Source organism: Perissodus microlepis, chromosome 11, assembly GCF_051167445.1.
Source record: "Perissodus microlepis isolate ML-2025 ecotype Zambia chromosome 11, ASM5116744v1, whole genome shotgun sequence".
NCBI classification, from domain to species: Eukaryota; Metazoa; Chordata; class Actinopteri; order Cichliformes; family Cichlidae; genus Perissodus; species Perissodus microlepis.
The window spans coordinates 32,257,750-32,518,124 of record NC_140471.1 but is presented as its reverse complement, the minus strand read 5'-3'; the positions used below and the strand labels follow the sequence as shown (position 1 = coordinate 32,518,124).

General features: G+C 39.6%; 3 protein-coding genes and 2 pseudogenes across 3 annotated transcripts in view; all 5 read right to left on the bottom strand.

Annotated features, from left to right (window-relative positions):
* Positions 1 to 546, bottom strand: part of ica1 (islet cell autoantigen 1) — a 15,113-nt gene extending 14,567 nt beyond the window's left edge. The window contains exon 1 of the mRNA XM_084944218.1: positions 276 to 546. The gene's annotated coding sequence lies outside the window, so the exon portion shown is untranslated. The remainder of the gene's footprint in view (positions 1 to 275) is intronic.
* Positions 547 to 19,925: 19,379 nt separating this feature from the next.
* LOC146378262 (neurexophilin-1) lies at positions 19,926 to 35,712 on the bottom strand. The gene is made up of 2 exons (XM_084944215.1): positions 35,258 to 35,712; positions 19,926 to 21,619 (listed from the first exon to the last, which is right to left on the bottom strand). Exons 1-2 carry the CDS (start codon positions 35,336 to 35,338, stop codon positions 20,834 to 20,836), a joined length of 867 nt encoding a protein of 288 aa, XP_084800341.1. The 5' UTR covers positions 35,339 to 35,712; the 3' UTR covers positions 19,926 to 20,833.
* A 4,024-nt stretch (positions 35,713 to 39,736) lies between these two features.
* Positions 39,737 to 240,993, bottom strand: thsd7ab (thrombospondin, type I, domain containing 7Ab). The gene is made up of 29 exons (XM_084944211.1): positions 240,038 to 240,993; positions 171,882 to 172,716; positions 161,051 to 161,299; positions 159,673 to 159,857; positions 150,393 to 150,461; positions 146,003 to 146,158; positions 142,695 to 142,898; positions 137,187 to 137,381; positions 132,676 to 132,922; positions 115,182 to 115,297; positions 113,391 to 113,526; positions 108,008 to 108,111; positions 104,120 to 104,314; positions 102,648 to 102,914; positions 93,418 to 93,596; positions 92,810 to 92,815; positions 92,213 to 92,346; positions 90,558 to 90,711; positions 89,047 to 89,188; positions 82,549 to 82,664; positions 81,868 to 81,985; positions 77,487 to 77,632; positions 75,677 to 75,851; positions 58,106 to 58,279; positions 54,440 to 54,538; positions 52,719 to 52,801; positions 49,788 to 50,001; positions 46,504 to 46,591; positions 39,737 to 41,733 (listed from the first exon to the last, which is right to left on the bottom strand). The coding sequence occupies exons 1-29, from the start codon at positions 240,186 to 240,188 to the stop codon at positions 41,643 to 41,645; spliced, it is 5,028 nt and encodes a 1,675-aa protein (XP_084800337.1). The 5' UTR covers positions 240,189 to 240,993; the 3' UTR covers positions 39,737 to 41,642.
* A 4,241-nt stretch (positions 240,994 to 245,234) lies between these two features.
* Positions 245,235 to 246,447, bottom strand: LOC146378260 (uncharacterized; annotated as a pseudogene).
* A 7-nt stretch (positions 246,448 to 246,454) lies between these two features.
* LOC146378259 (E3 SUMO-protein ligase KIAA1586-like) lies at positions 246,455 to 251,107 on the bottom strand (annotated as a pseudogene).
* Between the last annotated feature and the right edge of the window lie 9,268 nt (positions 251,108 to 260,375).

The following is a 260,375-nucleotide window of genomic DNA, read 5'->3' as shown; positions in this document are numbered from 1 at the left end:
GTGGATGATGCGTTGCTGTCGTTTGCCTTCCCCGGTAGTAACAGTGTTTATAGAAAGACCCTGCAAATAATCTATACCTCTAAACAGGTAAACGTATGCTCATTTACGTCCTGATGTAAACTGAGCAGTTTATTCAGCAGATCCGCACTGGCAGAAAGAAAGCGCACTGTGCGGAAACCCAGCAGCTCCCCCCGCCTTATCCTTTAAATATAACCGATACATATCACAATAAAACCGAGAGCATAGCAAAATGAAACAGTTTGTTCCACACATACCTTTCCGCGTCGGTGACATGTAGAAGAGCCGCTTTATTTCCTCCCCATCGCCACACACACAGCAGCTCTGCCTGGCTGACAGGCCCTGATGTACTGTATACAGCTACTGTATGTACACACAGCTGCTTCTTCGCCACAGCTCATTGTCCGCGTGCACGAAACACCGCTGACGTCATCCAGACTTCGCCCCCTCCTCCTCCCCTCTCCCGCGCTGCATTCAGCCACTGCCCTGCGTTAGTGTGCAAAGTGGGCAGATGTCTGTTGACTAGAAAATAATGACGGAGAGCAGCTGACGGAGGACACACACACACACACACACACACACACACACACACACACACACACACACACACACACACACACACACACAGATAAGATAAGATAAAGATAAAATAAAAACTTTATTAATCCCTCGGGTGGGTTCCTCTGGGAAATTCGGTTCCAAATAAGCACAGCACCGACAGAAGTTATAGAGTTACAGAATATTATATATATATATATATATATATATATATATATATATACACACACATATATAAATACAAAGACATATATAGATAAAAATATACAAAGGGGATAAATAGAATAAATAGGAATAAAATAAAAATAAAAATACAAGTGGATTGCACATTTCAAGTATGGAGTCTTTTGCACCGTTGACTATTAACAAAAAGTATTGCACAAAGGTAATTGCACAGTGAGGTGAAGAGGCACTACAGCTTAGTTGTTCCCCCCTCCTTTGTCCTCCTGTTTCCCCTCCCTCTCCCCTCCAGAGAGGAGTTAAACAGTTTGATGGCGTGTGGGACAAAGGAGTTTTTAAATCTGTTGGTTCTTGTCTTGGGGAGAAGCAACCTGTCACTGAACAGGCTCTTCTGGTTGTTTATGGCCGTGTGCAGAGGATGCCCAGCATTGTCCATAATGTCCAGCAGTTTCTTTAGTGTCCTTTTCTCTGCCACTGTCACCAGAGTGTCCAGCTTCATGCCGACCACAGAGCCAGCCTTCCTGATCAGTTTTTCCAGCCTGGATGAGTCCTTCTTTGCTGTGCTGCTCCCCCAGCACACCACAGCATAGAAAAGTACTCCAGCAACCACCGACTGGTAAAACATCCTCAGGAGCTTCCTGCAGATGTTAAAAGACCTCAGCCTCCTGAGGAAGTACAGTCGGCTTTGGGCTTTTTTATACGTTGGACGTTTTATACGTGGACGTTTTATATTACCCCCTCTAATGTGTTCTACATTTAGAGAAGTGGACAAAATGGCAAATTTTTGCAGGCTTAGTAATGTATTAGCACAAAGGAATAATATAATAATAATATTCTTAGAAAAATTAAAGTAGAAAATTACTTAAATGTTGCAAAAAGAAGGGCAAATAACAATCTGGACACAGGAAGACTGGAAACACTGTAATTGAACATATGGGAACACACTGTTGCACATTTTATTGTGTAGTCAGGTTGTACTTCACATGAATAAAATTCTTCCTAGTTTACAAATCCCACAAATATCTACATAGAAATTGTGGTTAGATCTGCTGTCTCACAGCAGGACAGTTCAAAGGCAGGTGGGGTTTGCATGTTTCTCCATATGCTTGCATAGAGTTCTGGTGGATTCACTTAGTACTCGGACACTTTTGCACTCAAACACCTTACCCCATAACGCAGGACTAAAAAAACCAAACAGATTAAGATGTGCAAATAATGAACAGAACAAAACTGGAAAATAAAGAGAGATATTACAGGAGTGCTCTATGACACCTCTGGTGAGGGGAATGAACAGGGTCAATGGTGGTCACCCACTGTCTTCCTAACAGTGAAGATATTGGCTATCTACACCCAAAGCACCCAGACAGCTATATCAAATCCTGATCTTAGAGCTGTTCAGACATATGGTAGTGATGTATTCAGACTAATTCATGCACACTTTATTGTGTGCATGAATTAAATGGAAAAAGCTAAATCTGACACTCAAACACACAATAACAATGACATCTTCCTACACCAATCAGAACATTTTCTGTGGCTCCAGATTGTGGTCAGGTAAACCATCTTTCTTCATGATTGGTTGCACTTTGATTAGCAGGTGGGTGAAGTCAAAGCCACCATTGCTGTAGCTCACCAGGATGAGCTGGCATCCCATATCCTGAAAGCTATTGCAGTGTCCTGAGTCTGCCTCAGACCATCTCCTGCATGTCATTTCCCTGCTTTCCTGTCCTCTGCGCTGTACTATCAGTAAGTATTAAACAGAGAGCAAGGTTTTAAAAGGATGTAAACTTATTGCGGCTGAGTTTTTAATTTGTAATTTTTTATTTATTTATTTTGGTGGTTTGAACATCAGAAGGCGAGCACAATCTGTTTCCATAATATTTAAGCAAAGGCAGGCATCTCTGGAGCTGATATCTGTAAAAATGGAGCACCACTTATACCAAAACAATTTAGATGAATAAAAAGCACTAGGGGACAGGGGGAAAATATGTAAATTTGGCAAACTTTGCCTTTAAGTAAAATGCAAACACATCAATACTTCACTTGAAAAGCTTATGCAAGTAAATACTTCTACACAGAGAGCACTTTCAGCACTTTCTTAGCCACATACTAAACAGGCAAATAGAGGTTAGAGGATATTACATTTCAAGTGAAGTCTTATTCATTTGACCTTGCAGTTTTTCCCCATTTGGGCCATGCGGACAGGTGAAAATCATTTAAAACCTGAACAGACATGAACCTAACCTAAACCCTAAAACCTTATCCCTATAACCTAAACGCTAAACCTTATGACCTGCTGGATGCAAGGAGGATTAAAAAAAAGGAACAAATGGGAATCGATCAGCTTTACCTGCATATAAACAAATGTGTTTAATATGCGTTATCTTTATTTGCTTTACATGCACACGTGTCCTCTTTTCTTCTGTCTACAGTCTTGTGCAGACCTCCACCAGTCTGCTCTCAAAATAACTGCTGATGTTTAGTTCTCTGTGTGCCCAAAGGATGGCAGTGCAACACAAAGCAGTGGAGCTGCACCTTTAATAGTCTTCTCTCTCCTGTTTTGGGGCCCCGAGCTTTCATCTGTTGGCTTCAATTTATTTCATCACAGTATACTGCAGCTGATCTAATAGCATGTACGTTTTGTTGTCACCTAAAGGGAATTTCTTGTCATGCTCCAAATTGATGTACCTGTTTGTCGCCTTGGACAGTATTTGTGCTGCACAGTCACAAGCAGTGTGTAAGCAGCATACGGCTCAGTCGATTTCACCGATCAGGCACCGTGAGGTACATTTAAACAGTACATTATGGATCTATATTTGGAAGGTGTGCTTTATGTACAGCTTAATTTGATTATCACCCCGGGAATATTGAGCCCTTTGATCCTTCGACGCCCCGAGGTCACTTTGTGCACAATGGAGCCTGATTTCATCCTGGATACATCCATGTTGTGTTTGTTGGGCTATTCAGCGTCTTTCGTTAATGTTAGAATACCATCTGATTTTGTAAAGGAATTTCATTACTGTGCCTTGGCATCCTTCCCAAGCCATACCTGAGACATCATCCCAAAGTCTTTTGATATGAGCAGATGGATAGGGGGTCTCTTAAGGGGAGGATGTAATCTCCATAAAGCCCCATGTCCTTCAACCCATCTGATTGTCTTCCTGCACTCACAATCTTATCTTCAGGTCCAAGATGGTTTTAAAGCAATTTGACTTCACTTAAATAAGACAGGAAAATAATTAAGTGATGCTGTTGGGGGTCTAATTCAATCAGAGGAATTCCTCTCCGATATTGATCAGAGACTATTGATTTTCTCTGACATTTCCTTACTCTTAACTCTGCACTGTGCTTCATTTGAGAGATTTTCCTTTGTATTAACAAGCAGTGTCTTTCATACTCCGCTATCATCAGCTCTGCATCAGCTAACGCCAGAATAGCCAACATACTGATCCCCTTATTTTTTTCTGGGACACAGACTAAACCAGACTTGTGACTGGCCTCATTATGAAGGTTTGCCACCCCCTGAGAGTGCCCGACCTGACCCCAAAAATTGCCCAATTGGCTTTTTCCATCTGCGCTTATGTGTGGTGATGGGGAACCATGACATTTACATTTGCACCACTCCAATATGATCCCTTGCTCTGCACGAGTTTTCGACACAGACTATAGCTCAAAACCGGTCACAGGATCAAAAGTGTCTCTTGCCTGAAGGAGCCACTGAGTCGATCCTTTCCATTTCTGCACCAAATGGTGTTTTCTCTCTCCTCCTCTCTCTCTCTGTCTCTCTCTTCTTCTGTCTCTCTCTCTCTCTCACCAGTAACTTGCTGGAACACATTTAGATCCTGAGTAGAACTCCTCAGTGCCCACTCATCACTCTGCGTGGTGTTTGAAGATTACTACGCTCAGAGACATCCTCACTGGGCATCCAGGCAGCTTAGAGGCCAAAATCCATAATCCCTTACCCTTCATGGGAATTCTCCATGCACTTCAACATGCTGAAATACAGCCCCGCTGCAGCAGCCACTCATGGCCGAGGAACTACTGCAGCCGGAGGCCCAGATAGATGGATGACATGTCTCAATGAATGTGGGAGAAGTGGAGGAAGTTAGATTTAAAAATAAGTTATATACCACAGATAGTTTCTTCTCTGAAACACGCCGAGTAAAGGGATCTTTTTTGCAAGGTGTTTTATTTCCAAGATATGCATGAACACAACTTGAGTTGGTCCACATGCGCTGCTAACTGTTTTATGCATACCATGCCAGCCCAGAAGACATTATTTACTGAAAATATAGGTGCCGTTCTGGGACTCAGCAGTTCCACGGCTTTTCTAGCAGTCGTCTCAATAAAGAATTTCCTCTGAGGCTTTGGTGCCTTATTAAAAAGCGTAAATAAGTGTAGTTCCTTGATTCGGTAATCTGCATGAGCGAGTAATATGTAAAGTTCAGCTGTTGTAGCTGAAGGACCAGTGGGGTTTTCCTCCTCTAGGCTACACTCTAATGCTTTGTTAGTCTGCTGTGCTTAAACCTGTTTATTAGCTTGGGGACTTTGTCTTGCAGCAAACGAGAACAATAAAAGTAATCTCACATTCACATTTGGTATTTTCTCTTTATGAAAGTGTTTCTTTGCTCTGAACCTTTTTCCATTTTCTTTTCTCACCACATAGGTAAAAATATGAGGGAGACAAACAGAGCTGTTCCAGCATTTTTAAAAAATGTTTATTTAACAAGGCAGGACCAAAGCACCAGAAAATTGGTTGAACTCAGTTTAATGAGTTTAATTGCGGACAGAGCTTGTGCTTCCATGAAAACGAATGACCAACATAATGGTGGCTGCGTTGGAGGACACGATTCAACTACGAGGTCAAGAAGTTAACAAAATGCAGTCTGATTATATATGTAAATATGTTTTTAATATGTTTTCATACTCTACCGAAATTATTATTGTTGGTAATATCTTTTGGTTTTGAATCCTAATGGATAAACTAAGCATAATGAGATGTTTCATTTTAGTTTAATATTTTATGGTTAAATTAGTATTTTTCTACTTGTTTCTTTGTACCCTTACTTTAATACAGGCTCCACAGCTCTAACTAGCTGTGGAGTCGTACTGTGTACGGTAGCAACGAGCTAGAGAGTCCTGTGAGTTAAACCTGTGACCTGCAAAGTGGTCTCTTGTGGATTATTTTAACTGCACGAGGGACGCATGTAAGTGCAAGGTAGTGCTTTCTGCTGTAACATCATATATATATTGTTTTGTGCTTTTAAATGAGCTTTTAGTGCATATTACTTGATACACTGAGGTGGACAACACTGTTTTCCCAGACAACAGGGATCTGAACACCACCTTCTATACCCTTCATTTTGTTAAGGTTTAAAGTTAGAGGCGTGGCTGCGTTGAGTGACAGGTGCGCCAAGAGCAAACCCCTTAGGTGTCTGTTAGGTCTTACCTCCATTAATTACACTTGCGGAATTAAACCTGTGCGCTGCCTTTGGAGCATTCTTCGTTGAATTACCTGACAAATAATACGGCCTGCAGCACTCATGGTTCAAGAGGTCTTTGCTTTAGTTTTGGTGAGTAAAACGTTACTGTTTTTTATTGTGTTAGCTTTAATTAGCTAATATGTGTGCTTTGCCCCTATACAGTCTATGGATGGAGCTGTTAATCACCTGATAACTCAGCACTAAACCCATTCACACATGGTAGTCTTAAGTCTGGCTCCGGAAAACCAATGTTAGATGAAATGCTAACACAGAGGCTTCCAAATTCAGAATCCAAAACCAGGGTGTGACGTCAGTGTGCCTGTGCAGTCTTTTGTCAACAGCAGGCGTGTGAAACATAATGCCCGGGGGCCACAATCGGCTGGCAAAGAAGCCAATTTGTCCCCAACAGATGTGAAGGAAGGCATAATTTTGGACCTTTTTCTGTATTTTCATAAGTTTTACCGCTTTATCTTTAATGATAAATATTTCCCATGTGGCCATTCATGCAACACTACAGTAATTAGGTAATAGATAAAAAAAAAAAGTGAAATGACAGGAAAGTTCCTGTTTTGTTTTGGGGTTTTTCTCTTTTGGTTCTGCTATAAAAAATTCTGTGAATTAACTTTGTGTTTTATAATTACAGGACAGTCAATGAGCTGCAGCTAACAGATGTTTCTTTCATTTATTACAGCAGCATTTCTTTATCATGTATAGATGTCCTGTTGAAGTTGAACTTCTTCTTATATTAAGATATCTCTTCGATTAAAGGTGCAAACTTCTTTAGACTGGGTTTCACTGATCCAGCCCACAGCACGTGGTGATGATAGTTGAACATCATGTAGCAAGCTGGTTTCTAAGTCTGCAATGCAGGTGTAGTTGTTGTTTAAGGATTAGAGGAAAGCAAAAAAAACCCAAAAGACAAATCCTCACCCAGGAAACTTTGAGCATCATTCATTTCATTACTGGAATCTGTTAAACCTTTCTGCACCAGTTTTATTATTTATGTAGAAGAAAATGCATCACATAACAGTTCAAAGCATGCTGGAGTACAATGCAGCGAGGCTCTTGAACATTCTGTGCCACTTTCAAATAATTAATCTCAGCTTTTCTCATTAGCATTATCACTGCTAAGTCAACACACATATAGACATAGTTTACTGTTCTGTTCTCTCCCGTGTTTCCCTGGTTTCAGAGGTGGGAATCAGACTATAACAAGCTGATAGGTTTGTCTGATATCATCCTGCTTTTGTGGTTTTTCTTTTGAGAAGTAACCTGCACAAATGTGCATGAAACATCTTTTCATCTCACTGAAAATGACACTGATATGCTTTAATTTATCAGCTGCTGCACTTTAATAGCTCAGACATGTTTCAGCAAGATTTCAGTCTATGTATGAATATAAAATCTATCACACGTCCTTTTGAATGATTTTAAAAGTCTCGTCCATCTTTACTGTGTTTTTGATATTTTTAGAAAACCAAAGGCAACATAATAATTAATATCTAGTGTAATCTCACATCACAACTTGAAATAGTGGAAATAAATCTCTGTTTACATTCATGGACAGGAATTGTCTTGTTGTTTTGTGTCAGTCAGCTGTATGTTATCAACAGTCTTCAGCAGAGACTTGCCACCCTGGCAACCGAGAAAACAAGCCTTGAAAAAAGTGACCACTGTTTTATTTTAACCATAGACAATGTAAAACATGGACAAAGTCACTGAGACAGCGGCGACTGGTTTGTGAAGTACAGTTAAGTTAAGTGGTGTTACCACAAGCCACTGACTGTGAACGCTCATTGGCTAAAAACTTGTCAATTTCAAGTACTGGCAAATCCCAGATAATCCTCCTTTTTGATGCTTAGAATGACCATAATTTACAGAATGAACTTCATATTTTATTCAGTGTGATTTGAAATTAGCGACTGAGTTCAGAAACTTATCAGAAAAGTGTTTAGTGAGGTTCGAGATCAGGGGAATGAGGGGCTGCTTTCTCACAAATATCTAGATAATCAAAATCACAAGGGTCTATGTAATGGCCCTCTGCTGGCCATTACACAGAATGTATGTTTATGGCACTATAGTGTTGGCTTTACTTTTCAAGATGAGATACTACACCAGTCTTATACAGGCTATGATTTTAACCCTAACTAAGATCATTATCTAAACCTAACTAAGTTGGTTTTAGTCCCTAAACCTTTTTTTTAAGTGTTTTTAAATGCTTAAACCACATTGAGTAGTTTCTAATAAAACACAGTTGAAGTGTAAAAACCTTCCATTTGTTGGATTCAAACCATGCTAAATATGTTCTTCCATTGCTAACCCACCCAGGACTTTTTTTCTTGCTTTTAAAAAATATTCGGTTTCTGTTCGTGGACACAAATCAGCACGTGAAACCAGTTAGATGAAAATTTGTGTCCGGGAACACAAATTGATGGATTAAAAGGTGCAAGTGTTTCACGAAGTGACATAAGACAGCGAAGCAATTTTGGACCTCATCTTCTTTCTTCCTTCCGGCTCCTCCATGCATCATAACCTGCCTGTGTGCTAGAGGAGAAGAGGAGATGCTGTGCAGCTGCTGAGTGAGATGCGTGTGTGTTTGACTGTGTTGGGGATTATTAAATTTAGCAGAAAAGATTCAGTGGCTGTAAGAAGCCTAAGGAATAATTCATATTTCAAGAGTGAAAAGGTCCATTTTTGGACATCGGCTGCTGAGGAATGTGGGCATTCTTACTTCATATAGCGGGGTGGGCTTTTAATCGATTAATTGATGTTATTTATTTTCAGTCAACCTTTTGAAGGCAGTTTGCAAGGACATGCTTCAGACTCATTCGTTTTCCCATAACAGGTTGCTCCAACTTGGACAAAATGCCTGTGTAAATGCCCTTGGTCAGCAACCAGCCGGACTGCTACCCAGCACTACAGGCCCAACCTGTATCAGAGCGCTGCAGCCCTCTCTCTCTCTCTCCTCTCCCCGCTGTTTGGCATGCTCCGTGGCACGGCGTGCTGAGGGCAGATCGTGTCACCGAGCTGGCACCGGCCTGAACTCGTTCAAGGTTACTCTTTGATTTAATGGTGATGCATTTTTTAAAACAGCATCATCCCTCTCTCTCTTGCCACAGCTCCTAGTCCATCTCTGTCACAAACACTGGCTGTGCATCTCACCTTTAGCAGTGGAAGCACCGGGAGAGGTTGTTTAAGATATAAATCAATGGCAAACGAAGCCCGAGCTCCAGAGCAAGCTGGCCCCGGTTGTTGTACCTGCCAGCCTGTTTTAAAGGCAGGACGGTGAAGGAAAATTCTTCTATATATTTAGTCTATGACATGGGAAAATGGTCAACTCATCATGCAGACAGCTTTCTGTATGAGAACTTAAAATTAATGCTGTCTGCAAAGCCTTGAAGGTTTGATACATAACCAGATGCTGTGTAATACCTTTATGGTTTTCTCTTCCCTTCTGGAGATGTAAATGATGAAGAAAATGATCGGTTTGTTCTTTTCATTGTGTCTTGCCTATTATTAATAGCGTTACCTATCTCTGTTCTTCAGTGATGTTTTTGACAGGGTGATATTCACCAATCATCACGTCTTCTTGCTGTTGTTTCAGTAAACGTGTATCATAAAAATAGATTTTCAACCAGTTGCTCGTTTCCTCTGAGGAGTAGCTGTTTGTGAATTGTTGGGGGCACACTCGTCACACAGACACACGCGAAAATGTTGACAAGATCAAATACACTTTTAACTTTTCTTCTCTTCTTAACTGAAATTGAATCTAAACTATTCAGGCACGAGAGCATCGGCCTTTGTGTGGTGTGGCAGGCTGTTATGGATGGTGATGAGCATTTCCGATAAAGAGAAAAAAGTGATAAATCAGAGGATAGAAACGGGGCATATTCATATTCACTCTGTAATCCTCTTATATCTTGTGTCATTTTGTAAAGCAAACACATCTTTGAGATCAGTACTTGACTGTGTCAGGTTCGATAAACCTCACCTCCACCATCTGAAAAATGTTAACATGATAAGAAACCTGATGAGCAGAAATGTCTGGAGCTGTAATAACTTCACTATAAGACTCTGTAGTCAGAGGAGCACTAATGCAATGCTTTTTAAAAATTTTGTAACTCAGTTTTTGATGTATTCCTACAAAGTTTTGCCCCATCAGTCACACTTGCCTACAGACTAGTTGTTGACCCCCTGTCAACCACTGGAGAAAATATTTTTTCCCTGAGTGGTTGCTGCCAAAGATGGCTACTGCACCATCCTTGCAGAGGTAATCTGCTACTGGCTCGTTCCCTGTAGCTTGCACAAAAGATGTGAAGTTGCCTGCCAACTTGAGCAGCAGTAAAACTGTGAAAAATGCGAGCGAAATCAGAAAAAGGAGACTTAACAGTGGTTGGTTGATAACTCTTAACACTGCAACCAGAACATTTCAAAAGAAGCAACTTTTATTATTAAGGTGATGGTTTTCCATTCCCAGTTTGCATCACGCTTGCACATAATCACAACTGCTCGAGAAGCTGGCGAATGTCTGCAGACAAGTCAGTCTTTCATAAAAAATATGAGTAACCATCCCGATCTGCTGGTGAACAAAGTAATTGGTTTTCAGGTCTGTATACACCTTTGTGACCTTTTTCAGCTGTCAGCAATATTCAGCATTTACTCACCAAACAGTTTTTGCATACACATTTTTCCTTAGTGGTCTATGTGTTACCAGGAGGTGCCAGCTGGTCTCCAGACCTGTGTGACTGGGCCCTAATAAAATAAATGGAGAAAGGGGGAAAAAAATGAAACACGTAAAATTTAGGTAAACATATTAATTCATGCTAGTTTTACCTATTTATACTGAGTTATCTCTAAATGTGGGTGTTAGCCATAGACTGTATATAAAAGATAGACTTAGCTTTTGGCTCTGAAAAGTGAAGCCAACACAGAAAAGCTTTGAACCTGCATTTTTTTTTCTAATGGCCAGCAGAGGGCATCTTCTCTGGTTGCAAAAAGAAGTTAGATTGTGCAGAGGTCATTAGAAAAACGACATCTGGTGAGTTAAAATAACTCGGGAGTCTTATTTGAACACAAAATGAAGCTCACTTTGTGAGGCCTACTTGACAGACGAGAGAAGAGGGCAAGATTTAGGATTGGTGATAGGATTGACAAGTTACAAGTTTTAAAAATAATGCTAATTAAATTATTAATTTTGGACACAAAGCTCAATTTTACCTTAAAAGTGTCACAAAATTATTGTAGTTTGAAAAGTGTTTAGAGTCTGACAGATCAAATCTTACTAACCTACTGTATATATATATATATATATATATTTTTTTTTCTAATGACCTCACAGTAAAATAATAAAATGGCAAAACCAACACTGTTGCCTTTGTTGGTAATTTGAGAAGTATAGTTGTGTGTACTTGTTTCATTTAATAAGCTATTGTTGACAAGCTGAAATGGGGAGTGTAAATATTCATGGGACTTTTAATATTTAACCTCAGAGCCTTCAGACAGTGTTGTGATAATTATTTCACTTATTTTGTGCTTAGACTTTAATTATCCTGTCTGTAGTTTGTAGTTTAGCTAGGTCAAAAAATGAAGAATCACCGGGTTTGTGTTAATGTTAACATATTAATAAAATCAGCATTTCTGTTATTGGAAGGTGTACAGGTAACAGGAAGGAGACTCAAACTGAGAGCTCTGTTTCTAAAGTACATAGATCATAAAATTGCATGAAATATATGGACATAAAGTGCATGCCTTTGGTTGTGTTAATTGGATTTTATCCTTTGCGTTGTTATACAATACTGAGTTCATGTAACTTATTCTCCTTACAGCACGCTTAAGATAAAAAAGTCCAACTTGTCACTCTAAATTAGGCATTTTAAGTACTAAGCCAGCTAATAAAATTTCAGTAACCTTTAAAGGTTAAATGGGGAGAATAAGTCTTTTTTTTGTTTTTTGTTTAATTAATCTACGTTTAAATAATTATTTTATGAATTGTGGATCTGTTTATAAAGCACGAAGCCTTTTTCTGCATATTTGATTGCACATATTTAAATAAATAAAATCTTGATTTTAGTCGCATCTGAACACTTACAGAAAGAGAATCAAGATTTCTGATTACCAAATCTTTTCTTCAGTGTTATAAATGTGTCAAAACAAGCACCTTGTAGACGCTGTTATCAGCTACAAGATGGCATTTTATGCCCTGATTTTTCAGCTGAAAATAAATGAATATTTGGTTAATTAAATGTAACCCCCCCAAAATAATTGCTACTTTCTGTCCTGCACGCAGATGAAATGATTAATTGATCCGATTCCTGCTCTCTCAGTTCAGGGGGTCGCTTGACTTGGTGTTGAAGTCAATAAGCACTAAAGGAAAACTGCTGCTCAGTTGATCTCAATAAACACTTTCTTAATGAGTCAACTTACTCAAAAGCTATTTTGAAGTCTTTTTAGTGCAGTATGATGTTCATTTTGTAAATTATGGCCTCGTTTAGACTCAAACAGACAATAAAACGGTATTCTTTGTGACAAGCTCATGCTTGAGTCACTTTCATATGAGTATGCAGCGCGCTTCTCAGTCTAATCCATCCCCTCTCTGTGATTTTCACTTTAAAAGGGAAAAAATTACTAACATAAGAAATGTTATATATGGTTTCTGGGACACGTATAGAAATCTTTGGGACCCCAGTGGAGTGTTTTGATCCAGCTTTTTAATATTACCATTCAAGCTGGTTATTTTCAATATATTTCATATGCATTAAGCTATGATACTGGCACTCACCTTCCTATAATTTTAATATTAATAATAAAAAAACCTAATACTGGGCAAAACAGCTAGTTGTCTTTGATGCTAGTTGATTTTCAAACACAGGTAAACTAAACCCCACAGTGACTGAATCCAATATAAAGATTCATCAGGTGTTGTAATTCTGTAACTGATTTTATGTATCTTTTTGCATCCACTGTAACATAATGAGAACTTTCCCATCACTCTTTGTGCATGCGAGTGTGAAAATCATGACAATACATGAAAGGAGGGCTTAGCGTTCTGGTTAAGTGTGAAAATGACTCTTGTCTTATCTAATGGGATAAAAGGTTGGAGACTTGGGAGACATTTGGTGTTGAAAGCAGACACCCAGCAGACAGACATTTGAAAGCAGCCTAATTTCTTTCAGATTCATGATGAGCTCAGCGGCATTAGATCATAGATGCGCAAAGAGCAAAATGGGAGAATTAGACAGTCGCTGCTGCTGCTGCTGTCAGCCATTATCCGCTGAGGTAAGAATTGACAGGGCTATGATGCTAACATCCATTAGAGCAATTAACTGCAGCACATAGGTGTCCTGCATTTTAGGTGTGTGAGGTGGTCTATTAAAAGTACTCTAAATTTTTATTCCTTTTCAAAGGAAAAAAAAAAGAAAACAGTACGGCAAATGTATTATAAGCAGTGGGACAGAATTAAATAGAGCGTAAACTTAATTTCATGTTGCCACAATTCATTCGATTCATATGGGCTTAATAGTATTGTTCATTTTCCTGCATATTTAGGGGTGAAGTGTTCGTACCTGGTTATGTCTGGGGGGCATTAATTCTGACTAATGAAATGACTCTATCCTCTGTGGCGTTTTAATCTATTCACTGTGAAAGTAATTGACAAGCCCACAGTATGTGCATTAGGATAGCTCCAGCACCAAAGGACAGCTGTCACTAAAGCAATTAAAATGACAAAGGTTAATTAATTCTGTGCAGTTTTTTACCTGATATGAGACATTCACAATGAGTGAGTTTTCATTTTCAGAGGAGTAATAGTGTTTTGAGGAGGGTAATTTATTTGTGGTTTAAAAAAGAAAAACACCAGTCATTGTCTGATGGAGCCTTTAATATGTCAATACCTCACACAAAACTGTGCCCCCAGGACAGCTTCAGCCCCAGATTTGAAATGCATTCTGCAGAAGGACATGATCTGAAATGACAATTGCTTGTTTTTGCCTTTTTTTTTTCCTCAAAGCAAGCTCCTTATTGTTCGTCCTGTAGCAACGCAAACAGAATGTGATTTGTTTTTAAATGAGGCGCATGAGGATGTTTTACGCTTTAATTTGAGCAAACGTCTGTAAGTAAGTGGAAGCTCTACATTTTCGCTGCGGTTGGGGGTCAAGCGGAAGAAAAACCGAGACGCAAATAATTACTATGCCAACCACCTCTGACACCACGAGAGCAGAACCCAAGAACTTTCTAATCCACCTAAATGTCAAAGCAACGTTCACAGCCCTCCCTCCATGTGAATCTCCACAGGCTGCCAAAAGGCCAGTGGTTAGTCATCTGTTTACTCCTGCAGCTGCTGGGTGTCATTGGGACTCTGAAGGAGAAATCCCATGATTCTCTCTGCCATTTCTGACAGCTCCCGCCCAGACCACATTAATCAGGGATTGTGGGCGAGCTAGGGGATAGAGGGCAGGCATGGATGGCTCCGGCCCAGCATAGCTGAACCGAGGGAGAAGATCTGGGCCCAAAGATAACTTAGACGTCCAAACACTGCCGCTCTGCAACGCTGTCGGTTTCATTCATACGCACAGAATTCGTTAAATGGACAAAAGAAATGGCCAGATTTGCTTTTCTTGTAAAACAGAGCTTGGAAGAGGACTCAAACATCTCCTAGTTGTGCATATTGGTGTCTACAAGAGATTAATTCCTGAAAAGCTGCGTTCCTTACATTTTAATTATTTAACTCCGCTTTCTCCATCTTCTCTGTTAAATTATTTTTTCACTAAGCTGTAATGAAGGTGTAATCTGTGATCTGAAAATGTTTTTTTTAAAGCTGAAATACAAAGCAGGAAACGGCTTTCATTTCCAAAATGAGGAACATTTGTTACAAATATATATTTATTTAAATCTAAGGACCGTTTTAAATCATTAATGTTCTTATATAAATGAGTAACACAACTCCCTATTTGCAATTACAGATAAGAAATCATCGACTGGTATATAAAAGAAGAATGTAGTCACCAGTACTGTACTAACACGATGTTTTTTCTGTAATGCAACACACTGCTGGACGGAATTCAGTAATCAAATTACATTTAAAACTATACCATTACTTACATTACAAAGGTTCTTCATTTACCTGCACGATGGGCACAGAAAGGAAAATACTCAAACATGCCCTCTTTCAGTCCTGAACATTTATACCACAATCAGCTGATTTCAGTTAGTATGCAGGGAAAACAGTGGAATCGTCTACAGCTAAAAAGTGGATACGTGGACATTACTTTTGTTTTTACTACATCCATGGACAGTAACGTGAAGGTACAGTGCAGAAAACTGAAGCTATAAAATCTGCACAGACAGCATAGTGACACAAAGGTAGTGTGGAAGAACCCAGAGTGATGTTAAAGCCGAGTATATGCCGAACCCAGCTAAGCAGACAGCCTGATCTTCTGCTGAAGCAGTGATGAGCAGTCAGGCTCGTAGCATTTCAGCCTCCATTTCTCCAGCCTGCACCTGTTAGTAGAATTACTGTGAAATGCCTTTTGAGCTAGTTTTTAGTTCAAACATTCTTTGCTGTTGTCTTGTTCATACTTGAACACTAAAAGGAAGATCTCGCGTGTGTCCTCTTCAGAGGAGGGATCTGTGTCGGTGTGCAGGATTGTAGTCTGGTAATTATGTACTTGCATTTATATAGCACTCCATCCATCCATCCATCCATCCTTCCATCACCTGCAATCTCTCCAATGTGTCCTGGGTCTGCTCTGGGCCCTCCTTCAGGTAGTACATGTCTCAAATGCCTTACCCAGGAGCTGTACTCTAAACTCCACCTGAATGATTGAACTCCTCACCCTACTGCTAGGGTGATGACCTTTTGGAGGAAACTCATTTCTGCTCATTGGCTCAGCTTTCGGTCACTACCCCCAGCTTGTGGCCATAGATGAGGGTAGGAATGTAGATTAGTTGGTAAATTGACAAATTTGCGCTCATACTTAATTCTTTCTTCACCACAACAGATTTGTGAAGCCCTAAGAATGCCTCCCCCAGTTGGTCTGTGAATCTCCTGGTCCACTCTCCCCTCACTCAAGAAATGGGACGCTGAGATACTCCTCCTTTGACTCCAATAGGAACCTAGTAGGAGGAACTACAAACTGAGACCATAAACCCATCAGGAATGTGTTTACTGAGTTTATAAACTGAGTGAGCAGTAAGGTAATTAGATGTGAAACCAGAGGATTTCCCCCTGCTGGCCATTAGAAAAAATGCAGGTTTATGCACTTTGCATTGCAGCGTTTGTTTGGTAAGAAAAATACAAAATGGAAATTTTTCATCAAATACTTGAACTTGCAATAATGAATTTGCTTTGGTAATTTTGGGGCAACAAAATAATTTGTAGGCAGAAGACTGAAAAAAAAATCATCTCGTTGTGTTGATCTGGACTAATTTCTAAATAGAAGAAAATTAGTTTTCATTTGAATCCATTAGGGGTTTAATGGTTCCAAAACAGAGACGGAATTTGTCTTCCTGTCCCCCCAGCTCCTCCATCCGACCCACTGCTCATTAACTTACTAATAGAGGAGTTAATAGAACATAAAGTTCCTATAAAAGTTAAGTGCAGCAACTCAGTGCTTGAATGTAATCTCAAACAAACCAGGATGATTATGTGAAAGTTGTCAGAGAAATTTAAGGATCGCTGGTTAAAGCGGCAATGTTTAAAGGTATAACACATGAGCTTTAAATGAAATAAGTTTAAAATAGTTATAAGCTATGATGTTATGTCCCACACCTATTGCAAAGATATCAGCAGATGTTATGAGCTATTGCTGGCACATCCCATCATGTAATGATCACTGAGTCAATACGGCATCTAGTTTGCCCGAAAGGAAATTTGTAGATGTTTTTGCACATATCAGTGGTGAAAACTTCTTTTGCAGGAAATAGCAGAAAATGGAAAGTCTGTTTGGATTGGTAATAACAACGAAATTCCAAAATAACCTGTTGTTAAAGGTTCTACACCTGCTTTGTTTGCTACTTTTGCCTTATTGGTATGCATTCAAACACAAATCTGTGTGCTGCAACAGCCATGTGTCGTCTTGTTCCTTACTCTAGGTCTAGTCAATAAAACCTTCCTGTGAAACTCTTTATTCGAATGGTGAGAGGCTTGGTTATTTACTAAAAAAACAGGCTAGGTAACTACCAGTTAAAACTAGGGACTGCAACATTGTCTATACAAATAGCTCCTGAGACCTGAACTCTTGTTAGGGATTCATCACGTCTGTGTTGAGCAGAATGAAATGTAAGGTTGTGACGTCTGCTTATGAAGATGCAGGGTCTCTGGAGGTTAAGAACCATTTAAACACTGTTTCGATTCTGATTTTTGTGGAACTTTACACGTGTACAATGACTGACTTTTTTTTGCCTTCTTTCTTCGGGACCTTCTTTCTGTGACGCAGCAGCGCTAACCACTGCTTCACCATGCTCCCCTGGTTTGCAGAAACCAAATTAAATTTGTAATCTGTGCTCTATCAAAGCATAATTCTTTCAGACGGAAGCCCACTGTAGGATGGAAAGTTACAGGTGATTGTGTGCAACCTGGCCAATCACCTGCGTTGTGTATGGTCACTCTGGTGCTTGTTGCGCTCGCCAGCCGAGAAGTCATCACAGTCTATTAATACTGGTTAAAACTATTACCCATTGACCATTTATAGTGGTTTATGAATAGCACAGGAGTCACTGAAGTCTTCTTCTTAATATGGTACAGCATGTGTTGTCTGTCTGTAGCCCTATCTAGTGGCATGTAGCATATGCACATTGCCCATAAATCATAATTTTAACCAACTAGGTTAGTTTTGCCTTCCTTTCATCTTTCCCACTCACCCTGTAACGCCTGTGTTCTTCTCCCTGTTGAGGTTCTCCTTCTAATGTTGTTGGCACTTGTAGTATAGTGTAGTATAGAGTGTCATCACTAATAAATATTTCACCTGTATGTTGATGCTCGAACCTGCTTTAAAAAATACTTGAGCGAGCTGTGACTGTAAAGACGGGGGCAGTAAATTAAGAACAATACGATGAAAAAGCTAGAATGCTCCACAGAGCTGAACGGAAACTGTAGAGAAGAGCTGTCTCAAACACCATTTTATGGGCCATGAGCTTTGGGAGTAATCAACGGCAAATGATCACTGAAAGGAGTTTGGGAAGGAAGTTAGGCGGATAATGTGAGAAGGGGGGGAAAAAAACAGCCCAACACTTCCAAAGCAGCTGAATCCTAAACCCGAAAAACCAAATACCTACCCAGTATGTCTCCAGTAGTGTTTGACCCCTTTCACATCGGGCACTTGACCGATGTCAAGTTTAGTTACTGATAAATACTAAACGGAGCATAAGTTATAATACACGTGTAATTGAGGCTGAAATGGTAATTTCTTCAAAACAGTCAGCATCACAATATGTTGCATTTAGCCTCAGATGACATTAGTCAGGGAACAGATCCATCTCTCAGCAGCTCTCACACCGAACACTTTTGTGCCAGACTGTTTACACTTGTAAGATTATATGCATAATGAGGCTGCATTGTCTCGGGAAAGTGCTGCTTTAATTCTCTGAAGCTGAACAAACTGTCCCTGGCACATTTGGGTAGGGGTGGAGAGATATCAAAGTCACTTTATTGAGATGAAAGAACTGGCCCAAACAGCAATCTGACACATTAGTCATTCCTTCTTCTTAGTGACAGAAACATGCTCTCAATTTACGAGTCAGGTGCTTCCAGTGATTTCTGCCAGCCTTGTTCCTCCGCATCATAAATTCCTCTTTATGCTCACTCATCCCACAGGCAGACCCCTATTCTTCGACCTGCCTTGTCAGAAAATTCGCCCCATGTTGGCATATTGGATGTCATCCAGGCTGCCATTAGCAGTTACTGCGTTGCGTATACCATGGCATACACTGTGAAAGAGCACTGAATTTAAATAGACAGCAGTGATTGTGCCCCTAGGTGCACATTCATACTTTTTTACAGGTTTTCTATCGGCTCTTTAATTCATTCTTTCTGTGGTGTTGACTCTGCAGAGCTCCCACTTATACTGTGTTCATTTTCTCTAAATGCTTCACGTGGAGCCACTGGCTTCCAATCTATGTAATGAAGGTTTAATAGCCAATTGGAACATCCAATATCATTAGCAGCCAGCGTTAGGCTCATCTGAAATTTTTTTCTTTTTTTTTTTGATAACCAGAAGTGCGAGTGTTTGACACGCAGGATGTGTGATTAGCACCTGCTGTTTAATGTATGTCCTGCCACTTCTGGAGCTGGAAAGCTCTTTTTACCAGTTCTCGCATTTTAATAGTGTTTTTGTTCTGCTTAAGCCTCAAATGCACTTCAGGAAATCTTCCTCTCTACAATTTCCATGTTCTCTTGCATTCTTGTTCTATGATCTATTTTTAAACAAACTTTTGACCTACCTTTTTTCCGATTATCAATCACTTTTCGATACAAATGATTATTCCAGTGTTTACAAATGGTTATTTTTGGTTTCTGCAGGGGCGCTATGGCTCTAATTCTGTGGCTCACTACTGGCTGCTTGTCATGTCAGTGATGCAAAGAGTCACCAGAAATAAAAGCAATGCTTAAATGTCTAAAATGGAAATGCAGTTCTGAGAAAAAAAGAGAGCAGAGTAATGTTTGATTATTTTTAAAGAAAAGCACAAATGATCTTCTGTTTCTCTGTCATCTTGTGCATCTTGTGCAACTTTTATTTATTCATTGTGACATTTACTTGCTTATGTTTGATCTGATGAGAGCCCTCAATTTGGTGTCATTTACTGAGCGCAGTCCATGGCCTTAAAACTGCTAAACACACAACACAGAATTAAAATAGAACATACTTTTTTTTCCCTCTTTGTGTCGTGACTTGGTGAAGATTATTTTTGACAGCTGCAATAACAGGAAAATATAGATGGACGTTATTAAGTTGTTTACCACATTCGGGTTCATGCATGGGACATGGACGAGATTCCAACAACAATATCAGAGAGGTACATTCACTCTAACAATCACACTGCAGAAAACAACACCACTCAAAATATGTTTGATTTTTCCATTATGCCCTCTAATGCATACTGACAGATTCTTCTTATTTGCATTGACATTTACGTGTTCGCAGTGATTACCAGAGACTGATTGGAGGAGACAGAAAGCATGATTGAGACGGAAATACACCATCAACATAAACAACTAAATTAGCAGGAGAAAACACTGATAAAATTGTTCTCTGGTCTTTGTGTGGAATCCACGATATTTACATAAATACAATCAGCATATTTTTATGGTTGGCTTGAGAATTTCCTTTCGATGTAAGCAGCTATGCATATAAGATGAGTATTGCAAGCCTATAAATGCTTCCCTAAATGCTCTCTTAATGACCTCAGGCTAGGCTTGTTCATTGGAGCAATATCAGTCTTGTGACAAGGATAGGTTATTTGTAATAATGCCTGTCGACATCTCAAGTTGGAAATGTCTTGACTCCATTTTCTTTCATATAATCTGACATTGCTCAGGACCCTGTAGCCCATCTCTGTGTCTTTTTTTTTTCTTCTTTCCCCCCCTTCATCTGGTCTTGTGATCAACCCGTAGGGAGGTAGGGGGTGTCACTGTGGTAGTTGTAGTCTGGGCACACCTTCTGCACCAGCTTGTAGTCAGTGCTGTAGAAGGTGATGAAGATGCAGATCACTTTGAAGGGTTTGGAGCACAGCCAGGACACGTGGCTCTGGGTCTGCTCCTGAGGGCAGCTCTGCGAAGGGTCGTGGGCACACAGTGAGTTCCTGGTGCCTTTCTCCACCTTTTCGTACTCCACCCTACAGTTGAACAGCTTGGTTTCTTTGGTCTCCAGGGCCGTCTGCTGCTGCTGCTGGTGATGGTGGTGGTACTGCTGGTGCGGCTGGTGGACCTGGAACTCCACAGCCTTGGTGGGAGGAACAAGTCCCACGGAAACGTTGCCCTGACCGGTTGAATTGTGTCGAAAGTAGACGCTGAAGGTGCCGTTACCGTGATCCACAATTTTGCCGGTGATGAGGAGGTTCAGCTTCACCGTCTTGATGTTAGAATGGAAATCACCCCAGCCGAACATCTTCTTAAACTTTCCAGTCTTGACAATGGGGCGTCTTTTCGTCCTTGATCGAGGGTCACGGGAGGCTGAGGTGTTGTAAAGCCATTTCCAATGCTCTTGCTTAGAGTAAGAGTCTCCTTCGTCGTAGTTCAGATCCATAGAGGTGAAGTTCTCTTTGCCGTAGAGGCTTTGAGACAGCAGACGGCTAATGGACACGGCCTTGCTGCTTTCATCCCAGTAGGTCTTCACTTTGGATTTTGAGTTATATCTCAAGTCGGAACTTGGAGAGTCAGCGCTCGCAACCTGGAAGATTAAATAAAATGAGTATTAGTTAAAACTTTACTCAATGTTACAAACATACTCTAAAGTATGTGAAGTTTTGCGTCATAATACTTATATGAATACAGCTGTTGATGTGTTTTGGGGTCACGCGTATTAAATCGACATCGTCAATTGGACAATTATTTCCTTCCAAAGTACATTCCATACCTATAATCAGTTGGGATCTAACACAAAGTGTTGGATAAGCAAAAGAAGTTGGATGGATAGATGTCATTCATTGCTTTTTGATGAATGACTTTTGATGAATCATGTAGCTCTGCCTGCAAATGCCAACAATAGACTTGTTCTCCATATCAGATTTTCGGTGGCATCAGGTGAATCTACAGCCTGAGAAAACTCCCACCTGACAGGCTTTTGCAACACAGCATTAAGCAAATTTTTTTGCTGAAGTTAAAGTATGTATAACTTGCATGGACGCATATTAAGTTCTTGTAATGGGCCCTTGAGGCTGGCTCCAAAAGCAACTTATTTGCCATAGACTGTAAACCCAACATTAAAAAATTTAAAGCAGGTTTATAGTCTGGTCTAAAAGACTGTTGTTTTCTATGGATAGTTTCCCCCTTTGTATGGATAACATAATAAAAATACTTTCGGCTGCTCTTATTTCCCAAGGGGTTGCTTCAGTGGATGGATCTGCATATTTGATTTGACACAGATTTTACTCCACCAACTCTTCCTGACTACCCCTCCCATTTATTCGGGACTGGAATTCTGCTCTAGGAATACACCAGTTTGTATCCCTCTCAGTATTGCACATACAGGTGGATTAACCAAAAAATAATCTTGATAATTACCAAAACTGGTCATTTAAGGCAGATGTGGCATAAACCTTACATTGGATGGTGGTCTGATAAACTTGTATTTGTATGATTGTGTATACATGCTCTGAAACTGCACAGTTCTCTACATGTGTTTGTCTTTTAAACAACAGAAAATGACAGAAAACATCTGAATCTATCAGTGGGAATGTGATGAGTGGAGACTGGCCCATCTTAATTTTTCTGAGCATGCATACATTTTCCTGTGAATGAAAGGAAATGTGCAAAATTTCAAGCGAGTCAGACTCAGCCCATAGAGATATGTCCATTTAAATTAGACCTCCCAAAAAGGCACCAGTCATTTTCTGCAAATCCCCCAAAACAACATAGTTTACATTCTAGAGACAAATCCCTCCAGTGGTGGTTGGAGTTATGAATTTCGTCTGTGAGGAGCAAGAGGGAAAATAGTTTGTTGCTATTTTAACCATGACGGCAAAAGTCTGAGACAGTCCCCACTTGAAACAAATCCAATCGAAGTTGCAATTTTAATACAAATTAGAATGTTTTCTAATCTTTCCAAAGCTGACTCTGTCCCTAAACCTTAAAAGATTTATTTTCTGCAGTGACTTGTCAAAGAGTTTTGAAAGGCACGACAAAAAGCATTTATGCATCTTGTTGGAGGGCATGAACAAATGTCAGGTTCGAGGGCTTGTTTAATTACAACTGTCATGTAGGTATAGCACCAGCTGAAGGTAAAATGCCATCTAATTTTACAGAACTGCTGTTGAAATGTGCATGTGTTAGTAAATCGTGTAAATATCAGGAATGGAATTTGTTAATAGGTGGGATATTTTGGGGGAGGTTATCTGACATTTTTATATTCAGAAGTTGGAGAAACCGGTGGAGAAATGATGAAAAAACTTGGTCGGGATGTAGATAAAACGATTTGTTTGTAATTATGTCTCTCTATAACCTGAATTGATACTCTGAGGGAGACATCTGCAGCTATGGTGGACCAGACCAACAACCCTCTACATATTACATTCATTGCCAGTGTTCAGTTGGAATACAGCAATCAGTCGCTGCTGCATATGCACATTTCTTTTAATTATGATTGAAGATTTGTGGTCAGCTGTTTATATAGGCTGCTATTTAATATGGTCTGGTATTTGCACAAGCAGTGATGCAGTTAATTGCAGTGGTGTGGAATTGAAGGGATAAGATATACTTTGTTTATCACTGAATTGACTACATTTCTATGTTACTGCAGCCAAAAGGACAAACACAATCACTAAGAAAATAAAAATAATAAAGGTAGAGTAGGAAAAAAAGAATATAAACAGAAATCTGTGTAGTAGCAAAGAGATTAATTTAACAAGATAAAATAAACCTCTAAAATGAAATAAAATGCACTTAATAAAACATGAAATAAAAAACTGACTATAATATAAGAAATTGGCTCTATCAAATAAAATATCTCACTAAAAGAAAAGAAAATGAAGCAAAGCGGTACGCTTGTGTTGCATTGTACAGCGTTAAATATATCCTGCTTTCACCTGCTTTGGGCTCATGTTTGATCAGCTCCTGGAAGATTGATATCTACTGTTTGTTCAGCACAGCAGTTGTTATTGTGTTGCTCTAAATTCTTTAACAGTTTGTATTGAAAACAAACGCTCCGAATCAGCCTGGAAGCAGAGTCTTCTGATCACTTTGTGCTTCGTCACTTTGAGATGTTTATTTGGAGAGTTTTTATTCTGCTTTGACTGTTTCTGATTTATTATTTGAATATTAGAGAATAGCCTCTGTGCTTCTATTATATGAAGTAAGTGGACATTCGGTGGTGGTGGAGTTAAATTTTTATGGTAGAAATCACAGATGCTGGGATTAATTGGATTTTAATTTCAGTCCCTAAGTTGTCTCTCAACACTTCTGGAGATAATCACAACACAGTGATTACTACTTCTTTTTTTTTCACTTGTTTTCGAGTTTTTGTTTTGTCTTGTGTTATAAATCAAGCACAATGCTTTCACCTCTCTCTAAAAGCCAAAACTCGCTCTTAGTTAACTTCAACCTCAGCCAAGATGGCAAAAAGAGTCTTTGGTTCAGATGATCGCACCATATCCAGGTTTCTGTAGATGAACCTGTGGAAGGATCATTAATGGTTTCCTCCAGCTGCCTTTGGTGGGCTTGTACACCTCTGCCAAAAACACCTGCTAGTCTGGACTCACCACTGATTACTGACTGTTAACGTTTAACTTCAGCTTAGACTTTGTTCGTCGTGGATGTGTGATGTACACAGTGTCTAAGGCTACGTTCACACTGCAGGCGAAAGCGCATCAAATCCGTTTTTTTTGACCCTATGCGTCCCATATCCGATCATGGTATGACAGTGTGAACGACACATTACGATATTTTCAAATCCGATCTGGGTCACTTTCGTATGTGGTACTGAATCCGATACATATCCAATGTTTTAGAAAGCTACTGCTGCTGTTTGAACGGTCATGTCGCATTAAATCTGTCTTTTACATCACTGACACAAGACAGACGCCAATTATCAGCGCCGGAGAAGCGCCCGAGAAGACATCGCGAACGCTTCCTGGCCATCCAGTGTAGATGTTAGTGAAACTGTTGGGAAGACAACGTTGGAGAAACGTGAACATTTTATTTGTACTGTATAATCTGCAGATTCTGACAGAAATCTGCAACTACCCTTTGAAGCACTGCTCCTCTAAAACAGCAATAAGGATAATTATTAGGTTATCTACATTATTATGTAAATAACAAAATAACTTAAAGCAAAAATTAGGAAACATAAAGTCCGAAGTCTTTATATTAAGGCCATCAGTCAAACAATATTGTTTGGTCTGGGTCTAAACAGAGCGCGTTGTGTGTGATGTCTTCTTTTGCGCATGCGGGCCGCTTTGAGGGTTCACACTAGAGAGCGTTTACTGTCGCATTTTATTTGTAGTGTGAACAAGCAGACAAAAAAAAATCGGATTTGATCAAAAAATCGGAATTAGGCTACGTTCACACTGCAGGTCTTAATGCTCAAGTGCGGCATAGAGTAGTGTTGAGGTGTAACTGGCAAAAGGCCACCATGGCTAAAACTTCTGCAGTGATTAATGAATCCCATTCAGTGTTCACATTCAGGGCAGTTATTCAAATGTGCTCGTGTAACTGTGCAGTGTACGGGCCACAGTATTGTAAAAAACAAACAAACAGCTGATGTATCTCTTTTAGCGTATAAACTGCAAATATTATGTACAATTATTCCTAAATAAAAGAAAAATGGCCACATTTAGGCCATTTGTTTTGATTAGTTTATTTTCTATAATATTTGCAAAACCAATACTGCATAAACTTCCTTTAACTCGTAGTTTTTGAGCTCTTTATCCACTTAGTTCATGTGACTTATGTTCTGTGTTAGTTGGCCCATATTTAGCTTTAAAAATATGCTTTAAAAAAAAAGTCTGATAAATGGTAAGTTCATGAAAAATGAACAATTATGATTTCATCCTTAATCAAGCATCCTTACTGCAGCTACTATGAAAGTATTTTATTAAAGGAATATATTAAAATGTTTTTATTAAGTATAATCCAGGTTCTCGTAGAGTCGTCCAATATCAGCAGTCTGCCTAGCAACAGCTTCGAGTAGACGTGTTTGTGCTGAGTGCTTGCTAACAAGATCAAAATGAATATCCTTTGCAAATGCAGGAAAACATCAACAAATCTATGCACATTATCCATCTATAAATACGTCTGTCAAAAACGGTTTTAACGCTGTGAGAAAGTCTTACAGTTTGTGAAATGTCCTTATCAAGATTAAGGCTATTCCTGTCATACATCGAGACGAATGAAGCGCTTCTCAGGAGCAGACGTGATGCAACAGCAGACTATTACCTGCTGAATGTACCCTGAATGGATGATTGATGATTCATTCTGTCTCTCTCCTCTAACAATCACACAGATGAGAGAGCAAAGATTTCCCGCGCACCCCACAGAGGCTTGTGACAGTGATGTCCAAGCCCCGTCCGAGGAACGCGACAGCAGATCTATCTGGTCGAAGCGTTTACATTTTGTACCTTCACCCACGATCAATACGCTGAAAATAAGGTCTTCTCTCATTCAGAAAGTTCACTGAATGACATTGTTGTAGTGTAAGCTGGAGTTTGTACGGCACTCTGAGTAAACTGCAAGTGCTGAGATCTTTCTCTGAAGCTCCTGCTCATTTTATGCACTTGGATTGAAAATGGAGGAGTTTGAAAGGATGGCCTCCAGTTGTTTTGAAGAGGCCTCGTTGATGAATGACCTGATGTGAACGAAGCGTTACTGGCATTGTGATCTTTCTGCCTCTCTGAATAAAGGAATGTAGCCAGAGCATTTTTTAAAAGCAACATGATACTCCAGAGTCAAATCAATACCTTTATATTGAGCAGAGGTTCAAAGGTAGCTAGACCTTTGCTTCTAGTTAGTTTTAATAAGTATAAAGGGAAAAATGCAAGAACCTCGCAGCAAGATGTTTAGAGTGACAAGGTGAAGAGAAAAATTTGAATTTCAGCAGTTTCCCTGCGCAGTGGGGCAGTTAAACCACATTAATGAACAGCCCTTTTTGTCTTTCATTGCTGGAAACAAAAGTCTGTCAGTGGTGATGCATTGTAAAAAGATAAAGTGAGTGTGAGGATGAGGGAGACTTCCTTTCCAGGATTTATTGGCACCATTATAGTCAAACATAAAGCTCCTTAGGATGTAAAAGTTCAGTGAAATAGTATCTTACAGACTGTCAGCCAGGGAGCTGTAAAGTCTATTATGCCATTACAGTTCAGTCCTTTTTCTTTGGTTTAAGAATATTCTAGGTTTGCTCTTGTTTCAGTTGTTAAGTTTAAAAGCACTAATGCTTTTTTTTTTTTTTTTCAAGACTTTCATACTTATTGTTACAAAGGTGGGTTTTCATATTAAGCATGGCCGAAGTTTCAGTTGATGAGGTCAGAATATGTCCAGCTAACCCTAGTCAGCCAAAACCTCAATCTTCACACTGCTCTGAACACCAGTGTTACATTTGTTAACCAAAAACTTGTCATCATAGTTTTCAGCAACAAGTTGTTGTTTTTTTTCTGACAAAAACATTAATTAAATAAAAACTGATGCATGAGGACAAAAACTATATTGGCACTTTTGCCGACAAATGCAAATAAGATGAAAATATTCTGGAGAGACGAGATCCAATCAGAACTAAAATTAAGCTGGATAGAAAGGCGGGACCAGTTTGGAAGTGATCTGCTTGTGCAGTGAGGTTGATCCGCACATTTGATCTGCCCCAGGGAAACGGTACAGCCTCTTCTTTTTTCTGTCTTTGTAATCGTACAGGTAGCTCTCATTCTTCCTGTTTTTCATGAAAATGGGACAAAATGTCAACGCTTGGGAAGAAGCGAACAGTAGACATATGACACATTTCCCATTTAGAAAATAAGACTATTTGTAAGCCGTGTGGAGAAGCTCTCACGGGTAAAAATATGACAAACTGTCAACTGAATCAACTTTGGAAGTAATCGTCTGATAGTTGGTCGACTAAAACTAAATGAATTCAGATGCCTAAATTATGACTAAAACTTAATGAGATGTTAGTCAAAAGAATTACTAAAACTAGATCAAAATTTGCTGTCAAAATGAGCATTTCCATGGTAACAGCGACCTCCACCAATCTGAGACATCACTATCTGAATTTAAGATTGCAGGTAGGGTAGTTCTTTTTCCAGAAAAGAATAAAATACATTTTTATTAAAACAAGGTTCTTATCATATAGACTTGTGATTTCTACAGAAGCACATATTATTATTTCACAATGTTGCACCTCGTAACAGGTCTGCTTTGGATGGTTATAACCTTATGGCACATAATCAAACTCCCTATGGAGAATGTCTTTTGTTTTTTTTCCTGGAACCTCAGTGTTGAGCTCTATTTGGTCATTCTATGTGCACAGAGGTGCTGCCGTTCACATCTAATGTTCAGCAGAGAAAACCAATCAAAATAAAGCTGCCTGAAAGGGAAAGGTGCTAAATCAGCTTGTTTTCGACTATGAATGAACTGGGAGTAAATTATTATTTTCAGCTGAGAAGCACGCAGAGATACTTTAGCAGAGTCCAAGAATAGTAGGATGTATCAGAAATGAGCATAGTAGGTCTGCTTCAGGCTATGCAAGCAGTATGTAAATTTTTACCAGTTCTATGTGGATATGCAGCCTCAGCCATAACAATTAGGGGAACACTGATTGTTAAGTGGCCAGTAATCATTGGCTGATTGGCTCAGTATGTTTTGATGTTATATTTTCCTCCCTTTAGAAACATAAAAGATATACTGTATATACAATTTTAAACCATTTCAAAGTCTTTTAGCTGATCCAACTGTGAAAAATGCCACTGAGCTACATGAGAAAACAACACCTTATTTGCAGATACTCTGATATCAAGGCTGAGATGTTTAGAGAGTCGTGTACGATTGTCATCACATGTTTTGTTCCCCTTATTTAGCCAGTAGCTTGTTTCAGACAGTGAATTAAATGAGGGGCTGCTCCATAAATGAGCAAAAATAAACAGGAAGTAAATAAGGATTACGTTAGTGCAAGACTAAAATCATTGGAGCTTTCCCCTCTAAGGAAAACCAGTGACTTGGTTAGACTTGAACCAAGGCCAGTTTAAACATACATTTATTTGAAGATGCTTCCAGTAGTAAAGAAAATGAATTAATTGAGTCTAAATGACCTTTGGCCAGTAATCCAAACTGTAAAGTCCATTAATTTTTCTATTCTGAGTTGTTAAAAGACTGTAGTCTCTAATGATCAAATGAAATATCATTTTCAGAGTGCAGTAATTACTGGTGCTTCTCAGTTACTCAGTTTCAGTCTCAGTGGAATCCCAAAACCAGATCAAGGGATATTAGCAAACTGCTTGGTTAAATGCCTGTCTAGCTAATAACTCAAAGAGTGTGTGTGTGTGTGTGTGTGTGTGTGTGTGCGCGTGCGTGCGTGTGCTCGTGCAGCTGCTGCTGCTGCTGCAGAATTTTGAGGAGTAAATGTAAAGAATATTTTCCAAACAATGAAAATCCAAGCGGGTTTAGGATCTTTATCGTTTCTTCAACCAGGAAATTAAATTGCACTCAGTGAGTTTTGAAAAGCTTCATGATTTCCTGCAACTTCGTGTTATGAATAATTTTCTAAGAGGATGTGTCACTGGAATCAGATTTTTTTTGAGGGATTTCTTTACTATTTTCTTCCAAGATTATCAAAATTACACAGCGCATCTGAAGTGCGTGCCCAGTCATCGTCAGACCTAATTCCTTGTTGTGGAAACTCTGCTCTGTTGTCACCAGCGTTATGTCTGGTCCCCAAACTGTGACATGCAATTAGCTTTCATCTAAAGCACCTGACAGTCTCTGGATTAGAGCACTCGGAGGCACATTCACAGAGACCCCACTTCACGGATTAGAACCCAACCTGTAATCCAGCCTGGGGAGATTAGGCAGATCAGAGGCAGTCCTGACTAAAGCAACGTTTATATCCAGAACCCCCCGACTGACTGCACCAACACTCGGAGGGCCAAGATTTACCTCTCCTTGGCTTTAAAAACATGCAAGTGAGGCACAAAGGGAGTGTGTGCTAGATGCATGAATGTGCCTGAAAGAGATAGTACAGAGAATAAAGCGCAAAACTAGAAGAAAGAGACAAACAAACATGGCAGCGTAAAGGTCAACAGTCACACTTTGATGGCTTTGGCTTTACCAGATATTGGTTTGTCACTACTGTGTACTGTGAAATATCAAAATGACAAATAACATTGCTCATGACTAAAGATGGAGTTTATTTTGCACTTAACTTGTGTTTATTATTAGCAAAGCAGTGGCTCACAACCCTAAAACGAAGAGGCAGCCACTTGAGACGCTTGTTTCCAAGTGTGGCTTCAATCAACAGAAGGAACTGATCTTCATTTAAATGCAGGACTATCAGATATTACGTGAATGAAAAACAAAATTAAATCCAAATCTGAAAAAAATCAACACATTTGTCTTCCTTTGTTTAATTTCAGATGTATGCTGTCACCCATTTAGAAGGTCATCACCCCCAATGTGGAAACTACTGCTGCAAAGGACTGTGCCAAAGGTTTTGCAAATCTTAAAGTCTGACATAAAATTAAAGACGTTCATTAGACTGACTTGCAACCAAAATAAGCTTTTATAGAGAAATTATATTAAAGATTAGTTGAATAATAAAATAGTTGAACATAAAATTAGTTCAGCTATTTAAAATCAATTTGTAAATACAACATTTTTAAGAAAAGTAATTTGAAAATCTCACATCAATTTTGTGAAATGCCTTTTTAAAATACCAAAAAACCAAGAAAATATATGTGAATGACAATACTGGGTAGTTATCATAAAGATACCCATAACTAATGTTTACAATCTGTGAGACCATTGCTCCCAGTAGTGCTGAGTAACACCATCTACTACTCCTCAAGAAGACAAAGAGCAGTATTATTTCAAATTAAATAATAATAATATTGGAACATTTTGGATAAAAGTATGTTAAATTTACTAAAAACAAATCTTAGACAATCTATAATTTACAAATATCACCAGAAACAGTTTCTAAATATACAATAAATTATTCTGCCTTTAAAAACAAGTTTTAATAATGAAAAATAAAAACAACTAGCAGTGAGACAGAAATATTATTAACTGTAAAGTATGTAAAAAATATATATGTTCACATAATTTAGCATTTATTTATTTTAGATATTTTAATAGGTGACTATTGACTGTCTGTTATATGACATATATTATAATATTATCTGTTACCAAACACTTGTATAGAGTGGGTCCCATATTTTACATTGTCCTCCTCGTCAACATCCTGCAAAAACACCAAAGCCAACAATGAACCGATCCCACTGACAAGTCCTCTGTCCACAAACTATTAAAATCCATCCTGCCTCACTGGCTCATTTCTCTCTTCCTTACAGTGAACACACACTACAGGTTTATTTTGGGCAAACCCCACATACACCATCCCGCTGCTGGAAACAAACACTACATCACCAAATGTGTCAACTTTCAGTTTTTTGTGTGATTTTTCTCGTAGGATTTCTTAATGATAAAAATAATTCAGGATATCAGACGTAATCATTTAAAGCTCAGTGTTAGTTAGTTAGTTAGTTATATAATAATAATTAGTAATGGACTATGATGAACAATTGAATAAATTACGTTTTAAGGGTTTGCTGATACATTTTCCAGCAGCACACAAATAAGGGAAGTCGATGGCTAAAAATCTAAAACTGTAGCTGAAAATGGTTGGAAAAGATGTTGATAATTTTGAAAAAGTTATTAAAATATTTTAGTCAAATCTAAAAATAACTAAAACTAAACATAAGAGATATTGCCTATCAGCAGATTTAACTGTGTACTACAATTTCATAAAGTCTGAGGACTCAGGAGAGTGAAGCTTTGTCTGCAATATCTGTGTAGCGTCTGTGTTTCCCATAATTTAAACCAGTTAAACCCTCCTTGCTTTTCTTCCAAACCCCCTTGATGGAGGCTAAAAAAATATTTTAAATATATAAAGGGAAGTCAGTCAAAGCCTTGAGGAAAATCTGCAGTAAAAAAAAATAATTTGTGAAATATATATTAAATGCACTGTTTCCATTCAGAGATACTGTATCTTTCAGTCACGTTCAGATGCTTTTATTTCATAGCCCAACTTTTCGTTTTACAGTTTGTCATGCAGGAGCCTCCCACCCCCTCCCCCCCAAACCCCATTTAACTGTCTGTTAATATAATTCCCAGATTCAGCATATGAGGCAGAATCCCTCAACAAGATAACGCTAACAGCATCGCTATGCACAAGTCCTTTAGGAAACGACTCTGATTGCCAGATGCAGCATATAGGCAGGCTGTTGGACAACTTAAATGCTATCTACTCTTGGCGAGGCTGTGATAAGGCGCAGGCGTCCGCTCTTTGAAACAGGAAGATAAACAACCCCCCCGTTCCCTCGGGAGCTCGGAGGATATTCTATGGGACTGGACCCCCGAACAGCCGACAAATTCCACCTTTAATAGAACTACCGGAGGAGCCAGATGACTCTGCGGTGGGCTGTACACAAAACCTTGTGAGGAAGAATGAAAGTGTGTGTCAGTTTTCATTTACCTGAATGCTGCGGCTGCTGCTGCGACTGCTGTGCGGGGAGGATTTGTGGATACGACAGTTCTGGTTTAACAGAGGGAGAATGGAGAGCGGCCGGCCTGATGGCAGATGTGGGTTTCCACTTTGCAATCTTGCTTAGGTGCTGTGAGTTCAGCCGCAACATTAGAGCTGCTGCTTAACAGATAGCAATTTATCATTATTCTATTTTAATAAACAACAAAAAGATGGAATTTATTTTGCACTCATTTGCCTTTTTTATCAAAGGTGTGGTTGTTGTGGTTCACCCTGCCTTAAAACACTAGTTCCTAACCTTAAAACGAACCGGTCCCTACTTGTGATGCATATTTGAATTGTGAGCAGTTCAAGTCATCTCAGATTTAAATATTTTCTGTGATAAAAGGTAAAAGTACTGAGTATCAGAAAAAAGAAAAGCAAAGACCTGTTGGCCGAGTCACCAACCCAAGATTGGAAAAAAGAGGATCAGGACTGTGATGTAATAATGTTAAAGTCCAGCAGAAAATTACAAGATGATCATGAGTGTTTTTATATAGAGTTGTATTAGAGAACGTCCTTTTTAAAAAAAGTTTGGAAAAGGGAGCCCTGCAGCTTTATTTATTTTTTTTTTAAATTTAAGGTATTAAAGTGATGCTCTTATGGAGAGAAGCTTAAAATATGAGCAGCTATTTAGGGGTTAGGGTTTGGCTGAAGGACATGTGGATGTTGTAGGATCAGACCTGTGACTTTTCAGGTGTGAGACTAGTCTCTATAAAAGCTTATTTTTAATCTAATTTACAACTTTTAGACGCCATGAATCACAGACAATTCTAACATAAGACTCCCAGTTGGTTTATGAAATATCATCTTCCATTTAGGGCCACTTCTCTGTGTTTGACAGTAGACGGGAGAGTACTTTAAGAGTCCTTAGAGTGCTGATGCTGTCTTTGGATTATTTTCCAACTGGGCGCTTGTCGTCATAGTCATTTACAGTGAATTTAACTTGTCTCGTCTTGTGAGGTCCCCGCGCAGTTGAGCTGATGGACCAGCTGAGGGCATTTGACGCCCACTAAGAGTTTAGATCTGTTTTCTCCCAGTGATATCAAAGTGTTACCTGAGGGGGGTCAGAGATGATGACAAATCACAAAGTGTGTCAAGACATCACAGGCAGCTGTGGATGGAGCTGAGTCCTATCACTGCAGCACCGCTTTGAGAGGCCAGGGCACAATTATTACCATGACTTCTGAGGAGGATAAATACTGTACGCGGACAGACTGCGGGATTTTGTGGGAAGGGGGGTGGGGTGGGGTGGGGGGCAGTTTGAAGAAGAAGGAGGGGGGGGGGGGGATCTAGCCACCAGTTTTCCAACTTACCCAGAGGAAAAATGCATAATCATATTATTTCACACACGACTTGGTTCAAAGGCGGCCAAAATAAGTTTGTGAGGTTCCCATGGGTCTGTCAATCTGTTGAAGGAGCTGCAGGCAAAAGCTTAGGATGCACCAAGTACGAAACAATTATGATCATCCCATTAAAGCATAGCGAAGCAATTTGGCAGCTCAGTCTGGAAAAAAACACACTCCTGTCAAGTGATGCTATGAGATCAACTCGCACTACCATGATGCTGTTGTACATATATCTCACATAGTTAATGATTGTTTGTCTTTACATCATGACGGGGTGGTGGGAATCCATGTTTGTTAATATTGTTGCTTCTGAAATCGATGAATTGTTTTCCTTTAAAGCAGGAAGGGCTCCATAAAGCCAAAAAAAGTGGGAGGGGTGAAATGATTAGTGCGCTTAGTCAGCTGTGAAATTGAGTTTATGGTTTTCAAGACGGTGAATTCAATTCGATAATGGGTATTAAGTTGTAGAGAATAATTAATAGTAATTGACTTCTTTCCATCACTATGCAAATTAAACACAGATAACACCACGGGAGCTTTTTAAGGCCAGTCAAGTTTGTGGGGATTAAGTTTATGGAATTTTTGTTAGAGAGAGGAGTGGCTCCTGTTCTGCTTTGATTGCTTTGTTGACAGATTTATCAGCGGGTGAGGGGTTACTGTCTCTTCAAGGATTAAAGGAATTGGGTTGTCACAAACTGTCAAGGCATTGAGTTGGGAGCATTCTGGTATGTTTGCCATAATGGGCTCAGGCTGTTCCTCGCCGTACTGCCAAATATATTCTTATTGGACCACATCTGTAAATGGGAGGGAAAAAAAAGGGGGGGAAATGCAAAGCGAGGATTGAATGAATAGTGCTGAGGGAGAAATATCCAGCGGGACTGTGTGCGGGTGGATTTGTCAAGATGCAGATTTGGATTTGCATAGTTTGTGTTTGTGCTGAGATTGGTTAATTCATCTTGATGTTAATGAGTTAATGCATAGATATGTTAGAAAACTGATCATCCTGGGACTTAAAAACTGTACTATAAGGCAGATCACATGTGTCTGAAATGACTATATTATTAGATTGGTCACACTATGAGACCGCAACGTGACCTCAAAATGATCAATTCCAGCTTGTTTGAAGATTTAACTGAAACTCACTTGTAGAAATTTATTTTTATGAAAACTGCAAACATTAATCACAGAGATATTACACAATGTGAGGATTTAAAAAAAGGTCAAATCAAAATAATATTTAACTCACCAGAGAGATGACTGACAGCAGCACGGCGGCAGTCCACAGACATGTGGTCTTCATGCCTCTTTGTGGAACGTCTCTCCTCATGTCAAACAGTCCTTGATTTTCTCAGCTGCTGCAAACAAACAAACAAATCTCCTTCTGATTGAGCCGTTATCAGCTGCCAAACTTGAGGAGAAATAAAGAGTGAAGAAGACGGTCCAGAGATGCGGGAGAAGAAAGGAGTCTTCCCCAGCTCATTCAGGAAGGGTCAGGTGTCTGCTGTTCAAACGCTTCAAGTGAGTACTGGGGTATTTTCTGACGCAGGGTTCGGAGGCGCTGTGGTGGGAACGGAGGTGTTTGTATATCTGAGTGTGGAGGGATGTTTTATATAGCGCGCTCTGAGGTTCAGAGAGAGAGAGAGTGGGGGGAGTGGATGGGAAGGGACAGAGAGAAAAAAGATGGAATGAAGAAGGGGGAGGGAGAGAGGAGACTGGGGGAGAAGAGAAGGAGGTTCACACTTCTGAGAAACAACTTTTAACATCATCAAGGGCTGACATCTAGTGGCAGTCAGCTGCACTGGATTTTTCTTCCTTTCACTGTGAGCAGCAAGCCCAGTGAGATTCAAGAACATAATCCCTCCTCTTGATGTGTTAATGTTGTGCATCCTCTACTCTGACCTGGAATCAAGCATGAAAAACTGCATTTTAACCCTTTGACGCCCAGCGTATTGTATTTGATACAAGTGTTTTTGTGAGTTTTTGAGACTTCTACATCATCAGTGTGGCTTTTTTTTTTTTGCCCTCAAAAAAATGATATAAATTGCATGACACATTTTTAATGACTAAACTGCAAAAATATGGCTTATGTAGCAAATGTGATACAAATGAAAACTCATATATATGCAGATTAAAATTTGATATATTTTTATATATTTTCTCTTAAGGTTCAACAAATACTCCATTATCAAAAAATTAAAGATTTCTGGCAGTTATTTCATGATTCAGGTTTTAAAGGGTTAACACTGTTGGCGCTCCATAATGGTCAAAATACCAGCCACCTTTATGAATCAGGCATCCCTATGATCATGAAGAAATTGTTATGTTAAATTACGCCTAGGTACTAAATAATGGTTTCCACACACAGTCATTGTAAATGTGCTGAGAATAAAACTAATAATATTAATCATTTAGTCTGAACTTGGAGAACGTTTTGGACTTCAGATTAAAAAAAGACAAAAGCAGTTGAGATTGAAGCTGGAGAGGCTGAGATATCCTAAGTTTTAATCAGCAGGATGGGTCAGACTCTAAAATAATTAGATCCAGTAAAGCAGCTTGATACAATCTACAGCAGACGCTCTCTGTCCGGGAAATGCCAATGTCTTTTAAACTCCACACCCCCAGTTTGTAGGACAGGCTATCGGTCAAAAAGTCTTTCTTGCAGCCACAGATGACATCTGTTTGGACCCACACTGAAACCTTATAATTATTCCTACTACACAAGTTACGTTTAAACGTTAACATGCTGGGATTGGAAATGTTTCCACTGGAAGTGGAGTGAAACAAACCCACAGTGCTCATTCTGAAGTTGGTAAGAGGCTTCAGTCGGCAGACTTAAACCAAAATCATGCAGATATTTACAGAGTGCTGCAGAGGGCAGATAGGAATACAAAGGGAATTTCATACAATAATGCTAAAACTTTATTTAATTAAAAGCTTCTTAGCTTCTTGTTAAACCTAACCAAATTCTGTCCCCTGTTACTTACATTAAGATGAAGTGAAACCTTTCCCTCTGTTCACATGGGCACCTGAAAACTTACTGTAAGAGCAGACAGAGCTATATTTGAATTTACATGATGGCCAAGCTGTCTGTATTGTGTCAAAGAGGTATCAGCTGAAGTTTGAGGCTTGGCTGTACCTTTGAGTAATACCACGTTTGACCTCAAGATGGTGCAGTGAGTCAGAGACTAAAGCATAACTAGTCAGGGTAGCTCCCAGTCTGAGACATACACTGCATTAGCTCAACATTTGTACAGAATTCCCGTCACTATTATACCTAGAAGATGATCAGAAACTGGTAAGTTAAAAATAAAATGAGCAAATACACATAGAAATACTAGAATAGTTGGAAGTAATTCGTAAATAAATTAAATAAAGAAATAATTCAGATGTAAATAGGAGGAAAAATCTGCCATCTTGTGGTCAAAATCTTTCAGTTAATTTAGCAATTATAAAAAAACAAAAAAAATAAACAGCTGTTTCAATAATTTAAGCTACTTTTATAAAGACAGCACTTGTGGCTTGTGATGGTGTCATTTGTTGGAATTAATATATGTAAAGAAAACAGCAAATACAGCACTGTTGTTATTCAAAACTGTTAAAATGATGGGTAACGTTTTCCTTTAATATTTTGAGCAAATGCAGGACACTCTGTATTGCACCAAAAATGTATTAATGCGCAAAAATTTACTCCCACTTGAGTAATGTTTGCAATTAGCTTAACATCCAGCTGTTAAAGAGAGTTACTGAGAGTTTTACACTAACAAATCATTTATGTGTCACCTGTTATTTCAGATTTATGTCGTCACTGAGTATGAACAGGGCTCAGTCTCATCTGACTGCAGCGGAGAAACAGGAAACTTGATTTAACCCGTCTCTGCAGTTGTTGATTTGGACCAGTTTTCTGCCTGATTGCACATTTTCTCCATTTAATGCTTCGTAACTAATATAATGTAGTTTCTCAGAGAACCATGGGAAATGAAAGAGGACGGCTATTAAATCTACAAGCGTAATTTCCATAATTACTTATCTCCATGAAAACATAACACACTGCATGCACATTTTAATTTAAATAAAAGGCTTAGGAAGAAAGTAATAGATTTGAAATTGTAAAACTCTTTATTTACTTTTCTATTTCTGGGTTCTGACAGACCTAAGCTTGTGTTTGAGAAATTTCTGTAAGAGTTCATGCTGCAGAAAAACACTGTAATTTAGAAAGTGTGCACTTCTATCATAAAATGCTCAGTTTAATATTAATCTTGTCAGAATCAAAAAATTACCAACTAATTAGACTGACTGCTAAGAATTTAACTAAAACACACAAACATATTTTGTTTCTTGTTCAAGCCTCAGTTTCGTCCTTTTTTCTACATTTTTTTACAGTCTGAACACAATGCACTATACCATTGTTATTATCTACCCAATTTTTAAATGTGTTTATGTTTACTCAAGCATCACTTTTGATCATGAAATTGTCAAGAAAAACAGTAAAATGTAGCTTTTTGTCAAATAAGAGAAAATACTTATTGCTTTTAATGGACACAATCCCAGTGAGCTAGTTATGTGTAGTTCGGCCGCTCTGTATATACACAACTATTTGTTATATAAGATCTAATGGAGTACAGAGAGTCGTACTTCCTCAGAGTGTATTGTAATCCGACTGTCAAAAACAGATTACTGAGTGTTTTAATGTCTTGAGAGGGTAAAATATTTACCTACTTTATGTGCCCCCGTTTCATTTCAGCTCAGTGTAAAGGTCTGTTGTGGTCTCTCTGCTCTCCTCTGTTCTCTGTTTCGTTACATTTATGTTCCTGCAACCTACATTCTAGCCACCAGGGGGCAGAATGAAGACATTGGTCCTATAGGAAAATGGCTCAGACCCCAGTTAACAATTCCCTGATGGGTTTATTGTCTCAGTCACTCGTTTGAGGTCATGTTCAATAAACCCACAGGTGATCTAAAAGGTCAATGTAGTTGCCATGAAGTCCCTGCCATGAAGGTTTGTGAAGTCCCTGGATAAGATTTATATGGGCATCATGTTTTGGTCAGTATGACTACAGATATCTGTGTTTAAGGCCCTAATGCGTAGGCTTCACCTTCCAGACTGTGAAACATCCAGGGACTGTAGGAAAATTAGCCTGTATGGCTAAATCTGACACATGAATTTAAGAAGTTTTGTTAATTAATATGCATTATCCCTCTTAAATAAGTATAAACATAAACATACATTCATCTTTTACGCACACAAAGAGGAGCAGAGGAAAGCGGATAGGGTGAGATGACCCACTGTGGTGAGCCCTAACACAGCGACAGAGATCACAAACTTGCCAGGATAGTGGTCAGAGATCAAATCTGAGTGTTTTCCTATAGATTTCTATTGGACCTGAAGACATTTTGCAAAACAGGTATCGCCCCCCAGTGGCCATTAAAAAGAATGCTGGTTTGAGGTACTTGTGGAGTTTTCAGATCTAGAAGCTATGCCCGACTGAAACTAGAGTCTATAACAGTAAAGTTTAAGGTGGCTACATTCATCTCTTTTGTACAGTTTATGCACTGAAGTGTGTTATTGCCATTAGAGTGCTAGCAAACAGGGGATGGCTGTGATGATGGCTCTCTAATACAAAATCCAGCCTCCAACTCCTTTAACGCCAGTTTTAAGTATTTTTATTTGAAGGTTTTCTTCCTTAATGAACATATAAAGAAAGTAATAAAAAAAAGACTCCATAACTTTTCTCTTTGTGTGTTTACAACCGTGTCCGCATTTATTTTTAGTATTTCTTCCCATACATATAAACAACCTGTACAAAATGGCCGACTCTTCATCTTTTTCCGCTTCTTTTTGCTTTCCTTTTTTGTTTGTTTGTCACAACATACAACTTGCATCATGGTAACAACAATCAGCAATATCATACACCCACTTTGCAATATTCAAACTAAACGTTTTCTGTGCAATACAAAATAAATGTACACATACTTTGATTTTTTTTTTCTCCAAAAAATAAAAAAATTGCTGTTATTTACAAATCCAACAAAAAGAAGTAAACATTCTCCACACCAGTTTTGCTTTTACGTTGAACTCAGAAGCGTGTTCTCTTATTATTAACATATTGTATACTTGTTTGTACAGATTGTTTTCTTTTTAATATTTCATCTTCGTTTCGTGTGACTGAAAACAATAGAGCACCTATAATACTTACTACATGAAAAAGTTTAAAAACTGGTTCGATCCATCTACCTAACCTCGAAAGAAAATTTCGCTGTTTTTCATTTTTTTTGTCTAAACGTACTGTAGTGTCAACGTTTGCCCCATTCAAGTATTAAACTGTATTAGAGGACTGTTAGTATTCAGTTATCATCAGTAAGGCAGAAACGACATTTGCATGACATGAATGATTAAAATTTTGCAGTGTCCATTTTTTTTATTATTTACTGCAAAATTTGAGTGTTTGCACATGAACTGTTGTATGTAAAGAGTTAAAAAAAAGTATTTAAAAAAGAACTTGTAAAGCAGGCGATCAGTTAATACCTGCTGATATTGTAGTTGCATCTGGGCAGAAATAAAGTGATGACACCAGACGAAATCTACAAACCACAAAAGCGACTTTACTACAACCAAAAAGTCTGATGTTTGTGAGAAATAAAATCTATACATATATTTACTTGAGATTCACACCTGTTTTATCGAACCTGACACGTCTAAATGTCCCTTCCTGTCGCTGTTGCTTCCCTTGTAATGTTCTCGTGTTGACTGAAGCTGTTCCTCTGCTTTATGTTTTTGTTTTTTTGTCTGTGGAAGAGGCAGTGTTTTATGGCAATAGAAAGTAGAAGTCACATGTGCATATCATGCTGCACTAATATAGTGCAATGTAGTGCCTGAAACAAAGCAAGGGTGGAGGCAAGCAGGCAGGCAGGCAGTAGTTTCCATGAACAACTGATTGCAGGCTACTCCTCCATCAGCATCATACAGATCGGTTTATCCCACAAACACAGGCCTGTGTGCCTCTGAATCAAGCCGAAAAAAAAAGAGAGAGAGAAGTAATGCCTTCCTTTTGTTCAAGACCGTAAAAGAGATTTGAGTCAAAACCCAGTTGAGGATTGAGAAAAAGGAATCCAAACCTTTTTATGGAGATTTTCCTCTCCCTCCTCCTCTTCCCTGCGGTGACTTTTGGCAACGTGCGAAGCGTCAGAGCATCCTAAGCCTCCAGCTACTCAGCATTTTTAGGGACAAGCAGAAAAAGCGCGGGGGAAGAGCTGGAGCCTGCGCTGCCATGTTCAAAGACAGCAGGAGGGCTGGTTCTGTCTTCTGCGCCCAGCATTTCCAGTGTCTCAAACAAGTCTTTCAATACAGAAATACTGGTGTGTAGGGGGCAAAAAAAAGGCATTTCCTTGAACACGCTGGAGGTCATAAAAGCTCTGCAAAAAGAAAATATTCGAGAAAACAAAAGAGGAGTGAATGAAGCTCTACTTGAAATGGTTAAACCCCACCAGTGTCTCTGCTAAGAGGATTTCCCGTCATTTCTGCGCTCCGTGACGTGTCCATTCACGCTGCAAACATCCATGTCGCTCACTGTAATGGCGTGATGAAGTGGGTCTCTGTGACAGGTGAAGTGCTGGGTGAAGCAGCTCGTGGAGGACTACATGTCCGTGTCCCCGTCGTAGGCGAGAGTCAGAGGTTTTAGTCGGTTATTCTGCTGTCTCTGTCTCTGAGGTCTCTTTGGCTTTTTGCTGTATGGAAAGATGAAAACGGGGTCAGAGTGGCACTTGAAAGATTCTCCGAACACAACTCTGCTGTCACTCTAATCATGAAGTGTTTGGGTAAATGCGATGGCAGTTATGAGACACACAATGCAGGTGAGGCGATGTCACAAACAGGGGAGGGAAAGTGTTTTGAAAAATGCAAAATATGTCCATATGAATTGTGTTTTGCTTCCTAATTTTGATTTGTAGTTTTAGGTTTTTTTTTGATAATCTAAAAAATACCTGTTCCCAGTTTTAAGCTGATAGTGAACCTTCTCAAGTATCTCCAGTCCACAAATAAATTATCAATACTTAATGTAATGATAGCCTTGATCTCTTTTGTTCTGAATCCTATGAAAATGACAAAACCAACGAGACTTCCTAAAAACCATTAAATTATTAAAAATGCTAGCAATTGTTCAAAAGTAGTTCTTCACTTCTGTTTTTGACCTTAAAAAAGGATGCATATATTACATCACATCATAAACTGTGTGTGTGCTTTTTTTTTTTTTTTAGACAATCATGGTGATATCTGGCATAAGTAATGACAAAAGTTCTGCAACACAATCAATAAAGAAAAAAAGACCCATACCTGATTAAATGTGGCTAATTTACCCATATAGACAATTTCCTTGGGAACAGCCATGCCTTGTTTTGATGACTCCCTGGAAGTCCCATTCTGACCATTAAACTGGGCACTCAAATCACATTTTACTATAAGCCTCATTCACCCAATGGAGTAGCCTGATCTTTTTGGTAGAACGGCTCATCTACCAGATGAGCCGTTCAACCTGCTGAGCTACCTCTGCTAGTGTTGTGATTTCCTTAATTTTTGGAGAAAGAGCACTGAGTGGCCGGGAGCCAAATCATAAGATTAAGGCAGTTGGTGAATGTTTGTGGCTAAAATACTCAGTATGCTGGCCCAGGATAGCATGTATCACAGCTCAGGTGGTTTGCTTGAATGCTTTCGTGCTTTTTTGGGGGTACGGGGGGGAATAATGCTTGGACACTCTGGGTCATATCTGGATACCAGGATCAGATTACTACTGATGATCCTTGAAATGAAATTTAGGTCAGTTTGAAAAAAGCTAGTGAAAAATCGCAGAAGAGCAATTTAAGTTGTCAAAACAGGACTGGCAGATGATGATTTAAAAATGGTCCAGAGTTTAAATCAGGTATGGTTTTATTTATATAATATGGTTCTACTCACTCAATATTTGATTGCACCTTATATTAGGCTTCTGTATTTCAACCATTTCATCATTGGTTCTGATATTTCATGGGATTCAAAATCTGACAGAGCTACAAAAAACCTCCTAACAAAATAAAAAAACTACGAATCAGGTTACCTTAAAAACTAAAAAGCTGTAGAGCCCAGACTACAGTCACTGTACTGGTTAACAGGTTTTACACAAACAGTTTTTTGTTGTTGTTGTTGTTTTTGTGAGAAATGAGACTCAATACATCTCAGTTTAAAAGCATGAAGAGCTATTAGCGAGTTAATATGCAGAGAGATGATCACATGCCCGACCTCTTCTACCAGAGAGGAAAAAATCTTCTAGATGAAGCAAAGACACAAAGCTGTTCTCTGAGCTGTCAGTGCTGCTTAAACATCAGGGTGTGTTAAAGTAATGAGGTGTGTAATATTAGACATTTTCAGAAGCATCTGATATCCCATAGAGAACGGCTTTTGAAATCATTAAAGCTAATATTTAGTTCTGCTGTGTATTCTATCATTTAACTTCTATTGTTAAGATATTTTTTTTTATCTAGTTTTAACCAGAAAAAAAGTCTAATTAATATTTCCTCCCAAAGCCAGAGTACAAGACATGTACCGAAATGCTTTTTGAAGCACTGAATTTGGTGAGGACAATCAGAGGAACACTCTAGGGAATTTCCTGTGAATAGTTTTTCTGATGAAGAGCTGATAAAGTCGCTGCAGAGTAAACGACAGCAAACGTTCAAGCAAGCAGCAAAACGTGTTCATCAAACACCTCATCTGTAGTGATGCGTGATCACACTACAGCTGTAGCTCTGTTTGTTCTTAATAACAAAGAATCTTTTTCAGTTAAATGATTATTTAAAATAAAAAGTAAGAAGGTTAAAAAAAATGTTCATTAAAATTTCCTGATGTTAAAAGTGACACAGAGCGTGTTTTAGGCCAAAGAGTAAGTCAAAGAAAAGCACCAAATTATATTAAATTTATTTAACAAAATACTGATTGCTATTTTAACTTCTTATCTTCTTGTTCTACTTTATAGATTATGTCTTTTAAAGTAAAGGAACACAGAGGAACAAAGAGTGTTTATCTGGTAACAATAGTTGATTGGGAAGGAAATAAAGGGCATGTGTTACTATGGTTCCATCTTTGGCCACAAGAGGGCAGCGTGACATCGTTTTATTAAAGCACTTCAGCCTCATGGAGATCTAAACCTGATTTAAACCTTGCCTGGAGTTAATACTTAAATGTCTATTTAATGTCATCATCTCAGTCTGCTCATATTCTGCTTGAAGTTTAAACAAGATGATTATTCCCACACATTAGTATTAACCCTCGTTTAAAAAAAAATGAAATGAAAGAAAAAATTTTTTTACACGAGCTCTGAGAAGTATGATGAAAGTATATGATGGTGAAGAACATGTCCACTGTAGCAATGTTATTTTTAATGTCATTTTTTAAACATTTGAAGTGTAACTTTTTTCCGCTCTGCTAACAAGTATTCACACATCCCACTAAATAAAAAGCTTTTTTTTTAATACATCACAGTTTTGTGATTAACACAATCTCTCTAAGTTGAGTTTATGATATGCATGGATAACTTTGTCCTAAAACAAATCAGCTGTAAAATAACTGCATTTATTCAGCAGTGCAGAGACTCTAGCATTTCTAATTTCCTGTATTTCTGTGAGGAATCAAATATTTTTACTAGTTGAACTGTTCAGTTTTTCATACAAACATGTAACAAGCTTATGAAACAGGTATGGATTTAAACCTAACTGTGTATTTTTTTGAAGTTGGGTTTTGTTTTGGGTTTTTTTTTTTTTACTTTTTGAGCCCTTATTTTAGTTTTTTAAAATATGAACTATAATGCATGGGTATATAGTGTAACTTTATTGTCTGGGTCAGATTTAAAATGAGTTCAGAAAAGCACAATACAGCCATATGAACATCCCAGTCTCATAAAAATAGCATTAATGCAGATGTTATTATTTATTTAAGCTGAGTAAAATGTTTTTCATGACTACTTTCAGTTTAGTTTTGTAACAATGGTGACTGTAACAATCGTGGCTTACGTTGCGTGAATGTAGCCGCTGTAACGTTTTTCTTCTTTATTGAAATCCTGATGTGAACAGTTGAGCTGAGTGTTTTTAATGTTGCCATCCTGGTGTTTTAAAACTCTATTTTTGACTTTCCAAAATAAGCATCGTATTGTATTCACTAAGACTTGAATCTGGAGCCTTAGAACAAAAAAAAGAGTGTTTTCCAAGGTCATATAAGAACAGAGCGAAAGGTTTTTCTCCCAAAAAGTTTCAGTTTGTCTCTTTGTACAATCAGAGTCGCCGCCTCCTGCTAGCTGTTAAAAAAGAACGCAGGCTTAAGGCACTTACACCATCACTTCACTCTTTTGACCTACAAGCTACGTCCGTCTACACCAAGTCTGTGGGTGGTAGCTGTACTTTTGAACTTTGGTCAGAGCTGACCTTTTCTCTGCAGTTTTTCAGTGTAAGCTGACTGCCTCCTGGCTCCTACTTTTTGTTGAGTGTACAGACACAGAAGTGGTTTCAAGTTCTTATTCAACCTCTTTACTCTTGAGCTGTCTTTTGGGATTCATGTTTAATATTTCCTCGCTATATGAGATTAGCTGGACCTGATAAGTATAAACGTCATCATTTAACAGGAAGTCATTATGTTGTTACAGATGTTACATTCTTTGTTACTAAAAAAGTGATGTCATATAGCGATAGTAAGCTTACTTTACAGCATACAACAGGGTAACCTGTCTTTAAACACCAATGTTTCATGGACTCTTTCTTGTCCTAAACAAATGGTTGACATCACGGGGGCTCTGTCATATATCTTTTAGAGAAACACTATGGTTTGCAATCAGCTGTAATTATAAATTGGCTTTGTGATGTGTGTAGATTTACTTGGAGTGCATGATTATAATTAAAATAAGGCAGTGGGTAGAGAAAAGGTCAGGGTGACTTAACATCAGTGTGTCTAAGAGCGCTAAAAGATCTCTACGAGAACTGAGAGAAACATATTCTGGGTGGTTTGCCCTCACCTGGACCAGCACCTTCACTGAGCCAGTCAGGCAGGACATGTGACAACTTGACAAAGGTCACAGGGAAAGCTCAGGGACTTGCAGGTACTTATACTGAAGGGTGTGTCGGGGTGGGGGTGAACCCTCCACATCCTCTTTAGCTGCTGCTGCTTTGAGCTAGGTCTTGGCAATCAGGGCAGGTATAAGTCATCTCGTGTGCATTTTGGCCCATCCACACTGCCGTCCCATTGGCATCAGACTCTTGGGCCTTAAGTGAGCGATGCACCTTAGCACAGTAGCTGCTGCTCTCACATGGGAAGGGCATGAAGCAAGCAAAATAAGTAAAGACAAAAAAAACCCAAAACCAAAAACAGGAATGATGTGAGGGAGGGGACGCTTGAACTCAGAGTGGGTGGGGGGTAAAAAATGTTAATAGTTTCATGAATGAGGATGAGGAGGATGATTATAGGGGAGATTAAACTCATCAACTCACCAAGCTAGGTATATCATAGACACTATGAATATGAGGAGCACAAAGGCTCCAGCTGCTACACCATACACCCACATCTTCAGCTTCCCATCTGTGGAGGAGGAAGCTCGTCAGTTTGTCTGTTTACACTTTGACATGGAACCAGAAGCCATTAAAAGGACTCTGTGAAGATTTCTGCAGTACTTTATAACAGTTAGGGACACACTGATCCAACTTTTTCCAGTTCCAATATGATAGAGAGACACTGGCTCAGAGTATCTGCCAAAACAGTATTGATCCTGTGACAAATTAATAAGCTATATTCCTCACTCTAAGGAAGAGACTTGGACTCATTCTTTTATGCGTAAGGAAATTTAATTAAATCTAATAGCCTAAATAAAATAATAATATATTTTTATTCATCATGCACTAGTCTCCCTTCAGCTCACTGTGAGAGTCATTACTGTATATTGCTGTGATTTACAGCTGCACCAGCTTCTGCTTTCCAGCTCTGATGTGAGTGCATCACCTCTCATACAAACACGAGCATCCTGAGTGGAGTAAAGCTGACAACTACTACTTCTTTTTGCTGTTTCCTTTAGAGGTCTCCACAGCGGATCATCTGTCTCCATCTCGCCCTCTCCTTCGCATCCTTTTCTGTCACAGCAGCCCTGCGTCTCCTCTCTCACTACATCCATGAATCTTCTCTATGTTCTTCCTTTTCTCCTCCTGCCTGGCAGCTCTATCTTCAAAATCTTTTGTCCAGTATATCAACTATCCCTCCTCTGCACATGTCCAAACCATCTCAGCCTTTCCTCCTTAACAAGTGAAATAATAATAATCTACTTTACCACACTGTGTTAGATTATTGTATTAATAATAAAAGGCTGCCAATGAGAAGGTAATACAGAAAGCACTGTCGATGTTGGAGCTTTTCAGTCGTGTCAAATAACTCAACCACAGTTTGAGGTGAAATATGTCTAAACTGGTGATGCTTTGCTGTTACTGTTGTAGCTCTCCTGCTAACAGCTGCTGATGTGTGGTGTAGTAATCGCAGACAAACATAGAATTATTGAACAGACTGACCCACTGTCAACAATACCTGATCCTGCTTTTTGAATTAGGATTGGACTGATATAACATCCGATTCAAGTATTGGATCAGTGCATCCCTCTAATATCAATAAATAAATAAATCACATAGCTTGTGGTTTACAGTGTAATATCCTGAGAGTCAGGTACTTAACTGGGGGCACAGTGGAAAAAAACAAGGCAAAAAATACCGGGAATGAGAAACCAGCGGAGCATGTTGTTATCCATAAATGGTGCTCTGTGTATTTTCTCAGGGTGCAGCAGCTTTTGTCAGATGGGCAGCGAAGAGCCAGAGCCTGACGGTTAAATGGGCCAGGGGCTGATTTCACACAAGTGATCTGTGATCATTGCTTACAGACTGCAAAGTGTACTAGTGTCCATTTCCCAAACTACTGTCACTCGCAGTCATGTAAACATGTTGTTTCTTATTTTTTTTATAATTAGTAGAATGTGTCAGAAATAATGGAGTGGTAATTTACTAACTCTGTACGGGGTAGAAATGGACTCAAATAGACTGAAATATTAAATGAAATCTTAATTTTTCCTTTATAGAGACCATGTCTCAAACAGAGCTGGAGCCAAAATTAATCTCAGCACTGTAAGAAAATATTTTTAGCCAGTTTAGTCATTTCATTTAGAATAATAGATATTTTGTCAGATTACGTTTTGTTAAAACTTAAAGAACCCCAGTCGTTTTCTTTCCAAGCTCCTTAGACGAGCACAACTCTGACGTCAGACCAGAAAACTGAAGTTGGCACACACAGGACAAATCAGTGACGCAGTGGGGCATTATAACTGTCAAACACGTACCCATCATCTTTTTTTCTTTTTCCAGCTTACAGTTGTGTTTATGCAATGTCATTAGTACCCTGTAAGTACTCTGTGTGTACTCAGTAAGTATGCGGCACTTGCAAAAAATATTGAAGTGTCGATTTCTCAAACATGCCCAATTGCTTTTCTCTTGTTCCCAAAGTTGACCCGATCACAGTGCAAATCACAAGCTATATAATCTAGTTGCATCTTTATTTATATCTTACTGTAGTGAAGTATAACAGCAAGCATTGTATTGCAAAACAAGCAAGCATATGGAAGATAAACAATGCAAAGGTTACTGTAAGTGATGGTTTGTGGATGTGGAAGTGTTTGCTCCTGAGACACTTTAACTCAATCTGTTCTGTGCTCTTGCATGCATCATCAGTCACAACGCTCCGTGCAGACGCCACTCTCAAACGTTAATGTAGCGGAAGTCAAGAGCAGGTAGGAAAGCTTCATCAGTGCATCCAAAAGGACTCGTGTGATATTACATATGTTGGTTTTATTTCATACAGAGCTGCAAGTACAAGCTAACATTAATTCAGCACTGTCAACACTAAATCCGGCCCAAACATACTGAAAGTAAAGCATGTCCTGCTGTTGTCATGTGAAAACCTCTCAGCTTTATGTCTTAACTTCACTTCAAGGATTATGTGGAGCTCTGTAGGTTGGAAAAAGTCAGACGCTGGACTCGGAAATCTTTTCCCTTCAGCCACACTAACAGAAACTTGAAATGGGGGAGTTTTTATTATTCTCTGCGCATTCTTTACTTTACAGATACATGTCTACCATCACTGTAAGCAAAGGCTTGCTTTGGAAAGGATGCAATAGTTGTGCCTACATTCACTTTTATATAGAAAGAAAAGCTTGTAAAGCAGCACTTTAAGTAGTTCCCCAACACATGGCATTTTAAAGATTAAATGGGGGGCTGTTATGGTTTTTCTTATTTTCTGTCATATCACTGCATGTCAAAGATGGGGGGAGTTTTCATTATTAAAAGCAGCTCTGGCTGTGAGCACAGCAGCCTCATACATCTGCTGTTTGTGAGAAGCCGTCAATCAGAGGAAAACTGGCTGAAAGTGCAGGTGGCCTAAAAACAGGAACCAAAAAGGTTGTTTTAAGACGGCGGATGAACTGAGGGGCTAGACAGAGGCCATGTATAAGATAGATACGGATTATTTTGACCTGTGAAACATACAAAATTACTCTAGTAGAGTCCAAGAAATACAGTATAGAGGTGCAAATGAGCATTGGAGATGCCTTTTAAAGGTTTTCACTTGACAGCAGCAAAACAATTGTATTCTCCTTGCATTTGTGATGTTTGTTAACACTGACGATAACCTGTAGTTTGGTAAACAGTGATATGAATCTGCATAAGGTGTGATCAGTGTGTGATGGTCTGACCTGGTCCATAGGGCTGCAGGTACCAAGTTCGCCCGTTGCGTCCAGGCTGGATGGTGGTGGGCAGTGTGGGGTTAATGGCACGACTGGTCTTCACATCCCCTTTCTTGTCCCCTGCTGTGGGGATCTCCAGGATGGGGATGGGGGCACACTGGTCCAGTTGCCCAGTGGATGACAGCACTTCTGTGAAGCCTTCCTCGCACATGCAAATACCAGCCTGCAGGGGGCAGCGCAGATTCATATATGATTTAAGCTGGAGTGACCGTACAGTGCTTGGAGGGATGTTAAACAAGCTAACCTCAACGTGAATTAATTCATGAGGAGTGTTCAGAAGAGTCCTGGCTGGTATGGCAGCATGGCCAACCTGTTACTGTTTGAAGACAGGTTTAACTGCTGCACTGAGGCCACCACGTGTTGACATTTCTCATTCATTTACAGTCAATCAAGATAAAAGCACAAGCTTCCAGACAAATCGAACCATTTCAGAGCTGTTTGTGACCTGCTGTAGCCTCATTCCCATATACCGTATTTTCTGCTAATGCCTGTTTCCAATTCAGCAGGAACAATAATAGTCTGTGCTGCAGATGGAGGGCCATTTAAGCAATGCTTTGCACCCAGAGTCACCTGCTGTATGTTCACCGAAACACTTACAGTCACAAGTATGACCCCAGGTTGGGCATTAACCCCTTAAATCCAAGTGTATCATATTTGATGCATTACTTTTTGAGAGCTTCTACATCATCAGTGCTAATCCCCCTCCCCTGAAAAAACTCAATAAATTGCACAATTCATTTTTAAGCAATAATTTAAAAAAAGCCAGATGTAGCAAATATGACAACAATTAAGAATCTCATATGCAAATTAATATTTAATTCAAAATGTCAGAAGGTTCAATAAACACTATTTTAATGCCTTGCTCAAAGGCATTTTAAATGTGGTAAATAGCGAGGGCTCCTAACTGATTTCTCCAGCTGTCACCAACTTATTAACAAGATTTAAACTTGTACTGTGGATGTGGATGATTCGCCAACTAGACAATTAAATGTTGCTGCCCTCACTTGTCAGCAACAGAAATACTACTCTGTTAATCTACTGTAATTATTCATGTTTTTTATTAATGCACACAAAGTAGAGAAAGAGAAAACCTGCAGAGCTCTATAGCATTATAATGTCAAAAATGAGCATTTGTATATGAGCTGTGCTGACTAAACTGGCAATGCATAGATGCATTATGCATAGACGTGTGGAAAGAAAGAAGGCTGCTGTCGTCACTGCTAATGTTAGGTTACGTTGCCAGGTGTAGCTAACGTCATGCATGTGCAGTGTTATGCACAGTGGCATTTGAAATAAGCTGTGATTAATTCCTCTTAAATATACATGTGATTTGTGTACAGACAAAGTTTAACTGCCATTAGATTTTGCTTAAACTGGACTGTTTTCTGATATTTATGGTGTCAAACTGGGTAACGCTTGACTATGTTTGACCCTCAAAGTCCAGTTTATTTGACTGGTGTAACTAATAATGGATTGCATTTATATAGCGCTTTTCTAGGCACCCAAAGCGCTTTACAATTCCATTATTCATTCACTCTCACATTCACACACTGGTGCAGGCAAACCGCAGTTGTAGCCACAGCTGCCCTGGGGCAGACAGAAGCGAGGCTGCCACGTCGTGCCATCGGCCCCTCTGGCCAACAGGCGGTAGGGTAAAGTGTCTTGCCCAAGGACACAACGACCAGGACAGAGAGAGCTGGGGATCGAACCGGAAACCTGTAACCGAGCTTCAACCCCCTGAACCACGGTCGCCCCCGTAACTGGTGTGTACGGTACTGTAGCCTGGCCAGTGAGGTCAGACACTTGCACACCTAGTGCGGTCAGCCAAGTGTGTAAGTCCGATGATTTCTCAACAACTGCTGGCTCTGTGAAATTTGCCTTAAGTAATAATGTATGTGAGAGGACAGTTTCTCACCAATTCCAGAGCAGCTCCAGTGTGGCCACATAAAAATCACAAAGTTCGAGATGCTTAGACAGACTGAAGTGTACGCAGGGCTCGGATCGTTAAGCGCAGTGTGAGCGCAGGCCAGCAGGAAAGTGGGGACGGGGTGCAATGCAACCAAGCCTAGTGTGAACACAGTCTTTCACTTGGCTAGTCAGATATTTTGTCGAGGTGTAATTTCATCGTCGTCTTGGACGCTGCAGTTTGTGACACCACTGAACTGCCTTCTCCACACACAGAGGTGTTTTTGGTGTTTAGTATGCCCTCACTCATATTAACAGGGTTACAAAAATATAAGAAACACCCATCAGTGTTATGTAATCCAATCCCACAGCACAACAAACCTTCAGAGTGGCCATAAACACCTGTCTGCAAAACTGGACATTACTACCACGATGAAGAGAGGATTTACTGTACGACTGTTGTCTTACACTGCATTAGGTTTTAGCTGAGTGTACCTAATAAACTGTGTGAGTGCAGTTTTTTTCATCCTCGTATGGGGATTGAATGGGTGACCTCAGAAGTCCTGACCCTGCTTCTCATCCGATCGTTTTGACCCGATTATTCAGCGGTTACGTAAGGCGGCTGGCTGTACGAGCTACTACAGCTGGTAACCTGCCTTCATTGCTAGGTCAAGAGTTGTTTTCTAAAAGCTATTCAAGCCTGGAAAATAGATCACTCTGTGATTTGCCAGTGTCTGTGAGACAAAAACTTATTTACATGATTTTGATGAAGTGCAGTTGAATGACACTGTGGAGCAATGGGTTTTACATCTTCCTGCTGCTATCATTTTATTCCCTGCTGCATTCAAATTCAATTCAGTGTGTCACAGTGTTTGCACAGACTACCATTCATCCAGGAAAGCTGTGCTTTAGGGTTTAGGAAAATTGCTCTTTTATTTTTGAGTTTATTGTGATATAAGGACAAAATCCACTCACCTCGCTGCAGAAAGACTTTGGCATGAGGCAGGGCGGGTCACAGGAGCTGTTGTCCTCTGGAGGGTTCATTGGAGGACAACCTCCTGTGAAAGAGACAACAACATGAGATTGAGTACATTTTAATACGATCACACGAGCATAATCGGTTCGTCTCCACGTTTAAAACGTAACACTTGGGGTTATTTCACAGCATGTACTTTCATCTGCAATAATAACTCAGTAAATCCAATGTTTCCAGTTTTATTTTAAAAACAATTTTATGTGATGATGTGTTAAACGGAGATGAAAAGCTGTACCGGCTTGCCATCGCCCACCACCCTAGATCAATATAGAAATAAGCGCCTAGCTTTTTTTTCTTCAGTTATATTTCTGACATTTTGTGTAAATTTTACCTCCTACATAAAATTGCCACCAATGGTTTAGGCTTACAGTTGAGCTTAAGAGCGGCTGCAACCTCCAGTTTCTCACTTTGAAGAAAAATTCAGCTGCTCTATTTATTATTCACACTACTGTAGGACAGTGTTTTCTGATCTCTTCTAGCTCGAGACCCCTTTAAAGAAGACTAAAGCGTACTTGCAAGTCCTTGACAACAGTTTGATTTCTTAAGCTCAAACATAATGTAATTTTAATGGTTTTTTTTTTTTTTTTCATTTTATTTATAGATGTGAAGTTAAAACAATTCTAATCAGTTGTGTTATTTAATAAGAACACATCCAGGAAGTTATAATCAAAAAATGTAAATATAACAACATGGGCATTGAGAAGTTGCAGTTAGTTTTTTTTTTTTTTTTTTACATTTTATGGGATAAAAAACAACACTTGATAATAAAATCATCAGAACAAATAATGATAAATATGATCATTAGTTGCAGAGACTCCAAAAAGTCAAATGGTGAAAAAATATGACAAAAAAAGAGAAGCAATTGAACCTTCAGCAACTCTGCTGCAGACCTCCAGACTCAAAATAGAGCAATTATGCTTTTCCCCCACTCCATCCATATTTTTATTTTATACTAGAACATTTTTTTTTTACATGACTGTCTGTATAATGGTCATAATAATGCTTATTTCTCCCATACTGCTTCAAAGAGCTTCAAAGCCATCTACTTGTCACTGCTACGCTGATGATACACAGATGTGCTTCTCTGTTGAGACTAACAACCTCAGCAGCCTCATCTACCTCAGTGAACGATTTGAAGCTTGTACTTATTCAAAACATACTAATATTTACTAATGTTTCAAAATTCCTCAATCTCAGTCCTAGCATAACTGAGCTTGTTGAATGAGGTCAATCATGTGATCGGTCTGCTCATCAGAAATGTCAAATCTTCTGCTAAAACAAAACAAACCTTTGTATTATTTTGGCCATTTGAATTTTGCATTCGCTCTTTTTTTTTCTTTGATCTTAAGCAAAAATCAAACCTTTAATGTTCTCATTTAATCCAAAGGTGAGCACACTTTTGAGGTTGCAACTCCTAAACAGTCCTCCTAAGCCCACCAGGTCAGCTAAATCTGTGCAGTTTGTTATTTTCTTTTTACTTTTTTAAGTTATTATTTCTAAAACAAGCTGTTTTCGCTCCTCTCCCTCAGTCAGCTTTCTTCTGATTGTCTGCCCCCTTTAAAAAATGGGGTTCAGTGGGAGTCATTGCTGCTGCGCTCACAGCCAGCAGAAGCAACTGTGTGAAACAAATGTTTGGAGCAGCTTTTTTGGAGTTCCTTACCAGTGACATTGAGTCCATCTGAGCGCTGACACCAGATCAAAGGCCGGGTGGAATTTGGGCCAATGCTGCTGAACCATTTGTACTCGAAACATTCACCTCCTGAAAGCAAAACACAAAAACAGTCAACAACTGTGAAGGCTGTACTGAGTCAGGCAGTGGTGACCATTAATCATATGAGAGACACCAGATTAATAAAGCAGCTGCTAAGTTGGTTGTATAATAGGCTGCTGACACATAATATGACCGTGTCGTCTCAAAAGGGTCCAGTTCAATGTTTTAATCTTCAGTAAGAGCTTTTGCTTAATGACTTTTTATCAGTGCTATTATGACTTTATCAATATCTCCATCAGTGCAGTAAATGACTGTATTTCCCTGCGGAGTCCTGTGTAACCAATCATCAGTCCAGCCAATTCAGCCGGAGTAAATGAACAATTTAACCTTGAACAAAAGACAGAGCTATTCTCCACAGACGTGGGTACAGTATCGCTGCTCCCGTCAGTGGTACGCCTCTATCTGCCGCCGTACGGGATGAATCCTCTGCGGCTGAGACGACTTCACCTTTTATGTACTTTACTCTTCTCATTTCTCTCTTTCTTCCTTGCTCCACTAGAGCTGAAGTCGTTTTTCAAACGTGTTAAGTTATCATTGAATCACTGACTTCGGCTGGCACTTCCCACCATCTTTTATGAGCAGACTGGAGTTGTACTACCACAGAAACATTTCTCAGGAGAAGCGCAGAAGTTTTTTTGCCATCCTTTTTTTTCTCCTTTTTTTCTGGAGGCAGAAATAATGTCAGTAGTAGTCCCAGATATGAGAATATCTGTAAGAACTGAGAAAGGCGATGGATGATTTTCAGCCATATTAACTGAAAAGAAGAGTAATTATATTCAAGCTTTTTAAACTGACTGCATTTTCAATCACTTTCATATCAAACTGTGCCAATTGCACACATTCACTCTACAGTAGCTGCTAAGCCGCTAAGCGAGGTGCTGTCTGTACCTGGCAAAATCACGGCACCATGGTCACTAATAAGAGGGGAAGTTAATGTCATTCAGGTTTGCTGGGGCGTGCTTTCGGCTGCTCCCTTAATTCCCACCAGGTCACTAAAGCAGATAGATCCACATATTTGATTTGGCACAGATTTACACCCTCCCACTTATTCAGGGTTGGGGACATCACTTGGAGTACCTTCTTGCGACATCCTGAAACTGGGTTTGTGGTCTCCTCCCACTCTTGAATCAGGCTCTTTGGTGTGCAGTGCAAATGTCTTAACCACAAAACCATCTTTCAAGCTTGCTGGTTGTGGGCCGTATAAAATCTAGTAACACTTTTAAACCACCATTCATTTTTAATAAATGGATTTTCGTGTTCATAGAGCTTTTTTTTTTTTTACTTCTAATAATGAAATGATAGGCTCCAGCACACCTCTGCTACCCTGAATTGGACAAGCAGAACAAAAAAAAAAATGGATGAATATTTTACACCGGTTATTGCTAATGGTAGAATTTGTTACTTTGTTTTATCTTTAGTGATATAATTATACCTTTGCAAATAACACATTTTATAATGAGATAACATTTAGGTGTGCAGGATTAACTTTGGCACGTGTGAGGATATTTGAACCCAAATGTTCCCTTAATGGACCTGAGCAGTTTTTGATGTACAAACTGAACCAATCAGCTGGTGGTGATAGAGCACTATAGCACTCAAATAAAGTCTAATGTGTCTAAAAATGCTCGTAGGTGTCTTAAACCCATTATGTACTCTATTTACTTACTGAGATTTTAAACTTGTCCAAAGTTAAATTTGTAATGAGGACTTTGTGGGATTTAACAAACATAAAAAATGTTTATGTTTGGATGATTAAGCAGAAAAATGTTGCAAATATGGATGTTTCTGCAAATAAGCTGCAATGGCCACAAAATCCCTTATACACGTGTTCAATCAGGCAGCAAAAAACAAATCTATATCACCACAGTGTGCACAGTGAGCACCCAACATTATTGTTGCCTATTTATCCATCCATAACCGCTTATCCAGCTAGGATCACGGTGAGCCTGAGTCTATCCCTGCGACTTTGTAAGAAGGTTGCACTCTGGACAGGTTGCTGGTCCATCATGGATACTTTCTATCTCTGGTACACTAAGAATACCGGAGATATAAAGCCAGGCATTGGCATTGCAGCCAATTTAGAATCACCTATTAAACTAACATGCCCAAAATGAACAAATGATCTCTTTATTGCAAAATTTTACCAGCTTAGTGAGATGATGAATTCTTGAGCTACAGCCAAAAGTGAATTTTGCGAGATGAGAATGACCTTTGATGAGTGATCAATAAATCTACTGAAGAAAATCCTTCTAATAGTTTTGCACATAATGAACGTGTCGATGAGTCTCACATGTTTCTGATTTCCTGGAGAATAAATGGTATTCCAACTCTGATTTTTACCTTGTTATAAATTCAGATTCAAGTTGCAAATTTCAAATTTAAATGCCTACAAATGGAGGGACTAGTGTTTCATTAAGGTTTTGCTTTTATGTCTCTGGAGCTGCTGCAGTGAGCAGCTTTGTTATTTTTGTTCTTCAAATTATTGTGATTATTGCATTGAAGTAAAAGTGCTGGTCATTCTGTCATTCTGCGTATACTGGAGACACAAAGCACAGTAAGAATCACTATACTGTAAAACAGAACGACTTTAACAGCAGAACAACAGTGTTGTTTTTGTTTTTCTCAAGCCTGGAGCCTCACATCAAACCTTCCCGTCCCTCCATCCCCAGCCGCTCTTTCTCCATCACTGCCTTCTCCTTCCCTGCCTCCACTCTCTCATCCTCCTCCGCCTCCACTAGTCTTGGCTGGGCCACTCCTCCCCCCGTGCCTTGAGTGAAGCTGTGAAACCAGGTCATGCTAGCGAAGACTGCTGTGGGCTGTGTACAGTAACGAGGGAGGTAAGGGGGAATTACAGTACACTGTGTGTTGAGTTTTGTCGTAGTGATTCACAATGCTGCATCTAATGGGTGATTAATGCAGCAGAGGGACTCGCAGAGATCACTACTGTAAACGAGCATCTGGGTTTCAAACGTTTGAAAATCTGACTTGAGAAATCCCATCTGGGAGAGCACCAATTGACTCGGCATAACGGGAAAGACAAACAATAGCAGTTAGTGTCTTTTTCTTCTCGATTGTGTATCGGGCATGATAGCGAAGCAGCCCACTGGTTAGCACTGATGCCTCCCAGGGAGGAAAATCTATGTGACTCCTGTGTCAGATCTGTCTTCCCCACAATGTCAGCATGTTGTTGTTCAGTAGGTTTCTTTCCTCTGACAGTCCAAATGCAGAGAGATAGAAGCCTAAACAGCCTGCGGGTATGACTCTGAAAATAAGTGTCTTTTTGCGTTAACCCTCTGATGCACTGACGTGCTCTCCACTCCGCCTTCAACCTATCACACCCCGAGACTGACTTCAGTTTACCCTCACCGTAAATATTACGAATATGCGGATAAATAGAAGGAATAAATGCGTCAAAGTTTGGAGCTGCTGGGCTGCAGCAAGCTAATTTGTATTCATAGAAAGTTCACTGTTCAAATAGACTTTGCTTCTGTTAATTTGTCAAACTTTCTGGCCAGGAGAGGTTGAAGCCGTCATGTTTTTCAAAGTGTTCTCCACCTGTGCAGGGCTGAGACTCCCACTCCTGGTCAGGACAGAGCTGCAGGTTTTCAGGCTCCTGGGCCAGCACAGCTCGTGAGCGGACCTGAACCGAGGCAAAGTCGACGCCGGCCTCTTTGGCGCATATGTTGACGCACGAGCTCCAGTCTGACCACTCCATCAGGTAGCATTCACCTGCAGCAAAGAACAGACAACACGTGTCGCTTTCCTGTGACTGCTTCACTTTAAAAGGAATTCACCTTAGACTCCATTTAATTAACAGATTATTAAAACAAGCAATGATTCATCAAAAATAAAAATAATTCCCACTTCCCTTAAAAAACAATTAACTTGTACTGCTTATGTTTTTATTCTCTGATGTACATTTCTGGCACATTTTAGAGTTAGAAAACTACCTAAACACACAGAGTAATATCATCATTACATCATTCTTCATCTGTGAAAATAAATTCAGATTAACAGATAAAAATCTGAATTACAAGGTTACATTTATTTACTGCTGACCAGTCAAGTGGTAATTTGCATCCATGGCATTTTAGGCTATGTAATAAATAAAGTGAAGACTCTGGAGAACGACCTGGGGCTACCTTTACCATCTCAGTGTCTAACCAAATGTAAATGATGTCACAGTTTATGACATCATTTGTTTTGGTAAAAAAGTGTTTTTTTTGTGCTTTTATGATAAATTGAACTTTTCGCGACTACAAGAGGCGCCCCCTGCTGGTCATTAAAGGTAATGCTGGTTTAAGGGCCTCACTGGATGCACTTCTTTGATCTGGAAACCATCCCCATCCTTTATGCACAGTCCAAAAAATTAAACCAGTGCAGAGAAACTACTTCCATCTGGCAGCTCATCTCTGTTATGTGGATTTTTTTAAAGTAACTGCCAAATGACCTGTGCAGTATTGCAAGTTATGACCTTGAGCCAAATCTCGAATTGTTTTTTTCCTGTAAGGCCACGTGCAGGATCACATCCTCAGGCAGATGGCCCTTTTGGTATATTTTGAGTGAAGAGACTAAAAGGTTACCGTGTTTTTGCTATCTGGGCCTTCGACCTGCCTCAGGCTGAAGCGGACAGGATCAGTAATATCTCAAACTTCAGCTCCAGACTTCACTCCTCACTCCAGTGTTTTGTCTTTCATTAAATGTTTACTATTACTTTAGTTTTTATCTTAACTCTCTTATTGAACCTCAACTCATTTTGACTGTAAAAGCTATAGAAAAATATCTGCATTGCAGCTTAAGTGTGGGTGTCTGCAGCAGAAATCTGATCTTTCTCTTTGGCAGCACAGAAGTGACGCTTTACCTGTTTATCTCTGGATGATCTGGGTGAGATGTGTGCTGCAGAGATGCATATAGAATATGTATGTATATTTAAATATATCATATGGCAGTCAAGATGCTTTGAAGAGTTTAGTGAGAAGGAAGGCGCGAGTTTGAGATGCAGGGTGGCTTGGTTTTGATCATAGTTGACAACTGCAGCTTATCAAACAGTGGGGGGAAACGGAATGTGGGTCAAAGGTTGCAGTGCATGAAAGTGTGTGTATTTGTGACTGTGGAGATGCAACCTGCTTAGATTCCCATGCCAGTCTGGGTCTTGCACAAGCAACTCCTTGAATTTCCTCCCAAATCACACTACAGTACCTCCATGAACAGAAAACAGGCTGTGCTTTTGATTGCTGTTTGATACTTCAGTGCTCCTGCAGTTTGGCAAAAGAGGCTGGACTGACTTGTTATCTAGGGCACCGTTTCTCAGTGTTTTCCATCTCAGGGACCAGCAGCCATCTGATGAGCGCTTTTTTCCCCTCCCCAAACGGAAAAAAAATCCCACTAGCGAGAAACACACACCACACTTAGAGCATAAAATTAATTCAAACGGAGATACTTTAAAATTAGTCGTGGGTTGAAACAAGGGCTGCATGTTTCTTCCACTGTATTGTAGAGATATTGAATGATGAATGATCAATGATGAGCCAAAATAGACACACAGCACTTTGGAAATGAACTCCACATTTGTATTTTGTCTCTTGGCAGACATGAGGAACAATAATCCCCCCTTCAGGGACTGCTGACACTGAAAATAACAGATTTATGTTTAAGCTGCACCATGTGAGAATACACTCCTGTTATCTGGCTCAATCGTAAATTGGGGCTTCGGTTTCTCATCTCTTCTTATTGAAATGTTGTAGATTTGCCCTATTTAGCCAAAAGAAATGCTCCTGTTCACTTCTGCGTGCAGCACAATATGAAGACTGCAGCTTCACAAAATGAAGAGCACTGCTGTGGACGTGGGAGGGACAGTAAACTGTTGAAACTGCAGACCTGATGGACAGATGGAGTCCAGCAGCTGCTGGGCAGAGCACACCTGTCTGCTAGGCTCCACGTTGCAAAGCTACATCAAACCCAGCATCTGACAAGCCTCCATCACCAAACCTGAAAACAACTCATCAGACCCAAGCTTTTGAAGTGATAATCCCATCTGTGAGATTTTTTTTCTTACAGTGAGAGGTGACATCTTTGGCCCTAAGCTGACATTCTGCTGTTTTTGCGCTGCGGTGCCAAGACATCAGCTGTCAGTCAAAGAGTGGTCAACAGGCTCCTGTGAAGGCTTTTCTCCTCAGAGGTCAAAATATCCAGCAACACGCGCTTTATATAGAACGGTTTTATTGCTCGAAAAATATGTTTCAGCTCGTAACCTTCACAAAAATATTACAGAAAACTATTTAAAAAGGTAGAAAAACTATAAGAAACCCGCCCCCTTTTTTTAAATTTTATTGGTATACAGAATTTTTTTTTAACTGTAATGACAGACATAACTGTTTGAAGATGTAGAGACAGATTTGGTTACATCTCAATCCTCATGCTCAAATTAGAAACAATAACCATGTGACTAGAAAGGATTAGCATTTCATCTGAGTTGGTGTTTTTTTTCCTTTTGTGCCTCCTCATCTCCTCCGTCCTCCTGCCCTGACCTGGAAATCTATCTCAGTCTCAGTGAGAAGACTGAGGAGACAGGGGGGCTTGCTGGAGGAGCTATAACCAGGTGTTTTTTTTCTTTTGTTGCTGTGCTTTCACCTGTGACGCATGAAACAGAAGTGCCACAAAACTGAAATGTGCAAATCACGTCAAGGGGAGTTCCTCGTTTATTTAAGATGTTGAGCGATGTGATCAAACTTTCTAACCTTCACTTCTTTGTGTCAATGTAATAAATAGTAGCACTAAATTTAAGTTTTCGTGACATTGCTATGCTGGTGTGGCTGCTGACATCGTAAATTACAGCAGAAGCACAAAAGGCAGCCGAAGCAGCCGGCTCACACATTACATTTACTTGCTGTTGCTTTAAAATGCAAAGAGAGAAACGGAGGATGTACAAATAGGTATACTCGAAATATTACACTTTTATTTATGGTGCAATAAATAAGCACAGCTTGTGCCCTGCAGTGTGTGAGCTGTTGATTTCCCCCCCTATTGTTTTCAACCCAGCACCTTCGCTTTGTTGTTGTGGTTTTGTCTGCATTTTTCTAGTTTCTGTAGTAGAAAAAAATACCTCTTCAGACTTTTATTTAGTTCTTGCACCTTGGAAGTAAGTGAAGTTTTGCCAGAAACTATTTGTCTGTTGTCTTATACTTTGTTTTGATGACTCCTTTTGTAGACAAATGGTTACTGCTGCTTATGTTAAATACCCACTTCTATTTACTTCCAGGAAAAGTGCTTCTAGTGCAGCAGGAAAGGACCCACCACTGGTGAGGCCTGGGATACCCAATCTTGGCTTTTAAAACAACACTCTGCAGAAGTGTTTATGAGCTGTATACACCCTAAAGCTGTGTTCTCAGACTGCTCGCAAGGCTATTAGGCGACCCATGTGTTTAGAATTTATCAGTTTATTTCCACACTGAAAAAAATAGATCACATATTTGTATTTTTTTCTAACAGATCACATATTTGGGACAAAGTTTTGTTTCCTAACATAGCAAAATGTGTACGAGACTGGATTTATTGCTGATTAATAATGTAACCATTAACACCAACACACCTAAATGTTAATAAAGGTTGACCTCTATTAAGAGACATGGGCAACTTTTCCCTTTTATGGATAGTTTATTGTGACAAGTGTGTCACATCAGCAAAGCTCCTAGTTTATGGGTATTTAAGCCCAAGTGATAAAATACTTTAAACATGCAGAGCGGTGTATAAGTTATAAAGGAGAGGGAAGGGAAAGCAAGCTACTCAACTTCAAAATACCCAGTGTGTCTTTTCTGTGCTCTATCAGAACAACTTTGCCACTGGACCTAATTTAAATCAAATTTAAAGTGATTTTAAATTAACCGGTACTGTACACATACAGTAAGAATAAACAAAATTCTCCCTCAGTTTTTGATTGCTGCTAAGCTCTACGACTTCTGCAGATATTTCATTTTAAAAGCCATCCAAGAGAGGAAATGGCAGACCGTGCCCTTTCAACAGCTGGGAAACATTTATGAGAACATCTGTCCAAAAAGTACTAAAGTTCATTGACAGTCACAGTGAACAAAAAAGGGCAAAATGCATCAGACTATAAATACTTAATCAGTGTTTTATGATATAAATAAAAGTGTCAGCGTGATAGGGCATGGCTGTATTGTAGTGTTACAAGGAAACCTTTAAAAGCTGAGCTCTACATTAGCAGCAACAATCATCAACCATTTATTAAAATGATCAAATCAACAGGAAAATATACTAAATATACATTCACTGGCCACTTTGTTAGGTACACCTGTTCAGCTGCTCATTAACACAAATGTTTAATCTACTAGTCACATGGCAGAAGCTCAGTGCATTTGGGCTTGTAGATGTGGCTAAGACGACCTGCTGAAGTTAAAACTGAACATCAATTTGAACTTCATTTAAGTGACTTTGAATGTGGTATGGTGTGTGAGAAACTGTTGATCTGCTGGGGTATTGCTGCACAACCACTGGAAAATGGTCTGAAAAAGAAACTAACTAGCGAGCTTCAGTTCTCTGGGTGTGAATGGCTTGTTCACATCAGGGGTAAAGACCAGACTAAACACACAGAAGGGCAACAGTAACTCAAACACTTGTCAAAACCAAGGTATGAAGAAGAACATCTCTGAACAAACAACACGCCGAAGCTTGAAGCAGGTCAGCTACAGCAGCAGAGAGTTGTTGTTAACCATGTCCATCCCTTTATGAAGGATTATGTGCAGTGTTACAAAGGGCACTGTACTCTGCAGCAACTATGTGATGCTTGCTGAATATATGTCATAAAGAATTAAGGCAGCTCTAAAGGCAAAAAGGAGCAGAACCCAGGTCTCTCAAGGTGTACCCAGTGAAGTGGCCGGTAAGTGTATATTCCCAGTTCCTTCTTCAGCTAAAGGAAATAAAGCATTATAACTATGAAAAAACATTGTTTTGTCACTTTAATTAGGAAAACACCGCAGAAAAAGCAATTTTAATGACTATGCTATGGATTGTGACTTTAAAGCTGGGTGGGCTGAGTCTTTTTTTTTTTTAAAGGTGGTTAAATCACACCCCGACTGCTGGACTCTGTGCACTAACCAGACAGGAATAAAACATTCAAGGTCCTATGGTAATTATACAAAAACTTGCATCTGTGTATAGTTTAACATTTCACAGGTTTTGCTTTGTATGGCCATATATCACATAAATCACAACAGATGTCCAGCACAGCATAAAGACTGTGCAGAGACCTAATCAGTCACCGAAATTAAACAAGTCATCCTGTGCAGGTCGACTGTGGGCTGACACTGCCAGATTTGTGGGGTTGTTACTCGCTGGGGCTACCCATGCTGAAAATGCATGTGCACATGGCACACTAACGAGCGTAGTGTGTAAGCATCCTCCAAAGCTTCAGAGCCTCGGTCTTATTTTTGGTACACTTGGTCTCGCTCTGCTTGATAACTATTATGTTAGGTATGGCTGTCGCAATATCACATTTTCATTACATAATTATCATGGCCAAAAACATTTAACAATGACTATAAATACTGCTAAATCTTTGTCACAGTATCAGTCCAAATAAAGGCTTAACTCTCTTCCTATGCGGTGGTTACAACTTGCATATGAAGTGATAGTAAACACCAATACAACAGAGTGAACATACTTTAATTCACTATTACCAATAAAACCAGCATGGACAAATGCCACTGAATGATTGCACACCTAAAACAAAGCACAAACTGCAGTGACTTAAACAGACCATCCACGAGTCAAAGCGCACATAGTGCATTTTAACCAAAGACTGTATAGAAAAGATGGAACCACTGGTTTTTCTGCCCAAATGTTAACAATTTTGGCCTCTGCATTGTTGGTGTTTTGGAGTCAAAAGTAACCATGTTTGGATGAGGTGATGTTTTAAGTTATCAGCTGACAAGGAAGCAAGCTTGGTGACCTGCATCCAAAAAAATGTGTGTGTGTATGACACAGAGACAGCAATGCCTGCTCATTAGCACTACGTAACAACCTTAAAAGTACTTTAATGTCACCCCCCAACTTCTCTTCTTTGACGGGATGTACACACAGAATTCATTTTATGTGTTGCACCGATCAACCACTGCTGCTTGTTTCTGTGTTTGCCTATAAATCAAAGAGGTGACAGCCCTAACTTTAACTTTTAGGAGGGAGAGTTATAAAAATAATTCCCCTACATAGTTATAGGAAGGCTACAGAGGCCAAAAAACAATTCTTTTGCCAGGCTCTAAATATACTTTTATACACTGTAAAATTGGGCTCTTTAAAATGGAAGTCTATGAGCGCTGATTTGCTTTTGGCGCTATCCTAAAGTGGCCACTCCAGGAATTTATTTACACTCCTGATGTAAATACGAGAAAGAAAGAGGACTCTTGTAAACAGGAAAGTGAGTCTAACTATGGCCGTCCTGGCATCAGTCAATCAATCAATCAATCAATCTTTATTTCTAAAACACTTTTCATACAGAAATGTAGCACAAAGTGCTGTACATGGTTAAAAGCAGCCCACCCCACCCTCCAACTCACTCCCCACACTCTCATTAACATAAACGATCATGGATACATACATACATCCCCCCCCCCCCACCCACACACACACACACACACACACACACACACACACACACACACACACACACACACACACACACACACAGAGTAAAATTGGGCTGGGCACACATGAGCCAGGTGAGGAAACACTATCACAGGGAGCCGTCTGCACCGGGAGCTGGTCACAGACCGCAGCATCCAGGCTGGGCACACAGCAGGAGGGAGGCAAAGAAGCCCCCCCAGCCAGGCTGAGAAGACCCACAGAGCCCCAGCAGCCACGGTCGATCACAGCCCCGGTGCAGAGAGCCCCCTCCGAGGAAACACTGGAGATATGACCCAATAAGGATATATACAGGATAAAAAGATAAAATAAATAAGAATGGGATACAATATAAATATAAATAGAGTAAGAAGATAAATAATGAATAAGAATAAAATCAATAAATATTAGGTAAAACCTAAATTAATAATATAAATAGAATAACAGGATAGAATAAATAAGCATAAAATAAATAAACGTTAGGTGAAAGCTAAATTAAAAAGGTGGGTCTTGAGACTGTTCTTAAAAACATGTACGTTCTCTGCGGCCCTGAGCTCCTCCGGCAAGCTGTTCCACAGATGAGGACCATACCACTGAAAAGCTGCCTCTCCGTGAGTATGTGTCCTGACTTTAGGAACAATCAAAAGGCCAGTACCAGAGGACCTCAGGGTCCGCGAGGGCTCATATGGTAAAAGCAAATGTGAGCGATAAGAAGGCCCGAGATCATTAAGACATTTAAAAACCAACAAAAGAACTTTACAATCGATCCTGAAACACACGGGGAACCAATGCAGCGATTCTAAAACCGGTGTAATGTGGGCCCGCCCTCTGGTCTTCGTCAGCACACGGACTGCAGAGTTTTGTAAAAGTTGTAAAGGTGAAATATTCTTTTTGGGGAGACCAGAGAGCAGGGCATTACAGTAATCAATGCGACTGGTAATAAAAGCATGCATCAACATCTCCGTGTTGGCCCGAGAGAGAATAGGGCGGACTCTGGCTATATTTTTTAGATGATAAAATCCAATTTTGGTTACATGTTTGATATGTGGGATAAAACCAAGCTCAGAGTCAAAAATAACACCCAGGTTTTTCACTTGTAGCGAAGGACATAGTGAAAATGCCTGTAATTTAGACAAGAGTTTCTCTCTCTGAGCCTCAGGACCGATGATTAAAACTTCAGTCTTGTCCTGGTTAAGCTGTAAAAAGTTTTCTGCCATCCAAGATCTTATATCTAAAATACAGTTAAAAAGGGCATCCATTGGTCTGGTGTCATCAGGAGACACGGAGATGTACAGCTGCGTGTCATCAGCGTAACTGTGGAAGTTCACTCCATGCCTCCTGATGACACCGCCAAGAGGGAGCATATACAAATTAAAAAGCACAGGGCCTAAAACTGACCCTTGGGGCACACCACATGTCATTTTATGGATCTTAGAGGAGCATGTATCCATACTCACCATAAAAGTTCTGTCTGAGAGATAGGAAGTGAACCAGTTGTGTACAGCACCAGAGAGGCCCACCATGTGTTTCAGTCTGTTTAAAAGAATAGCGTGGTCTACTGTATCAAAGGCTGCGCTTAGATCCAGTAGCACCAGGACTGAGAGCTTTTGGGAGTCCCAGTTACATCTAAGATCATTTAGAACCTTTAGGAGAGCAGTCTCTGTGCTGTGGTTCACCCTAAATCCAGACTGGAATATCTCCAGGATCTGTCTATCATTCAAAAAGTCATTAATCTGAGTAAAAACAAGTTTTTCTAAAATTTTACTTAAAAATGGTAAGTTGGATACAGGTCTGTAGTTATTAAAATCATTACAATCCAAATTGCTCTTCTTCAGAAGGGGCCTCACCAACGCTGTTTTAAAGGCAGCAGGGAAGACACCCAACTGAAGAGAGCAATTCATCATGTATAAAAGCTCAGCTTCAAAAAATCCATAAAGTGTTTTAAAAAGTGAAGAGGGGATTGGATCTAAAAGACATGTGGTGGGTCTCACTGTGGAGAAAACTTTAAGGTTCACAGCATTAACCAGGACAAAGCAGTCCAGTGTCTCCTCAGGTACAATCGAGCCCTCAGATATGTTTAAAATCATATCGCGAGAAGTATCAGAGCTGATGGCACTGATTATTCCCCTGAAGTGGTCTGCAAACTGCTCACAGAGCGAGTCTGTGGGGGTTCTTTGGGAGCTGTTAAAATCAGGGTTAAATAAATAAAATGATCTATGGTGGATTATTTTTGTTATTACTGATTATTTTGGCGAAGTATGAATTTCTTGAATTCCTTAATGTATTATTGTACATTTTAAGTTGCTCGCAAAATATTTGATGGTTGATTGCGTTTTTATTTTTCCTCCATCTCCTTTCTGCTGCCCTGCAATTTCTTTTGAGTTTTTTGACTCCTTCGTTTCTCCAGGGTGATGCATGTTTTACGTTAATCTTTTTAGTGGTGAGTGGAGCAACGGAGTCAAGGCTTTTCTTCAGTTTGCTGTTAAAATGATTAAAAATAAAATCACAGGGTGCAGGTAAAATCACAGGGGGGCATTCGTCTAAAACCTTGGTAAAATTTGCAGCCACTTCAGAGGTTAGATAGCAAAAGTGGTAAAATGGTCAAATAAAATTTGTTTAGTGGTGAGTGTGTTGTTGGTTAAAGATGCAGTCCCACCACCTCTCTTACCACTTCTAATAGAAAAAGAGAAATTAAAATTTGGTGGGGAGGCCTCAGTGAGAACAACTGGTGCATCCAAACCCAGCCACGTTTCAGTTAAAAATAAACAGTCAAGTTTATTATCTAAAATTAAATCATTAATAATAAGAGACTTGTTCAACAGAGAGCGGACATTTAAAAGTGCCATACTGATCAAGACTGGTGGATTTTTGACAGTAGAGTTCAATGGATGTTGACATTTTTGAAGGGGCCGGAGGTTATTAATGTTTTTGGAGTTACTGGATTTATGATAATTCTGTTGCTCTCTGTTTGTGATTATGACGGGTATTGTGTTGACTGTGGGAGAGAGAGGTCCGAGTCCAGAGTTTTGTGTATTACTGTTAAAAGTGGAACAAATACAGGAGCTGGGACCAGGGGGACATCAGTCAGTGGCGGACAGATCAGCAGGTAATGTCGGTTTGGGGTAATGACAGGGCCGTGTGCGGGAGTGCTGTACGCCAAATGCCAAATTGACGGACAGCAAACGGCAGGCGTTGAGGTGGAGCCCGTCTGCCTCCTCTCCCAGAAGGCATCAAAATTGTTAATAAACACCGTGGGAGACACAGGCGGAGGAAAGCCAGGTGTTAAGGCTGAGCAGCCGGCTGAAACGGCCTATCCCTCTGCCGCAGGTGGGGGTGGGCCCGGAGATAAAAGCACTCACCTGCAACTGACCAAGGAGGCTGAAGAGTTGGAGGAAGTCCAGCTTCAGCAGCTCAGATTGCTGTTTGGGGATGTCATTGGTGCCGATGTGGATGATGAGCCGGTTGGCCTGTGGGTGGGACGCCAGGATGTTGGGAATTCTGTCCACTATGTCAACAACGGTGGCTCCCGGGAACGACAGCGTGAGCGCCCCCCTCATCCGCACGTTCCTAACGATGGAATCCCAGAGGACCAGCGTGGAGAGAGGAGGTGCCACCAGGGGCTGCTGGCCACCTGAGGCGCCCGAGCAGCGGTACAGGGGGTGTTAAAATGGAGATGCACCAGCCGGACCGCGTGAGTGACTCCCAGGTAGCTGCGCCGTGGGTCCTCTTCTCCGAGGAGCCGGGGTAAAGCACAGCTCTCCGCGGTGAGTTTGCACCACAGTGTCGGGCTGCCTGCTGCGGCTCCGGGGGCGTAGTGGTGGAGATGGCGCAGACCTCAGTGACACAGCTGGATGGCGAGGGCTAGCGGCCAGAGGAGGAAATTCCACAGGATCCAGGACATTGAATTTATTCTCCAGTACTACCGCACCGGAGGGGTGAGGGTGCGAGAGACGGATCCTCCTGGCCCCTCTGCAGCCACCGCGCGTCTCAACCACGGTCCATGGCGCTGGTTGGAGTGGAGTGGAGCTGACCAGAGCCTTGGGTCTGGCCCCTAGTTGAAACTAGGGCTGGGTATCGTCACTTTTTTATTAGAATCGATTCGATTCCGATTCACCAGGTCCTGAATTGATTCGATCCACGATTAGATTCAATTCGATTTGATTTGAATCTGGGAAATTTTGCCTCAGACAGTCAGAAATATTATAATTCAGATCAGTACATAAAAAGGAAGCTGACACTTTCCAGACTTTATCAAAGGTGTAAGCATCACAGCAGATGCCTTTGTGTCAAAGTAGTTGAAGATAAAACACAGAAAAACATGAAGGTGATTTTCCTGGCCTGGGATTTTATAAAAGTATTCTGCAGTACATCAAAAACGAAAGAATCAACTCATGAACATTACCTCTGAAGTTACAGCGGTTTTATTGGAGACACGGCTAAGCGTTTTGCATTTTGCATAATTTTAAAAAGTTTAAATTTGTTCAGAAGCCTATTGAACGGCAGAAATTGGGTTTTCTTTTTGGAAGTAAGTAAAAGGAAAAACATCGGCCAACAGTGCTGTAAATAACGGTAGTCTTGTGCGTAACAAGCAAGCGAATAATGCAGAATAATGCTGGGATAGATGGGATAGATAGACGGGAAACTGTTCTTGAAGTACACTGAGAAAGAGAGAGAGAGAAAGAGCTGTGCATGAAGTGTGATTTTATTGTGGTGGAAGCAAAACAGCAAAAGTAAGAGGGAGTCCATGACGATGTTTATGTGAAGCTTAGTTTGGATCTTCTTTTGCTGCTGGTTTGGTCAATATTGTTTGGAGAGAGATAAAACTAACAGCTTTAGAATCAGCGCAAAAAGGGCGTAAACACAAAGCGCGGACCCGCCGAAACATCAGAATCAGCGAGCTGTCGGCTTTCAGCCCCGACCGTGTCCATGCCGTCGGGTGAGAAAGGCGACATCTCACTGATTCTGATCCGTGGGTCTGCGCTTTGTGTTTACGTCCTTGTGCAGAAGCCGTGTACCTGCTCTCATTTACTGTTTTAAATGTTTGGTGGTTGTCAAAATTTTGTGACGTTTCACCTGAGATTCTGGAATTTTGGGCAAAATACATTTATATAAAAAAATCGATTCAGGATTTTAATGAATCGATATCACGTTATCCAAGCCAGAATCGATTTTAATCGATGAATCGATTATTAAAACCCACCCCTAGTTGAAACCAGCAGTTCTCATCCGTGGCAGAAACACCAGCGACGCAAGTTGAGAGCCTGGGTTGACTGTTGGCGGGATCTTGGGACACAACAGCTGGGTGGTGCATTGTGTCGACTAGCTCAGCACTAGTAGCGGTGGTTTGAGCTTTGCCAAGGAGGATCGTGTCAAGTTCGCGTTCAGCCCCCTGGATTTGGTATAGCGTGGATATCCTTTGTTCCAGCTCGATCACTTTTTGGCTCAGGTTGATGCAGCTTTCACAACTGGATGTTGAGGTAAGTGGTGCCATTCCGAAATCTCGTACCGGAGTTGTGCCAAAAAGTGATTGTCTGCCAAAAACTGATTGCTCGTATTTAAACTGCTATAAGTAACTTGTTGGGCTATAATATGTGAAACATATGTCAAATGCATCCCTCATGGATGACATAAAGTCATCTTGAGCCACAAACAACATTCGTGTAACAAGGTAGAAGCCGCAATCAGTTTGTGGCAGTGACTTTTATATAACCTTTATTTATGCAGTTAAAAAAAAATCTCATTAACATTAAAAATGTCTTTTGTAAGAGTAAGTTGGCCAAGACAACAGCAGAAATGGCAGGAAATATTACAATAGTTCAGTAAAAATATTTTAAGTGGTGATAAAGGACCGGATTGGTTATAACACAGTTATAAAGATACTTGAAAAACAGATAATTTTTTAATTCTATATATAACCCCTTTGTAAACCCTGTTCACTGAAGTCTATTTACCAACATACGTAAAGATATTACACAGAAAAAATACACAGAAACATTGGAAATCAGTTTTTGGCAGGCAATCACTTTTTGGCACAACACCAGCGACAATGTCAAAAACAAAAACTGCCACTTTAGCTTACGTTAGCTAGTTGTGGCAGTTGCTAGCATGCGTGCATGCAGTCAGGATGCTCCGACACATCGGATTGTTTATGATATTATCACATGAGAGATACATTTTTCATGTTAAAATAAAGTGATTATGAATACAGGTATAATCACAAAAGCCAAATCTACAGTTTCTATGGTAAATATTACACAAGGCTTCAAAATCCTGAACAATAAGTGCAAATGAGCACAACACATGAGTGTGGTCTAATGTTTATAAGCTAAACTGTAAGCCATCTTTGAAAACAGCTGTGACCAGCAAAGCTTTGGACTCTTTCACATGCTCGAGTTACATTGGAAGGATTTAGTAGGGTTTGCCATTTTGAATTCTTTCCAGAACTAAAACCTTGACAGAATAAGGAGTAAGAATAAACAGTACTGCACTTTGAACTCTTTGCCGTGTGCATCTAATTAGCTTACGGCCTTAAATAGGAGCCACTTGTCACTTCCAAATCATTATTCAGCTAAGTCCATTGTGAGATCAGAGGTTATATTAAAAAAGGCCTGTTGGTCCTGGATGCAATCGAGGTCATGGTATGATTAGTTCCTCTCTCCTGCTCTTTATTGGATTGGAAGTTTACAGCTCCAACCAACATAATCAGGGATAACAATACACTTGGCAAACTCATTTATTTATCATCCAGAGTGCTGCCTTCAAGTAATCAGGGTGTCTACAGGTATAAGTGTCATGGTTCGAATTTTTGAGGAAGAGACATACGACTGGAAGTCCATAGTGGGTCAACACAAATTATTTTATTAAAACACACAGTACAGTGTGGGAAGAAACTTGCAACAGCAATCTTACAATCTTCTTCGAGCAGACCGCTCCCCGTCCTTATATTACCCTGATGACATCACAGCTAGATCTTACTGGAAATGATAACAGTTCCAAAGTTCTCCTTATATAGACATCCGATACTACTTTAGAGACAAACAAGTTTGTGATATGTTGTGCAATTCTGTGAGACTGTGTGTCCAACCGAGAGATTGTCCTGAGACGACCTCCCTGTTCTTAGTACGTGCGGGAGTGAACGTGCGTACTTTCCATGACTCTCTATGTGCATGTTGGTGTAGGCCTGAATCTGTGTGTAGGTGAATGTAGAAGGCCCTACTGGACCCACAGCTTCGAGAGGTGTGAATACAATGATATGGATACCATTTGCAATAGCTTAAGCAGATAGAAAGAATGATAGAGAACAACAATAGACTAATTAAAGTGATGATAATATGCATACATTAATATTTTGCTCAGATTACCATAGATATAATTCAGAGATTATTCTATCAACCGATTCGACAATGATGAATGATTGATCAATGATAGTTCTGATTATAAATTGTCACCCTAAGAATACAAAATAAAATATCTCTTGTCCACATAAGCAAGCAATGTGAGACTTTTTAATGCCACTTTAAATGAAATTTAAGACCAAAAGGGCAGTTCGATCGTCAAGCGTTTCCAGGCACCCGCTTTAACCACCAAGAGTAATTGCGGATTTCCAGCTATTTCCCATTAAACTTGATCTTTCCATTTTTGTAGGCTAATGAACAGGCTGCCTAAGAAGGCATTCGTCTTTATCAAGAGGATGCTTTTTGCCTCAGATCTGTTCTCTCACAATGCCCCACCCTGTATCTACTGTGTATTTAAGTGTGTACAAAGCCACTTTTGTCAGTTGGAGGAGGAGATTTGAGCCCACTAGTGAAGCTCGTGTTGCCCTTAATGCCTCAATAAAGGCCTTATTTGTTTCTCTCTTTTTACTCATGGGTTGAATTTTCCTGACCTTTTATTGTCTGGACTTATTTAACAATTTTAAACGGCGTACATAAATCAATTCGAGCAGCCTTTGTGTATGAGATGCACCATTTTAGCTGGCTCATGCCTCTGCTGCTGCACCACGTTTCACCCAAGCCTTTCTTACAATCAAAACACAAATACATCTTCAATCTATTCTCCTCTTAATCAGCATCTCCATTCATATGTGAGGTGAATAAATGAATAAAATCTACACGTCTCCGTACAGCAGATTGTTATTCAGTGCAATCGTATCTTGGCTTGCCATCTTGTCTTTTTATTTCAAGCCCTGAGGATTTTTTGTTATCTCGCCCACACAGATTATTGATTGCACCTTTTTTTTTTTTTTTTTACTATTATTTTATCTCTCGCACTGTATGTGTGAGTGTGTTCGAATCATTTTTGCTTCTAGGTTTCTTTGCTGTACAAATGGAATCAATTGAATTGTAGGGGTCACAGCTTTCATTTAGATTCTCCTCTCTGTCTATTTCACTGGAAGAGCAGGTGGTCCAAATATTTTGTGCGTTCCACATGAAACAGTTCCTGACGGCTGTGCCTCTGGCTTGGCCGGACACTTCAACATACTAGCAGGGCTTTGCTCTGGGGAGGACTGTGAGCGATCGCCCTTTGACTGTTGTTCTAACGATAACCTCAGCGTGTTTTACTCTTCTCGTGTGCTGCGAGAGGTGAAAAGAAGCAGCTGTGACTTACAGCTGGAGATAGACACCTTGTGAAATTGGAGAAAATGATAGAAACTATGAAGTGAATTGAAACCCACACATATGCAGAGTACAGCTGTCATGATTTGAAAAAGCAGAGAAGACAAGAGTGCTCTTTAAGCTGATACAGGCGATGAAGTAGAGAACCCAAAAGTAAATGAAACTCCCATAAAAAAGCACAGTTAGACAAAGCTTTGGTCATAATGTAGTCCATTTATTCTGCCTTAAGCTATGCTGCTGCTTCTCATTTTAGAGGTCATGATAGATAGTGAGCTCTGTTAGAGTTTCGAGGTAATGCTGAGACCAAACCCACACGCAAAAGACCAACTTTCAGCACCTCAAATAACAACTGCCAAACCCATTTAGGCATTTCAATTCACTTGGCTTTTAAACGTTACAACAAAGCTTGTTTTAATGTGTATTTAAGTGCTCATAATGGCTTCCCTGTAGTATACATCAGACTGCTGAGAAGTGTCGACTGTGCTGTGTATGGAGAGTGACTTGTTGAAGCTGAGACACAAAACAGTTTCGGGGTCTGTGTCCACATGCGCCACTTTTAAACACTTGCACTGCCGTCTTACAAACACAGCTCCTCTACCATTTTTTAAAATGCTGATGTCATAATTCCCACCCCTTCTTGACTCTGATTGGTTTGTGAGGAAGAAGTGACATTACATAAATTGTAAAAGTTGAACGCTGAGGGTGTTTTTACACTCGGAGCTATGAGCATTGATCACATTGAGCTTCATAGGATTTGCATAGAAAACTGCTCTGTGGATTAAAGCCTTAAATCACTGCTTTAATAGACAGATAATGAAGACAGATAATTCGTAAACACTAGTCTCAAACACCTTCTACAGATATGATGATGTATGAGCATGTATTTACCTGAACGCTAGATTAACTGACACATCTATATCAGCATCTTCAGCGCACAACAACCGATCCAAGTACTCAAGTGATGTTGATGTTAGCAACTATTGCTATTTCTAACTCTGTCTCCTGCTAGCAGCATCTGGGGTTGAAGTGCTGAAAACTGCAGCTCCTCTGGTGGCCACTTGAGGCTGACGCAAAAAGTGTAGTGTCCCCGTAGGCTCCTATGTCAAAATGCCCAATTTCACAGATATGAAATTAACATGTTCACAGCATAGCACACCCCTTCATATCAACTGTACAGGTAAAGTTTGGCCTCTAACTGACAGATGTGTTATTGCTGTCTGCTCGGTCTCATAGCTAGACTAATTCCAGTCATTGAACTGGACCTCCTGTTTGCGGTGTTAGTGCTTTTGGGAGTTATTTTAATGAAACTATCTGAAAAATATTGCAGATTGCTGTGTGGTATAGCCCTTCCAAGAATTTGTGCTCCATTTATGGTTAGTGAAATTGCTGTTTTATTACTCGGTTAGCACTAATTAGCACTGATAACCGTCTGGTTTAAAGTTGATTACTCCTGGATCCAAAAGAACAACCTAGCAACAATCTAAATGCTAATAAAAATATAAACCCAAAAATCAAGGGGCTCTTTTACATAAAGTCTATAGACTCCTTGTGGGTACTTCATGCCTGATCAGTTTTACTGACAGAGACTGAGGTTAATAGTATCCAGCATATTGCTGCCATAGCTTACTATTACTTTGTGTGGCAAAAAGCTGATTTGGAGGAGCTATTTCATTCACAGAATATTAAAGAAAATGAAAGTAAAGTAAAGTAAGAGTAAAGTCATAATTGATTTACTTTTTTTCATTAGAGAACCTTTTTTTTTAATAACAGTGGACTGTGCATCTAATTGCTTCTATTCAGTGTTTGGACTTTCCAAGGTTGCTCATGCAGCCCAAACAACAAATAATTACCACTGAAACCTTGAAGTCAGCATTATTACCTGGACATGGGAGGACACAGCTCTCTTTCAGTCTGATCTGCTTGTCTCCATCGACAGCCACCTCCAGGCTGCTGCACAGCTCCTCGTCCACCAGGCTGCCCTCGCCATCGCTGGAGCCGTCCGACACGAAGCAGGACAGGTTCCTGAAGCGCATGCCGTGTCCACAAACCACATTCTGACAGGACATAAACACCACAGAAGAAGACAGAAGGTGATGAGTTAACACAGTGAGGGAAGGGGGTGTCACACAAACCTGCAGCAATCTGATGGCAGTTTAATAATCCTAGTAAATTCAACTTCTGCCATTTGAATTGATGGAAAGATCAACTAAAGTCAAACAAATACAAAAAGTGTTTATGCGTCTCAGACATTTTCAGAGAAGAGGAAAAAGCATCACTGAGCTGAGCTGTAGGATGAAAAGCTGCAGGCATTAAGCTGCACACCTCCAGCTTCTCAGCAAGGCAGCATACCTGACCTGGAAACGTATTGTTGCTTAGAACAGAATATGTTCTATATATTTGCAATATGTACAGCGGTTTGTATTTTTACAGAAACAAAAGAGAGCACAAATACAAACATGGATGAGTTAAACCTCTACTTTTTAAGCTGTCATTTGTCTGGAAATTGTGTGAACTGTAACAAATGATTAAAGGGGACCATTTTCCACACTCGGATAAAGGCAGAAAATTAAGGTCAAGGATGGCATCTCATGCAGGACTGCACATGTAGACCACTTGTTAAAGTGCCCTTGTGGATTTTATTATGTGGGTAAGACTGGTAGGGCGTTGAAAACACAAAAGCAGTATTGGAAATAACCTTCTATTGGCAGGCGGGCAGTACAGAGTGTCTGCTGTTCTTGTTTTGAAGTTATTGGGACACTAAAGAGTGGAAGGGATGGAGAAAAAATCCTGGTGGATTAAATGAAGAATTGTTACTGTCCCGTTAAAATGTATTTTAATAGATAAAAGTATAAGGAAGATAAGCTTCCCCATATATTTTCAGTCTCTTTCCTGTGTGGGAGTTAAATTGTCCTTTATATTTGTTCATGAAAGAACAAAATATCTCACAGGATCATTCTATCTGGTACATTTTCTGCTAATATTTGCATTTGCTTAGTTAGGTAATATCATTTGGGAGTCCTCCAGGCTGGGTCCTAATTGGAGTTTGATAAGAGGTTACCACCCACAGGATGGTTTGCCTTTTTCTGAAGTGAATGCAGAGTGCATTTTAAAAATGTCGACTGTCTCTGCCTCTCACTCTCACACAGCCGAGGAAGGCAGAGGTTATAAGCACTTCCTTTTTGATCAACTTAAGTGAGGGGCAGCAAAGGATGTTAGTAACAGATGACATTACCTGTCTCTGTGTGTCCCCATAAAACCACATTTACTCTTGAAAAGTTTTGCTTTATGTCATAAAGTATTGCACTGGATGCTTTTAATAATCTGACCCGGTGCCACACAATGCAAAATTGAGTGTACAGGCTGCCAAATTTCTTGGCAAAGGTATTGGTTTACAGTAATGCATCAGCATTAAAGATGCATTAGATTGATTTTTTTTTACTGTCCATCTCTCAAAATAACCGTATGAGTGGGGAAATGATGAGCTTGTTCATCAATACTAAAGACTCCATTATTTTTTATCAGGTTCTTAGACTTCACCCTCCTGAAATCCACCTTCTGGCTCAAACTGTTTTAGAGTATTGATCTCAGCTGTGCCTGAGCTCCATTTCTTGTAGCTGACAGAGGTCGATACAATTATTAATGTTTAATGTACCTGGATTATGGTATAACTTTTATATGTATTGACATACCTCTACCCGACACTCAGACCAGGGGCTGTACTGCCAGCGGTAGCAGGGTCGGACAGGACAGGGTTTCCACTGCTCCATCTGAGAAGGGCACGGTCGGCCGTCGCCCTGAGAAGCCTGAACCACCGACCGCTGTCGCCACATCTTACCTGGAGAGTAAAAAAAAAAAGGTTAAATTTATCTCTGGCTTTCTGTGGATCTCTCATTAGACTTTTATATAAGCAGGATTTTGTTACTTGTTGATCTAGTGGAAATAGGTTAGTGTCGCTCTTGAACCTTTATAAATCTTTACTGAATGTCTGTCTTTTTGTTTTGTCATTTTTTTCCTAGAGCATCTCCACACACATAAGCACGTTCAATTCATGATTTTTTTAAGACTTTCTCCACTTCAAAATGTGTTCCCTACTGTGAAAGAAAACAAGATTATCATTGTTATCCTGAATGGAAAATGAAACCCCTACGGCATACAGCGCAGTTTTTCCTTCTAAAGATGCCCAAGTAATGAGCTTAAATCACCAGGAGTAACGATATTGTTCCAGCCATTTGGTGTTAATGTTGTGCGCTGATGTTATGCAGAGTTTTGCAGACCATCGTCTAAATGTTGCTGCTGTGTACTGTCACCAGGGGGCAGTCTCAAAATTATATGGAACCACCTTTAATGTGGGTTACTCTTGCTTGTGTTTGTGCTGTTGTTGTTCCTTTAGCACAGAAAACTATTCACTCTTGATTTTTGGAAGACTTGACAAAGTCAGTGCAGTAGCATAATCTTCTCAGTTTTACAACTGTCATGAACCAATCTTTGTGTTCTGGTTTGGATCACTGAAGGCAGGTATGTTTGACTGTGCGTCCACTTATGGTGCACACTGCAAACACTGCTGTCACATTCTCCTATTTCTCTGAGCAGCCCAGGGCCTACTACACATGCTGCAGCAGTGGGCTAACTGGGGTTGGTGTGGCGGTCAGCCTGATTGGGGCAGGACATCCACTGGACCCTTACCTTCTGGGAAAAAGTTCCTGTCCCTTTACTGTTTTGCTTGACATTGTTTCCCCCTTGAAATGTTTTCAGCAGCAGACAGCATAGGGAAAGTGAGGCTTATAGGGAACCAATCCAAAGTTTAACAATGTCAATAGTATAAAGACGCTACATTGTGAAGTAAAGATTTACTTCATATGAGAAGTTGAAGCAAAAAAAAGTCACTTTTACTTGTTTAAGTAGAACTGAAGTTAGCTAACAACAAGTTCCTGTGTTGGAAACTCTCCACCCCAGCACTGAAATCTGAGCATTTTGTTTTACCAGCATGAGAGAAAATTAATATCAGGAGGGTTTTTCTTTTCTTCAAAGCCTCTGGAGCTCTTGGTTTCTTGATAAAATAATACAATTAATGCAAAGTTCAAAGAGACTTTTTTTTTCTTCTGAACAATAAGCTAAACACAGAAACACATGCAGTGACCATTGTGGTGTACCACACAGCAGTCATCCATTCCTTCTATAAACAGCTCATTTAAATTCATGTGTATGCGTTTGTTTTGAATGTATTAAATTAATCCTACTGCGCACAATAGCACTTCACTTAACAGAGCAGGAGTTTCTAAATGGCATGAAATACTGCACCTTTTTTTCCCTTTGCCATCTTGATTGGTTCTTGGTCAACTTGAGTAAAAAGGCTTTTATTCCACATCACTCAGAAAAACCTCTTTAAATAAATCCAATTCATCGCAGAACCCCGGAGACCATTTGATTTAAGTGCAGAATTGATGCTATGAATTAACTGAAAGACTCAACATAGAAGCCCTTCACACACGTTTCTAAAAGCAACATTCCTGTCTACCTGCTTTAAACTGCCCACTCTCAACTCTCACAGCCCTCCATTTGTTGCATATTCCACTTACATTTTCACACTGACAATCCAGCAAAGTGCTCACCTCAAAATCCACCTTTACCAACCTACATTGGCTTTCAACACATAAAACAACCAGCGTTCCCACACATTCACACGCAAACTGTACAATTTCATATCCCACTCCAATAAAAAAAAAAACTTCCCCCACACATACACAGAAAAAAACGCACATCAAATAAGGTCCCCGCCTTTGCCCCTTTTTTTTTTGTAAAAAAAACTTTTTATCTTATTCCTTTTGATTTACCAACTATTGCTGTAGCGCCCTTTCTTCAAAGGGCTCCCTCAGCCCTGAGGAGCAGGAACATATAATGGGACAGAATCAATTGTGTGAACTGCTGGAACAACAACCAGGCAACAGGACGACAAATTTTCTATGGTCATTTGGAAATACTATAACACAGTAACTTTGACTTAAATAAAGACTCCCTCTGCTTTGTTTGTGGGAGTTTTTCTAGCTAGCTACATTTCCTGCTCCAGTGGGAGCAGGAAATATCTGAGATGCGTGTCTCCCAAATACACGCTTTGGTACCATGTGTACATAACATGTATGTAGCCCACAGTAACAAACAGAAGTAGAAACCTTTTGTTGGAATTAGTACTAATGTGGTTTTAGATATTTATTTATCGTTAGTTTCTGACTTGGATGGATAATTTCATTTTTAATCAATAGGATTTTTTGTCCCGCCTTTAACTGTTCCCATTTTGGTTACACTGGTAAGGCTGCTTAGTCCCACATCAGCATGCATGTGAAATAACTCTGACCTTGCTCCTAGGTCAGGTTTCTTTTTTAGTTGGAGATAAAAAGAAACAACAAAATAAACAAACTGAGAGTCCACAGACCTTCTGGAAATCCATAGAAGTACGCTGATCTTTTATTGCAATGGGTGTCGAGCCACAGCTCATATGGAGCTCAATCTAATTCCCTAAATTGTGGTAGGACAGACTGTGCAAAACATCCATCCTTTGTTTGGCTAATTTCACACTAATAAACTGCCCAGATAAGCCAGCAGGCCTGAACTGGATAACACTGACATTTAAAAGACCCTGGTCTGACTTTATTTTACTTTCTTGGTCTCTGTGCATGCACACCATTTTGATTATTGTTGTTGGTTGTGATACAAAGCACAACATTTTAATACAACCAGAGCATTGTTCCATCATTTCTGCAGATGTGTCTTCATTGTGGTTACCCATCCTCCTTTTGCAGTTTGGCATCCTCTAGTATTTTTGTTACACACTGGTTACATATAGTTACACTTGGGGACATTAAACATGGCCAGTTTCAAAGGTCAGTGTTTCTACAAATAATTCCCTGTTTCAGACAGTTTATTCCTCCTGACTCTGTACATCAGTGAGCATACATTTCCTTCACATGGTCATCTCATAAACAGTTCTTCTCTTCTGTTTGTGGGAGCCAGTAAATCATAAGAAAGCCCTAAAGGGAGGAGGAGAAGCTTAAATGGCTTGTTTCAGATGATGTGTGAGGGCCTAGTATGAGATAAATAAGGAATATCTCAAACTCTGCAAAAAAAAAAAATCCTCTCCTACAGTTAAATTTGTTTTAAATGCACCACACACATGCACACAATTGACCACACTCCAATATGTGGTCACACCAGCTGTGGGAACAATGAGTTTTTAAGACTACACCTACCAATAAACTTGGCCCACGTTTTGATTTCAAATGCACACCTGTAAAGTTTGGTAAAGCTGCCAAGAGTTTACATAAAACTGCATCCTGCACAGACAGATGGGTAGACATAGTACAGTCAACCTACCAAAGTACTAAAAACTGCTTGTTTGGCAGTTCTTGCTACAGTAAAGACGGACTAAGGAGGTAAAAACAATAATAGCTCCGATATCACAGTTGGATCTTGTTTTTTCAACAGATAAATGGTAAATATAGATAAAGCAACAGGAATGTTAGGTGGTTGGAAATGGTCATTATTTTTTATTTGATAGGACAGTGTAGCACAGACAGAAAAGTGAGGGGAGAGAGCATGAGTGACAGAAAGCAAATGGGATACATGGTACCTGGGCCGCCTGCTCTACCAGGTGAATTACAAGGGTGCGTCAGGAGCCTGTGTTTCACCTGTTTTAGCTTTAGTCGTCTGTTGCAAATTCAAGAATCTATGTTTGGCCATTTGCCATTAAGACTGAAGTGCAACTTTACAATCTGGCATCCTCTTTTATAACACGTCTTAAAACATTTATAGACCATCTTAAACGTATATGTGCTTCATTATTTTGCCTGAACTTATTTATCTCGTTTACTTGTTTATGTTGGCATTTGCCTTTACTCCAGTGTAATCTCATTATTGCACTTGAAAAGAGCAATGGAAGTAAATCAGTAAGATTAATGTGCAATTAATGATGATGTTTAGAAAAGTTGTCTTGTTCGTGAAAGGTTACCGATTTCATACTCCTGGATTTTGATGGCACTGGAAGCTGCTCGGACAAAAACGTGTGTCTGAAATTCTCACCTTCTAGACCGCAGGTCTGTGAACACTCTGACCAGGCCGACCACTCCGACAGCTGACAGTTGACAGGACACTCGACCACACAGGAGATGTTCATCTGCCACTTCTTCTCCAAATTCATCTGCAGCACATGTTTCAAACAACACATCATCAAATCATTCACATAACAGACAACCAATCATTACGCTGCAAACTCAATCTGCTATGGTCAGACACCGACTTGACCTCTCAGTACTGCAACTCCCAGAAGTCTCTGTTCTGGCAAAGGGCAGGCTTCCGGCCAGCTGAATTGGATTATAAAGGCTGCTGTGAAAACAATCCCGACACAGTGCGTTTTTGTGAATGAGCCAGATGATGAAGTGGGCCAAGGGTTAAATAGCTGTGGGGAAGGCTCTGCCACAGCCCGCCGGCTACAATTACATGGAGGTGACACATTATGAATGAATAAAACGCCCAGCCAGAAGCAACGACAACAATCTCTGCATGGGAATATTCTTGAATATTTCATGTTGCTTCGGGCTGAATAGTACTGGAACGGTGCGATAATATATTTTAATGAGTTATGTGATCACGTCATTAAGAAAAGAAATTAGTGTGTCAAACAAAGAAAGTAAAATTGGATTTTTCCAAGAAACAAAAAGGGAAGGTCCAATAGCAAACACCTGAAGGATTTTCCAGTCTCACCTCTTCACAGAATTTTATATCCACCGATTTGCCATCACTGCGAACGCAGTCAAGCATCCGGGTTTTGATGCCGCTGCCACAGACAGCGTTTGGACTCAGCTGACACGTACTCCAGTCTGAAGAGAAACAAAACATATTCAAAATTTTACTAGTTTTAAAACTAAAATTACTAACACAGATATTGAGAATCACCGCTGAAGACGGCACTGTTGTTTGTGCCTACGAACAGCAATTTGCCATGACCCCCTTTGAAGAAGTCACCTTATACCCAGTGGCATACCTCTTCCTAGTGTTTGGAATGCCCAGTGGCAGTCCTCTTATATAAATACTACCTGCAACGTAAGCTGGATTTTCTTGCATTGTCAAAATGAGGATCTTCAACTTGAAATTCAGAAGTTAAATCTGCCAAGAAAGGCAGGCGAGCAGAAGCCAAAAGCCAAAAAACTTGCTTGTAAAGACAAGCTGTGAGCTGCCATGTTGGTTCATGTCAAGAAGTTGGCTCCAAAGGGTCCTCTTTAGACAGTTCAGGGTGTTAGGAGTGAAGCTCGAAAATGACAGTCTAGTCCTGGAAGAGAAATTTGTATGTGCAACAGTGAGAATGCAGAAGTGCTACAGGATACTCCTGATCTGATGGCTGTTGATGGTTTGTTCATGGTGAACGGTTACATTCGGGCCTGCTGAATAGGATGCTTGGAGTATTCGACACAATGCAGATTCTAAGGATGGTAGTGATTCTAACACAGGTCCTGATGTTTGTTTGTACAACTTCATTTTCAATGCTGACTCCAGGCACATTTTTTCTGTGCTGCAGCAACAGCCTGGGAACTTCTTATACTTTGTAGTGATGCCCAGCACAATGTTTTTTTTAATACTACGAGGATTTATTTTTACACAGTACATGTAGCCTGGGACATAATCGGAAAAGTCGTATAGAGAAACAATCTCGCTTTGTTCCTTTTTCTTTATCACACTCACAAAATGGAAAATGTCAAGCTTTCGGAGCAACAATGGCTCTCTCACAGAAAATATAAATAACACCAGATAATAAGTTGAATAAATATGCAAAGACTTGGCATCTGCTGTGGTTTAAATAACTAATTTCAGTTTGTTTTCTGCAAATAACTGAAAATAAACACTGTTGAATAATCCAGCACAAAGACAGCACTGCAACGTTGCCCTGAACTTTATGAGTGCAACTCTACAAAAGGCTCACCAACAGCACTGGCAGTAAAACAAAGAGCTGTTCTAAAGCTTCAACAAACAAATCAAGCATGTCATCCAGATGTTTAAGGAAACTGTAAATAAGTTCTGAAATATGATCTGAATAGATATGATTTGCACTGAAAGCATTAAACGTGCTATTTAATTGAACTGAGACTGTGTTCTCCCAAATGTGTCAAAGTTGGATTATTCCATTATGCAAATTCTTTCTAAAGTTGATTACTTTTATTATAGCGTACCACATCAACTTGAATAGTTCTTCTTTGATTCTCAAGTGAATTCTTGAGAAAGTCTTCATTTAAGACAAGTCCTCAATTTGTAATTTTCGCCAGTTGGAGGCAGCAGGAAACGATCACAGATGCTGCGAATCAACAGTAGTATTTATTTGGAGTTATATTTGTTGACAAAACCACAATTTATACAAATCATTTTAGCACAGTTTCATTTTACAAATGACTTAAAGACAATTCTGGCTGTTTAGTTACTATACGGCTCTGGTACATTTGCCTGCTAGGTGCTAGCTCTGTGGTTCTGCAGCTTTTCAAAGGCTTTTTTGGCACCAAAAACAGCTGCTCAGTCTGCAAATAAAACCTTGATGTGAGCTCTCTGAGTGCACAAACACAGTTGGAGGCTGGATACCAAAAATAATGAGCTGAAAGATGCTAAATGCTCCGAATAACTGAGAGGAACTGCTAAGTTGGGTGATAAGGATCTGTGGATTTGTGACAGGAAACAGCGCTTACTTGATTAATGATTATTTAATATAGTTAATTCTAGCTGTTCTAGATGAATACAGCATTCTGGATAAATTCCAGTCTGGTTTTCGTAGAGCACACTCTACTGAAACTGCACTTATTAGAGTCTCCAGTGACATCCTAATGAATTATGATGCAGGAGAATGCTCTGGCCTGCTGATGTTGGACCTGACGCCTGCCTTTGATACTGTTGACCATCACATTTTGCTAGATAGGCTGAGATATTGCGTGGGTATATCAGGGTCTGCTTTGGACTGGTTGACATTTGCCAAACCTTCTATCAGGAACCTTGGTGTAACTTTTGACTCAGCTCATGACACTCATGCTAATTTATTGGTTTGCTCCTGTTTTTATCATTTAAAAAATATTGCTAAGCTGAGTCCCATTGTTTCATGCTCAGAACTAGAAATGGTCATCCATGCATTTGCCTCATCTCGTTTGGATTATTGCAATTCTTTGTTCACTTGTTTAAGTAAAGCCTCTGTGGATCATTTGCAAGTTCTTCAGAATGCTGCCACAAAGCTTCTGACCAAATCTTCTAAATACTCCCACGTTACACTCCTGCTGATCCAGTTGCACTGGCTCCCCATAAAATTCAGAACCAACTTCAAGGTTTTGACTTTGACATTCAGGGCTCTGCATGGACAAGCACCAACCTATATCAGAGATCTTTTACATCAGTACATCCCCAGCAGGTCCCTGAGGTCATGTGATCAGGGCTTGCTGGTCGTCCAGCATACGAGGCTGAAAACGAAAGGTGATAGGGCGTTTGTAACTGTGGCCCTCAGACTCTGGAACTCCCTTCCTTTGAGCCTGAGATCTGTGGACTCAGTGGTTTCATTTAAAAAACAGCTAAAAACCTAAAAATCTTTTTAAACTTGCTTTTGGTTGATTTATGTTTTTATGTTTTAGCTTTTCTGTGAAGCACTTTGTGATTTCTGTCTTGAAAGGTGCTATACAAATAAAAAAAATTCACTTACTTTACTTACTTACTTAATTAATATAGTTATTAAATAGCAGCGTTCACTAATAAGCTATCACGTAAAAGGTAATCCTGGCATCAAGTGCACTGTGTTTTACAGCATTAAATGACCCTTACAATACAACTGTTATCTGCCTGCTTTGAGAGCACATAACTTTACCACATATCAAATATTTGCCAGCATTCAGCAGGTTGCAGCTGTTGATTTTACCACCCTGAGTGCGAGCAGAGCTGGAAGGCAGGTGAGAGGGTGTCATGATTTAGATGAGAGCAAGAAGCAAAAAGAAGAGGAGGAAGCATTGAAGTCACAAGAAACCAGCCTTTCACAAGTGTTCTGCCTCTGTACTTGGATGTATTTTCAGTTTAAGCGGGATGATGTGGAGGGGACAAAACACAAGGAGACGCTGTTTAGAAGTGTTCGAATGCCTCAGCTGTCACAAAGTCTTTACACTTCAGAGAGAATAAATCCCAAACAGTGAGAAACAACCGTAGTCTGTCTTCGGCTTTTTATAGGGGAGCACACAAAAATGCATTGTCGCTTTATGTTGTCTCATTCCTCTCTGAAAGTTGCTTACCTTAAGCTTTTATACAGTACGCTCATACACAGAGTCTCCCAGCAAGGACAAGAACAAGGATTCTTTATATAAAACATCAATTAATTGGTAGATTTTTTGATATGACGTATTGACACAATGCGACACGATCAAGTTAATGACTAGCTCCACTGCTGACACACTAAAATTTCCCAGCCTTCAGAGAGCAGAAACTACATAGACCTTTTAGGATACACATGCCAAGCATATAAATGAACCATTTTAAGCTGCCAGATGACTCAGCAGAGCAGTGCGCATGCCTTGTACTTGCCACACTGTAACTTTGACTTCAGCTCATTACCTTTGTGGCATTACATTCTTCGTCTCCTTCTGCCACCTCTTTAAAAATAATCAGTGTGGCTTTGTTGTATTTCTGGAGTCTTTATATCTTCTGGCTGTTGAAGATGACTTTTAATAACAGATGCCTGCAAAGAGGTCATTTAAGATTTCTAACATCTCACTTATATCCAATAAATCTGGCTGCCATCAGTGTCTTTTTATGGTGGCATTGCGTTGTGTGGCCATTTGGTCTGATTTGAGTCGCCTCCTTTGAAAAATAAGCAGAATTTAAAAGCTGCTTCAATACAAATTCAGTCCAATGAATATGAACAGAAAAATCCAAAGATTTAGGAAGCAGAACTTGGCACCCTGAGAAAATGATTTCTGTGAAGGGAAAAAGCAGCATTTTATTCCAGACTTGGGGTGCCACTGCCTTTAAACAACCACAGTGCTGCTTAAAAAAAAGAAGAAGAAAAAGAAAAAAAACTTGCAACAACAGGGAGGCTGAGGTATCACTCACGAAGAGCGCCGTGCGATGAGCGGCTGTTTTTAGCTGCAGTGAGCTCGTTTGCAAGCTCAACTCGGGAAATTGTGTCTCCTTTTGCTGAGGAGCTTTGTGGCACTCTGGAGACTGGAAATAGGGAGATCGCAACAAGAAAGACTGACAGTAAGAGACAGAGAGAAAGGCAGCAAGAAAAGGAGAGAAACGTTGCAGGAAGGAGCAGCTTGGATGATCTCTGCATCAACAATGGAAAAAGAATACCCAATAATAATTTCTGCTCATATATTAAGTACATATACCCCAGGATACCTGCATGCCACTGTGAACTCAGCAGTTGGGATAATATGTCACCTCTTCCAAAGAGCAGAGGGAGCAGGAGGGTGGGCTTCCAAACTAAGTGAGTGCCAAACTCTGCTTTTATTCGCTTCTATTGAAATTGTTTCTTACAGTTTCCAAAATGAAACATTAATGCATAACCTCAGTGACATGTGAGGTGGAGCTGTGATGTCCCGAGGATTCGAGGGGGAGGCTCGTGTAGGCTGCCAGCTCAAATCTATTTTGGAAATCTTTCTGTTTACAGTTAATCAGAAATGTTTTCTGTTCTAAGCAGTCACACACAGAGGTGCCACTGAGCAAGGCATTTAACCACAGTGGCCTGCAGCCAACTGGTTTACTTGTACTCTTCCAGGCTTTAATGGTTGTAGCTGCAGAGAAATCAAACATAATGTGTGCCTATTCAACCTCCCTGTGCAAACCGGCGCTAAAGAGATAAACAACCAACCAACAAATAGCCGGCTTTTAGAGACGAGCATTGTAAAGACCAGCTGTGAGCTGGACTCAAAACAGTCCTATTAACGTTACATTGCCATTATACAAGGTTTTGATAAGACCCCGCATGGTCTGCAATTATCCTACTAGAATGAAACAAAAGCGATAAGGATAATGAAAAAAAGAAAATAGATGAGCTGTTTATTGATCGCTCATCCCGTGAGGGGCTCAATCTGAAATGGATGCTGCATTTTAAGGCTTACATTTAAGGGGCTGATTTTCATGTCACTGATTTGGTTCAGATTTGGTTCACATCACTGACAGCAGCCCAAAAATCACAAAAGCAGCAGCAGTGCTGCCATTTTCAGGAAATACGTGATGATGCAGACCGCCAGGCGGCCACAATCCCCGTGTTAATCATCCTCATCCACTCGGAAATGTAGTGAAATAACACAGACAAACCTAAAAAGTCCAGAATACTTCTTTTTACTTCTCACAGTAAGGACTTGATGATTAATAGCACATCTCTACTATTTTAAGGAACTCCTGCGTCACCATGCCACCACGCAGTTACATCACCATGGCGTTGTTAAACATTCACATATTAACTGAACATTAACACTGGTTAGATGTATCATCGCCACAGCAACTTCCGGTGTGAGACACCCAGGCCAAAATCTTGAACATGCATGAACATGAATTTTATTTATAGAGCGCCAAATGACAACAACAGTTGCCTCTCAGCGCTTTATATTCTAAGGTAAAGACGCTAAAATAATACTAAGAAAACAGCAAAAACTCCAACAATCAGATGATCCCCTATGAGCAAGTGTTTTGGCAACAGTGGGAAAAAAGAACACCAGGCTCAGGGAGGGGCAGCCATCTGCGTGAGGGGAGGAAGACACAGGAATTCACAAACCTGCTCTTTGTATGTGGCTTGGAAGGAGTCTAAATAAAAGATACGGAAAAAACAGCTATTAGCAGTTCGTCTGGGCTAGCTTTTATAGTCTGGAAGGCTCAAGTGAGCCAGGACCTTCTCCAAGACAATGTGTGGAGCGTCATGCTGTTCTGAGCCATAAAAACATATTGTACAATCACAATACTCAAGGAGCAAACACAACATGACTGCAGTAACTACAACAGAACATTAACAGTCCCAAGAGTCTGTGCCTTTCCTGCCATGAACTGTCTGTAAGACGCTTTTCTTTCTCCACCTGATTATTGTTAAAAGACAGCTGCTATTAGCTGATGATTGTTTCTCTATTAATAACTGGCAAAAAAGCCCTTTGACTTTTATATCAGTACATCCTTTTTGGGGAGATTCAGTGTGCCATTTTAAACCAACCAATGAGTGTGGATTAGGCTATAAACCTGGGCTTCTTCAACATTTCCTTTTACCTGTGATGTTGTAGAAGTAGTTGAAACAGTTGAGGTTAAGGCTGCAGGGTTCCTTTTCGGTCGTGTCTGGACACTCTCTTCCCACGCTGGGGGGTCGAATGGTGTATGCTGTCCGCACTCGATAGTTACTTCTGGTACAGGGCTGGAACAGAGACTTCCCATTAAAAACCTGAGCCATTAGAATGCATAAATGATTAAACAGGCCATATTGTAGCGAGTGATAAGAAGTGAATGGAGGCATATCCTTGACCCGGAACAAAGTCATAGCGTTCCTGCAGCCATGGTGTTCATGTGTTTTGATGATTGAAGGCACTAAATGTGTTAGAATTATTTATGAAGTTATTGGGCCGCGTTTCATTTAAAATGTTAATGTCAAGATGTTCTCCGATGGCTTTCCTACGCCTGGAGGAATGCCTTTAAATAAGACTCTTTCTTTCCCAAAATGTGGAATTCGATGTTTTTGTTCCAGCAGGAGTTGACAGGAGGGCTGAAACAGATATTCTGCTGGAATGGTAAATCACCAGACTCTACACGGTCATTGCTCGCAGAGAAGAGAGTTGGGGGAGAAAATGACAGCCTTTTGAATAACTCCATTGCTGGCATGATGAATAAAACATGTGAGAGGCCCTGCTGGTGCCACTGTACTCCACGTCGAGACTGGAATTGTGGGAAGATGGTGCGTCAAGCACTTTGGGAGAGAATGGGGTGTGATTAACAATGGCCAGGGTGCTGCTGTGAGAACAGCGGGTGAAACCAGAGCAGTTAAAGCGGCTTTTTACCATCAAACGGAGGTGTCGGGCGGAGGAGTTGAACAGGATGTTCTGACACCTTTGGAAGTTTTTGCAAAAAGAATGAACATTGCGTGTGTGCTGCAGCATGTAGGTGTGTGCTGATTGCAGGGGCCGCTGTCTTTTTACAAATCTGAAGTCACCATGGAATAGGAAACTGTCTCAGCTGTAGACCAATATCAGTTATATTTAATTTACCATAACTTTTTTACAGTGAAGTAATGTTTTACAAACTGAATTCGTGGTCTTGTGTAAGACTATTTTTGGTTGTCTGCCAAATCATGTTCACAAATTAGCTGCAATATTTTTAGCCTCAGCTTTTATGTTTGCTGCTACATTACTGCTGAAATATATCCAGGTGTGTGTGTGTGTGTGTGTGTGGCTCTACATGCTCCTGAATCTTTATCATAAATCATGTTCCCTCCCTGCTGAATGCACAGTGAGTACAGTGTAATATAGGTGATATATAAGCCATTTTTCTCCTTCTTCCCAGTTCATATATCTCTTTTATTCCTCCTTGGTGGATGAGAAATAACCTGTTGACAAAGATTCACACACTGCTCACAATGATACAGTGCAGCCACGCTTTGAATTCCTGAACCTCAGAAAATTTTTTCCAACAAGAAAATCATATCAGTGGACTTCACAGAAATCTGACGCTGCCATATCCGCTCTGTGCCAGACAGCTGAGCTGCTGCTTTCTGATGTGGGTTCAGCTCTCACCAGGGTGCAGCGACTCCAGGGTCCCCAGTCGCTGAGGACACAGTCCTCAGGGCAGGGCAGCCGGCTTTCCCTGGCCCCCAAGGGCATCTCCTCCGGGTCGCACAGGTAGTCCTCGACGGGCTCAGACGGGCCGTCAATTGTGTTGAGCATGCACCTGTGGGATCAGGCAAGAAACACCCAGAGTTTGACCTTGTTTTAGCAATTCTGCTGTTGTGGTGCAAAGAAAGAAATAGTCAGACAGTGTGTTTTAACTGGACAGGGAGCTGGCAGGTACATGAAGTACCTGACAACCTATGTGCTTCTCACACGGCAGTGTGTATCCCCCAGAGTAGGTGAGGTCAGGTCTATAAAAAAAAGTCTAGTTTCACCTTTATTTTAACTTTTATTGTAAGTTTTAACAAAAACATTTTTTACAATAAGTAAAAAGTAAATTGTTTTTTTCAATTAAACCACAACCTGGATTTCCTCAACGACCTCGGTCAGAATATTTTATTTAAATTGCAGCTCGTTACACCCCAGTAGGCCATTTACAGTATTAATTTCACCTGCTCTAAGGAGGGACAACTCAGCTGAGGTCATTAGCATTTTTACTCACTCTGACTGTACATTAGCCGCTCTAGCAGCTTAATGGACCACCAACAATCATGCTAAGATGCCAGGTTGGTTATTATCAGGACTGTATATGTTGATATCTTTTCAAGCAGAGTTGCTCCCATGTATGTGTGTTTCAATCCTCTGTTTTTAAGATGTTTTTGTTTTGAGTAATTCAATCTACTTCATCAGCTGATCAGTACCAGATAATGATTTTCCAAAAACAGAAAATGTGCATATGTTTGTGTACTTTAATGGTGTGCCATAGGAACACCAATTATTGAATAACTGTATTAAGAAGAGCAGCATAAATTTGTCACATTTTAAAACTGTAGTGGAGTTGTAATTATTTCAACTCTAAAAGACACAAAATAAAATTCAGTCAGTAAAAATAAGATTTTTTTTAAATCTGCAATGATTTTAACAGGTGTTATGGTTGTGTGGGGCCTCTATGCTATCATTATGTCCAACTCCAGTCCTCGAGAGCTACCGTCTTGCAGCTTTTAGATGCATCTTTGTTCCAACACACTTGAATCAAATGAATGGCTTATTATCAGGCCTTTGTCAAACTTGATGGCATGCTGAAGAGGTAATCCAACCATTTGATTCAGCTATATTGGAGTAGGGATGCATCTAAAAGCTGCAGGACAGTAGCTCTCGAGGACTGGAGTTGGACACCCCTGCATTAGGCTTTGCATAAGTAATGAGAGCCTCATATGGAACAGAGCATCAGTGACAACATATAACACACTGAATAAGTCAGGCATAGAATGAAAGGAGGAGCTGGAAAGTTTGTGGGCTGCAAAGTGGCTTGCATAGCAACTGTAGCCACCCCAGTGCGGCTTAAATAAAAAACCCTGTATGAGATTTGCTGTGAAGCACAAACAGCTGAGTCATCAGTTAATGCTGGCTGCAGCTGATATCTGCTGATCTGCCAGGATTGAGGCTGAGCTTAACTTTGTGGCCTGTCTGAATAAATGCCATGCTCAATTACAATAAAAATTTTTTGGTAAACACTGAAAACAAATAAGCAAAGCCACAATAGCAGGCAATCTGACAAATACCTGACTCTTCTGGTCTGGACACCTTCTCCACAGTTTTCTTTCAAATCCACGTTGCTGACTTTCCACACACTCCACGGCTCGGCCACCCATACGTACTGTTTGCAGTCACTCTGACACGGCACCACCTCATACACCTGAGAAAAATAACAAACACTCTGAAGTTGATAGAGCAGCAAATCAAATGTAGCAGATTGCAGTTTCTTTTCTAAACTTTTTTGCTGCAGGCAAACTCTCAGAGGCTTGCTTAGCTAACAAATATGATCCTCGTGGTCAAAATGAAAAAAGTCGCCTCTACAAATATATTTATTTTTTAATATTTCATCTTAGCCATGCAAGTTTGTCAGTTAAGGTTTGCCTAATACACTGTGATTCTTTAGCTCAGCTCTCTGAGGTTTAACTCAGCCAACGAGATTATTTCTGCCCCCAGAGAAGCTTTGCCACTGAGAAATGTCTGCATAAATAAAACTCAAGTCTCCTATAGGACCTTGTTTAGCTACATTCATGACATTGTGAGTGTGTACATTTATCTGTCAGTGACCTACTGACACTGGTGACACTGTGAGTACATTACAATTAGCTGAGGAGAGCAGCTCTTACCTGGGCCTGTAGCAATGAGTCACATCCAGCGAGCATCGGGTTGGATTAAAAGGAGACAGATGGATTAATGAGCAGATGTCAACTGTTCATACAGTGCAAAACCTATGATTAATGCAACATTCAAGAGTTCATAATCAGAAAAGCCTGTGGCATAAATACCTGTGTGAACTTAGCAGATTCACACACACTGCCAGGTGAACTTGCTGATACTCTAAGGCCTGGAAAGCATTTCATTTGAGCAAATCATAGAACCTTAAGGAATCAACTGGCATATTTGGGGGCCATATGGATGGGATCCATTTATAGCACCCGTTGCTTTTTGCAGTGTCGCTGCTCAGAAAAAAATGACTGCAGCAATAATGAGTGGAAGGTAAGAGAAAGCTCTGCAGACTCAAGTTTATTGTCATAAATAATTAATTTATTTCTTTCTCTCTAGTGCTGGATATGTATAATGTGCAGCATACTTGTAATAACTACAGATATATTGTAGCTCAGCTCATAAATATTAAACAATGGTGAGCTGAAAAGAGCTTCAGTTTTGACTTTAATCTCCTGCTCAGCCACCAGCTCGCATGTCTTAGCGCGTAGATTAGTTTCGCTGTCAGTACCTGGTTGATGTGGTCCAGTTTAGGACACGGCCGACCTCCATTGTAAGGCTTCTCCCGAAGCCATTTGGAGCGAACTTTGACTCCACTCCCACAGGACTTGCTGCAGCGTGACCAGTTGGACCATTCACTGAGTTTACAGTCTGAAGGGCAGGGGATGATGCACGCCTCTTCAATATAACCTGAAAGGAGGTGAAAAACAGGCGTTTTTGTTGTTTTTTTATAGCGCAGATTCTACTCTAAGGTTTGTGACCTGTGAACTTAAATGGATGAACACTGTGACCTGAGACTTAGCTACAGACATCAGAAGAAAATCCAAAACACCGCTGTGCTGCTTTTTCATGCATTTTCAAATAAATTATTGGAGCGCACAGTATCGTCTCTTACTAATTATTTCATGAGGAAAAAGCATTCACCAGAAAATTGATTCACAAGAAATTTGCTTTGAAATAAAAACCTTTGTTCTTTCTGCCTCCCACCAGCAGGATCTAAGCCTCACAGGTTGGAAATGACTGCTTTAGAGAAAAATACCCAGCGTCCTGGTTGTTGAACCCGTTGTTTTCTTCATCTAGTGCAAAGCCACATTTGTTCCATTTCATTTTCATTAACATTTCAATTTTATTTAAAAGGTGTAAAAGCCCTGTAAACTATTAACCAATACTTTACAAACTAATCTAAATGCATTTATTGATTTTCAGCCAAGTGGAATAAAAACAGGGTCCATATTCAAAGGCCTCATTTTTTGCTCTATTACTGACAAGTGAAAAAAAAAATCTCCCAAAGCAGAGGTACAGTAGGGCCTGGCAGGACGCTTCGTTATTTCAGTCCATCTTCCCACAACTCACAGAGTCTTGACACCATCAGCAGGGTGGTGCTTTTTTGGATCTTTCTACATCTCAGTTGTGATCTCCTCTGTTTTGACCTCTACACAGAGGTCAAGTTTCAGTCAAATATGATGAAATATTTCTACACTCCTGGCTTTGTGTATTGAAACTTTCTCTACAGATTTCTTTTTTCCTTGCTCAGAAACAGTCTGTTTAGTGCATCAAGTACATTTTGTAGGCTTATGCAACAGCACTGGTCTGCAAATCAGTTTAGCCTTTGATTAAGAAAATCAATGAGGTGAATGAGCTGGTAAAGTGGACTGTCTCACCGGCTGCTTAAGCGCTTCCTGTTTCTAACGTGAGCTTCTCCAGGCTGCTTTTATTTTCAGTAAGACATGTGGTGCTACGCTGATGATGGGCTTGCTGAGAACACACTTCCCACGATTCAAGAGGAATCCCACACAGGCCAGTCACTCCTCACAAATCAATGTTGTCAAGTGGAGTCGTTTTCTCACTTTTTCTAACCTGGGAAAAGTCTTGCTGTTCCCTTCGCGCTTCACACTGACATACTGAGCTGCCGGGTACAACAACACCTGACCACTGAGCTCTGTGGGATCTGTGTGCTGTTAGTAATTCTCCATTCTGTCAGATTTTCTGTATTGGTCCAACAACTGAGCAAACAATGTCTCAGTCTCAAAGCTCAAGCTAAAGTTTAGGCTAACACAGCTCAGCTCAGGCAGAGTGGTCTGGTGGTGTGACCATGTGCTGGTAAGAAGACTGAGCCTAGTCTGAGTAATACATTTATATGTTTAGGGCACCAAAACACTGCAGAGGTTTACATTTAAGTTTATCTCTGATGGGCAGAGCCATGGTTAAAAGGACAATCACAACCATCACCTCTGAAATTTGACTGGCCTACACCTTCAAAGACTGCTGTGATATCAGTGCAACCATAGGCAGAAATTACAGAGGGAATAAAAGGGAACGGATGCCCTTTTTTCAGGGAAAACAGTTTTGTCCTCTTCAATGCATCGTTATAAATATATGATATTGATTACAGTATAATAATATGTATTGAAAGCTCTCGAATGGTTGCGTGGGTCTCACTAGTAGCACCAGGAGAACAATCTGGAATAAAATTAAGTTGAATTAATATGATTTTTTTTGCCACAAAGTGATGTGTTGATTGATAAATATTGTAGGATTTATGAGGTTATATTTCCAGTGGTGCATGCTAGAAACATTTTATCAAATAATTAGCTGCAAGTGCTAAAAATGGACCTGAAACAAAGCTTGTGTGGACGGGAGAAATCTGGGTATGGCATTATTTGGTTTTTGATGCGATGCAAATGCTGGCATAAATACAGACTTAGTATTGCTTAAAACAGCTAAGGAACATCCAGACCAGTGCCGCCACAGGCAGTAGCCAAATGGATTGTTAGACTTTAATCATGGGGTTTTAAACTTGGCTCAACTGGAGAGGACAATTGAAGGGTGATCGTGCCACCCAGTCTGCTGGACCAGAACAGAGCAGTACGTTTTCTTAAAGCTAATAAGATTAGAAAATAAAAGTCTTTTTAATCCAGTCAGAGCTAGAGTTCTGGCAGCACTTTGGCAACAACTACGGTAAATACACAGTGATCTCGTCCATACACATACACACAGTCGTGTCTCCATGGAGCTGCATTTGTTTAATAAAGCCCATCTCTAAACTTAACCATAACTATTACTTGCATAATCTGCACTTAGCCTTACCCAAACACTAACGCACATCTTTCCTAAAAATTTAATGATTTATGTAACAGGAACTTGCTTTTAGTCTCCATATGCGACCGTGCAAACAGATTTAGGTCCCCACAACATGAGTAATACCTGTACACACACACACACACACACACACACACACACACACACACACAGACCTCCTTTCCCTTTGGTGTCTCTGAGCCCAGATCAGCATCTCTACATCCACACCTTGCTGAGTAAAGCCTGGCCTCTAAAACAGCTCCATTACCTTCGACCTCCACTTCAGTCTAGTCAGGTCATTCTAAAATCACTCACACTATCACTTGGAGGTTCACCCTGTATAAAAGCCACAGCACCTGTGCCTGCAGTTCACTTGTAATTCAACTGATATAAACTTGTTAGGTGTCTTGTCTCCTCTGCGAAGCCTTTGGGCTGAGGCCAGGAAGGAGATCACTCCTGCTGCCTTTGCAAGTCAACTTAGGTACAGCCAGACACATGCTCTCACTGCAGTCTCCAAAGCAGCCGGAGCTGTAGAAAGCTTCCTTAGCTGGTAAAAACCAAATGATACGGTCTTACTAATCATATGCTTAAATCTCCTTATAATAATTTGTATATGCACCAAACTATCTAAAAGATTAGTCAAGCTTTGTGGAAAGATAAAAATTATTTTGTAGCCTGCAAGAATGTAACAATTAAATTAAAATGACATTAAACTGTACTTTGCCAGTTCAAGAGATTATTTTGCTGAGAGCATGTCTCGTTATTTTGTAAGGTCTCAAATTTCACAATGCCTTCTGAGATTAGTGTCTTCATCTGGTCCTGAGTCTAGTGGCATTTTGCATATATAACCACCTGACTGTTTTTTTTTTTTTTTACTTATCTGGATAGGTAGGTGGATGTTAGCAAATTACAGATGCGCAGAATGGAACTGACAACACAGCTCCACCCCCCCCAATCCAAGGACTTCCCTCTATGCACAACTACTATCATCACTGTGCAATACTTAATTTACATGCAATAACCCACACTGTAAATATATAACACTATTTATTTATTTTTCTGATTTGTCTATTTGTACATTTTATATTTTTGAATACTGTTCATATGTATATAGTGTATATAGAGGTGCTCTGTATCCCATTGTACATGTATATAGTGACAATAAAGGCATTCTATTCTATTCTATTCTTAAAGCTTCAGAGTCCCACTAAAGTTGTTTTCACATTGGTCTGTTCTCAAATGACAAATGCTAAATTAAAAAGTATATGTAGAGGCTCAATTAGAAGACAACCATATATGTCTAGATTTACTGAAAGGGCTAATTAGAGCGTTGACACAATTATAAAAAGGTGCAGATGTGAGTGGAAAGTGGTTTAACAGCAACACACTTGTTCTTTTAAACAGATGCAGTCTTTGTTTCGATAATTGCCAACACAATCAACCAAGAACAGCACAAATGAGCAGAAGTGACGTGGGTGGGAATACTTCACACATGCATAGTGTGTTACATTTAACCTAAAAAAGATAATATAGTATAAGCATAGCTTTTATATGTTAATAAAGTTAACGCAGCTGTGCCATGTGGGCAAATATGCACATTGATCTTACTTTTCCTGCATATAGTGTGATGCTGAAAGCATTTACTACAGTCAGAGGGAAGAATCTGACAAACAGCCAGCTGTGACAACAAAAAGGACAGTCAATAAATTTAAAGCTTCTGCAAAATCCTGAATAAGTGACAGGTGACACATACATCCATAGTTGTCATGCATTTTATAAACGCCACCTGCATTGCTCTAGGTTAAACTCCACCCTGTTGTGTTATGTTTTGGGACGGGAATGCTTTAGCACCCAGCTCACGGCTGTGAACTGTCCCCCAAGCTTATTCTAATAACAGCTATCACATTCGTTGTAAGTGTGGACGAGGTAGGATATCGGTTTTCTTCTCATTGTGTAAGTAAAAGATTCATTAAAACATTTAAACATTCTCCTCTCCAAATTCTGCAGTGTGAAAGGAAAACTGCGGCACATACATATGCAATGAGGACAGCCACAAGAGTAACAGAGTCCACATGTTTCCTTTGCTAAATTTTTACTGTGCCTTTTTAATGAGTCACAGCAGTAGCTTTTGCACCAGTGCACACCCTCCCAGGGTGTGCTAACAACTGCAAAGTTAATGAAACTTTTTTGTAGATTTAACAACTTTTTTGGTTGTTTTGACAAATATTATAATAATCAATTGCAATGAAAACAACAAAAAGAGGAAACTGTTCTATTGTAAATATAGCACAGATAGAAAGACACATTAAGTTAAATACTGCTGGGCTAAAGTGAACACAACGGATAATAACGAGACTTTATCAAAAGATGATTTTCTGTTTGCAACACTTATTTTGTCCATCTGGTCAGGAATAAAGTCCAGGTTATTCATCAGCTAGGCATTTGAAACCAAATTTCATCTCCCTGATGGCTGTCCTGCGAGACTTTAGATGCACGTTTTGGCTCTAGGGACCACCCAACATTATTGCCTGTTATGCCCCTCTGCTCCACAATCCTCCTCAAGGTAATAGAGACAGCCTAATCCCTAGATGCTCTGAAAAACAACTGTATACGCTTTAGGCTCAGGTTGGGGCACAGAGGGGAACAACAGCAGTGGCCATTAGGCCAGAAGGACTCGCTGATGTTTTTTACTAAAATGATCAAACATTGACCTTTGTCCTCAAACCTTCAGGAGAAGGTTTTGCCTTTATGACTTCCCCCAATGATTGCATCCCCTCCCCCTTTACCACAGTGCTACAGTGCTGAGCCATCCTGTAATATGATGAGGCCAAGGCCCCATGAGCCATCCCGTAATATTATGAGGTTAAGGCTCCCTGAGCCACCCTGTAATATTAAGTCACAGTGAAGGTCAAAGCATCATGGGTTGTTGATAGCAGCAGAGATAAGAAAAAAGAGTAGCGCTGAGCACATCAGAGATGAGAGATTTTCCCCTTCTGTGTCATCATCTTTGGCATAGTTTAATGTTACTTACCTACACAGCTTTGTGTGTATGGTTTGAGAAGGCTGTTGTTTTTTTTTTGTTTTGTTTAAGTTACACCAAACAGATGATCTGCTGTTGAGAAAATGAGAAATTCATACACACAAACACTGTTTGCAATAATTTCCATCAAAGTGAAGAGTTTAAAGACATGAGTGGTGGCTGAAATTCTAAAACAGGAATGGTCGATTTCTTGACAGGACATAAGAGTGGACAGGAGAGATGAGGAAAGGACGTGCAGGAAATGGCCTGGGGTAGACTCGCCAAAACCAGTAAGTTATGTTGGTGCATGAGAAAGCCATTTTGAGGCCCTGTCACACAGGCCTAAGGATCAGTCAGCGAGCCCCTTAAAAATCACAGTTCTGCATTCCCCAACTGGTTGGTGAGTGGCTGGTAGAGGTTGCTAGAGGTTGCCGGCAGTTGCTTGCAAAGAAGCGTACGGAGCTGCACCAGGATGCTCCATGCAATTACTCTTTCCTAGCAGATTGCTGTGGTTGTGTGTAGTTTGCCTGGAAGATGTCAACTTGTCTGCCAATATTCATCAACTGCTTGGTGAGCTGCAGTGAAAAGTGTCTTTTCTGTGTTGGTTGCGGTGGTAAGGCACAAGAGCCACCTGAAATATCAAAATCTCATAGCAACCAAAGTGGTCAGGATTTCGGTGCAGCATCCCCTTTGTGATATATTTCACCTAGAAACATTAAGCAAACACTCGCCAACATTTTACCCTAGCAACCTGTGGTTTCCAGGTGGTGCCAACTGGTCTCTAAGTCTGCGTGACTGAGGCCTTAATATAGTGTTCACTCTCACTGACTTTTGCTGTTATTTATGGCTGTGTTATTCATTTTCTCCCTCTTTCATCACATGTGTGCTTCAAGTGTGAGAATTGGTCATTTAAATGACTTGAAGCTGCATTTATTCAGGTCATCAACAACATATCTGCCAGGTATGGCGAAGATCAGATGAACGGTTGTGGAAAAAAATGCAAGAAAAAACAAATGCCTACAGCAATTGAAAAGATGAAAAGTTTCCAACAGAACAAATAAGCAGAGTGAGTGGTTTAACTTTTGACCCCCTCAGATAAAAGATGAATCTCCGACCTCCAAAGAGAAGATCAAAGGAGTCAGTCGACGGGAAACACCGATGCAATGAAACAAGCCAAAGGATGAGAACTGCTCATCCAAGATTCCCAACAATTCACCTGCCAATTGTGTCCTCTGTTTATTAGAGAACTCCTTTTGTGGTTGACTGGATTATTGCTGAACACTACGAGAATCATGAATCTTTCATTTGGATGTTTCTTTTGCTGCTGATTGCTCCATCCCTGCTGTCAAGGTTGACTTTTTAATTGGCTAAAAAAAAATAAGCCTATATAATAAGATATAATATATATATAATCCTTACAGGGTTGCTTGCTGTGCCTGTGTCAAAACCTCAGAATAACAGCTTATTGAAAACAAGTGGTGCTAAAGCAGAGTGAGTGTTATCTTCTCTTATGCAAAATTATTTTCACAGAGGAATAAGACAATCTGAAAAGTGTGCAGAACCACAAAGCTTGAAATAACGTCCACATTTAATGATAACCCCCTTTTTTCTGGTGATGCCTGTGTAATAAAGAGATAAAGGGAGCACAGTTTGCCTGATCGACATCATAGCCGGGGGCATTGTGTCAGCTGCGGAGTCGTGGAAGGACCACGTCTCCTCCTCCATCAAGATTAAAAGTGATGATGGTAAAGATGGAGAGAATGGCTGAGAAATTGGGAGAGGGAGTTGCAAGGAGAACAGAGGAAGACGGCTGAATGAGGGGAATAAAAGAGATTTAATGATCTCTTTGAGCTTCACATGCACTAATGCCAAGCTTCATGAATGTGTTGTTGTTTTTCTGTGCACCTCAAGGAATATTCCTTTTTTCTTAGCTCAACAACGCTTAAAGATGAATGCATGGGTGCACACGTATGCACTCACAAACATTCACATAGGTGTAAAAATACACAGAATCTGACAAAAGCACACAAACACACAGAGCCCCAGCCTTACGATGCGCTCTTGTCACACCCGCACTCAGATTAACTGACGCATATCTGAATCTGTGACTCACACAAGGAGAATAAAACCATGTTTATATATACACAACACTGATGTATTCATTTGAACATCTCCTGCATTCGATTCCACAGCAATTTCACAACGAGTTTCTGAGCTGGGATTCTTTGCTTGAAGTATTTTGGATCTAAGATAAGACCTTACAATGAGGGGACAACTGATTCTGACAGGAGTGCCAGAAAAAGGCCTCCTTATGTGAAATTCAGTATTCAGAATGAATCTTTAGCAGCCATGGGAGGGGTTTTCATATGTGCACAAACAAAATCTTTTGCTTCAGATGAATATTTAACAGAACAAAGTTATTCCTGCATCTGCTACATTCCAGTGCACTACAGTAAACTTCTCACCTGAAAACAAGAAGTAAAGTACAAGAAAAGGGAGAAAAGTCTGATTTTCTACACATTGTGCTCCAACTCAAGACTGAAATCCAGATTTCTGAGAGCTGCCACCAAATTTTAAATGGTATTAAACCGAACTTAACTCCTAAAAAAACTACAAAATATCCCAGAAAGGTTTCTGTTGCATTGTGTAGACATAAATGGTAGTTGTGGTCAAGTTGTCTAATTCTACAGCAGCACCACTTTTGACAAACAGCATCTCTGCATGGCTGGATAACCCACAGAAAACAGTGTCTTTGTTATAAATTAGTTTCAATAAAACTAGCCAGAGGAAATCTTCAGGAATTATGAGACATGGCCTGTGTGCACACATCTGAAATTAACCACGGTTGAGGGAGTAGATGGCGTGGCTCCGTCTGGCACAGCATCACCCACAGCTTGTCACCATTACTGTTAGAGATACATTGAGCCAAAACCCCAATTTATGAGTTCTACCCTGGTTTTAAAGCAAATGAAATAACTAAAGCCATGTAGAACACAACCATTTAATGCTGCACTTCCACCCACTATAATGCACACTTTGTGGAATAAACAGGTCTTCAGTGCAGCCACACATCGCTGCTACAGGTACAGTATACAAATGTTCAGACTTTTAAAAAATACCCATTTAAAGGAGATTTAGGACAAAACTCACAAAATAAACACCTGAAAATGAACAACGTGGTAAAATGAAAGTATATGGTTGAGTTTATGAACATTGCCCAAAGGTGCTACAACTATAAAAAAGCAGTTTATCTAATCAGCCTAGTGCTACTGCTAACCACTTTTAAATATATAAAGACGTCCTAAAAAATGTCAGTTCAACTATAGAGCCAGTTTTATCCTCAGTAGTTCCGCTGATATTCATGACGTGATCCAAGTGAAATTTGGGACTCATCCAAATATTTTGAAAGGGTTGTAGCTTATGTCTAAAAACATACTGAGATACATGTAAAATGAACATCCTCCAATTCTTAGGTCTGCCTGGTGAGTGTGTAATACACTGTCCAGCAGCTAATGAGGAGATATGCCAACAAACTACTATCTATGTAATCTGTACCGCACATTTTTCGAGGTTTTCCTTTACAAAAGGAACAAGCTCTGGGACTACACTCCTACACTGACAAACGCCCATGCAAGCGTACCCACCATGACTGTTGCAGCGTGACGTCTCCACCAGCCTGTTGTCCTGATCGTAGCACACCATGGCCTGGTAGCGGTAGCCCTGTCCACATTCCTTGATGTCTCCTTGCACCTTCATTCCTAGGATGCTCTCCACTCTGCCTCCCTCAGGCAGGATGCAGTCTGACCAGTTCCCCACTGGCTGTGCGTTGTACTTATCACAGGGGCAGTACTGCGTCTCACTCAGAGGGTACATTTGTGTGTTCTTGCACTTGTCTTTCTTCTTGCTTCTCCCTGCGGAGTGGAGCAGGATATAGATTAAGAGAATCCAGAGACCTATGTGTTTGCTGGCATTGACGGATTTCAGCGTGATACTGAGGCTGCTTTCAAGGTCTTGTTTACCCGCTAAAAAAAAAGACTAGATAACACAGGAGCTGCTGTGCCCCTATGCATGTGGGATACATGATGATAGATTAGGCTTGCCAAATAGTTTCCAGCAGAGTGGGCTCTTACTGAAACAGCTTGATATTTTTTATCCTCACACATGCCAAGCATCGTTAATCACAGATCACTGTGCAAAGAAATACTCTTTTCCTTACAGCAGCTCTCATTAGTAGCTGTTTCCAATGTAAATAAGGAGATGATGTGTGGATGACTGTCCCTCTGATGATCCGAGGCTTTACCTGCAGTGTTTTGCCATCAAATTTTCGAGCTGTGGATTCTCAAATTTGTCTTGTGACAGGCGCACGGCTTTGTGTTGTTGATACTGTCCACAAACATCACAGTGACCAACAGGCAGAAGAAATTAATGCTTCTTCCACCCAGGGATCCAAATGTTACACCAACCACAATTATTTTAGATTTGGTAAAAAAACTTACTAAGGCTAAAAAGAAATGAACAGGGAGGTAGTGGGCAGTCATGATATTAATAGAAATGCTTTTAAACCACAGGATAGTGGATAAACCACAAATCCACACTTTCTCCTTCCTGATTTAAAACTAAAAACAATTAAAGCATGTCTCTAAAAGAGTAATTACCTGACTTTTGACTTACTAATGATCAGTCTGCTCTCTTACACATAGGTGAATGGGTCAAAAGGTACTTAAAATTCACATCACTGGATAACAAAAGCTTCTCAAATCCACTTTCTTACAGTTCGAGTTGACTTTGTAACCTCTGTGCGCAGTTGTGGAGGTACCTTAATTCTTTACACTATTACACATGACTGCGATGCACGACGTACCCCCTGGTGACACTGACACTGATCACAAAGGCAGACGTCTTCTCCTAGACTTGTTGCTTTAATTCCACCAGAACATTTAGCTGTCAAAAACTAAACGCACAGATTTTTTACCTTGTGTTTCATTTTAAAACTCCTCTGTTGAAGCGCTGCTCAAATCTTCTTGCACTCCTCAAATGTTAAACTCCAATGCAAATAAGTCTGCCTGAAAACGGTTCACAGCAGTGCATTGTTTGTGCTATGCCGCTCTGTCCTCACCTATCAATGACCTCTTTCTGGTGCGGACCCCCACACAGTCAGCTGTGCAAGACGAGAACTTGGACCAGTTGGTCAGCTGGCAGTCATCCTGGCAGGGGAGCTGACAGCGCTGAGTGATGGCAGGCATGGCCTTGGCAAATTTCAGACACTCACTGATATCGGCCTGCGTCCCGTCCAGCTGGCGGCAGGACACGGCTGGAAGAATGAGAGGAAGTCGGGTCAGAAGACCCCATTAGAACATTAAACATTGTGATTTAATGACTGATTGTTTCAACAGATTGATTGGAAGTCGTAACATGAATGGAAAGTTAAAGACATTGTTGAAAGGTAATCAAAAATTGAATGTTTATAGGAACACTAGTGTAAAAAAAACCATTCAAGTTGAGATGACTAAATACCATTTTTCATGACTGTTACTGTTACAGTTTACTTTACTTTTTTGATACATTTTCCATTTGCAGGACTTCCTCTGAATCTTACTTCACCACAGCATATTTTGATTTTGTAGACAAAACAAAATGTCCTAAAAAGTAGTAAAATATAAAACAATGAAAGTATTTAGCTCTACATTCAGCAATTCCAAAATGAGAAACACACTTATATGTTGTATTTGTGCACAATAAAAATATAAATGCAAGGGTCATTCATATTTCATATAGTGTGGTTGCTTCCAATTCAACTACAGTAAATTTCCCTGCAATGAAGCACGGAAATCTCACTTACGTTAAATGTCAAAATTTTACAGGAAGGAAAAGTTCAGCAAGGTACTCTCAGCTAATCCCTTATTTCCCAAGAGCCTACCACGGCACACGGATCTGCATCTTTGATTTGATACAGATTTTACGCCTTTCCTGACACATTCCTCCCATTTATTGAGGCTTGGGACCAACACTCGGAGTACACTAGCTTGTGACTTCCTGAGGCTGGGTTTGTATCTCCTCCCAGTCTCAAACCTGCTCAGTATTTAGGTCAGAAAGCTTGACTCTAATAGTTCAATAATTTAACAACCAGTGTTCCAGTTATTTGTGCATTATGCACACAATATATAAAGTTAAGGTGAGTTGAGTTGCAGAAGGGCTTATAGGCACATATGGTTTCCTATGGAAAGAAATATCTGCTGTCTGTAGTTTGATGTTATATTTCTACTGCACAGATAAATTGATAGATTTAAACTAAAATACTCAAGTATTTCTCTAAAAAACTAGACAGCAAAAGTGATATTTTTGCCTCATGATATTGCTGCGTTTTAAAAAGGCAATATAGTATATTATACATTTAGCACTTGCAGAAGTCATTTAATAGAGGTAAAGCTTGACTAATAAAAGATTTTTGTCGGCCAAGAAAAATTTAAGGGAGTGAAAACTTCAGATATCACTAACTATGCTAATAGGATTTATATAGATTTATAAATACATATATTTATATGTATTTATAAACTCTCTCTATATATGTAAACACTATTGGGTTCATTAAATCACCTGAATAACCTTTCAGTTATGTAAGTCACAAGAGCATGTTAGTAACACTGGCACTGCTTGGTTTCTATTTATGGCCACAACCAGAAAACAAAATGAAACTTAATATCACTCTAAGGCTACAATTCATAAAGAAGATGTCACATTGAAGATTTGCTTAACCAACAAATGATGTTACTTATAAACAAAGATAAATAAACCATTTGGGTCTTGGCCCGGTACACAATAGACTATAGGAGCCAGGACTTTCCCCTCTAAACTAATTTAATAGTAAATGAAATAAGCTAACCCCCCCCCCCACACACACACACACACACACACAAAGAACAAAGGAACTGAGGGGTCTGGAGAGCTGTTCACTCCTCAGTCCCAATCCTTTGCTCAACAAGGGCCAGGAAGACCAATAATTACCTTCTGTTCAGCTATGATGCTACTCTGCTACATGTGCTGTCAGAGCTACTATAGAGCTATACCCAATTTATTTTTTCTGCATTATAAATTTTTCTTCATCATGTCAATATAAAATCTGTAAAAATGATCACCTAATTAAATCAGATATTATTGCTAGTGCGCTAACACTGTGAATTGGCTAGATAGATAGATAGATCGATTGATAGATCTTTATTAATCCCACGGGTAGGTTCCTCCGGGAAATTTAGTTTCCAGTAGCAGAACATAGACAAAAATTTTCTTAGTAAGAAAAAATAAAGGGGAAAAAAAGAATATGAATATAAGTATAAAAATAACATATAGCAGCCAAAATGTCTATTGCTATAGATAAAGCTCTTTCAGAACTACACAACACATCCTACAACCTCTGACAGGCCAAGTAGTTCTTATGACAAGTGAAATGACTTTGATATGTGAAATCACTGAAGTACCCCTTTAATTAGGAGTTCTTAACCCACTCGTGAGCACGATGACTTGAAATATAGATTTAAAGGGAGCGGATGAAAAATAGATCAGAACTTTACAATTCAGATTAGCTCTCAGGGGGGTTTAATAACAATTAAGAAAAGAGCAGACACAAAAGCATATCTCCCTCAATTGGTTTAAAGCCCAGAAGTCAATTTGTCTTTGACTGCATCATCCTTTCCTTTGTTCTTTCAATAAAGGGTAGTACTTGTGTTGCTGCAATATTTCATTTTCTTGTGATGCAGACATTCTGCAGGGCTGTACCTTCATAGAGAAATCAATCTCTAAGCACATTTTGCTGAACCCCCGTGGGCACCGCTATTGGTTTGGAAAGCCTCCGTCGGCTGGTGTGTTAGGTCAGGTCTTATATTGTTGTGTGTGTGTGTATGTGTGTGACAGAGTGGCTGTGTTCAAGAAAGAGAAAGAGAACAGCACAAGCCCTCTGTTCTGTGTGTTTAATAATGCCACTATAGGGTTTTTCCACCCTCTAAGGAAAGCCTCTTTCCAGGTAAACAACACAATACGCTGTCAGGAAACACGGACCAGAAAGGACAGCGTGTCTCATTTGGTCTGAGTCGATGACAAAATGATTTCTGCCATTTGGAAATGACAGAAGTGTGAAAACCAGTGCAGGAGAGTCTGAACTTCAAGTGTCACATGGCATCAAGTCACAGAGAAGCTGCACAGAATCTGGAAAAATAAGGTCTACAATGGACCTTAAAGCATTTTCATGAACCAATTCTTCTGTCCATTAATGCAAGCTAGCAAAGGCGAGACAGAAAAATAAGCACTAATAATGGCTTTCCATAGGAGCTGGAAATGAAATTGATCATTCTGCGTGACCCCCCTGAAATTGGATTTTTATGAAAGCCTCCTAGGACTCTATAGTGTACCCATTCTCTATAAAATGGCGAGAGGAAATATGCTTTTAAAGAGAGAGAGCCACAACTCTTTTAAAGTACTTGTCACTTGTGCGTGAAGTCGATATGAACAGGGGTCTGGGCTGTTGTGTGCTATAGGCACGATGCAGCATCTTCTTCTAAATTTGAGCAAGAGATATTCGATTAAAATTGCATGACAAGAGCCCGAGGTGGGAAAAAAAAGCCAGCAGTGAAACAAGCCAAGCTGTCAAACAAGTCTCAAGAGGAGGATGATAAGGTGTGAGCACATTTCCTTCCCAAACTCTAGAGGATTACAAATAAATAAAAAAATAAAATAAAAACAACTGGAGGAAAAAAGTAAAAAGAAGAAAAATATCTTTTACTGTTGATGTTCATAGGAGTGTCATCTTCAGTTTGGGCCACGTTGTGTGAGTGGGAGGATTTGATGTGTACTCTAACTAAATTGGCCTATTCTCCAAACCTTGGCACATCCATCTGCTGCTTCATGGCTGGGCTCCAGATGCTCCGCAATGAGCAAAAATTAAATTTAGGGTGATTAGGAATGGCTCAGGGACGATGCAGGGGGAAACAGGGGACGGAGAGATTTGTTTCTATACCTCGTGTTTGAAGCCCTGGTCCACAGGTCTCTTGTGCACCCGGAGTGTCCTGTCTGAGAAACCAGGTGACCAGCTGGCACTTCCTCCATTTGTGGGTTTTCCACCTAGAATAAATAAAATAAGTACATACATATAATTGCTACAATAATATTCATTAACACAGCAACATCTTGCAAAGCACCAGGTCAGAGTCTGAATAGAATAAACTCATTTACAGCACAGTAATGCTGTGTTCTGCCCACACAGTATCAGCCCAGTTAAGGCCACATCTGGATGAGGTATTGCATTGGAAATAAAAAGCATGTCCCACTTGACAGCTAACGGTTTTGTCCTGCATGACATGTCATCATGAATGAAAACCAACTCTGCATCTGGAAAACTTCATGACTTTCCAACAGAAAGACAAGCATGCTAGATGATTTTTAAGTCTTCCACGGACGTTCTATCGTTTCTCTGAGGTTGATCAAAAGGAGCAATAAGTGCTGCACCAGCTGTCTCGTTGTACAGGCGTAAACATGATAAAATACAACTGAAGCGATGCAGTGTAGCTAGGCAGAACTGTGAAAAGCAAAACAGCCTTTATGATACGTACTGCTTTGGATGCTATGGATGGTTTACATTATTTTCCTGGAAATTTAGGAAAAATTCATTGTGTTGTGAAAATAATAGAAAAGATCTGCCTGACCAGACAGGTAACAGTGATTTGTGCTGAAAAAACAATTACACTAATGAAAAGGCACGATTATGACTCACACAGCCACAGCAGCTGTTTTACAGGTACAAATCTAATCAAGTCTGAGCACAATGAGGCTGAGTGATTTGAGAAAAATATGCCATTTCCAACTTTTCAGATATAGTGCACACATCATTAAATGTTATCTGGTCACTATTTCAAACAAGGAAAATGTACACAACCTATTTTTATTTATTTAATTTTTAAATCTGAACATTTAAATGTATTGAAAATAATCCGCTTTGGTCAAAAATAACCATTACATCCGAATGTGGGCCTTGGGGCAACATTTTGGCACTTATATTGGCACCATATAAATGAATCTGAACTGAAAGCCTTACACACAGTGTGCCTGCACAAATAAAAGTGAAATTCATAGACGGATGCAGAGTGGCTGCAGAATAACCAACTTAGAATAACATAGGATTGCTGGATAGCAATTGGCAGTAAAATAAACACTGGTGTTGCTGACTGTGCCGTATGAAAAGAGAAAGTCTAAATAAAGAGTCCAGTATAAAGGGGTCTGTGCTGTTGTTTGAATTTGTATTCTTCACACAGTATCAGGGAAGGGTCTCATTAAACAACCATGCACATACATCCAGAGTCTTGCAACAGGTATGTCTGCTGCCACCACCTAACCATGATGTCACCATCAGAGAGTTAATCTGGAATTACACGAAGAGAAAGAAGACAAAGACAGTCTAAACCCACAGAAGACCTGCGGTGCTGCTTCAAAGGAAAAAGGATATATGCTGATCTTTTGGGGTCTTTTTTGTCTTTATATGATGTTTATTCATCAATAACAGCTACTTGCAGCAGCACTTTTGAACTACTCTTAATCCTGCCTTTGTTTTTTGTCTTTTTTGTGTAATGCATTCTTGTATTGACCATGAAATCATGCTTCATCATCACTGTAATATGAACATGCAAAACAAAAAAGCACATTGCTATTAAATATGAACAAGCTTAAAATATGTTATTGTATTTTGTATAACAACCTCCTTTGCATTTTTCAGTGTTTGGGCTCTGTATAGGTCCTGTTATACTCGACTATGTTATCACAAGTGTCAGCTTTTCCGCATATTGTGCAGGCCAATACACAGGAGTGCCCAAACCTACTTCCTTTGTAAGACTTTAAAAGTATGGTAGTGATCAAACATTTATTTTGCAAAATTAGAAATTTTTGGGCAGCACAGATGGAGGACATTTTTCTAAAAAGTCCACCCCTTTTGTCATCAGACACAGCAATCCAAAAATTACTGTCCGTTTCAATTTTACTTAGTACACGCAACAAATAAAAAATGCCTCTCCTCCTCAGATATTGTGTGTCTTTTGGGCTAATGGTTCCTGAACATAAGTTTGCACACAGGGATCTTTGTCTTTTGTTAAAATTGCACTTGACATGACATTTTCAATCTGTGACAGCTGAGATAGCCTACCCCCCCGTGACCTTGACGTGGATAACCAGAAGAAAACAAATGGATGAGGTTCTATAATGAAACTCTTCTTTTTGCTTCACAATTTTTCTTTATATCTATATGCAGGTGATAAATTGCTTCTAATCTCCTCAGTATCACAAAGTAATCTGTTCTGGAGAATGAATGACAAGCTGCTTGAATAAAATACCAATTTTAACTCATGACCCCAGAGATGTCAATGTGCAATGTCCCGGTATCTTTTAAGTAAGTCTCTGATCTCGATAATTCTGCTCTGAAGCATTCGACGCTTCCCTTTGCACACACTTGCCTTTATTCACTGCAGAGCCCAATGCTCTAACCAGTGATTGGACTAGAAAACTGACAGTTTCTTTAAATGTCATGTGCTCATCCAGCCTTAAGACAACATATTTTTACTTCTAATCAGTATATGACAGCTCCATTGATCCAAGATTACAATGTACTCACTTCTCTCCAACTATTTATTTTTTAGAATCTAAAACATACTATTTGTTTTTTTAACTTCTATTTCCAGCACATTCCACAAAAATGTTCAGCATGAGCTGTCAAGTGCATCTAAGCCATTTGTTATGTCGCACTCACATCCTGAGTAAGCACAATGTTGCTCATGTCAGCCCATGTTTTTTATAGATATGCCCATAAAAGTCTTTATAACAATATATCTTTTACAAAGAAACACCTTAAAGTCAGATATGATAATAAAAACTATGTTAATGATGTTGGCCAATATTAGCTTTACAAGCTAAAAAGATAAACAACTTAAAAGCCATAAAAATCTGAAGATTTGTTTGTTTTTAGGGCTTAAAACATTAAAATGAAGTGGGAATGAAGTTTAATCAACGACTTTACCAACCCCTTTCTAACTAGTGATCCAAACACCTTGATACAGTCGATGTATATTCATTGACTGTATTCAAGCCAGTAAAAATCAATTCTGGGTTAAATAAATCAATAAATGATAAAAAATAAATAAATAAAATAATTTATGTTCCAGATATAGGGGTTTAATGAGAAACAAACAGAAAAATAAAAATGCAAAAATTAAGTAAAAAAAAAAAAGAAAGTTCACAAACTGTCCTTTGATTACAGTAAAAACATGAAAAACTAACATTTGTGGATAAACAAACATTTGTGGTTGCACAACAGCTGACAAGAAGAGACTACAGAGGGTCATCAGAACTGCAGAGAAGGTGATCGGCTGTCCACTCCGCTCCCTGGACTTACTTGCCAGCTCAAGATGTCTCTCCAGAGCCAGGGCAATTATAAAGGACCACCTCCATCCTAACCACCACCTCTTCAACATCCTGCCCTCTGGAAAAAGGCTCAGATCCATCAGGTGCAAAACCAACAGACTAAAGAACAGCTTCTTCCCGTGGGCTTTCAGAACTCTTAATGCAAACTAAGAGTGTGTAAAGACTTCCTCAACACATCCACCCTGACACTGCTGTTGATCATCTATGTGCAATATCTCAGTCTTTCCATGTTCTGTGCAATATTTTTGGCTCATGTGCAATTATTTTGGTCCCAGTCTGTTTCAATGTTTCCTACACATACACCATGTATATAGTTCCACTCACATATGTATACATATACACTGTTTTTTATTTTATTCTATTTATTTAATTATTTATTTATTTTCCGCCTTGCAAGAGCAATCATGTTTAAAATGCCATTGAATATATATATTGGTTTCTCTTCTTCTTACTTTAGCACCTTTGTGGTTCAGCTACCCAATTTCGCTGTGCAAGAAACTGCACAATGACAATAAAAAGCTCTCTCTAAGTCTCTAAACAGGTGAAGTTCAGGTTGGACCTGTAAGCAAACTAACACTTGGGAGTTTTCAAGAGCTGCATATTAAATCATATAAAAGTTACATCATTGTGAAATAAAACATCAGAGCTAGAGCAGTTACATGTCTAGTCAAGCATCATAGTCCCTCTTCAGTTAAATGGATTATTCTCATTTTAACATTTATGTTATACATGATGCAAAGTGCTGCATATTTCAATGGCATTTTAAACATGATTTGACTGATGACTTATTAAACACAGAACATGTATTATAGTTTTGTTTTGTTTTTTTAGCTTTTTAAAAGCTCTTAAACTACACACAAACTATTTGTTTGGCCAGTATTTACAGTCATCCATTACAGTGTGCTCAGTTTAGAAACGTTTTTTTCTGTTGTTTAATCAACGAGTCACCAGGAAGATACCTGCTCACCACAAAGATAGAATCAAGATGGTTGCAGCACCTTGTCACCATAAGAAAGGATAGTACAGCTACATGGCACAGCTTGGTTTATATAACCAGAATATCCAGGTTTCTTTATCACAGAGTAAAACCCCGCTACCACTTATTGCTTTTTTGTCATATTTAATCAAACTGTGTAGACTTTCACCTTTATTTTCACACTTTTTTGAATAACATTTATTAGAAAAAAGTAAAGGAAAAAAGTTAAATTGCGGTGGAAGAAAAGATTTCCATTTATATTCTAAGATAAACTCTCGACACCACGGAAATGTCACAGTCTGAAATTAATAAACTGGATTATTGGATTTTCCCCCCCTAATTTTTCCTGATAAAACAACCTCGTTTCCAGTTTTCATCACTAAACTATTCATTTCTGACCAAAGGCTTTGATTTGAAGACAAATTAAAGCCAAAGAGACTGATGAGACTGACATAGATATCCAATAAGACAAAACGCTGACATTATTTTACTTTATCTCATTAGTTAGTCCATAACTTACATTTATTTTGTCTCTCATGGTGGCAAACAAGGAGTTAACAAGAAAGTGTGCACCTATAAATAAACACATGCAGCTGGTATTTTGAGAGGTGGGAGCAGAAAGTCAGACTGACAGAGTTTGCAGGTGTAGAGAAAATCTGTATCTTTATATCATAGTTGAATCTTTTGATGTTTGTTAAATATTCTAATAAATTATTAAATAAAAACTTGGCTGTTTGGGATAGGCTGTTGGTTTGTATTTTGGCTTTTTAGGGCTGCAAGTGAAAACCATTTAAACACAAAAGTAGAGCATAGAACAAAAAACAACAACAACAACAAAAATCTGTGCAATGAGCCTCAAGGTTTAAGCATTTTAAAACCCACGGGTACATTGTCCATGTGACAAAACATTCAAACAGCAACAACAGTGTTTGTCGACACCTGAAGGCGGCTGTCGTGCGTTTACCTGAAACCGGGACAGATTTTGGGGACCTCGCAGTCCCTCTCTTCTTCGAGCACCTCTGGACATTCCTGCCCTCCGTTGGATGGCATCTGGATGATAAGACGTTTCCTTGATTGCTTTTTCTTCACAGCAATACCAGCTGAAGGGACGCAGACAATTAATGAATTAAATTAAGAAATATGTATGGAAAAGTGATGAGAAAAATGTCAGAATGATAAGCTGACTGCTCTGTTAATAATCCTTGAAGAATGGACTTGGAGACTGCAACTGCCAATTCTAATTGGACAGCTAGCGTCAAAAGCGCACACTTGTGATTACTGGGGATATCAAGCCAACAACGATGATGCGGAAAAATCCCATTAGACCTTGGAACCGACTCAGATTAAATTTATGGTATTTACATGTGTGGCGATGCCCTCGAGTAGTTCATTAAGTTGAAACAAGCCTCTGGATAGCCCTATACCCTGCTTCAAACCTTTCTACGTGGGCGGCGTGTAATTCTCTGCACAAGGTTAAGATATCAACAGCATCAAATTAAAATGCACTGCCACCAGTAAAGCATGCTTAGACCAAAGAGATTTATGCCACCGTGTCACAGGAGGAGGTCATCAAAATACGGATGATAATGATTTTCAGTCGTAAATCAACTTAATGTTTTTGCCACCACTCGACAGCTTGGGCAATGGCCGCCTGACGAAGGTGACCTCATCTGAAAACGTCTTCCTTTCACCGCTTCAAAACAACAACACCGACCACTTGCTGGCCAGAGCAAATGGACTTGCCAGGCCCACTAACGGAGGTCAGCCCAAATGTTGTCCTACATGCCAGTCTATCAAATTAATGATCTGTAACAAGGCATGAGAGCATGTGTTTATGTGACAACCCAACTCTAGAGTTGTTGCACTTAGTCAATTAAAATTAGCTTCTGTGTTTTCCATTTTGTTATCTTTTATTATTATGTTATTACCGGCATATTATTGTCACCTCTGTCAACTATGATTGGAAATATTGTGACTATCCTGAAACCACCATGGCCTGACTGACTGAATAAAGTACTTTTTACAACGTAGAGGAGTTTGGCACAACTTCACCCACTTCCAAGAAAATCTAAAGAGGTCCAGCAACATTTTCAGTATAAAGAACAATTTAATGATTTGACCAGTTTATTTCGGCTTGCAGCCTTCATCAGGGCAAAACATATTACAGACCACATTTTAAAAAGCAAAAAAATTAAACAACCAATCACATATGTTCAACGTGCACATCCACCAACCAGACACCAGCAAGGAGGCTAGGCCATGTGGTCATGTGGTATAAAGCCAGTCTTGGAGAGTGTCCACTATAAAAAATAAAACCTGGGTCACACCCTGTTTAGCATTTAAACAGGACAAATCTAAATGAAGGGCGGTGTTTTAAGTTTTCCCCATCAATGTCATATACAACCAGTACAAGTGACACAAAAACAAAAAATAGAATGAAGAAAAGTAACATGTATGTAGATGCTTATTGTTTAAAAGTACAAGCTAAGAAAATGTAAAAAAAATAAGAGAAAAAAAACATGAGAATAAAATTAAGGATACATCATGAAAATACAATACCATAAATAATTGAAAAATGGTTTAATGGGAAAGTTGTCGGAGAGGACTTAACTTCTTTAGACTTTATGTTCTTCTGTGTGTGCAAAGAAGCAGGGGAAGTTGTGCTGGAAACTTTGTTTCTTCAATACCCTTGAATTTTTTAACAGCAGCAACAACAGTTATCTCTGAGCATGAATCTTTGTTTTTTCCATCATACCTGCATCACATGTAATTGGACACGTTGCCCAGTCACTGAATGGGGTCATGATACAGTCCTTCTTGCAGGGCAGCTGGCATGGTCTCATTGTGCTTGGGCGAGGACCGTCTGGACACCTAAGCAAAAACAAAATCTTTTTATACATTCATCAAAACACAAGAGCATGAAGTCTAAACCTAAAAAGATTTACTCCTAAGAAAATAGTAATTTTGATAAAACCAATGTATCTGACTAAATCTTTAATCTGTGGGTGCTGAGCAAGAACACTTCTTATGGACTCTTTCCCTGCACTGGTTGTGTTACGTTGCCACAGCTCTGTACCAAACGGGCAGAGAAGCAGACGTCCATGTGGACCCACATGCTCACCATCCAATGAAATTTATATCACTCAAACCTAAGCACACTCACAGACACCAAGAGTATAATCAAGGGCAGAATTTTTTTTATCATTTTAAACCATTGTTTTTCATTATTATCAAAAATCACAACATTTTATAGCAGGGGAATCCTTTAAATTCACTTAATGTAAATCCCTGTGAATAAAAGAAAAGAATTCATTTGCAGTAAGCATAGCAGAGCAGTGGTTCTCAAAGAAGGGTCTGGAAGCTTCTGGGAGACAACAGCCACAAGGTCCATAAAAATCATTTAGCTATAAATTATAAAATTGTACTCTATTATTTAAAAAGGGTCACAAAGAATAAAGGAAGCACTCTTCAGTGAGGCAAATTTTAGTGTTCAAAAAGCTAAATGCAGGAAATATTGCTAAATGTCTCGAGTGTCAGGATAACCCAAGACAAACAACTAAGGCACTCTGTTTTCAAGTGGAATTGTATTTTTAGTTTGCTCTTTGATCATAGTGGAGAAAAAACACAAGACAGATGACAGGTGCAAATCTACAGATGGGAACAATTTATACCAAAACAAGCATACTGTGTCCTTTACTCCCACCCACGTTATCTTTGAGCCAACAGAAACTCTGCTTACACAAATCACATTAATGTGTCTCATTGTATTTAGAATGAAAAACTTCAGAATATCAATAGTTTCAGTGGTATCTTGCATTAAAAATTGTATCAGAAATAATATTTAGAATTTTGAGAGATCTCTGGAAAATTGGATCCCCTGCAAAAAGTCATTGGCTACAGATAATTGAGTATGCCTGGTACTGTAGACATAAAGAGAACCCCAGGATGAAGATAAAACAATATACGAATGTTCATGAAGTCATCACACGATGGTCCCATAAAAATATAACAAGAATCTTTCATTAGCACTGATATAAACATCATACTTTTGTCCAGTGTTTCATTTGGCTTTCTAATAAGGTTTCTTTTCAAAATAAAAGATCTTTAAAATATATTTTTATTGACTGCGTGCGTGATCACTGCTGCAAAACATGATGGTTTATTTAAGATATCAGAACTTGTAATGAGGGAAAAATTGAACTGGGTAACATTTAGATCTTCATGACTTTTTTGATCTTTTGGCGAAGCATTTTACAGATATCAAAGGAGTTGCCAAACATGTGTTTTTGTGATTTCTGGAATTGAATTTAACATATTTGCAGGCCTATAACCAAAAAATATAGTGTGTAGATTTAGCTGTATTTTTCCCCCAACTTAAACCCACCCCCTATAGATTTTGGCATTTGAACCTAAAAAGACCAAGCTGACACTTAACCATGACAGTTAAAAATATAAACCATGCACTCACACTTTAATAAATATCAACTGAGAGGCTTGATGCAGCAACCATCTGGGTAGTGTTTGAATACACAATGTAATTATTCTCGCCTCAATCTAGGGCAATAAAAACCTCTGTAATTACTTTCACTTTATGACTGATGTATGCCATCTGGATGACACACAGGAAAGGGATGGTTGTGTAACCCACCAGAGCATTGTTAGCATCACAGGAAATGTCTAAAGGCACTGTGTTTGTTTTACAGTAATATATCTCTGTGAGGAAACTTTAACTCACTGAGCTAAAGTCAGCCAACAGGCCTGAGGATAAAACTTCCAGTTTAAATGGCTTCAGCTATCAGTGAGTAATAATCCTGGTGGTCAAGCCGAGGTTTTTCAAAACAGAGGTTATGTTTAATCTTCAGGTCCCCTGTGCATAAACGAGACAAAGATAAATAGGTCATGATAAACCTGCTGGAAGACATCTTATCTGATCTCTCGCTGCTCTTGCAGTTGGACGTTATGACTATGTTTCCTCATCCCACTGCTGACTTCTGATCATCTGGGTCAGGTTTAACGCTCTTTTGAATTAGTGTTCTCCACTGGGTGTTTCATACTCGTTAGCATGGTGTTATCAGAGAAATGATAGGGAGCGTCCCTGGCAAAATGTAATATTGCAACAGCAACACAAGGAGAGATTTATTTTTAATACCAATAGACAGAGCTAAATCCCTCTTGAGCGGAACAAATCCTCGGTTGTCTTCATAAAAGTGAATGGTCCCCAGGAAAAAAACAGCTGTGGGGAGGATACATTTATGTCTTCTGCTTTTAACTGATAGCCGGGTCCATAAAGAAGGGAATAAACAGATGTGTCTCTCGAGAACACTTCAACACGATGGGAAGCTGTTAAGAACTAGTGAACCTGCTACCGCAAAACAATCTCCACACTCGACCCCAGCATGAACAAGGGTTTTATCATTTTCTCAAGAGCCTGTAGGGATCAACACGTTCTCCATCAAGGGAGACCTGGCACAGAGAAGACAAACAGCATAAAGATATCTTCAAGATCTAAATAGAATCAAAGTGTATATAGAAACCAACACCAGCTTAATAATCAAGTACTAGATCTCAAACATGTACCAACCCAAATTAATCAATAAAATAAGTACTTCTTATTTGGTTAGGAGGAACTCACCAAAATGACACCATTAAACAAGTACTTAATGTGAAGGTTTGGAAACATTTCTCAAAAAGAAACAGGATGAAAAAGGGGAGCTGGGAAGGAAGAGGGCTGCAAAGAGGTGCTATGGAAGCTGCACCAACATCCTCCTTGCAGTTGATTTGGCAGCTAGCACTTTGTTGTGGATGGTCATAGTTTGCATGAAAGATGCTGACTTGTCTGCAAACACTGTTCAGAAGGTACAACTTTTACTCTAGAAGTACTCTAGAAACAGTCTCCATTTCTGGTTTGTGTTGTACTTTTTACAGTTTCTGTACTGCATGGTGAGTACTGACAGGTAAGTGGATGTCTTCCATTCAAAGTGTGAGAAGCTGTGGCAAGTTTTTGATGATTACCAAAGCAATTTTAAGGAGGTTTCAGGGCAGCACAACAACTTCCTGCAACCATTTCCCAACTAACTGCTAGCAAGAAAATATTTTTCTCAATTTCCAGGCGAGTGGCTAAAGTGATTACCAATTAGAGAGAAGAATACTGTTGATTGATATGTGACCTGGGAGTAACTACATTACAGGGTCACCTAGGCAACTGGGGCCAGGGATGTTTGCAAGCAACCACCCGTCTTTTTCTAAGCAATGGGTGATGAGTGTACCACTTCCAGTGTGTATGCAGCTCAACAGTATGCATGAATTATTGGACTTCTTCTGTTTACTTATTGATTCCTTGAATATGTGTCAAAGACAACCCTCTCTCTATCTCATTTGGGATTTCTTTAATACTGTGACACAAACAAGTCTTAAACAGACGAGATTAAACCTCTGACCTTGTTAAATTCTTCTCATACTCAAAAATGGTAAAAGTCAGAGCATGAACTATAGTTTAACCCTTTTGGGATTGTGAAATCTGAAAAAGCCATGATAGTTCTGTTAAGGTTAAATACTACAACTTAAATACAACTTCAGTTTTGCCTTCGATCGAGGAGAAACACACTGTGAATACTAAGAGAGACCTTAGAGGACGAAACAACTCCTTTCTGAATTGCAGACTGCTTGCCTTTTCGATTTCACCTTTTCAGTGTTCCCTTTGGGTCTGAACACACAAACAAGCAAGCATATGTTCTGGTGAAGGCGGCCTTTACCGGAACAACAATCTTGATTGGTGTTTCAAACAACTCATGTTTACATTTTCCTGTAAGAATGAACTATGGCTGTTGTTTCTCAGAAGCAGGTGGAGTCTGTGATTAAAAAAATGTGCGTTCACATCACAGTTTGAGTCAACACTGAAGGCTTTTTCCAACCAAAACTATGATCTTTTCTAAACTATAACAAAGCTGCCCTGCTTCCCCCAGCAAACAAAACCTAAACAAGCAATCACTGCTTCTTGTCAAAACTTGGACAGCACTGCAAACACAACACTCGCATAGAGTACCAGCTCAATTTATAGGACAAATCAGTAAAAGTTACTTTAATCATGTAAAGGCGTATATATGAATATTGTGGGACACATTTTTAGACCATTAGGTGGCTACAAAAGGCACATTGGAACATATTGGACGGATTTTTATCCTGCAGTTACATGAGACTTAACCTTTACAATAGTACCCAACTCATGGTTGAAGTTAGTTCAGGAGATTTAGGCTCTAACTGTAGTTACTTACAAGGTATTACACAATCTTGTCTTCTTAAGTCTTAATCTTAAGGTAAGGTAGGTCCACTCGGCATTGCAATTGCATAAATAAGGATTCATCCTTAAGATAGGGAGAGGATGTATACAAATGTCTGTGAAGGTTCTCAGTCATCCAGGTCATCGTAGTCAAAGGAGCTTGCAAAGAAAAGCGTCTGGACTTCTTTAAGTTACTTGAAGACGTTTCACCTCTCATCCGAGAAGCTTCTTCAGTTCTAAGGTCAAATGGTGGAGAGTCCCAGATATAAACCTAGTGGGAGTATCCCCCCACAGAGGGACAAAAGGACCCCCTGATGATCCTCTAATCGCCTGAGCCAAGGTGTGAAAGCGGGTGTGGGTCCCAATCAGCCAGAGTTTCGGGTGTGTTCATTGTGAAACCTGGCCCCACCTTATCATGCGAATTCCTGAGGTCAGATGGCCCAGGATGTGAGTGGGCGTTAAGGCGTCTGGGAAGGGATCTCAAAACTGGATTATAGATGGCAGAGAGTTGGTGTCGTAAACCCCCGCCTCTGTTCAAAGATGGTCGCTCACAGTGGACATAGATGGCTTCTTTCACTCCTCTTTCAAACCATCTGTCCTCTCTGTCCAAAATGTGAACATTGGCATCCTCGAAAGAGTGTCCTTTATCCTTAAGATGCAGATGGACTGCTGAGTCTTGTCCTGTGGAGGTGGCTCAAATGAATGTATACAAATGAATTCAGGGAATGGGATTTAAGTTTGAATTTGGTTCATCTGGTTCTGCCAGATGTTTCCTTCTATTGAAAGCAAGGTTTTCCACCATCACCTAACGCTTGCTCCTAGTGGACTGTGTGATTGTTGTGGTTTTCTCTCTAATATTGTAGATTCCTTGACTCTCTAGTTTACATTACATGCATGTTTGTGAGCTCTTGTCAGCAAACAGAACTGCTTTGCTTTCCATCTGTGAATAAAATGTTGAGCTCTATTATTTTTCAATTCAGTTTATCAATGTAGTAATCACAAGTGGCCTCACTGTGATGCAAGGTGAACTCCTAGACTGGTATAAAAGTGGGACTGTGTTTAGGTGTTTGGGGAATCTTAATAAGAATCGGTGGAAACAAATGTCAGTGAAAGGTCACTTCTGATAGCCTCCATGTTTGAGATTTCAATTTGTGAATTTAGAATGACTGGGAGAACACATTTATCTTTTACAATAACATTTGCTCTACATATAGGGCAATGAGTGGACTCATAGCATGTCTCTGTCTGCAGAGAAAACAAACCTGTGTGCCACCCACTCCCAATCCCCTCACTTATGTCTAATTATATTGTAGCCTCGCTAATGGCGGATATTATCCAAATTTAGACAATTAAAATTGAATTAAAATCCAGTTTCCAGAAAGAAAGAATGGGCAATGTTTACTGGCAAAGCACAACACCAGCCAGAATACTTACAGCACTATGCCTGGCTGGGAGATTCACTCTGTGTGGGTGTGAAATAAAGCTATAATAGTGTTATTTATGCATTTTTCTATCATGTATACATTTTATCATTCCAGTGTGTTTTCTTTCTCCTGGTGTCATTGTTGTCTTTAATATTCAATTTATTTATCCTTGCTTGTCACGTTGATTTTACTAGGTGCTTGGGGTATAATATCCCAGCCGCACAATTTCCTATTCTAGTCTTTCCTCTTTCTGTGTCTTCACTTGCATATATCACTGGGGAAATGCTCTTCACTGAAATGAATCCAATAATAGCATCTGGTTTAAACTGACTTGCTGGTTCCAGTCAGTGTCACAAACTCATTATGATGTTTAAACGTAATGATTTGTAGTGAGCCGAAGACATGGCACTGGGAGCTTGTCCCAAAGCACGACATCAAGATGAGCAGCCAGGCTAATGCTCGTGTTTTGCTTGCCGCTATTAACGCGATGAGTAATCTGTTCAGCGAGAGGCTGTTTTCAAAAAACGAGCAGATGGTTGAACAGGATGAAGATTCAAAGCAAAGAAATGTCAGTAGTTTTAAGTGTACGCACACAAAAACATGGTCTGGTGGGAAAAGATAAGGCCTAATTAATTTCATTATCAAAACTATGGACAACAAAACAAGAACATCATTAGTTTAATTTAGCATAAAAGCATTGCAGTTCTTCAAGGACCCTTTCACTAGCATCTTATGGCCCTCCGTCTCAAGGGCTTTTAGCTATCTATCATAGTCAAAACCAGAGTAAACACAACCTCCGTTAGAAAACATGGCAGGAAGATGATTGACTGGGCTTAATACAGCTACTGTCCAACATCATAATCATGAATCATTCATTTTCACAAATTCCACAGCATCAATGTGATTATACAAACGCACAGTCGGTGTGTGTCAGCACACACTGTCAGAATCAATAAGCAGACGTTATTGTTTTTTTCCCCTCTCACCACAACAGCTTTCTCAATAGGGATGATCGCAGCCCAAGCCCGAGGCACTGACATATTTGTCTCTGTTGTGTCTTTGGGCTTTGACAGTCACTGTTTGTGTATGTGTTGCTAGCGCATGTGCGACTGTGTGTACGAGGGTGACATGCACTCTGAGGTTCACTGCCTGAGACTGTGAGAGGAAGACAGCACAGATCCATCTGTGAATGAGACGGGGCACATCTGCATATGGAGGGTTCGGGCGGCCATGTTTGTTTGTTTTGCTGGGATCCCACGGGTGCACTGATCAAGAGTACCTGCCAGTTAGATTGTGCCAGATGAAGACATGTAGAGCAGGAAAAAGCACAAACAACAACAACAAAAAAAAACATCCGTGTCTACTCACTCCTAGGAAAAAATGCCAGTGATGAAAACAAGGCCTGGAAACCAGAGCCGTCACAACATTCTGGACAAGGAAAAAGTGATGTAAAATAACGTGCTTTTATAAAACAGTAAATTTAATCTCGAGGGGTTATTATACAATAACAAGGGCAGACTACAACCACGTGACAAGTTGAGGGAAAAATTGGATAAATAATTGGAAAAAAAGGAATGCAAATGGCTAAAGGCATGAGGGATAAAAAAAAATGTTATGGTCTTTGAAATTTCATCACATCACAACATAAATGAACATATAAGGGAAAATGATGGAGCAATTATTTTTCCACCATTTAGTGGAAAAATAATTTCGTTTTCCACCATCGTAAATAGGGATGGGTACCGGTATCCGGTGCAATGATGGCACCGGTTCTGTCACGGTTTGCCAGGGCAAGCCGTGTGGAATATTTAGGACCAGGACGCGGCAGCTCTGGTGCAGGTGAGTATTTATTAACAAAGGAAAAAACAAACAACAAAGGCCCTAGGAACATGAAACTGGAACCTAAACTGGATAAAACTAACAAAACAAACCAGAAACGAAGATGCAGGGAGGTCCGGGGAAATACACATGGAGAGATGCAGGGAGACCGAGGGGAAACAACACAGACGAACCAGCAACTACTATGACAGAAGACACAACTTAAATACACTCAGAGAACACAAGGAGATTACACACAGGTGGGGGACACAGCTGGGAGTGATTAACGTGACGAGACTAGGGAGGCAAACTGAAAACACTCACATAAGACGCAGACCTTCACAATAAAACAGGAACTACGCATGAAAGGACACAACTCAGAAACGCGGACTAAATACAAGAACACACGGCAGAACAGAGTAAACACTAAACAGAGGAAGAACAGAAAACACCAAACTCTGGGTCAAAAGGACCCAGGATCATGACAGGTTCTGACATAAATGGTAGTAACCAGACCGAAAAGCAGCGCACATTTCGGTGCTTTATTTCGGTGCTTTTTTTTCCTGAGATGTCATGCACTTTGGATTCTAGCCAATCATTTTACCTTTCCGAGGATAGTAGGCGGGCCCAGGTACGTACGTTCTTTTAGAGCAGAGCTACAGATTAAAAACGCCCAAGGCGAAGCGGTCAAAAGTCTGGCTGTACTTCACAGCAAAAGATGCAAACTCAGCAGCCTGCAACAAGTGCTTTAAGGTGATACTGTGATACTGTGCAAAGGAGGTAACTCCTCAAATCTGATGAAACACCTGGCGACGTATAGCATTTTGTTAAAAGCCGAGAAATGCGCCGTATTTGATAGCTTGCTGCGAGACCTCACACCGTGCACATCTACTGCGGGTGGGTTGCCTGTTATCGGACCCGGAGTTAGCAACATCCCCCAAAAACCCAAAGAGGAGAGTCCTGGCCCCTAGCCCTGCCAGTGTAGCAGAAATGATGACGGATGATGATGGCAGCAGCAGCCGTTCTTCTCTGCGTGAGTAGCTTAATGTTGTTCGTGTGTAAGCTAACCACGTTATTAAATTAATGCACGTAAGGTGAACTAGCAAACACCATCGTAGTTACATGCGGCTGTCTTCTTGTTTGATGACAGATACTCCCTTCACCCTGGCCAAAAAGGCTAAAATGACCAAAGAAAAAGTGGAAAACAGCTAAACATGAGAGGTTTTTGGACAAAGTTTGTGTTTTTTCCATTGATTAAGCACTGCTTCCAGCCAAGAGTGATACCATAAATCCTCTATAGCTGCAGAAAAGGCTAACATTGTTATCTTTTTACAAAAAAACAGCTGAACATAAGAGGTTTTTGGACCAATTTTGTGTTCTCCATTCTTTAAGCACCGGTTCGAGCACCGGCACAGTTTCAAAAGTACCGGTTTGGTACTGGTATCGGATAAAACCTAAACGATACCCATCCCTAATCACAACATAAATGAACATTTTATTAAAAGTAGACCTGATGAATCTTCTCTTGCTTAACTAGTCACTTGATTTATAGAACAAAAAGGTCAGAATTCTTTAAGCAGTGAATGGGAGGCTGTAAGGTGCTTGTACAAGCCCAAGAAAGAATCAGCGTATTAGAAAACCATAATTTGAAGCAACTGGCAACAAGAGAGAAGGAACTCGTGACAATAGATACTATACTGATAGAAAAAAGAACTGAGGTGGGTTGCGGGTTGCCAAGTGGCAGAAGCAAAGTAGCTGTGAGCAGGCTAAAGCAGCTTACATAATGCATCCAGCAGTATATCAGCATTTGATATTCGGATGCACTAAAGTACTTTAGCCAGGATTGTAGCTGAGCTTGACTTTTTGGCTTGTCTGAACTGACACTAGGCTTATTTTCTGCATCCCCCCCCCCCACACACAGTAATGGATTAAAGGATTGTCCGACTAACAGAACAGCAACTGCTCGATTTTCAGTCCACACACTAATGAATGAATCTAACTTTCTCAACTCTACTAACAAGCTGTCTCACTTTAGTCTTTTCCTGTTGTTATCTCAGGGTGGTAAATATTACATAAAGTGTGGAACCATTATAAAAGATCAATTACGTTATTTTATCTTTGTTTCATTTTTCATGTTTGTCAGAGCACATTTGATGTTGGGATTAGGAGCGGGGTCTGATTGAGAAAAAACAGTCTCCAGAACATTAACAGAAAAAAGGTGGTGGTGGAGGGTGGGGGCATTTCTCTGTGTGTACTGTAAGTTGTTTTCAGTAAAATACATTGCAAATAAATAAATGAAAACCAGTGAAACTTCATCTCTTGTCATCTCTCTATGCTGTATGTGTCATATCCTTTTTGATTACTGCTGACGTCTGACTAGTGCTCGTTCCAGCTGACTCTGATTGTCTTTGTTAGGTACTTGTCACTTTTCATACAGTTTCTCTTCAAATCTGCAGTGTACAAGTTTGAGTGTAACACTTTTGGAGAAGCATCTGATTGTTTCTAAGTTTATACTGGATGATAACAACACCCCACATAAAGAGATAGTCTCTGAAAAACAATACAACAAGGAACCATGAAAGGCACGGAAGCTGATTACTAAACACATGATTTCTGATAAGATCTTAACGACATGTCTCCTGCCTAAATCTGTCCTTAGCAAAGCTAATTAGTGATGACCCAGAGAACAAGACAATCCATTACTGTATATCACATGTATGGGGTTGGAAGAAAGAAAGTCTAATGCGTTACGTTAGCATTAAGCTGCTGCTCAACCTGGTTTAACCTGGATTCAGGCACTAATGTCATCAAATTTCTTAACTTCCTTATTTGTGCTACTGATCACCTTTGTAACTGTGATATGTGATCAGTGGAAGTTCCTATTATATCTGTGCTCTTCCTGAAATATTGAAAAAGTTTCATATGCTTTGCCTCTTCTTTCTGTTTTGACCAAAAACTCCTGATGCCTTTCCACCCTGTTAATTTTCTTGTGTTTCTTTAGAAACTTGCTTCAGTTAAAGTGTTGATTGCCAGTCTTTATAGCAGAGAATGTGCTGGTTGGTATATGTTAATTGGCAATTGCATTAGAAGAAGCCATCTCGGAGGCAGTGTTTGCCGCAGTAAAGTGCAAAGTCAAAGTAATTTCCGAGTGAAGAGTGAAAGTTGAGGGCAGCATCCAAAACTTTTAAGTGTTCAAGGCTAAGAAAAAGGGCAAAGTTGTGCAGTCAGAGAGCCTTTTTCTGCAGTGCAATAAAGCTTGGACCCCTTCTAGTGACTGTGGCGTGAGATAAATCAAACTCACGACTTTGAACAAGATACCGGTTTAATTATTATAATGTAACAAAAAATGTACAATGAAATTACAGATGAAATCTCATTATGTTACTCACAAAAAAATTATAATTGAATGAATAAATAACCAAGTCGTAAAACTATTTTTGTGGGGGAGTGTGGAGGATGAATTTAATAATTTCATAGCCCAATAAGAGAAACTGCTCTGAAGTCTGGTGCTAGAGCACTGAACACATCTGCGTTGCTTGCCAGATGGCAGCTGAGTGAACAGACTGCGCGGCTGTGGTGGGTATTGTCTTCTTGTATCCTTTGGGCTCTGCAGAGAAACCGCACCTCGCCGATATCTCTGATGTGGCTGAATGATTTTAATCACCCGTTGCAAATCCTTCATATACTGGGCCATCCTTATCCCATTCCTTGTGTCTGTGATGGTTCCAGTTAGGATGCTTTCTACTGTTCCTCTGTAAAAGTTGACAAAAACTACTTCCTAAATTTCCTGGAGTAGTTCTCTTCCATTGAAGCTTTCTTCACCACAGTGGAGATCTGTGAGGAGTATGGCTTTTTAGTTGTCTTTGCATCCTCTTTACTAAATGAAACAACTGTTTTGTTGTTGTTTTTTAACATGACTCTGCTCTGTGCATGACTCTGCAATAGTTTTGATTCAACTTCCTGATTTTAACTCACATTATTGGTTGTAATATGGTGGACGATGCTGGTGTTATTTCACCTTAAAGTTCTCTTCATGCCTGCAAGTGCAGTCATGACTGTACAGCATGAACTGGAAGGAAGTGAGCACACTGTTAAGGAATAGAGTGGAGGAGGTGTGACTGCCAATTCAAACTGTCTGGATTCTGTTTGGGAGGAAGTTCAATATCCAGTTGCAAAGCACAGTATCGAATCCTGGAGTGCAGAGTTTGCCAGTCATCTTCATGGGGGAGTATTGAATACTGAGCTGAAATTGACAAACAGAATTGTTATGTAGGTGTTTTCATTTTCAAGGTTTTTGAAGACAAGTGGACACAGCACCTTCTGTGGTTCTGTTGGTTCTGAATGTAATCTAGTGAGGGGCGAGGCTGGCACAGAAGAACCACCCTCTCAAAGCACTACTTCAGAATGGGGATCAGTGCTGGAGGGCATTCAGACTACACACTACGCACCTTTGGATAATTGTGCCTGTCTTGAAACAGTGACAAAATGATATGCTAAAAATGTTAGTAATAGCGTGTTTTAGTGCATGGCCAGGTTATCAGGCCAAACAGCTTTACTCATATTCATCCTCAGGAGGATTCTTCTCACAGCCTCTGTGGATACTGATAGTGGCAGGTCCTCTGGAGGTAGAGTCGACTTTACAGCTGACTCTTTGTTGAGGAGATCAAAGCGAGGGTAATATGCAGCCCATCTGGCAACGTGGGCTCACACATGGTGGGGGCGCTCCTGCTTTTGTAGCCTGTGATGCTCTGAATCGCCTGCCACGTATCCTTGGTGTTGCTGGTGTTGAGATCTCTCTCCGGTGTCTGCTTTGCCTCCTCGCCCATCGAGTACAAAAGCTTGATCCAGGCTGTTGTGATGGAGCTCAGTCTCTGTGAAGATGTGGGCGCAACAATCTCTTGTATCCTATTGCTAAGCACACCTGAGACTTATTTCATTTTATTTTCCTAGACGTGAGCTGGAAGGAAGTTGGGTAGAGGAATAGCCTTAGGTCAAGCTTTTCTCTTTTTATTGCACTGCTTGAAGTAATCTTTGCTTTGGCTGATCTGACTGGCTGCCCTGAGAATACCAAGGGCAGAGATCATCTTAAGGTCTGCTAAACTTAATCCAATCCATGCATTTACTCTGCCATCAGTGTATTTCTGTCAAAACTAATCATGAACGTTTTTCGATGAGTGTCTTTTAGAATTTGTTGATTTTTTTGTGCAATAACTTGAGTGTATTTATTTACCTCATGTAAAATTCTACCTTCACTATGAAAACTCTCTGAGTTGCAAGTCCTTGACATTCATAGGAGTGGGTCTAAATTTGGCACAGAGAAATAGAAAAACATATACAGACTCTCTTAAAAGCTCAAATCAAATAAGCATTTTGGCTCAGAACCATTTTTCTATACCTAACTTTGAGGATCAATAACATTTGATATACTTAATATTATTTTTTCAGTATTAAAACTGCACCAATGCACCAAAAATGAGAGAGAATAAAACAAAACGTGGTCAAATTCAGGGGAGCTACTTTGCATCACACATATATACAGGAGATCAGAAAATGTCTTCAGCACCATGGACAGCATGACACTTCAATGATGAGAGGTGAAAACAGCTAGCGGGAAAAATGGGAAAGGCACAACGACTTTTCAGACCTAGTATTTGGAAAGATTTATACATGGGACTGGGGTTCATGTTATGTGTATTATTAATTGAATTATTTTCACTTATTTTCCACCAAATATCCTGCCACAGATTTGTAAGGTTAACAAAAGTCACCAAGGCTTACGCATGTGCGTTTCCCGTGTTTCTAGTACGAACCAAGAAGATGTTCTCCAAGAATGCTTTCTAGCAGGAAAGGCTTTCTGCCAACCCTGAAGGCTAACTTCTTCCATAACCGTGAAAAGCCATCTCACAATCTGTGGAGAGACTTCTGTTTGACAGCACTCTCAGTATCTGTCACTCTGTTTTTGCCCCCAGGCAGACAGAAACTCAAGCAGTGATGATGCACACACTTTTTCTGAGGTACAACCCATTAAACACAACTGCTAGTCACATCCCTTTTAAGAGGCTGCGAGTTGGAGATGGATGCCAGAAATGTTTCATCCAATAATCCCATTATCTAATGGAAAATCTGGTCTTTCTGACAAATTAAAAACAACAACAACAACAATTGTGTTTGTATGCGCTTTTAAGTCCACACAGTACAGGCCATTTACAAATGTTTATTCTGGCTCTAGATTTCAGGTCTCCTTTTTAGTGTTGTTTGTTATGTTGACAAAACACAGCCTCTGTTCTGCAGCAGGGGCTGTGTTTTGTCAGCTGCAAATACATTTCGATCAGATCCACTATGGTCAAAATATGATTATTTCCATCTTCAGTCATTTACAAAAAGTTCTGCACAGTCTGAGATTTCTCACTGCTGAGTAATCCTGACACTCATTTCATCCATCTGATTTTCTCGCAACCAGACATTAGCCTGAAGTAGGTCGGGTACAGAAGTAAAAATTTTTTATACCCACCATATTTTCTCTTTGCCTAACTGGCTGGTCTGAGAAGAATAGGGACAGCTGGCTGCTATACATAATCCAGTCCTGCCTTTCCTTTTCAGTTTGAATGTATTTCATCAAATTAATCATAAAAATGCTCTTCAAGAAAAGACAAACAAAAATAAAAATAAAAAACCCTTGGAAATACAATATTTCTGTTTTGTCCACACTCTTATTCTGGTTTTGTAATTTCTTTTTACATAAATGGTTTATGTCTGACAAACATTAACCACCCTCATTCTTTAAGAGACGCCTGTCAATCAGGCTGCTGCTTACTTGATTTAACATTCAACGTATTTTTCTCCTGCATTGTTTTTGGCACAGCTGATATTTTCAGATTTCTCAGCCTGGTCCCATTACAGTATTCCTTTTTACTTTGGCCTCTGAAATAGTTACTGGAACAACGCCAGTGTATCAAAGACTGTTCTTTAGTACCCAAAAAGATCTTCCTGCATTTTAAATGCATTTCCAGAAACCTCAGGTATGTACAGCCGAAAAAACCCCAAAGCAAAACAAAGAAACAGTGAGAATTCTCCCAGCCTCGCTCCTCACCTGCCATGCTGCTGTACGGCTTGAAAAACATGTACTCTTCAACTTGAAACTGTTGAAAAGAAGCATGCTGCTGTAGCTGGAGTTCCAATTCATTACCAGTGATGATCCTCCACATAAAATTCAGAACAGTTTGAAAGAAACTTTCATTTTTGCTCACTGTCAAGTTCAAATGGTCTGACGTGGACTTCCAGGAAGTCAAAAACAAGTAAAACAAGTATTCTGGAAGCCCCGTGAGACGACACTGAACTTGAGATCAGCTAAGGTTGAATCAAGTAAAGATTTCTGATTTTTATAGACCTGTTCTCACCACAACAGATGGTACAGCTTCCACCTCTCGACAGGTGCTACCTGAATCGGTCTCTCAATCTCCCACTCAAAATAGAAAAGACCCCGATATAGGCTACTTGAGTTCCACCATTTGGTGTAGCAACTCCTCTCCAGCTGAGATTAGGCACTCCACCCCTGATCCAACTGAGAATCATGGCCTCAAACATGATGAGTACTCATTTTCATCCCAGCTGCTTCATAAACAGCTGAAATGTCTTGTCATCGTTTTCCATAATAAAATAAAATGAAATAAAAAAGGAATTACAGCAACAATAATCCTTTGAGTATATAAAGACTATGAGCATGACAGACCTCCTGTTACATGGGTGTGGATGTGCTTTACTACCTGAAGGGCGTTCATTTTCCTTGCGTTTTTTGTTCTAATGGACTCTTGTTTTAAAGCTTGTTACCACACAGAACTCAGCATCACCAAAATAATTCAATTACTAAGTAAGTCACAGAAAAACCAATCTCCACTGAAGGTTGAAAATGTCAAACAACTCTTTGGACCTCTTTAAGGTGCCTGTGTGACTTTCATTATTCAAAACCTCAAACAGGCTCAGCTGAGGTTAGCAGCAATAACCTCCTTCTGAGAGGGTGAGTAGGAGTCCCCTTTCAACATCTTCTTTTCAGTTTCAACTAGTGACACTATTACATTCTGCTCTTTTGCCCTTGTTGCAAATTACAGTTGATTATACAAAGTTATTGAGCAGTAAAAACAAAGATAATGGAAACAAATTGACTGAAACCTCTTTCTGTCAGAGACTCAGAGCCATTACCCTTGACACATTTGCACCTCCCACTCTCCAAGCCACTGAGCCTGTGTTTATCTGTTGCTCCAGCTTTGCCAGGAGTGTAGATTTAAACTACACACGATAAAAGACTTCCAGGATCTTGACCCCTGTTCTGCAGCTTCACTGACTGGGTCAGCTGCTCCAGCAGCCACCGCTGAACTGGACATTAATCTTCATTTCATCCTGTGTTGTTCTCCATGAATCACATTTCCCTTGTAACATGCTCAACACGCGCCGATCCTTTAAATAATTGATGTTGCCATCCTCTCCTCAGTGATAACTACGCTTGGGGATTTTCTGGTCCTGAATTATAGCGAGAAACAAAAGGAACTAATTTAACATAAGAGAACACACATTAGAAGACCTTTTGTTTTTATTTTTGCAGGGCCGAAATCAATTTGCCTTGGATTTATTTTCTGCAAAACGCAACAAACGCAGATCAACTCCTTTATCTTCTGTTGTCAAGTGAATCAGCCAAGCATAACTGACACCAGACTAGAGATGAACTTTTTGGCGGATGTTAAAGTAAACGCTTCTGTGTTTTTAATTCGCCTCATGCGGTGTGGTCTTCAGAGCTAACCACAAACATCTTGTCTCTCATCTCCCCCATGATTAAATTGCCTTAAAGTATCAATCCCATTTAATTACTGTCATTATCATCAATGAGAAATTACCAGCGCCCAAAACGGCAGGGTTAATTAGACTTTCGGGGACAGAGATTATTTATTTATCTGTGGATGCCTGCAAAGGGGAGATAGGAATTGGGAGTTAACTTCACGTAGAGTCTGCTCGGCGTCTCGTTATTTCACTTTGCTCCCCACCTACTGCTGTCTCTCTCGTTCATCTCTTGCTTTCTGACTTCTCCTTTGTGTTTTTAATGTCATCGACTTTCAGTCTCAGTTTTGCAATGTACAGTTAACCGTTGACGTCCTTTAAAATAAACAGATACAAATAATTTACTCAATGTGCTGGATACTTCATTACACACCAAAACAAATGCTCGTACATCACTGTTTGACCGAGCATGTAAGATGGGCTTTTTAAAATTTCATTTTCACTGTATTTCTGTGTTCATTAAGCAACAAACCAAAACACAAGGGGTTCTTTAACACATCATTTCACTCATCAAAAGACAAGCAGAGCTCTCGCTGTCGTCTTTTCCTCAAAGCTGCTACAGATTTCACTGATTTGTTTCTTCCTTTTGAATGTGAAAAGTGTCCAAATCAGTCAAATCAGCTGCCATACAGATCCGTTTGAAATGGAAACACACACCTCCTCTTCCATCTTCGATAGCACATGATTGTGAAATACTGTTCAAAGCAAGTGGATTTTAGGTCTGAGAACTTAGCAATTTTCATCACAACACAGCACTCCAGGAGTTGATTTCACAGTTATATACAGCTACAAATCAGAGAGGCAGGAAATAAGCAATCAGTGTTCTGTAGCAGGATTTAAATGGCTATACGCTGGTTAAACGCCAACATAAACAAGTGCTCAAAGAAAGCAGAAATATAGCTTACTTCTTGGGTGGCACCTGGCCCACATTCACTCGGACACAGATGACCTTGCGAGTCTGCATTCCCATGGAGCAGGGAACCTCGCCGTCACTGTTGGGCTGGATCCCCACAGAAGTGTTGAAGGAGGAGGTGGAGGGGTCTTCGGTGCAAGGGCCCCAGGGCCCCGTCTGCCAGTGGTAAACTGTGCAGGGGTGTTCGTTACAGTTCCGAACCTCCTGAAGGGCGCTGCTGTTCGGGCAGAGGGCGCCACCTGTGAATACCAAAACACAGTGAGGACAGCAATTCTAAAAGTGTTGTCATGTGAGGAGGTAAAACAGGAGTAGTCATTCCTGTACTCTGTTTTCACAGCTGATTAAAACACATCATGTAATGCTAATTAAGAGAATCACCCAGCACTATTATATTCACTGTTTTCAGTGTAAAAGTTCAGGTAAAACTACTTTACATGGATTAGGCTGCACAGCACCAAATAGCAGACTGACAATGTTTAAAATTAGAATTACCAGCCTCAGATCGATATTTGCATACACTCTCAAGCATGAGACAGTCATGGAGTTGTTTCCTCTATGTAGGTATTTTCGAGGATAAATCTGGTCGGGTGATGATGGAGTAAAAGAAAGGATCAATTTGGTTAAAAAAATGAAAGGTGAAAAGTTCTTTTTTAAGCCTGTTACAAAACACTTTACACCTCACATGTAACCGCTGACAGTCCAAAAAAAAAAGGTTTTCTTAGTGACGGAAAGTTTTATTCTTGTGGGACCAAACAATATAAAACTTCTAACCCAGTCTCTCATTCAATGTCAGTTTAATATCTATATATCTAGATCTAGATATCTAGATATCTAAACAGCCTCTAATAACTTGTGACAACCTAATAATCAAAAATCTTTTTCTTGCACCTCAGAGGTGAGAATTGTTGAATAAAAAGCTAGAAGAGAAACTGTAAATGAGCCAGTTTCAAGTCTCAAGAAAGGTGCAAGAATTTGTTTCCCCCGAGGCTAAACGCTGAGGCTTATGTTGGTTGATTTATATGCATCTGCCTTATTTCAGGCACTGCACTTATGGCTCAAAATATCACTGCACTATCTTTTTTTTTTGCTTGCTTTTCCACCCAATTTTCATTAAAACAGAATAATGCATAACATAGATGTATCTGGCATTTTGTTTTTACTGACAGCATGATCAGTTCTCTTCTCTTGCTGCCTTTGGGTATCAGGGGTTTACTTTAAAGAGGGAGCCTAAACTTTTTATTTTGATTTTACTTTTTCCAAAAAGCCTCCAAAGATAGCCCTGGAAAATTTCTAATGTTGGAATGAGACGTGTATGATTTTTATGTAAATGAACAGAAATGAATATTAGTCCTAAAAAACATCTGTTTAGTTATGAGCAACATCTTACAAAACGTGCTTTGGTGAAAGCTACAAGGCTGAAAAGTTACCATGTTTGCTGGCATGTCGTGGAAAAATAGCGATTTAAAAAACAAACAAACATGTCTTTAAATTACTACATGTCTTGGGTTGCCAATGTTAAAAACAACCATTATTTACCAAAAAAATACTTGCAGGTGAATGTTAATGTTACAAATGCTGTTTTGGTCTGGCTTTATCAGGGCTTATTCAGGATTTAGGTTTTAACCTTTGGCAATTTATTATGTCTACAAGAGGGGTTTAAATGTTTGTGTATACTACTGCAAGACATAAGTCCAGCTTTAATGCACTACTTAAGAGCCACCTCCACAGGACAAGACTCAGCAGTTCATCTGCATCTAAAGGACAAAGGTCATTCTTTCGAGGATGCCAACGTTCACATTTTGGACAGACAATGCAGATGGTTTGAAAGAGGAGTGAAAGAAGCCATTTACGTCCACTGTGAGCGACCATCTTTGAACAGAGGCGGTGGTTTACGACACCAACTGTCTACCATCTATAATCCAGTTTTGAGATCCCTTCCCAGACGCCTTAACGCCCACTCACATCCTGGGCCATCTGACCTCAGGAAATCACATGATAGGGTGGGGCCAGGTTTCACAATGAGCTCACCCGAAACCCTGGCTGATTGGGACCCACACTCGCTTTCACACCTTGGCTCATGTGATTAGGTAGATGATCATCAGGGGGTCCTTTGTCCCCCTTTGGGGGGAAACTCCCACTAGGTTTAAATCTGGGACTCCCCACCAATTGACCCTTAGAACTGAAGAAGCTTCTTGGATGAGAGGTGAAACGTCTTCATGCAACTCAAAGAAGTCCAGATGCTTTTCTTTCCAAGCTCCTTAGTCCACTACTTTAGTGTTTAATACCTTTAACTATTGCCATCGCTATGCCCCCTCTTTGCCCATGTCCCTTTCCTTTCTCTTGTAAGGCAGCAGTCAGTCAGTTGTTGGGTCGATGGGCTGAGAGAGCCATCTCTGTTTCAGAGTAATTGCAGACACTTAGGGCTTTCAGGAAAGATTGAGGGGCATTGCAGCTCTGCGAATTCTTCACACCTGTATTTCTCTGCCGGAGTTGAACGAAAGCCAGCTCCTAAATGAGTAGCGGTGTACACACAGTCGGGTCTGAATCACAGACTGCCAACTCTGACAAATCCCAGCCTAATAGCCACTGAGCATGACTTCCTTTCTGCTGACTGCGCCATGCCACCTTAGCTGACTAACAATGGGGCAATGCTAGACTCGACACTGGCCTGACATGGTATCGCAAATGAGCCTCAGCTGTGGCTGAACAGTGACCTAGAAAATGTTGTTTTGCTGGACAACGGGGGAAATGTGAGGCAGTTTAAAGGAAACACATGATGCAGTGACAAATAATGGTGCATATACAGTTTGGTCCATAAATTGCTAGACAAAGACAAAGTTTTGGCTCTGCACACCAACACAGCGGTTTATAAATCAAGTAATATGTGATTTAAGTGCAGACTTCTAGCTTTAATTCAAGGGATTTAGCAAAAACATTGCTGTTAATTGTTTACAGAATCACCACATATGTACAATCAGACTATGTAGAACAATGTCTGTAATCCCTGTAATACTTATAACATGTGATTTAATCACATATTGGTTAATTTAAAATCCAGTACTGTGGTGTAGAGAGGCAAAACCATCTTTTCCCAAAGATTTATGAACCTAACTGAATGTGGGACATGTCGTTACTGGGTATTTATTAGACAGTTAGAGTCAGATGTTGTTTTTTCATCATTTTTTGCGTATTTTCTGACACTTTTCCATCAGTTATTTAAATGCACTCATGTTTGCAAGACAAACTATAATTTGCTGGAGAAACGGCCACTTAGCATGCACCTTGAATGTGATTCAACTGATGACTATAAAACAGTAAGAGCCACTTGGGCTTTCCACAGTCCCACCATAATCAACCACAGAATTAAATGTAAGCAGTTATGCTAAATAGGTCATTAATTAAGCTTATTAAAATTAGCACGGAATTCTATGCAAACATTGGTGGATGCATATTATTAGAGCCCTGTATCCTAAGGTTTGAGCAGTTCTTTAGTTCCAACTATTTTTTCCCCTCAATATTTCATTAATATGTAACACATGGGTTAAAAAAAAAATCTGCCAAGGAGCAAATTCTAATCAGATAATCTGCTCTGGGGGGGAAACTTGTGATGGAGAGAAAGCTTCCAGATTTCTGGTATTGTTGTGTGTTCATAAAACTGTGTCACAGTAGAGTAGGGGTTTAAAGCTAATCTAAACTACAACTCTACAACTACAGTTTATCCAGTCTGCCTAGAGTCAAATATTTACCATAAAGTTCTGGAAACTTCGGCACCTGTGAAAGACCTTTGATAAATACAGATGTCAGAAATGTTAATGTGGCAGGTGAGGTCTACACTAGATGAGCTAATACTACAGCAGAACAACTGAAAACCGCTAACAGAGTTCAGCCATTTCACACATGGCTAACAAGGCTTGACTGAATTACAACTGGCTGAATAAATTCAAAATCAATTATAAGCTACCCTAAAGCTGTTATGGTAATGTACACATTTTTTAAAGCTCAAAACAAACTAACAATTTAAATTTTTCTGCATGTAGACACATAGCTAGAGGGATACAAGAGCTACCATCAAAATGTGTTTTCAAATGTTACCCTCCATCACAGTGATCCACGCCACAACCATTGCAGTGACTGTGAGGAAAACACACACCCAGATAAAACATTCAGAGACGTGACAAAAAGGACGGCAAACAAACACGGCGGACGCTCTTAGAAATTTAAAACCAGAGAGAGAATAAGCATATGCAGAGAAATGATCTTAGAAAGAGATAAAAAAGTGAGTGTCAGGCGAGGAGACAGAGCAACAGAAATAATCACCAGGACAGATAAGCAGACTGTTTGAGATAAGGACAAATGCACATGCAGAGAACTGTGAAATCCAGACATTCGAAGAGTGACAGCAAAGGACAACTTGAAAGGCTGTGACTAAGCCAATATTCAGGCCTCATCTCCATATATTTCCATATACCATGGACAGTCGACTGTTGGTGGGTCCAGACTCACCTTCCCCAGCGTTGTAGGCCAGAATAGAGCGGGTCCTCATCTGCTTGCCCTCAATGGTCTTGCTTGAGCATGTCTGAGAGCAAGTGGACCAGGACGTCCAGTCACTGAGCACACAGTCTCTTGAGCAAGGCACCTCACAGGGCACAGGTTCTGGAGTTGGGTTAGACGTGCAGAGATTTCTATCCACCTTCTCTCCTGAAGCAAAACAGAACACACAACAGGGTCAAAAGCCCATAAATGGCCGCTTGTCGTGAGGCTGGGGTGATCACTTGGTAACCCCAAAAAATAGGATAATAGTGTTTTAATCTGCTTATGATAATCACTGATCATAAAATTACTCAACTCTTCTTATAAAGTTACAGAGTTATACTTGGCTGATCTTTCCTTCAAGGCTTTTTGCTTGTGCACATCTGGACCACTTTCAGCATTACAGGTCAATTCAGAGTATATGCACTTCTGCAGTGGGTATCTATCTATCTATACACACAGGCTGAGTCACCTTGATTGAACCTAGTAAGGGTATTCTGTAATAAAACAACATTAGAGTAATTTTCACTCTAATGGGAATCACAAGACATTTCTATTTGCCAGATCTGATCTATGATTTGATCTATTTGATCATACAGAAACCAGCTGAACAAGTGCTTTAAATAAATTCCAGGTGTTATTGGCAATTACAATACATTCAAAACTTCCATTTGTGTGTTTCTAAGTCCCAATGGTCATTTTGTATTGCGAAAGGTCCCGGGTTCAAATCCCGGACGAGCCCCCACTTGTGAAGTTCCCCTAAAAGGGGTTTAGGCGATGAGGGGGAAGTAACAAAATGTGTCCGGGTCAGAAAACGGGGAAAGAGGCAAAATGGTTAAATTAAAGAGTTTTATTAAAGAGTTTTATTAGTACTAACTAAAAGAGACGGACAAGCCGCTCTCACCATTTAAAGAAACAAAACAAAACTCAAACGTTGATCAATTAAACTGAGAAGTAAGCCAGAGAAGGATAAATTGCCAAACACACTCCTCTCCACCAAGTAGGAGCAGAACACACACAGCTCACTAGCTACAAACACACAGCTCAGTAGCTGTAACCATTCACATGGCACTCTGGCCCAGAGCTCACCTTTCCCTGGGCTTAAATACCTTTAATTGCTGATGTGAGTCAGCTGTACAAAAGAAAAAGGTGGTTACCTAAGGCAGGACAGCTGGTAGGACACGCCCACACAGGCAACTTCAGGAGGAGGCCCTGTTAGGGCCGTAACAGTATTCATTTCAACAAAAGTTGTCTGCTGAAAGGTGTAACAGGTGGTTCAGTTTATTCGATATGTCTTTCTCAGTATAGTGGAATACTCAGAATCTACCATCTGAAAATTTCAACATTTTTAAGGATAAATTTATGACAGGTTCTGCATGCAAACAGTTGTTTACTCATTATTTCACCTCCATATTACACATGAAACCATAACATTACACCTATAGCCCCATTAGTATTACCTATGTTTAATTTCAGTTCTCAAGCAGCACATATGACCGTCCTGCTTGAGTTAATAAAGGGCAAACATTCCCAGTTTATCTTACCATCAACATCCCAATTAAATCATGGTGCTTTGCAGTATATACAGTAATTAAACACCTGTGTTGGCCATTTTATCAAAGAAAATGTCTAAAAGTGAATATATAAAGTGACTCAAAACAAGAACATTAAAAACTGATTAAAGTTTAAATAGAGAAATATAAACCAGATAAAGACCTGAAACACAAACACAAGTAATTTTCAGATTTTGCCCTAAAAGTCTGCTTATCATTGTTGAAAAAAATCGGAAAACATTCATTGCAAGAATTTCATTGTTACCCGTTACATTTCAGCACAGAGGCGGAGGGAAGAGCTGAGAAAGTGAACAGCTGTGTGTCTTAATTGATGGCACAATGTCAAGCACACGGCCCACTTTAGATTTTTGAGTCACGCTTGTTCTCTTGAGTGGCAGCATAAACTTGGCTTTGTTTAATTGTTTTTGTGTATACAAAAGGTAATGCGAAGACAAGAAAAGACAAAAGATTTTAAACAGGAAAAGCCCGGAGAGCAGATTGAATCAAATACTGTACATAAGTAGCTTAAAATTTCACAGTTACTGTACTTTACTCATACATTCAAGTCTTATGCATGATCTATTTTGCTGTATGTCTATTCATACATACAGTAGATTCTACTGAGCCTCAATTAAGATATGCTTATTAAACACAATGTATTATTAACAATCACATTTTTGGTTTCAAAAATTTGTGGCTTGTCCCACATATAAGGTCTGCCGTTTTTGGGGGTCCAATGTCAGCCTTCAGGGGGATAACTGTGTAAAATTTTACTTTTGTTTTACCTCATAATAATCTAATCTTGCAATCTAACCTATGCAAAAAGACAACTTTGTATTGTAAAACTATGTTAAGTATTAGACTGCGCTGGTTGTGGACACACTCTGTACTACTGCAGTTAGAAAGATAAATAGAGGAGCTCTCCCAGCTCTCTCACTGAATGCTGCTGAGGCTGATTGAGACAGGCAGTAGCTGAGATTATGATTGCAGCCATGCGGTGACATAGCGATCACTGTGGCTGCAGCCACAGCTTTGCTTTGGGTGTTATGATTATGGTTATGAAACATTAGTTTATAATGGTTGGGCGTGCGCAAATTATTAATATGACTGTGCTGCTTGAGAACTGAAATTAAACTTTTTTTCTAAACTCCTGTGAACTAATGGCAATAAATCTGTCATATCTGATATAAAGCACACAGGTTGCAACAGTTAAAGAGGGACTATTATTCTTTTCACTGTTTCATCTAATGAATAAAATATTACTAATGTGGATTCTTAAATTAAACTTAGCCAAAGGTCAAATAATAAATGGATGCATCTGCAACTACTGTGATCGACTTGTTCAAGGCCAATGTTTATACTCAGTTTTTGAATTTATCAGTGAGAGAAGCATCACATCATCTCATCGACTCATTATCGGGAATAATAGTCACAGTATCAATATAAAAACTCACAAATGCCAACAAATTCCTGTAGGGAGATTATGGAAGCTATCAACAGGAATGGTGGAAAATGTATAAAGACCTCAAAAAAGTTGCGCAATAAATATAGTTGACTTGAGTGGGGATATAGGAGGGGGAAAAGTTTTATCGTGGCTGGTATTGCATAGCATAAAGTTACACTGCAGAAGTCTAAACCACCAAACAGACTGCATATAACAGATGGACAAAGCCACAAAGCTTGAAGCTACAATGTTAGCACTTTGGTAACCGGTATAAATGGAGCCAGAAGTGATCATGTTCGTACAAGAGGGTGAAGTTAAAAGCAAATTCTAGTAAGCTTGAATCTGTAGTGTACAGGTGCAATCCACAAGTCCAAGAATTTCCCTCACCAAAAATTAAAAACATTTTAAAACAATGGCAAAATAATTTAAATGCTGTGTAACATGAGAGTCATCGGGGTGTATGCTGTTCAAACCTTCTGTTAACGAGGGGCTGCTTATCAGAAGACAGATGACCCAAAGAGAGGGAGGGGGAAATGTGCTAAAATGTTTGTTATAGCAGTTCTTATAATAATGACACTAATAGTAACAACAACATTTTAAATGTAGATGTGTCACATCAGCATATCTTCTTTCTGCAGAGAATTTCCCTAATGTGGCAGTGGATTATAACTACACTAATGTTCCTTATACTGACATGACAGATGATTATGACTCTTTTAAATTGATTAGCTGTAAAATATTCATACTGATGCACTCTTGACTGTGGCTCGTCTCCAAACAAAGTGGCACTGAACATGGAAACTGCAAATTCACATGGGATTCCCACATTTTTACACAACTATTCATGGTTTATTGATGAGCTGCTGGTATCACGCTTAAGTGGATTAAAATAACCCACACATTTGTCTGGTTTGCTTCATGTGTTGCCATGAACCAGGCGGAGAATATTTTCCTCTTTCGGCAGCACACACACACAAGAAAATGTAAACCTTTCAATGAGTGAATTGAAAATTCAAGCAAAAGAGAGGCTTCACAAGTCAGACTGGGCCTGACTCTGCATTAAGATGTCACTTTGACAGATACGCAGTGAACCAATCATGACTGAACTAAGAAGGCATGAAAATAAGAAGTGACAAGGGACCCCAGCAGTTTTCAGACTCGCACAGAGGAAACATGAATGAACAGAACACCCACTATGAGAGGAACACCTCCATGCTCAGTATGCAGAGAAGAAACAGCTCCCTGTCTAAGTGGGCAGGCAGTCAGCATGGGGAATATCAATAGCCAGTTTCAATAACATTTGTATCGACCTTCGTCTGTTGTCTGGGGCCTGGCTGTGTGGCCTTTTCTTTTATGGCTGGGACACAATCCGAGAAAAAATACAGCCAGCATTGCAGTGAAAAATCTCTGAGGCGAAAAGCAGAGCAAAAATCCAAACAGAACAAATCAATTTTCATCAGATGAGGGAGTGAATGTGAGCGGGGATCAATCAACCAAAGTCATGGTGTGAAAGAACAGCGCAGAGTTTCTGCTGTACTCCGGCCGTACAGGGGAGAGTTTCCAGCAGCCCAGCTTCACTGAGCACCTGCAGCTGATGCATGAAGTGAGATTTGTGGGAGACGTTAGAAGGACAAATCAACTTCTCTAGTGTGGAAAACATGAACAAAGTCACTGCACTGCATCATAAATTCAAGATTTACTGAGTAGATTTGCAACTGAATGAGATTCCCAGAACAACATCACAGTATAACTTTACATGCTGACTAAATAAACATGCCATGTCATTTGATGCACAGCTCACAGCAGCTCAAACCCCCCAACTCAATAGTGTGTTGTGACTTATTTTGTCATACATATGTCTGATAGCTGAAGGCAAGAGGAACTCAACAAAGTATCTCTGCTCGGTCACCCTTAATATTAAAGATTTACAGTAATAAAGAGAAGCAGTAAAAATCAGGGAGTAGCAAAGGGCACGAGATACTCTAAGACTCGGGGCTCGAGGATTGATTTGATTTAAAGCGAGTAAGGTTTAATTGTGCGTGCAGAGAGGAAACTGTAATGAGAGAGACGGCAGGAGAGAGGTAGCAACGCTGAACCGAGGAAGCGTTAAAGCAGAAGAGCTTTAACAGGGAGAGGGGGGAAGGGGAGCCAAGGGAGAGCATTCCTCACAAAGACGAATGGCAACTGGGAGTCATGTTGTCGAAATCTCCTCACGTACAGCGCTGTGCTGCAAGAGTTGCAGGGTCGGTGGACAGGTGACCTTGAAAATATAGGATTTTTCATGCAAGCTCAGACCAGCAATTTCTTTTTATTGCAAATCAAGGTGGGTCGAAAATGCAGCAAAATGCAAGGATGCGCAGGGAGCAAGCATCAATGTCAGCCAACAAACACTGTCTGTAAGCAAGAGTATGGTTAGTTTTTAACAAATGACTCAGCTCATTTTGAAAATGTGGGGCACATTAGGATTAAACATTCCTCGCTCACCGTTGCTGTTGACACATTGGACCTGCACAATCTGGGTGCCGGAGCCACACTGCTTCCCATCATCAGGAATACACGGACTCAGACTGATCAGCTGCCAGTCGTAACAAGTGGGCTCGTCACATGGCACCGCCTCCACAAGGTGTGGACAGTTTCCAGGACCTCCCGTTGGCTCGTTTGTAATCTGTCGTTTCCTCAGTTTGAAACCTGCAGTGCAAAGACAGTTATCACAACTGACAAACTTTTGTGTGTATAGCAGGCTTTAGTTTTTTCACACAACCACATACATAAGGGGAAAATAGTCCTCATCTTACTCCACTACATGTTAAAAGTTCTATTTTATTGCATTGTATTTATTTATATCATGTGATAATTTTTTTAATCATACACATTGTACATTTTAAAAAAAATTGTCTAGTTTCATCTGTCACAGGTGGGTTTGATAGCAGTTGGTTAGCACAGCGGTCCCCAACCTTTTTTGCGCCACGGACCGGTTTATGCCCGACAATATTTTCACGGACCGGCCTTTAAGGTGTCGCGGATAAATACAACAAAATAAAACTAGTACCGGTACCGAAAAAAAGAAAATTTATTCATAACACACGTGAAAAGACCCAGGAAAACCGAGTTAACGATAAAAACGATAACAAAATAACGCTGAAAACTGATAAAAACCCTGAAAACTATACATTTCACACCTGAGCCTCAACTCTCGCGGCCCGGTACCAAACGACTCACGGACCGGTACCGGTCCGAGGCCCGGGGGTTGGGGACCGCTGGGTTAGCACATGCAATACATGTATATAATTTCCCCTCTATCGTATATACAGCAAGTATTTCTCTGTAGACCAACTACTTCTCTGTTTAAACTGGGCCTTTCATGTTTTTCCTTACTTTCTGTCATATAAAAACTGTTACAGTGATGGATATTCTAACAAAACATGGTGAACAGTTGAATAAATTACATTTGTGCATATGTAAGTAATCCCTGTGAGCCAAAAGGTCAGGTTTCAGAGTTCTTTGAGCACTCAGTCTTCTTTCTACATCAGCGAGACAAGATATTACTTATATGGTCATCTCTGACTCCCAGCTCCAACCAAATACTGTTAAAACCTTCTGTTCACTGGAGTCTGAGAGTGTGCACCAAGTTCCAGTATAACATAAGTAAGCATCTTTTTGAACCATTAATCCACTTAAAAATAAATAAAGCCACTTGAAAATAGTGCAAAAATAAAATGATTTATACTATTAATTAATTTAATATTATTAATGTAGGATTTTACAAATAGTGAGATCTTACATTACATTTTACTTTACTAAAGTCTGAGCACTTAAATATTTGTTTGATGGTTCATTTCTTGATATGGCTCATCAATAAGAAACCTTCATGATTTCACTTCATTGCTTAAGTTTATACTTATGTGCAATATTTGCATAAACATTGTTATTCACTCACACTATGAACAAAGACTGCCATATTCTGATGCAACAAAGGGACATTTTAGACTGAAAATGTAATTAGGCTGCTGTAGTTTCCTTAGAAATTGTATGCTTTTTACCTATTTTTTAACAAGATGACCTGCTACTACTGGAGACAATTAGTCATTAAAAATTCAGTGATATTCTCTGAAGCTATGTGGTAAGGTGAAAGCCAATATAAGAATATTTTTTAATGTAAAACGATATAAAGACTGCATATTCATTAAGCATATTCAGGCTCAATCATATTATTCTACAGCATTCTAATTATAACGGCCTCGTACAAAAAGATAACAAACATGATGGATGGTGTTCAAGCAGCATTTAATACACAGCAGCCACTTTTTTCATTGTTTTTGAGCTATAATTATTAGAAACAATAACAAGGAATAATTTAAGAGGTTCTTGTATTTTCAGCACAAAATACTGAATCGGGTGAGAATTTATCTCGGTGCCAGGAGCACAAGAGGGTGACAGATGACTGACAAATTATTTTCGGCTTGTTTATCTCCTATAATGAAGACTACATGGAGGCGAGAAGGGGGAGTATTTAGGAAAAAACACTGAACAGCCGGTCTTAGATAGTGTCTGTAATTATTTTAAACCAGTGTAACACAACAGCTTTGATAAAGCATAATAATGCTTAAAACGTGACACACTGAGTATAGTACTTAGAGCAGACAGAGACAGTTTAGTTGATAATGGCAGCTCATATTAGCTGAAGGCTCAGCTGATACCCTATTTGAGGCCTCAGTCACGCAGGCTTAGAGACCGCTCGGAGACTCCCTGGCAACTGTTGGTCACCAGGGAAAAATGTGACTGGCGAATCTGCAACCTGCTTTGAAACCCACCTCCATCCCGACTCCTGACTAAATTAACTGACTGGAGGCATTACTTTGCCCTCCAATAACACTGTGAGGAGTCATTTTTGACCAGGATATGTCCTTCAGTGAACACTGAAAAACGACTTCATGTGTTTATTACTTCTAGACTGGACTACTGTAATTCATTATTATCAGGATGTCCTAAAAACTCCCTGAAAAACCTTCAGTTGATTCAAAATGCTGCAGCAAGAGTCCTGACAGGGACTAGAAAGAGAAAAAAAGAGAAAAAAATCCTGCTCCTCACATACAAAGTCTTGAACAATTAGGCCCCACCTTATCTTAATGACCTTATAGTACCATATCACCCCATTAGTGCACTTTGTTCTCGAACTGTGGGCTTACTTCTTGTTCCTAGAGTATTTAAAAGTAGAATGGGAAGCAGAGTCTTCAGTTTTCAGGCTCCCCTTCTGTGGAACCAGCTTCCAGTATGGAATCGAGAGACAGCGACTATCTCTTTTTTTAAGATTAGGCTTAAAACTGTCCTTTTTGATAAAACACATAGTTAAGGTTGGATCGGGTGATCCTAAGTCCTCACTCAGTTACTCTGAAATGGGTCTAGGCTGCAGGGTGATTGAAATCCCACTATCAAAGCGCTTGCTCATAGATGCTCATATAATTGTTGGGGTTTTTCCTCTGTTTTACTTGTATTAATGTTGGGTCTTTACCTTACAATATAAGGCATTGAGGCAACTGTTGTTTTGATTTGGCACTCTATAAATGGAACTGAATTGAATGTCATAGTGCCGATCTGTTCTGTGCACGCCATGGAGTCTTGCTTCGACTCCCCCAGCTTATGCATTACATGTATGCAGTTCCACAAACGTAGAGCAATTGAGAGGTGCAAAACAGAGCCACAGTGCCAAATGTAATAGAGTGCAGTTAGAAATAGCAATCACCTTTTGACTATAATAGTTTGGACTGAATTACATATTTCAACCATTCAGGTACCTTTCTTTCCAGCCTGATCATCACAGTTTTCAAAGGTGCAGGGCCCCCAGGCACCCCATGGTGATACCTCACAGTCGATGGGACAGGGGATTTGGCACAGCTGGGATCTGTTGGGGATTGGACCTTCGCATAGCTTGTTTTCCACTGGGCGGGAGGCTGTGCAGATAAACAAAAGGGAAACACACAATAAGCAGCAGATAAAATGAGCCTAATTCTGAGGAATTTTTCTTCTTTAGCAGCATTGAAAGGAGTAGGAACAAGGGGCGCAAAAATGCTTATTTGCTTTTATTCCTGGCATAAAATCCCTGCAGAGGGTAGATGAGAGCCACAGTGAAAAAACAAAACATGCCTGTGAAGTAGACACTATTATCCCTTTGTTTTGTTTATCGTCTCCCTGTTAGCATGTCAGAATGATAAATTAGCAATGATTATCTCGTACAACGCCTTGCTAGCAGCATAAAACATTGTGGAGCCCTGCCCACGGACTCTCAACGGAGACATAGGAAGAGGAGGCAACAATACAACACTAAAGGTGTAAGAGAACACGGACAATATCTTGGCTCATGTTTATTCTATGAGGTGTAATTTGGCATCTACTTCTCCTAGTCATGCCATGCTGGATTCTAAAAAAGCTCTTTCCACGAAACTACTGGTAAATGCATGCCAGTCTGAACTCTGGGGGGAAGAAAAGAGGAGATGCTATCACTGTGCAAGAAACAGCTCTGTGACAACTGTGCAGAATACATTTCTACACATCTGCATCATGATAAATAAATCTGATGTGTGGAGTTCCTGAAGATACAAAGTTAATGCATTTATTCATGCACAAAATCGTGCAAGTGTCATTTCAAAGTGGATGTTTCTGCTTTCAGAGACATTCTTTTTCCCTTCACCCTTTTGAGCCTCATGAGACTAGAGGCTGACAGGAAATGAACAAAGAGACTAGGAGAAAGAGGACTTTTGATACAAGCCTGACCACACGCAGTATTTAGGGTTTTGCAGCTTAATTGCATATTTTCCATGTGTATTGTTTACACAGTTTTAGCAGAAAGTAATACATTTAATCTGATGCAAAAAGGCAATAGAGAGGTTTCTTTTCCAGGAAAGTAAAACCGACTGCTGACTGTATTTTCCAAACAATGACACCATCAGCATTTAGATTGGTTGCCTTTAAGGTCTGCTTTTATCTTTACAATTCTGGCTCCCTCAGAAAATAAAAGCAAACTGGCAAAACTGGGAAAAAAAAAATCACTTTTTTTGCCTGTGGACAAACCGGAGTAACTACATTACATGAAGAAGAACAGAGAAGATGGTGCGAAAAATGGATCCCTTTTTTTCTGTGTCCATAGAAACTATTGCAAATGACCTCAGTCGGAACAGGGGTGTCAACAGCCCTCACACTGTGTTGGGAGAATTGACTGATGCTTATGTGGTGCCAAACAAGCTGAAGAGGCACTTGGGAACCCAAAGTCCCTTCTCTGAGAGAAAATTTAAAAGAGTGTTGCATGTAAGTTAAGGCAACAACACCATTCACTGGACTGTGGAAAAAAGATGCTTGTAGGTGGCATGCCAGCTGCAAATGTGCTGTCAACAGAGCTTTCAGCTGACTGCACAACCAAAACAATAGTTCATTCCTGACATGTCAAATGGCAAAGCATACAGGTGTTGTTACACCTATGTTTGAAAGACAGATATTCATTACACTGATATCTACTTTGTTTATGGAACAACTATGTAATCAAAACAGAAAATAGAGATCAAAGGTGATCCTACTAAAGCCCTGACTCATGTTGCAGTTAACTTATCTTAGCATAAAGCCTGAAACCAGAGGTAAACAAACTGCTTGGCTCTGTAACAGAACATTTTAAGTTTGCTAATTAACACGTTACACCTTGTTGACTGATTGATTGTTGGTTTGCTGAACCAATCAAGTGTTAAAATGGCAATTTGTCTTGATGACATGAGACATAAGCTTTGGAGGTAATGGAGAGAAGCAGGCTAGCTGTTTTTCCCCGTCTCCAACCAGCTGCTGCCTGTAGTTTCATATTTACCAGACAGATATGAGATTGGCCTTCATCTTTTCATGTAACTTTTAAAGAAAGAAAATAAGTGTGTTGCCTACAATTTTAAATCATCCCTTTAAAGCATGAAGCCAGCAGCACACCAGCTTCATGCTTCCAGGTTTTCCTGATTAGAAGAAGTCTGGCTCACTGAGCAGACAAGTCCAACCCTGAAGCTCCCCACATTGACAGACACTTCTGAACCTGTCTTCCTGCAGCTACACTCAGAAAACCTGCAAAGCTGAGCTTGTAAATCAGATTTCATTCTGCGCAGAATTCTGTCTTCAACATTTCTTGAGCTATATAGCTTTAATAAAGATAACTATAAAACGCTGATTCCCATGAATAATGACAAGTACTGTAGAAGGTACTTCTTCACTACTTGGAAAGATTAACTATTACAGTTATTTTTGTTTAATTTAATAATTGAAACGTGGCCTATACAGGGGGAGATATTTGAATAGTAGCTAAAGGTACTGAATGAATGTTTAAAATAGTGAGCCGACCATTATGAATGGTTGAAACATAATTATGAAAATATGAGCTAAAAGTTGACCAGGTCTGATTTAAGATTTCCTACTTCAAATTGAAAATGTTTTGAGGTGAACTGTGGGGATACAACAGACGAAACTACAAAAACCCTGTTTAACTACATGTTGTTATACACAATACAATATCATAAATATAAATGATTATACATGAACTTAAATTAACTGTAACAGTGTGGGTGGACTGTGTCTGGTTTTAATGTGAAGCTGTAGGAGAATAAATCGGCACCATCTGTTGTAATAGGAAGTACAGCTATAGTAGATTTTGCCCCTATAAGAAAATCCGCTCTCTGTGAAAACTGATTCTTGGTTGAAAACAAGATAATGAAAAATACATATCAGAAGCTTTTTCTCTACAAAGTCTGAGTATGGATTGATCTCTACTTTTGAAATATTGTAATTAATACTGGAATGTGTTTTTTAAAAGAAGATATTTAACGATTCATACAACAACAAAAAAAAAAACTCTTCTTCATGTTCAACCTGAAGCACTTTATTTCCTGTATCCCAACTGTTCCTACAAGACATCTAAAGCTTAAAGTCTCTCATAGGCAGGAGAGCCAAATCATAAATCCCTCAGAACTGTACAGGGAAAGGCAGAAGGGCCTTTTGAAATGCAAAATGTCTAATTCCTTTTACAAATACACTGAAAGTCAAATACTGAGTTTGCTGAGCTACTGTTAATCCACATCTTATTGGAGAACTACACTCTCTTCAATCTTTTAACATCAATCCATTTGTGAATACTAAATTGGGGGCTGACAGTGTATCAGCCTCTCTCTAAAAGGGAGAAAATATCCTGGAGAATATCCTGACTCTCTGTTAGTCCATTTCATGGTGTACTCTCCAATGAGTTCATTTCTCTATTGTGCAAAAATGACAACGGTAGAAAAAAATCCCTCTTGCAAGTGCGGCTTACTGTCTGCAGCGGTGGAAAACGTCTTGCTATCCCTATTCCGTTTGTAGTGGAACAAAGTTTGTCTTACAGTTCCTTCAAAGCTTTAATTCTTCTATCCAGTAGAAAACAGAACTTTGGTGTAAAACTAGTCATCCTTTGTTTTACTTGAAAACAAAACTCAGAACTGGCAAGAGAGCAAAAGTTTGGGATTGTAACTGCACAACTGGCTCGTGTACACTGAACGTGATTATGATTATCTAAATTATCTAAAGCATTACAGCAGCTGGGACAAACTCTAAGGTGTCATTTCTGTAAAAAGAACAAGGAAGAAGAAAAGCGGAAAAGGAAACAGAAAAAAGAAGAGACAGAGAAAGAATAAAAACCAAATGAAACAACAAAAAAAGGTAAATAAAGGAGGTGAGGAGTGAAGGTAGATGAGGGTAGGATGATGGGAAAGGAAACAAGTGCAAAAAGAGAAGAAACAAAAAGAGAGCAGGAACCAGAGATGACAAAAACATAGGACAAGGGAAGAAAAGTAAAGACAAAGCAGAGGGTGGAGAAGTGTGAAGAAAAATAAAGAGGAAAGAGGAGAGGAAAGAAGAAAATGAAGATTGACAAGAAAGAAGACAAGAAGAGTTGGTGCAATGAGAAGGGAGAGGAATGGAGGAGAAGTTACAAACTAACCAAGAGGTTAGGACAGGAAATGCATGAGGAAAAGCAAAGGAAACATGGCAAAAGGAAATGGAAAAAGCAACCAAAAGGAAAGATGAAAAGAATGAAAGCAATTGGAGGGGAGAAGACAGAAGGGAGGGAGGGGTGAGGCAGGCGGGGGACGCATAAATCGGGGAGACGGGCTTTGTGACAGCATGACTAAAAACACCTACCTGTAATCTGGAAGGTGATGGAGAGAAGAGGGGGGACACTAGGCTTCTGCTGTTTTTGGGTCTGACCCGCTGCAATTACAAGGGAGATAGCGCTATTAGCTACGCACACACAGGGGAGACAGAGGCACTATCAAAGAAACAGAGGGAGGGAAACGGCACAACGGAGACAGGCAGAAACTAATGCAACAACAACAGCAGACCTAAGCCTCATAACCCAAACATGTTCAATTAAATGCAGATCAAATCTTTGGTTTGAGTGGAAAGCATAAAATAATTGCTGTGCATGGTTCATTTCTTCCGACAAGGCCAAATCAGAGGGAAAGCCACGTGGACCCTAGGAGCATGCCATTTTATCAGCTTAGATAAGAAAGTTGACACATGAAAAGAAATTACTTTTTTTAACACTTTTCTTTTTTTCAAACTTAACAGCAGCAGACTAGGTAATGAAAGTGAAAATAAACATTAGCTGTGATTATGCAGTGCGACTTTTTAGTCTGTCTGTGTATTTAAAGGAGCAGTTAAGCAATTGCTGAAATGCTCTTGGCTGTATTTGAAAACAGCAGCAGATCGATTTCACGAGCTACAGAGCTAATTGATGCCTGTTTGCTCACTGTAGACAGGAAAAAAGTTCATTTAAGCTTAATTTCTGAGCAAAAGATCACAACAATAGTTCTTTCAAGGCACTTTATATTGAAAGGTAAAGAACAACATTCTAGAAAGAGCTTAGTGATCAAATCCCCTATAAGCAGGCACTTAATGATCTTATATACATGCATGCTAAGGTATTTCAAGCTGACACATAAATATAAACAACACATTGTTTATTGTGTACAAAACAGAAATTAGTCCCTTTAGCACAAACTGAACAGCAGTTGTGTGTTTGAGAAACTCAGCCAGATGCAGTGACTCTGCCCAGCTTCCGAGAGTCTTGTTGTCACAGCAGGGTTGCCAGTTTCTGACGCTACACTGTCTGTATACAGACCAAACCCAAAACCTGTCGTTTGATACGATCGCCGCAGGTTGCTAACTGCATCTGCCAGCCCACGCTATAACTGGAAATGCTGCACAGAATTGCTCTGTGAATGCATAAAATGGTGTTTGTCTAGAAATATTTTCAGCAGCTTTCCTTTTCTCCTCTCTGCACCTTTTATGAGAAATTGCGTGGCAGAAGTCGTGTATATTCATCGCTTTCTTGGGATTCAGATTGATCATTTCTGTCACTTATTTTGGCCTAAATACTTGTTCAGTAAAAAGAAGAACAAATCAATTTAACATGCAAGTCTCTATAAATTTACAAAATTCTGTTTTTACATTCTTATATTGTGAATAAAACAAAGTCTTAGAAACTTAAAAGACATTTGTGTACTGCAACACGATTCTGGAAAAATGTCTTTTTGGCACAGATTCAACGAGGTGCTGGAAACATTCTCAGAGATTTTAATCCATTTTGACATGATGGCATTGTGCAGTTGCTATAGATTTGTTATGCAGCCAACAAATCTACAGTCAAACTCCCATTCCACAACATCCCAAAGGTGCTCTATTAGACTGAGATCAGGTTCCTGTAAAGCACATTTGAGTACAATTAGCCTTTACATTAAAGAAACCAGTTTGAGATGACTTGAGTTTTGTGACATGATGTGTTATCCTGGTGGAAGCAGCCATCACAAAATGGATGCACTGTGGTCATAAAAGGATGAACAAGGTCAGCAACAATACCCAGGTAGTCTTGACTGTTTAAAAGATGCTCAGTTGATACTAAGGGGCCCAAAGTGTGCCAGGTTCTGACCTTTCTTGTTCTTCGTTGACAGGTGTGGCATCCAGTGTGGTCTTCTGCTGCTTCAAGGTTCAATGTGTTGTGCATTTAGAGATGCTTAGGTTGCTTTGGAAGACCTCGTTTGTAATGACTTCCCTGGCCTCTGACATCAACAAGGCATTTTCTTCCACACAGCTGTGGCTCCCTGGATATTTTCTCTTTTTCGGACCATTGTCTTTAAACTCTAAAGATGGCTATAGGGGGAAATCCCAGTAGATCAGCTGTGTCTGAAATACTCGGACCAGGCCATCTGGCGCCAACAACCATGCCATATTCAGAGTCACTTAATTATTGCATTTGCTTTACTGTCCATTTGAGTGGCTGATTAGAGTGATTAAGTGCAAGTACATGTAAATAATGTATTTATATTTACAGTTGTAAATGATTTAAACAGCTTATATTAGAAACACTGTAATGTTTATGATTTATACACCTTAGAATTATAATTGTATTCTCAGTGTAAAAAACTTCTACTGTAGATTACTGTAGGCACACTGTAAAATAACAGTCTTTTCATCGTACCCTTGTAAAGACAGTGAGAAGCATAGTCTTTCGAGGAAAAACTGCTTTTATATCTTCTGCCAATCTAATCACCAGTTGCGATTTTATTACCACCTTCAAAATATCTCCATATGCTTCAGCATACCAACACCCAGAGTTACTCATGCTCAGCTGATATTACTTACTTCTGACCCCAGATACTGATCTGGGGTCAGATCGATGCTTCTCCCCCATAAAGATTACTGTTAAGATTTAGGAGGTAGTAAGCTCATTTCAGATCCGGGCTTGAGGGCATCTTCTGCCCTTTAGCACAGTGATATTTATGCATGAGACGGGAGAGAAAGAGAGCTCTGGTTGTAGCAAACATCGCTGAGCCGCTGTCTGCCTCTCTGTCTCAGTGGTGTGCTGTGAGATTACCCCCCAAAAGAGGGAGAAGAAATCCTGCACCAAGAAGATAAGAACTTTGTACATGTTTGTCTGTGTTCACACTTTCTCACATACAAGTCACGCACGACTCTCAACATGCTTGTGCAGCTTAATCTTTAACAGAGTTTATGAACACCTCAAATGTATCATCATGTACCTCACAGCCTCTCAATAGACCTAACAGAACTTCATCTGGAAGGTTATACATTATTTCTGTCATTACAGATTATATTTTGAACAGTTTCTGTCGATGGATTTAATCTTGGCTACCTGACTCATTATTCTTTAATTACAGCTGACACACAGAGAGCCAAAGGACCACCGATCAATTCGACCACTGAAAAATAAAAAGTGCTAAAGCATCTGTGCTGCTATCGCTTCCTTTACAAGTAATTTCCCTTTACTTAATTTAGCATTACCTAAAATAAATTTGACTAATATTGGAACCAGAATGAAATATTGCAAAGCATATATCAGTGTTAGCACAATCTATCACTGACAAATGAAACAGAACAATCATTTGGTTCAGAATAGTTTTTTAAAGCTTTCCAGCTGCAGGTCTGAAAACAGGAATGGGCTCATAAATTATTCTGAAATTTCAACATAACAGTTTTTAATACAGCTTATTTCATTTATTATTATATATTCCAATCAGATGGATAAAAATGGACTGACTATATATATATAACTTTAGTTGCTAACCTAGCTCACAACATTGTCTATTGGGCTAGTAACAACATGCTAATGATACAGTTCTCCAATAACAAACTAGGTCTATTTAAAAATAGTATTTGTGGTACAACCTCTTTTAGTTTATTGGGGTATAAATCTAATAGAAAATGTATAAATCACTCCTACTCACTTCCTCAGGAACTTAGTGAATCAAGTGTTTTAGGCTAGCATCTGGGTGGTACTTAGTAGGGGTATACTCAGCTGTTTCACAGGGCTGTGCAGTCCTGTGATACTACCAAAATACTACCACAATTAAAAGCGGTCAGTACTAGCACCTGAAAAACAGTGCCTAGACTTGGTTGTTTCATCCCATTTTTTAAATCATAATCCTTCCATTTTTCTTTTCATCACTGCTTCTCTTCCATGTGAGCCAGTAGTTTGAGAGATACGAGTAATGCTCATATTATTTCTTTTTAACTTCCTCCAGCTGGTTGCAAGAGAAGATCATCTCTCCCTTTTTGACACCAGTTGCAATTGAACATCTCACTTCCTCCTAAACTTTGTCACTTGCTCTCATGTGATCAGTATGGTTGAGCTCCATAAGCTTAGTTTAAACTAATGTCTTTAACACCTTCCTTAAGAGGGCAGCTTTGACTCTAAGCTGGCTTGACGAGTGTCAGAAATCGAGGCCTTTACACTCGTGTCCACTGACAAGTCAAAGCAGTTCACAGGACCAGACAAATCCCTGATATAAAGGGAGAGGCAGCCAGTAAAAGGCTGTATAAAATGTTTACGTGACGAGCTGGCGATATAGCCACCGTGTGATATCTGAAGACAGAAGATGAAAAGAAAATACTACAACAGCTATTAATAAAAAATAAAACATTGTGGCATATATTTGGACGTGAACCGAGTCAACATGTTGGCTGCTGCAAGCACATGATATGCAATTATCTGCTACCAACCCACCAAGGGCCTGTAGCTCTTATACACTGTGTGTGGGGATTGGAGGATGCAAGAGTGTCACGTAACAGTGCTTGATCAAATCTATTTGAGTTACCCTTGAGACTGATTTGTTTCAGGCTGTGTGATGGTGTAGTATCTGATGTATGCAGCTGTGGCTACGCTATAGAGGAAAGATGGTCGACAGCCTCCCGAGATCAATATGCGCTCTTGACAAAATTAGGTTTCTTTGACAAATTAACTATATAAGGTTTGTATAATTGAAGAGCAGGCCACAAAAACAACACAACAAAATAAAAACACTTGAAAAAGGTAGGGAGAGACAGAGTAGTGGGTTATTGCTAAAGAGTTAATTTAAATAACTTTAATGCACACAGATTAAACATGCAGTGTAATAAAGCTTGCAAATGTACACCAAGTCTACACCTCAGCTTGGTGCATAAAAGAGTGAGCATGTTTCTAATAATCAATTTTTCTAACTGGTTTCAAGTAGATAAACTTAAAAGCCTGGCAGCCTTTACAAATCATTCAAAAACCTGCAGAAAATCTGGATTTTGAAACTGAGCAACAAGTTGGAAATTTCTGCATGACAGCCACAGTATATGCAGAGTGTACTTATGTTCTCATCCAGTGATCAGATACCACAACAGAACTGTGATGATACTGTGTGGCATAGAGTACAAGCTTTACAACATCATACTTTTCATGGAAATGGAGAGTCATTTACATACAATAGCACTTCTCTCATCCCACTTACCACTCAAAGTGCTTTACACAACAGGACACATTTACCTTCACATAGTGCTTTATGCTATGCACTCTAAGCACTTTATTGATCCAACACCCACAACTACAGCAAATTTGAAAACAGCCATTAATTAAAAAGGATGTTCTTGAACTGTGGGATAAAATCTCACCAGGCACACCGAAAACATGTAAATTCCAGCCTGAACCTTCTTGCTTACAGTGCCAACCACTGTGTGGTGATGCAAGGCATTACGCTGCTATTTCAGTATTCCTCTTGTAGTATCTTTAGACTTAAATTGTCCTATGAACTATACTCATATTACACTAAAGTACTGTAGACTTTATCTATAAAAACAACCTCTTCAAGCTTCAATGAAATGTTAGGACTTCAAGCAACATGATTTTGCTAAGATGAGTTATGGAAGGACTCAAGCTACAAAATGAAATGGAGCTTTAACTGAAATGAAAAAGAAAATTAGAACGTCAGTGATGTAATAACTCACCCACCTCATGGTCCATCACAATTCACAGGTTCTTGTAACGTTTGAAGCACAGAAAGTAAGTTATGCTTCGCTGTCATTTGTTGGCTGTAATGAACAAACTAATGAGAATTAAAATCCACTGAGAAGGCTCCGTTTTATCCAGGGGAATTAATGCTGTTTCATTCAAATCTGACCAGTCTTCTAGAAGGAAAAGTCCCTATTAAAATGACGAATATGACCTTGACCCTGAGGACAGTTTGGTGAAGACCCATGAGGTTAACGTTGTATGCATATTTCACTAACATTTGACCAGTGCTAGAGTTTGTGTAATCGCAATTCTTTGAATTTTTTGAGGGAAAGAAGGATGATGGACACCACACCTTTGCATAAGCTCGTAACACTACACAAAAATACAGCATTTTTAGCATTCTGCTGTATTCACAAATAACAATAAATTACAGTACTGTTTATGATGTCGTATATTTTGTATTCCCATAATTAATGTAGAATAACAGTAAAGTTCTGAAGTCATGTTTGCAATGTTTTAACAGTATGCAGAGAAAAGCTATGTTACTTGCTATGACTACATATCAAGTCAATGTAGATTTTTAAAAAATGCTTTGAAGAGGATGAAAATGAAGTGAAGGTCCAAATTCACAAGATAAAACCTACAGAATCTTGAAGAAAAAAGGATCTGATTCTATTAATAAACATACAGAGATGCAGCAAGAAAGATATATATTTTTTGCCTCCCATTCTGTGTGAAAGTGACAGAGAAAAATGGAGAAAAATTGAGTTGCTGCTCTGTCAGATGAGTCAGAGGCTGAGCTGTGACACAGACAAACTCTGTGCACCGTCATGGGTTGTTGATTCCAGTATATGTCTGTACAGTTGATTCAGACAACAGAAAAAAAAGGTTGAAGACTGAATGACTTACTGGCCTCAAAGAGGAAACCTTACACATTAATACAAAAACTGGACTTTGACAAGATCATAAAATATAATAAAGAGCATATTTTATTAACAATTTGACTTTTTCTCTGCAGTTCCGAGAGTCCTAATCCAATGTTAGTGATGTCTTCTTTTTCTAAATCCAAAAGCTCACTCTTTGAAAGTCACTGGGACTGTCTTTAAGTAATACAGGGGCACGTCCCCCTTCAGAGGCCAAAACAGTCAATCCACCACATCCCACATTATTCAGTAAATCAGTAAGAGTCTTGAGGTTAACACATTCCAGAGTAACTCCAGTAACTTCAGTTACTGTTACATTTTACTGTATTTGTTGTGAAAAAAATCTCCTCCATATTTGTTTTGCTTTCTGTCCTTTATGAGTCGCTACATACTAGCATCAAGTGCAGCTCAGCTGGCAGGATTGTAGAGAAGAAAGCTTTTAGTCTGTGGAGGTGTGCATAATTTTGAATTTGTGGGTGAAGAGGACATGAACAACATCAGAGTCAAATCATGTTGTAGCTGGATGATAGTAAGTATCTGACACTTGTAAAGAGATCTACTTCATATTTTAAGAAGTACTTGCTAGGTAAGAAGGTCTGCAACACTGGTGGCCCATTAAGGTGGAGAATCATAGAAGTGCTACAGCTCCAACTTTTATTTCAGCTTAAAAAAAAAGCTGTGCTGAGAGACATGCTAAAATGCTTGTTGCTGGTTGTATGTGAAGAAAAGGCTACCAGTATTAACAAGCTGTGAAATGAGGTAAAGTCACTACATCAGGGGTAGGCAACCTTTCTGATGGCGAGTGCCATTTAAAATTTCCTCAGAAGTCAGTGTGCCATATGATTGCATTAGCAATAAATTTAATAACGCTCTATATGAACAGTTACACACTATATAGAACCACTTTATAGAATTATATTTGTTTGCAGATGTTGGCAGCTATCAGCGAATAATTATCAGCTATTTTGAAACAAAAAAAGACACTTTTTATCCATAACAGCAAATGAACTGTACAACAGAAAATACAAATGCTATTTATGGTCTCCTCACAACAATGATAAGAAAAATAAACTAAGCCAATATGGCATGTTTGTTAATACAGAGACACACATGTTAATGTGATCTCTGGTCTCCCACTCAGAGACACATGTCTCCGAGTGTCCAGCATTCAGACGGCTACCTGAGGACACTTATGTGAGAGAAAATCTGCTCACACAGACATGTAGAGCCAAATACTGTCAATAAGGCCTCTGCAATGTTCTGAAGACAGTTAAACTTGTCAGGTAGTGATGTCCAGCAAGTGAAAATGCAAGCTCCATGAACACGCACAGCTGTGGATTCCAGCTGCTTCGATGTTGCATTAACTGGCATTAACTCAGCCAGTTAATGCGAGACAAATCTAGCTGCTCATTAAAGATTTCTGGTTTGATCAGAAAATAAAACATTGGTCCATACACCTGAAAGTCCCAAAAATGCATTGTGTCTCAAGTCTACGGATGTATCCGTGTATCTCCGTGGTGCTGATGCTGTGCTGAGCGGAAAGCTCCTGAAGCTTTTGAAGTGTCGGAATGTGGAAAGCTAACAACGTCCCTCTCACCAGTAGGCTAAGTTATTTTTAGTCTGGTAGTTGGGGTTGTTAGTTAAGATACCGTCATTAAGAAGCGGCACAACTAATGTGTCTATGCAAGCTGATTTGTGATGTGCACCGCTGGCGCGGCCATTTATTTTTTGATGCACCTTCTCAGATTAATTCACTGCGTGTCGTGCCCAGGGCTGGACTGGGACAAAAAAACAGCCCGGTCATTTTGACTAAAGACCGGCCCCCCAGGTATTAAAGCCATAAAGCCTTTGAATGAAAACAAACGCTGTTGTGACAGTGATGTACAGTCTTGTTGGTAAATGTATGATTTCTATACATTTTACATCAGATGACAGCTTTGGTTGTAAGAGTCAGATAATTATTTAATAACAGCCAGACATTTTAAATGAGAATAAGAAAGTATTTCTTTGTGCCCCCCTTTCCCTACATAAACTACATAAACTCTATAAAATATAACCAACAAGCACAAGTGGTAACACTTTAACTTTAACTGTAACAGTAACTTTTAATGGCAACAATCATGGTCTCAGTCACTAGGATGAGTCTTTTTGAATGCACTATGAGGACAATTTCGTAAGACGCGGTCCCAAAGGACTGTAAGGCTCAGCTCAAGGCTTCACGCTGGGACTTCAGTAATCAGTGTGTGAGGTCAGAGTGACCAAGCCCATCTCTTATACCCCACATTTTGAGAGCCACTGAGGTAAGGGAACATTAACATCTCAAAAAACTGTCAGTAGCCCACTGTGACTGAATGAACATAACAAAGAGCAGAAATTCTTCATAATTTTACTGAAAATTGGGATCTTTCACGCAAACTATGGGCAAGCACAGTAATCTGCTAGCAACTATGGCAAGTAACTGGGTGAAATTATGACTAATTTCACTTCCAGCAATCATTTTCTAAATGTCCAGTACCTGATCAATTACAATTAACTCTAGGCTAGCAATGATACAAATCGGGCCCGAAATCAGGTACTGAAGGATGCAACCATCAGCCATCAAATTAGATTACACATTTTAAAATTTCTAAATCATACAGTATATGACATCTTGATATCAGGTACTAACTCAAAAGTTAATATACATACACAACAGGGTCTTTAGGAACACTCTTGACTTTACCTTTGTCCTTTTCTCGAAGGTCGTTGAGGTATTTTAGAAGCTCAGCGTTGGCCTGAACACAATACACTTCTCTCGTCTGTAAGCCTCCTCCACAAAGCCCTGTCAGGTTGCTACGTCGACGGTCTTGTTGGCTCAGCAATGTGTCAACCCGACAGTCGCTCCACTCTGTGGTTCTCCAGGTGTAACTACAAGGTGAACATAGAACATGGAACGATGGGCAACAGTGAGAGAACCAACCATGTGAGTAATGCATGTAATGTAATGCAAAATAAGCATATTTACAATCTTGCAGACATCACTTTACAACATAAATATGCACTTGATGTTTATAACCAATGTTGTCTACACTCCTCAGTTTACTATGCAGCCTTTACAAGGATGTGAAGCATCATTTTATAGCTGTGTCTCTGAAAACCTACTAGATTTTCAGACAAATCAGTGTTGGACAACAATAAGTTGCTTAATAAACTGTTGAAATAATGTAAATCCATTTTTCGAATGTGGCTAACACTAACATTGCTTCCACTAGCAGCTTTCTTTCTTGTGGTCCTGTATTGATCAAGTCAAGAGATTAAACTTTGATACAGCCTGTTTGATAAAGCCTGCTTGTTTACAACTTGTCAGAGAAAGAAAAGAGTGCTGTCCTCTGCAGTCCTCTTTAAAACAAGAGTTAACAGGCATGTATATTTGTAAATTAATAAGGAATAAAAAGTTTGTCTAGCTGACCACTGTTTCTGGGGTCAACTCGCAGATGAAGCCACCATTTAATTGTCTAGTCCGCTAGTTGTACATATCCCCAACAGAAACATCCGGGATGGGATTAGGATCACACACAATTATAAATTGATATATGCTGAACCATCTGTGAGAATGCTTTTAATGTTTCAATGTATGGGTGTGTGTAATTTTCTGGAATTAGAATATCCTTACAGTCTCCATCCATTTGTCTTTACTTTGTGTCTGGCACCAGCCCAAGCACTTAAACTAATCTATCTCAATATGCTGTCTCACTTACACACATATACGCAAATAAACACACAGGCCACCCAGAAGAGCAAATAAGCTGGGTGGTGTGTGTAAAGGGAACTCAGCAGGAAGCGTGTGTTGTCTCATTCAGGTTGAATACCAAACACTTTGGGTTTGCTGTATTTGTGCCTGAGCCTTATATGAATCCCTGCAGTCTTTCTTAACCATGCTATAAATAAGAGGTGGGTATCATCACAACATCACATGCAGTTCTATCCCTGTGAAACATGAGCTCCTGTTGTGTACCATGCTATGAATTCCACATCTACACTTTACTCAATTTTTTTTTAAGGCCCTGCTCACTCCCACCTGTGCTCCCTGCATCTCTTCCCTATCACCAGGAGTGACTCACGTGGCACAGGGTGGTATGGATTCACCCTGAGGTTCACAAGACTCGAACTCCTCCAGGGGTGGGCACTCCGCCCCCTCGCCCACGGGGAACTGGAGCACCTGTCTGGTCCGAGTCCGATTGCCTCTGGGAGATTCAGGGTTCATGCAGGTTTTGGTGCAGGGGCTCCAAATGGTCCAGTCGGTAAGCTTGCAGTCCTTGGGGAGAACGCATGACTGGATGGTCAGTGGAAGGTCCCTTGTTAAGCACATGCTGGGAAAAGATAAAGAGGAATGACATGAAATCTTAGTGATATCATAAGAACATTAATGCAATATAAATTTGGACTGTTGGTTGAAAAGAAAAAAATTTATTTATAGCTCCAACAAAACTACAAATAAAATAGAGAATATGCTACACTTGTAATTGAGCCCTTGGGCCCCAGTCAACCAGCCAACCAACCGACCCCTGATCCAATTACGCTTTCATAGGATAAATGACGGGGTAAGCCCTGGGTAGGCTATCACCCAGACTCTAAATCCAAATGTTCAAAATAACTACAAAAATTAGTAATCTAAGTAATATAAACTCATGTTTTTATTTCAGAATTGTAACTCAATAGTTTTAATAACCTGAACTAGTCAAAGGTCCAAAAGTATACAATGTCTATCTTACACTATTATTCCCATTATTTCTCTCACAACATGAAAATCGTGGAACTGAAATAGCAAATAAACTCATCTCAAATGTGTTCTGGCCTACAGGGTTGTTCAGTTTAGATCAGTTGCTCAGGTTGTGTTTTGTTTATCTTTTTGTTCGTTTGCTGATGCTGTGACACCATGAGTGCAGAGGGTTACTGTGTCTAATGCTAAAGTGATAGCATTACAAAAAAATGACGTTAAATTAAATAATAACTGAATTTTCAGAACAGAGACTTCCAGATATTTTTCTTTTTATCACTTAAAAGAAAAAATAGTTAAATTCACGTAATACTTTAAGTAAAATAGCATGTGATCCAAATGTTTAAATCTGAAAACATTTGGAACCTCTGCATATAAATGTGGTTGCTGGTCAAATGGCCATGAACACGTGAGCACATGCAGCCAAATGCTCAGGCCACTGACTGCTCTAAATGCTCAGTTTGAGACAGTTTTTTTTCCCTACTTTTGGCTCTGTGTGATGCTAATGAGAGACGATAACCCTAATCTCTGGCTGTGCGTGAAGAAGCCCACCCACCTGTTATTCAAACCTTTTTTTTGCAAGGGGCAACAACTTGTTTCAGAGAGAGGTTGAACTGAGAGGATGTAGGAAGTATAAGATAGAGAATGATTACTTTGAATTGTGCAAAGCTACACAAGAAGAGTCAAAAGAAAATAGACAGAACTGAAAATGAGTATTGAAGATCCAACTTAAGTTGTTTTTTTCAGACAAAGAAAGAAAAAGGAAAATTCTAAGAATTGTGAATGGATATTATAAGTCAAGAGCAGGGTAATCAGTTTTTGGATATAGGCCAACATTTAGCATACAGATACAGCATTCGTGGTAAGAAAGCCGCTAGAATAGAATAAAATAATCCTTTAATTGTCCCACAAGGGGAAATCTGGGTGTAACAGCAGCAAGAAAGACACATATACAAGCAAACAGTACACAAGACACAGAACAGAAACATACACAATTTTTACATATTTACATCAAGGACAATGGTTACCAAAAACAGAGTAATGTACCGTTACTAAATTAAATAAAATTAAATGAAGTTAAGAGGCAAACCCTGATTATAGTGTGAATCGGTTGATAAAATAGTGCAAATTACAGCGCTGATGTAAACATCTATGTTTGTTGGGAGCAGTTTTGATTGTACAGTCTGACAGCTGCAGGGAGGAAGGACCTGCGGAAACGCTCCTTCATGCATCGAGGATGCAGCAGTCTGTCACTGAAGGAGCTCTGCAGTTACATATATTAGTCAGAATATAATGTGTTAAAATGTTTTTCTTAATAAAAAATACCAGATATCAGCATTGTTGAAAACTGCCTGTAGATTCACTGACTTAATGAATCCACTTAACATTTCACTATTCTACTTCTTCATCCAAGTCATGCGGTGTACAGCTTGCTGATGCCTCATTACAATGACACTGAAGTTTTCAGCAAGCTCTCAATTCTATTTTAATGTCAATGTGCCAAGTTGCCTGTTGGCGTAAGACTTTGCATCGATATGTGTGATACCACACATGAAGCTTTGAACCCTCCGCCCTTAACTGTCGTTAGCTTCTCATTAGCATACACACTGCATAATCAGTTTCACATTAAGAGTAAAAAAGGAATGGTATGGCACGGTGTGTGTCAAGTGTTAAGACAGCCAAAACAACTTCTGATCAATCGCTCACAAACATCTTTTGATCATCTAAACAGTATTTAGACGTAATGAATAACCCGTCCTCTTTGGGTCCCTTCCGAATCATTAGAAATTTGCTCTAACTAAAGCCGACTGCTTTCTGGTACTCGTTCTCGATGTCTCTCCCCTTGAGGCAAAGCAGCTGACGAGCTATTAGTGCTAATTACAGCTCTGCTTCATTTAGAAACCTCTCATTTAGACGTTGCCACCACACTTCACCTCCAGCAACTCAGACTTTTGGTATAAATCAGGAAATGTATGAGCTCAGTTGTGCTGTGTCTTTTTTTCTTTTAACTCCTGTGTCTTCACAGATTAAAACACCTCTGCAGTCTTTGAAGTGCTACTGGAGCGACACTGTGAAAAATCTTAGTTCTGTTTTTCTGCCAAACACGCTTAGTGTGCCGGCTCATCTTGCTTGGGAGGAAAACAATGAGGAATTTAAACAGTGAATGTGGCGCACAGAGGGTGATGGCTCGATTTCCTGTCTCAGATGGAACTTCTTGTGTTTTTAAAAAGCCCCCTAATGCAGCCAGTGACCCATTTTCTCAGCAGCTGGATCCTTTGAGTCGTTGCCGTTTGTTGTGTGCATGCCCGAGCATTTTTGTGGAGATTTCAAAGTTGCGAAAAGAAGTCATTATTTCTTCATCTCAGTCATTCAGACAGAATGAGGACACAATCAGATTCTATTTAAATAAGTAGATGACGTCTGAAAAATGCTCATTCTTAAGCATGTAGGTTTAATACATCTACTTTCAGTAATGGACTCCAACAGACAAGATGCAGACAGCCAGAAACTCTGCATACTGTAATTCAACACCTGTACACACTTGTTACTTGAATGTCAAATGACCAAAAAACGAAATTGATGTGGGTCAAAATGATTAAAGCAGCCTTTTTTTAATAAAAGAAAAATATCTGAGGGATAGATGTGGTCTCAAAAAAGAAAAAAATAAAATTAGTTGATCCCTGTACGACCTTCCCCATATGGAAAAGAAATAGAAAAAACTTATAAAAGACTTGCATAAGATGTGGCCTACTTCATATAGTGTATCATATAAGGCTTATATGATTTACTCATGAAAGTGGCCACTTTCTCATTACTCTCATATGTTGTTTTAGTAAGTATCCAAAACACACAAGTTTCATTTCTAAAATTTTTCAAGGGATCTTATATCTGTTTTCACTCTTGTATGCTTTTCATACAAGTTTCACACAAGACAGATACAAACTTTATAAGATTTATATATATCTTTTCCATATGGGTCTGCATCAAATTAAGTAAGAAACAAGCCCAATCAACAGGACAGCAGCACAAGTTATAAGGAAACTGGCCTGTTTAGGATGAGTTGTGGGCAAGAGAGAAAGAAGCGACTCACTGACAGATGTTCATCAAACGAAATTGGAAATGAAGTGAGCAAGATGTTTGGAGAGCACCCGGTCCGCAGATGACTGTTTTTTTGTTTTTTTTTGCTGCACTGGGAAGTTTGTTCCACTTTTTTTTTTTTTCATTTTTTTCCGCAAGTGGCAAAAACAACTATGAATATTTTAGAACAAGAAATAAACAAGTCAAGGATTAATATTTATGTTCCTAAGGGCATGTGAGTTGTTTTCACGGCTCCTTTGAAATATTTGATCCCAGTTAGTGCTGAGAGCTTGGCGCAAACAAAGCATTAATGAATAGATTTAGTACATAATTGATTAAATCTTAGAGTACAAGTGGCGTGTGACTGAAATGTGATATGAATAGAGGCGTGCTCTATTGGCACTGTCACCAAATCCTTCTAAGAGATCAGAGCCGTCGCAAAAGCACAAGTTTGAAGGGAGCAGAGACGACATTTTAACTTAATGTCAGTCAAGGAACAGAAAGCGAGAGGATGGATCCAAAGAAGCAGCTCTTTAAAAGAATAATTGATTACTTTACATTCACTTTGTAAAGACATCGAGGGTTTACACCAATACATGTTACAGAGACTTATTGACACCTGTTTGGCGTTTTACAAGTCTCACAGGTGTAATTTGCAACTTAAACTAAACTGTCCAGACTGCATGCACCATATCCTCGGATCTGTAAGATCTTAGTGAGCACAACCTTTGAAGAGTCAATAAAATATACCCTGTTTATAAAATACCAAAGTTAGTACACGAGCAATGAAACTTTGGTTTTTGCTTTCATGCTGACCTTACGCTGAACAACTTCTATATGTAATTTTTGTGTTGCTGATAATGACAGTAAAGTTGTAGGGCATCCTTGTTATCTTGAACACTGGGTGTAAAGTTTTTGTGAATTTTGTCATCTGTATTAAGTTAGTCTGTATGTTTTCTGTCTTGGCTATACAAATAGTGATGGTCAAGCACTTGAATATTGTCAGCAGCTATTTCAGCAAGAAACATTCAGGCAAATAATGGCAGCTGTGGTGAAAGGGTTGTTCCTTTTACACTCTGGGTTTTTTTTGTATGTTTTCACCATGGGCGGCAAGGAAGAAGGTAGAGGTTGGTTGAGTACCAATTTGAAGGTGGTTCGATCGTCTACTCTTCATGTCAAATTATCCTTTTGGGCAAGATACTAAATCCACAGCTGCCCCCATTGGAGTGTGAGCGGCAAATGTTAGGTTCAAAGTGCTTAGGCATAGAGAAAAAATGTTATTTCATAACAGAAAAGCAAAACTGTGTGTTACTATTTCCACGCGTTCTTATACATTAAAAAAATGTCGTGGAAAGATGAAAAGTATTCAAAGGTAGGAAGGCATTACGACCACAGTCAGACAGCAGGCTTTCAATAGCCTCTTGGTGGTATTTACATTCGGTGAATGGGCTGTAGTTATGGGCTGTAGTTTACTTCCATTCACACATACATTTATGCAGCACTTTTCATACTATACAAACAACCAGTCTGCAATTTGTGAAAAAGATCAGGAGCCTCAGTAGAACATGTAGACTATGAAGGCTACTAGTGTGTTGTTAGTCATTGCTGCTGTCAATCTAAAGTTTCCAGAGTAATTACATTTTTTTAACTAGCAGTTAAAGTTTGGAACTTGAACTTAACTGTTAGATTGGAAAAATCATAAAAACAAATTGTGTAACAATCTAAGTAATTTAATTATTTAATAATAATTTCCTATTATTCTATCCCACATGGGATGCAACAAAATGACAATACAAAAGGTTAAATGCTATTATAACATGCCAGAAAAAACTTACCTTAACTTACCTTTCACATACTCTAGCAACATTTTAGTCCTTCAATATCTAATATAAAATATGCAACTAAATTAACTGAAAAATATAATATAGTATATTCCAACCTGCTTTGATGATAGCCTTCTTTTTGCCACTATTTCCAGGATTTTTTTTTCTTTTGTGAGGGCGCTTCATAATATGATAATCTGCTGAATCCATTTCATTTTTCTCTTACTTAGCTAGCTGCAGTTCTCACTAAAATAGCCCATTGTGCTTGGTAGCATATTGAAAGCTATCCATGGATCATTGTAGATCTATAGCCATGGTAAAAAGAAAGCAGTAAGGTTTTCGATATCAGGACATAATAGAAATCAGATTCTTAACGGGCCTTAACAAATTCAACCACAGAGAACAACATATTACTCCATGTCATTATTTATTCACCAAAAATTGAGCCAACAGGCAGAAGCAGTGTAAAAGTATATTGAAAGTATTGAAATATAATAACAATATAAGCTTTGGCAGTCTGAATCATAACACCATGCCTCGAAGGAAAGACATCGCCAATGATTGTGAATGATCTTCAGCAATGATTTTGTTGCTGCCCATCAATCTGGCAAGGATTATAAGACCATTTCTCATTCTTCAATGAGAAAGATTATTCATAAATTCAAAAAATTAAAGGCTGTTTCCAATTTTGGCTGGATTGGATGTTCTAGGAAAATTTAACCCAAGGTCGGAGTAGCAATGCTAAGAGAAATAGCAGAAAACCCAAGAGCCACATCTCAGACTCTAAAGGCCTCACTTAGCACGTTATTCATGATAGTGCAACTATCTAGAGAAAGGCGTGTGTCTTATTTGGAAGAGTTGCCAGGAGAAAGCCTCTTCTCTCTAAAAATAACATGGCAGCCTTGCTTAGATTTGTAAAATTGCATCTGAACCAACCACAAGACTTTGCCAACAATGTCTTTGGACTGATCAGACCAATGTGGACATGTTTGGCCATAATGCAGAGTACCATGTGTGAAGAAAATTCACAGAATTCACCTGCTTGCTGCTACTACTGCACATTCATCTAATGTATATACTATATATATATAATGTTCTTCCTCTACCCCCCCCCCAATTTTTGCACAAGTCGAGGAGCGTGTCAGGTTACATTTCACTGTGTGTTATACTTGTATAACTATGCATGTGACAAATAAAGAACCTTGAACCTTGAAAACTAAACACTGCATATTAGTGCAACCACCTCACACCAACTGTCATACACTGTGGTAGAGGGGTAATGATTTAGGCTATAAAAGAAGCCCACACCAACTCAATGACTTCAATTACTTTGCAGTCATTGAGTCAACTGCAAACTCTATATACTCTTATGTATACTATGAATACTTCTATGTAAAATGTCTCTCACAGCTAAAGTGTGGCAGAAACAGGAAAATGATCTCAAGCACACAAACAAAATCACAAAAAAGAATAGAATCAAGGTGTTGCAATGGCCCAATCAAAGTTCAGACTGCAACCTGATTGAAATGATTTGGATAAACCATAATAGTGTTGTACATAAATAAATGCCTGCAATCCTCAATGAACTGCAGCAACGCTGTGTACTTTAAGTTATTGCTGCTAAAAGTGAATCATTAGGTGCACTTAGATTCAGACACTGCTTCTGCATTTTGGTTTAATAGTTAAATACATTTTGAAACAATGTAATATGTCATGTGATGTTATTTGTGGTTGTATTTACCTAATTTTACATCCCGGTAAAGACTAAATATTTTTTATTCATGTCCTGACGTGCAAATATTAGAACAGACAGAATATGTACCTTCTCTTTTTAGTTTTTTTTGCTTTCTTTTATACCATTATTGTATTTACAGATTATCTTAGCTGCTGAAAGCCTAAGCTAATCTTGGCTTGCAGTATAAACTGTTTCAACTTGCAGTGGAAAACCAACTATATCATATAGCTGTCAAAGTAGTGTTAAGCACTTTGAAGTATAGGTAAAGTATGTCCCCACTCGGGATAAAAATAAGTAAGCATTGGAAAAGATACGTAGACCAGATGGGAAAAACCAGCAAACCACACCTAGCATACAACTCTTGTCTTATCCGAGACACAAAACTAGACTGATGGATGCATCGGACTAATTTTGGGGTTCAGTATTTTGCACAAGGACACTTGTGAAGCAGATCAGCCGGGCACCTTCCAGTGACTAGCCACAGTCGCCCAGCTTGGCTTTTTCATTTTGGTACAGTAATGCAATCTTGCGATCTTCCCAGGATACAAAATGTATGCAACTGTAAATGAGCTCATTAGAGATAATGATTCATAATATCAATTAGCCAGTCAGAAAAAATAGTTTCTCCACAACAGAGTCTGTCGGAGGGACATTAGACTTTAGCACCGCCTAAAATTTACTGGGGAACAATAAGTCTGATGTTTACTTAATGAATGTAAGTTTTGAGAACAGCATACTGGTAGAATATCTCTGTGGTAATTAATCATGTTAAAAAAGATACCGTGAAAGGTTTCTGTTAGCAATGCCCTTCTATCAAATACGGTGATCTCTAGCAGAGAGGGGAGTAAATGTTTGATGGGCATTTCAGGCAGGAACTAGAGTGAGTGAGATGGAGCTCAGAGCTATTTGATCTATCTTATTTTGAGTCAGACAGTGTAGCTCACAGCTATAATGTCAGGGCAAAAGATTAGATTCCCCATCGGCTTAGCAGTATAAGTGGAAGCACTCGTACAGTTAAACCATGTATTTTGGGTAAAAGTACCCACTGAAGGTGTAATTTAGTGACCTATTTGAATAGTGATTTGTTTGATGTGGTTCCAATTTTTCACTTTATGATATTGCATTACAATTACTGACTTTTATCTCCCACTCACAATTGATGTCTCTCAAACCAATTTCTTTATCTATATCTTTAGAGGTTTCTTTTAGTAACTTGACTCTTAACCCTCTCAAGGCAGGTGTTGCCGATTTGCAACAGTTAAAAACTAACAACCTGATTACCCCACATACATATTTTAAGAGTTTTTTTTACTCAGAAGTACCACTGCAGGACTTGGTTGTGCATTAGCAACAAAAAGTTTAATTTGAGCCTGAGAGGGTTAAATCACACATAATGACACTAGATTATCCAATTGTCTGTTATGTGAACATGCCGTGTTGTTCTGCAGTTCACTCTTAAGCATAAAAACATTTCCATTTGCAGTAATTGCCCCGAACCCTACTATGTGCATAATTGGAAACCTGGACGTGGGGAGAGGAGCAGCAACAAGAGACAAGAACAGAACAGAGCAGGAGCATGCATGACAACAGATCTGACACTGATGATGAAACGTTATGAAACAGCACAAAAAGGAGGACCTGGAATGAAGGTGGGTTGCAAAGCAGCTTGGAGCATGCAGCAGGCTAAAGCAGCTTAAATAGAGTGTCTTTATAATAACTGTACCTGAGTCTGGATTGTCTGAACTAAAATATATTAAAATGGAATTAAAAACAATTAGGTTTTTATTTCCAGAATATTATGTTTTGGGTTACAATGCAATATTTTTCACCTCTTTTAAAGCTTTGTTTTCTTCATTGCCGTGGTTATGCCTCCCATCTATCTCTGGGCAAAATATGTGTTTCTTACACAAAATATACTTCCTATTGAAATACTTTAACTATATATCCATACTGATGATTTGTATCCATGAACACACACACATAAATTAGATTTTTTTTTGTGACTATTTCATGTTTTCTAATGAGGCTGAGCTGAGTGGAAAACAAGCAGCACAACACATCAGGAAGAAGCTGAGAAATCTATATTTTCCTGATTTATTTTGGCCATGTCAACAGACCTGCTAACACTTTGGATCTGTAGCATTCATCAGAATGTGGGAGAAAATGGAGGTCCTGTCATTTATATTCCTGATCCTATATCCTATATACATTTTTGGATAGTATGACATGAATTAAAAACAAAGTAGTAGTAGTTAGCATCGTCGCCTCACAGCAAGAAGGTGCTAGGTTTGAATCCACCAGCCGGACCAGGCCTTACTGTGTGGAGTTTGCTTGTTCTCCTTGCGTCTGCGTGGGCTCTCTCTGTGTACCCCACTCGTCGCCCAGTAACTATGGAATAGACTCTAGCCCCTGCACAAACCTAAGCTGGAAAGTAAAATGTATGGAGGTAACAAGTTCTGTACTGAGTATTCTGTTTTTTTGTATTGCATATAAACTTGTTTAGATTGAAGATTTTAAACTAAAAATCATCGTTCAGTTCACCATGTGTCATATATTGAATATAGGGATCCAATACATCTCTCTCTGAGAAGGCAGCTTTGATAGATTGCACCCTCTGGCAGGAAGAGCTACACATTAAAGTCCAATGAAATGCAGAGTGGCAGGGGAGCCATGTTTGGCCTCATGAAAGTGTTTGGCTATGATATACACCGCATTCCCTGCTTTATGCTCTGAAAGGCACTGTCAGAGAGCTCTCTTTGTTTGTCCAGTATAGGCTCATCCACACCCATAGGGGCCTGTAAGGATATAGATGACTGAGGCTGCACTGCAATTAATGAATTGTTTGTGTAAACTGTGCCTTTAACCTATATCCTTGGTTACCATAACCTTGTTCCTTCGTTTTTTTGCAAGAAAAACATCCTTTTGGTGGCATTTTGAGCAACGCTTGATTTGTTCAATTTTTCATAAAACATCTGATTCAAAACCACAGGGCAAAACACTGAAAATTGCCATATTTCGAAAAGTACCACACAGATTCATAGTTCAGATTGATCTCATGTCACAAAAGGAGTTTTTCTTTTCCACTTCCATCCTCAGAAGTTGACATGAAATACAATGTACGGGGAGTTGTGCCTCATTGCTCTGACAGCACAGCAGTGACAAAGACACAGCGGATAAACATCCTCCCCTGCATGTCACTTCATGACAGGGTGAAGAAAACTTTCAGGAGGACAAATTTGGCTTCATGTTCAGAAATTCACCAGATGAACCTTCTGACAAAAATAAATGGACAAAAATACAAATACATAGAGTAATCAATAGTCAGCAACACAAAGAAAATATGAAAACAGACATATTGATTACATTAGGCAAAAAGCCTGAAAGGCAGGGGGAACATGCTTTAGTTTAAAAATTCAGCAAAAGCATTTGCAGTAATACCTAAGAAAGGAAGCTTAAATTTATGCTGAGGGGGAATAAAAGCACACGCACAAACAAAAAACCAACAACATACACATTACCACAAAAATATTGCCACTCACTTGCGTCCCACAGTGCTCCCATTCCTATGGATGCAAGTCACCTCCCGATTCTGGTAGCCCACCTGAATGTCCCAGAAGGGACTCTCTTGCCGGTTGAGGCGGTTCCTGGTACGCTTCTTCTGGATAAGCTCCCTAGTCTCGGGATCTTTTACTCCTGCCCTCTCCCGGAGCCCTTGCCCTTTGCCTTTCCTGCGTTTAACTTGGCGAGCTGTCCGAGTCTGCGGGAGGGCACAAGAGTTCCACGGTCCAACCCTGAGACTGTACATGCCCTCTGGACCTGTGCAAGGCCCTGGTTTGCAAGACTGGAACTCAGTCAGGTTGGGACAGGCAGCGCCTCCAAAAAGCGGAGGGACTAGGACACTGCGTACTCTGTTCCTGAGGCCTGTTCCACACGTTTTGGAGCAGGATGTCCATGGCGAGTACTCAGAAACCACACAATCCTGAGGGCAAGGGATCAAACATGCCTGCTCTAGACGAGGCTTGGGTTCAAAGTACTCACAGATGGCATCCTCTGCTGGAGATCCGTCTGACTTGAGTATGCAGCCCACCTCCCGGGTCTGAATGCCCTCTTCGCCTCCACTGCATGTGAACTGCCGTGGGGCCCCAAAGGTCCTTGCTGATACTGGCACGCACTCATTCCAGGCACCCAGTTTCCAGTCATAAAGGTCCTTGTGCCAGTCGCACACACGGAAACAGTTTCTCTGGTTTGAGGGACGCTGTGCCTGGTCGCAGTTGGTGTGAAGTGTTGTCCAGCCATCCACATGGGCACACCAGACTGCCCGGCTTTGGCTGCCACCCAGGCCGCAGTCGCTGCCCATACATCTTCCCCATGGACCTGGGAAACAAATGAACAACCTCAAATCACAATGAAGAAACATAAAACAATAATCCTTTCAGCTTTAAATGACAAGAAAAGCACTCAGGAGCATTGTAAGAAAACTTGTAAGGAAATTCTAAACACAACACATCACAATACGGCTTTGAAGAAGCAGGAAATTATATTAGCAGGAATAAAAGATGCTAGTCAGATTGGAGGAAGTGAAACAAAACAGCATAATGTCACAGGCTGGACTCGATTGAAAGTGTAGAATGAACAAATAAGCCATATTTATCCTAATAATGATTAATGGAAGGCACTAATGCCACTTCATGTGTACCTTTAAAACAGAAATCCATATGGAAGCATCAGTTAATCAAATGCTTGAAACCTAATTCTAAACCAAGACTACTTCATTTTCTTTTTCTCGGCTAAGAAAAAGGCACATATTACATCTTCAAGGATGACACAGTAAATTCACAGACTCCTTTAATATGGCCCTTGATGTAAATGTGCTGAAAAGCTGTCAGCAGCTGAAGTGAGTGCAAAAATGTGTCATATTAAATAAAAAATAATCCGCTGCCTTGTTTTTGCACGACACTTCGGTCAGACACAGCGATTCTTTCTGCATGGTAAAAACTGGGTGGCTGCCATTGAGGCGGGGAGGGATGATTAGGCGATGCAAACACAATGTGCAACAGTAGAGATTATAGGTGATCAAACGCAAGTGTCTGAAAGTTAATTTACAGGGGCAATGAGTTATCTGTGGCATTTATCAAAGTCTATTGGCAACCAGCAGAAATTGCCACAAACATCAATAAACGTATTTCTTGGTACACAAGAGTTTGGCAAAGTCTTCCCTTGTCCCCATTTACTTAACCCTCTCGAGGCAGGCGTTGCCAATTTGCAACAGTTAAAAACTAACAACCTGATTATCCCACATACACATACAAAAGTTTAATTTGAGCCTGAGAGGGTTAATGGCAGCACAGACTGAACAGACAGTACATAACAGGACTAGAGGAGGGGAGAGGTTGCTGTATATGTGGTTTAATAATTAAATATACTACTGGTACTGACTCAGGAATACCGACATGTAACCTCAAATAAAAAGATGTTCTATATTTTTCTTATTGTCTGAAAGTTCAATTACAATGTCAAAATCATGACATGATCTTGTTAAATGATTTGCTGCAGCCTGTTTAGATTAACCTCCTACCATTCATCAGACCCCTGTTTAAAGTTAACATAACACCCTTGGCTGCTCAAAGGTATCTTTTACAAAGAAAAGCCATTATGACAAAATATGTAAAAGTCTTTATTTGGCAGCTACGGTTACTTCTAGTTTTCTGAAAGTAAGCATTTTTTCTTAAGCATGTGGCTACAACACAACCGGACCTTATCGCTAAGTGGTTTGCTGGCATGTGGTGAATAACAATGGCCTACAGTCAAACTGCTTTTGATATAAATGTAGTTAGACATTACTAATTTAGGGCTACAGCAACTGAAAATGATGCTTAAAATTTTCAGTCATTATATGCTATTCTCTTAGTTTAAAGATCAAAAGTTATCAATCAAAACCAAAAAATGACTTAAATACATTTTGACTACTGAATGTTGGAGAAAAAAAAGGCCCAAATGGGGAAATGTGTTGATTTTCAGGTGACCATTCGTCCTAAAATATTCATCCAATTTTCCATTTTATATCACAATGTACTGTTCTCCTGTGATTGTTAGTGATGAAACCAACATTTTTTGGATTCTAGATAATTGATGAAACTGACATTTTGCAATGCCACAACATCCCACCTAGGCTCAACACCCTGACCTGGCTTGGACAGCTCTAATTAAATTCGGAGCAGCTGTTATTTATTTTAACTGATATAAAATAATGCTTTATTTTCTAATGTGATGTTTCATATTAAGTCTGTTCTATACCAACTGTTTCCCAATTTTTAAGATGTTGCAATTTTAAAAATTGTTGGTAATCATAAATAGACACAAGTTTGACAATTTAGTCAAATTGAAATTGAAACACCTTGGTATTTTAATTGTCATATCTGGATTCAGCACATTTTAATCTGCATGTTTAGAGGTTAAATTGATACTGCTGATTTCTTTGCAGAGCATCTGTTAGTGTAATGCTTCAAATCCACAAGGAGCAGAAGTATCCGTCAGCATACCGAAAGTCTAGTAATGTGTTGCTTAAAACAGTCTCCAACAAAAGCACTATTTATTTCTGTTTCAAAGGTGTTGCTAAAACCTTTGAGCATTTTAAGTTTTAGCAATCAGCCCCTTTCTACTTATGGATAGTTTAATCGCATCCTTTGTCTGATCCTAAGTACTTTTGACCTTAATGGAAAACATCGTGATGAGATGGAAAGGTAAAGGACAACTGAAGGACAATTTATAGGGACTTAGGTAAAGTAGTGAAATGACGTGCTCAGAGAATCCGGCTGCACTTATAGTAAGTGGATTAATGATATGGTTGATGACACACCATTTTATTGTAGTAAGACTTTACCTAAGATCTTAGTTTGTCTTGTATAACAATATAGACCCTAAAGGGGCTTCATAAAATGGAATTCCTGGACTCTACTAAATTAAACTGTTTAAGAACAGCATGTGCAGGTGGGTATCTGTGTCTGAGATGACCATATTAGGAATATGCCCTCTGAATATGCCTGAAACTGAGTATTTAAAGCAGTTTGAAGGCTGAGCTTTTGTCTCATGGCCTAAACTCATTATTTCAACCTTTGCCATGTTTAAATTAAATACAAGCATGCACTATTGTAATACAGGGTGGGCCATTTATATGGATACACCGTAATAAAATGGGAATGGTTGGTGATATTAAAGTCCTGTTTGTGGCACATTAGTATATGTGAGGGGACAAACTCCTCGAGATGGGTGGTGACCATGGTGGCCATTTAGAAGTCGGCCATCTTGGATACAACTTTTGTTTTTTCAATAGGAAGAGGGCCATGTGACACATCAAACTTATTGGTAATGTCACAAGAAAAACAATGGTGTGCTTGGTTTCAACGTAACTTTATTCTTTCATGAGTTATTTACAAGTTTCTCTTTGTTCACAGCCATTGACATGTCGAAGAGGTTAACACATGAGGAGCAGATTGAAATTGTGTTGATATCTGGTGAACGCAGTAACCGAGTCATTGCAGCAGATTTCAATGCAAGACACCCTACGAGACCACCCATCTCCCATGCTACAGTTAGCAAACTGCTTGCTAAGTTTTGTGAAACTGGTTCAGTGTTGGATTTGCCAAAATGTGGACGCAAGAAAACTGTCACTAATGAAGAAACATCAGTGGCTGTCCTAAGCTTCATTCAGCAAGAGCCCACAGCGTAGCACTCGCCGCATGTCACTGGAGAGCGGCATTAGTCGAACATCCCTTCGGCAGATATTAGCTAAATGGCACCCTTACAAACTCCAGCTACTGCAGCATCTCAACGAGGATGACCCAGATCGGCGCACAGAATTTTCAGAATGGGCAAAACAAAAATTGGAACAGGACCCTCAGTTCACGCAGAAGATTTTGTTCAGTGATGAAGCAAACTTTTATGTGAATGGTGAAATTAACAAACAAAACCACCGCTATTGGTCTGACACTAACCCACATTGGATGGATCCCTCCAAGACTGTTGGAACATCAAAAGTGATGGTTTGGTGTGGTATATGGGGTACAACGATAGTGGGTCCATTCTTCATCAATGGAAACCTCAAGGCCACTGGATATTTGAAATTGCTACATGATGATGTGTTTCCCTCTTTATGCACTGAAGCTGGCACGTTCCCTGAGTTTATCCAGCAAGATGGTGCACCAACACATTATGGGTGCCAGGTCCGAGCATTCCTAGATGAACAGTTTCCTGGAAAGTGGATTGGTTATCGTGGGCCAATTGAATGGCCCCCAAGGTCTCCCGATCTGACCCCCTTAGACTTTTATCTTTGGGGTCATCTGAAGGCAATTGTCTATGGTGTGAAGATACGAGATGTGCAGCACCTGAAACTACGGATACTGGATGCCTGTGCTGGTATTTCTCTGCAGTGTTGCTATCAGTGTGTGAAAAGTGGGAGAAGAGGGTTGCATTGACAATCCAACACAATGGGCAGCACATTGAACACATTTTATAAGTGGTCAGAAACTTGTAAATAACTCATAAAAGAATAAAGTTACATTGAAACCAAGCACACCATTGTTTTTCTTGTGACATTACCAATAAGTTTGATGTGTCACATGGCCCTCTTCCTATTGAAAAAACAAAAGTTGTATCCAAGATGGCCGACTTCTAAATGGCCACCATGGTCACCACCCATCTTGAGGAGTTTGCCCCCTCACATATACTAATGTGCCACAAACAGGACTTTAATATCACCAACCATTCCCATTTTATTACGGTGTATCCATATAAATGGCCCACCCTGCAGTATAAATATGACAGAAAATAAGGGAAAGTATACATTTAACTACAACTTGAAAAAAAAACTGAATAAAGGACACAGGGTCTAATTTATGTTTCACCACAAAAAAACTTGGCTGACATTATTAAAACCGTCTTAACCCTGTCAGCCCAACTCAGCTGGCACACCAAGGAGGCTGCAGAACATTCATTAACACAGGGTGGCTGCACTCTGACTGTGTTATCCAAAGGCTATTGATACTACAAAGGAAAAGAAATCAAACTAATTAGGAAACTTCAGTTCAATCCCACATTAACCTCTCAGCTAATTGATTACTATCCGGAGCTGAGCCCGGAGATGGACTCTTTGCAGGAGACGGACTGTAAAGGTAAGGGCACCTCTTGCTGACCCAGATCCAGATAAAAATCCTGGCAAGCAATCAGGAGCACAGTTCCAAAAATGGAAGCCTATCATGAAGCTGCCTTGTAGTCTGGTCTTCAGTGTCAGCAGCCAATGTGCCAGACAGGAGTCATCATGATGAAGCATACACAGGAGCCTCTAAGGCTTAGAGTCTAAGCATATTTGAAATGGCTGGTTTACCTCACACTGTATCAACACGCCATTTGATCAAGTGATCTCTGCCTACTGGGCATCTACAGACTCAGCTCACGACTCATTTGTAGAACTTGTGGATTTGAGAAGAAGAAGTGAAATATATTTAGGATTCCCAGTGATGAATTCTCAGTTCAATTCAATTCAATTTATATAGCACCAAATTACAACTGTTGCATCAAGGTGCTTTACACGGTAATACATGATAAAGACCCTACAATATACAGGAAAAAAATGGACAAGCATTTGGTGACAGTGGGAAGGAAAAACTCCCCTTTAACAGGAAGAAAGCTCCGGCAGAATCAGGCCCAGGGAGTAGCAGCCAGCTGGTGTGACTGGTTGGGGTTGATGGGAGGAGAGCGAGAAAACAATAATAACTAATGATGAAATGCACAGTGGTGCATAAACACAAAAGAAGCAATGCATTATGGGAATCCCCCAGCACCCCAGGCCTATTTGAGTGGTTGAATTTTGACGTGATGTACATTTTTAATCGAATCCAATAATTGAAAAATGTGTACTAGAGGTTTTTGTCTTCACAATACAAACTGACAAAGACAGAGAATATTATCTTGAGAGCTGATATTCAGTTCCAAGCAGAAGAAATAAAATGTATCCAAAACAAAAAATGCAGCAGAATCAGAGACATCCCACTCATATCTAATCTATCCCAGACAGAAGTTATCTCCTCTAAGACTGCTCTCTGGCACTGCCCTTCAGCACTCCTCGGGCTTAGTAATGTGGAGTTAAAGAGTGGTTAAAGGTTAAAATGCTTGGCCATATTCAACATGATCTAAGCAGAACAGTGGCAGCCTTGCCTGATGCTGTAGTCTTATGTATCTTCTCAGAAGAGAAAGTTTGCTATGTCTGATCTTTACAGTTGCTTCCATGTTATGTCGCTCTGTTCAGACACAAAGCTGGAGCAAGGCCTTTTTTCTCCAAATGTAAATCAATGTGAAAGTCGTGTAGCTTACAGCTAACCTTTCAATATTGCTGCAGTCTGACAGGTTCATTTAACATTCTGAAAACAAAGTGTGTCTCGCCTCCATTTATCACAAAGTATTCAAAGAATTATCCATTACTGTCACTCGGCTGCACATCACACGTTTGACACATGTCTGATTAATAATCTTTTGACACAAAAAACCAGGTGTCATACAAAAAAATACAACCCACATTTGGGCAAGTCATTCAATTGTCTTCCATTTATATGAATTTTCTTCTGGATTTTACTTGATATCAGCAGACAAATACACAAACACAAGCCCACATATTGATGAAACTTAACAGACGACTATGTTATAAAAGTGCATGTATAGAAGTCCCAGTTTTAGCCAAATATTCTTTTGGCTGCACATTATTATAGCTAATAGTAATGTTATTGATAACCTCATCATGTAAAATTATTCAACTTTAAGTGCTCATGTCATCAATGTGATATTTTGACTCGTGATACAATACACCCCTCAAACAATTTTACCACTGAAAATTGTGAGATACATTTGCCACATGCAATAAAGTACTGGAACAGCTACTAATGCATAATTTTGACACTTGTTGGTAGTTGTTGGATATTTATATAGGCTCAACCACCCACCCCTCATTTATAATATTTGCTTCAGAAAGCAAATTAAAAATTAATGCATGTTTGGGGTAGTGACCTCTGTCAGAGCACTAGTGTTTGAACTACATTGGCTGTCACCACTCCATAGTAAGACATGACCAGCACTTTGAGAAGGTATGAGGGAATGTTGACAGAAGGGTTATTCAGATGACCTGCAAGATTAATGTATGAGGGGAAGTGCGGTAAGAGCATAATACAGTATAACACAGGAAAATTAATTTAAGCATTATAGGAATGCTTTATGAGGTAAATGTGCTGATGCTGCGAGCCCATTAAAAAGGACCCAAAGGCAGACTAAACAGGAAAAGTGGAAGCTAACAAAAACAAAGCATGAGTTCAAGCTAATAAATACTTACAGGAATCCCAGAAACACAAATTTTTGCACTGAGGTTAAAAAGTCCAAAACAAACACACAATAGGGGTGTGATTACCTTTAATAAATCTGAAGATGAACTTGAGGTGGGCACAGCCAGGAAAGACAGACTTACAAATATTGGAAGGGAACAAATGGACACAGGGTATGCAAAAAGACTAAGATGGGAAGTAAAACAACCAATAGTGGTAGCACATCTGTCAATCTCCCACTTCACTTTTTCTATACCGATAAACAGGATGCCGAGATACTTAAACTCAACTTGGGGCAGCAACTTGTCCCTTTTCTAGTTGTGAACCATGGCCTCAGATTTGGAGGCGCTGATTCTCATTCCCACCACTTCACACTCGGCTGTGAACATTTTAGTGCAAGCTGGAGGCCACCAACCGAATCACCTTCCAAAATGAACCAATACTGATGATTCAATGCGTGGGAAGGCAAATCAGAGTCTGCTCTATTGTGGTATTGTCTTTATGGTATGCCTGTTTATGTGTCATTACATTTAAGCCCATTCTCATTCCTGGGACATCACTTAATGTTGTTTTATCAGAGCTGCTGGAATGGATCTTTTATGGAAAAGGTGTCCTTTGTAAGCAGATTTTGATGCCTATGGTTATTGCATTGTCACATGCTACTCATCATTTTTCAGTGTGCAGTTACTGTTGTGAAGGGGGTATTTTACCTCAAACCACAATCATTCCATGAGCCTAACCAAGAAGTTTTTATTTTTTAAGACTGACCAGAAGAACAAAACACAAAAAGAAAAATACAAAACACAAAATGCAAACCAGAGTTTAACACACCTGTGATTTAATCCACTGCAACCCTGCTATAACCATTTATTACAGGCACTGTAGGACTCTAAACAGTGACAATTAATAATGTAACAGCTGGTGTGTAAAGGTACACCTGGTAAGTAATAAGACGACACAGGTGTTATCTAACTGACTGCATTATAGCACGTCATAGGTTGAATTACTCTCGTTTCCGCTTCTGCTTCTTTTTTTCATAATTCATGACTGAATTGACCATAGAAATTAAATTCCTTCTTTTCAGAGCAACGCAGAAGCCAAGAGCACATTAATATGCAGAGAAATCAGGTACTTTGAAGACGAAAAAAAAAATCTGAAAATCACCAAAAAGAAGGGAAATGATCTACAGGCACTTTTACCTAGCTTCAATCATAATGAAATTATCTATTCCCTGTAATACTCAGGGTCCCAGCAGGTCCCCCGGGAGTCCTCGGGCCTCATAATGGGATCTTTCCTCCGAGCACTATATGTGAAGTGTAATATCCTCACTGTTGGGGTGAGAGTCTGATCTCTGACTGGGCCTCGAGTGTCTATTTAATGAACAGTTTCTTTGTCCCTGCAGGGTCAGCTTCACTAATGAATGGGTCACTGTAACACTCGCTCTCTTTCTCGCTGCTTGTGTTTGTTTGTTATTTCTCAAATCCACAACTGGGTCCGGCACTCAAAGACAGGACCTTTCTCTCGGCCAGGGTCGAGGTTCATCTCAGGATCATCGCCGCTGACCGGCTGCCGCTTCACTGTGATGTTATAGCCAGTGGATGTCTTGACTTCAGAGCTGTCAGTTCTGCTGTCATGTCCAACTATAGAAAAAAGGTCTAATAAAATACGAGTTGCTTTGCCACAATCAGCAAAAAATTTGGTGTTCTTGAGACATTCGGGGTCAGTGCAGTGTTATATATGTGGAAATTTAGCCACAGCTGAACAATGTCAGACTCCTACAGCAGCAGGAGAGTGTCAGTATGTTGTAGAGTAATAAGAAACAACAGTCTGAAGAGTAAAAGTGAGGTAATGTATCTAAGGGCTGGCTCTCTCACACAATTTCAGTGAAAGAGAATGAATTCAGTCAACTTGTCAGATTAAATCAAATCTCAGAAATATGATTTCGCACAGGTCAGATTTTATGGATGACTATATTTATTATATGGCAGGTCATAAATAACCCTTCTTTTAGCATTTTCATAATATTCTAAGGTTTGTTAAAGCGTGGAAGCAAAGTGCTTTTTTCACGATGAAGAGATGGTGTTTTAAGTTTCATCCTCGGAAATTGATTCATCAGTTCCACAGCAGTACTGCGAGATGTCAGTTTGATTATGTAAGCTCAATTTTTTATTCAAAGCTCCAACGCTGTACATGAAACTACTGTTGTTTGAGTTGCTGAAAAGCTCCTTTCTAAGAGTTCAGCTCTCCATGTAGCATCACAGTTTAGACAGAATTAACCGTATGAACTACAATAAGATAACTGCATGTTTGCATAGCCTTTGGGAGAACTAAGCATTACCACATTGGACTTGCCATGTTGAGTCACATTAGGCTCTGCACTGCATTTGTTTGCCGAGAGCTACAGAACAAATCTACACAAGGCAAAGGCCAACTGTGCATTGTTATTGTGTTTAAAGAGCACAGCCAGCTATAAATACTGCCATTTCTTGTTGGGCATGGCCACAAAGTCATTATTTAGCACCAGATGGATACCAGCCCTTTAGGTCCAAATGGGCAACAATGTGCCTGAAAGGTTATTGTGGAAAAGAGCAAAAGTTAAAGGAGAAAAAAAGAGAACCAAAGGCTAGCCCTTAACATCTGAAGGAATACTTTGAGCAGCTTAGCATTCATGGATGATTGTTAACCGTAGCCTGCCTTCAGTGTGATTGGTGCCCAGGGCTGTGCAGCGCTAAGCCACATTGACTAAAGCTCTCTGCTCACACTTGATCTAAATTTCATTAACTGTAATACCATGATTGTGCTTGCACGGCTTGAAGGAGCTCCTCCGACTCTTTTATTCATTGCGTCCAACAGACGCAGACATTTCAACAAGTCACACAATATGAAATAAGTCCTCTCAATTTTTATCTGGGCTCCTTTCTGCATGCAGTATCTGCATACTCCATATTACAGTTTAATAAGAGCAACAGGGTGCTACAGTCATTTAATGTGTATATTAATTTTCATTGGTGTTTTGAATTGAAGCTTAAGAATCATGCTAATTTATTTTTATCCTAACACTCAGCCATTATATTTATCTTAATTTTACTTCATATTCACCATCATCAGTTCTGCCAAACAGACATAGATAAATTAGATTAATGGCTTGATGGACATCCAAGGTACTGATATTCCAACATTTTCTGTCAAATGGAAAAAACTTCAGTGCATTACAGCATTTGTGTAGAACAGCTATTATGTCATGCAACTATGATATGTCGGCAGTTTCTTTAGGACTGCATAGTCAGACTGAGGCACTTTTGACAGCCAATGTGTGGAATCTGGACCTACAATGACTCCTCCTTTTTTATTACTTTATTACTTGTGCAAAAGTGTCACCACTCCACTAGCATATATCTTGATTCCATCGCCTTAAATAATGTCCACATGTATATAGTGCTGCAGAAACTGTGTACTGTGTATTGCTGCTCTTCTTTAGGTGGTGAGCCCTTTTCATTAAATGATATATGGTCTTATATCACACTTTTATTCTTCTTCTTTTCTACCTGAGCACTCAAAGCCCTTTATAGAACATGCCTCATTCACCAATTCATACTCATTCATACAAGCACATTTTCCACACCTAGGTGCTTTCTGTCTAACGTTCACACACATTCACACCTTGGAGAGCAACTTGGGGTTCGGTATCTTGCCCAGTAATAATTTGGCATTCAGACTGAAGGAGCAATGGATGAAACCAACAACGTTCCAGTTAATAGATGACTTGCTCTATCTCCTGAGCAACAGCCACCCACTACAGCAGTAAGTTGTGGTGTGCGCCACACAAGAGGAGATTATCCACCTCTCTGTTTATCGCGAGCAGTACCTACATAGAAAATGGACAGTATAGGAAAGTACTTCTTGATCTCAACAAGTTCAAATGCCAAAAAAGCAAAATGATTTTGTTGCTTAGTTCGGAAATACTGTAGATGGGAAGATTTTGTGCCTGGGAGGCACTGACTAAAAAAAATTGCTGACCCCCCTCGGCAAGACTTTCTTATGTTGGTAATAATTTCAGCAAGAGGGAGGAAGACACCCTTCAGTTGAAACATTTTGTTATCACTTGTTATTTAAAACAGATTATTATTGATTTTAAAAACTTATTTGATCTTTATATGCATCTCCTTTAAGTATCAACTGTATCAGCAGAAAAATAACTAGGCCTATAATTATTTTCTTTCTCTCTTTTTTGCCATATTTTTTAAAGTAACCTATATTTAAAAACAGAATAATAAAACTAGAAATTCTGTTTTTGGTGTGCCACCCTGATATTTTTTAGTGGCCCCCGGACTGCCACCCGTATTAAAAAATTCTGGAGACACCCCTGATTTCAGGCAGTTCACTTTAATAATTGTTTATGCTGTAAATTCTATCATCTGGATATTGCACAGATGAATGCAATTTGTTTTTTAGGGCACGGGCTCAATAAATAAACATTTACAGCCTTTTGTGTAATTCAGTAATAATTCATGGTTTTTAATCGGTCCAGTTAAATGCTTCACAATAACAATCGTTAATTATCAGTTGTTTAGTTCTTATTATCACTGCATCTTATAGGTGAAAAGGGCTTTTGCTCACTCAAAGATGTGGTAAGCATAAGTTACTGTTTATCTATAAGTCTCTCATTGCCAGGCTGCCATTTTACATCACTGCTACCTGGAGTGGTGCTCGGGGCCATATCTAACTCCTGGCTGCCTGCACGTCCTGCAGGTTTAGAAGAACTGCTTTGAGTTTTTATGCTCCAACCACCTGGAATTGTTGCACCCCGCAATGCACATTAAAAATAAACTCTCTGGCAATGTTTGATCAGTTTAAATTTATGATCACAAGCCATTTAGCTTTTGTCTGCACCTCTTTTTAAGCGATTTACCTCTAAATCCCACATCCTATATATTCTTTTCTTTTACTGAGTTCTTTGCTTAACACATATCTTTTGTTGTTGTGCCTTTACATGACAGCAATGTAAATGTATCCTGGTTCTCAATATTTTTTCATTAAAAAAAATTAATGATCTTTATGTTGTTTTTAATTTATAGTAAATATGTAGGACGAGAACAACAGCCAAATAATTTCCAGATTCACTCAAATACAAGTTTCAGAAGGCAAATCAAGTATCTTTTTAATTGCAACATTTACATTCATGCCAGCAAAGAGCATAATCATGTTTCTAAACATCTGGAGTTTAGCCACAGCAAAAAAAAAAAAAAAAAAGACATGACAAACAGCATAAGCAGCCAAAACTGAGGACTGGATGACTATGTTCTGTTGTTTACAGAGAGTTTGTGTTTTCCTGTTAGCTCATAAACACCCTCAGAGGATGGAAGAGTGACAAGATAAATTAGAGAGAACACGCTCCAATCCTAAAAACACCCACATGCTTGGTGGTGACGATAACGCTACTGGCAACAACAAAGAAATTCTCCGAATTCTTTGAGTCAAAGGGTCAGGGCCGGGCACAGAGCCAGAGTGAAACACCTGCAGCTTGTAACACTGTACCACCGTTTGTCACCACAACAACAGCGACAAGAAAGTGTCTGACTTCAAATGAGCCTTTCTTGCTTCACGATTTAGACTGTCAGTGTGTTACACAAACAGTTTCCCACAGCTCTAAGGCAATGGTCTGTGTATGAATCTGTCAGAGAAAATGTCAACACTGTCAGAAGCCAAACTAAAATTAACTCCATGACTTGCCATTATTACACACTTTCTTATTCAGGAACCAACCTCAACAAAATACTTGCATTTTCAAGACAAGTAGGGTGAGATTAAAAGAATTACTTTTGCATTGATGGCAATACGGCCAAGGTAGGAAAATCAAGTGAAAAACAAAAGCATGCGCAACATAATTTTGTTCTAATTAAATCTTTACACAAGGCAATCTCAAAACATTAAAAGCATGCTAATTAAAAACTGATTGAAAAAAATGCAATGACTGACTAAGCTTTTTAAATTTAATTTGCTTGTATGAGTTGATTAATCATTTCCAAAGCAAAAATATCAAAAACAAACTGGTTCTAGCTTTTCAGACTTGCTTTTTCCTGGGTTAAATTACAGTAATGTGTACTGTTTGGGGGTTTTGAACCATTTCGCAGGGTTCTCTGACTTTCTGGGGCTAGGCACCACTTACCAGGAGAAAATGAGAGACCCTCATACACCTCATTTTCTCAGTACTGAATAATCACATGCTTTCCACCATTTGTTCCTTGTATGACACTGGAGTTAATTGTTAATTGTAATATTGAAAATATGGCTAGCACTGCTGTCCCTCAGAGGTGGCCCTGGATTTGCTTCTGCTGGCTTCTTCCTGCTATTCCTCCAGGTACTCTGGTTTACTCCCACAGTTCAAAAGACATGCTTGTTAGATTAATTGGTGATTCTTTAATTTGCTGTAAGTGTGAATGTGGGCTCGAGTGGTTATATGTCCCTTTGTATTAGGTTTAGTTACACCTGAATTAAATAAATGGTCAAGAAAATGAATGAATACTTCAGACAGGTCAGTTTTAGTGTTTGACAATCATACTAGAGATAAAGACCGTTGGAGCAAAAGACACATGTGTGCTTGTTTTGTGACACAAATGCCTCGCTCGAAGATGCTAAAAAGAATAAATCATTGCATGAAGACTAGGTGCCTTGACTGTTTTCTTTTTCTCCATGTAATGCCTTTATCAAGATTTCATGGAGTTTATTTTTGCGATTTCTATTTTCCTCACTTCCCTATTTCTCTCTGCATCTTTTCAATACTGAGGCACTTTTAGACTCACTCAGTGTCTGGTGAAGCACATTTTAATGTTGTAGCACAATATTATGATCTTACCCACTGGCCATGGGTCGTGGATCACTGTGACACTTAAAGTGTCCAGCATGTTTGTATGCTCGCAGTCTGCAGATACTAAACACGTTTTTATTTTGTCCTGTTTATGTTTGTGGTATTATTGTTCAATAAGCTTAGTCGTAACATATAAAGAAATTATTTCAAGTTAAGTGAAGTGGAGTGTTAATAAAAACCAAAACTCTCCAGTGCAGCCATTGTGTTTTTTCTTTACTCTATTTTTTTTTTTTTTTTTTTTCATTTTTAAAATTTGATCACTAAACAGCATCCGGCAACATGATGCTGGCTTTTTGGAGGATACCACACAAATGTTTCTCCACAGTCTTATTAAAATTTGGCATTCCCTTTTACAATTCTTTTTTTGTAGATGATCTGCTGATATTCTACAGACTGAAAATCTAATTACCATTGGTCCTTCAGTGGTGTTAGGTTCAGTCACTATGCAAATGTACTGTTTATAAGATTGGGGAAACCTGCAGTCAGCTGAGACTGAAGAAGTCACTTGGATGAGTGACGAAATGTTTCTCCCACTGAAAACGCTACGTCCAGATGAACAGAATCAACTTTTGGAGATTTACTTACCTGGATGACTGAGCATGCATCAAGACTTTCCTAGTCTCACTCATCACTCAAAGGGATTTTAAAAAACAAGTCACATTTAAACCATACAGTTTAAGGACCTTGCCTACCTCACATCCATGTCCAATTTAGAATAACCAATAAACCTAACATTCCTGCTGTTATGACTATTGTCGAGTGTGCAGGTACCTCTCCGTGATTGGTGGATCCAGGGGACGGACCTTACAGATTGGCTAATGACCTGGAGACAATGTATAAGATGACACCGCCATGGACGGCCAGTCATTCATCCTCGGCCCATCCCAACCGGCAGACTTTGCATTCCCTGTCTACCCATGTTTGTTTGATACAGGAGCATGTCGGGGTGGACTGCCTTTTTGTTTGATTACAGTTTTCTCATGTTTTTGTTAGTTAGGGAGGTAAGTTGCTGTCGTCTTTTGAGTAGGTACGCTTATTTATCCTTGAGATAGGCTCCTTTTGTTTGTTATTTTGGCATTAGGTCCACCCCAAACTTATAGTCCGCTCCTTTCCTTTGTTTTAAATCCACTCATTGTAAATAAATCACCGTCAAACAGTATTAATTGTGTGATGTGCTGCTTGGGGTCGGACGGGGATGGATCACCCTTATGTCATGGTCTGGCCACCCCTAGACAGGCCATAAGTGTGGGAGCGAGACGGACACCTGGAGGAAACCCACACATAGACAGAGGGAGTTCACAGATAAAGGGTTTGAACTGGGAAGGTTCTCGGAAAAGACTAAGGTAATCAAATTTAATAACTACTCATACTAAGTGTATAAGTGTATTTTTAAATGTCTCTGTTAGATGTCTCTGTAAAAGCCTCTAGTGTAATGATCAACTATTTTTAAATCCATACATGCAAAGTCATCCATCTTCCATCTGAGAAACTTTGTTAAATGTTCATGTTCACTTATACAGACTCCATCACACAGGCTTTCGCTTCCACTCAACTCGATTTACTGCAATAGCCTCTTGACCATTTTAACCCTCTCAGGCTCAAATTAAACTTTTTGTTGCTAATGCACAACCAAGTCCTGCAGTGGTACTTCTGAGTAAAAAAAACTCATAAAATATGTATGTGGGGTAATCAGGTTGTTAGTTTTTAACTGTTGCAAATCAGCAACGCCTGCCTTGAGAGGGTTAATCAGAAATCATTACCTAAACTTCACATTGTAAGATATTTAACACCGGCCAAGAAAAGAGATCACTTTTAAAGTCCTTCTACTGGCTGCAAATTGGTTTAGAATTGATTTTAAGAGCCTACTCATCACATTTAAAGCACTTCATGGCTTGGACCCAGATTACTTATCAAACATAGTCTGAAGTCCTTAGCACTACAACAGCATGCATATTCAAATAGCTCAGGTTGTTTTAAAAATTCTGTACTTGTGTTTTGTAGCAGTGTCTAAAACAGCTTTTTATACAGTCAAAAGAAAACTGACCGAGACCCCAGAGGGTTAAGCTGCTCTTTACAACATTTGTATTGCAGGGCTTTTATATACAACCATATATCATTTTAATCTGGAAATTCTCATACAGCATTAGTTACAGCAGTAGTTTCTATCCATAATCCTTTTTCTTTCATTGAATCTTGCCACTTTCCCTGCCTTTTCAGGAGTATTTTGTGATTGCCTATTTTCAGAAATGCCTCACAAATAAAAAAACCCCCACCAACTTAACCTTCACACACAGACATAGTTATTTCCCACCTGCTAAAGGATCGACTCAGCACTGAACAATGACTGTGAATGATGAGGCGAGGAACCACTCAATATGAGCATAAATGTAGAAAAATAGACTGGATGATGACAGCAGGGGTGTGTCATGATTTAGCTTTAAAAAATAGTTTTCAGTTTGTTTCCATTTATTTGGCATGTTTTGAAGCTGCTGCTTCTTCCTTTGTGTTGACTCGGCCATTTCATTTTTAATTTGATCATTTTGTTTCTTTTTTTTTATTCACATTTTACTGTTGCTTTGTAAGATATCAATGGACAAAACTGTGTACTGTGTGTATGGCAGCAAAATTAGTCACTGCTAATGTTGAATCTAATGGTGGATGGAAATAACGCAGTGGTCTTTAGTAAATATTCAGACATGGGTAGCATCTCATGCTGTGCTTCTGTTGTAAGTATGCAAACTTTGTTTAAAGAAAATGATGTCAAACCATCCTCAACAGAAACAGAGCTGAGGTCTGTCACAGTGTACAGTAATGAGTCTCACTAATGAGGGAGTAGTTTTTCTTTTTAAAAAGTCTTTTACTATACAGGAGATTACTGATGCTATTATGGCAGCAGCCTGACTGGCATGTGTCTTCCTGTCCTTTTATTGTGTATATTTGTATCGCTATTAATACTTCAGATACTTAGATATCCATAGAGCTCTGAGCTGATCTTCCTTGCATACATATTTTTATAAGCAGCAGCTGAATGCCAAAAAAGGAAAATAGAGACACACAAGCAATAACAATAAAGTCCCCAGAATATTCTTAAAGGTTGTGGCAGGGGGAAAGAACACGCCCTGCATTTTAAGCAGACACACTGAAGGGAAAACAGAAAAAACAACAATGGTCATAGTACTGTCACTAGCAGTGGTAACAGTAAATAAGGCGTTGACTGCGGCACAGTGTTTTATCTTTATTTACCAAATGAATCCTCTTGGTCTGTACTGAGGTGATACAAATTTTACAAATACTTTTACAACAAACAGACGTCGACTACAACTTTAGTCCCTACCTCTGGCACTGAGCAGCTTCCCAGGTCTGCTCTTGTTTACTCGTTGACTCAAATATGAGCTGACAGGCCCACGAATGTCTCCCCTAAAGGGGTGTGATGGTTTGGCAAAGGGTACGGGTTAGGCATAGTGTGTGTGTGTGTGGGGGGGGGGGGGGGGGGGTGAAGGAAGTTTCAGTGCTGCACAAGGAGTGTCAGAGGCTCAGCGAATGTGGCCCATGGATTTAAGCCTCTGGTCTGTGAGATGCTACACTGGCAGGTTTTACAAGAGCAGCAGTGACACACACTGTTCAAGGCATTTAACTAAGAGCAAGAAAACCAGAGAAAGAATGATGAGTACACACAGCAGGGGTGCTTGTTTTCCCAGTGGATGGTATTCTTCTTGCCAGGGTGTGGTATTTCATCTCCTTCTCAACCCCACAAACATGCAATATGTATGTGACTGGTTGCAGCTATTCAAGGACACCCACAATAACAAAAGCATGATGACAAGTTTGTACCACTGAGCCCAAACTAGCTGTCAGCCAGACACCCTCCCTAAACCAAGCTCGCTCCCAATCCAACGACCATTTTACTGTAGTTTGCCCAACCCCGGTGTGCAGGGAGTGGACACAGCATCATAAACACCTGAACCCTTTAATGGGATCAAAAACAAAAACCCTGGAAAAAACTTCTGTGCGAATCTTGTAATGTTCGAGTTTTGTCGAGGTGGAGAAGGAGAAGCAGGTGCATCCATAATTCATGGAGTGAGTCTAGATTGGATTACAGTGTATGGAGTTGGTTCCAACACCTGTCATCTATAAGGAATAGAGCTTTAACTGAATGGCCTATCATGGAGAAATTGGTATTGATGTATACTTTGTCCCATATGACTGAATATAAAAATTTAGATTTTTTTTTTTTTAATAATAGAAAAGATGCCTGGAGTACTTTTGCACCTTTTGTCCAGAAGAGTGACCCAAACTATTTCCACCGTGGCCTCTGTGTTTTTGACAGCTGTAGCACCGTCTGCAGCACATGTAGCAGAGTAGCATCAGTGCTGGGCCCAACATTGGTATAAAGTCAAGCATTGAGAAAGATTAAGATATAACATATCTTTAACAATAACACAAAATACAAGCATGGAAAATTTCCCTTCTAGTGTTTTAGAGTTAACAAACTATCCTGCAAACCAACCAACTAAGCTAGGAACATTTTGCTGGTGTTTCACAAGCGCTGAATCATGTGAAGAATCTGAGAAGACAACAGATCCATAATTACTAGTGGAAATCCCCTCACTACTATTATGGAAGTTCAGCGACTGCTAACTATACAGCCTTGATTGTTTACATCTCATGTTTTCCTCACAGGCTGACTTGATGGCTAGTTTGTTAAAATTTCAGTTCTCCATATCATTTAGCTGCTTTCTCAGGTAGGCTCTTGTCCTATGGTTAGATGGACTCTAACAACAACAGTCCTTGCTCTGCTCTGACAATTTGCTTCCAGCTGGAGGGTTACTCTATAATCAGATCCCGAGTTAAGAACTGGTTGATAAATTTTTGCACCAAGTTCACTGATGATGCGGAGCAGAACAAGGACTAGCAGCTGCAGTACAAAATGGTGGAGTTGTTTTGTATCTCCTGAACAAGAGATTAATTATAGAGGTAGTTGATTATATTGCTCAGTAATACATTTGTAAAATTGCTATTTGTTATTTGCAGAGCATAAACGCATAATCAGTATTACTTATTAACTAATTTGCAATGGCCTGTGCACCTCCTTTGCACACGTTTTGGCTATGGGTGAAGAAATAATCTAGATAGTCGACAAGAATCTCTTTTTTGTGCTGTCCCAGAATACTCAGGCATGTACGCATTAACAACTAGTGGTATGCATCCTATAATAAAATATATATAATATTTTTAGTACGTTGGAATATGAGAGGTTTGCTTTCATCTCAAGCTCTGGAATATTACATTTAAAAAATTCAACAGAAATCTGTCTTTCCAGGCACAATGTTCCTGTTTCTCTGGATTATCCACAGACCTCACCCCCAACAGATTCTTAGTGGAAAAACTGCTGACGGAGAAACTGTGGCACTCTTATTGCAAAGTGATGCTGTTGGGAGTTTAATTTATAATTCTTCACTACTGGAAAGGGGAAATCAAATCTTTTATACAGAAATTAAGGTTATGCAAAGCCCATTCGAGACAAGCAAGAAATTCTACGTGTAAGGTACACTGACCTTTCAACAATAACATTAATTTAAATAACAGAGGTACCACAGAAAGCTGCAGGATTACTGAATTATACCCATGCAGGTGTTGATCTTAGTGTGTCAATCTGCAGTATTTAAGACTCCCCGGAACATGTATCTACATTTTTTCATCTGGTAGCCCAAATCCGCTTTTGACAAAAATATCCAGCCCTGAGCTTGTAGTAGTTGAATAATCTTTTGTATTTTTGTGGATTAAGCTCGTGCTGTGTGGATTTTCTTGATGGGGATGCAAAAAAAGAGAATGAATCTGTGAATGAATTTACTCGAGGGTAAAGTGCAAGCAATGTGGAATGAGGCTTTGTGGTTGGGTATTAAGAGCGTGCAGTGCACCTGTTAGGAGGTCACAGGTGTGTCTTTCAGTGTATCTGTGCACTGCACTGGCTCTGTGCATGCGTTTGTTCTGAGCAGGTGCTCAGAGGAGTGGTGGCTTCGTGACGTTGCTGTCACTTTATTAAGACAAATTGTTCAATCACATGGCGAGATCTCTCGCCCTCAGGAGTGCCAGCATTGGGGATTAGATTACCACCTCCCACAATGCATCACACTTTACATCACAATCCAATAGGAGAGTGATGCTAGAGGGGGGCTACTCTGTAGCCCTGCCTCTTTAAACAAGGGGATTAAAATTAGCTAGAGGGATGTGCACTGAATCACAACAATGAGAATCTTTGAGATAACACTGTTAGGTATCACCTAATTTAAAAACACTGCATGTAGTGTGCTCTTCAACGATACATCACTGTGAAATTAGTGGCATTTGTGAACTTAAATGCTAGTAAACAGCAAGGCAAATAAAGGCGTTACAGACAGTTGTTCTATGCTTTATGCTTTGATTTAGATTTTATCGCATCCCTGCTAATAACAGAGAAAAACTGTTCTGTCAGACGGGTAAGGTAGCGTGTAAAGCACATGATGAGAAAATAATGAATCATGACAATAAGAATAAGCTCACATGGGATATGCGGTGGAACATGACACCAGTGGTAATTATTACTGTTCACTCAAGACTGATATTATGAATGAAAAGCTAACACAAGCTGCTTTAAGTATACCGGCAATTCCATTATTTCAGTACGCTAAACTACAATGAGATTCAAGTATTCCCAGACAAGCAGTTCATATCAAGCCATGTGTTGGGACTGGAACATTTTCATTTTTCTGCTTCAACAAAGCTTGGAATTACTGAACAATACAATTACAGTCATCCCATAATCCCATTTCAACCACCTATAGTACTATGAAAGACTGTCAGAGTCCAAAGCAGAGAGCTCCGTATAAATAACATAACCCAGAATAAGAGAATAGAAACTTACTGTGGTTTATCGATAATAAAGGTAAAATATCTATTGGTAATATAGATATTTTATTTCTTATTGCTCAAGTAAAGCCATGAGCTAAGGTGTCTCGATTTTCCTGTGCAGTATAGTCATAAAGATCCATCTACTTTGCTTTTAAAATGGCACCAGTTCTTTCACTTGCACATTTTTTTTCAAGGTACTTGGCAGGAACGTTGCTCTGAGCACCTTGGAGAGTTTGCCATAGTTCTACTGTGGATTTATGCTGTCTCAATGCCTTCTTTCTCTTCATGTAATCCCAGACTGACTCCATGTGGAGATCAAAACTCTCTAGGGGCCACACTATCTTTGCAGGGCTCCTTGATCGTCTTGCCTCTGATGATAGTACTTTATGTTTCTGGCTGCATGATTGGGGTTACTGGCGATGGTACTGTGTGATGGAAAAGAATCTAAACATCTATCATGCTTAAAATCAAATGTGCTAGATATCTGAGAGAAGCTGCACCTGTTTCATTGTTTCAGTGTCAGCGGTTCAGCTCGACTCCTTACATAAGGAGAAAATCTGCAGGTAACCAATATTCCATTGAGGCAGCGTCAGTACTGGTGCAGAGCCAGTTTGGATTTGGTGCCTTTTGAGAACCAGCTCACATTTAGGCAACACAGAGTAGCAAATATTTTGAATTATTATGTAGTGGAAGTAAGGGTAATTTCAGCAGAAGGAAAATAGCAAACTGAATCAGTGGGCTGCATCTAAAAAAAATTGTTGAATTATTTGGTGGTTCAACTTATATGGGGCTGTGATTGCCATTTTGAGACCAATATTTTTATAGTGGAACTGTCTGGCCGGGCTCTATATTATGCACGAACACCTGCATTGTACTGGAGGGGGAAAAATTAAAAAACTATAAAGAAAAATGAGGATTTCATTATACAAAACCTGCTTAAAACAATGCCGACGCTTCAGTTAAAAATGGAAAGCTAAACTGGAAAAAACAAAAAAACATCGATCAGATAAGTTAACTGTAAGTTGAATTTTAGTGAAGTTAAGCATAATAGCATCAGCCAGCTTGTTACCAACATGAATCACATTCAGTGAAGCGAGTTTTCCTCCATATTTTCCCTCACATCTTCCACCTGAAGTGGCTCTACCGCCTCTAAAAAACTCTCGCCTTCCAAACTGACTTTCTGTTGTCTTGCTATTTCTATCCAAATGCACACCCTTTTCAAAAAGTCCAAAAAAGAGCTTATTTTAACAAAATGAAGAAACACAATCTATCACAAGAGTCATCAGATACACTTTAGAAGTTCAGAACAAAGAACTAGAACTAGGCCACTGGAACTATACAGGAAAAAACAAGGTGCTCCATCTGTGAACCTGTATGCATTTTGACCAACAACACAATGGCAGCACAATCGGCTCTCAGCCACATTTGAAATCAGCCAGTTTTCAAAGCCAGTTAAAAGTAGATCATCCTCCAGCCTGTGAAACACCAGTCCAGATGTTCCTCAGCAGTAAGACATTGGTTTATTTCTGTGCATGAGTGATGGTGTGATTCAAGCAGACAGTGTTTTACTTGCACAGCACATCTACTTGCATGAGCATAAACAAACTGTTGAGTTTTGCAAAACAGTTCATTGTTGCAGATTATGCATCCAGTGAATTTTAGAGTTGGTTCAACGCAGAATACTGAGCTTTCTTTTAGCCAGTCAAGGAATCTGATGATGTGTTTATTCATTAAAGATACTAAAGAGAGAAAATGTCCATATTTAACGTACTAAAGGGGATATTAGGGTTTACAAAATGTGCATGCTATTATGTGAATATTCTACACAAGACTTATTTGTAGTCTATTGTTTTTTTCAAAATTGTGTGGGCTTAGGAGTGGGAAGGCGACAAAAACATGTTTGAGGCTGAATTTAGACAGAATTAAGAAAAAACGCAGCGCTGTCAGTGAGAGAAAGGCTTTGAAATTTTGTAATTTCTTAAAATTCAGAAAATGAACTCAGCTACATGCTTTTGTTTCTGCTAATCAAAGCCCTGGTGATGCAACATAGATGGAAAATTACCGCTTGTCAGTTTGCTAATTCAAGTGATGAACAGTGGGGCTTCGTGTTTTACCAATCACCTAAACATACTGGATTTAAGAAAGTAACACTTCTAGCCCAGTTGCTGAAAAACTTATTGAGGTGCAGGCCCACTTTCTGGGGCCTACGGGAGATCCTTCTTGGACTTGGATTGAGCAGCAGTGGGGAGGTGGGAGGTGTTGGATGGAGAACGTAGATATTGAAGCCAAGCTCCGTTCAAGACATGCACACATATGCACACATGCGCACACTCTGACATTCAAACAAACACACGCATGCATGCACAAACACAAGCACACAGCAGGCCAAAGCAGACAGGCTGTGATTGTACCACCACATCGACCCACCGCCTTCTGTTAGCTCTTTTCATGCTTGCCTTTATTTCATGTCACACTGGAGTGTATGATGAAAATACAGAATAAGAAGGTGAAATCAGGCTGAAACCTTTGAATTTCTTAATCATGCCTCCAATTTGCAATCAGAAACATTCCACTTTGTTTCATCTCGGTTGCTTTTGATTATCTTTATTTTTCATTTACTTTGCAGAAACCTTCCAGCCCAACTAACTCCGAATGCAATGGCTTGAATCCCTCACATGGGTAAAATAGGTCACATGTAGCTGACAGCTGCTTTACATATTAAAAGACAGCTCTGTAATCTTACACACCATGCATACCTCTAGATTTTTTATTAAATCAAGCCAGTGGACAGATGTCTTCTGTCTGCAGAAAGGAAGTGCAATGACTGGACCGGAGGTGGCAAAAGTACAGAATTTCTTTAGTTAAGTCAGAGTATAGATACTTGTGTTAAAACATACTCCTATAAAAGCTGAGTCACTAAACACTGAACTTCACAGGTTCTTAAATGTACTTAGTGTAAGAAAGTAAAAAAGAAGCTCCTTGAAAGACGATTCAAACATCTATTTTTATGCAATGGTAACTGCACCTTGTGCTATATTGAAATGATAAAATAATATTAGTATATAAGAATACAAATGAGATTTAAATTCAGCAACTTAATCTAAGATTCATCATCTTAAATGCAAATGAATCTACTGTACTTTATGTACCCTAACACTGACCACAAGCACCACAACCACTGTACAACAGACCAGCACAGTGCTTTACCACAGTACTGCAAGCTAACCTGTTTTTTCCTGTCAAAAATCTATTTTGATGCAACATTTTTTTTAAATGTTGAAGTTTGTATACTTATTGTGTTTTGCAGAATGTTCAACAATATGAAAATACATTATCTTGAACACGTCCTATAATGATTAGCTATGTGATTGAAAAAATAACATTACATGTAGTCTTTAAATCTTTAAGTTTATCAAGTGTCACTGAGCAGTCCTTACCTTTAAATATAACCTGTCCTGTCTTTCTTACATCTCTCTCCACCTCTGACTGAAGCTAACGGCATTCTTAGTAGTTGAACCTTTAGTTAGCAAACCCTTGTGCCACAAAATGCACATGCAAATAGTTCGGTTTTGTCATCTCCACAATATGCAATATACTGCCTGTTACCATTTCATGAATTTAAAAATGATACCATTGAAGCTAAAGTAATGAGCTTGTTTTGAAAAAGAGTAGAAAGTACAAAAAATTTTGTCAAATGTAGGGAGTAAAAGTAAACCATCCGAAAAAAAAAAAAAAAAACCTCAAGTAAAGTACAGATACGTAAAAAGAAATCTAGCTAAGTACAGTAACAAAGTACTTGGCTACTTCTGGAGGGGACTGGACCTTCGGTGACTCTCATCACCTTTTTCTTCCTTCTAAAACACATAGTATGATTTATTCATTGTGTGGCCTACCGTTAGGCGCAGGTAGCTGCTGATTTCTGGGGTTATTCTTTTATAATGACTTTCTGGGGGCAGTTCACAAAGAGTTAAAGCTGCTGCTTCTGCTCAGCAAAGTAATGAGACATTTCCAGCCATCTCAGCTACCAAATTGACAGCATCACTGACTGGTGGTCCACTGGGAGTTCTTGTTAGGATGTTGAGCTATAATTGCAAGATATATTGGCCGGGGGAGGGGGCACATAAAGAGCAAGGGCAGAAGGCATACATATTAGCATCATGAGGCTCAATTGCCAATACCTGTAGTATCTCCTGTGAATGGCTGACCATTTGACTATTCATATGTTGCCATGTCATGTGCATTTATTACTTTTACTCATGTGGAAAAGACAACACAGCTTGCCCTTGATACCAGTGAATAACATGTTCCCTTTATCTCTCTTTGTTGGTGCTGATATTAAATTGTGGAACAGCCATGGGACAAATGATTGATTACTATAAAACCTGTCAAGGCTCCTTCACTCCCCCAGCTGAGTGAAGACTCCCAGAGCCAAGAATAGATCTAAAGACTGACAGCTGCCTTTCCCATAGGACACCAGCCTCTTGCTTGTGCTAATTTGTGCCCATGCCTACGCATGTGGAGGTGTGAGCATATAATACCAGAGAGGTTTGGGCACACTTGTCAGAATCAGTCTGCCCTGATTGAGTGAAAAGAATAGGTTTCTGGTATACCTATTCAGTGTTATGTTTACTATGCAGCATGTGTTTGAGAACGCTAACTGTATAGATGTCCTTGTTCTGATACTCATTTTTACCTATAGGAGATCAGTATGAGATGTGGTCCCGCTATCTTACGGAATGGATTTTCTGTGTGGGATCCCATAGATAAAGAAATGGCACACAAACAGCTCAATGTCAAGTATGCAACTATAAGAACAAAACCTTTGAATAATTCATAAGAACTGCTGCATGCATTTAGTGTGCCAAGGAACCGGAGTGATACCCACATCATGGCATCTCTGCAAGATAAAAGGAGCACAGAGTACAACGTATAGACGGTATTGTCTGCCTTTCACAGAAGAGGTGAATAACTGTCAAACTGTGGATGCACATGAAGGCCTTCTCAAAGATGGGATGAATTTGATGCAGCAGCACCTGAACAATTTTGCCAGATGAAGGTGGATCCAGCAGTCCTACTGGGAGCATTAGTGATCAGCAGGAAGCCCTCTCTCAGTCAACTCGATTTACCTCATTTAAAGAAAATCAAGCTGTGCCCTTGCTCACTACATCACAAGTGGATGTAGTGGTTAACCTTTCCAGAGAGGCTATTTCTGTTTTTGAATCTAAGACTGAAACAGCTTAACAGCAGGCAGCAGGCCAGAGCTCCATTTCACATGACACCAGCATGACAAGTGGCATTATACCTAATCAAATCAAGAGGCAGAAATGAACAGGAAGATGCCACCTGGGCTCTGCTGAAATATCCAGAGTGATGACTGGAAGTGATGAAGCTGTGATCACAAGCTTTTCCATCCGGAGAACAGCGCCTGGATACCAACTATCCGCTCCTCTGACCCCCCTCCCTCACATCCTTCCCACTTGTTAAGGCTAGATGGGGGAGATTATAGAGCCTCTGAGAGGCGGTTGCTAGGATATTGATGGCAGCCACAGGATAGTCATGGTTCTGGTTATTTCTCACCTCTTTGTATAAAGGTCTCCCCATTCAATTTTCTGGAAAACATTAATGATTTCTGTTATTTTCCTGTCAGCAGCTTAAAATTGTTAAACTGACGCTCACCATGTTGTGATGCATTAGAAAATGTGTGTTTATAAGTCACAATGAGTTTGCAAATATACTGCACACCTGAGCACACCTCAGCAAATAGCCAAGAAAGTTATCTTTGAAAGTATAATGCCATGCCAGTTGGGTAGCTGGCTATGAACTGTCTTTTGTTGGCTATTATAGTAGAAAGTACCATCATCTTATTTATTGTTGGCTTACGAAATACCTCATTAGCCAATCACATGGCAGAAACCCACTGGATTTAGGCATGTAGACACAGTTTAAACTGTGCACTCAAAATGAGTAAGAAAGTGATTTAGGTGACTTTGAATGTGTCATCGCTGTTGGTGTATTTAAGAAACTGACGATCTACTGAAATGTTTTCACACAGTTAAATGGTAAATGGTAAATGACCTGTATTTGTATAGCGCTTTACACTACATTCAGTCATTCACCCATTCACACACACTGGTGATGGCAAGCTACATTGTAGCCACAGCTGCCCTGGGGCGCACTGACAGAGGCGAGGCTGCCGGACACTGGCGCCACCGGGCCCTCTGACCACCACCAGTAGGCAAACTGCAGTTATCGATAGGGTTAACAGAAAATGGTCCAACAAAGAGAGAATATCCAGTGAGCATTGACATTAGAGGTCAAAGAAGAATGACAAGATTTCATAGTAACACAAACGGCCACTTTTTACAAGTAAGGTATAAGAAAGACACACAACACATCAAACTCTGAAGCAGATGGGCTACAGCAGTAGAAGACAATATCGGGTGCCGCTCCTGTCCGCTAAGTACAGGAAAGCAAAGCTACAATTCACCAAAATTGGAGATTACAAGGTTTGAAAATTATCTGGTCTAATGAATCATTATTCATGCAGCTGAGTAAATGCATAAATAACTGCATGTCAGTATTTGTTGTTAACTACTTTTGGCTTCTTAAACCCCCACAGCCCGACTGAGTATTGTTACTGACCATGTTCATGCTTTATGCCAGCAGGACAATACAGCATGTCACAAAGCTGGCCACAAACCATTTTCTTAAACATTACAGTGACATCTCTGTACTCAAAGTTCTCCAGATCTGAATTCAAAACACCTTTGTGGATGTGGAGAGTAACATCATAGATGTGTAGTAACAGTGTGATGCTATTTTTTCAATGTGGAACAAAATCTCTGAGGAATGTTTCCAGCATCTTGTTAAATCTAACCAACAAAAAAATTAAGGTGTACCTAATAAATTGGTTGGTGATTTTATTGGTATAAATTTCTAACACTTATGACAGTTTTGGATTTCATCTCTAAAGCCAAACAAAGATCTCTACATGACTCAAATCCTCTGGTGTTTATTTGCAGTTTTCTTCTGATGGTCACATTTTTGTTTGGTCTAAAGAAACTGTCTTTTTTTAACATTCACTGACATCAGCTTTCCTGCTACCACACAAAAATGACATGAAATCTATTGTAGCTGCCAGATACCTAATGTCAGCTTGCTCCAGCTTTGTTTTGCTATCCTGTGTTGAAATCGATGTCTTTTGTTGATATTAGTGAAGAGTGGGCTCAACTTTTATTCTAACAACACAAACAGGCAATGGGACACAACACTCCAGCGTAACCATCACATCCTTTGGATTTTCACAGAAGATCACATAAAAATCAGCAAACAGGCTTTCAGACAACTTAGAGAGTCCACAAAAGTCACATTTTTCACAATGTGTTCACAGAAAAGTTAAATATAAGAAGAGATGCATGAGCATTTAAAACCATAATTAACTCAACATTGTTTTTAATGTTTTAAAAAAACCGATGGCCATAATTAACCTTTTAAAAACATCAGGCTGTAGCTTGTGGAAAACTGGGAATTATCATATTACTTTAAAGAGCAGATCTTCTAAAAAGCTCCCCGAAGACATAATTTACTCGAGGTAACGGATTGACCAGGGGGCAAATCAATAACAGCAAGAGACTGTTTGTACACTTGAGCAGAAGCATAAATTTCTGTCCAACAACATAAGGTGCCAATGCGGTGTTACTCAGTAGCAGGATTTAGTGTGCTTTCAGAGTTACTCAGCTGCATGAATAATGGGGAAGCTGCCATCACTTCCATATGGCAGCTCCAGCCATGTGCTTGGACACATATGCTTACTGTAAGCCATGGTGAAATGGATTGGCTGCAAACATACTCTAATCATTAATGTTTACTGTCAGTGTGAAAGAAAAAAATAAACACTGCCAATGTAAAAAAAAGGTCAATGCAGCAATAAAGGGGAGCTCAGGAAATGAGTAGACACTTTGCAAAAAAAAGGCAATGTAATTTAAGACTAAAACCCATCCTCAAGTATTATGTTGTTGCATCATGAATCTGTGTGTTTAATTTCTGCAGTTATGAACTTTTAAGTTTTCCATTTACGCAACTTTAAATCTGTTGATACTGAGAGACACATCCCCACTGTGGATAAATGGTGCAATATTTATGATTTTACTGTCGCCTAAGCTGACAAACTGTAATATACTCTACTGTACTGTGTATATACTCAGGTTGCAGCGTGACATGTACTGTGGCAAGTACTGAGATTTCTGCCTTTCAAAACTCACTTTCCAGCAAGAACTTTTCATGAAATATTGGGACTTTCGAGTCACTTTTAAACATTTTTCCTGCTCAAACTGTCAACAATTCAGTGCTGGAGGACGGCGCCATGAACGCGCTTCCAGCACTGAGAGACGTTTCATTCTCAAACAGAGAAATATGTATTTTAGCCTTTCAATGATAATATTTTGACATATTCTGTTTCTCTGCACTATGATGACCCATTTATATATACTGTTTCTTTAAATTGCATACTATTAATAAGGTCAGAAGATCTTTACATTTTACTAGTGTTAATACTGAAAAACAGGTCAGGCAGATGAGAACGTGTTTTTTTTAATCTCTCAGAGGACTTGTCACACCGTCATCTGCTCCCTTTGAAGTGTCTTAGAATCCATTAGAATGCAATAGAAAAGCACAATGTGCTTTCTGTTGAGCATGAGTTAGCTGTTTTATTAAAGATAGTACATGTTAAATTAATGCCACGAAGCATTAAAAAAAAGCAAATGCATGGTTTATTTGCATATTTAACAAATGCCTGAAAGTATGGTTTATAAAAGCATGGCGGGCATAGAAGTTATGGTAAATAACTGAAAAACAAAACTAACTAAAACAGCTTAAACTAGTTCAGCTGCATAGATAGTTAAGCAACTAATTAAAAAAAGGTTGAAGTTGCAGGTTAATGAAAAGTCAAAGGCAACAGCCTCTGTCTGATTTACATGCCCATCAACCCCCATCAACCCCCATCAACAGAAGTGACCTCCAAATCTTAATTTTCTGTATCACTGCACAAAGGGGACATTGCTTCCTGTATTGGCACTGAACATTGGCGTAGAATAGTTGAAAACGGATGTAACCCCTCAGGATACTGAGCAAAAAAAGATGAGATACACACTGTACAGAAATTCTACGAGAGGAAGGTCTGTTCTGAAAAACAAACCTCCTGCAAAAATTCAACAAGTATATCTTAAACATAAGCTGATGCTAGGAATGAGCAAAATCTGACCCATCACCATTAGTCCAACAATCAGTGATTCATTACAGACACATTCACAGTGGGGGGGAGCAAAGGTATTCCCATCAGCCTATGCAATCAATAAAAGAGCTCACTGAGGAAAAAGGACTCTGCTTGGAATAATTCTGCTTTTTAACTAGAAAAAAAACTGCAGATCAACTTAAAGCACATCTGGCAGCAGTCATTCATGAAAAGGGAAGCAGTAAGGAAAACTATGCCGACAGGGACCACGAAATAGGTAAGGTCCATAAAACAATACAAAACAATCATATACAAATGATCAAAAGAACAAGATACACAAGACATACAGGAAATGCTAGAAAACCACTGGTAAAACAAATGAACTACATAAACAAGACGATCTACAAACTATAAAAGGAAGATTACATACTAAATAATGGGGGAATGACTTATCAAATGACTAACCGATTGTAGTTTGGGATAGAGAACAGGTGTGAAAGACAACACAGGTGAAATTAATCAGAATGAATTAGCAAGCACAGAAAAATTAGCAAAGGCAGTAAAGCTAACAGCAACTGAAAAGCATCACTGTAAATAAAACAGGAAGTAACCAACCATACATCAAAATGCTCCAAAACCACAAATATTACTAATCCACTGCAGCTACCAACTAAACGGGAACAACATATAATAACAAGACCACAGGCACAGTTTTTGGTGCTCTTTTCAAATGTGATCAACAAATTCAGAGTGCATTTCAGTACCAGTCAATTAGAAAGTAACTAGAACTTAGCACGGCATATTGATTGTTACATCTGCACTGTCTGGTTTAAAAATCCCCCAAGAAATGGCTGGGAAGTGCAGTTCAGTGATGCAAATCTACAAAGATTAGGCGACAATGATGCTATTGGCTATAATAACCTATATGTGCACACCAATCAAGGCAGTTAACACCCCTAACTCTAGGCCTCAAAATTATCTAAATAGGTGAAATAATAAAAAGAAATATGCCCTCCAAAATTTGAAATTAGCTAGAGGGACTAAAGCTACTTTGTATCCATCCATTTCATGGCACTTGACTCGCTTTTTGAACCATCCTTAGCTGGTCAGGAGAAACTGGAACTTTATGGCACTTCCCTGTTGGCTTCATCATTCATTATTCAGGACCACAACATGAACAGAGGCTTTGGGAACAAGTTAGGAAAGATAAAAATGAAACAGTAAGGTGCTAATTAATTTAGTTTTAATTATATAGCACCAGTTTACATGTACAGCTGTTTAAAGGCACTTTATGTTGCAAATACCCAACAGTGTTTTGAGTAGCATGTCTACAGAAAAATATATGAAGCTTAACTGTTTGGTATGTTTTGGTCCAACAAGGTCACTCTTGAGAAGCAGATTTTCTCTGGGAAAAGCTACCTGTACAGTGCATGCATTCATCATGTAGCTCATTTGATTTTTCTTGCTAATACCCTGTCTGCTGTGAAATAACAAGAAGTGACATCACAAGGAATATCATTATGTATAAATGAGCCACCCACGGCCTCAGTTTCCTCCATAAATTAGCAAAGAAAAGAGAACAAAGCTTTCAAAGAACAGCAAGAAGATATTAAAATCCTTCCTTTTTACTGCAGTGCGAGAGGAGCTAATGGATGGCTCACAGTAAGCTGCGAAAAGAATATCACTGTCGGAAAGATCAGGTAGAGCAGGAGGTCCAAGGTGAGGGAGAACACACACACACAGACGTACACATACACTGCACACATGCCGACTGCTGTGAACGCATCGGGGGGTGTGAGCTGTAAAAACTGCCACCCTCCATCTGAAGGCGCTGAGATAAATGAGCACACAACTCTCCGTTTCTGCCCTTTGATTTCACTGCTGCACTGCTCCAGGTAAACATCAGAGGAGAGTGAGAGGAGATGGGGCCACTGAGCATGTGATTGCACACAAACACACAATAAATTGTGCCCATACACACTCGCAAAACAAGGACAGAAGGGAGAGAGAGAGAGAGCTTTCGCTTGCATAATTTCTACATGCGTGCACATACTTTGTTTCACACACAAATGTATGCACACCTCCAACATCCATCTGAAGATGAATTGTTTTGTGTGAGCCTCTGATATTTCTTTTCCTAACATGGATCAAAATCCAGAGAAAACAATCAAGGAAGAACACTTGAACTTCTCTTCTATTTGCAGCTTGACATATAATCATCATTAATAAACACAAAAAAATGTTTTTTCCTTGTCCCTGTTTGTCCTCGGAGGAGCGATCAAACAGTTTTCTGTGTAAGCGAAGACAACACAATCGTATTAAACACATACACAGATAATAGCTTCTCTGTAACTGTGAGCGAACAAGCTGCCTGGGGAGCCAATCGATTTTCTCAACTCGAACCGGAAAAGTCTGCGCTTCGACTCATCTAGTGTACACACCTTTTGCTCTTCTGCAACCCAGTTGTAACATCTGGATCATAACACAGTGGAGGTTTAATCAGGGCCAAGCATCGGGACAGGAGGAGAGAGTGCGCTGAATCCATTAAATATGGATTAGAGTGGTAATCGCAGGAGAGTGGGACAGGAGGGCAGAAGGGCATGGGAGTACTGCCAGGTGGGTGAACCGGTGTGACATGAAACACAAGAGGGGAAACAGAGAGAGAGAGAGAACATGGGTGTGGCAGCAGTGCCTCATCATGCAGGCTCAGTATTAGCAGTGAGCTAGGTATATGCTAACTTATTGCTCCATCTGTTCGACAGCAAACAAGAGAGCAAAGGAGCAGGCACATAGGCACATGCGAATGAATGCAGCATCTGAGCGCCCACAGCACCAGGAAAGAGTGGGTGTCTGGGATTTGTTTGTTTGTGTCTGCCTGTACATGTAGCCCACAGAGGGCATCCACTGCGACGACAATTTGCACTCTGGGAATAAATGTAGGTTAATGATGCTGCAGACCAGATGTGTCTCACTCACATGTTGGACACTGTGCAGATGCTGCTGGAAAGCGAATGGCTGCGTGTTTTTACACAAGGAGCTCATTGTGTAATGCCTACGAGTGATAACACAGGACTACTGAGTGTTCAGATGAGTCTGAAATTGGGGGTCAGTTGGCTGACATTTAAGACTGAATTACATCACATTCATAGTTTGCAGAAGATGTGAAAATCTATGAATAGATTTGCATGAAGTTACCAAGAAATTGATTTAGATTTTGGGATGCTTCAGGGTAGTAATGGATGGTAATAGTATTGTGTGGGCGATCGTGGCTCAAGAGTTGGGCGTTCGCCTTGTAATCGGAAGGTTGCCGGTTCGAGCCCCGGCTTGGACAGTCTCGGTCGTTGTGTCCTTGGGCAAGACACTTCACCCGTTGCCTACTGGTGGTGGTCAGAGGGCCTGGTGGCGCCAGTGTCCGGCAGCCTCACCTCTGTCAGTGCGCCCCAGGGTGGCTGTGGCTACAATGTAGCTTGCCATCACCAGTGTGTGAATGTGTGTGTGAATGGGTGGATGACTGGACATGTAAAGCGCTTTGGGGTCCTTAGGGACTAGTAAAGCGCTATATAAATACAGGCCATTTACCATTTAGTAATGGACTTTTGAATGAAAATCCATCTAGGATATAAATAAGTCTGTGTTGAAAACAAACAAAGAGGCTGCTTTGGTGTGTGTTAAGAAAATGAAAAATTGTTTTAATTACAGCTGAAACAATTACCAAATTGACCGAAAATTAATAGGAACGCGTTTTGATAATAAATCATTAGTTCAGTAGAACTTGTGGCTTTTTTATTATGAGGCTTTGGTTCTTTTCTCTGATGCAGAATGTTTAGCTTGAAAACAAATCAGACAAATTATTGACATTTCAATAAATCATTTATTTCAGATACTAAGTCTCAGATTGATAATAATTAACTGCACATCCACGTAGAGCAGCACGCCACAGCACACAGATCCAGATCTACTGACAAAATACGTAACAACACTTTGTCATATTAACCCCTTTTCAAATGTTACATTTAATTCTACGTGACAAATAGGCCATCTATAAATATTTATCGTTATAGTTTTCTTTTGAAAGAATGAACACTGGTCCACATGTAAGTCTTGCTGCTCTGTAGTCATACTGGCAACACCTCTAGGTAGTTATTTTGAAGCTCCCATTTAAATAAATGGGAACATGGATAAACACAGTTCCAGTGGTTAATGGGGCATGAAACTGCATGTGCTGTATCACTAGTCAAACCATATCGTTGTTAGTCAGGGGGTTTACTGGAACTGTCGTCATATTTACATGTTCAAATAGTTTCACCTGTTCCCACCACTCTTTATACATTTTTTAGCCTGGGCCTGTTTTTCATCAATAAAAATATGATTTTCAACCAATGCATTTTTAGTGTGACATCATGAAAAGCAGAGTGTCAGTGAGGCAGGAGCTGTTACGATCCACAGGTTACTCTAACGCGTGAAGCACAGAAAGAAGAAAATTAGGTTTTGCTGTCATTGCATGGTCGATTTGAAAAAAGAAATGAGAATCAAACTCCAGTGAGAAGTCAAAAAGGCTCACAAACAATGCAAGACAATTTATTTTTGTTTCTCTAGAATCTGACCAGAGGAGTAGTGAGTCATGAAAAAAATAGACAGCTTGAATGAAGGAGATCACTGTGTGTACTTTTCACTACAATCGGACTCTAGAACGAGGAGCTATTTATGAGGATTGTGAACACACGGGTGGATGACCAAAGTCTTGCCAGAACGAATCCTACAAGTATACAAATGCCAAAAATCAACAGCATAATGAAAAAGTGGAATTATAGTAACGAGAACCTATTATGCTTTTTTAATTTAAAGTTTCCTATATATGTATTATTAATGAACTTGGCTTATTTACAGGGGATTACTGCAGTCCAGAAACTCAGGCTTCAAACTGCTCTAAATGTTCCCTTTTAAATTAACTTTTTTTCCTACTCTTGGCTCGGTAGGTTGTCAAAGATATCCTTAATATGGCCGTCTCAGACATAAAGCTGTGGCTCTGATGAAAGCTGGCTTAAAGAGAAGGGTGCTAAAATGGCTTGTTTCAGTCAGTGGATGAGCAAAAATGCGGCACCATAGCACACTGCAAGATAAATCTGGAGTATTTTGAACAGTAAATAATCCAAAGCCACTCTAAAAGAATAATATCGAGTTGGAAATGAGCAGTACAAGTCGCCTTTAAGACTCATACTTCATCCGTAACTTTAAATCTATAGCTGACCTGTTTTTCAGTTGGCAAGTTTGACTGTCAAGAAACCTACTTCATTTGAAATGTGTCTTCGGGTATAGAAGCCAACTCGTATGAAATTTACCATATCTGAGAGGTTTCCATATTGGTTTCTGTTGGCTTTGGCGTAGACTATCCTCGTTTGGCCACCAGTGTGTTATGCTTCAAGCAGTGTGCTCGGCAGAGTTGTGTTTTGTAGATGAGACCCTTGACAGAATGTTCTTCACTCCAAAGAGTCACTTTCAAAGACACCCCAGTAGGTGGAGGATCAAAGCAGCTCAATAGCTGCCCTGGACCACCATCTTAAACAACATGTTTTTTTTTTTTTTTGAAGAATCAAAAACTGCTCTGCAATACTTTCTCCATACTCAGCAACAAGACCAAGAAGAGAAATTTGAAGGAATGACTGGGGAATGTGAGGGTCCGCTTTGATATAGGATTTGGAGAAAACATAAAGTGAAACTATTTTTTTGTCAAGATGAGAGGGAAATAACCCTTTGAACTGCCGTTGCTTGTACTCTTTGGTTGATGTTGCTGTATTTACTTTGCTTGATATCTACAGTGAAAATAAAATCCTAGACAATCTAAACTGAAGTGACAGTGAAACGATCAAACTTGCATGAAACTGTTTTGCCTCAAAGGGCAACATGGCGTCTTTTTAAAGATGTTTGATGGTGGCAGCTTAAAAGTCAGCCCGTCCTTTTGACGAACAGACTTTGACAGACATATCGGGTAATATCGGGGCTAAATCGAACCCGACAGATGGAAATACATTTCAGATGAAATTGAAAAGTGCTCTTCCCTCTTATCCCTAAAGCCGGGTAGGAAAATGCTGCTCGTGGCAATATATGATCAGTGTTAATAAAGAGCGGCGCTCTGACTTGATCAATCATAGCATTTGGCAGCACGGCACACCAAGGGAGGGCTTATTACTTTTCTCCCTTGCTGCTCCATCTTGAGAGGCTGCATTCATTTTCGCAGTGGGTCTCTTTAGTCTGTGCTGCTCTCTTCCTCTTTCACACCCATTCCATCATTGCTATTCTCTCAGGCATTTTCTCTCACTCTTGCCCTATCATATTTCCCTCCTTTCCCTTCATAAACAACAGCATCCCAGAAGAGGTCAGCTCATATGTGAGAGGCCTTAGGGATCCATTCTGTCAAGTGAGCATTATAGTGTCAAGCACCACTAAAGGTTAATACTGTAAATTTCCTTGCTGTAGACTAAAACCTGTGATAGCCAGTTTAATTTTAGAGGGATGATCATGCAGTTTAGAGAAGGTGATGGCAGCAGGAGAGGCATGACTAGTCTGAATCTTTGTCCTTCCCATCCTCACACATTGTCAGCTCCTTGGTTCTTAACACCTTCTTTCCATAGACCCTATATCCAAATGGAAAAAAAATCCTTTAACAGGTGGGAAAAGAAGAAATGCTAATGTTGCTATCCCTGAAGAAATTTCAGGGATAGCAACCGATGATAGATGCTTCTTTAATGCTGAGGGAGAGCCAAGGCATGGCCATGGCCACTGAAGATTACTGCAGGATTCACATGGACACGTTTCAGGCTTCAACACGCTCACCTATCAGTCAGATTCAAGTACCAGCCAATCAACATACCACTAGCCAACCAAGTCTTAACCTATCATGGTTTCTTCTTTAGTTCAGAATTAAAATGAAGGAGAAGTAGACAGAGGAGGTTGGAAGAGCTGCATGGCTCTGAAGGCATACACCACATGGTCAAAAGGACTGACCACCTACACATTACACCTACAGGAGCTGTTCAGCCATGGAACAGCAACGAAGTTCCTGGTGCACAGTGTTTGTGCTGATGTTAATGCCAAAGGAGGATTGGAACTCAGTTTCAAGGTCATCATGGTGTTGGCAACGGCACCCTGCTCTGTAACTTTATGTGGTCTGACACTGCTGTGGCTCCTAAACACACTAACAGTTTATCGTGGAAAATATGGAAGTGAAAAGATTTCACAAACCATCTTGTTTCAGTTGTGACATCCCATTACTGCGCCACACTCCAATTAAGTAAGCTCCTTAGAAACCTATTCTTTCAGAAATGTTTGTAAAGGCAGACTGTGTGGCTAGATGGATGATTTCATACATCTGTAGAAATGGGATTGAAAACACTTGTATTCAAAGATTTAGAAGTTTGGTCTAAAACTCCTGTTCGTTCCATATAGTGTCTTTTAAGTTTATTATTTAAAAAAACAACACACCACAAATCAACTTAATCTTCATCAGGGTCTGACAGACACAATTGCCACATGTACAGAAAACTAAAGCTATAGCGTTATGGCACAGGACATCAAGAACACCTAATTAAAGACTATAAATATATGAATATATCAGAAAATCAAGAAATGCCCCTGTGTTGCAATACTAACAGGAGTATAACCACCACATCAGCCAGACTGAATATCTGTGGGTTCTTTTGAGGTATGAGGTACAAGCTGGAATACAGAGAGCACAAATTAGCATGTTCAGATTTAAAAAAAAAAAAAAAAAGTGTAAATTGAGTTGTCAGAGATGACAAGGCTGTCCTTTTGTTATTTTCTCTTTTCTTTCCCTAACAACTGGGCTTCCATAGTATTTATAATTTGACCTTATCATTATTAATTCAAGTCACCCAGAGTCAGTCCTGTACCAGCAGAGACAGAAGCATGCTATTCTATACTTTTCAGGTAATAAAAATACACACAAACAAATAAAACCATTTTCTCTGGATTTTGTTGGAAACAATATAAAATATTAAGGTCAGGGTGCACTTGCTGAGCACAGGAAGGTTAGCGATTGTCTTCATGGCTGTCCACACCGTAATCCACCAAAACATTGAGTTGTAGAGTTTGCAGAAAATCAGTTTCATGCATGTAAACAAACTGGCATGAGCAGATAAATGTGAGGAGTAATTAGGTTAGACAGTCGAAGAAAGGATGGAGATCTGTAATGCTTTTAGCAAAATGGCTTTTCCACTCGGCTAATTTGTGTGTTTACTCTCAGTCAGAGTTGAAAAGAAATGTTTAAAAGGAGTCATGTAAAAAGCATGTCTTTTTGAAAAGAGACTGCATCTGTTTCTATGAATCTCTACAATAGAAGTGTAAAGGGCAAAGTTAAAGAGCTGCAGTCAGAATGTCACGTTTGACATGATTTCCAGGTCCAAATAATCTTTCTTCTCCTAAGAGAAAATACATTGAGATACCACTAATAGCTAAAACAGTCCAAAACCTTTCACAAAGACACTGATGAGAATGACTGTTCTCCAAGTGCTTAAATCACACATTCAGACATCAGTGAAAAGATATTTATGAGTTAGACATCAGCAGTAAACTAACTAGCTGACATCTTAAGAGAACATCCCACTTTCTGAGATACTTTTGCACAAACAAAAATTATAGAGCAATGCCATAACTTTGGGCTTAAAAAAATGAGATGCTAACCATGCATGAGGAGGGTTGGTGGGTTAGTGAAGTTGAACTAGTTGACTTTAATATGCCACCCTGTTGCCAGGTACCCTTGTGGTATCTTAGCACAATGGTAAAACTGTATTCAGAAAAGTCCTGAGCATCCCTAACATACATCACCTCCACCGTCTGATCAGCAGAGATAGGTGTCACTATGTGGGAAAAAACTATAATAGTAGCAAAAATAAACAACCAAACTGCTCTCGATGACTGAAGGGACAGCATCTACAACACAAGGTAGGATACAAGGATGCATGCGAGAGACCAGTCAGCAATCCCTTGGCAACCTCTGGTGACTTGGAAAAATGTGTATTTCCCAACCAACTGTTGAGTGATTGCTGAAGGCTGCTGGGTACTTGGTAAAAACATTCGCAAAGAAGGCGCTGAACTAAAAATATCCGTGTAATTGCTTTGGTTGTTAGCAGATTGCTGCAATTTTTGTTAGTTTGCATGACTTTGTAGTGAAACATGAAAAACTGCAACACAAACCAGAAACCAGAGAACATTTATTACAATCAGCACATTTCAAAAGGCTAAACTTTTACTTCGAAGGCCAGTGGTCTCTGTTTCTGGTTTGTGTCACATTTTTTACCGTAGTTTAACTACCACTCTCTAAATAGTTGGCGAATGTTTGCAGACAAGTCTGCAGGACCTTGGTGACCATGGCAGCAATCACAATTGCAGTGACTAATTTCAACTAGCAACTGCCAGCAACCACTCGCCAACAATATGGTGAATACACATTTTCCCCTAGCAACGTATGATTCCCACAAGGTCAATGACTAGTCTCTAGGCCTGCGTGACCAGTGCCTTACAAATGAATATGCTGCATGCAGGGTTTGAAAAAGGTGCCATCAGGTCCTGAAATGTTAATTGGCTTTGGCTCTGATTCAACTTTTCTAAAGCACTTGAATATTGGTGTCGAGAATATGATGAGCTTTCAGCCTCAGTAACGGCGTGCTGTAAATTAATACTCCTAATAAAAGACTGTAGAGGCTTAAAAATACACTGTATTTTAAAGCTGAATATAAGACATAGATGTAGTATTATCAAAAGTAACAAACAGTCACATTAATAGTAAATTTACCTAATCTAAGTAAACCAGTTTGAGAACAAGATAACGATGTGATTCAACTGAACATATACAGTAACCATAAAAGAGTTGTAGAACATACATTTAAGTACATAAATTATATTATGAACTGAAACTCCAATTACTCATGCATAAATATGCTCGTTTTAACAAACAAACATGTTTACATGAGTGTTGGCATCTTCATCGCCCTCTGCTACAGCATATTCTACAGTCATAACTGAACACATCTGCTCATATCCCGCCTGAGTTAGTGCTGCTGACAGCTTTCTCTCCAACATTATTCTGAGCTGTAAAATTCTTTCAACATTAAACTCTCTTTCATCAGGAGAAGACAGTCTAGAAACCTCACACAACCTTCACTGTCAATGCAAGAAAAAGTGTGACATATTCATGGAGCTCCGTGAAACATAAAGAGTGGAGGCGTGGTGATGGACTGGAGATGGTGATTTTGTCTTTGAGTCTGGCAGGCCTGGTTTGTGTCCTGTCACTGGTAGCACAAACTTTAGATGATTATAAATTAGCATCATCATCAGCTTCTCCTAATTTCAACAAACCAGTCCAAAAAATTCAAAGTCTTCTTTTATCTGTAAAAATAAAAGCCAGTATGAGCACTGTCTCACAGACTGCTTCCTCCTTCAATTGTGAGGAGCAACACAATAGCTTGTATTCCTAATTTGTGATAAATTATTGAAAGTGTGGAAAACGCTCACTTCATTTAGCTAATTCAGACCCCCAAATCCCCATAAAAGCTTTGAGTGTGTAGCCCATCTTTTATGGTTGCTCTTGTGATGACTTTATGCTCAATATGGATCGGTGGAATTAAAGTGACCAACGCTTGTAATGCATGCAAAAGAGCAACACCACAAGAACACAGTTTGTGCCAATCCAAAATCTGGTAATATCTTCTGTCTGTGTGATATTGCTCAGTTGTTTTCTAACCACTAATAAAAACGTATCTATGAGCCACACTGTTGCACTGGATGACAGATTTCTCCATTATGATGAAATATGGCCCTGCATCTTTCACATTGCAGTCCTGCTGTCAAAACTAGAGCAGAAAATAGTAACTAACAAATAGTCAAAGGAGCTTGTAAAGAAAAGCGTCTGGACTTCTTTAAGTTGCTTCTTTAAGACGTTTCACCTCTCATCCGAGAAGCTTCTTCAGTTCTAAGGTCAAATGGTGGGGAGTCCCAGATTTAAACCTAGTGGGAGTATCCCCCCAAAGAGGGACAAAAGGACCCCCTGATGATCCTCTAATCGCCTGAGCCAAGGTGTGAAAGCGGGTGTGGGTCCCAATCAGCCAGGGTTTCGGGTGAGCTCATTGTGAAACCTGGCCCCACCTTATCATGTGAATTCCTGAGGTCAGATGGCCCAGGATGTGAGTGGGCGTTAAGGTGTCTGGGGAGGGATCTCAAAACTGGATTATAGATGGCAGAGAGTTGGTGTCGTAAACCACCGCCTCTGTTCAAAGATGGTCGCTCACAGTGGACATAGATGGCTTCTTTCACTCCTCTTTCAAACCATCTGTCCTCTCTGTCCAAAATGTGAACATTGGCATCCTCGAAAGAGTGACCTTTATCCTTAAGATGCAGATGGACTGCTGAGTCTTGTCCTGTGGAGGTGGCTCTTCTAAGTTGTGCCATGCACTTGTGAAGTGGCTGTTTGGTCTCTCCAATGTAGAGGTCTGGGCATTCCTCACTACACTGTACAGCATACACCACATTGTTAAGTTTGTGTTTAGGAGTTTTGTCTTTCGGGTGAACCAGTTTCATCAGGGGGTCCTTTTGTCCCTCTTTGGGGGGATAACTCCCACTAGGTTTAAATCTGGGACTCCCCACCATTTGACCTTAGAACTGACGAAGCTTCTTGGATGAGAGGTGAAACGTCTTCAAGCAACTTAAAGAAGTCCAGACGCTTTTCTTTGCAAGCTCCTTTGACTACGATGACCTGGATGACTGAGAACCTTCACAGACATAACTAACAAATACTCTCTTTACTATTGTTTGAGTATTTGCCAAAACCTACCATGGCCAGGAAATTATTTAGCTTTTTTTAAAACACATAGTGTTATATGCATAAAAATGCTAAGTGCCAGGAAACGTCCACAAAACTCCTCAAAGACTGAAATCCCGCTAACAAAAACCAAGGAGGTTTAACCTATAAAGGGACAGTTTATCCCAAAATTTCATTGGTGCCATTTCTCCATCTAAATTGTTTTGAAGTGAGTTTCTTGTTGTAGAGTCAATTAAATATAATGGTAGTAGACTGCACTTGCCTCGTGGTACTGAAAGCCAGAAGCAAGTAAACAAACAAATAAATAAAAACAAAGCAAGACAAAAGAAAACCACAGCAACAATAACTGTCCAAAAACCATTCCTCAAAACTAACCCATTAACCTTGATGCAAGCATGCATGTCTTTGAATAACTGGTGATTCTAAATTCACCATGGGCGTGTATTTGAGTGATGTTTGTCTCCCTGTGATGTACCCAAGCCCTCCACATGTCACACTTTTAAGTTGATCAATCTTAACCCTTTTTTGAGTTCTGTAAACGCCAACAAGAAGAATTTTTCCTGATAAATCACAGGACAATACTCAAGTTTGATTTTGGGGTGACCTGTACCTTCAAGATGGGAAAAATTTACCACTGGTGACATTATGCATTTCTTGAATTTCCACTGCAGCAAATTTACATTGTGCAGCATAGGATGAGAATTGCAGACAATAAGGCTGCTCTTGCCAGCAGCCGGTATCACAGAAAAAGAGAAGCTGAAGAATTTTTCTGAGAGTCAAAGTGCAGCAGCAGCCGTTTAGCGAGCTGGACGTCTATAATGGTACATATTTGATAACTGCAGACAATCTGTGAAAAACTGAGGAGAAAAAGTAATCTTCCTTCTCTCCCACTGCTTCGCTCAATTTAATTCATCCGTGAATCACACCAACACTACCTCTCCTCCCTCACCGTCTCTCTCCTCCTTCGTTTGCTCCTCATCTGTAGTCTCAAATCGTGTAAACAGCAAAGTGCTGCAGGGTCTTCCGGCTACAGTTTTACTCACTGGGGACCAGACAGTCGATGAGAAAGGCCGTGCAGCATGGACGGGCAGGCTTTAAAGATATTAATCCTCCGTAAATTAACAGTGGACTGAGGGAAGATTTCATCAGAAATGAGCCTCTTTTAAATGGTGCTCATGAAGCGTGAAGACCCATTGCTGCCAGTGATACTTACACCGCTCCCACGCTGGCACTTCCTACTGTGATTTAGATGTCTCACTGGTGGGCTACAGTGTTTTTTTTTGTGACAGAAGGTTTTGTGAAAAATAAAAGAAGCAGATGTGGAGGATCAATGGAGGGGCGGTTCCACCGGAAAACCGCGTGCCCATTTACGAGAGCACGCATGCCAGTTTAGATTGTCCACAGTCTGACTGGAGGGTTCACCAGCGGGCTACAACAGCAGGACTGACCTACATTTCACTCACACACAGACACACTGGGAGGCACAGAGAAACACACACACACACACACACACACACACACACACACACACACACACACACACACACAATTGCCAGTGTTTCTGCTACATTTTTGTGTGGAGTGGAAAAGGCTCTGAAACAACATCTGGATCAACACGGGACACTAAAAATTCCAAGTGAAACCCAGAAATTTGTTCAGGTGTGTCAACTCTTCAGGGCAGAGAGAGCAATTTCACCTACTTAATGGGAAACTCTGGGATACCCACTTCCACACACTTAACAGCAAAGTGAAGACAGGTTCAGACACACAATTTAAACCAAAACCAGGACACTGCTGTGTATATTGTAACAGCGATGGCAGGCTTAGTGAGATACTATGATAAAGGCCATCGTGAGGTATGGCTTTTCCTTGAATTTGTCTATATTTTATGGTAAACATTTCACCCTTTTACCTGATTTGGTAGCTGCAATTATTTACTCTATGGGTTCGATATGAGATAAAGGCATTGTTTTTTCACAGTAAACTGTATATATCCAAAATGTTTCCCATGTTAAAACTGTACAATATAATTTCATTTTTAAAACAAGATTGGATATTTTGCACAAACAACAAGTAGCTTTAACAGACATAACCAACACTGGAGTATGTGCAGTTTTTGAGAGCATTCCAAGTCAGGGATGAACAAGCTTTACAGGATTTTACCAGAAGCATTTACAGCAGCAGCGCTGACTCAAAATATGCTAAAATATATGCATAAAGTGTTACAAACTATCTGTGCATTTTTTTCATTTTTGAAAATTTGCAAGTGACAACAAAGAAGGATAAAAGGATACTAAACAATGGCAAGGGTAAAAAAGAGTCTTCTTTCTAGAAGGTCATGGAAGGCTGTACCAAACTGACATTAATGATGGAGATCACAGTCATCACAACGTTTTAAATATTATTTTATTTTAAAAATAATTTTAAATGTTGTGTCTACCCAAACTACAGCCAATATGGTTTAACCACTGATTTCGATAAGTTATTACAGGAACTCAAAAAATAGAATGATTTAAATCATAAAAACATCTGTTTTAAATGCGACTTTGTGCTTTTTTTGTTTGCTCTTGGTTACACTCTTTTTGAGACATTTTTTTCACCCGTGGCTTTGGACGATGTCAACAAGAGGAGTTTCCCTAATATGGTCATCTCAGGACCACACCTCACCAACCTCCTATGTACGAAGGGCAGCCAATCAGAAGGAAGATAGCTTACAGGGACATGAAAGGCGAGATGAATATCTTTGACTACACTGAGGGCCAGTATATACTAAGAAGTCGATTATTTTTCAACTTTTAATCAAGCAAAGGTACTTTAGCAGAGTTCAATAAACCTGGAGTTATAATAGAGCATAAAGTTTCCTTTAAAGAGTCAGCTAAAAGCCAAAATGGAGTCTTTCAAGTTCTAAATTTCTGAAATAAGCTTTGCTTATGAGACGTCAGAAAGCACATGAAGGATGAAATACTGTTACTTCTTCTTAGAAAATGTCAGTGCACATAAAAGACAGTGACACGTAAACGCTGCGGGATGCTCCTAAGAGATTCCTTTGTTTTTGAGGGCTTTTTATTTCTTTGTTTTTATTCGGTATAGCCGCTTTCACGTAAACCAAAAATATAATTTCGTCTGCCATCAGTGCCGAAAACTCTGTTTTTCTATCTGCCATACAAAACAATTTAGATTTCAATGAAAATGTTGTTATTCCCATACACACACATTCTAAAAATCTCTCCCACATCAAATAACTGCAAAATAACCACATAATTAACTGTGTGACAGTTTAACATTTTCCCATTAAAGAGATGTCAAGACAGGTATGGTCACAGGTAGCAGGGCAGAGGCTTTGACATATACACATACTCATCATATTATCTCTGTTGCTATGACTACAACTGTCAGCAGCTCACAATTGGGGGTAGGGGAGGTCTGTATTTGTGCATGTGTGTGAGTGTGTGTGTGTGTGTGTGTGTGTGAGTGTGTTGGTGTGTAATGTTGGAGGGGGCAGCTCAAGACCTGACTGACAGCTGTGACAGCTAAATAATCCTCTAGGTCGTGCTTTCAGAGCGAGAACCACACACACACACAATATTCAGTGAGGCAGGTGAAGGAGGGCTGGGTTGCTGTGTTTGCTCGGCGGTCGCTGACAGCTGACGAGAACTTCTAATGACACACTGTGCCAGAGAGCTGAAGGTCCTTGTGCATACGGACTGTGTTATTTCTTTATTCATATTTCTCTTGCTGCCCAAGCATAAGACAGAAGCCTGATAACTGCTTGATGTATGGTCCACTAAACTGCATGGGAGCCACTAAATTCTAACTGGCTAACGAAGAGACGGAGACTGCTTAATACACCGGGGAGATAAGATATATGCTCTAACAGTCCCAGAGGGAATGTTTAGCCACACTACTCTTTATTGCTCCATCACTGCTAGCTTCATTTTTCTCTTTTCTGCAGGTTAATGGGGAAAGAAATCCATCTGGTAAAGTGATAGCAACGTGTTTATCTCATAACTTTCAATAACAGCTCCAAACTGCAAGAATACAGAACTCCTGGAGACTCAAATGAAATGCATACTGACAGGGCTGCTAATGAATTAGCAATGTCATTCAAACAGAAGTTGTACTTCCACAGCTGCTACTCATGTGCAGCAGTTATACAGGGAGAAAAACATCAAAGAGGCAATGACACCAATTTATCAACTGAGTAAAATCACTAAAAAAATTCAGCTGTGTGACAGCTTGGCTTTTGTCAACTATAAAACTTAATGTTGTGTTTTTCTCTCTTTCACCACCAGCTCATTTGCAGCACAAAGATCCTCGTTCTCCTGGGCTTGCTGAAAGTCATTCAAGTTAAGCAGAAGGAAAGCAGGTAACCCAGAAAAAATATATTACAATGCTCACTCACAAAATTGAAAAAACAAAAACTCCACTGATTGATGATACCTAAGAGTGAGATCATCAAAGGTTGATTTTTTCATTTAACAGGAAGGTAGCCTGTGTGCCCTACAAAACCTTCTGGCGTGGCTGTAATTTTGACATTTTTTAGCTCTCACCCAGAGAGCATACCTAAAAGTGAGTGAACGCCTGTAGCAAACTGGCAATTTTTCACTACTTCCAGGAGGAAGCGACCCTATTCTTCCCCTTAGTCTGGGTTTTCAATAAGAGCCTGTTCGTAAAAATGAAGCGGGAGAATGTAAACACAAAGGTGATGGATGACATTTTCTGTAGATTTGTCTTGCAATTAGTTGAGGTTCAAGTGCTCCAAGGCCCTTGAACTACTTCCAGGCACATTTTTTCCTTTGATGACATGACAAAGATTGCCTTCTGTGGACTTTTGGGATTGTTTTTTGTTCAGCAATACACAGGTAAGAAAAGAATTTTCAAAAATGATTTGTGTAACTTCCATTCTTCCCTTTGAGTGCCAAAAACAAACAAAGAAAAGGTTTAATTAACTTCTTAACTTCTACCGGGTTACCATCATCCTGTCTAGTCATAGGGTTATGTTTGATTTAGCCACACAGGCTAACTAAAAAAAGTCTAATTTTCAGAAACTAAAGAATGTTGCCCTTCAAAAGAAGTCCAATACGCTGATTTTAAACATTACATTTTTTCTGTTAATAGTTTTAGTTAAGTGAAAAAGCCATACAAAGCAGTGAATACTACCCAAGCCTAAGCACAGATGTGTCACCGGTGACCGGGGATGCTTGCAATTGCTGCAACTATCACCCATATTTTGGATTTTGGTTGTATTGGTTGGTGAGTGGTATCTGGAATACAAGGAGGAGATATACGGTCCTCTTTGTGATTGAGTTGGTTGTCCTGTAGTTTGCATAGCAGATACCTACTTGTCTGCAGGAACTTGCCAACTGCTCGCCAAGCGGTAGTAAAACTGTAAAAAGTGACTGTTTGCCTTCATGCAGCAAAGCACAGCTGTTACTTTGACGTTTTTGCTTTTATCATTCACTCCACTCGCTGATCATCTGGCGAGTGTTAACAGATAATTTGGTGTCTTCCATGTAACCCACTGGCAACCACAGAAATCTGCTAGTGGTCAAGACAATTATAAGATTTTTGGTTTTTTCCACTCTTTGCCCTTCATGATGTCACTGAGAGCAGTTAGCCCTAACATGATCAGGGCTCTGTTTATAAGGAGTAGCCAATAAGGAGTAAAGCTGGCTAAAAGACAGCAGAATGGAAGCTAAAACAACTGAGGAGCTATACCGAGGCTTAATGTAAAATAAATAAGGATTAGTTTAAAAGGGTACTCATACAAAGCTACTCTACTTGAGACCAAAAGTAAAAATGTGCAGTTGGAAATTAGCATAGTAAGTTACTGGTAATGATTCAGCTTAAAGCCAACATGGAATCTTTCAAGTTGTAATTTGCAAAATAAGCTTTACTTATGAGATGTAAGCAAGCGGATTAGGGATGAAATACTTCTGCTTAGAAAATGTCAGAGAGCACATAAAAAGCTGTGACATGCAAACACTGCGGGATGCTCCTAAGAGACGTATAAGCCTGCAGTAAAGTCAGAGGTCGACGTGAATATGTGCCTCGTCGGATCACAGGAGTCTCTAAAGTCTTACAACTGTGCCGTTATTGCAATAGCTGTTTGGCTGCAAGCCATGAGTCATATATGATGCATTCAAGGAGCAGAATGTTTGTATTATTTATTTAATATTTTTATTTGTATTGCTGGAAAAACCAAAATGAAGAAGGTGGGGAAATAACCAGTTTACACATTAAAAACGTGGTCAACATTTAAGCAATCAGGAGCATTTTGTGTATCTACGGAGGATGATGAAGGGCACTGTGAAGAACAGCCAGTGGCACTGAGGAGAGAGGTCACACGTGCCATGATGAATTACAGCAACTGAGGTTGTCTTGGCTGCTTGTTCATTAATGACTCCTCTTCGGGGAGTACAGCACAAAAGGACACATCAACGCTACATCAATTCTCATCTGCTCTTTGCAGTGCGTCTGTAGCCTGCTGCGGGTTTCGGATCTAATTGTGCGCTCCCATAATCGAGTACAGCTCGCCTAATCTTAAAATGACAAATGCTAATTTGCATATTTTATGGTTGCACTCTAATTTGATCAGAGCACTTAAGAGTGGAGAATGACAGATACGGATTACAAGCATTATCAAAGACTGCATTACTTTAGTATGAAAATGAGACTTGACTATTAAAATTCACACTCAAGTACTCTACAAACAGCATGTGAATACTTCACTCCTCTTTATCCGTTTCTGGGCCATATTTGTAGCATACTGATGGCTTATAATGCGCAGCTCAAACAGAGACTCCCCACCAATGCAATATTGGACTGCAAATGTCTCTGCAAATATCCGATTGGATTCACAACGGTTAGATATAGTTGCAGAATATACCTGTCCAAGTTGCATTAACTTTAATAAATATTTAAGGCATTCATGCAAAATAATTCAGAAGAGCGTGCACATCATCCACCCACTACCCACCAACCTGCCCATGATAAATACTACAGAAACTGCAGGTTGGCTCATGGTAACAAAAACGGACACCTCGCTGCACACTATCTGTTGTCTATATTTCAAATTAAAGGTCAGTTTGGGGTCCATTTAATGCACATTGTTGCAAATAAATACTGTGTGATTTATGTGCACCAGTTCTAGTTGACAGTTTACCTACACTTGTAGTCTCTGTTGCTCAAAAAGAGTAACGCACTGCACATCGCTCTTTACTTTTTTTTATTTGAAAGAAACACATTACACCACATTACATTACATCGGTGATTGCATTCATCTAAAATGTCACCATTGTAATTGTCAGTTAGCAAACATTTCACACACCAACGTATTTGCTCAGATCCTTATAATCTAATAGGGATCATTTCAAGATGATATTTCTTTTAGTAGTCTTTATAAGTATTATCACAAAGCTGACAGCAAAGGGTGTGAAAAACAGCCCATTCACAGAAAATAACAATTAAGCATGGGCAGAAATGTTTCCTGTTGAAAGTCAACATTTGTTTTTTTGATTGATGCCCAACATACAATCTGCAACAATATCATTCTCATGGCTACTTTTGTGGCGGCTTTTTGGTTTGGAGGTGATGTGTCATTGATGTCATGTTAGAAGAGGTGGTTTGTTGTTTCTACAGTTTTTTCTTTACCATCATCACATTCTTATCCCCACTTCTCAAAAGTCACTGTGACATTTTTATTCAAGCTCCTGCAGGAACTCATATTAAAGGATTATTGTCAAGTATGCATATAATAGATATCACATCAGTGCAGATAACTGAGAAACTTACACAGTGCAAGCAGCAACATTAGTAACTATAATGTCACTAGTAAATTTGATTACAGTAATGTGTTAATTTGGAACACGTTACACCAAACACCGCTCATTATGGACATGATTGTTTTAGCAATACGACACTTTACATTTTTGTTTTTATCCATAGAAAATTCTTTAATATACAGCACATATCTTTTGAGTTTTCATAGATACGACCCTCTATTTATTTAAGGAAAGCTAACCAAATCCATATGCTCCATTTACTTTTAATGTATATGCTGAACAGTTATTCTCCTGAAGGAAAAAAGGTCAAAGGAATACCTAAAAGCCAGTATTGTGTTGAAATTCATACACATTAAGTGTTTTTAAACATTTGGCCAAAACTTTGTAATATAACCTTCATTTATATTCATAGTCCATAACTACACTGTTAAAAATGTAATGACAGTTTCAGCCACAGCAGGCGTGGAGAATAGAAATATGATGCACGTACAGTAAATTGCTAGTCAGGCAACATTTCTTTGTTTATTCATTTAGTCTTCAAAATCCATCGTGAAGTAAGTACATAGAAGTACATAGAAAATGCCACATTTGAACATTATGAGTAGCAGGAAGTTCTGGATGTAAGGACAGTCAGAGTACATTTATAATCTGGCTTTAAAGGCATAGGAGGGCAGGTCTCCAGTCTTCTGAGTTTGTTATGAAGCGTGTCCCCATGGCTTCAGATGTCAGGTGAGTTCATATAGTGAAAGGCAGTTAGGGAAGGTATTTTGGTCCTAAAGCCCAGAGAGATTTAAATACGAACAGGAGTAGACTATTTTAAACTCCATTCTGTAACACACTGAGAGGCCTGAAACTTGAACTGACCTGATGTTTTCAGGTGACTTTTCTGACGGCACAGATAAAATCATTATTAAAATCATCCAGTCTTCAAGAAATAAAATGTCTTAATACACACAGGTAATTGTGGATGTTATCCATATCAGTTTAAGATTTGAGTGTTTTAAAAGACTCTGAATGATTGAACTTCAGTGAGACAGTACCAGGAGGTCTCTGCCAGTCCATGCAGGGTACTGTAGTGAGAATAAAGATGAATGAAGTACCATCTAATAGGACTATCACAATATCATATTTTTTCAAAACTGAGCACTTTGCTGTCAGATTGCACTATTTCTTGTGGTTCCTGAAGTTTATGAAAGTAGATTCGGTGGCATAGCCTTCAGCTATTGGCCCCTCAAGTTTGGGTTAAGTACAGATACCCTCTTTTAAAACCAGTGGGGCTGAATCAAATGACCCTGAACTCCACTATATCTTCAGGCTGCTGGGGAACTTCCTATGATGCACTGAGAACTTCTTCTCCATTCAGCTGTAGTTTTGTCTTTTTCTGCCAGAGGTTTCTTTCTCTCAACTGTTGCCAAATGCTGCTCATAGGGGAATGTCTGATTGTTTACTGTAGGGTCTTTACCTTACAATGTAAAGCACCTTCATATAGTAAAGACTGTTAATGTGAATTGATGTAAACTGATGTCTGTGTAGCATGTGGGAATTAGCAATGAAAGAAGTGAAACTGAACCTGGCAATATCTGCTCACACAAAGAAACAATCCTTGATTACTGGTAGTGTCAATGTCTTTAAGCAGTTATTGATGACGGAAATTGTGTTTTATTGCTAATCAGTTAAAAAAAAAAACCAATGTAAATTAAACAGAAAAATAACCAATCCCCATTGACAACATTTAGACTCTAAGACTCTAGATGTTATTCATTTCTCTAGCCTTTTAAGACAGGTGGTCACTGTCTGCAGATAAAATATTGCCCAGTGCAGCTTTTAGTTTGAGTTGATGCAGGGAAAGTTTCTCTAAACGTACTCTCAATTATTCACCAAGTGACTAACTTGACTAACTTCCACACACACAGGACACGGGATAAAAACTGAAGGGAGACAGCCTCTCTCACAATCTGTCATATGTTCGCTCCGAGCTACATATAACTGGAGGTGTGACCACTAAAGAATTCTGTTCCCAAGTGCAACTGCTAAAACTCGTAAAAAGCTGCCTCGTTCCGCATTGTGCTAAAGAGAAATGCCAACTTTGTCTCTGTGGATTACAAGTGTGGCATTACTGTGCATGTGTGTGTAATGCTTTAAGTGTCTGCCAGAGATCTAGTGCTTGAAGTGACACCCATGAGTGCAGGCCCACGCTATACACCCACCACACAATGGGTAGTGAGAGGAAAAAGCTAATGGACAAACAGATGAATAGAGATTTAAATCAATACACGGATGAAGAGCTGGATGATGTTCAAGGGTGTAGTTTTAGTTATGCAACCCTTTAAAAGCAGATAACCTAGTTCATTGAGTTTTTTATGCATGTATCTGTACATACACGCATAAGCTAACTTTGAGAAAATAATGATATTAAAGAAGTTTTAGAAGACACATGCGAGATAAACTTTAAGATAAACATTTGCCTTATCAAACTTGGCAGGCCACCAAAAGTTGTGTATGCTGCAAAAAAACTAGCGAGAATCATTATGCCTCAGTCACTCGAGAGTTAAAGTAGGACTGTAGGACTGTAACCTACTTGTAAGATGTGACTGCACTGAAATTTTTCCCATTTGGCGATCTATTGGTTTGAGTGTGCAACTCTCCCAACCTCTGAGCAACCACATTTGATCACAAGGCAAATGCACAGGTCGCCTGGTGGTGGGAAACCTTTCTCCAAATAATCACAGTCTGATTGCCATCTAATTTAAAATGCAGACATATTGCCATGATGGCTCTGCAATCAAACAGAATCAGCCTGCTCTGATCAGCACCTAGTTATAATGGGGACTCAGCTGGTTGCTAACAGTTTGTATTCTAGTTATTTCCCATATAAAAGCAAGGCTGCCAAGCAGCTATGTCATTTTGCAGTTATATCGTCATCTAGCAGCAACTGTATCAGTTTCAGATTTATGAGGTTCAGTCTTGAATCTGAATGCAAGTAGTTAATGAGAATTTCTGTTCAATATGAATTTTTAAACTCTAGTGCGACAGCAGCATAATTGGTTCCATTTAAATAACAACACAAAATAAATAAAAGTTCTTATTTAAAGTGGCTATACAGCTGCTGAATAAATCCACTGGTGCTTAATGATGTTTGCTGAATATACAGTATCTCCTCAACTCGTCTGAACGACCAGTAACGCTTCTGGTGCACTTTGGGGAAAGTAGCAGATGAGATGTTGTGCTGCCCTTTGTGGTTGCTACATGTGTGATTTTATTGCCCACAATGCACCTAAGCTAACACCTGGGACGGTGATTTGGGTGTATTATGCGAGTAGCAGCAGGTAGCCTCGAGCACAAATAAGAAATAAGCCACAGAGGTCCAGTGAAGTCCCTTTTCCCAATTTTTACATTTGCAGGCATCAGCATTATTTGTTGACAGCTGGAGTGACGTCACTTGAGGGGATTTATCACACAATTCCTTCACAACATTTTCTTTTTACAGCGCAGTAATGCTTCCAAAAACTGTCAACTTTGATGTGTGAAAGTCTCTTTTTAAGGATCAAACATCGATCCATTCTCTTCCACTTATCCAACTGAAAATCTAACAATTTTTTTGGTTCATAGTATATTTGAAAACCTTATTAATTTTAATAGGCTAATAATTGGCTATGGAGAGCAAAACTATTTAGTGCATCAGGCTGTAAGCATGTCGTTTTATGGCATTTACTTTTTAAACCCAAAAGGTGGCGCTATTTAATTCTGCACTTTAGACTTAGTTTATCTCTTTTAATTTAGCTAGCTTAATTGCAAAACATAAATAATTATCCTTTGGTGCCCTGAATGGTAAAACATGTGACATCTTTGTCACCGTACATTAAGGCTACCTAATATAGAAAGATTTTGCTTTTCTCAGATTTGCTATGTGGCAGATCTTCTCTGTACACACTGTACATGTCTAAGTGGGTGGGGGGGTTGGTAGTGACCACCACCACCAAAACAGTGACAAATATTCTGTGTACACAATGTATGTCTGCTCTAGGCATGAGGAGGTCGAGAGCCTGTTCAGCCTCCTGGGATATTCATATGTGCTCGGCCTTGCCCTGCCTCAGGCCATCTGCTCCCCTCCCTCTAATCCAGGGGCTTGTCACTGGTGATTAGCCGGCCACTCTATCACTCTCTCTGCCCCTTTACCATTATACATTTCTGGCTTATTGTGTTGATACTAATGTTAAAGCACGGTTAGGTGTGCTCTCTCCAGCTAAATTCCTTTCTATGGATATTTGATGCCTTCAAATCCTCTACACTTCCTGTCAGCCTCTCCCTCTTGCTCCTTCATTACAAATGCCAGGCCTATAATGCTGATGTTAGGGTTTAAATGTGCTTAAGTGATCTCTTACTCTATTTTCTCCTTATGCATTTTAACCACCTTTTCCAATTTCTCTCTACATGTACACTTTTGTCAGCACTACGTATTCCCTGGCATTAAAGGGCTGTAAATGCAGATCAATTTCAGGAGCAGTTTCAAGAGAGAAAAGGCAAACGAGATCAATACAATCAATCAAATGTATTGACAGGTTTACTTCCATCTTGACTTTTAATATCTAGCTGAATTTGTTCTTGAACTGTGCATGTGAGACTAATGAGACCTGCCTACTGAAGGTGTAAAGAGCAGTAATCAATAGGAATGCAAAGTGAAAAGGACAGGTTTATTAAACATGATGCAGTTTAAAATAAACCTTCACTATTCATTGTCCCCTTGAGTTTACATTGTCAAATTAGTATTTTATTTCATTCCAATGCTTTAAAGCCAAGCATGTAACACGTCTCAACTGTTTGATTGAGTGGAATAAAAAGTGGTATCCCCCTCAAGATACTTTGTAATAACTTTGATAAACTTTTTATCTAGCACTGGTGTAAAGTTGGATTTTGTAGCAATAATATTTTGTACACGCATTCAACATGACTTTCACAACTCCTCAGGCTGTACCATGAAGCAAGAGAGCCAGCCAAATATGGGAACTTCCTATCTATAATAGTTCCTAGACAGCCTGTACTACAAAAAAAGATAGGTGATAAATTAAGACACTAATATTTATAATTACGCCACCATTAATACATTTGATCAATTTTCCTGAAATGCACCAATACCAGATCAGACCTCTGTGCTCAGATGGTGAAGGGTCTCTTTAGGTGTTTTCTAAGCAACATTGTCTTTTCCTGATGAGCATCAGTGAGAGATGCAGCAGGGACTTTCAAAAAGACATTCATAATGAAGTTAATTTTAACAAATTTAATGAAATATATCATCATCTACTCAATACGTAGTGTCATTGTACTATTGTACTATGTATGACTGCAATGACAACAAAGAATTATCTTATGTTATCTTAATAGATGTGATTCAGTCATTTTTATTTACTGAACTCAAACATGATTTTTCTTTCAGTTGAAATGTTGGAAACACTGAAATGTTTCCAATAAGCTGGTGACAAAATTTGTGTCTCAAATAAACTTTTAGTACCTTATTATGAAATACAGCCTTCTGGTCAATATGTGTTGTAAATTTATGGAGAAAAAAATCCAGAAGAGTTATTTTTTTGGAGGTTTTGGTTTCTATTTATTTCATGGCTCTTCCTCCTCATGCCTGCCAAATTTCAAAGTGTTTGTCTACTTCTGCTGTTTCTCCCATTGCTTGTAAATTCTCTTTTTTCCAGTAATTGTTCGTGTTGTGTTGTTTTACTTACCGTCTTTGTCTGGTTCTCCATAATTTCTTAATTGCTTCCACTAGTTTCTCTTATTTATCAGCACAGAGTCTAAATATAATCTTGTCTCTCTCTTTATCACATTTTTGCGCTCTTTTGTTTGTCCCTTGCACTCCTTACTAGAATTTCTTGTGCTTTTCTTTTAGGATTTTGTTAGATTTTTTTTTTACCCCATCAGTATTGTGCAATTCTTTTTCTTTAACACCCTTTCAGTTAATTAAAGTTACTCTGGTTATTTGCAGGCTGGAGAGTCTCATTTATCTACAAACATCTAAAAAAAAAACCCATCATCTCCCTCTGCTGTGAACACAGTTAGTGCTTTAATGTGAGCATGCTATTGAAAAGCTATGGTAAATTATACCTGCTCATCATCTGCACTAGTTTTGTTACTGTGAACGCATTATATATCCAAGCACTGCTGTGTCTAATTACATCCTCACAGAGCTGCTAACATGGACTGCTCTTGTGTTAATTAATATGGTTTAATCATGGTTTAATCACCCCTCAGCCACAACATTAAACCAGCTGGAAGGTGTAGTGAACAGCGCTGATCATCTCGTTACAACAGAATGTTCTGCCAAGACCCCTTGTCCTAATATTCATGTGGATCTTACTTGAGATCCACCTAAACACAAAGACCAAACAAAACCCCAACAGAAGCCTCCAACTAAAGAAGAATGGCTCAAGAAACATGACAAAGAGCCCAAAGGTTTTGAACAAGCCATCAAATAGCCCTGACCCTAATTCAGTTAAGCATCCATGGGCTCCTATGTCTTGGCCTCAGTATGTTGCATGTTGGTTGGTGAATCTCTGTCTTAATTTCACGAGCTGAGAATTTTTGCTTCTATGTCAGTGTAGTAAGCCCAGATCTGATGAGCAAGTGGCAAATCCAAATGAGGGACCGCACATGCATATGGCAGCAACCTGTCAGTCATATGACAGGCCTGCTTTATTGCTGTTTTGCACCAGGATTTACAAAGTAAACTTCAAATTTTGTAATACTTTAAGCAACAACATGGGAAAACTCTTTCCCCAAACTAAAAACCTAAAAAACCCTCCAAATTCAAACATCTGCCCTGTGCTGGCGACCACAGAACATTTCTACATGTCCAATATATGTACTGTACATGACTAAGAGCTGTTTCAGCAGCACGACGAACTTTACACAATATTTGGGAGGCAGTTTTAATGTTGTGGCTGATTGATTACTCCTTCAGCTTATCACACTAAATGAAAACAAACTAAAACAGACGAGAACGCAGGATTTCCAGATTTCAACAGACAAACAACATCAAAAGCGGGATTGAAGAACACCCTCACAAACAATTACCTGAAGCCATTTTTCTGTCGCCGTTGCTTAATGCACTCTGAGGAATTACTGCACCATTTTTACTCGATAAACCCAGAACACATGGTCCAGAAACAAATGGCAAAGCATTCATAAATGTGGTCAAAACTGCATAAGTACAGCATGGCGTTCAAATGCAGTGCGGTTTTCAAACCAACAACAGAAGCTCAATACTCTAATGTAATGTTCTCATTATATTCCGATTTAGTAGCTTTGATATATGACTCTAAACTGCACTGCATATTAAAGCAGTCTGTGTACAGTTCATTACATGATCTACAGATGAATTATAATCTTTCTGCTGTGCAACAGTGAGTGCTTCTCAGACCATCTATGACAGTTAGATATCAGCTTTTTCCACTGGGGAGCAAAACACCCAAACCGCCATGGAAAAGAAAGCTTTTATCTTCAAAAAAATGTGGGGACATGACTACCTCATGGCTGAGCAAAAAATAAATAGATAAAAAACAATAAAAATGGATGGCCAGTGGGGGAGATGAAGGATTAATGACAGAGCTGCTGGATAGACAGGAGGATATTTACTTCCAAGCCACCTACATCTCTTCAGCTTTATTAGAATAGCATCGGGGGGGGGGGCAGCACAGGCTCCTTTCAGGTAAATGTCACTGCTTTCTTCGATGATACTGCAATTCCTCTCAGCCCACTGAAGCTGCCTCGTTGCCTCTTGGGAAGTCAAGGGCCTGTTTTGAATGCCACTCTCTGACCACGAGAGTGCTTGGTTTCCTCAATATGGGTCCGGTTATTTGTTTGTGTTTCAACTTGTGGCTGAGTGGAGATTTAAGTCCTTGTTTGGGAAGAGACACCAAAGGGACACGACCCCATTGTACGAGAAAAACACAAACCTACTATTTTAGGGGAAACTCAGGAGAAAAACAAGTGGGACGGAAAAAGAAGGGAATATGTTTCTGCTTTGCTGCTCTGTTTAAGTTTACCGGTATTTCAATCAGAATCATTATAATCAAAGAAACAAACTAGTTATGGTTAAATTACAGATATGATTTCGATGTTGGCTCGGCATACTTCTTAACTCATCTGGGCTGCACACTCTTATTAGACTTTTGAGATAGAAAAGGTTTGTGTTGAAGATTGATTACAAGCAAATCATTCCCAATCGAGAGAAGAATGTCAAGCAAAAAAAACGTGCTGGGTATATGATTGGGTGGGGACAAGAGCAGAACGACCCCTGTACTGACCAGAGCAAGCATCAGCAAGATCAGACATTAACAGTGATTAAGTCAGACACAGCATGAGAGGGAGGAGCAGGGGTGGAGATGGGTTGTGAATCAGTGTGCAGCTTAAATGCCCTGAGTGAGATTTGCCAGTAGGATGCGTGCAAGTGCATCAGCTAAGCCTGCACTGTCAGCCTGTTCTGAGGTCAGCTCATCTGCCAAGACTATGTTCAATTTATAGAGAACATTTTGTTACTTCTTTATAATATGGGGGTGTTTTGATTGGATTATGTGAACGAATGAAATTGCCAACATGATTTTAGTTTAAAATGTTTCCTCTGAACAGTCTGACGTGGGACTTTGAGTGAATCACCTGCCAAAAAGATGTGTAAACAATCAGAGACCACAGAGCCAGGATGTTAGCATGTTTGTTGACATGCTCGGAATAAAATGTGACATTGTCAGCTTTTTCCTGACGTTTGGATCAAACGGTTTATCTGAGGATATTTAAAACTGGAACTATGATTCTGGTTTATGATACTACCATGGCACAACCAAAATTATTACAACTTTTTGCAAGGAACTTGTAATATTCTTGTTTTTCAAATGGATGCCTTGAGGACGGAGACCAGTTTTCTGCCACCATTTGCAATTGGTGGCTGCCGTCAGGCACCAGCTTTGAAGACAGCAACTGATTGCAAGATAAGATGGAGTCAGTCTTCTATTAGTCTGCTATAAGTTTGTGATTGAAGGGGGTCAACTTGACAATTACATGCAATATTTTGTGACAATACAGCAATTAATAGTGATAAAGAAAATTGTAATTGCCACCTGTTTCAAATCTGTTGCTGTAAAATACACAGAAATTCACATTAACTGAATCATATGAAGTCCAGGCTCTATAAACAGTGATGTTGTCTCTGCAGTTTTACTACAAACTGTTTGGGAATCTTGCTTTTATATAGAAATATAACTAGAATGCAGCCACTTGAGTTGGTTGCATTCTCAACTGCAATGAGATGCACTGCACTGATCACTGCAGACTGACTCTGATTGAGTGCAGCGTGTTAAATCTGTCTGCATGAATAAATTAGTCGGTAACTATTTGCAAACATTTGTCAATCTGTCTGAAAGTTATGTGGAGACATGTTGCATCCCACCATGTATCCAGAGGTTGAGGGTGTTGCATACTCAAACTCTAGTGTGACTGAGCTATTAGCGCATCACATGAGTATACAGGGAAACCACATCTTTTCAGAGACTGAACTAATATCCACACGCCTTCGACCTCTAGCCTCTGATCCTGTCGCTCCCCACCACATTCCTTCCAAAAGTCAGTACATCACTGGTTGTTCCTGCATATGAACTGGGACTGGAATGAGTGTTTATTGATGGATACTGTAATATGTTATATGTACTTTGCAACAGTGAGGATATAATAGTTAATAGTTTCACTGCAAAAACTGAGAATGCACACAAGAAAATGTACCAATTTTTAAAAAAAGGTCTTCATTTTTTTTATCTCACTTTCTAATCTTTTCATAGCAGCACATACCACTTTGATATACCAGGTCAAGGCAGATAATCGGAAAGATAACAGTCCTACGCAACATAAATCTATCACTGATCTGCTTACTCAGGACCATGCAAAAAGTACTCTGGTGGTTGAATGACAAAGCACTGCATCTAAAATATGCTGCGAGCCATTTCAATAGGGTGGAATAAAGCAGTGGGAATCCTCTTATCTTACTCTAAATAAAGTTTTTTGGATGAAGTGTAATCTCTAATCCTGCCGTGCCTCCTATATCAGTAATAGCCAAGCCAGTTCTTAGTGTAAGCTCTGCCATTTAGATTAAACAAACTCTGGCATCTCTTTGGCATCTTTCTCCACTGGATGGATTGGCAATTTCTAAAAGCACAGCAGTCTGGAGCGGAGAGTAGTAGGGTAATATCTCTAAAGCCACAAAACAGATCAATGTGGGTCAAACGTGACACATTTTGCTGCAAATGCTTTGAAAAAAAAATCAGGTACAATGTCATGGAGTGCTGTTGCTGAGCTCTGTGTCATTTCAATGACAGTAAAGTGCCGATCATTTGAGCCCGAGCTGTGTTCAGTCTTTTTCCACTGAGACTAAACGTAACTTTGAAAAATAGCTTCCATCCTCTTTCAGGCATAAAGATGCTGAGGCCACATGGCTGTTGTTGTTTCCACAAGCTGCTGAGTGCTCATTTTCTGATGGTTGCAGGGCGAGATGCACAACAGACACAATTACCCTCCATTTTCACTCTCACCCAACTGAAAAGGAAAACAAAAACAGGGGCATACTGAATTAAAATAAACCCCACTGGCACACTCTGTAATGAAAAATGAAATTCCCAAGGAAATTATCTTAATTTATATGCGTGGCCTAAATTTGTTGCCTGTTGCGAAGGAATTTTAACACTGGCTGGCCAATTATGGACCAGATCCTTGTCTGCCGTCAGGTGCTATGCTAATTAGGGTCATTGAGGGTCACGTTGTAATGCACTCGCTAAAATGAGGTGGAAGTCTCCAAGGGATATTCTCATTTGGGATGATGCCAGTCACTTTCCTGCTGCTATCACAGCTACAGCTATTTACTCAGACGTTTGTTTGTTTCCGGCTTAATGAAAAGAAAACTGGTAGATATCATACAGGTACACAGGTATTAGCACATAGCTATTTGAGGCAAAGGATTTCCATGGCAGTACAGACACAACAGGCTCTAATTTAGATGTTGGAAAGGTTGTGAGGTTGATGCTGAGGTGATTTGAGGACATGAATCAATCAAGTATGCCAGTAAAACAGAATAAGAAGTTTAAAATGGGAAAATGTAGCCAAATCCACTGCACATGAATATAAATATAACCTTCCTAAGATGTCAGATGTGTTGCTTTAACAGACGATAAGGCTAGAGGGGAACTGTCTGCTTTTTTAGTGCAAACAGCCTGAAAAAGATCACTGTTCTTTTGTTTCCATTTATCTCAAGTAGTTCCCCTTAAACTAATCTTCTCTTATCTTTGGTTACCACTATCAGTTTGGCTAAAGGATTTTTTTGTTCTCTATGTAACGCCCTTCACATGCTGTAGTGAACTTGTGAACCTGTCACACCCGCTCTCCCTCAATTTCCTGGATGGCCTCTTCAGTGGGTCCACCATAATAGCAGGTGATTGTGGGAGAGCCAGTAACAACCCTGAGTGAGGATGACATCCTTCACTGCTGGTGGCTCTGTAAAAGGAGGAATGTATTCAGCTAACAATGGCCTGTCAGCAATAGTTGCCCTGCACCTGTGTCCTGAACGGTGACATGGGTGAGATGTGTTGACACACTGCAGCACGTCACAGAGCAGAAAACCAGAATAATCCCTATTGGATGATACTTTGTAGGACTAAACCTGCATTGGTTCTGGAAACTGACAGGTCATTAGAGAAGCAGGTCCAACAAATGTACAGGCCGATAGATGCTAGCATTCTCAAGAAAGGTACCTTGTATCAAGTAACTAAAGTAAAAACGAAATTAATATCCAAGTATTAAAAGGCACTTTGTGTAAGAGAAATAAAAAAGAACAACTTGACTTTAGAAAAGAAAAGATAATTCATAATCTGTCTGTGTTTCTTTCTACAAATTCCTCCTAGACCATCAGGGAATGAGCAACCAAACTTGGCACACAGGTACATCTTAGGCCCCTGAAGGTTCTTACCTGACATTACAACATCATGTTGCCTAGCAAACAGCTCGCAAGTAGCTAGTGCCCAAGAGATTTATGCACATTTTATATGTATAACACCTTATAAAAGGCATCATAGCACTTCTATTTAACCACATTTAACATTTACTTTAGATCCACAAAATACTGAATTGTATATGATGCAATCACACCTAACAATGGGCTAAAACGGCCTAGTGTTAGCAATTTGTAGCACCCACAATACCTCATAAAAGTACTGTGTCATTTTAATTTCACAATAACATCTTATTTATATTTGCAAAAGCTGAATTATACATGCCTAGCAACCACTTAGAAATGGGCTATATTATCAGTTTTTAGTAATGAACATTTACAACACCCACTTTGTTTTTAACTTTGTTAAATGTCATTAAATCTGCCAGTTTCCCCCCTGCACAAACAATACATCAAGATGGGCATGTAGTTGTTTTATTATGTACGAAGGTGTTACCAGGTCACTGGTCAATAAATGGGGATGCAGACCTAACCCCCCCCCCCCCCCCCTACTTTGAAGGGAAATTGTAAATGAGTGAAGGGGAAAGCAAAGAGATGACAGCTGTGTTAACTGGCGTGGGTTGATATAACAATACTGGATCTGGCCAGTGGTGTCCCCCCAGCTTCCAAGTTGACACCCCTATGGTATCAATATCTCTGTCAATATCTTTGTCTTTCAAGCATCTGTTTTATGAGGTTGGTTAGTTAACAGCTCAGGAAACAAATTTTTAACTGTTGATGCTCTGTGAGGAGCATGTAGAGTAACAGGTGCCAAATCAGCAGCCTGAAGAAGACCTACTGCTGCGCTTTTATGTGTATAAACTTTGTCCAGGCATAAGGTCTCAAAAGAAGCGATCTGTTGCTTAAAATGCAAATTTGAACAAGATTTTTCATTTTCTGATTGACTGTATTCACAAACACAAATGGCAAACGACATATAAGAGCAGCTAGTTGAGAGCTTGTGCATGTCTCAGTTGAGTTAACAGGCCTGTGACTGAGAGGCACATGCTGTGAAGTGTGACTTAACTTGATGAGGTAAGATGGCAGGTAATTGCGGATTGGCTTGATCAGGATCCAGAGGTGACGTAATCTGGATTCCGGGAAAGATTACGAGCGGCCAATCGGGAAAGGTAGAAGGTTGATCAAGAGTGATAAGATCAGGCTGTCAGATCAGACTGATAAATGAATTAACACCTGCTGGTGTACATTTTTAATTTTTAAAAGGTAAGCTTCACTTCTTTTTTTTGTGCTTTTTATGAAACCGAAGCATTAAAAGCACTAACAAGTCATGATTATCTTGTTACAATGTGATGTCCTTCTGCTAAACTTTGGGTCCTACTGTAGCATTCGTATGGACATTATTTTGATATGTACCACACCAAACCACTAAGGGCAAAGATACTCTGACCATGGCTAACTCTCCAAACAGGACAATGCACCCTGCTACAGCTAACACCACTTAGGAATACATAAAGATCCCAAAAGCATTGACTCCAAACATTCCAGATCCTAATCAAACTGAGCATCCATGGGACTCATAGACCTCTATATAAACGACTGATGTAGCTACAGTGTCAGCACCAGTGTTGGTCAAATTACTTGAAAAAAGTAATCAGTAACTAATTACTGATTACTTCCCCCCAAAAGTAATCCTGTTACTTTACTGATTACTTATTTTCAAAAGTAATTAGTTACTTAGTTACTTTTTAAAAAATGATTTACAACCTGAATAGGTAATAAAGCAATAGATCTTTCAGCCCAATTCTATTTTTTCTGCATAATCCATCATATAAAATGTAATCAAATGAAAAAGTCTCTTTTTGAAACTAGTTTTATTAGTTTTAATCTTTTAACTTTACGCATGAAGCAAACATTAAATTATATGCAACATTCTCTGACTGGAAGAAATTTGTTTAACATTTAAACCTATTTTCTGCACATTCCAGCATATGAAATAAAATAGATTTTTGTGTTTACACTCACTCTTTCAAATAAATGCATGTAAATCACAGCAGAAAATAAATAAAATCAAAGACTCAGCGGTCCTGTTGCTCTATTTTCACCTGTATAGCAGGAGTGGAGCAGGCGGAGGTTTGCCCTGGTGCACATGTGTCGTAGTGGTCAGTGGAAGGATCTGGGAGTTTCACATTCCCGTGGCAGCGTACTGTCGGTGCTTGCTCGGAAGTTTAGGGGTTTTTTCGCTGTAAAAAGAATTTTCTTCCCACGCAGTGAACAGTTGACGCTAACATTTTTGTCACTTTTTACAGAATCAAACTCAAAGTAAGGTCAGTACTTCCACGCTTTAAACGCTGCACGCTCATACTCTCTGCCGCACTCGTTATATTATCCATTGTTGATCTGCACACAGCTGTTGCCACGAACATCACACTCGCTTATGTCATTGTCATGAGACACTCTCGCAAAAAGAATCACGGTTTTAGTAACGCAGTAACGCAGCGTGCTTACGGGAGAGTAACAGTAATCTAATTACCTTTTTTGCAATAGTAATACCTTACTTTACTCGTTACTTGAAAAAAGTAATCGGATTACAGTAACACGTTACTTGTAACTGGTCAGCACCCATTGGTGTGTGAATTCCCACCTTTCCTCATCTTACACTTTGCTTTATCATCTTTTTTGCCATAATTTACAAAATGGGGATCATGTTGTACTGAGGGTTATTTTCCTGTTGACGTCCATACAAGTGGATTTCTTTTGCAAACACTTTTGTCGACCAACTGCTTCTCTGATGGCGGCATCCAGCCATGCCACAAAACTGCTCAGGAACAGCTCAAGAAACATGACAATGAGCCACAAAAGCATTATCCCATCTTTCAAACAGCTCAATTCAATTGAGCATCTGTGGGATACGCCAGAATAATCCCAATCCCTGGGGCCCCACATCAAAACCTACAAGATCCAAAAATTCACCATGCCAAGCACCACAGGACACCCCAGATGTCCCATATCCATACACTGATGCATCAGAGCTGTTTGCCGGGTTGAGACAGATCACACAATATTAGGCAGGTGGTTTTAATGTTGTGGATAATTGATGCATTTAAGGATCCACTGGAACATTAACATGCATCAGTATCAAACCTCAAAGCCATGTGTAAGGAGCACTTACAGTGAGGCAGATGCTCAAGATATCGAGATACTACAGTACGTAATACTCCACCACCTGTAAGTGCCTTGTCCTCAGGCAAACATGGGAGGTCTTGACAGTACAAACCTGGCAACCTAGTTGCTTCAACAACTGAGTCTAATGAACCACACACACTGTAACTGAATCGGGAAGATGCACCTGCTGCGGTGCGTGTTTGTGGAGGCAAGGGTGGGTTGGGGGGTTTTATAATAGATAGATTGACATCCTGGTGTTACCTCGTGACAATAAGTTTCTCTGAGATTTCATCATATTTGATTGTTTTATTGTTTGGGCTGTGGCTCTTAAAAAAGCAATGCAAAATATGGTCTGAGTGCTAGACAGGGAAACAAAGTGATAAAGATGCAAAGGAAGAAGTGTAGTAGGAGTGCACAGTTGTGAGAAAGTGACAGGGAGAAAATGAAAACAGGATCTGAGACAAAGGCAAACTCCCAGCAAACACTCAGAGGCCCAAGAAAATCTGTGGTATGCCATTATCACCATCATCACTACCTCATCCTCATGGTGGCTATAATCATTTTCTTTTTTCCTTCAGCTATCCTAACGCCACCTGCAGAAATATCACTTGCAATTGCTGGAGGATCCTGTTGTCTCCATCTGCTTCATTTGAATAGTATTCTCCATGAAAAAAGAAAAAAAATCACCAATTAACTGTCTCACCTTCCAAAAGAGATACATCATATTTCCACAGAAGGCAATAAAAGCAATGCAGGCCCAATTCCCCACAGTTTTGAAGACAGGGGCTGTATTTCAGCTAGACTCATCAATATGCAAAACATCAGAGCATTGCTTGCCACAAGAATATTCCCTCCACTGCACACTCTGCAAGTGTGCACAAACATCATCGTATTTTGCGTTTCTTTTCTTAAAAAAATAAATAAATAAATAACGGGAAAAACAACTTCCATTGGAAAGAAAAAGTATGCAAATCTTGCACAAACATAATCACATTTTGATGAAAAGCACCGGGATCCAAAGCGGTAAATTGCCCTATGTGATTTTAATACTCTGCAGGCAATTGTCAAACCAAAGAGACTCAGAAGAAAGAACACTCCAGGGCTGAAATCAATGCACTACCTTTTATTTGGGAAGAAGTGAACAAACTCCCAACACTGGATTACATTTCAAAGCGCAGAGCCTAGAGCTTTCCAGTTGAGGAGCTTGTATAGTGTGGGAGAAAGGTGCTGTAGCGTGGGAGAGAGGCATAATCATTATGACCTACAGTAGGGTAGATGTAGGTTAAGTTAGTCCCTCTCTCTGCCTGCAGTGCTCACTCTGCCTTTCTCTTTCTCAAGTCTCTTCCCTGGGCTGTCTTTCCTGGGTTGTTAAATCCCTGCTCCTTTAATCTCCTTACTCAGCTACATCCTCTTTAAAGATGCAGAACCACGGGAGAGACGTGGGATACGTCAACTGGGGACTGGTGCTGAGCAAGGCGGGGCAGGACATGCAGAGTGGCGGCGTTTGAGTTTGAGAGAGATGACAAAGTTGTACCGGCATTGAGAAAATAAAACTTTTCCAAACGTTGAATGAGAAGAGCACACCTTAAATCTCCTGAGCATCAAACTGGGAAATGAAGCGATCGTCATTTAATTTGTGCCTTAAAGGATGTCCTAGATGTTTTTAAAAATGACTGCAAAGGTTAATTTTTGCATCTGTTAGTAGTTATCGGTGTTAATCTGAACCTAGTGCACGATATGTACTCTAAAACCTTAGAGTAGTGCTCAGCATCAAGTATGGGGATCTAATTCACCACAGCACTCAATATTTAGATGTGTCTCTGATAGACATTTCAGTGCAGCTAGATTCAGTGTAGAGAACAAGCACGTGTAAAGATAAGAACTACTGTACCCACTCATCAATCTATAATCTTCTACATGCGTGAGCCTCAAAAACACACAACGCCCTCATATTCAGAGCTGATTTTGTATCAGCAGCATCAAACCCGTTGCCAACCGCAATAGTGATGCAGTGCCTATCAATCATCTGCATGCTGTAAAACACAACAGCAACATTTCAATAACAGTGCATCACCTGAGACTCAGGGAGATGAAACTAATCTATTGAAAAATGGATCATAGTTGTCCTGCGTGCCACATGCGATTCAGTACGAAGAAGCGAGATTCTACTGTAGATTTCTGGGTCATTTTTCAAGTGTATGCATCTTTGAAGTTCAGCAGCGTAAACCTCAACGAAAAAAAAAATTGAGACAGCCAAAGTGTGTCATCTGGAAGCCTTTTAGATCTCTGAAACCCAATAAGTCATGAGAACATTTCTGCACTAGATCTAAGAAGCTTTTATTTCCACCGATGATGCATAGATTTAAAACGTGCCATAAAACGGTTATCACCCTGTTCATGCCACATTATCCACGTATAATGAGTTCGAAAACATTTACGATAAGATCTGACTGATTGTGCTGTTGGCGCAGCTACGGTATGTGACCTCCCACACTCAGAAGCAACACACTAATACATCAGCAGCTATCATAAACACTCCATATGTAAAGCAAAGGATCACATTTAATCTCTAATTAGTGGTTTAGCAGTACCTGTTTCCCAGAAGTAGACAGACTTCCCATCATCTGTCTGTGTGTGAGCCTCCCAGAAACCACACAACAGCAGCAATGCCACCAAATGGTACCAGCTCTCCTCTGTCCTTTTTTGGATGGCCCCTCCTGTACCCCTCCACCCCAGCCCCATGGTCCTCCACAGGATAAAAGTAAATCCACTCAGCTCGGAAGGCAGCGATGATGAAAAACAACAAAAAACTCGCTAGTCCAATAGGCAGAGTGAAGTGTGCTTCAGTTTGAGAGAAGGTGTGTGAGTAAGTGTGCGGGAGTGCAAGAGCGGGAAAAATAATGATGATCTTGTGCACAGTGCTCCTGCAGGAGTTGAGGGTCCAGTACTTGGTGTTGTGAAGGACAGGAGTGTAGTTTTGTTCCCAACTTGGCAGGATGGTCCCAGAGGGAGGCTGTCAGTGACGGGGACTGAGCTGCAGATGGATGGTACAGTCGTCCTCCTCCATCGTATCCGCTTCCTCTGCTGCCGCTGCTGCCTCTGTCCTCTGGCTGTGGAGCAGTGACAGTGGGCGAGTGTCTGCAGTGTTGTACGCCTCCCTCCCGCTCACTTGCTCTCGCTCACTCTCTCTCTTCCACTCCTATTCGCTCACTCATTTGCTCTTCTCCCTCCGCCACCCTGCGCTCGCTCTCTCCTTTTCTACTTCTGGCTTTTTCCTATTTTTCTCCCCTGCCCTCATCTTTTCTCATCTCTCTGCATTACTTTCCCTTTATTTTTACACTCTGCATCTCTAACAAGCTCATTCCTTGTTTTCTCTGCCTCAGTTTCTCCTTTTTCTCCCCTTGTTTTCTTTCTCCTGCCTAGGGCACAAGGACAAATACTCCCTCTCCTCCTCCACCTCCTCTTCCACGTGCAGTGCTGCGAGGCGACTGGAAACCAGCAGGGCTCACACTGGTCCAAGGAGCTCCCATAAGCAGTTCTCCCGGGATCAGAGAGACAAGCTGGGTTTAATGCAGAGCAAGAGTAAGTGGAAGGGGGGGGGAGCAAGGAGGAGCAAAACACTAAAGGAGAGTGGAAGCGAGCGCGTGAAAGATGAGGGCGAGGTGATAACTGTGGCCGTGTGAAAGGGCTGTGAAAGTGAAATTATAGAACAGATAAGTGGAATTACAGACTTTTATTACCCATTTTGTCCACAAAAATTAATGGAAATAGCTGGATATATAAACATATTGGCTTTTTAAAAAATGTTAGAAATGTTTCGAGCAAGAGGAGCAATTATTATTTCCTTTTTTCAAATTCTTGTAGTGGCCAGGATATGAAGTTTTATTTGTTTTTTGAAGATGGGACATGTAAGTGGGTATTTACAATGAGCAGTTTTATCAGCCATGGCTGAATAGACAAAGAAAAGAGCACCACCATGAGGAATTTCATCAGCAAAAAAAAAAAATCCAGGAAACATCACCTGAAGATACTGCTTGATTCATTTTAATGGCACCATCCTCTGCTAACTATGTCAGTGGAAGTCAAGGCTGCAATTATAAGTTGCTAACCTCCTGGCTCATAAAGACAAGTCTCACATACAATGTGGTGAGGTTTTACCTTTACAGAGAGGCGGTAGTGTTCATTTCCAGATCCATTCACTTTTTTCACTGTTCAAAATAATCCGTTTATCATACAGTATCTTGGTGCAGCCTCTTAGTTTGTCCTCTCTACAGAATAAGCTGTTTTAACTTATCTTTAGGGCCACCCTCTGTTTTAATCCAACTCTCATCTGATTGGCTGTCCCTGACAAAAATCAGGTTTTAACAGCAGGTTGGTGGGTCCTCTGTGCCCAAAGCCAGAGCTGTATTAAAGATATCCTCTCTGCCCGCGATCAAACAGAGCCAAGACTAAAAAAAGCTGTCTTTAATCGAGCATGTAGTGCAGTCTGAAACCTGAGCGTTTGACTTACAGAGACTACATTTACATAACACTAATTTTTTTAGTACATTACTGTACTACCATGAATTCAATACTTATATTACAGTTACAATTATGTCATTTGTCACATTACAAAGGTTCTTCCATTATACAGAAATAACTGTGGCAGAAGGAAAGCGGTGAAGCAGCTTTTGAGGAACGGACATTACTTTTATTTTTATTGCATAAGAGCACAATAGTAAAGTCCAAGCTGAAGCTAACCAAGAACCCAGAGTGATGTTAAAGCTGAGCACATGCAGACCCCAGCCCAGCAGCCAGAGCTGGATCTTTAACAGGTAACAAAGGCCCCAATGAGCAGTCAGGCTGCAGCCTCCATTTCTATCTGTTCATGTTTCTAAAGTAGAATCACTGCAGCGATTGCTTTGAAGTCTTTGTGCTTTGCGTTGTCTGCTTTGTGATCACACGTAAAAACTAAAAGAAAGAATCTATGTATGTCCTCATTAGAATATGGATTTGTGTTGCTGTGTGACACTGTAGCTTAAGGTTTATATTGTTATCTGGTGATTATAAGACATTGCGTTTCAGGTCATTTTATTTAGTAACGAGGAAGCGATGTAACAAATTACTTTCACTGCATTACTTGTAAGAAAAGCAATGACCCCAACACTGGTTGTATCATTGTATATATCAGCATAACACACACCTTGAGCACAACTGAGCTCTAAAAATTTGAGCCAGAAAGAACAAGACAAAAACAACAGCAGCCTGCATGTACAAACCAAACATTACATTAATGTACCAAATTTGTGTTTTTAATTTTGTCTTCAAACAAAAAGATCATCTAAGTCAAGAAGAGTAAGCTGCTCCATCTCAGTTTACACAGATAATTATTCATAACTCATTTTCTCTTTACATGTTGTCAAAGTAGAAAAGTAAATGTCTGTGTACCTTTCTGTCTAATGCATTAAACAAGAACAGGGATTACAGTGGAGGAAGAGGAAGTCTAGTGGCAAAAATGAAGAGGCAGAATTCATCCGTCGAAGATAATCTTCATCTACTGTCTCAACCTCTGACAGTCTGACCTGGCTGAGACTGTGTCAGGACACCTCACTGACAGGCTTTGACCTGAGGACTGCCAACCTGTCATCCTAGTTTTAGCTCGTCTTTACTAGACCGAGGCAGCTGAGGGGGAGCATAAACCTAGTTAGTAGATTCACAAAGAGGCTCCCAGAATCGCTTAGTTCTTAAGAGTGCATTGTTTCCCCATTGGAAATAAGGACAGAAAAAGGCAATAAATACAAAAGCAGACGTTAAAGGCCTCCTTTAGAAAACTTTTTCTGTTATGTGTATGGCTGTAACATCATTAGACTTTTTAAATTGTTCATTACATCAGTACAAAGAAATGTCACAGAGCAGTGACAATGTCTTTACAGTAAAGCTTATGTAAGGAGGAACCAAACAAGTAACTTTTGAGGGAGGAGTACTGCAGATTTTTCTGGTTATGAAACAGGACAAACTAACGTGATGGTTTTGTTTTATTTACTAGATAAACCAAATGCATATTAATTCAAAAAAAAGCAAGCTTTCATTTCTGATGATGCCCAAATACGAGACCATTGAGCGATTTAACAGGGCAGCACACAGTGGAACATAAACAGACTGTGGTGAGAAGTACATAACCACTCATCGTGGCCATGAATTTCATGGTAATTTTGGGCTTTTAAAGACTTGTTTGAACTGTTTTTTCCAAGTTTTTTTTTTTTTTGAAGGGGGCTTGAATGGTTGTAGCATACATCTTTAATGACTTTAACAAACAAGGGTTTTATTTATTTCATTATTTTGTTATTTAATTATTTATTTTTCCACACAGGGTCACGTATACATACGGGTTCAAATATATGCATACACACTTAAATATTTTACCAAGTGATTTTGAAGGTTCTGCTATGTCTTTTTACTTGATAAGGCAAAAGCCTTTTAACTTCTCATTAGTGGTCATGCTCGACAACAACTGGTAGTTTCTAAGAGCGTGTTTGACTGAAATTCACAGTTGCCCACATGGACAAGCCAAATACTGTCAGGAGAAACGTTTTATGGTCCTGTGAGACAAAGAGCTTTGTGCTGATGACAAGAGTGGCAAATATGGGAAAAAGAAAACTTTTATAAGACTGCATACAGTCCTGCGTCTTAAAACTATGTACAACCTTATGGCGTCCACGTGAATTAAGAAGGTATGTAACAGCCAAGTGCTCCTAATCAAATGCACTTGATAAATTAATCATCTGCAAGCATAAGCACCTCTATAAAAGCAGAGGTTTTGGCAGGTGGTCTTGAGCTTTCAGGTGAGTGTTAACCCAATCCCACAGTCTTCCTAGGAATGGCTGTCCCAGGAAATTCGCCCTGTGGTCAGACTGTGCAATGCCCAGAGAGACGAGAACAAATAATAATAATAATAATAATAATAAAAATATTTTTTAAAACCCAGCTCATGTCATCACCTTAGCTATACCCCAGATACTGCAGGACTCAGTTAGCATGTTAAGTATTAAGGTTCATGACAGTACAATAAGAATAAGCCAGGAGAAAGCCTCTTCTCTATAAAAAGAACATGGTAGCACTACTTAGGTTTAGAGAGTTGCATCTGAATAAACCACAAGACATTTGGAACATTTGGTTCTTTGAACAGACAATACCAAAGTAGAGAGGTTTGACTATAATACACAGCTCCACAAAACAGAAAATCAGTCCAAAAACCTCACAGCTGTGATTATGCAGCAAAACAAAATCTTAATTGAAACTCAATGAAACCAGGAATCAGAAACCTAAAACACCAAAACAGCAAATCAATTGAAGCAGGGAGCTAAAAAAAAAAAAAAAAAAAACCCAACAAATTAATATAAACTACAAGCCAAATAAGTCCATAATAACTGAAGCTAAACATTAGTAGAATGATCATTAACCTCCTAAGACCCGAACTGTTCCACGGCATGCATTTTTAATTTCTGTTTGATATTTGGGCTGATTGGGACCTGATGAATGTAAAAACAAAGAATTACCAGATTTTTTTTTTTTACCTAATTTTTGTTTCTAAGAAAAATGAGAGCCACATGAGGATATTCATTTAAAATTTCGATTGAACAGTAGCAGTATAATAATAATAATAATAATAACTTTATTTATAAAGCGCTTTCAAACAAAGTGCTGTACAACTAAAGAGATAAATAAAATAAAAGCGATACATAGCAATACAGGTAAAAGACACAATACAAGTTAAAAACAATAAAAATTTAAAAACTAGAAGGCATAGAATTAAGACATGTAGGATAGGGTGAACAAATGTGTCTTCAACTTAGTTTTAAAAACCTCCACAGAGCATGCCTGCCGAATATCTTGAGGGAGGTTGTTCCACAGAAACGGGGCACGAAAGAAAAAGCACACTCTCCAATTGTCTTTTTTCTGGCTCTAGGAACTTTTAGAAGGCCAGAGTCCTGAGATCGTAGAGCACGAGATGGAACATAAAGGTGTAAAAGGTCGGAGAGGTATGAAGGTGCCAATCCGTTTAAAGCCTTGTAGGTGAGCAGCAGGACCTTAAAATCTGCTCGAACCTGACAAGGTAGCCAATGCAGAGATCTCAGAACAGGGGTGATGTGCTCAAATTTCCCAGTTCTTGTTAAAATGCGAGCAGCTGCATCTTGCACCATCTGTAGACCTCTAAAACTTTTCTTTGGTAGGCCAGAAAGAAGAGCATTGCAATATTCAATACGGGAAGACACAAATGCATGGAACCACACACCCAAGTTTTTTACCTTGTTCCTGCAATTTATGACACTGTCATCAATTTTCAAGATGAAATTTTGGGACAAGTGCTGAAATTTGTGTGGCCCAATGACCATCAACTCTGTCTTATCAGTATTTAGGAGCAAGAAATTATCCGATAACCAGCCCTTAATTGCAGATAAACAACATTCTAGTTTAAAGACTTCAGCACAATTTCCAATGGTTAAAGCAGTGCTTTAAGTGGCCCAAAAGAGGTGCCGGTACTCTATTTTTTTTCCGCCTCCCCTGAGGTAACAACAACTATATTGAATGGGTTTTATATACAACAGTCAACAGACAACCTTATACAAAATAATAAATCATTTTATTAGTTTGTGGATTTGCTTGAGCTAGAAAGAGCTACTGAACATAAATAAAATGTGCACAAGGTTATTGAAAAAATACCCTTAGAAAGAGCTACTAGAAAGAGCTACTGAACATAAATAAAATGTGCAAAAAGGTATTGAAATTTTTTTTTAACAAAATGTACATAAAATAAATTATAAACTAATTTGTATTTTGCTCTCTCTTGAGTCACTGCTGCTATCAGCAGCAGCACTTGTAAAGTTTTTTTTTTTTTTTTTACACAAAATGTATATAAAATAAATTATAAAATAATTTGTATTTTGCTCTCTCTCTTGAGTCCCTGCTGGTATCAGCAGCAGCACTTGTAAAGTGTACCTGCAGAGCTTGGTAGTTCTCCCATACTGCTTTCACTGTTCTCTCACTTGAAGCAACCCAATGCACTGATAAAACACGGCCTATCACAAGGAGACGTTGTCCAACATTGTGAGCACTCTCGGTTAACTTCCTTTGGTTTTTTGGTGATGCACGGTAGAGGGAGTAAAGCTGATCTAAGAATATTTTAAAGTGGTTGATTCCTCCTACCTCCTTCAAAACATCACAAACTGCCAGTTCCAGTCTGTGATTGGAACAATGCCAGACAAACAGGTAAGGGAATTTGGAACAAAGCTGCGCAGCAACTCCTGCTTTCCTCCCAAGCATCATTGAGGCTCCATCACAAGCAAATGCCAACAAATGTTCCTGTAGGTAGTGAGGGTCAAAGCCATTATTATGAAGACATCCTAACAGTGCTTCAGTGATGTCCTTTGCTGTGGTCCCCTGCAGCTCAATCAGTTCAAAAAATATTGTGTCTGGATTTTCACTGGAAATAGCTGACCGCAGGCACACGACAAGCACAGACTTTCCACTTATTGTAGTGGATTCATCAATGAGCACACACAATTTTCTTTCATTCATCACTATGTCATTGACTACCTTCTTTTTCATTTCAGCTGCAATGTGATCCAGTATATTTGCACATGAGTTATTAGAGTGCAAAACTCTGCCCATCTTGACACCATTTAAGACTTGCAACTGGACATCTATTGGCATGTCTGTAAAGGGACGCCCATGCTTGCCAATCTTATAAGCTGTTCTAAACACATTGCAAGTTGAAGCGTAGTCAGCCTTTCTCATATCTTCAATGTGTTTTTGCATTGTATTTTGTGTTGCCTTCTCTTTTATTTCAACTGCTTTCTTGTGATAAATTGAGTCTCTGTGCTCTTTTATTTTCTTTCGTAGTGAGTTTTGTTGTGCAGCCTTGTCCCTTCCAAAAGACGAGATTAAGCACCCACTCCACTCCTGCGACACTCTCTGCCCTTGCTGCATGTCCACGCGAGCACAAACTTGACTACACACACTACAACCCAACTTTTGATTTCTGCTGATCAGCCACTTGTAATTTGTGGAGAAATACCGGACTTGTGCTTGGGACCAACATTCTGGCCACTCATGCTCGCTAACGCGGCTGTTGTCATCGGTAGAAATGGTGTCATTCTCGTCCTCGTCGTCGCAAAAAGTGCCGTCGTCCGCGGCTGCAGCACTAGTGCAGCTTTCATTAGCTTGCGTCTGACCTGCAGCGATATCATTCTGGCTTGGTGGGGTGTCAGCCAGCGAGTCCTCTGATTCTGACCTTGTTCTTTTACTACTCAGAGTCTGAAGCCAGGAGAGCATATTAAGTGTTCATTGTTTTTGTATTTTAACCGAGCAGCTGTTTGCGCGTTTTACACACCCTCTCCGGACCACGTTGAGTTGTTGACATGACAACGGCAAAAGCGACGCATGCGCTTTTCACTTGTAAAACACATTGGTGTATGGGTAATGTAGTCTCTGCTCTCGGTGGGACGAATTAGGAAGCGTGCTTGTGAAGGGCGCTCTGAAAAGCGGCAGCGCAGCCAAACGATTATAACAGATGTGCAAATGAGAGTACCGGTACGCTAAAAGCACGTTCTGGGCGCATGGAGAGGTGGCGGTACTCTCAAGAGCTATATTTAGAAGTGGCGGTACTGAGTACCGGCGCGTACCGGCCCACTTAAAGCACTGGGTTAAAGGAAAATAAAGCTGCAGGTCATCAGCGTAACAATGAAAGGTTACATTAAAAGAATGTAAAGGAACACCAAGAGGCAGCAGGTACATAGAAAACAGCAATGGTCCAAGTACGGAGCCCTGAGGGACCCCATGCCTCACTGCACAAGTCTCGGAGAGATCATTTTTAAAACTAACAGTCTGAGACCTCCCAAACAGGTAAGATCTCAGCCATGATAAAACATTTCCTGTAATTCCAATAAAATGTTCAAGCCTATCCAGTAAAATGCAGTGATCCGCAGTGTCAAACGCAGCACTTAGATCCAGCAGTAATAAAACTGAAGTGCGATCGTTCTCTGCATTTACCAGCAGATCATTTACCACTTTGACTAGAGCTGTTTCTGTGGAGTGATTTGGTCTAAAAGCAGACTGAAATGGTTCAAATAGATTGCTTGTTGACAAATGCTCAGTGAGCTGCTTAAAAACCACTTTTTCAAAGATTTTAGATAAAAAAGACAGATGTGAGATGGGTCTATAGTTTGAGACCATGTCAACATCCAGTCCAGGCTTTTTCAAGATTGGCACTACCACAGCTGATTTAAAACATTCAGGGAAGACTCCAGTCGTCAATGAAGTATTTAAAAGAAACAGAATGTAGGGTCCTAATACTGACCACAGTTCCTTTATAACCCAGGCTGGTAGAGGATCCAAAGGACAGGTTGTACATCGAGCTGCTTTTACAACCTTAGTTAATCCAGACAGAGAAATAACCTTGAAGTCACGGAACAGTTTATCAGCACCAACAGGCAAAGCAGCTGAGTAGTCTAATGAACAGCTTGAGGAGGGAGTAATATGATTTCTAAGTGTTTCAGCCCTATCTCTGAAAAACGTAAGAAAGTCATGAGCTATCAAATTAGAACAGCAGAGAGTTGACTTACTCTCTGTAAGTTGCGACACTGTGTTGAAAAGGAGTTTTCAGTTATGTTTATGACTCATGATGAGATTTGAGAAATAATTTGCTTTCACTGTCGACATCGCTGATTGAAGAGAAGACAATGAGTCCTTCCAAGCCTGGAGAAATACTTCTAGTCTGGAAGATCTCCAGTGACGCTCTGCTTTTCTACAATTTCTTCTCAAGTTCAAGAGCTCCTCATTTAACCAAGGCATAGGGTTCTTTTTTTTTTTTGACATTTCAACTTCCTTACGGGAGCAACAGAGTCCAGTAGTTCAAGAAGTGTATTATTAAGATTCGCAGTCAAGGTGTCCACACATAACTCCTGGGTAAAAATAGGGTCCAACACATCAGCAATGCTTTAGGGCTAATATAACCCCTCTCACAAGCTGGAGATTTAGGGATTAAAATATCAAATAAAATTGCTGAGTGGTCTACAATAGGTAAAACACAATTTTCAGTCATTGATACATTCAGCCCGTAGCCCAAGACAAGGTCTAGGGTGTGGCCCTTACGTGTTTGCCCAGACACAAATTGTGTGAAGTTTAAGGAATCAATTACATTTAAGAAATCTTTGACCAGGGGTTTATCCTCACAACACAGATGAATATTAAAGTCCCCCACTATAAGAATCCTTTCATAGTGAGTGATAAAACATGTCAAGAAGTCTGAAATAAACAAGTCATTATATTTAGGTGGACAATAGATGACTATAATTAGAACCACGGGACAGCCTAAAGTCAGGAGTTGGGACTCAAATGAGGTAAAAACACCAGGACTTTGTATCTGTTTGCATTTAAAACAGTCTTTGATGATAGAGGCTACCCCGCCTCCCCTCCCAGACAACCTGGGGGAGCTGAAGAAGCTGGCATCGGAGGGGCAAAGTTCCAGCAAGGGTGCCACTACACCAGCACGCAGCCATGTCCCAGTTAGGAGCTTATGAGTACCAAAAAAGTCCCGAAGAACATGAGTTTTATTTGATACAGATCTTGCGTTTAAGAGAGCTAATTTAACTCTCTGTCCATCCATGGTAGCAGGCAGTATTTGTAGGTTGTTCATATTTGCTCCACCTCCCCTCGTATCCTGTCGGCATGGCGACCAATAAAGCAGCTTCGGGTGAGCGTGCTCCGATGACGTCAGGTAAACAGGAAGAAGGCAGCGCTGTTTGAGGCCAAAATAAAGTCCTAAACAGCCAGGGTCACCGATGGTAAGGACCCGCTGCATCCAAGTTCTGACCCGAACACGCTTCCCAGAGCACGTGCCGCGCATTCGTCCACTTCTCCAGCGCTTCTGTTTCGAAGGATTCCAGGGGGGGATCACGGCGATGCAGTTCCTCCGGTACCGACGCCAGAGGCGGCGGGAGTCCTCCACATTGCTCGCTAACACTGGGGAGCTTCAGTAGTGAGTCACGGATATTAAGCAGTGTCTGTCGCTCATACACCAACAGGGAGTGGGTTTTTAAAACTAGCAGGGACACCACTAAGAACATAAAACATAAACATTGCAGAACCGAGAGACGGCGTGCCATGACATCCGGCGCCATCTTCATGAACTGCAATCACCAATGTCCTTATAAGTGGATATCAGGCCCTTGTAGAGCAAAATTGAGCATTTTGGTCTAAATAACCCAAAATGTGATGTCCACATATGTGGACGCCAGGTCCTAGGACGTTAAATCAAAAAACAAATCCAAACCTCAACATGACAAAAATTAACCTCCAAAAGTTGATTCTGTTCATCTGGACATAGCGTTTTGTGGGAGAAACGTTTCGTCACTCATCCAAGTGACTTCGTCAGTCTCAGCTGACTGCAGGTTTCCCCAATCTTATAAACAGTACATTTGCATAATGACTGAAACCAGCACCACTGAAGGAACAATGGACTGGGAGGTCAGTTCCTTAATCTTAATTATGCAAATTCTCATGACCATTGATCAACAACCACTGATCAAAGCCCACTGATCAATGGCCATGAGTACCATTCACAGAGAGTTGGCGAATGGCTCCAAACCACTTCTGGAGATTTACTTACCTGGATGATTGAGCATGCATCAAGACGAAGACAAAAATTAACAACTTCAAGCACTAGAAAAGTAATTAAACGCATTAAAAAAAGAAGCAAAAACAAATTCAGCAAAACCCAAGACTATGACTATGTACGTCAGTATCATGGTAAAGAACCACTTGAGTGGCATTTTGCAAATTGATGTCCCACTCTGCTTTTAAGGGTAGGTAAGATTAAGTCCCCAGATATCCAAAGGAGGTCAGAATACAAAGATTGGTCTATCAGGTCCCAGGAACCACGCTGAGATGGTTCAGTGATTTGGAGGGATGTCCAATCTAGACTGATATCTCTCTGTACAGTCATCTGGGGCACATCCACCTGGTTTAGGGACCCAGAACATGCTGGAGGGAAAACATATCTAACCTCGCTTAGCAGGCGCTTATTGAAATTACCAAGGAAGATCTAAAGCATGAAGCAGAAGGATATTTAGGCTAACCTGTTTATCCTGAGGACATAACACTTGTGTGCCAACACTCTTTGCTGAAGTTGCACAGAACAGTAATGAGATTTCAATGTGTAGTACAGTTATGTGAAAATAATGCAAAGCAATCAAAATTATCTATTCTTTGTGACAATGGTTGAATGGGAAAAAATATATTAGAAGATACCATAACTGATGATACTGACTAATACAGTAAATAACTAATAAAACAGCCAAAATCTGTGTTAAAACCTCTTTCCGATATCAGACAAGAGGGATACACAATTATGGCCAAAATAATTATCACAGTTATTCTCATCCATTATTCACTGATTTTTTTCGCCTGCAACATTTTACATACAGCATAGGTGGTGCCATTTATGCGCACACACACACACAGACACACACACACACAATGTGTTTTTAGACATTTGACCTGTGGTCAGTGGTTTAGGGAGCACTCAATTTTTCTTTTGTTTCACAATTTTAAATTACTTGAATGCAGTTATTTTAAGCTGCAAATATTTTGCCTTTGTTTCTGGCATTAGACAATTACTTTTACAAAGGTTTTCATTCTTTATTGACACTGAAGGTCATACTTTTTGGTTGTTTCTGTGCTTTGTGTTTTTGCTCTTTGACTGTAGTTAACTAGCGTATGGATTTGCATGTGTATGTGCTATTAATTTATGCAACTTATGATGAACTTATGTACTTCTGTCCTTCTCAGGACACTCTTGTGAAAAGAGATTTTTATTTTTCCTCGTTAAATAAAGGTTAAAAAATGTCTATTAGCATAGCATGCAATTTTAAAATCTTGGTAGGCTAAAATCGTGATCAAGTTTAAAATGTGATTAAATACGCAGGTGTAACTGATGGATATGGCTTGCCACCATGGTATAGTCAGCTCAAAGTGGCAAACTGTGGCTAAGAATGAAGCCATGGCATACACTGTAGTTCCACTATGGCAACTCGAGGTCTTTGCTTTGAATATTTTTTATCTATATTATCTGAGCAATAACATAACAAGCTATAAGGTAGAGAGAGTCCAAGAAATCCGTACTTCAATCTCGGTGAGTTACATTTTAGCAATCTGTCATTTTGGAGTAATTCAGCAATTGGAGTCTGCAAACCAGGCCTGCTCCGATCAGCCAACAACTCAGCACTCCACCCTCTCACTCAAATATGGTAACATGGTGTTCCAAAAAAAAAAAGGTCCAGAAACCTGTAGCTGATGTGTACGTTCATGGTTATGTCCATCTTTTATATACAGTCTATGGCCAGCTGGTAGCAGGCCTTAGAGGAATGCACATCAGTCTGACTGACAACCAAGAGGTGGTGAGAAAATCAATAAATAGAGCTTGTATAGACGCACAGACAGGTCTTTGTAAGGCGTCCTGCCCCGTAAGCCCTGTGTTATCTTGAAACATGTCAAAAGAAAACATTTCTGCATAGTCACAGACTAAATGTTGCATCCTATGTATAGGTTTTTCTCACAAATAATATCTGGATGTAACAACACTGTAATCAGCATTTAAATTAGCAACTGAAATTTATTAAATACATTTCACAGTTATTCTAACTAATTACAATTAAATTGAGTTTATACTTGAGACTAGTATATAAATAGAACTAGTTGTTGCCCAACACTATCATATCACTTATTTGAGTATAGGATGCATGTAAACTTATATAGCACAACAATTGTTACCTGGTTTAAGAAGAAGAAGTAAAACCTAGTCGGGTCTATTTACCACAAGGAATAATGACACTTGAGCTGTCTGCTCCTGTTTGCCAGATAAGAGCCACAGAAATGCAACATTTCAACCAGGAATTAACTAAATACAATGATTTTCCACATTATGGTCTATGTTTCTTTTTCTCCATCTGCTTGAGTTAAAGACATTTTTTTCAGTGCATAATAAATGTCAAATCTTAGCAAATAGTGGGACACATGACAGGGAACTTTAGGGGACAGTGCAATGACTTTTATTGTACTCAAGTTACATAGAGTAGACTTTTAGGTGTTTAAAATACGTTGACAGCATAACAGTAGTGTTCAAAGTGTCAGCTATGACGTAGCCTCTGTCACTGCTATTGCCATTAAATGTCAGCTGTGAGTAGCACAGTGGAATCAGTCAGCCAGATGGAGAAAAACAGATAAGATGGGGCAGATGTGTGTGAAACTGGCAGGCTGAAAATTCACCACCAGCCACCACCTAAAGGCTGCCAGACTAATCTTCATCAGTAAATGACAAATGCATCTACTCTACAAATCAGATCTGTCATTTATCTAATTACTGACGAGCCATCCTTCCATCAAAAAATCTCATTTGTAAAGTAGACAGAGTAGTGAAAGTAGCAACCTTTATCTCCAATCCACCCTCACAAAAAAAAAAAAACAAAACAAAAAAAAACCTGCCTTCAGAAAGTAATCACAGGAAAACAGCAGCCCAGCAGTCTGACAACACATGGCTCAACACATCGTATCACAACACAATCAACACTTAGCTTCAGTAACTTGCCAAGGACAGACGCTGACTGAAATTTGAATGGCCTGTCAGACCATTATCTAGCTGCCAACTTCAATCGAGGCGTGCCTTTAAAAGACGCTGGATTCCCCCCTCCATTCATCAATAATGGCTGTCCTTATTTGAGACTTCTTTTCAATGACTGACATTAAAATAATGCACGGTGTGTCCTTACTTCACTTTTCTATAGGTCTATTTGGTCAAGGCTCTGCTGTCATGAGAAAACAATAGCAGACATCTATGTAGTTCACTCTGAATACAAATGATTCTTTATGATGCTGTTGGGTTTGGGGTTAAGTTCGTTGAGAGCTCTTGGTCAGATGTGGGTAGGCATGAGAATTCGATTCTTTTATCAATTCTCATTGGCTCCCCTTTACGACTCATCAGCAAGACTTAGCAACATATCAAAGACATTACATTTCTGCAAATTAATTGCATGCTGTGTGGTCAAATGTTTGTGCATGGAGGTATTTCCCTCTTTGTTGTGATCAGTATTGGGGTCAAAAGTAGTAATGTGCAAGTACACAGTAGTAATTATTCAGCTGCCAAAACATTCCAACATGTTACCTACATGTTGGAATGTTTTGGCAGCTGCCATATTAGTTTTTTGGGCCAAAGTTTCAATACGAGAGTGGATTTATCAGCTAATGCTAGTTAGCTTGGTTAGCAAATACAATACTCACCAAATCTGGATGGTCTATCTTGCATCAAGACATGATGTTTTATATATATGTTATCCTGGATAACATATCCATTACAAATGATAATATAGGTAAAAAACAATCTCACATTGACTTACATCAGGGGTGGGCAATTCCAGGCCCCGAGGGCCGGTGTCCCTGCAGGTTTTAGATGTGTCCTTGAACCAACACAGCTGATTTAAATGGCTAAATTAGCTCCTCAACATGTCCTGAAGTTCTTCAGAGGCCTGGTAATGAACTAATCATGTGATTCAGGTGTGTTGACCCAAGGTGAGATCTAAAACCTGCAGGACACCGGCCCTCGGGGCCTGGAATTGCCCACCCCTGACTTACATTATACTTTTATAAATATAGAATTATTTAAGCTTTTTGTTTGTTTTTTAAGCAGTCACGGATTAATTTGATTTTCACTTCGTTTGCTTCCCCTTTAGCACTGGACCTTAACTGATTAGGTTCAGAAACTAAGAGGTTCTTTGTTAGACTAGACACTGAAAACCACCTGATTAGGTTTATTTTCTAAAAACTACCTGGTTAGATTAATGGAAAGAAGGTGGTTTAGGTTAAAGCATGCCTCATTTACATCAGTAACCCTGTACTGAAAATGTTGGCAGTGACAGCGCTGTCTCACAGATGCTATTAATGTGGTGCATCACATACCTTTGATGGCGGTACCCTTTCATGTAACTGAGACACACCACCTGCTTTGATAAAACAGCATTGGACACCCCAGGAATGGGAATGGGCAGATCTGACTGAACAATTAGTTTTTGGAAATAATAAAAAGACAGATGAACAGTGAGGAATTATGCTGTTTGAGGCACATTTATTATGAGACATTTGTAATTATTTTGACATATGAATTTTGAAACTGACTCTCTTTTTTAAAAAAAAACAAAGAGCATAAAACGTTGCTTTTTTCTAAACATACTGAGTTTTCAATACCAAAAAGATACATTTTTGACAGAATGTCCCTTTAAAACAAAAACAGAGCGCACATGATGTACTTTAATGTTCTTCCAAAGCAAAATGAGAAGGCAAAATGAGAAGCAATAACAGAACTGCATGAGTAAGAGACTGAAGCCATTATGATTATGAATAAATCCAGCATTCACAATAATTCACCTTTCAGTTAGATGAGGTATTTTTGTCATAATTTCTTCACTCAAGGCTGTTATCATATGTTCTAGTGTCATCTAAAGAACTAACCACTGCTTGAGTAATTTTTTGATGAAGCCTTTTTTATTCCTATCATCTTGTCAGATATTATGGACAAATTGCACCATCCGGTTCTTATAACTGTAAAATAATTGAAATAACTTAGATAATGAAAATAATATTAGACAATTTGTTCTGCATAAACCTGTTTTTCTAGATAAGAAGGGCACATGGAATCAAAGGAGACCTATAATCCTTTTCCTTATTTTCTGACATATGTATAATAATATATGGTGGACATTCACATTAAACCAAAGCTTAAAATGTAAGTAATCACCATGAGCCAATCAGGATAATGTTGGTTTAAAGAGAGAGGCACTAAACATGCTTGTTTTAGTCAGAAGATGAACTGAGGTGCTGAGGGTCCAGTGTGAGATAAATAAAGATTTTTCAAAAAAGGGGAACCATATAATCTAATCTTGAAGAGTCCAAAAATAAATATATGGAATTAGAAATTAGCATATTTGGTTCCCATATAAAGCAGCTTATTCTGTACACATGTTACTGTGCCTGCATCTGAAATTAAATATATTGACACGGTATATTTATATAATGTACACCCACATACAAAAATCACTTGTGTGCATGTTTATGGCCATCCGTAGGCTTAATGTGGCAGATTTTTACATGAGGTGCTCCTGACGTGACACATTTCTTTATAGGTGTTCTCTTTTATGATTTAATTGCAGGTATAATTTATTCTGTGAGGAGATAAATATGATTTTTAATTGTGGAAACTCAGCCTGCCCCTTGCTGCAGGTTGACAAGCAGCAGGTATACGTGGAGAAGAGAGGAGATGATTGAGATAATGGCAGAGAAAATAAAATCACTCAGCAAGAGATTACAACTATTAAAATTGATTTATCAAAAACAATGCACCAAAAAAAATATTGTTGCACTTCTGGTAGTGAAAAATCATTACTCGAGGAGTCCATGCAGCAGGTTATTTGGGAATCAGGGTGAAGTAGAAGATGAGGATTTTCATAACAGTATGACATCATCAGGTTACAGACCCCCCTCGGTACAAATGCTTCATGGACCCTCGCCAACTTGTTTTGAGGATCAGACTTTTTTTTTTCTTTCTTCAGTAATCAGATATATCATACGGGAATGTGTGCATATATGTCTACAGAGTAGTTCAAAATTGTGAGACACTACAGTGCAATTTCACTAAAACCTTTAAAGTACCTTATATTAAATGGAAAATTAAGCTGTCAGAGCTTCATTAAAATAGCTTCAATCAAATAGACTAAAAATGATGCTGAAACTAAAGTGAAACTTTCAAAAAGTAAAGATTAAACTCAGATCACAAGCTGACATTAAAGTGAATTATAAATAAAATAAAAGTGAAAACTAACTGGAAAATAACTGATTTAGAAATGAGAAAATCAATTACTATTTGGGATTATAAATTAAAGCAGTACTTTTTAAACTTTTTTGTTAGGTCCCCAACCCCCGGGCTATGGACCGGTACTGGTCCGTGAGTCGTTTGGTACCGGGCCACGAGAGTTGAGGCTCGGGTGTGAAATGTATGGTTTTCAGGATTTTATCGTTAACTCGGTTTCCCTGGGTCTTTTCCCGTGTTGTAGTTGTAGTTGTGTGTCTTATTTTGAAAGAAATATTTTCACGCTACCATAGCGACCAGAGAGCATAATGTTACTCTCAATGTTGTTGGCGTATTTCAGGAGGACGCTGCTAATAAAGTTACACAATTACACAGTGAATTTGCGTTTATTATTATATTTACAAAATACCACAGTTTTTGTCTTGGTCATATCATTTTATTTTGTTGTATTTATCTGCAACACCTTAAAGGCTTAATGAAAATATTGTCTGACATTAAAGCTGTCCGTGGCACAAAAAAGGTTGGGGACCGCTACTCTAGACCATTACACCACCAGCAGCCTGAGGTGTTCATACCACAAAGCGCTATACAAATACAGGCCAAAACAGGCAGAAAGGATCCATGCTTTCACCTTGTTTACTCCAAATTCGGACCCTACCATCTGAAAAAATCTAGACTCAGTAGATCAGGCAACAATTTTTCAGTTTTCTCTTATTCAGTTTAGGTGATTCTGTATGAAGCCTCAGTAGTGTCAGTTTCCAGTTCTTAGATGACGAGAGTGGCACCTGGTGTGGTGTTCAACTGGTTGTGTGCTCAGAGATGCTCTTCTGGATACCTTGGTGGTAACAAGGGGTTATTTGAGTTACTGCTGCCTTCCTATCACCGTAAAGCAATCGGCCCATTCTCCTTTGGCATGAACAAAGCGATTTTTCACCCAGAGATTCGCTTCCCTCTGGATATTTTTTTCTGATCTTTCTCTATATAAAATAAAGATCTTTGTGTGGAAACCAGTAGATCAGAGGTTTCTCTAATACTCAGATCATCCATTCTGGTTCCAACCATGTCCAATTCAGAGTCACTTATCATTCTGATATTAACTTCAGCAGATCATTGATACAATGTTTAAATACCTTAATGCATTGATTTGACTGGCTGATTAGATGGTTGTATTAACGAGGAGTTAAACAGGTAACCAAATAGAGAGGGCACTGAGTGTAACTGGCAGCCACTAAGCACTTACTGAGACAATAACGCAGATTTTAAAAAACACAGTAACGGTGGAATAGACTGAATTCAGCCGTTGCCATGAGCTGGTGCAAAATTTTAATACCAGAAAATCTTATTAGGATATCAATCAACATAGTTTCATTTAATTATTGATCAAGATATTAAATTTTGGTTGTGCATAGATTTTAATCAAATTATGCACAGATTTAATTACATTTTTCAAGAAATAATAACATTACTGGGTGCTACAATCCAATATTTGGAAAAATCTAACAGTACAAAGGTGGCTTTGATCAGACCATCAGTTCTAACTGTTAACATTTTAATGAATGATAAAAATGAAAAACAAAGGCAATAGATTTAAAAGTTGAAGCTTGAATATGTGTTTGTTTTAAAATAGGTTGATTACTTTATTTGTAAATTTCAAAAAACACTATTTTATAACCCAATAAATTACAACCCCCCCCCCCCCCCCCCCCCCGCCCACTTCTCAGAAGATAAAAGGTAATACATCTGAGTCTTCGTTGTCTTGGAGATATTTAATATCCAAAATGCCATGAGGTAATATTAAAGATATTAATATCACCTAGTGACATTTTTCTAAAATAAGTAAGCGTTTTGGATGGTTAAATCTGATTTTCAGGCTGGAGTGCTTGAAGGTTACTGGTTTTAATACATATACACCTCAGCTGTGTAGCATGAAATTAGAGCATTATTATGGTGAATTTGGGTTTGTTTACATCCACAAACAGAATACATTTATATGCCAACAAAAAATTATCTAGGTTATGCAAATAAGTGTTCCTGCATTACAGAATTGTCCTGTCTATCAATGGGGTTTCATCCTCTCAGTCAACATCTTGCAGAGTTGGGAAAACAGCCTCCAACTGAGTACAAACTGAAGGGCAGAGAAAATGGACTTTCTATAAGTATAGTTATTAGTGCTAATCTCTGTGTTTTCGCTGACACTGAAACATGCCTATAATGCTGTGCTAAGCAAGTATTCAGAGCTGGTCAGCCATTTAATCTTCTTATCTGAGTTGTATTTGAGTCAGAACAGTTTATTGCCTGAAGAAGGAGACAAATGAGGCTGATCACAACAAGAAAGTCTGCAGCAATCCAAACGGTTTTAGGATCCATCTTGTCAGGATTGCTTTTTTGGAGAAGTAATCAGTAATTAGTTACTAATTACTTTTTTCAAGTAACTTGACCAACACTGGTGACTTGGACTGACTGGAATCACTCATATGGTAGCGAGAGTTTATAATTAACAGCTGTTTATTTATAAATACCGAGAGATTTCCATCACATATCCAATCAATTAGTTGACAGATTGTAGTGGTTATATTACTGTATCAGTTTGCTAAGTGCCTCGTCTTATTCAATAGTGTTAAATAACTATCCCACATAACTCTTTTAGGAGGAATTTCTAAATTTCTGACTCTATGAGTCGTTGACTGGACGCTGAATGTAAGTTTTGTTTAATGTGTAGAGTAACAGATTTGTGATTTTTGCTGATTTACAAATATAATTGGAATCCAACCCAATTCAATTGCAAATTGATAGCAGATTTATAGCAGTGTTATCACATGTGGTATGGTTGCTTTAAAAACTGATTTTTTTTCCAGGTTGCAGACCTGCTACTGTAACCCTATGATAGCAGAAATATTTATATATTTCCAAAACAAAACAAACAACAAAGACACTTACAAAAAAACATTTTTTCCAAACATGGGGACAGGATCATATGTACCTTGTTGTACCCAATATATTTCTTTATATTCATATTTCTTATTTCTTCTTTTCTTTTTTAA

Bases quoted from the DNA above. Each gene is read 5' to 3' on its own strand.
- LOC146378262 (XM_084944215.1), bottom strand. From the start codon at position 35,338: ATGAGGAGAGACGTTCCACAAAGAGGCATGAAGACCACATGTCTGTGG. The intron at 21,620-35,257 runs GTGAGTTAAATA...TTAATCTTCCAG, and splicing joins TGCTGTCAGTCATCTCTCTG to GTTGCGAGCGCTGACTCTCC.
- thsd7ab (XM_084944211.1), bottom strand. From the start codon at position 240,188: ATGGGGCTGGGGTGGAGGGGTACAGGAGGGGCCATCCAAAAAAGGACA. The intron at 137,382-142,694 runs GTGAGCGAGGAA...GTTTTGCTTCAG, and splicing joins CCAATGTGTCAACAGCAACG to GAGAGAAGGTGGATAGAAAT. The intron at 50,002-52,718 runs GTGAGTGGATTT...TGCCCCCTGCAG, and splicing joins CAAAGTCTTTCTGCAGCGAG to GCTGGTATTTGCATGTGCGA.